Source organism: Lathyrus oleraceus, chromosome 6, assembly GCF_024323335.1.
Source record: "Lathyrus oleraceus cultivar Zhongwan6 chromosome 6, CAAS_Psat_ZW6_1.0, whole genome shotgun sequence".
Taxonomy (NCBI): Eukaryota; Viridiplantae; Streptophyta; class Magnoliopsida; order Fabales; family Fabaceae; genus Lathyrus; species Lathyrus oleraceus.
This window is the reverse complement of record NC_066584.1, coordinates 216,380,197-216,668,554: the sequence shown is the minus strand read 5'-3', so window position 1 is coordinate 216,668,554 and position 288,358 is coordinate 216,380,197. Positions and strand designations below refer to the sequence as shown.

The following is a 288,358-nucleotide window of genomic DNA, read 5'->3' as shown; positions in this document are numbered from 1 at the left end:
TCAAATTTTCACCTACCATTTTGTACATACATTTCGTCATTAGGTCATTAACATAACATAGTCCATTGCATAACATTGCATTGTCCCTTGCCCCAAGTGCAAGTCATCAGACAAGATTAGGTCAACTGGTTAAGAGGATCAGTCAAACAAGCAAGCAAGTGCATTTCCATTGAGACAAAGCCCTAGGGTTGGTTTATCAAGTCCATATGATTATGTGATCATTGTGAAGTGGTTTGGTCAAAGATTGGGTGCTCAGAAGTCATCAGTCATTGTTCAGTCCACCAGAAACCCTAGAAATTCAACTGTGGTTAACTGTGCCTGAAATCAAGGATTTGAAGGTGGGAGATGGTTTGAAAGGCTTCATTCATGTCCATACAAGTCTCATTTGACTTTTCAAAGATCAAGATTGGAGAAAATAAAGTCAGATCAAAAGTTTCCAAAAATAGCAGGTGACCTGTAATTGGAAACTGCCAAAAATGGAAAGTTCTTCTCCTCAAATTTACATCATCATACAAGCTTCAAATGAAATTTTGTCCAACATGAAAGTTGAATATCTTGTTCTCCCATTTCCAAAAAGTCCAAGAACACTCATTTCTCATTTGTGGTTAGCAAGTTATGATCAAATCATTGTCAAGAATTTTTGAACTTCAAAGTTAGATAACTTTCAAACCATTTGGCCAAATTGAGTGAGGTTTTTTGCTACAAGTCACATTTGACATGCTCTATCCAAATCCTTCATCACATTTCACCAAAAATCATCCAATCAAAATGGCCTTTTTCAAGTGACTTGAATTAAGAAAGGGAGGGGTAAAAAAGTGACTTTTCATTTTAAGCATTTTCTACACATTCTACCAATTGCATTTGACTGAAAACCATATTTGGGGTTTGCTTAGGCCCATTTTCGTGCACTGTAGCATGCACCCCATGCATATGAGGGTGATTTAGCATTTTGCACATAACACTCATTTTGATTAATCCTTGTGGTTTGGCTTAAGTTTGAATAGTGAAATTGATTAACAGGGCATATATATTACTAATCCTAACAGAAATTGCATTAACATTAATCACTTTTCCACATCTAGATCTAGAATCAAGTTTTTTTTCTTCTCTCAAACTTTTCTGGTTTTTTCTTCACATAACATCCATTCAGCTTGCTACCTTCGTGTTACTGAGGTGGTTTTGAGTAAGATTACGTGTGGAATCGAAGCCAATGGGGAAAAATCGCAGCATTCTTCAAGCTTGAGCATCCAAGGTGGTTTCAAAGGGAGCTGGATTCGTGAGCGATTAACGTTCAAATTCTCCTCCAAACACATTTACAAGCATTGTAGAAGGATCCTGGAACTTCACAAGCTTGGAAGCAAGCGGAATCCAACCTCTGTTCTTCATTAAGGTCAGAATCCGTTCCCATTGATTCATGAAGTTATTAAGTGTTAGTTATAGATCTTCGAGTGCTGATTAAAATGAGCTTTGAACCATTAATTTTCGTGCTAAAATGAGTTAGTTACATGCATTTAAAGTCTTGATGTTGATTTGTATTTCTATCGATTTGTACATGTTTGGTGGTTTTTTGATGATTTGTTCATGTATTCTGGATGTACGATGAATGAGCTACATGATTATGTGATCAATTCCGAAAACTGGAAATTTTGGTTCTTCGTTTTCTTACTGTTCATCCATGGTTGTGCATTGGAGAAGACGATCTGTTTTGTTTGCCACGGTTTCAGATCCCGCGCACCACACAAATCCGTCACTTTAAGTGTTAGCCTAGGGTTTATTTTGATTGGTTGCATTGAAACCTCATGCGCGTGTTTACATTGGTCTGCTTATGTTGATCACGTGCTTGACTGCCAGCACTTTAAATGGAACGACAGCGTTCCATCATCCAGCCTCACCATTTCTAATTTAATTCAATCCAAATTTAATTCATTAAATCATTATTTCATTTGCTTCAATTTTATTCCATTTTAGTTTGCATCTTTGAAAATTCATAACAAATTCAATAATGGTCCAAATAATGTGGGGATTTCTGCCATGATTTTATCTCTTCCTCAAGTTTTTTATCAGCATGATAGTCAAAATTGTGCACGTGTGGAAAAAATATTTGGCTAGGGTTTGTTTGGACATGTCTTTTTGTGCACCATGCCTACTCTTTTGCTCCTAAAATGATGATGCTTCATTAGAAATTCATGAAATTTTTTGTGCTTAAACTAGACTCATTCTTGGTCATTTTAGTATAGAATTTGTGATTTTATCATTTCTAGTTGATGAGATATGATTTTTTGAATAGAGGTGTGACAATTTGTGTCACACCATTCTTGTCCAATTTGGTGATTTTTGTTGCCATGCCTATTGAACTTCAATTGAGCTGAATTTTTGCATGAGGATACTTATGATAATTAAGAACGTTTGTGAATTTTTCTGGATTTTTTGAATGCATTTCCTATTTGTTGGATAATTTCTCCCCTGTTTGACCAATTGTTGACTTTTTGTGAGACATGTTTTCATTTGATTTGTGAAATTCTGGTTATTAATTGGATGGACTTGAAAGTTGGCATGAGTATTATAGACAGCTTGAAGTTTGCCATGGTTTTAATCCCATTCATTTATCATGTTTTGGTTCTGTTTTATGATTAATTGAAGTTGATGCTTGTTTTGATGCCATGAATGAGCTTGCTTGATGATGCTTTGACTTTATGAATTTCATTGACTTGCTTCCCTTGATCCAAATGAGCTGAAATTTGGTATGGTTGACATGTTATGGATGCGGTTTGATCAAGAATTTTATGAAGATTTATTGAAATGCTTTGGTATTGATTTGATTGTGATCATTCTGTTTGGTCCTTTGAGGTTGCAAATTGCATGTGTTGTGCCTTTTCCTTCATGAAATGATAATGATGAATGATATGAATGTGAAACCACTTGGATTTGTTTCTTAATTGTTTGATCTTGATTTTGGATAAGTTTCATGTTCTGTTGTGACCTTTTGATATCATTTTGACCCTAGTCTTGTACTAGTGGTTTGTGCTCTCACATTTGAGCTGTGTTTCAGGTTAATAGCACAATGGCCTATGCTTGATGATGCTTACTCAATTGGAGTTGACTTAATGCTTGTTGATGACTAACTTTGACTTTGTTTTGTAGGTTTTAAAGCTTGAGTTTGTGCCATATGGCTTGCACCCTTTGTGCATTGTGATTATTGTTTGCCTGTACAGATTAACTGTTGATCTTTGCTGTTTGGTTTTGGTTTGTCTGAGTACTGATTGTATTTGATTGATTTCAGGTACTTTAGTTGCTTTAGTTCCATTGAGAACTTGCTTTGCTTTGCTTAAGAGCATTTGCATTGAGGTATAATATCCTAACTCCATGTAGTCTGGAAGACCTGGCCTGTTACTTGGCCAGGCACCTGTCTGAAGTCCTCCTTAAGAGGCAATGTTTGTGTTTGTTTACATTTGTCCTTGTACATATCTAAAGACTTCCTAAGTGAAGAGGCATTAGAAGATACCAGGGATGTGCAATCCATCCCCTGCTATTCTGTGTGTCATCTGCTTTGCTTACACAACTGTGTTGATGCATTGCAGATACTAGCCCAAGATCATTGTACATTGTGTCAGTCATATGTGTAGAAGGGTTCCCACCTTCTGAACCCACACATTCATGTCTTAAGCTCTCCCAGGCCAGGGATAAGAGCTGTGAAGTCTCATCTTCATTCACCTTTCGTCTGCTTCACCTTGACTCTCAATGTCAAGGTTAAGAGCTAACCTCACCCTGTTACAGTGGTTTGTTTGTCGAGGTTGACATGACCCCTCGACTAAAACCTCACCTTGTTTGAGCCAACTGATTGCATATAGTGTGTGCTATTTGTGCTTGTGTGTTTGTTTTAGCTTGCTTCCTGTGCAAGATAGGTTTAGTTTGGCTTGCTTCCTGTGCAAGTCATGTTTAGGATAACTTGCTTCCTGTGCAAGTTAGCTAGAAACCTTAACTTAGGGATGATTTTGCATGATAACATCTAGGCTCGAGTCGTAGTCTCCCTAGTTGTGTCTCCCTCTGTTATCTGGTTAGGCTAGTCCCGTGTCCCTTTGTAGGGGAACTACGTCGCCCTGATCCTCATACCAGATGAGGTACGTAGGCAGGAGATGAGCTGATCTCTCCGGGCGCCCTTTTTTTTTTGTCTTTGTGTGTGTCAGGAGATGGATGTAAGCCCAGCGATTGGCATTCCGTATCCTCTTGTTGTGTGCTTGGAGTCCGGTATAAGTCCATCAAGTGGCATCTGGTTTCCAGTGTGCGTGTGTTTTGGTTCGGAAGCTGATGTAAGCCCATCCATTGGCATTCAGGTTCTATGTTTGCCCATTTTTGTGTGGAGTTTGACGTAAGCCCAGCGATTGGCAGTCGATTTCCTGTGTTATTTTGTTTGGCGTGCGTGAGCCGAGCTACGAATGCTCTGATTCTTCTTAGTCCGAGAAGATACGTATGCATAGGATGCGACATCCTAGCGAGCATGTGTTTTCCCCAGTCCGAACTACTTCGACTCTGATGTCTATGCCTGATAGACTAAGTAGGCCCAGGATGTAATATCCTGCCGAGTCAGTCTTGTTTGTTTTCTTGTGTCTCTTTCAGCCAGTGTGTGTGTGTTTGTGAGCAGTGTTTTAGCAACCATTTTCCTTCCTTTTGTGCGTGGATCCCGTCGAGTACGACGGATGCGTAGGGGTGCTAATACCTTCCCTACGCATAACCGACTCCCGATCCCATTCTCTTTGGTCGCGAGACCATGCTTTTTCCAGGTTTACTCTGAGCGTTTCCTTTCCCTCTTTTGGGATAAATAACGCACGGTGGCGGCTCTGTTGTTCTTGTTTTCCCGCCGGTTTTTCGCGTAATGCGACACTCATTAAACATACCACACACAAAAAATATGCAAAAGGTGTGGCCTAATCTCATCCATACTCATGTTAATCTTTCAATCAACTAGCATTAGGACTTTGAGATGTCATTGGCCAAATGGAAATGAATGAATGAAGAAGGGGAATTAGATGAAGAGGAAGGGGATGAATGAAATCACAAATTGGTCAAAGGAGGACTTTTACCAAATTAATATCATTCATTCATTTTGGGAGATAGAATGTACATTCCATCAATCCCCTAAATCCAATGATATTAACTTGACAAAGTTAAATCAACCTTGACCAAAGCCCAACAATAAACAATCAAACTCAATTAAGTTAATACAAATGGTCAACACAATTAAAATGGCATTTATTCAATTAAAAATAGTAAAATAATGCATTAAATTCAAATATGTTTTGTCCAATACCTAAAATCTCATCAAAACACCAATGAAATGGCCATGAGATTTATCATAGGTCAAACAAGGTCAAAGGACCTTGGAGAAAAAAATTCATAATTTTTGGACATTTAAAAATATTTTTACACAATTAAAAACAAATTCAAAATCAATTAATTCATGAAAAATATTAATAATGATCCAAAAAATAATTTTAATTCAGAATATGAAAGAGAAAAATATTTGAAAATTTTTGGTGAAAATCCCATTTTTTTTATCAATATTGAATTTAATATGAATTATTGAAAAAAAAAGCAATTAAAACAAAATATCATAAATTCAAAAATATGTGGACCATCAGATCTCCCTCATTAATTGAGGTGGCAGATCTGATGATCCAAAACGCGCTATCCACATGTGTCTGAGTCAACCGCGTGGCAAATAGATTAATCACAAGGAACGATCCAGATTAAAACGTGAAACATGGATCATGTGGTTCAGACACAAGAGACATCATCACTAGAGCCAGAGCTCCGGTCGTCTTCTCCGGTGAGCTTCACCGGACTGGTCAACATGAACCATCACCAAAAAAAGAAACAGGGACATGATTTTAAAGAGAAAATGGCATTGAGCTCGAATCTGACCTCCAATTCCTCTAATTCTAAATATATTAAGAGATGTGTGGAATTGAAAAAAAATGAGCTACATGATCTGAGTTGCTTTGATTTGACCTCAAAGCAACTCAATCTTCTTGCCTATATTATTGGTAGGACTTCAGACAACCAAAGAATAAATGGAATTGAGCAACAATTTAAGAGAATCGAAGAGTTTAAAATTTCTGCAAATTACCTTCAATGGAGGTCTGAACACGATGGATCTTGATCTGAATTGTGCTTGGCTTCACTTCAATTGCTTGCAGGAAGGCAATGGAAAGGTTTAGAAGCAATGGACTCCTGGAGAATTGAATTCCAAAATAGTGGAGATTCAAGTTCAAATTCCAATGAATTTATCAGGGTTATCCTATGAGAGTGAAGGATTTTCACTAGGGATTCAAAGCTGGCGCAATGTGTGTTATTTCTGAGCAAATGCAGTTGTATTTATAGAGGAATCAAGTGATATTTGCACACTCATTTACACTTTCCAAAATTGGCAAATGATGATGCCATGCTGCATGGGCGCGCATAGGCCCATGAAATGATGGTTTGAAGGTCCAAATTGAAGATCAGATGCTTTGAAGATTGATTGGATTGCAAGGCAACTGAACATTGATGCTTGAAGTTGGATCCATGCCAAATGATATCAGCTTGTTTAAGCCATGCGCAGCCTATGCATTTCAAGTCCAAAATGAATGAACTTGAGCTCTTTGCAAAGGTGAGACCAAGAGGAACAAGTTTGATGTTGAACACTTTTTCATTTGGAGCTTGGAACTTGGAGAAATTTGAGGTGGAAGTTTGGAAAAATTTGACATATCAAATTTTTTCTAAGTGTCAAGCCATATGTATCAATATTCCACCTTGCTTAACTTTTTATAGGAGCTTCAAATGTAAAAAATGTCTTTATCAAAGTTGTAGCTCTATCAAATACATTCATAATGGTCACCAATTTCATGTCATTCGGATTTGAAATGATAGAGTTATGCATTTTTGAAGTTTGGAAAAATCACTTGATCAATGGTATAGGTCAAAAGTGACCTATAATGTAGCCTTATATCACATGCTCAAAAAAGTTGAATTAGCTCCCACTCCAAACATCAAAGTTAAAGTAGACATGTTGAATTTGATTGTGAAACTTGGAAATCTTCCATCTCATAAAAATTGAGCAAGCTATGGCCTTGGGAAGTTGACTTTCAAATTAGGTTTAGACAAAACGACCTATAATGTTTCAACATAGAAAATGATTTTCCAAGCAAAACTAGCTCTAGGTCTCAACAAGAAAGTTGTTTGGAATGTCATTTTGAGTAAGTTTGCGCTTGGAATAATTTTAATTTGGTGAAAATTGTAGGAGATAGGGTCCAGGGAGACCTAGTTTTGATCAGATGAATTCATCTGGCCAACCACCACCAACCAACTTGCTAATTTCCAATTCTCTTGACTTTATAGGCTCATGGTAGATCATATATGTGTGCGATGATGAAATTTGAAGTGCCCCTTGAGAAATTTGATCAATTGGTGAGATAGCTTGTTGGAGAAGTTACTCAAGATACCTAGTCAAACTAGGGTTTCCAAGGCAAATCACCCTCAAACTCTTGAAGCAAACTTGATCAATATAACATGTAGAGATCATTGGGACTCATATATGATGTTCATAACCATTCTTGAATCAATTCTTGGTTGTGCTCTCTTCTTCATGAGGGTCTCAAACCCTAGATGTGATCAATGAATTAATGGAATCATGCCCTTCCTACAAAAGAGTTAGACAAATACAAAGGCATATTTTTGGTATTTTGGTTAGTGAAATGATAAAATACAAGTATGATATAATCACAAAGATGCTTGGTGATCTCTCTCAAAACAAACCCAATGAAAGAAGGGGTAAGGAGAATGCCAAGGTATGATCCCAATGCTAATGCTTATGATGGAATTGCATGAGGGATCTTAGGGTCAAAATTGGGGTCTTACAGCTGCCCCTATTTAAGGACATTCTAACTGAGGAGGTGAAGGTTAAAATCTTCGACTCGACTCAGTAGAATGGGCTTAAATAACAACATATAGATACAAATTTTGGTCCCTAAGAGACCTCATGATGCAAATGATATGAATGCAAAAGTAAGTTCTTTGTGGGGAAATATTGTCACAAAAGGAAAAGAAATCAGAGAGACCGAAAGTCCATAGGAGTATAATATATTCCGTAAGGAAAACTCGCTGAGGAGACAGAGACTCTAGGGGATAAAGGAGTCATGTATATGCCAGACTACGACTTAAAACTTTTGGGGGACTTGAGGGATTCCACGAAAAATGGAAAGATTCAGCCGGGGAAACAATAACCTCTGCAGGGGATACGAGTAAGTCAGGGTAAAACTGAGGTACTCGACTCACGCTGGAGAGAAACAACGATTGCACTAAGGAAATGCGCACTCAACTCAACTAGGGAAGAAATAAAATTCCAACACAGGAGGAGCAGAAATCTATTATCCACTACCTGCTACTGGGTAAGGGGATAATAAAAATTTGACAGAGAGAATATCCGTCACCGATTAAGATGAACATATCAAGGATGACTCGTTGAAGTAAAGCCAGAAAGGAGTATTCATTACCGGTTACTGGGTAAGAATATCCTTGCTGGGGAAAACTGCAGAAAAATAGGATTTACAACTACCAGTTACTGGGCAGAAGACCAAAAGGGGTGAGAATATCCGTCATCGGTTAGGATGAACATATCAAGGATAAACTCAACAGGGAAGAAAATCCGTCATCGGTTAGAATGAACATATCAAGGATAAACTTGCCTAGGAATGTCAAGGAGGATACCCGTCATCGGTTAGGATGAACATATCAAGGATATACCAACTGAACAAAAAAGAAGGCAATTACATCTATCGAAAACTGGATAGAAAACCGTCGGGGAGAAAAAATCTGTCACCGGTTAGGATGAACATATCAAGGATTAACTCTGCGAGGGGACAAAGTAGGATTTACATATACCGATTACTGGGTATAAAACCAATCAAAAGAGAAAATCTGTCACCGGTTAAAGTGAACATATCAAGGATTGACTCTGAAAAGGGGAACAAAAATAGAGATTACATCTATCAGTTACTGGATAGAATACCAAAGAAGAGGAAATTCGTCACCAGTTAAAGTGAGCATATCAAGGATTAACTCTGCACAGGAAAAAGTAGGAATTACGACTACCGGTTACTAGGTAGAAAACCAACAAGGAGAAGAAAACCCGTCATCGATTAAGATGAACATATCAAAGATTAACTCTATGAGGAACAAAATAGGGATTACAACTACCTTTTTACTGGGTAGAATACCAAAGAAGAGGAAATCTGTCACCAGTTAAACTGAACATATCAAGGATTAACTCTGCACAGGAAAAAGTAGGATTTACGACTATCGATTACTGGGTAGAAAACCAACAAGGAGAAGAAAACCCGTCATCGATTTAGATGAACATATCAAGGATTAACTCTCTGAGGAACAAAATAGGGATTACAACTACCTTTTTACTGGGTAGAATACCAAAAGTGAGAATATCCGTCACTGGTTAAAGTGAACATATCAAGGATAGACTCCACGGGGGAAGAAAAGATATTCGTCACCGGTTAGGATGAACATATCGAGGATCTACTTTTCGGGGGATAGATCCACTAGGGATTTTGATGCGGAGAAAAAGGGTACTTTTGCCGGGTATTGGGCAAGAAGTAACAAACCACAAACTAAGAAGAATATTACCAGTTACTAGGTAATAGACTCTTAGGGGACCAAGATATCTATCTAGGTAAGAGCTAGAAAGAAAACGGTCAATCAAGACTCAACCCATTAAGGACATAACTCAAGGGGAGTAATTCCATCCAGAGAATTTGCTGGAGAGGAAGCTGAAATAACAATCATCCACGAGGAAACAAACTCAGCGGGGAAACGGAGAAAGGTTAAAGTCTTTCTGCTTAAAGGGCTGACACTCTACAATTGAAAGAGGACAGACACCAAATTTGGTACGGGGATAAAGTACCGCCATAACAGAGAATGAGAATCTCAAACAAATCAAATGTGAAGATGCAGGATATGCAAATCATGAATTTATTTGAATGTATATGTATATGTATATATGGTGATTATGCTGACAAAACAATCACAAATGATACAGAGGTGTCGCAAAGAAATTGAACCACCGGTACAATCCTCGGTCAATCCACAAATCATGGAGACAAACTGCTAGAGAACATAGAAATCACCATCCCAAAAGCTCAAACCTGGCTGGGGAGTGACGGAGGGATCTGCTGAGGATAAAACATCCAATATGTGGGGAATTTTAGGTCAACACCATAAAAATGGGAGACAACCATACAGAGAAATAATCAACAAAATGCTGCTCAGAAACCAGGAGGAAACTCTGAATGGAAGCAAAGGTAAATGGCGATTGGTGAGGACACCAAAGCGATCTATTGGGGAAAGGTCAAACATCTCTGATGAAGATCCTTCTGCTGAGGAAACATGAACTCCGCTGGGGAAGGCCGAAACACTGTTGGAGACAAGGACACACCGCAACCAACTCAGTTGGCGATAAAGAAAGAAGCTCTACCGGGGATCAAACACTCTGCCGAGGAACTAAATCAACACAAACTGCTTGGGGAACCTCAGATGCTTCGCACTTACGGACTTGCTTTTTACTGAAATGTTGTTGATATTCCTTTCACTTGCTTTGGAAAGATTCTTGCTTTTATATTTTAAAGAAAACTTGATTTTGATTTAAAAATTTAATTTTTAAAATGATCATAATAAAACTTAAAACTATTGGCTGAAGTAAAATAAGAGTAGAAACAATTGGATAAAAGCTCAACTTTTTTTGATAGGATGGTAGTCTGTAAATGATAAGACTCCATAGATTTTACAAAGTTGAAAATGGTAATTTACATGGAAAAGGGTTACATTGAATACAAATGGTCCTTAATCCTTCTACCAAATCTTGATATCCAATGTTCTCTTGATCGCTGTTGGGATGATGAACTGATGTCAACCCTTGTGCTCAAACAGGTTTTTAAAACACTGAAGATCAGCAAAATGCAGTTACTTGCCATAATCCCTAATTTTTGCATAAGTTTCCCCAAGGTGGGGTACTCAACTTATCAGAATTTTTTTCTATTTTTATGTCTCTAATTTTTGCCTGGATCGCCCTTTCGGGTTTTCAATCCACCGAGACACTCATTTTTGCCTAAGTCGCCCTTTCGAGTTTTCAACTTAGCGAGCTGTTCTTTTCTTTTTTAGGCGAAGTATTTCTTGACTGCATCTGCGTTCATAGGACGAGTGAACTCTTCACCATCCATAGTTGTAAGAATCAATGCACCGCCTAAAAAGGCTCTCTTAACAACACATGGGCCTTCATAATTGGGAGTCCATTTTCCTTTGGAATCTGGCTTGAACGTCAAAATCTTCTTGAGCACAAGGTCACCTTCTCTGAACACTCGAGGTTTGACCTTCTTATCAAAAGCTTTCTTCATCCTTTGCTGATATAACCGACCATGACACATGGCAGTTAATCTCTTCTCTTCAATCAAATTCAACTGGTAAAACCTGGTCTGACACCATTCAGCTTCGGTCAACTTGGCTTCCATGAGCACACACAATGAAGGAATCTCAACCTCTACGGGGAGCACTGCTTCCATACCATACACGAGAGAGAAAGGGGTTGCCCCTGTTGAAGTGCAGACGGATGTACGATACCCATTGTAGCACCTCAAATTTGCCCCCCCCTCATTCATGCATTCATTTTTAGGTCATTTAACATTTCATATTGCATTGCATCATATCGATCAGAATCAGATCCAAGAAGCTTGAACGTCATCCAAGACACTCTGTGGGTTCTATCTGGGTGGTCAGTCAACACAAGGGAATGACTTGAGTTACTTCCAACATGTTCAAATAGGCTCTATTCATCATTCAAAACGCTAATCTCGAAGGAGCAAAAGTATGTGCCTGAGCTGTCATGCACGCTAGGCGAGCAGCGTGATTCGCTTAGCGAGGCTGAACTGTCATGCTCGCTAGGCGAGCAAATCCTTCGCTAGGCGAAGCTCACGCGTTTTAAAACATAACAGAAAAATCTTGGACTTGGACCTCTCTCATTTGAGCCCACAAAGCCACGAAAATCAAGTTATAAATTCTAAAACTTCAGTAGAACAAAGACACAGAAAAAAACCACGGAGAACAGAGCTGGAGAATTTGCGAAAGCTGAAAACACTCTGTGATTTCCTCGGAACAAAACCCTAGAGAAGAGCTAACAAAATTCAGAACAGCCTCCGGACACTGAAGAGAGAATACTCATTTGCACGAGATCACCTCTATCAATTCAATTTCGTTCGATCTCTCCAATCAGGTTCGCCCTATTTCCATTGCTTTATGCTTTCAATTTGAAATTTCTAAATGTGTGAGGCATTATGGGAAGAGTGGGTATCGTTAGGTTTTGCCCACGAGTTCAGATATGTATGAATGTGTAAAACCATGCCTTGAATGTTTAATCGTTTAATTTCTGAAATGTGTACCATAGGGTTTGGGGTTACCGAATTCGGACTATTATCAAGGAAGAAACCAAAACCTGCAGGCATTCGCTAGCACATCGCTAGGGGAACATGTAGCGAAGCTTCGCTAGCACCTCGCTAGGCGAAGCAGTAGCGAGCGTGACAATAGTCGTTTTTCAGTTTGCCCTAATCTGTTGGATGTTTGTTATGACATGCTTTCTCTTGCATCCGTGCGCCGTTTACCCGAAACTATGGTTGCTATGTCTCTTTTGTTTGGTGCAACTTTTGCTTGCACCCCATCTTGTTATTCTAACCTGTTTGTTGAGTTTTTTGTGAGGGCTCACATGACTCCTGAAAGGATAGCTTGCTTGGTATTCCACTTTATTTGTGGGATACCATTTGGAGATTTATTCCGATTACTTGTACTGACTTGCTTTCTTTGATGGTGTCAGCTTGAGAGATCTCTGGGTTTCTTGTTTCTTTAGTTGCTATTACTTCGGATCTTTATCCGTGTGGTAGATCTCTCGATCCCTTTATCTTTCCCGCATTTTACCGCTTTTTTAGCTGGAAGACCTCGATAGGAGGCAATGTTTTTGTGTGTTTACTTTTGTGCCCAAAGACCTCCAAGAGGAGGCACCAGTGCTAAAGACCTCCATGAAGAGGAAATTGACGGATAAAAGGGATTAGTAGTCAATCCCCCGTTATTCAGTTTGTCGTTCTTTATGCTCGCACTACGTGTTGATGCTTTAGAACAAAAGCCCAAGATCTTTTATCCGGTCGTCAGTGGAGAGGGTTCCACCTTTCTGAATCCCCACTTTTTGTCATGAGCTCACCCTGTCCAGGGTTAAGAGCTATGAGGTCTTATTCTCATTACCCTTTTGATCTGCTCACCCCGACGTTCAGTGTCAGTTGTTAAGAGCCCGTTTGATTACCTTCCATGGCTTGTTTGTCGTGGTTGATATGACCTCTCTTGACTAAAGCCTTACCCATGTATGTTTGAGCCCCCTTGTTGGTTGTTTACTTTATGCATGTTTGTTTTGTATGGTGTGATTGTCTCCCCATAGGGTTGCTAGGCTTCGTATAGTCTCTCGTTTGCATGTCAATTAAGGTAGCACTGTTCCTTCGTCTAGGACTTCCTTTTTGCATGAGCATTCCTAAACACACAAACAAACTCATTGATTTTTCTTCTCCTAAGAACATGTTAACTCCTTCTACTACAGGCGAGTAAGTCTCCAAAGGTCAAGCATCCGGTAGATTGCGTAGTAACGTCGTTCACCTAAAAAACACAACCCTTAACCCGTAGTTAGACAAACTACGACTTGCTCTGATTCTCATTCCAGATGAGATACGTAGGCATAAGACGCGATGTCTTAGCGAGAACACTCCTCTCTAACCCATAGGTAGCCGAGCTACGAGGACTTTGATTCTCATATTCAGATGAGATACGTATGCAGTGGATGCGACATCCGTGCGAGTCATTTTCTTTTGACCCCTCTTTCAGTATATAGTACATTAGATAAACCCATACCCTTTAGACAAGAACAACAAAAGTGGATCCCGTAGAGTACTACGGATGCGTAGGGGTGCTAATACCTTCCCTTCGCATAATCGGCTCCCGAACCTAAGATTTGGTTGCGAGACCTTGTCTTTTCCTTTCCTTTTTCCAGGTTTACTTCGAGCGTTTCCTTTCCCTCCTTTGGGATAAATAACGCACGGTGGCGACTCTTCTGTCATTTTCCTTTTTCGCCGGTTTTTTTTCCGCAGGTTGCGACAGGTGGCGACTCTGCTGAGGATAGAGGATTCCCTAAGCGAGTCCCTCCTAGATTTTGTAGGTTGTTTATTTATTGGGTGTTCATTTCTTTTGTACAGTTATTTATTTATCAGCTTTATCTTATTGCATTGTGTACATATGATTGCCGTATCTGCTGGTTCTGTTTGTTGGGGTGGAATGTTCTATGAGAGATAAGCCCACTACCCAGGCTTGAGCGTACACACAGGTTTTAGAGTGGATAGTCATGAGGCTTGTGTGGCATGTTGCTACATTAGGTCGTTCATGAAGACCCACACCCAGATGAGGTTTCAGTTGGATATATTCTGTCCTATGGGTGTTCCATAATGACCGATGTTCCTCTAGAAATCGTCGACTCTGGTGACCATTTCCCGAGAACTCAGTCGAGGCCTCTCCTCCGAGATGCGTTTATGTTAGCTCTGGTGGGCGCATTCTCGCTGCTCAATCCGAGGACCCCGAGACTGGGAACTTGCTTTAGGATATCCTGTTGAGGGGAGTCAGTGGAGGTCTTTTATCCCGTAATAATGCCAAACCTTCAGTGGTAAACGTATTATTCTCGACTGAAGGGTTGAAACTAACAAACTTCTGTTCTTAGAACCTACCAGTGAGGGGCGGGCTAAATTCAGGAAACCTTAACCTTTAACCGACCCAATTTTTTTGAGCAGAACTTGGATCTTGTATTATATTCTTCAGTGGGTTTCTCTTCAAACAGTGCAACCTGACAAATGTTCAAGCAGATACAGTAGTCCTGATTCCCATGTCACTGCATTGCATCACATCATTTGCATTCATATCATTTAACACATGTTTATCTATTTCTAGGGGGGTTTACATCTTCTTCTTGATTCCGGTCGGGTTTCTCTGGTTCTCTTAAGATGGATATTGGCAGAAAAAGACACGTCGCCTACAAGTTTCCTGTGGTCTGTTTGGATCCTATTCAACAGCTGATGAAGTTAATGGATCATGTTTCTCTAGAAGGATTCCGGGAGGATTATGGTTTGATTCTAAGTTTCGTTACGGTTCTTTCCAAAGATCAACATGATGCTCTCTTTACATTGTTACAGTTCTATGACCCTCCATTGAGGTGTTTCACGTTCCCAGATTATATTTTGGTCCCTACTTTGGAGGAAGTTGCTAGTTTTCTCAGAGTTCCTATCAAGCCGCAGTCGCTATTCTACAGTTCTGAGTCTCTGCCCGATTTCATTATGGTTGCTTCAGCCACATATTTGGGGAAATCAGTCTTGGAGTCTAATATGTGTCAGAAAGGAGGAGTCAGTGGTTTTCATCTGAGTTTCTTAGTGGGAGAAGCCAAGAAGAAGCTTAAAGATGGTGATCGGAGGTGTTTCAATGCTGTGTTGGCTCTTTGTGTGTATGGGGTTGTCCTGTTCCCTAATATGGCGAAATTTGTGGACGTAGACGCCATACGCCTCTTCATGTTGGGAAATCCGGTGCCGACCTTGTTGGGAGATTTCTTTCATTCAGTGCATCATAGGAATGAGAATAGAAGGGGAGGATTGGTGCATTGTTGTGCGCCTTTGTTTTATAAGTGGTTCAGTTCTCACCTACCCAAATCAGGAGCGTTCATTGATGTCAAGAACTCGTTGAGTTGGTCAAAGAGACTGATGGGGATGAGAGCCAAAGATATCTCTTGGTGGTCTGGCCGGAGCTTGCTTCGGGCGGATATTATTCACAGTTGTGGGAAATTCCCAAATGTACCGTTGGTGGGAAGAAGAGGAGGCATCAACTACAATCCTTCTCTGGCAGTCAAACAGTTTGGATATACTTTAAGAACTCCGCCTTTGGAAAAAGATGTGGAAGAATCTCTATTTTTCCATTCTTCATCTGATTTGACTATATCCCGTAAGGCAGCAGAGGCTTGGCTCAAGGTGATCAAGAGAGGAAGAATCGAGCTTGGAAGAGGAGATTGTAGAACTTACCCTCAGTATGAATAGTGGCTTCAAGGAAGAGTCGAAGAGTTTGGTCTGCCATTTCCAATTGAAGAACCTTTGTACCCACCCACTCCTGAGCAGTCAACAATGGTGAGCTGAGAGGAGCATGATAAATTGAAGAACGCCATGGAGGAACTTCAAACTGAAAACTCGGAGTTAAGTGTGAAGCTGCAAGACTATATGCGTCAATTCCATGAGGCAGAATATCAGAAGGGGAAGCTATCAGATTGCAAGAGGAAGCAGAGAGGAAATTAGTTGTGGAGGTGGACTTCTTCAAGAATACAGCGAAGCCCTGGGATCCTCCAGTTCTGAGTTGAGGCGAGTCAAACAGCAGTTAACAGATGCTCATGGGAAGTTAGTTGGTTGGCAAGAGCAATGGGATATATTTTCAGCTTCTAGGAAGGTAAAGGAGGAGGAGATGGCGGCCGAATTGACTGGTCAGATGGAGAAGTTGAAGATTTTGCTGAAGGAGAAGAACAATGAGCTTCTGTGCGCTCGTTCAACCAATGGATATATCACAAATCAACTCAACAAAGCTCAAGGACAGATTGGGGAACTCAAAGTGCTGGCAGGTTTGAAGAAATCCAGACTTGAACAGGTATTCAGAGAGGATGATGGGAATTACTACAGAGAGCACATCAATGAGTTGGATGGAGTTATTCACAAGAGGAATCTGCTTATCCGGCGTTTGACAGAATCTCCGGATCATCCTGACACAGTGGTACTACTGGCTGAAGTGAGGAGCAGTCCTTATGGGTTATATACAAGAGGCTGATTCCTGATTTTTGTTCCCCTAGTTACTTATTATGTTGTAGTGATGATCCACAGGCTTGTTGTGGAGATCCTTTTGATGAACTGTTGGCTAAGGCCTTTTGCCTTCTTGAACTCATTTATATGATGGTTTTCCTTATTGCATCTTGATCTCAGAAGTTTATCCACAACTCGGTCTTCTTGCGCTTTTTGTCTGATGTGAGACTGGAATCGAGGGGGTAGAATACTCGTTGGAATTGATAAACATGTCATTGCATTTACATATTCATTTGCATATTTTGCATAACAGGTACCGCTGCGGTGTTCTTATATTATTTGGTGTTCCATCAGCAGGATAACTGACTCAGGCATTCACCGGTACGGTACCCGCAAAAATCAACAGAGAGTAATGGAAAGCCAACAAGCAGAGCTCGCCGAGATGAAGATTCGCATGAATCAATTCATGGATGTGGTTCAAGGGGTGGCTCAGGGACAGCAAGAGCTCAGGCAGATGATGCAGAGGAATCCCGTCACTACTCAACAAGAGACGTTGACTGATCCTCCAGCTAGAGAGGCTAACGGACCCAATGGACCGGGGCCTACCCCGATCCCACATGGCAACCTTGGTCAACAACCCATCCATGATGATCAGGGCGATCAGTTCCCCCTGCTTCAGGAAGACTTTGGCATGGGCCATGGCATGGACCCCATGTTTAGAAGACTAGAGGAAAGGATGAAGGTTGTGGAAGGGCAGAATGCTCTTGGTGTGGATGTTGCTGACTTGGGGCTGGTCCTAGGTGTTAGTGTTCCGCCAAAATTCAAAGTCCCCATGTTTGATAAGTACAATGGCAACTCTTTCCCGAAGACTCATGTACAAGCTTACTTCCGCAAGATGATCGCGTATTCTGACGATGAAAAGTTGCTTATGTACATTTTCCAGGATAGCCTAGCTGGGGCATCCCTGGAATGGTATATGAGGTTGGACAGAGCCCACATCCTCTGCTGGAGGGATTTGGCTGAGGCTTTCGTGAAGCAATATCAGTATAATGCAGACATGGCTCCGGACAGAACTCAACTTCATAATCTATCTCTTAAGAGCAATGAGTGCTTCAGGGAATACGCTCAACGCTGGAGGGAGACAGCCTCCCGCGTTCAACCTCCTATGTTGGAAAAGGAAATGGCTAACATGTTCATGAACACTCTGCCCGGGCCTTACTTGGAACGCCTGGTGGGTTGCAACGCCTCCAACTTTGCTGATGTAGTGTCAATTGGTGAGAGGGTGGAGAACTATTTGAAGACATGCAAGATCTAGAGTGGAGGTGGATCTTCATCAGGGGTGAAGAAACCGTTCATTCAAGGACAGAAGAGGAGAGAAAGGGATACAAATGCCATATCTTCTTATCAGAACAGGGGTGACCGGAGGAATAACTTTCAGAACTATCATCAACAACCGTATGTTGCGGCTGTGACCATTCCGGCTGCAGCACCACTACAACAACAACAACCACAACGTCAGCAAACTCAGTACCAGCAATAACGACCGGGTAACAGACCCGCCTATCAACAGAGGCAAAGGATAATGGACCGGCGTTTCGACACTCTTCCAATGTCGTACGCTCAGTTGCTTTCTAGTCTTCAACAACTACGACTTGTGCAGTTACGCACTCTGGCTCCTCCTGTTGGTAGGCTTCCAGTGGGATATGACGCCAACGCTAGGTGTAGCTTCCACTCTGGGGCACCTGGCCACAATATTGAGAACTGCAAAGCTTTTAAGCACGTAGTTCGGGACCTTATTGATTCAAAGGCCATCGACCTTGCACCGGCTCCTAATGTCGTCAACAATCCCATGCCACTGCATGGTGGTGTGAATGTTAATATGATGGAAGGGGAATCCAGATCCGTCAAAGATGTGTTGAAGCTGAAGACTCCGTTGTTGGATATCAAGGGCTACTTATTGAAGGTCGATGTTTTCCCCGGTTGTGGGAAGGGTTGTGTGGATTGTGCTACTCAGAGTGGAGGTTGTTTGAAGCTGCAACAGGGTATCCAGGCCTTGCTCGATGGAGGTACCCTCCAGGTTGAAGATTTGTCTGTCCAAGAGTCTGTGGAAGGGGTTGAGGAAAAGGTGTTTGAAGATGCTACTGATGAATTCGCAGATGTTGTTCCTACTGATTCTGTAATCAATGGTGATGTATTTAATTTTTCCAATGTTGTTGTTGATATCCCAAAAAATATGGTGGATTCTGATATAATTGAACTTGATTCCGATGTTTCAGATGTTTATGTCTCAATGAATGAGATTTCAGAGTATGACTATGATGTTGCTACTATCACCATTTTCTACCCAACTAATCAGATCAATGTACCAGAAGCGCAACCGGTGCCACCAGCGCGACCGTCCACTATGACTATCACAACCCCTGGTCCTTTACCTTTCACCAGCGAAAGGGCCATTCCTTGGGATTATGGGGGGAGTGTATACACACATGATCATGGGGTGGAAAGGCCACTGAAGGTAGAAGAGGGTCGGAAGTCTAAACTTGAAGTTGAAGGTCCCGCAGTGGACAATGTTGGTGGAATCGGGCGATTCACCAGGAGTGGTAGACTGTTCTCACCACCCGTTACCCAAACTGATAGTGATGATGCTGCGGCGAAAGCCAAAGGCAAGCAAGTCGTGAATAAGGGTGCCTCTGCACCCCAGGCTGGTTCTGAGCCCACTTTTGCGAAGGATGCGGATGAGCTGTTGAGAATTATAAAGAGAAGTGACTACAAGGTAGTCGATCAGTTGATTCAGACTCCGTCCAAGATATCCATTCTCTCACTCCTATTGTGTTCGGAGGCGCACAGGGAGGCACTGCTGAAAGTTCTAAATACTGCATATGTGCCTCAGGAGATCTCAGTGAACCAACTGGAAGGAATCGTTGCAAATGTTCATGCAGGCAACGGGTTAGGTTTTACTGATTCTGACTTAACACCAGTTGGACGCAACCATAACAAGGCTTTGCACATCTCGATGGAATGCAAAGACACCGTGTTATCTCATGTTCTGGTGGATACAGGTTCCTCTCTCAATGTGCTACCCAAGAGAGCCCTGTCAAGGTTAGAAGTAGAGGGTTTGGTCCTGAAGCCTTCAGATCTTATTGTGAGAGCCTTTGACGGTTCTAAGAGGTCGGTGTTCGGAGAGGTAGAATTGCCAATTCAGATTGGATCATAAACCTTCAACACCGTCTTCTATGTGATGGATATCAGTCCTTCCTATAGCTGCCTGCTGGGTCGTCCTTGGATCCACAATGTTGGGGCAGTCTCTTCAACTTTACACCAGAAGATTAAATTCCCAGTCAACGGGCGAATTATCACCGTCTGTGGTGAGGAGGACATTCTGGTTAGTAACCTGTCTACATTCAAGTATGTAGAGGTAGAAGGCGAATTTCATGAGACCCTATGTCAGGCCTTTGAGGCAGTTCAGATCAAGGACGCAGTTCAGATCAAGGACGCAGCTCCAGTGGAAGAGGTTAAAGCGGGTGCCTCTATCTCGTCCTTCAAACATGCACAAGCCTAGGTAGATTCAGGTGTTGCTCCCGGTTGGGGACGTCTGTTGGAGTTACCGATGAAAGAAGACAAGTTCAGGATTGGGTATCAGCCAGCTCTGACTTCTACAGCTTTAACACTTTAGACTCGTCAGGGGCCGATTACTTTCTCCAGTGCTGGCGTCATTCAGTATGGCCAGATCTCTGGAATCGATGAAGAAGATGGGGATAGTGATTGCGACATCGATAACTGGGTGCATCCGAGGATCCCGGGTGAAGTCATCAACAATTGGTCTTCTGAGGAGATTGTCCAAGTCACTTTTCTGGAGGAGTAATTTTTCTTGTTTATTCATGCATGTCCAAGTCTTATGTTCCGCCCAGGGCGTAATGACTCATTGTAGGGCTCATCTATGTGGATACCTGCATTTTTTATCATAAATAAAGGATGTCTTTTTGCATTCAAATATTTTGTTCACTGTCTTTCTATTTTTGCAGTTTTCAAAAATCAAAAAATACATTTTGGCAATGTTTTGTTTAGTTTTCACTCCTTGTTCACACTCATAAGCACATACCATCACTCATGCAGATGCACGTCACCGGATCCTATTGATAACAGTTCTGCTATGGCTCGCTTCGACTTTGAAAATCCAATCTTTCAAGCTGAAGAAGAGGGTGATGAAGACTGTGAACCTCCTGAAGAACTTACCAGGCTATTAAAACAGGAAGAAAGGGTCATTCAACCGCATCAAGAGTCTACTGAAGTGATTAATCTTGGCACCGAGGACGTCAAGAAAGAAATCAAGATAGGGGTTGCTTTGGAAGACGATGTGAAGAAGGGGTTGATTGAATTGCTGCAAGAGTATGTTGACATCTTCGCCTGGTCTTATCAGGATATGCCAGGGCTTGACACAGACATCGTGGTACAGCGTTTGCCTCTCAAAGAAGGTTGTCCTCCGGTCAAGCAGAAGCTCAGAAGAACAAGACCAGAGATGGCAGTCAAGATAAAGGAAGAAGTGGAAAAACAGTTGGATGCAGGGTTTCTAGCAGTCACCAATTATCCGCCATGGGTTGCAAATATCGTTCCGGTACCTAAGAAGGATGGAAAGGTACGGATGTGTGTCGACTACCGGGATCTGAACAGAGCTAGCCCTAAGGATGATTTCCCATTACCTCACATTGACGTTTTGGTGGATAACACAGCTCAGTTCTCGGTATTCTCCTTCATGGATGGCTTTTCGGCTATAATCAAATTAAGATGGCACCAGAAGACATGGAGAAGACAACTTTCATAACCCCATGGGGCACCTTCTGCTACAAGGTGATGCCGTTTATTCTGAAAAATGCTGGGGAAACATATCAACGAGCTATGGTGACTCTGTTCCATGATATGATTCATCATGAAATCGAGGTTTATGTTGACGATATGATTGCCAAACCTCAGACAGAAGAAGAACATTTGGTGAATCTGCAGAAATTGTTTGGGCGTTTGAGAAAATTCAAGCTGAGGCTTAATCCGAACAAGTGTACTTTCGGGGTGAGATCTGGAAAATTGTTGGGTTTTATTGTTAGTGAAAAAGGGATTGAGGTAGATCCGACCAAAGTGAAAGCGATACAAGAAATGCCTGAGCCAAGAATAGAGAAACAAGTCCGTGGTTTCTTAGGGAGGTTGAACTACATTGCAAGGTTCATCTCTCACCTAACAACCACGTGCGAGCCAATTTTCAAGTTGTTGAGAAAAGATCAGGCCATCAGGTGGAACGATGATTGCCAAAGGGCTTTCGAGAAAATAAAAGAGTATTTGCAGAATCCTCCTATCCTTATGCCTCCGGTCCCAGGGAGACCGCTAATTATGTACTTAACAGTACTCGACAATTCTATGGGTTGTGTTCTCGGTCAACACGACGAGACAGGTAGAAAAGAGCATGCCATCTACTACCTGAGTAAGAAATTCACAGACTGCGAGTCGAGATACTCGATGCATGAAAAGACATGTTGTGCACTTGCATGGGCCGCTAAGCGATTGAGACAGTACATGCTGACTCACACAACCTTATTGATCTCCAAGATGGATCCAGTCAAGTATATATTCGAGAAGCCAGCTCTCACCGGAAGGGTTGCTCGTTGGCAAATGGTACTGACAGAGTATGATATCCAGTATACATCCCAGAAAGCCATCAAAGGGAGTATTCTATCAGACTATCTTGCTCAACAGCTGATTGAAGATTATGAGCCGATGAAGTTTGATTTTCCAGATGAAGACATCATGTTCCTCAAGATGAAAGACTGCAAAGAGCCAGTTGTTAAGGAGGGACCTAATCCAGACGAAAAGTGGACTTTAATGTTTGATGGGGCTGTCAATGCTAGAGGAAGTGGAATTGGTGCTGTCATTACTACTCCGAAAGGTGCCCACATGCCTTTCACCGCTCGTCTGACTTTTGAATGCACCAATAATGAAGTTGAGTATGAAGCCTGTATCTTGGGTATTAAGCAAGCCATTGATTTGAGAATCAAGACTCTGGACATCTTCGGAGATTCAGCTCTAGTAATCAATCAAGTGAATGGTGATTGGAATACTCTCCAGCCTACTCTGGTCCCCTACAGAGATTACACGAGAAGATTGTTAACTTTCTTCACAACAGTAAAGCTGTATCATATACCTCGTGACGAGAACCAGATGGCGGATGCTCTTTCTACTCTATCCTCCATGATCAAGGTAATTCGGTGGAACCATGTTCCCAGGATTGATGTTATGCGCCTTGATAGGGTCGCGCATGTGTTTGCTGTTGAACTGGTAGTTGATGACAAGCCCTGGTACCACGACATCAAGTGCTTTCTGAAGAATCAAGAGTACCCTGCAGGGACATCCAACAATGATAGAAAGACTTTGAGAAGATTGGCAGGTAGTTTCTTCTTGAACAAAGACGATGTTATGTATAAGAGGAACTTCGACATGGTTTTGCTCAGATGCGTGGATAGACACGAAACAGACATGTTAATGTAGGAAGTTCATGAAGGCTCCTTCGGTACTCATGCCGGCGGACATGCAATGGCTAAGAAATTGTTGAGAGAAGGTTATTACTGGATGACCATGGAGTCTGATTGTTTCAAATATGCACGGAAGTGTCATAAATGCCAGATTTATGCTGATAAGGTACATGTGCCGCCAAATCCTTTGAATGTGATGTCTTCGCCGTGGCCTTTTGCTATGTGGTACATAGATATGATTGGGAAGATCGAGCCGACCGCCTCCAATGGGCATCGCTTCATCCTTGTTGCCATCGACTATTTCACCAAGTGGGTCGAAGCAACGTCATTCGCGAATGTCACCAGTCATGTGGTTGCCCGATTCATCAAGAAAGAAATCATTTATCGTTATGGGATTCCCGAAAGAATCATTACTGATAATGGTTCTAATCTCAATAACAAAATGATGAAAGATTTGTGCAAGAACTTCAACATTCAGCATCACAATTCTTCCCCTTATCGCCCTAAGATGAACGGCGCTGTTGAGGCAGCAAATAAGAACATAAAGAAGATTGTGCAGAAGATGGTCGTCACGTACAGAGATTGGCATGAGATGCTACCCTTCGCCTTGCATGGGTACCGTACTTCAGTACGTACATCGACCGAGGCAACCCCTTACTCCCTTGTGTATGGTATGGAAGTAGTCCTACCTGTTGAAGTGGAGATTCCTTCTCTAAGAGTCCTGTTGGATGTCAAGTTAGACGAAGCTGAATGGATTCAGACAAGGTTCAATGAGTTGAGTCTTATCAAAGAGAAGCGAATGACAGCCATTTGTCATGGGCAGTTGTATCAGAGTCGGATGAAGAGGGCCTTTGATCGGAGAGTGCGTCCTCGATGTTTCCAAGTTGGAGATTTAGTGTTGAAAAGGATCCTTCCTCCTCAAACAGATCACAGGGGCAAGTGGACTCCTAACTATGATGGACCATACATTATCACCAAGATTTTCGATGGTGGGGCCTTAATGCTTGCAACTATGCAGTTAAAAAATACTTCGCATAAAATAGACCCGTTGGACAGTAAAAAGAATAGTCCAGGCAAAAAATGGGCATCCCGACGAACCAAGAAAATGAAAAGGTTCGGGAAAAAATTAGGGATTAAAAATGAAAAGATTGTACACCCGGTAAGTTGAAAACCTGAAAGGGCAACTTAGGCAAAAATGGGTATCCCGGTGGATTGAAAACCCGAAAAGGGCGATCCAGGAAAAAGTTAGGGATTAAGCAAATGACCGCGTTCTGAGTAGTTCTGAATCTCATCTCGTGTCGATAACTGGAAATTTTCGAAGGGTAGGAAACAGTCCAATCACCTTTTTTCAGAAAGCTGATCATCTGGAGGATCTTGAAGACGAGCGAGTCATAGCAGAATTGGAACCCGATAGAAATCCATTTCACATTGCCATTAGATTAATTTCTGTTTTTTATCTTTTGTGCGATTACCATTTTCCAGGGATTGCTTCCTGATGTAAACGCCTATTCAGAGGCCACTCAATCAATAAAATCATGTTATTCGGTACATCACTGTGTCCATTTCTCATTTTACTGTTTTGTTTGCAAAAATGACGTCCGAATTTTTGATAAACATTGCATCATGAAACATAAGAGCTTTACAGGTACATGCTCAATAAACATTTAAAATTGCTGTAAATTTTAAGTGCTTTGGATCGTCTATTCAGAACAGGTATACTCGGGGCATTTGCTTGAGGTTCCCATCAAATGATCGCGGATGTTTTTCCTCAACAGTTAGAATTTGGTATCTTATCCCTGCAGAGTTGGTTCAAGCGTTGGACTCTTCAATCCCTAGCAGGTTATCACTACTGTACTTCCCCAAGCAGGTGCTTCAGATTATACGCTCCCCAGTAGAGTTGACAGTGCCAGACTGTATATCTCCAGCGGAGTTGACAATGCCAGACTGTATCTTCCCAACAGAAGCAGTTGCTCCTTAGAGTTCGATGCCAGATCGATAATCCCAATGCCAGACCCATGGTCCCTTTCCTTGAAGCAGAATCTTGGTACCGTATCGGTGTTTGCTTCCCCTGCTGAGTCGTCTCTCTCGCAGATTATGGTTGCCAGAACCACTGTCGCTCTCCTCAACAGCAAGTTTTCAGTGCCATTCTCTCCCCAGTCAGAGCCTCGGTATTTTGTTATTTTCTAGAACACCGCGTGGCGGGTCATTTCCCCACAAAGTTCTTTGTGCTGTGCATCTCCAATAGCCTTGCCAGGGTCCAGAAGATGGCGATCATTTCCCCAGCAGAATTCCTTGCCTCGGCTTGGCATTCTCCCTAGCATTTTGCATCCCTGCATATAGAATCATATTGCATTGCATCCTCCCAAATCGTGTAGCATTTCCATTTTCATGGAGCATTACGCCATTGGAAAATTCAAACATACGCATGTACGCATAAGACATTCTCGGTATCCCATGTGATAAACCAGAAGTTGTTTCCAGAGCTCAGACTGAAGGTTGTTCATGACCTACTACCCCCAACATAGGTCGTTGGCCCACGTGCCACCTCAATTATCTTTCCCTATTTCTGCCGATACTGACAGGCATGAGTTTCCGGTATTCAGACCGAAGTGGCATTCAGGCCAGTTTTCCGGTATTCAGACCGAAGTGGCATTCAGGGCAGTTTCCCGGTATTCAGACCGAAGTGACATTCAGGCCAATTTTCCGATGTTCATATCGAAGAAGTTTCCGACGTTCAGGTCAATGCAACTTGTGGCATTCAGGCCGATTTTCTGATGTTCAGATCGAAGAAGTTTCCGACATTCAGGTCGATGTAACTTGTGGCATTCATGCCAGTTTTCCGGTATTCAGATCGAAGTGACATTCAGGCCAGTTTCCCGGTATTCATACCGAAGCGGCATTCAGGCCAATTTTCCGATGTTCAGATCGAAGAAGTTTCCGACGTTTAGGTCGATGCTACTTGTGGCATTCAGACCAGGTTTCCGGTATTCAGACCGAAGCGGCATTCAGGCCAGTTTCCCGGTGTTCAGACCGATATCAATAATCTCATATCTACTGATGCTCAGATCGAAGTCATTTCCAGTATTCAGACTGATGAGCGGCATTCAGGCCATGGTTATTTCTGTGTTACCATTTATTTTGGTATCCAGGTTAACATTCTTTTTCGGTATTCAGATCGACTCTCACCATACCAGACGGATTCTTCTTTCAGACCACCTCTTTGCCGATTCTGACGAGCATTGTTACTTCACCTCACTTCAGTGCAAATTTTCAGGCTTTTATTGTATTCAATCCCTTGATACCTCGAAAGTGCGAAAGCCGCTGCTTTCTTCTTTTCGGGTCTCCAGTTGATTGAATAGGGGCAGCTGTAGCACCTCAAATTTGCCCCCCCTCATTCATGCATTCATTTTTAGGTCATTTAACATTTCATATTGCATTGCATCATATCGATTAGAATCAGATCCAAGAAGCTTGAACGTCATCCAAGACACTCTGTAGGTTCTATCTGGGTGGTCAGTCAACACAAGAGAATGACTTGAGTTACTTCCAACATGTTCAAATGGGGTCTATTCATCATTCAAAACGCTAATCTCGAAGGAGCAAAAGTCTGTACCTGACCTGTCATGCTCGCTAGGCGAGCAGCGTGATTCGCTTAGCGAGACTGAACTGTCATGCTCGCTAGGCAAGCAAATCCTTCGCTAGGCAAAGCTCACGCGTTTTAAAAAATAACATAAAAATCTTGGACTTGGACCTCTCTCATTTGAGCCCACTAAGCCACGAAAATCAAGTTATAAATTCTAAAACTTCAGTAGAACAAAGACACAGAAAAAAACCACGGAGAACAGAGCTGGAGAATTGGCGAAAGCTGAAAACACTCTGTGATTTCCTCGGAACAAAACCCTAGAGAAGAGCTAACAAAATTCAGAACAGCCTCCGGACACTGAAGAGAGAAGACTCATTTGCACGAGATCACCTATATCAATTCAATTTCGTTCGATCTCTCCAATCAGGTTCGCCCTATTTCCATTGCTTTATGCTTTCAATTTGAAATTTCTAAATGTGTGAGGCATTATGGGAAGATTGGGTATCGTTAGGTTTTTCCCACGAGTTCAAATATGTATGAATGTGTAAAACCATACCTTGAATGTTTAATCGTTTAATTTCTGAAATGTGTACCATAGGTTTGGGATTACCGAAATCGGACTGTTATCAAGGAAGAAACCAAAACCCGCAGGCATTCGCTAACACATCGCTAGGGAAACATGTAGCGAAGCTTCGCTAGCACCTCGCTAGGCGAAGCAGTAGCGAGCGTGACAGTAGTCGTTTTTCAGTTTGCCCTAATCTGTTGGATGTTTGTTATGACATGCTTTCTCTTGCATCCGTGCGCCGTTTACCTGACACTATGGTTGCTATGTCTCTTTTGTTTGGTGCAACTTCTGCTTGCACCCCGTCTTGTTATTCTAACCTGTTTGTTGAGTTTTTTGTGAGGGCTCACATGACTCCTGAAAGGATAGCTTGCTTGGTATTCCACTTTATTTGTGGGATACCATTTGGAGATTTATTCCGATTACTTGTACTGACTTGCTTTCTTTGATGGTGCCAGCTTGAGAGATCTATGGGTTTCTTATTTCTTTAGTTGCTGTTACTTCGGATCTTTATCCGTGTGGTAGATCTCTCGATCCCTTTATCTTTCCCGCATTTTACCGCTTTCTTAGATGGAAGACCTCAATAGGAGGCAATGTTTTTGTGTGTTTACTTTTGTGCCCAAAGACCTCCAAGAGGAGGCACTAGTGCTAAAGACCTCCATGAAGAGGCAATTGACGGATAAAAGGGATTAGTAGTCAATCCCCCGTTATTCAGTGTGTCGTTCTTTATGCTCGCACTACATGTTGATGCTTCAGAACAAAAGCCCAAGATCTTTTGTCCGGTCGTCAGTGGAGAGGGTTCCACCTTTCTGAATCCCCACTTTTTGTCATGAGCTCACCCTGTCCAGGGTTAAGAGCTATGAAGTCTTATCCTCATTACCCTTTTGATCTGCTCACCCTGATGTTCAGTGTCAGTGGTTAAGAGCCCGTTTGACTACCTTCCATGGCTTGTTTGTCGAGGTTGATATGACCTCTCTTGACTAAAGCCTTACCCATGTATGTTTGAGCCCCCTTGTTGGCTGTTTACTTTATGCATATTTGTTTTGTATGGTGTGATCGTCTCCCCATAGGGTTGCTGTAAGACCCCAATTTTGGCCCTAAGATCCCTCATGGCATCATATCATATCATATCATTGCCTCAAGGATCATTGTGCACCTTTGCTTGCCTCCTAGTGGGTGGGTGTCTTGTGAGTGGTTCTTGATCACCAAGCATGTTTAGCATTTGTACATCATTGCTTTTCATTTGTTTACTAACCAAAAGTACAAAAATATTGTCATCTAACCTTGTTTCTTGCAGATGAAGCAAACTAGGTCAAAACAGTCAAATCATTCATTGAGCAATGGATGGTGGCCATTCTTGGAGAATTTGGGCACCATGATCATTCATCAAAAGTTCATATGAGTTGTGACATCATTTTGTATCAAGATCTCAAGAGAAAAAGGCTTGAAATTCATCAGAACATGGCTCAATCAACCAAAACCCTAGCAAAGTCAACTGTGGTCAACTGTACATTTAATTAGGGATTTGAAGGTGTGAAATGGTTGGAAAGGTCTCATTCATGTCCATACAAGCCTCAATTGACATTTCAAACATCCACAGTGAAGGATTGGAGGTCAGACAAAAAGTTTCCCAAAATAGTAATGACCTGTAATTTTCAACTGCCCAAAATGGAAAGTCATTCTCCTCAAATTTACATGTCCAAGCAAGCTTCAAATCAAAATTTGTCCAACATGAAAGTTGAAGATCTTGCTCTTTCCTCTCCAAAGAGTCCAAGAACACTCATTTCTCATTTATGGTTGGCAAGTTATGATCAAATCATTTTCAAGAATTTTGGAATTTCAAAGTCGCATAACTTTCAAACCATTTGGCCAATTTGGGTGATTCTTTTTTGAGCAAATCCCATTTGACATGTACTATCATAATGCATCATCACATTTCATCAAAAATCTTCACATAAAAAGGTTATTTTTCAAGTGAACTAATTAAATTTTGGTGGGAAAAAAGGCCATTTTCAAAAATACATGGAATTTTCATTCCAAACCAATTTGAATAGCTTCTAAACATGATTTAGGACTTGCTGCAAGCAAAAGTTTACTGTTCCATTGGTTCAAGGTGAGAAAGGGAAATTTTGCCAATTGACATAACATGAGCTTCTTGCTAATCACTTCCAATTTGGCTTAATCATGTTTAGTAGCTGGATTAACAAAAGGTATAAGAGCCTAATCATAATAGAAAATCCAGATCCACATTCATTTTCTCAGATCCAAATCCAAAAATCTCAAAATTCTCTCAAAATTCTTCAAACTTTTTCTCACTTTTTCCTTCGAATTTCATGATTCTTTTTGGTTTCTCTTGTGTTAATCATCATTTGTAGGTACTATTGCTCATCTGTTGAAGGAGAAACCACGAGGAACTTGGCTGAATCGCAACTGTTAACATCTTGAGCTTCCATGGCAGTTTGAAAGTTCTTCATCATCAAGCATTTCTGAGCTAAAGAACACACTCCATTCATCTTCCTAATCATCATTGGACTTCTGTTTTCAACTTCCAAGCCTCGAAATCACCCGAATCAAGAACTGCACATTCATAAGGTGAGATTTCAAAACCTTCGATTCTTGAAATTAACATGTGGCTTAGGTAGATCGTGGAACATAGGTTACACTGCAACTTAGATCATGAATTTTCATTAGGTATTGATGAAGTTATGTGGATCTGAACATTTGAATGTGAAACTTATTTAGCTCGATCTGGTTAGCATGAGTAGATTTAGGTTAAATGCTTGCTGGATTGATGTTCTACATGATGAGACGGTTCGATTGGTATATGGCATGATGATTTTTGTGATGATTTGTTGTTGACCAGTATGAACATGAAGAACACGATGTTGTGTTCAAATTTTCACTTCAGTTTTCGTGTTTGATCTTTGTTGCCTGGCCTTGCGTTCAAATTTCTGTTTCCCGCGCCAGGCAGCCAATCAGAAGGCGCCATGTGCATTAAATGAAACGCTGCGTTTCATCATAACGCAGCGTATTTACAAAATTGCCATTCGCAGCTTTATATTCATTTTTATGTTTTAAATGTTTATTTCATTTTTCATCATAAACTTCAAAAATTCATAAATAATTCTTGGATGATCCAAATTGAGTGGGGATTTTTGCATCCATCTCCATTTTTCATCTAGTTTTCCATGAGCATGATAACACAAGTTGTGCACGGATGGTTTTTATTTTGGTCTAATATCTTTGTGCATGTATGCTTTTTGCCTATGTTTTTCCATTTCATTCATGAAATAATGATGCTTGCTCCAAAATGATTGAAATTTTATATGCATGATCAAGACTCAGTCCTGGTGATTTTGGTATATAGTTTGCTATTTTTGAGTTCCTGGATTGAGAGTTATGACATGATCTTTGTAGGTGTTACATTTTGTGCCATACCATGCCTTGTGCATCTTCTTGATTTTATTTTCTATGCTTATTGAACTTGAGTTGAGCTGGATTTTTGCATGATTAATCTTATAAATGTTGAGAATACATGTGAATTTTTTCTGGATTTGTTGGGTGCATTTTCTATTTGTTTGATAATTTCTCCCCTGCTTGACCAATTGTTGACCATTTGTGAGACATGTTTGTATTTGATTTGTGAAATTCTGGTTATTAATTGGATAGATTTGAAATTTGGCATGTGTATTGTAGACATCTTGAGGTTTGCCATGGTTTTAGTCCCATTCATTTATCATGTTTTATCTTTGTTTTATGATTGGTTGAAGTGGATGCATGTTTTGATGCCATGTATGAGCTTGTATGAACTTGTGTTGACTTAGTCAATTTAATTTCCATACTTCCTTTGGTCCAAATAGCATGAAATTTGATATGTTGCTCATTGATTGTGTTCTGTTTAAGCTTGAATTTTCTAGGAATATATTGAGCTATTTTGGTATTGGTTTGATTGTGTTCATTCTGTTTACACCATTGAGTTCTCAAAATGCATAGTTTGACATGTTTAGCTTATGAAATGCAATTGATGAATGCTTTTGATGTAAGACCAATTGGATTCTACTCTTGTTTGATGAATCTTGAGTTTGATCAATTTTCACTTGTTGTTTTGAATTTTTCACCTCCTTTTGACCCTAGGCTTGTCCTAGTGGTCTCACTTCTCACATTTGAGTTGTTTTTTCAGGGTAAAGAAGCAATTGCTTTAAGGAGTTTACTTCAAGTTGATTGAGTTTGGTTTAATTGATTGTGATGAACTAACTTGGTTTGTTTTGTAGGATGCTAACTCATTTGCTTTGAGTTTGTGCTTTGCACATGTGATTGATTGTGTTGACTATTGGTTCATAACTTGTCTGTTTTGACTTTGTGATTGGTATACTGATTATATTTGATTGATTTCAGGTACCATAGTCGCTTTAGTTCCTTTGAGAACTTGCTATTGCTTTGCTTTGCTTAAGCATTGAGGTAGAATCTCTTGTCTCCATGTAGTCTGGAAGACCTGGCTTGTTATTTAGCTAGGCAACTGTCTGAAGTCCTCCTTAAGAGGCAATGTTTGTGATTGTTTAACTTTGTCCCCAAGCAGGAAAAGACCTCATGTGAGGCAATTGGTAGACAAAAGAGATATGTAGCCTATCTCCTACTATTCTGTGAGTCTCTCACCTTGCTCACACCAGATGTGTTGATGCATGGTGAGTAAAAACCCAAGATCTATCGAGTCTAACTTGTGGAGAGAGTTCCATCTTTCTGAACTCCCACACCTTCTGATATTCAATGCTCTCCCTGACCAGGGATAAGAGTGATGAGGCATACCCCTCATATCCTTTCATCTGCTTCACCTTGGCTCTCAATGTCAAGGTTAAGAGCACCATTTACCCTATTCCAGTTGACTTTTAAGTCTAACCCTTTGATTGAGCCTATTTGTTTGGTTATAGTGAGTGCTAAATGACTTTGTTTGATTGATTGCTTGTTGCATTTGTACATGCTTGCTTGCCTTTGTGCACTTATCATCATTGATTGTTCATTATTGCATGATCATCATTGCATATCTTGTGGTTTGTTTGAGTTTACCCATTGAGGACAATTGTAAGACCATGTTCTTTGGCCATTGTTCCTATGATTTGGAAGGGATAGAGTGTAAGACCATTTCATTGGTCACTCATATCCTCTTAGCCTGGTGCTTTTGTTTGTTTGTTGTATGTGAGGATGCAATTGTAAGACCATGTTGTTGGCATTTGTATTCCCATGATCATCCTTTGGAGGTTGGTATAAGTCCAGATAGATTGGCATCCGACATCCAAGTTTTGTTTTATCTTAGGAGATTGGTGTAAACCCATTTATTGGTATCCGATATCCGCTTTTGTTTGTGAGATTGGTATAAGTCCATTGATGGCATCCGGTATCACCTTGCTTCTATTTGCTTGCTTTGTTGCCTCATTCCTAAGGACACACTTGAATCATCTTCTATATGATTTCAAGAGGTGAACCTTTTTAAGAAGTTTTACATTCCATCATCCATACCCTCTTTGTCCTAAACCTTTTCACACTTTGCTTTCAAAAAACTTGACTTGTTGTGCAAACATCTTCATGTCTTTTTTTTAAAATTAGAAACTTGGACCATAAGTCCTTGACTTTTCAAACTTCACTTTTCATAACACTTCTTTGGATCAATCTTAATCATACCTTGACCATGTTTTGTGAATAATCATAATCAATTAACTTCACCCATTCAATTGTTTTGGCTTTGTCCATTGTTAATATGTTTTCATACATTAGCCATAGGTTTCAATTACCATAGTGGTTGATGTAAATCTTACCTCATCCTTAGTGAGTTGATTGTAAGTCTTCCATACTTATTATAGGGTTAACCCCTCACTAGTATGTTGAAGCCGTCCTCGCATGGTGGATTGTTGATTCGGGTTGAGTTTCTCCCATTGGTAATGAAAAGCCTTAATGCTTGTGTTTTAAAAATGAACTCACTAATTTTTGGAAATCTTTTAGCCGAACTACGGCGCTTTGATCCTTACCTTTGATGGAAGGTACGTAGGCAACGGGTTCATCCGTTCAAACACAAAAATAACTAACTTGTACATTCTTTTCTCATCATCTCATTCATGTTTGCACAATATTTCAAAAACAAATAAACATTTTTTATACAACAAGTGTGAAAAGGGCTCCCTAGGAGTACCTAGGACGTGATGGGTGCCTAACACCTTCCGATTGCGTAATTTACCCCTTACCCAGATTCTCTGATCTTTTATTGGTTTTCTACGTGTAAAACTTCTTAGGTTTTTGTTCGCTTTTTAACCAATCCTTAGGATAAATAAAAGTGCGGTGGCGACTCGATTCATTGTATGCTTTGCTTATGGTTTAATCAATAAATCATATAGCGACGAATACACCGCTACAGAAAAGTGGCGAATAAGCATTAGACTTTCCCTGGTGGTATTGCCTACTTTTCACCCTTGTTGTGTGATATATTGTTTATGTGTTATTTGACATATTTTTGTACAATTTGGGATAACTGTATTGATTGTAATGTTTGAATTGCTTGATATACAATTGTTGTTTGCTTTGGTGATCTCTGTGAGATGAGTTCTATACCCGAACTCGAGTGCACTCTAGGATAGGAGAATGGCATAGTCTTGTTGACTGGTGTGGAGTATTCCTTAGCCAGTTGACTTGCGAGTCCATTCACTTGGTGGAGGTCATGTTGGATTAATAATGTCACACAAGTTATTTGTGGTTAGGCATTATTCGTTCAATCATGTGCCTTAGAAGCCAAGGACCTTAGTTTACCAAACCCATCTTGGCCTATTTTTAGGACGTAGTGCGGAGGTCGTTCAGATGTAAGATCTGATGCGATTGTTACGCGATACTACACTCATAAGAGTCTCTCTTGAGAATATTTTTGGAATACGAGTATTCGTTCCTCCGATAATATCCGAGAGATGGGACGATGATTATGGGAACCTCTGGTAGAACATGTCTGGCAGGTTTAAACCCTAGTACACTCCCTTTGGGTGGTTCTTAACCGAGACTCCATGCTCGTGACTCTCAGCAAACCCGTGATTCGTGGTTGAGTCGTTCAAACATCGTTAATATCAATGGAACTTGGGTGTCGATAAGGTGTAAACCATAATCCGCCAAAATGGATGATTGATATTAAGGATGTTAGAGCCGGTTCATGTACCGTTAATATCAATGGAACTTGGGTGTTGATAAGGTGAAAACCTAAATCCACCAAAATGGATGATTGATATTAGGGATACAATGAGCTTTCCCACGACCGTTGTTTGGTGTGACTTGCTTGATCCTTGAGTGTGATTGTTGCATTCATGCATTCATGCATTCATCTGCACTCATGTCATCAAAAAAGAAAATTTTCAAGGAACTTAAAGGGTTTATTTGCAAAATTTTCAGACATGGAAAGACCGAAAAGGCATACAAAGAAGTACAGCTTTAGACAACCTGATGTGAAAGAGTTAAGGAATCTGACATCTTATGTATTAGATCCCTTGGGTTTCAAGGCTCGCTATGGGAAGCTTCTGCCTCTGTTGACTACTCAGGTTGATGAGGGATTGATGAGTACTTTGGCTCAGTTTTACGACCCTCTGTATCACTGCTTCTCATTTCCAGATTTCCAGTTGCTGCCTACTTTGGAGGAGTATTCTCACCTCATTGGGATTCCTATTCTGGATCAGGTGCCGTTCAGTGGCCTAGAGAGTATTCCGACCGCTCGAGAGATTGCAGATTTGTTGCACATAGATGAATCTTTGATTAAAGCTAATCTGACTACCAAAGGTGGAATTCAGGGTTTTCCTTCCGAGTTCCTCATCGCTCAAGCTACCATCTATGGGAAGGCCATGAGTGAGGATGCCTTTGAGGCTTTATTTGTGCTGCTCATCTATGGGTTGGTCTTATTCCCCAACTTCGACAAATTCGTGGACATAAACGCCATTAGGATCTTCTCAGTTCTTAATCCCGTTCCGACTTTGTTGGGTGATGCCTATGTCTCTTTGCATCTGAGGAATTGAAAGGGCGGAGGAATTATTGTCTGCTGTCTGCCTCTGCTGTACAAGTGGTTTATTTCACACTTGCCGCAGACTCTTGCCTTCAAGGAGAACAAGGGATGTCTACGGTGGTCTCAGAGACTCATGTCTCTCACTAATGATGATATCTCTTGGTATGATCGCGTGTACGATACCGTTCAGATCATTGATTATTGTCGTGAATTCCCTAATGTGCCTCTTCTTGGTACATGTGGTAGGATCAACTATAATCCCATTCTAGCACGTCGTCAGCTTGGGTTCCCCCTAAAGGATAAGCCTCATAAAATTCTGTTAGAAGGTGTATTCTTTCAGGAGGGTAAAGATCCCCAAGGCCTGAAAGCCAGATATGTCCGCGCTTGGCGCAAGATCTGCAAGAAGAGCAGGAATGAATTGGGTCCGAAGAATTGCATTGCTTTGGAGCCCTATACCTCTTGGGTTAGACAGAGAGTTGCCGTGTACTTAATGCCATACGACCATCCGAGACCTGCACCGTTGGATGTGGCTGGGCCTTCAACCCTCCCTACCCAACGTGTAGAGGAGTTGAGAGAAGAAGACCTTTCACGTGCTTGGATCCGTGAAAGAGAGGAATTGCTGCAGCAACTTAAGGAGAAGGACGCTCTGATTGAATTTCTCGAGCATCGAGTGATCGACGATCCGAACGACACGTGGACTTCCTTGCTTCCTCTGTCTTCCAAGTTTTGGAAGAGGAAGTATGATCAGCTTGCGAAGGAGAAAGCAGATATGGAAGCTGCCTATGAGAGAGAGATCAAGAAGCTGTGTGTTTCTCGTCTTCCAGCATCCCGAGCTATTAGGGATCCATAGGATGTTATTTTCCTTTTCTCTTTGTAATTGAATCAAAAATGCTGTACTTCTTTGTCTCGATTATATTGAATGATATATTTTCCATATGATAATAAATGCTTAAAAATTCCAAAATTGCAAATAATACCCTAAGGGTTCCTTGAAAATAAAACAAAGCATATGCACAAGCACCTCATGCATCATTTTGCATAAGCAGGTACCTTGTTTCTGGTCTTCTTGTGCTGACTCTGTGTTCTTCATTTATTTTGAAGACAAGCTGACTCACCGGTACTATACTAGAGCCAATTCTGCCAGAGTTATGGATCAGCTAGAGCAAGAGAACAGAAAACTGAAAGAAGAGGTCGCCAGACTTGGCGCTTTGATGGAGCAACTTCTTGCTGCTCAGAATCAACCTGCTCAACCGCCTGCAACTCCTGTTCAGAGGACTGTTGTCTCAGAGATTGTGGTTCCGTCTGTGCCAGCCACCAGCGCTCATTATGTGCCCAATGCTATGCCAGTCGGGTTCCCTTGGGGTATGCCTCCGGGTTTCATGTCGGATATCCCTGCTCCAACTTTTGCTCACATGCCGGCATCTAGCCCGGTCCCTGTTGCTGCTCCTCCTGTCGTGCATACCATGCCGAGGGTAGACGACACCATCTATCATTCCGAGCCGTCTGAGGGCCCGGACGTTAATGAAAAGATGGACGCTATGAATGACCAATTCCTTGAGCTGAGGAAGGAATTGAAGACCCTCAGAGGTAAAGATCTTTTCGGCAAGTCTGCTGCCGAGCTATGCCATGTTCCCGGTGTCAAGATACCGATCAAATTCAAAGTGCCTGACTTTGAAAAGTACAAAGGGAACACCTGTCCACTTGCTCACCTGGTCATGTACGCCAGGAAGATGTCAACCCAGACGGATAATGATCAGCTGTTGATCCATTATTTTCAGGACAGTCTGTCCGGTGCTGCGCTCAGATGGTATATGAGTTTAGACAGTGCTAATATCCGATCCTTCAACGATCTTGGCGAAGCCTTCGTCAAGCAATATAAGTACAACGTTGATATGGCTCCTGACCGTGATCAGCTCAGGGCCATGTCCCAGAAGGACAAGGAAACATTCAAGGAGTACGCCCAGAGGTGGCGAGAGCTGGCTGCTCAAATTACTCCACCGCTGGAGGAGAAAGAGATGACTAAGATCTTCTTAAAAACTCTTAGTTCATTCTATTACGAGCGGATGGTAGCAAGCGCTCCCTCTGATTTCACCGAGATGGTGAACATGGGGATGCGACTTGAGGAAGGAGTCCGTGAAGGACGGTTAGCAAAGGATGAAAGCTCTTCTTCTAAACGGTATGGGGCGTTTAAGAAGAAGGATGGGGAGGCACATGCTGTGCAATCCCATGCCAAGCCCAGAAGACCCTCTGTTCAGAGGAAGCCTGCACGGCGCAACAGCAATCAGCACCAGGTGGCTCATATAGCACCTGTATTCAGGGACAGTGCTCAATACCAGCAACCTCAACATCAACATCAGCAGCAACAGCCTCAGTATCAGCAACAGCAGCGTCCACTGTAACACCCCGATAAAACAAGATAATTATTTAATTTAAGTTAATAATATATTTATTAATTTAATTAAATAATTGGAATTTTTATTATTGGATTATTATTTTATTGGAATAAAAGTTGGAATTTAGAAAAGGTCCCATTTAGTAAAAAGGTTTATTTTTCACGTGAAAAGGGAAAAGGGACAGAAAAGTGGAAAAAGGGCAAAGAGAACCAGAGAACGAGGGTTGAAGGAAGGAAAAGCTTGAAGCTCAGAGATTTGCCGGATTAACTCAGGTAAGGGGGGTTTATCGTCGATTAATGGGTATTATGGGATAACATGTAGTGGGTAGTGATAGACCATTGATTTGACTCTATTTGGAATGATGCATGATGCAATTGTGAACTTTTGGATGAACGAAATTGGATTATGATTGAAAGGAATTCGTAGGAATTAGATGTAAAAATGTTAGAATTGGTGAAATTGAATAGGGTATGATTCGTGTTAGATGATATGAACGATTACTGTGTAAAATTGGATTGTAGGAGGTTGGAATTGGGAGATCTCGTAGCAGAGAAAACCATAGCAGATCTGGAAATCTGGTTTCTGGTCATACGCGTATGGCACTAGGCAATACGCGTATGAGATGGCCTGGTACGCGTATGGCACTAGGCATTACGCGTATGGATGAGGAAGATGATGTTTTGAACGTGGTTTGGTCTCTGTTGGTACGCGTATGGGGAAGTGGTACGCGTAGCATACGCGTATGAGATAGGTGGTACGCGTATGGGATTGGCTGAGAATTGGGCCATACGCGTATGGGACTAGGCAGTACGCGTATGGGCAGGATTGTGATTTTTCTGTGCTGTTGTTGTGCAGTTTTTGGTTGTTCAGCTGAGTAATGTAATTTAGCTGATGTATGATGGAGTAGGGATCATTTCCCGTTGTTTTGAGCAGTATAGGTATTAGTAGAGTGTGCTAATATTGTGATTGATTATGTGGCATGACATAATATGATTATGTGATAAATATGTTGATGATGTATGATGGTATGCATAATGTTGTGAATGTGTATATCATGTATGAAATTATGAATGGACTGTTTATGGCTTAGAGTGTGAGCATATGTCCATTGTGGATGATTGTTGATGTTTGCATGACTAAATGATTTAGCTTGCATATTGTGGCCTTTATGGTGGTAGCTAATTCCCATGGTGAGGAATTAGTGAGTTAGTATTGTGGATTGTTGTTGATGTTTGCATGCTAGGTGATTAGCGTGCATATCATAGCCCTTGGGGTGGTAGCTAATTCCCATGGTGAGGAATTAGTGAGTGAGTCACTAGGTCTCAAATGAGTGGGACTAGTGAGCTTGGTAGCCGTACCTGGATTTGGTCGGTGAGGTTGAACTATATGTTCACGAATAGTCGGTACCGCATGCATGGAGTCTCATTGCATAATATATGTATGTATGGCGTATAATATGAATGGATATATTCCAATATTATACGTGTGTTTTATGGTTGTGTTGAGTATGATGATGATGATGCTTATGAGTTGATATTACCGTTGCTGAATAGGTGTACGATTAGGGTGATGAAATGTGTTAAATTACTTAACATTGCATGATATTTTATAATGCTTATTATATCGATTGAGGAACTCACCCTTACAACTATTTTTCAGGTAACGAGCAGTGATTGAGTAGAAGCTAGTCCTTGGAGTCTAGTGTAGTTCCTTAGTGGGTCATGCTCTGGTAGATGTAACATCGGGACGGGATGTTTTACCTTATTTTCATTGTTGGTTGTTGAATGATCTTACCTGTAATGTGTTACATGGTTTGCATATTGTTGTTAATTTCTATCCGCTGCGAATTATGCAAATGTTTATTTTGATAAATAAATGAGTATGACCAGATATTTTGGAACACGGTGTGAAGTGTCAAGTGTGACACCCTTAGTTGCATATTTACTCTGATTTATGTGTTGATGTTTTAATTGAATTTTGGGGTATTTTAGAAGGGTGTTACATTAGTGGTATCAGAGCATAGTCGGTCGAGTCGAGTCGTAATTATTTTGTTCCCCTGTACGGGATAGGTGTTGTGTAACCCTATCAGTACTTTTTGTTTAGCTTGTTGGGTTTTCAGAATAGAGATGGCTGGAAGAGGTAGAGACGATGCTGCGATTGCTGAGGCTCTGGGTATGCTAGCTGGAGTACTTGGAGGGAATCCGAATGTTGTGGGAATGGGAGCTGCTCGTCAACTGAGTGAGTTCCAGAAGAACAATCCTCCAATGTTCAAGGGAGCATACGATCCAGAGGGTGCTCAGAAGTGGTTGAAGGAGATTGAGAGGATCTTCCGAGTGACTGAGTGTGTCGATAACCTGAGGGTCAGGTTCGGTACGCATATGCTGTCAGAAGAAGCAGATGATTGGTGGGTTGCTACCCGCACTGAGTTGGAATCTGCTGGGAATGCTGAGATCACTTGGGCTGTGTTCAGAGAGAGATTCCTGAGGAAGTACTTTCCAAAGGATGTCAGAGGAAAGAAAGAGATAGAGTTCTTGGAATTGAAGCAGGGCAACCGGTCTGTTACTGAGTATGCTGCTAAGTTCACAGAGCTGTCGAAGTATTACACTCCCTATAACGAGGCTACTGGGGAATTTTCAAAGTGTGTGAAGTTTGAGAACGGGTTACGTCCCGAGATCAAGCAGGCTATTGGGTATCAGCGGATTAGGGTGTTTTCTGATTTGGTTGACTGTTGCAGGATTTTTGAACAGGATACCAAGGCTAGAGCAGAGAGCTATCAGCAGAGGGTTGATAGGAGAGGCAAGAATCAGAATGATCGTGGGAAACCGTATGCAGTTGGCAAAGGTTTCCAGAGGCAGAGTGGGATGAGGAGACCTAGTGGGGGAGACTCTAGTGCCCCTACTAAGTGTTTCAAATGTGGTCAGGCTGGACATTGTATCCATGAGTGTACCAGTAATGAGAAGAAGTGTTTCAAGTGTGGAAAAGGTGGTCACTTGGCTGCAGAGTGCCGATTGAAGACTGTGACTTGTTTCAACTGTGGAGAGGTGGGTCATATCAGTCCACAGTGTCCTAAGCCGAAGAAAGAGAACCAGTCGGGAGGCAAGGTCTTTGCTTTATCGGGTTCTGAGACTCCTGCAGATGATCGTTTGATCCGAGGTACGTGTTATATTAATGGCTTTGCTCTTGTAGCTATTATTGACACCGGTGCGACTCATTCCTTTATATCTTTGGATTGTGCTGTGAAACTTAAATTAGAGATATCTGAGATGCATGGTAGTATGGTGATTGATACTCCTGCGAAGGGTTCAGTGACTACTACTTCAGTTTGTTTAAATTGTCCTTTGAGTATTTTTGGTAGAGACTTTGGGATGGACCTAGTGTGTCTTCCACTAGTGCAGATTGATGTTATTCTGGGTATGAACTGGTTGGTGTTTAACCGAGTTTATATCAACTGTTTTGATAAGACTGTGATCTTTCCTGAGATTGAAGAAGAGAAGAGTTTGTTTCTATCTGCAAGGCAGGTGAATGAGGCAATAGCAGATGGGGCAGAGTTGTTTATACTGTTAGGGACTTTGGAAGCTAAAGATAGACTGGTGATTTGCGATCTGGCCGTGGTGTGTGATTTTCCTGATGTGTTTCCTGAAGAAGTGAATGAATTACCGCCAGAGCGTGAAGTTGAGTTCTCGATTGATTTGGTACCTGGTACTAGGCCGATATCGATGGCTCCGTACCGTATGTCTGCTGTTGAGTTAACTGAATTGAAGAGTTAGTTGGAAGATCTGTTGGATAAGAAATTTATTCGTCCGAGTGTGTCACCGTGGGGTGCACCAGTAGTTAAGAAGAAAGAAGGTACTATGAGGTTGTGTGTGGACTACAGGCAACTGAATAAAGTGACGATCAAGAATCGATATCCTTTGCCGAGGATTGATGATTTAATGGATCAGTTGGTTGGTGCGAGTGTGTTCAGTAAAATAGATTTGAGATCGGGGTATCATCAGATACGTGTGAAAACTGAGGATATTCAGAAGACTGCTTTCAGAACAAGGTATGGACATTATGAGTATTCTGTAATGCCTTTTGGTGTGACTAATGCGCCTGGAGTATTTATGGAGTATATGAATAGGATTTTCCATCCGTATCTAGACAAGTTTGTTGTGGTGTTTATTGACGATATTTTGGTGTATCCGAAATCGAAGAAGAGCATGCTGAGCATTTGAGAATGGTTTTAGGAGTTCTACGAGAAAAGAAGTTATTTGCTAAGCTGTCTAAGTGTGAATTTTGGTTAGAAGAAGTTAGTTTTCTTGGTCATGTGATTTCAAGAGGTGGTGTTGCTGTTGATCCTTCTAAGATAGAAGCGGTATCTAAGTGGGAAGCTCCGAAGTCAGTTTCTGAGATAAGGAGTTTTCTTGGACTTGCAGGTTATTATAGGAAGTTCATTGAGGGATTCTCTAAGTTGGCGTTACCGTTGACGATGTTGACTAGAAAGGGGCAAGCTTTTGTTTGGGACTCAAAATGTGAAGAAGGTTTCCAAGAGTTAAAGAGAAGGTTGACTACTGCTCCTATTCTGATATTACCGAGTCCATCGGAACCATTTGAGGTTTACTGTGATGCTTCATTGTTGGGTTTGGGTTGTGTTTTGATGCAGAATAAGCAGGTTATAGCTTATGCTCGAGACAACTGAGGGTTCATGAGAGGAACTATCCGACACACGATTTAGAGTTGGCAGCCGTGGTATTTGTTCTGAAGTTATGGAGGCATTACTTGTACGGGTCAAGATTTGAGGTTTTCAGTGACCATAAAAGTTTAAAGTATTTGTTTGATCAGAAAGAGCTGAATATGAGACAGAGGAGATGGTTAGAGTTTCTGAAGGATTATGACTTTGGTTTGAATTACCATCCGGGTAAAGCAAACGTAGTGGCTGATGCATTGAGTCGGAAATCATTGCATATGTCTATGTTAATGGTTAAGGAATTGGATTTAATTGAGCAGTTTAGAGACTTGAGTTTGGTGTGTGAGAGTACTCACAATAGTGTTAAATTAGGAATGTTGAAGTTAACGAGTAGTATTCTGGGTGAGATCAGAGAGGGTCAGAAATCCGATGTGCTTTTGGTTGATAAGTTGACTCTAGTGAATCAAGGTCAAGGTGGTGAATTCAGAGTTGATGAGAATGGTGTTTTGAAATTTGGTAATCGGGTATGTATTCCGGATGTTACCGAGCTTAAGAAGAGTATTCTTGAGGAAGGACATCGTAGTGGCCTGAGTATTCATCCTGGAGCTACGAAGATGTATCATGATTTGAAAAAGTTATTTTGGTGGCCGGGAATGAAAAGAGAAATTGCGAGTTTTGTTTATTCTTGTTTGACTTGTCAGAAGTCAAAGATTGAGCATCAGAAGCCATCTGGGCTAATGCAACCGTTGGCTATTCCAGAGTGGAAGTGGGATAGTATCAGTATGGATTTTGTTTCTGGTTTACCGAGGACAATTAAGAATTTTGAAGCTATTTGGGTGATTGTCGACAGATTGACAAAATCGGCTCATTTCATTCCGATCAGAATGGATTATCCGTTAGAGAGATTAGCTGAGTTGTATATTGAGAAAATTGTAAGTTTGCATGGTATTCCGTCGAGTATTGTTTCGGACAGAGATCCTAGATTTACATCGAAGTTCTGGGAAGGTTTGCAGAGGGCTTTGGGAACTAAGCTGAGATTGAGTTCTGCATATCATCCGCAGACTGATGGTCAGACTGAGAGGACGATTCAGTCACTAGAGGATCTTTTGAGGGCTTGTGTTTTGGAAAAAGGAGGTGCTTGGGATTGTTATTTACCTTTAATTGAGTTTACCTACAACAATAGTTTTCATTCGAGCATTGGTATGGCACCGTTTGAAGCTTTGTATGGTAGGAGATGTCGGACACTTTTATGTTGGTATGAGTCCGGTGAGAGTGCTGTGATTGGCCCGGAGATTGTTCAACAAACTACGGAAAGGATTAAAATGATTCAGGAAAAGATGAGGATTGCTCAGAGTCGTCAGAAGAGTTATCACGACAAGAGAAGGAAGTCACTTGAGTTTCAAGAGGGAGATCATGTGTTTCTTCGTGTCACTCCGATAACTGGGGTTGGTCGAGCTTTGAAGTCGAAGAAGTTGACACCTCGATTTATTGGTCCTTATCAGATTTCGGAGAGGATAGGGGAAGTAGCCTATCGTATCGCTTTACCGCCGTCACTTGCGAATTTGCATGAGGTTTTTCATGTGTCTCAGTTGAGGAGGTACATTCATGATCCGTCGCATGTGGTCCAAGTAGATGATGTCCAGGTGAGAGATAACCTGACTGTTGAAACATCACCTATGAGGATTGAGGATCGAGAGTTGAAGCAGTTGCGGGGTAAAGAGATTGCTTTGGTAAAGGTAGCTTGGGGAGGACCAGCAGGTGGCAATGTAACTTGGGAACTTGAGAGTCAGATGAAGGAGTCTTATCCTGAGTTATTCGCTTGAGGTATGTTTTCGAGGACGAAAACTCTTTTAGTGGGGGAGAGTTGTAACACCCCGATAAAACAAGATAATTATTTAATTTAAGTTAATAATATATTTATTAATTTAATTAAATAATTGGAATTTTTATTATTGGATTATTATTTTATTGGAATAAAAGTTGGAATTTAGAAAAGGTCCCATTTAGTAAAAAGGTTTATTTTTCACGTGAAAAGGGAAAAGGGACAGAAAAGTGGAAAAAGGGCAAAGAGAACCAGAGAACGAGGGTTGAAGGAAGGAAAAGCTTGAAGCTCAAAGATTTGCCGGATTAACTCAGGTAAGGGGGGTTTATCGTCGATTAATGGGTATTATGGGATAACATGTAGTGGGTAGTGATAGACCATTGATTTGACTCTATTTGGAATGATGCATGATGCAATTGTGAACTTTTGGATGAACGAAATTGGATTATGATTGAAAGGAATTCGTAGGAATTAGATGTAAAAATGTTAGAATTGGTGAAATTGAATAGGGTATGATTCGTGTTAGATGATATGAACGATTACTGTGTAAAATTGGATTGTAGGAGGTTGGAATTGGGAGATCTCGTAGCAGAGAAAACCATAGCAGATCTGGAAATCTGGTTTCTGGTCATACGCGTATGGCACTAGGCAATACGCGTATGAGATGGCCTGGTACGCGTATGGCACTAGGCATTACGCGTATGGATGAGGAAGATGATGTTTTGAACGTGGTTTGGTCTCTGTTGGTACGCGTATGGGGAAGTGGTACGCGTAGCATACGCGTATGAGATAGGTGGTACGCGTATGGGATTGGCTGAGAATTGGGCCATACGCGTATGGGACTAGGCAGTACGCGTATGGGCAGGATTGTGATTTTTCTGTGCTGTTGTTGTGCAGTTTTTGGTTGTTCAGCTGAGTAATGTAATTTAGCTGATGTATGATGGAGTAGGGATCATTTCCCGTTGTTTTGAGCAGTATAGGTATTAGTAGAGTGTGCTAATATTGTGATTGATTATGTGGCATGACATAATATGATTATGTGATAAATATGTTGATGATGTATGATGGTATGCATAATGTTGTGAATGTGTATATCATGTATGAAATTATGAATGGACTGTTTATGGCTTAGAGTGTGAGCATATGTCCATTGTGGATGATTGTTGATGTTTGCATGACTAAATGATTTAGCTTGCATATTGTGGCCTTTATGGTGGTAGCTAATTCCCATGGTGAGGAATTAGTGAGTTAGTATTATGGATTGTTGTTGATGTTTGCATGCTAGGTGATTAGCGTGCATATCATAGCCCTTGGGGTGGTAGCTAATTCCCATGGTGAGGAATTAGTGAGTGAGTCACTAGGTCTCAAATGAGTGGGACTAGTGAGCTTGGTAGCCGTACCTGGATTTGGTCGGTGAGGTTGAACTATATGTTCACGAATAGTCGGTACCGCATGCATGGAGTCTCATTGCATAATATATGTATGTATGGCGTATAATATGAATGGATGTATTCCAATATTATACGTGTGTTTTATGGTTGTGTTGAGTATGATGATGATGATGATTATGAGTTGATATTACCGTTGCTGAATAGGTGTACGATTAGGGTGATGAAATGTGTTAAATTACTTAACATTGCATGATACTTTATAATGCTTATTATATCGATTGAGGAACTCACCCTTACAACTATTTTTCAGGTAACGAGCAGTGATTGAGTAGAAGCTAGTCCTTGGAGTCTAGTGTAGTTCCTTAGTGGGTCATGCTCTGGTAGATGTAACATCGGGACGAGATGTTTTACCTTATTTTCATTGTTGGTTGTTGAATGATCTTACCTGTAATGTGTTACATGGTTTGCATATTGTTGTTAATTTCTATCCGCTGCGAATTATGCAAATGTTTATTTTGATAAATAAATGAGTATGACCAGATATTTTGGAACACGGTGTGAAGTGTCAAGTGTGACACCCTTAGTTGCATATTTACTCTGATTTATGTGTTGATGTTTTAATTGAATTTTGGGGTATTTTAGAAGGGTGTTACATTAGTGGTATCAGAGCATAGTCGGTCGAGTCGAGTCGTAATTATTTTGTTCCCCTGTACGGGATAGGTGTTGTGTAACCCTATCAGTACTTTTTGTTTAGCTTGTTGGGTTTTCAGAATAGAGATGGCTGGAAGAGGTAGAGACGATGCTGCGATTGCTGAGGCTCTGGGTATGCTAGCTGGAGTACTTGGAGGGAATCCGAATGTTGTGGGAATGGGAGCTGCTCGTCAACTGAGTGAGTTCCAGAAGAACAATCCTCCAATGTTCAAGGGAGCATACGATCCAGAGGGTGCTCAGAAGTGGTTGAAGGAGATTGAGAGGATCTTCCGAGTGACTGAGTGTGTCGATAACCTGAGGGTCAGGTTCGGTACGCATATGCTGTCAGAAGAAGCAGATGATTGGTGGGTTGCTACCCGCACTGAGTTGGAATCTGCTGGGAATGCTGAGATCACTTGGGCTGTGTTCAGAGAGAGATTCCTGAGGAAGTACTTTCCAAAGGATGTCAGAGGAAAGAAAGAGATAGAGTTCTTGGAATTGAAGCAGGGCAACCGGTCTGTTACTGAGTATGCTGCTAAGTTCACAGAGCTGTCGAAGTATTACACTCCCTATAACGAGGCTACTGGGGAATTTTCAAAGTGTGTGAAGTTTGAGAACGGGTTACGTCCCGAGATCAAGCAGGCTATTGGGTATCAGCGGATTAGGGTGTTTTCTGATTTGGTTGACTGTTGCAGGATTTTTGAACAGGATACCAAGGCTAGAGCAGAGAGCTATCAGCAGAGGGTTGATAGGAGAGGCAAGAATCAGAATGATCGTGGGAAACCGTATGCAGTTGGCAAAGGTTTCCAGAGGCAGAGTGGGATGAGGAGACCTAGTGGGGGAGACTCTAGTGCCCCTACTAAGTGTTTCAAATGTGGTCAGGCTGGACATTGTATCCATGAGTGTACCAGTAATGAGAAGAAGTGTTTCAAGTGTGGAAAAGGTGGTCACTTGGCTGCAGAGTGCCGATTGAAGACTGTGACTTGTTTCAACTGTGGAGAGGTGGGTCATATCAGTCCACAGTGTCCTAAGCCGAAGAAAGAGAACCAGTCGGGAGGCAAGGTCTTTGCTTTATCGGGTTCTGAGACTCCTGCAGATGATCGTTTGATCCGAGGTACGTGTTATATTAATGGCTTTGCTCTTGTAGCTATTATTGACACCGGTGCGACTCATTCCTTTATATCTTTGGATTGTGTTGTGAAACTTAAATTAGAGATATCTGAGATGCATGGTAGTATGGTGATTGATACTCCTGCGAAAGGTTCAGTGACTACTACTTCAGTTTGTTTAAATTGTCCTTTGAGTATTTTTGGTAGAGACTTTGGGATGGACCTAGTGTGTCTTCCACTAGTGCAGATTTATGTTATTCTGGGTATGAACTGGTTGGTGTTTAACCGAGTTTATATCAACTGTTTTGATAAGACTGTGATCTTTCCTGAGATTGAAGAAGAGAAGAGTTTGTTTCTATCTGCAAGGCAGGTGAATGAGGCAATAGCAGATGGGGCAGAGTTGTTTATACTGTTAGGGACTTTGGAAGCTAAAGATAGACTGGTGATTTGCGATCTGGCCGTGGTGTGTGATTTTCCTGATGTGTTTCCTGAAGAAGTGAATGAATTACCGCCAGAGCGTGAAGTTGAGTTCTCGATTGATTTGGTACCTGGTACTAGGCCGATATCGATGGCTCCGTACCGTATGTCTGCTGTTGAGTTAACTGAATTGAAGAGTCAGTTGGAAGATCTGTTGGATAAGAAATTTATTCGTCCGAGTGTGTCACCGTGGGGTGCACCAGTGTTATTAGTTAAGAAGAAAGAAGGTACTATGAGGTTGTGTGTGGACTACAGGCAACTGAATAAAGTGACGATCAAGAATCGATATCCTTTGCCGAGGATTGATGATTTAATGGATCAGTTGGTTGGTGCGAGTGTGTTCAGTAAAATAGATTTGAGATCGGGGTATCATCAGATACGTGTGAAAACTGAGGATATTCAGAAGACTGCTTTCAGAACAAGGTATGGACATTATGAGTATTCTGTAATGCCTTTTGGTGTGACTAATGCGCCTGGAGTATTTATGGAGTATATGAATAGGATTTTCCATCCGTATCTAGACAAGTTTGTTGTGGTGTTTATTGACGATATTTTGGTGTATCCGAAATCGGAAGAAGAGCATGCTGAGCATTTGAGAATGGTTTTAGGAGTTCTACGAGAAAAGAAGTTATTTGCTAAGCTGTCTAAGTGTGAATTTTGGTTAGAAGAAGTTAGTTTTCTTGGTCATGTGATTTCAAGAGGTGGTGTTGCTGTTGATCCTTCTAAGATAGAAGCGGTATCTAAGTGGGAAGCTCCGAAGTCAGTTTCTGAGATAAGGAGTTTTCTTGGACTTGCAGGTTATTATAGGAAGTTCATTGAGGGATTCTCTAAGTTGGCGTTACCGTTGACGATGTTGACTAGAAAGGGGCAAGCTTTTGTTTGGGACTCAAAATGTGAAGAAGGTTTCCAAGAGTTAAAGAGAAGGTTGACTACTGCTCCTATTCTGATATTACCGAGTCCATCGGAACCATTTGAGGTTTACTGTGATGCTTCATTGTTGGGTTTGGGTGGTGTTTTGATGCAGAATAAGCAGGTTATAGCTTATGCTTCGAGACAACTGAGGGTTCATGAGAGGAACTATCCGACACACGATTTAGAGTTGCCAGCCGTGGTATTTGTTCTGAAGTTATGGAGGCATTACTTGTACGGGTCAAGATTTGAGGTTTTCAGTGACCATAAAAGTTTAAAGTATTTGTTTGATCAGAAAGAGCTGAATATGAGACAGAGGAGATGGTTAGAGTTTCTGAAGGATTATGACTTTGGTTTGAATTACCATCCGGGTAAAGCAAACGTAGTGGCTGATGCATTGAGTCGGAAATCATTGCATATGTCTATGTTAATGGTTAAGGAATTGGATTTAATTGAGCAGTTTAGAGACTTGAGTTTGGTGTGTGAGAGTACTCACAATAGTGTTAAATTGGGAATGTTGAAGTTAACGAGTAGTATTCTGGGTGAGATCAGAGAGGGTCAGAAATCCGATGTGCTTTTGGTTGATAAGTTGACTCTAGTGAATCAAGGTCAAGGTGGTGAATTCAGAGTTGATGAGAATGGTGTTTTGAAATTTGGTAATCGGGTGTGTATTCCGGATGTTACCGAGCTTAAGAAGAGTATTCTTGAGGAAGGACATCGTAGTGGCCTGAGTATTCATCCTGGAGCTACGAAGATGTATCATGATTTGAAAAAGTTATTTTGGTGGCCGGGAATGAAAAGAGAAATTGCGAGTTTTGTTTATTCTTGTTTGACTTGTCAGAAGTCAAAGATTGAGCATCAGAAGCCGTCTGGGCTAATGCAACCGTTGGCTATTCCAGAGTGGAAGTGGGATAGTATCAGTATGGATTTTGTTTCTGGTTTACCGAGGACAATTAAGAATTTTGAAGCTATTTGGGTGATTGTCGACAGATTGACAAAATTGGCTCATTTCATTCCGATCAGAATGGATTATCCGTTAGAGAGATTAGCTGAGTTGTATATTGAGAAAATTGTAAGTTTGCATGGTATTCCGTCGAGTATTGTTTCGGACAGAGATCCTAGATTTACATCGAAGTTCTGGGAAGGTTTGCAGAGGGCTTTGGGAACTAAGCTGAGATTGAGTTCTGCATATGATCCGCAGACTGATGGTCAGACTGAGAGGACGATTCAGTCACTAGAGGATCTTTTGAGGGCTTGTGTTTTGGAAAAAGGAGGTGCTTGGGATTGTTATTTACCTTTAATTGAGTTTACCTACAACAATAGTTTTCATTCGAGCATTGGTATGGCACCGTTTGAAGCTTTGTATGGTAGGAGATGTCGGACACTTTTATGTTGGTATGAGTCCGGTGAGAGTGCTGTGATTGGCCCGGAGATTGTTCAACAAACTACGGAAAGGATTAAAATGATTCAGGAAAAGATGAGGATTGCTCAGAGTCGTCAGAAGAGTTATCACGACAAGAGAAGGAAGTCACTTGAGTTTCAAGAGGGAGATCATGTGTTTCTTCGTGTCACTCCGATAACTGGGGTTGGTCGAGCTTTGAAGTCGAAGAAGTTGACACCTCGATTTATTGGTCCTTATCAGATTTTGGAGAGGATAGGGGAAGTAGCCTATCGTATCGCTTTACCGCCGTCACTTGCGAATTTGCATGAGGTTTTTCATGTGTCTCAGTTGAGGAGGTACATTCATGATCCGTCGCATGTGGTCCAAGTAGATGATGTCCAGGTGAGAGATAACCTGACTGTTGAAACATCACCTATGAGGATTGAGGATCGAGAGTTGAAGCAGTTGCGGGGTAAAGAGATTGCTTTGGTAAAGGTAGCTTGGGGAGGACCAGCAGGTGGCAATGTAACTTGGGAACTTGAGAGTCAGATGAAGGAGTCTTATCCTGAGTTATTCGCTTGAGGTATGTTTTCGAGGACGAAAACTCTTTTAGTGGGGGAGAGTTGTAACACCCCGATAAAACAAGATAATTATTTAATTTAAGTTAATAATATATTTATTAATTTAATTAAATAATTGGAATTTTTATTATTGGATTATTATTTTATTGGAATAAAAGTTGGAATTTAGAAAAGGTCCCATTTAGTAAAAAGGTTTATTTTTCACGTGAAAAGGGAAAAGGGACAGAAAAGTGGAAAAAGGGCAAAGAGAACCAGAGAACGAGGGTTGAAGGAAGGAAAAGCTTGAAGCTCAGAGATTTGCCGGATTAACTCAGGTAAGGGGGGTTTATCGTCGATTAATGGGTATTATGGGATAACATGTAGTGGGTAGTGATAGACCATTGATTTGACTCTATTTGGAATGATGCATGATGCAATTGTGAACTTTTGGATGAACGAAATTGGATTATGATTGAAAGGAATTCGTAGGAATTAGATGTAAAAATGTTAGAATTGGTGAAATTGAATAGGGTATGATTCGTGTTAGATGATATGAACGATTACTGTGTAAAATTGGATTGTAGGAGGTTGGAATTGGGAGATCTCGTAGCAGAGAAAACCATAGCAGATCTGGAAATCTGGTTTCTGGTCATACGCGTATGGCACTAGGCAATACGCGTATGAGATGGCCTGGTACGCGTATGGCACTAGGCATTACGCGTATGGATGAGGAAGATGATGTTTTGAACGTGGTTTGGTCTCTGTTGGTACGCGTATGGGGAAGTGGTACGCGTAGCATACGCGTATGAGATAGGTGGTACGCGTATGGGATTGGCTGAGAATTGGGCCATACGCGTATGGGACTAGGCAGTACGCGTATGGGCAGGATTGTGATTTTTCTGTGCTGTTGTTGTGCAGTTTTTGGTTGTTCAGCTGAGTAATGTAATTTAGCTGATGTATGATGGAGTAGGGATCATTTCCCGTTGTTTTGAGCAGTATAGGTATTAGTAGAGTGTGCTAATATTGTGATTGATTATGTGGCATGACATAATATGATTATGTGATAAATATGTTGATGATGTATGATGGTATGCATAATGTTGTGAATGTGTATATCATGTATGAAATTATGAATGGACTATTTATGGCTTAGAGTGTGAGCATATGTCCATTGTGGATGATTGTTGATGTTTGCATGACTAAATGATTTAGCTTGCATATTGTGGCCTTTATGGTGGTAGCTAATTCCCATGGTGAGGAATTAGTGAGTTAGTATTATGGATTGTTGTTGATGTTTGCATGCTAGGTGATTAGCGTGCATATCATAGCCCTTGGGGTGGTAGCTAATTCCCATGGTGAGGAATTAGTGAGTGAGTCACTAGGTCTCAAATGAGTGGGACTAGTGAGCTTGGTAGCCGTACCTGGATTTGGTCGGTGAGGTTGAACTATATGTTCACGAATAGTCGGTACCGCATGCATGGAGTCTCATTGCATAATATATGTATGTATGGCGTATAATATGAATGGATGTATTCCAATATTATACGTGTGTTTTATGGTTGTGTTGAGTATGATGATGATGATTATTATGAGTTGATATTACCGTTGCTGAATAGGTGTACGATTAGGGTGATGAAATGTGTTAAATTACTTAACATTGCATGATATTTTATAATGCTTATTATATCGATTGAGGAACTCACCCTTACAACTATTTTTCAGGTAACGAGCAGTGATTGAGTAGAAGCTAGTCCTTGGAGTCTAGTGTAGTTCCTTAGTGGGTCATGCTCTGGTAGATGTAACATCGGGACGGGTTGTTTTAACTTATTTTCATTGTTGGTTGTTGAATGATCTTACCTGTAATGTGTTACATGGTTTGCATATTGTTGTTAATTTCTATCCGCTGCGAATTATGCAAATGTTTATTTTGATAAATAAATGAGTATGACCAGATATTTTGGAACACGGTGTGAAATGTCAAGTGTGACACCCTTAGTTGCATATTTACTCTGATTTATGTGTTGATGTTTTAATTGAATTTTGGGGTATTTTAGAAGGGTGTTACATCCACAGCAACAGGCTTACCAGCCTCGTGGAAGTACAACCAACCAAGCTAATTTGAATTATGATAGGAAGAAGATCAGCTTCGATCCGATTCCTATGTCATATGCAGAGCTTTATCCTTCCTTGTTGGAAAGGAAGTTGGTTTCTCCCAGGGATCCTCCTTCCGTGCCTACAAATCCCCAATGATGGTATAAACCAGATCAGCACTGCGTTTATCACTCCGGTGCTCCGGGTCATAATATTGAAAATTGCTATCCACTCAAGACTAAGGTTCAGGACCTTATGAGATGTGGAATTTTGAGCTTTGAGGATTCGGGCCCGAATGTCACCAAGAACCCATTGCCCGCGCATGGGAAATCTGTCAACATGGTCCAGGGGTGTCCTGGAAAATACAAGGTCAAATATGTAAGCCATATTAGACAATCGTTGGTCGAATTACATCGGTTGCTGTGTCAGTACAGCCACATGGAGCATGACCACGACAAGTGCCGTATTTGTTCAGTCAATCGTCTGGGTTGCAATCAGGTGCACAGGAAACTCGAAGAATTGCTGGATGAAGGTACCATTGAGATTTTGCAAAATCGCAATGTTGATGAGGACGAACCCGAGGAGTGAATGTTATTTCACCGGTGTTCAAGCTACCCGAGCCTGTTGTTATTCGCTATGATAGCAGCAAGCCGAAGGTTTCTCCGTCTTTGGTGATTAAGCCTGCAGGCCCTGTGCCTTACTCTTCAGACAAAGCTGTGCCATTCAGATACAACCCTGTTGCTATGCAGGATGGGGTAGAAGTGCCTTTGCCTTCAACGTCTGTAACCAACATTGCTGATGTGAGCGGGTTGACCCGTAGTGGTCGCGTGTTTTCTGCACCCCCCAAGGCTCCTGTTGCTTCTGATACTGCTGAGCGTCCGGTTGGGACGGCTGTCAATATTCAGAATCCGGCACTTGATGTTGCCAGACAACCCTCCTCCTCTGTACAAAAGGCTCCTACTTCTTCAGTTGGCCCGAGTGGCACTTTGAACGAAGAATCTGATGAGATGCTGAAGCTCATCAAAAAGAGTGAGTACAACGTTGTAGACCAGCTTCTACAAACGCCATCCAAGATTTCCGTTTTATCTCTGTTGTTGAATTCAGAACCCCATAGGGAGGCTCTTCAGAAGGTATTGGACTTGGCGTATATTGATCACGACGTCACTGTCGAACAGTTTGATAGTATTGTTGCAAACATTACCGCTTGCAACACTTTGAGCTTTTGTGACGCTGATCTCCCTGAGGAGGGAAGAGACCACAACATGGCTTTACACATCTCCCTGAATTGCAAATCTGATGCCATGTCCAACGTGCTGGTGGACACTGGATCATCCTTGAATGTATTGCCAAAAACCACACTCTCCAAGTTGTCATATCAAGGGCCTTCTATGAGGCAGAGTGGTGTTGTTGTGAAGGCGTTCGATGGGTCGCGCAAGACCGTGATTGGGGAAGTTGATCTCCCAATTAAAATTGGACCAAGTGACTTCCAAGTTACCTTCCAGGTAATGGATATACACCCATCTTACAGTTGTCTCTTAGGCAGACCATGGATTCACGAGGCTGGCGCGGTGACATCCACCCTACACCAGAAGCTGAAGTTTGTCAAGAACAAGAAACTGGTTGTGGTAGGGGGAGAAAAGGCTCTCCTGGTTAGCCACCTGTCTTCTTTCTCATATATTGACGCTGAGGATGAAGTTGGGACTCCGTTCCAAGCTTTATCTATTGATGAACCAATCGGGAAGAAGTCTCCTTCATTCACTTCCTACCGTGATGCGAAGCTGGCCATTGAATGTGGTGCAGTTGCTGGTTTAGGGAAGGTGATCGAGCTTGAAGATAACAGATCCCGGGCTGGCATTGGCTACTGTTCTGGGGCATTCAATGAGCAAGGTTTGTTCAAGAGTGGAGGATTCATCCATGACGATCAACCTGAGGAAGAAACTGCTGCTATCTTGGAAGAGGATGCAGAAGATTTGAACAATTTCGTCATTCCTGGTGGTGTCTGCCACAATTGGGTCATTGTAGATGTTCCTACAGTCATCCATAGATCAGAGTAATTGTTCACTTTGTTTAAAACCCTTCTCCCATGCCAAAAGGAGAAGTGATGACATTGTTGGCAGCATTTAATACAATGATGTTTCATTCAATTAATGCATTGTTAAACATTTGTTTTTCCATTTGTTTTCACTTTTTGCTTTTTGCATGAAATCAGTGATCACAAAAAACCCATAAAAACAAGAATAAAAGCAAACATTTTTTCATCTGCATAATGATTTGCTTGTTTAAATTCTAAAGTTTTCATTAACCAAAATCATTATGCAGGTTGATCCTAAAACCCATTGAACATAGTGATCCAACGCCATCTCCCAATTTTGAATTCCCTGTATTCGAGGCAGAGGAAGATGATGTTGAAGGAATTCCTGATGAGATTACCCGTCTCCTTGAGCACGAGAAGAAGATCATTCAGCCGCACCTTGAAGATCTGGAAACAGTCAACTTGGGGTCTGAGGATTGTGTTCGTATGGTGAAGATTGGAGCACTTCTTGAAGAGTCTGTCAAGAAGGATCTGATTGAGTTGCTACGGGAATATTCCGATATCTTCGCTTGGTCGTATGAAGACATGCCGGGTCTAGATACAGATATTGTGCAACATTTCCTGCCTTTGAAGCCTGAGTGCGTGCCTGTGAAGCAGAAGCTCAGAAGAACTCATCCAGATATGGCAGTGAAGATCAAAGAGGAAGTTCAGAAGCAAATTGATGCGGGGTTTCTGGTGACTTCTACATATCCTCAATGGGTGGCCAATATCGTGCTTGTTCCTAAGAAGGACGGAAAAGTCCGTATGTGTGTTGATTACAGAGATTTGAATAAAGCTAGTCCGAAAGGTGATTTTCCTCTATCACACATTCATATGTTGGTAGACAATACAGCTAAATTCAAAGTCTTTTCCTTTATGGACGGATTTTCCGGATATAATCAAATCAAAATGGCACCCGAAGATATGGAGAAGACAACATTCATCACACCTTAGGGAACATTCTGTTATCGAGTGATGCCCTTCGGTTTGAAGAACGCCGGAGCCACGTATCAACGAGCTATGACTACCTTGTTTCATGATATGATGCACAAGGAGATAGAGGTCTACGTTGATGATATGATTGCCAAGTCCCGAACGGAAGTTGAGCATGTTGAGCATTTATTGAAGCTTTTTCAGCGTCTGAGGAAGTTTAGACTTCGACTGAATCCGAACAAATGTACATTTGGAGTCCGTTCTGGTAAGTTGTTGGGTTTCGTGGTAAGCGAAAGAGGTATTGAAGTTGATCCTGCCAAGGTCAAAGCAATACAAGAGATGCCTGCACCCAAAACTGAAAAGCAAGTCCGAGGTTTTTTTGGCCGCTTGAATTATATTTCCAGGTTTATATCCCACATGACTGCCACATGTGCGCCGATATTCAAGCTCCTTCGGAAAGATCAGTCTCATGATTGGACCGAGGATTGCCAGAAAGCTTTCGACAGTATCAGAGAGTATTTGTCTGAACCTCCGATTTTGTCTCCGCCTGTGGAAGGAAGACCTCTGATCATGTATTTGACTGTGCTTGAAGACTCGATGGGTTGTGTCCTCGGTCAGCAAGATGAATCAGGGAAGAAAGAATCTGCCATATACTACCTCAGTAAGAAGTTTACTGATTGTGAGTCTCGGTACTCTATGCTTGAGAAGACGTGTTGTGCCTTAGCTTGGGCTGCTAAGCGTTTGCGCCAGTACATGATAAATCATACAACTTGGTTGATATCCAGAATGGATCCAATTAAGTATATCTTCGAGAAGCCTGCTTTAACCGGGAGGATTGCCCGTTGGCAGATGCTGTTGTCTGAGTATGATATTGAGTATCGAGCTCTGAAAGTTATCAAAGGTAGTATCTTGGCTGACCATTTAGCGCACCAGCCGATTGAAGATCATCAGTCTGTTCAGTATGACTTCCCAGATGAGGAGATTCTGTATTTGAAAATGAAAGATTGTGATGAGCCTACACTTGATGAAGGTCCGGAACCTGGTTCCAGATGGACGATGGTGTTTGATGGCGCTGTAAATCAATACGGAAATGGAATTGGGGTAGTAATCATTACTCCTCATGGCACGCATATTCCGCTTACAGCAAGGCTAACTTTCAAATGCACGAATAATATGGCTGAGTATGAAGCTTGTATTATGGGACTTGAAGAATGTATTGATTTAAGAATCAAACATCTTGATGTATATGGTGATTCAGCCCTAGTTGTCAATCAGATCAAGGGTGAATGGGAGACGAATCAGCCAAGTCTCATTCCGTACAGAGATTATGCAAGGAGGATTTCAACGTTCTTTACAGAAGTTGACTTCCATCATATTCCTCGAGAGGATAATCGGATGGCAGATGCTCTTGCTACGCTTGCTTCCATGATTGTTGTCAAGTATTGGAATGAAGTGCCCAATATAGCCGTGATGCGCTTGGATAGACCAGCCCACGTATTTGCAGTCGAAGAAGTCAATGATGACAAGCCTTGGTATTTTGATATCAAGAATTTCCTCCAGAACCAGGTCTACCCGCCTGGGGCATCTGTGAAAGATAGGAAAACTTTGAGAAGGTTGTCAGGCAGTTTCTACCTCAGTGGTGAAGTGCTGTATAAAAGAAATTTTGACATGGTTTTGCTCAGATGCGTGGATAGACACGAAGCAAACCTGTTGATGACTGAGGTCCTTGAGGGTTCATTTGGTACTCATTCCAATGGACATGCCATGGCTAGAAAGATGTTGAGAGCAGGCTACTATTGGCTGACAATGGAGCCTGACTGCTGCAAATATGTGAAGAAATGCCACAAGTGTCAGATTTATGCGGATAAGATTCATATTCCTCCGACACTTCTGAATGTGATTTCATCACCATGGCCTTTCTCTATATGGGGAATTGACATGATCGGCATGATTGAACTGAAAGCGTCCAACGGACACAGGTTTATTCTCGTAGCAATTGATTACTTCACCAAATGGGTTGAGGCCGCTTCGTATGCGAATGTGACCAGACAGGTGGTTGTGAAGTTTATCAAGAATCAGCTGATTTGCCGTTATGGTGTGCCAGATAAGATCATTACTGATAATGGATCTAATCTGAATAACAAGATGATGCACGAGTTGTACGCTGAATTCAAGATTGCACACCATAATTCCTCTCCCTACAGACCCAAGATGAATGGGGCTGTTGAAGCTGCTAATAAGAATATCAAGAAGATCATCCAGAAGATGACAGTCACGTACAAAGATTGGCATGAGATGCTGCCATTTACTTTCCATGGATATCGCACATTTGTACGCACTTCAACAGGGGCAACCCCTTTCTCTCTTGTTTACGACATGGAGGCTGTGCTCCCAGTAGAGGTGGAGATCCCATCAATGCGAGTCTTGATGGAAGCCAAGTTGACTGATGCTGAATGGATTCAGAGTCGTTATGACCAACTGAAGCGATTAACTGCCATGTGCCATGGTCAGTTATATCAGCAGAGAATGAAGAAAGCATTCGATAAGAAGGTCAAGCCTCGTGTGTTCCGAGAAGGTGACCTCGTGCTCAAGAAAGTTTTGTCTTTTGTGCCCGATTCCAGGGGCAAGTGGACTCCGAACTACGAGGGTCCATATGTTGTTAAGAGAGCCTTTTTAGGCGGAGCTTTGATGCTTACAACAATGGATGGGGAGGATTTCACTCGTCCTGTGAATTCAGATGCAGTCAAGAAATACTTTGCCTAAAAAAAAGTATATGCAAATGAAAAACAGAATAGCTCGCTAAGTTGAAAACCTGAAAGGGCGGCTTAGGCAAAAATGAGCGTCTCGGTGGAGAACCCGCAAGGGTAATCCAGGCAAAAATTAGAGACTTTGAAGAAAAAAGAATATTTGCATCCCGCTAGATTGAGTACCTCACCCTGGGGCAATCTAGGCAAAAATTAGGGATTTGGCAAGTAACTGCATCCTGACAAGACTTTCTGTCCCGCAGTCGTCTGTTCGTCAGAAGATTCTCGATTCGTCGTCGACTGAAGCTTCGCATACATCGAGATTCAAATTGGTAGAGAAAGGATCATTATGTTCAATGTAGCCCTCTTCCAATATATATCACTGATTTCAAATTTGTACAGATCTATGGAGTCTTGCCATTTGCAGGCTACCATTCCATCGAATAAATTTGACCTTTTATCCAATTATTCGCACTCTTATTTGTTTCAATTCAACAAATGTTTTGCATGTTTTAATTGATAAAATATCATTGTTTTAAACAAATGAAACTTTTCGAATTATTATTTTAAACAAAGTGAATATTCACAATGATGAAAGGATACTCAAGAATCTCTCAGTGCTCTCCCAAGGGTGGCATGATTCCCAACAGGTAAGACCTTGGTTCATATTCCTGGCATTTGGTTGTATCCTCTTTCTCCCGCTTTGCTGTTGGGGTTGTTCCCCAAGCAGAGATGTTGTTGAAGACTCAGTTTCTTCTCCAGCAGTAATCTCCCCAGCATGGATGTTCTCCTTGTGGTAGATTCAGTGGTTGGTGGATTGATATCCCGGTACTTTACCGCTTTCCCCAGCATTGTCGCAAGCAGAGTTGTTGGTGGGGTTGTTCCCCAGTATAGTCGCGAGCAGAGATGTTGTTGAAGACTTCGCGTTCTTCTCCAGCAGTAGTCTCTCCCCAGTGCAGTTGCCAGCAGAGTTGTTGTGTCTCTCCTCAGCCTGGTTGCGTTCCATTTTTCCCAGCTTAGTCTGTAGAATGTTTGTTGTGGCAGTTTTTGCCTGTTGAAAGCTCTCAATCCCCAGTAAGGGTCGGTTGGTGGCTCTAGCATCCCAAAGACTGGAGTGATTTCCTGGTTACTTTTGATCCTCAGTAGAGTGGCTTATTGCAGAATCTACTTGTGTGATCCGTCAGATGTATGTTCTCCCCGAGTAGAGTGGCTTGTTGCAGAATCTACTTGTGTGGTGCTTTCTCCTTCAGTGGTTTGTGCTCTGAAAGGATAGCTGACAGCTTTCCTCCAGTAGAGTTGCTTGTGCAGTTAGATTCTACTTGGATGATTCTCCTTCAGTGGGTTATTCCCCGGAGTTGTTTGGAGTTGCTTTCGCAGCAGTTCTTGGTTGTGCCATGAACTCTTGTTTCTCAGTTGATGCTGGGATCCCCTGCAGATATCCTCAGGATTCTCCTGATCCTCTGCAGTACCCGCAGATCTTTGCTTTACAGCACGTGGATCTCTAGCAGATTGGCTTTCCAGTTGGTTTTTCCCCTGGAAGTATAAGTACCGGGCGTTTGATTCCTGGGCCTGGTTGTGTTAGAATTGTCTGTTTTGTCAGCATTCATCAAACATAAATCACGCATATTCATGCATATTCAAAAACATTCAGATATTCATGTTGCATCCTTTTGCCATATATCTTTTGTTTGTTGTTCTCCTGCTATGGGCGATGTAGATCTCTTTATAGATCTTCCCAAGCAGATGTCGGGTGGTTAATCTCTCCATATAGAGTCAGCCCGTAAGCAGAAAGTGTCTGTCTTTTCCTTCTGCAGTTCCCCACTGAGATATGTCCTCGTGGATGACGGTTTCGTCCGTTTCCTCCCAACACATATATTGGGATAGATTTTCCTATTGAGTTATATCCTCATAGGATGTGTTCTGATTCAGTCTGTCTTTTCGGATCAATCCCGAATCGGCATTGTGTCAGCTGTTTCTTGTGCTTCCCTGTGGAAGAAATGAATGGTTTGCCCAGTAACCAGCATCAAGTCATTTATCCCCAGCGGAGTTTTGTTGGGCCTCTACCCAGTAACCGGTAGTTGTAAGTCTTATGTTCCTTGCTTCTTGGCAGAATTTGTGGTTACATACCTTTTATTCCTCAAGCAAGAGTTGTTGGTCTTCTACCCAGTAGTCGGTAGTCGTAAATCCTATTTGCCTGCTCTCCAGCAGTTTGTGGTTTGTTATAAACCCTATTTTGTTTCCCGTGCGGATTTGTGATTCGTTCCATCCCCATGCGGAGTTATTGGTTTTCTACCCAGTATTCGGTAGATGTAAACCCTAATTTGTGGTTATTCCCACCAGAGTATGGCTACTACCCCGTATTCAGTAGTTGTAAGTCCTATCTTTTTTCCCCTAGCCGAAGTAACCTTTGTGGTTCGTTCTGGTTGATGGTGGATTTTCTGTTGTTGTGATTTCTATCCCCAACAAAGTTTGCGTTTCCCGGTGGTATAAGTTGAATAAGTGCTCAGTATTTGGCCTTCATTCACCCTATCCCAATGGAGTTTGTGGTTTTCTACCCTGTATTCGGTAGTTGTAAATCCCATGTTGTTTTGTTCTCCCCATCGGAGTTTGTGCCTTATGGTACGAGTGGATAATTGCCAGATGCTTGCAATTTTATCCCAGCTGAGTCGTTGGTTTCTACCCAGTAGTCGGTAGTGTTAACCTCTTGTGTCCTCAGCCAGATTTTTGGTATTCTACCCCGTATTCGGTAGTTGTAAACCCTAATTGCTCCCCTTTGCAGAGTTAACCTTGTTGTTCATCCTAACTGATGATGGTTACTCTTTGTGGTTATCTTCATTCAATATTCGATGTTGATATTCCTCCCTTTGCTTGTGGACGATTGCCGTATGCTCGCAATTGTATCCCCAGCAAGTTGTCTTCTGGATCATTGCCGTATGCTCGCAATGTTATCCCTTTTGAAGTTGCCAGTGGGTATTTTCACCGTTTGTTAGTGATTTGTTCCCCGGATCATTGATTGATTATCAATGTATCCCCAGCCAGTCCCTGCGGATAATTGCCAGATGCTTGCAATTCATCCTCAGCGGATCGCCTTTCATTTACCCGTTTGCTCGGTAATGATTGTTACTCCCTTTGATTGGTCATCATTATATACCTAGTTTTGGTATCCCGATGCCTTTCGTTTCGGTCGATTTATCCTTTGTTAACCCAGTAACCGGTTGTGGATAATCTTCCATGCGAGTGTGTTATCCACGTTCTGACGGTAATGGATTATATATCTCATGCACTCTTCAGTCGGAGCCTTTTGTGTTTCCCTAGTCGAGTAAGATTCGTTATTCCCTTTGAGGAGTCGAGTACTTGTTGTTTGGATAATTACCGGATGCTTGCAATTTATCCCCTTTGAGTTGTCTTTCGTTTACCCGGATGCTTGGTATCGATTGTCTCTCCTTTGGTAGGTCACCTATTATATACTCCAGTATCTCTGGTGTCTCTTCCTTTTCGAGTATATTATCCACGTTCTGACGGTAATCGATATTATATCTCATGCACTCTTTGGGTTTGTGTCCCCAGTTGAGTAAGATTCGTTTTTCCCGTGGTGGATTCGAACGTCCATCCTGTAAGTCGATTTGCTTTTTCAAGCCCTCCTTTCGGATGATGAGTGTTTTGGCATATATACCAATTCACGTCTTTGGTAGGTCACCTATTATATACTCTGGTATCTCTGGTGTCTCTTCCTTTTCGAGTATATTATTCACGGTCTACCGGTAATGAATAATATGTCTCATGCACTCTTGGATCAATCTTTTGATTGTTTTCTCCGCAGAGTAAGATTCATATTCCTTGTGGAATTGAGTATCCATCCTATAAACAAGTCTTCTTTTCTAGCTTTCTTCAGGATGATGAGTGTTTTGGCATATATACCAATTCACGCTTTGGTCGGTCGCCTATTATATACCTCGGTATCCCTGGTGTTCCCTCCTTTTTGCTCCCTATTATGACCTTGGTCCCATGTGGAGTCAGATTTGCCTGAGTTGATGTACCATTTTCAGGTCTTTCTCAGATGTTTGGATTGATTGATATCTCTCACCCTTATACCAGTCTTAGATATTCATTCTTCCTGAGTTTGTTGCCCTTATACCAGTAACATCTCATCCTTGGCTTCCCCTGGAAAGTCTTTTCTAGATTTCCCAAGCGGATTTGTGTTGCTATTCGTGTTGCTGTATTGGTGTTATCCCTAGTACATGCATTTTGTGGGTCAGCTTGAGTCTTTCCAATGGAAGTGTTTTCCTTTGGAATTTCTTTCTCTCCCCAGTGTGAGTCCTTTACTTCCCCAGTAAGGTCTCCAGTCTGTTTTCTGTGTTCCCCCAAATCAAAGTCGTGTCCTGCTCACGCATTCTTTTTCTTTTATTATCCCCAATAAGAGTCCTGTTAGAGTCTCTGTTCCTGGTGAGTGAATTACTTCGATGGATCGTCTTTTCTTCTGTGTGAATCATTATCCCCACAGAGTTTGTGTCTTTTACATGCATACATCTGCATCATGAGGTCTCTTAGGGACCAAAATTTGTCTCATTACTGTTATTTAAGCCCATTCTACCGCGTCGAGATGAAGATTTCTAAACTTCACTTCTCCGGCTAGAATGACCTTAAATAGGGGCATCTGTAAGACCCCAATTTTGGCCCTAAGATCCCCCATGGCATCATATCATATCATATCATTGCCTCAAGGATCATTGTGCACCTTTGCTTGCCTCCTAGTGGGTGGGTGTCTTGTGAGTGGTTCTTGATCACCAAGCATGTTTAGCATTTGTACATCATTGCTTTTCATTTGTTTACTAACCAAAAGTACAAAAATATTGTCATCTAACCTTGTTTCTTGCAGATGAAGCAAACTAGGTCAAAACAGTCAAATCATTCATTGAGCAATGGATGGTGGCCATTCTTGGAGAATTTGGGCACCATGATCATTCATCAAAATTTCATATGAGATGTGACATCATTTGGTATCAAGATCTCAAGAGAAAAAGGCTTGAAATTCATCAGAACATGGCTCAGTCAACCAAAACCCTAACAAAGTCAACTGTGGTCAACTGTACATTTAATCAGGGATTTGAAGGTGTGAAATGGTTGTAAAGGTCTCATTCATGTCCATATAAGCCTCAATTGACATTTCAAACATCCACAGTGAAGGATTGGAGGTCAGACAAAAAGTTTCCCAAAATAGTAATGACCTGTAATTTTCAACTGCCCAAAATGGAAAGTCATTCTCCTCAAATTTACATGTCCAAGCAAGCTTCGAATCAAACTTTGTCCAACATGAAAGTTGAAGATCTTGCTCTTGCCTCTCCAAAAAGTCCAAGAACACTCATTTCTCATTTATGGTTGGCATGTTATGATCAAATCATTTTCAAGAATTTTGGAATTTCAAAGTGGCATAACTTTCAAACCATTTGGCCAATATAGGTGATTCTTTTTTGAGAAAATCCCATTTGACATGTACTATCATAATGCATCATCACATTTCATCAAAAATCTTCACATAAAAAGGTCATTTTTCAAGTGAACTAATTAAATTTTGGTGGGAAAAAAGGCCATTTTCAAAAATACATGGAATTTTCATGCCAAACCAATTTGAATAGCTTCTAAACATGATTTAGGACTTGCTGCAAGCAAAAGTTTACTGTTCCATTGGTTCAAGGTGAGAAAGGGCAATTTTGCCAATTGACATAACATGAGCTTCTTGCTAATCACTTCCAATTTGGCTTAATCATGTTTAGTAGCTGGATTAACAGAAGGTATAAGAGCCTAATCATAACAGAAAATCCAGATCCACATTCATTTTCTCAGATCCAAATCCAAAAATCTCAAAATTCTCTCAAAATTCTTCAAACTTTTTCTCACTTTTTCCTTCGAATTTCATGATTCTTTTTGGTTTCTCTTGTGTTAATCATCATTTGTAGGTACTATTGCTCATCTATTGAAGGAGAAACCACGAGGAACTTGGCTGAATCGCAACTGTTAACATCTTGAGCTTCCATGGCAGTTTGAAAGTTCTTCATCATCAAGCATTTCTGAGCTAAAGAACACACTCCATTCATCTTCCTAATCATCATTGGACTTCTGTTTTCAACTTCCAAGCCTCGAAATCACCCGAATCAAGAACTGCACATTCATAAGGTGAGATTTCAAAACCTTCGATTCTTGAAATTAACATGTGGCTTAGGTAGATCGTGGAACATAGGTTACACTGCAACTTAGATCATGAATTTTCATTAGGTATTGATGAAGTTATGTGGATCTGAACATTTGAATGTGAAACTTATTTAGCTCGATCTGGTTAGCATGAGTAGATTTAGGTTAAATGCTTGCTGGATTGATGTTCTACATGATGAGACGTTTCGATTGGTATATGGCATGATGATTTTTGTGATGATTTGCTGTTGACCAGTATGAACATGAAGAACACGATGTTGTGTTCAAATTTTCACTTCAGTTTTCGTGTTTGATCTTTGTTGCCTGGCCTTGCGTTCAAATTTTTGTTTCCCGCGCCAGGCAGCCAATCATAAGGCGCCATGTGCATTAAATGAAACGCTGCGTTTCATCATAACGCAGCGTATTTACAAAATTTCCATTCGCAGCTTTATATTCATTTTTATGTTTTAAATGTTTATTTCATTTTTCATCATAAACTTCAAAAATTCATAAATAATTCTTGGATGATCCAAATTGAGTGGGGATTTTTGCATCCATCTCCATTTTTCATCCAGTTTTTTATGAGCATGATAACACAAGTTGTGCACGGATGGTTTTTATTTTGGTCTAATATCTTTGTGCATGTATGCTTTTTGCCTATGTTTTGCCATTTCATTCATGAAATAATGATGCTTGCTCCAAAATGATTGAAATTTTATATGCATGATTAAGACTCGTTCCTGGTGATTTTGGTATATAGTTTGCTATTTTTGAGTTCCTGGATTGAGAGTTATGACCTGATCTTTGTAGGTGTTACATTTTGTGCCATACCATGCCTTGTGCATCTTCTTGATTTTATTTTCTTATCTTATTGAACTTGAATTGAGCTGGATTTTTGCATGATTGATCTTATGAATGTTGAGAATACATGTGAATTTTTTCTGGATTTGTTGAGTGCATTTTCTATTTGTTTAATAATTTCTCCCCTGCTTGACCAATTGTTGACCATTTGTGAGACATGTTTGTATTTGATTTGTGAAATTCTGGTTATTAATTGGATAGATTTGAAATTTGGCATGTGTATTGTAGACATCTTGAGGTTTGCCATGGTTTTAGTCCCATTCATTTATCATGTTTTATCTCTGTTTTATGATTGGTTGAAGTGGATGCATGTTTTGATGCCATGTATGAGCTTGTATGAACTTGTGTTGACTTAGTGAATTTAATTTCCATACTTCCTCTGGTCCAAATAGCATGAAATTTGATATGTTGCTCATTGAATGTGTTCTATTTAATCTTGAATTTTCTGGGATTTTATTGAGCTATTTTGGTATTGGTTTGGTTGTGTTCATTCTGTTTACACCATTGAGTTCTCAAAATGCATAGTTTGACATGTTTAGCTTATGAAATGCAATTGATGAATGCTTTTGATGTGAGACCAATTGGATTCTACTCTTGTTTGATGAATCTTGATTTTGATTAATTTTCACTTGCTGTTTTGATTTTTTCACCTCCTTTTGACCCTAGGCTTGTCCTAGTGGTCTTACTTCTCACATTTGAGTTGTTTTTTCAGGGTAAAGAAGCAATTGATTTAAGGAGTTTAATTCAAGTTGATTGAGTTTGGTTTAATTGATTGTGATGAACTAACTTGGTTTGTTTTGTAGGATGCTAACTCATTTGCTTTGAGTTTGTGCTTTGCACATGTGATTGATTGTGTTGACTATTGGTTCATAACTTGTCTGTTTTGACTTTGTGATTGGTATACTGATTATATTTGATTGATTTCAGGTACCATAGTCGCTTTAGTTCCTTTGAGAACTTGCTATTGCTTTGCTTTGCTTAAGCATTGAGGTAGACTCTCTTGTCTCCATGTAGTCTGGAAGACCTGGCTTGTTATTTAGCCAGGCAACTGTCTGAAGTCCTCCTTAAGAGGCAACGTTTGTGATTGTTTAACTTTGTCCTCAAGCAGGAAAAGACCTCATGTGAGGCAATTGGTAGACAAAAGAGATATGTTGCCTATCTCCTACTATTCTGTGAGTCTCTCACCTTGCTCACACCACATGTGTTGATGCATAGTGAGTAAAAACCCAAGATCTATCGAGTCTAACTTGTGGAGAGAGTTCCATCTTTCTGAACTCCCACACCTTCTGATATTCAATGCTCTCCCTGACCAGGGATAAGAGTGATGAGGCACACCCCTCATATCCTTTCATCTGCTTCACCTTGGCTCTTAATGTCAAGGTTAAGAGCACCATTTACCCTATTCCAGTTGACTTTTAAGTCTAACCCTTTGATTGAGCCTATTTGTTTGGTTATAGTGAGTGCTAAATGACTTTGTTTGATTGATTTCTTGTTGCATTTGTACATGCTTGCTTGCCTTTGTGCACTTATCATCATTGATTGTTCATTATTGCTTGATCATCATTGCATATCTTGTGGTTTGTTTGAGTTTACCCATTGAGGACAATTGTAAGACCATGTTCTTTGGCCATTGTTCCTATGATTTGGAAGGGATAGAGTGTAAGACCATTTCATTGGTCACTCATATCCTCTTAGCCTGGTGCTTTTGTTTGTTTGTTGTATGTGAGGATGCAATTGTAAGACCATGTTGTTGGCATTTGTATTCCCATGATCATCCTTTGGAGGTTGGTATAAGCCCAGATAGATTGGCATCCGACATCCAAGTTTTGTTTTATCTTAGGAGATTGCTGTAAACCCATTTATTGGTATCCGATATCCGCTTTTGCTTTGTGAGATTGGAGTAAGACCATTATTGGCTTCCGGTATCATTGTTTTGTTTTAGGAGATTGGTGTAAACCCATTTATTGGTATCCGATATCCGCTTTTGTTTGTGAGATTGGTATAAGTCCATTGATGGCATCCGGTATCACCTTGCTTCTATTTGCTTGCTTTGTTGCCTCATTCCTAAGGACACACTTGAATCATCTTCTATATGATTTCAAGAGGTGAACCTTTTTAAGAAGTTTTACATTCCATCATCCATACCCTCTTTGTCCTAAACCTTTTCACACTTTGCTTTCAAAAAACTTGACTTGTTGTGCAAACATCTTCATGTCTTTTTTTTAAAATTAGAAACTTGGACCATAAGTCCTTGACTTTTCAAACTTCACTTTTCATAACACTTCTTTGGATCAATCTTAATCATACCTTGACCATGTTTTGTGAATAATCATAATCAATTAACTTCACCCATTCAATTGTTTTGGCTTTGTCCATTGTTAATATGTTTTCATACATTAGCCATAGGTTTCAATTACCATAGTGGTTGATGTAAATCTTACCTCATCCTTAGTGAGTTGATTGTAAGTCTTCCATACTTATTATAGGGTTAACCCCTCACTAGTATGTTGAAGCCGTCCTCGCATGGTGGATTGTTGATTCGGGTTGAGTTTCTCCCATTGGTAATGAAAAGCCTTAATGCTTGTGTTTTAAAAATGAACTCACTAATTTTTGGAAATCTTTTAGCCGAACTACGGCGTTTTGATCCTTACCTTTAATGGAAGGTACGTAGGCAACGGGTTCATCCGTTCAAACACAAAAATAACTAACTTGTACATTCTTTTCTCATCATCTCATTCATGTTTGCACAATATGTCAAAAACAAATAAACATTTTTTATACAACAAGTGTGAAAAGGGCTCCCTAGGAGTACCTAGGACGTGATGGGTGCCTAACACCTTCCCATTGCGTAATTTACCCCTTACCCAGATTCTCTGATCTTTTATTGGTTTTCTACGTGTAAAACTTCTTAGGTTTTTGTTCGCTTTTTAACCAATCCTTAGGATAAATAAAAGTGCGGTGGCGACTCGATTCATTGTATGCTTTGCTTATGGTTTAATCAATAAATCATATAGCGACGAATACACCGCTACAGTTGCTAGGCTTCGTCTAGTCTCTCGTTTGCATGTCAATTAAGGTAGCACTGTTCCTTCGTCTAGGACTTCCTTTTTGCATGAGCATTCCTAAAAACACAAACAAACTCATTGATTTTTCTTCTCTTAAGAACACGTTAACTCCTTCTACTACAGGCGAGTAAGTCTCCAAAGGTCGAGCATCCGGTAGATTGTGTAGTAACGTCGTTCACCTAAAAAACACAACCCTTAACCCGTAGTTAGATGAACTACGGCTTGCTCTGATTCTCATTCCAGATGAGATACGTAGGCATAAGACGCGATGTCTTAGCGAGCACACTCCTCTCTAACCCATAGGTAGCCGAGCTACGAGGACTCTGATTCTCATATTCAGATGAGATACGTATGCAGTGGATGCGACATCCGTGCGAGTCATTTTCTTTTGACCCCTCTTTCAGTAAATAGTACATTAGATAAACCCACACCCTTTAGACAAGAACAACAAAAGTGGATCCCGTAGAGTACTACGGATGCGTAGGGGTGCTAATACCTTCCCTTCGCATAATCGGCTCCCGAACCCAAGATTTGGTTGCGAGACCTTTTCTTTTCCTTTCCTTTTTCCAGGTTTACTTCGCGCGTTTCCTTTCCCTCCTTTGGGATAAATAACGCACGGTGGCGACTCTTCTGTCATTTTCCTTTTTCGCCGGTTTTTTTTCCGCAGGTTGCGACAGGTGGCGACTCTGCTGGGGATAGAGGATTCCCTAAGCGAGTCCCTCCTAGCTTTTGCAGGTTGTTTGTTTATTGGGTGTTCATTTCTTTTGTACAGTTATTTATTTATCAGCTTTATCTTATTGCATTGTGTACATATGATTGCCGTATCTGCTGGTTCTGTTTGTTGGGGTGGGATGTTCTATGAGAGATAAGCCCACTACCCAAGCTTGAGCGTACACACAGGTTTTAGAGTGGATAGTCGTGAGGCTTGCGTGGCATGTTGCTACGTTAAGTCGTTCATGAAGACCCACACCCAGACGAGGTTTCTGTTGAATATATTTTGTCCTATGGGTGTTCCATAATGACCGATGTTCCTCTAGAAATCGTCGACTCTGGTGACCATTTCCCGAGAACTCAATCGAGGCCTCTCCTCCGAGACGCGTTTCTGTTAGCTCTGGTGGGCGCATTCTCGCTGTTCCACCATATTGTTATTCAAGTTCGATCCATTATCAGTAATGATCTTACTTGGCACACCATAACGACATATTATTTGATTCTTGATGAACCTTACAACAACTTGCTTGGTTACATTCGCGTATGATGACGCTTCAACCCATTTTGTGTAGTAGTTAATTGCCACCAAAATGAAACGATGTCCATTCGAAGCTTTGGGCTCAATCATCCCAATCATATCAATTCCCCACATGGAGAAGGGCCATGGGGAAGAGATAACATTCAATAGTGTCGGAGGAACATGACTCTTATCAGCATAAGTTTGACACTTATGGCACTTCTTCACAAATTTGTAACAGTCAGATTCCATTGTCAGCCAATAGTAATTTGCTCGCAACATCTTCTTTACCATTGCATGTCCATTGGAATGAGTACCAAAGGAACCTTCATGCACTTCGGTCTTCAACAAGCCTGCTTCGTGTCTACCCACGCATCTGAGCAAAACCATGTCAAAGTTTCTCTTGTACAGTACATCACCATTCAAGTAGAAATTACCGGCTAATCTTCTCAAAGTCTTCTTATCTTTCAAAGATGCCCCAGACGGGTAAATCTGACTTTGGAGGAAACACTTGATTTCATAATACCATGGCTTCTCGTCTTTGATCTCTTCAACAACAAACACATGAGCTGGCCTATCAAGACGCATCATAGATAAATTGGGAACTTCATTCCAATATTTCACTACAATCATTGACGCCAACGCTGCAAGGGCATCTGCCATCCGGTTCTCATCTCGAGGGATATGATGAAATTCAACCTTTGTAAAGAAAGTTGAAATCCTCCTCTCATAATCTCTATATGGTATTAAACCGGGTTGATTCGTCTCCTATTCTCCTTTAATTTGATTCACTACCAAAGCAGAATCACCGAAGACATCCAAATACTTGATTCTGAGATTCATGGCCTCTTCAAGCCCCATAATGCAAGCTTCATATTCTGCCATGTTGTTTGTATACTTGAAAGTCAATCTAGATGTAAATGATAGATGCGTGCCTTGAGGAGTAATAATCACTGCCCCAATTCCATTCCCATATTGATTAACAGCTCCATCAAATATCATGCCCCAACGGGAACCATGTTCTGGCCCTTCTTCTAGAAATGGTTCATCACAATCTTTCATTTTCAAGTACAAAATCTCTTCATCAGGAAAATCATATTGCCCTGACTGATAATTCTCAATTGGTTGGTGAGCCAAATGGTCAGCCTAGATACTACCTTTGATCGCTTTCTGAGATCGGTATTCGATATCATACTCTAATAACAACATCTACCATCGGGCAATTCTCCTAGTTAAAGCAGGCTTCTCAAATATATACTTGATTGGATCCATTTTGGATATCAACCAAGTGGTATGATTCAACATATACTGACGCAGACGCTTAGCAGCCCAAGCCAACGCGCAACAAGTTTTCTGAAGCATTGAGTACCGAGTCTCACAGTCGGTGAACTTCTTACTGAGGTAGTAAATTGAAAACTCTTTCTTCCCAGTCTCATCTTGCTGACCAAGAACACAACCCATACTATCTTTGAGCACAGTCAAATACATGATCAACGGTCTTCCTTCAACATGCGGAGACAAAGTCGGAGGCTTAAGCAAATATTCCTTGATACTATCAAAAGCTTTCTAGTAGTCTTCGGTCCAATCACAAGACCGGTCTTTCTGAAGAAGCTTGAATATAGGCGCACATGTGGCAGTCATGTGGGAAATAAATCTGGAAATATAATTCAAGGGGTCGAGAAAACCTCTGACTTGCTTCTCAGTTTTGGGCGCAGGCATCTCTTGTATCGCTTTGACCTTGGCAGGATCAACTTCAATACCCTTCTTGCTGACAATAAATCCCAACAACATACCAGAACGAACACCAAAAGTACACTTATTGGGATTCAAGCGGAGCTTATACTTCCTCAGACGCTGGAATAGTTCCAACAAATGCTCAACATGTTCCTCTTTATCAATCGATTTAGCAATCATGTCATCGACATAAACTTCAATCTCTTTATGCATCATATCATGAAAAAGAGTAGTCATTGCTCTCTGGTAAGTTGCACCAGCATTCTTTAGACCAAAAGGCATCACTCTATAACATAATGTTCCCCAGGGTGTAATGAATGTGGTCTGCTCCATATCCTCGGGTGCCATCTTGATTTGATTATATCCGAAAAATCCATCCATAAACAAAAAGACTTTGAATCTAGTAGTATTGTCTACCAACATATCAATATGTGGCAGAGGGTAATCATCTTTCGGACTAGCTTTATTCAAATCTCGATAATCAACACACATGCGGACTTTTCCATCTTTCTTCGGTACTGGCACAATATTGGCCACCCATTACGGATACTCAGCAGTTACAAGGAAACTGCCATCAATCTGCTTCTGAACTTCCTCTTTGATCTTCATAGCCATATCAGGATGCGTTCTTCTCAACTTCTGCTTGACTGGCAGGCATTCTGGCTTCAACGACAATTTATGCTCCACAATATCAGAATCCAATCCGGGCATGTCTTGATAGGACTAAGAAAACACATCTGAATACTCTCGAAGAAGATCAATCAACCCTTTATTAGCATCTGGACACAGGCAAGACCCAACCTTGACTTCCTTCGCATCATCCTCGGAACCCAAGTTGACTAGCTCAATCTGCTCTTTGAACGACTGAATGATTCTTTCATCATGCTCAAGAAGACGAGACAGTTCATCACTCACTTCTTCGTCACTTTCCTCCTTGGCCTCAAACACAGGGAATTCGAAATTTGGAGAAGGAGAAGGATCATTGTATTCAATGGGGTTAGAAACCAACCTGCATAATGATTTGATATTTTGATTTTAGAGAAGTGAATTTGTGACCAAATATTATGCAGATGGACAATTATATTGTTTATTTATGTTTTTTTTTTTGTGATTACCATTTTCAGAATAAAGCAAAAAGTAAAAATAAACATCAAAGATGTGGATGAATAGAATTAATTTTATTGATAATCAATTTAAAATGCCCAAACAATGTTCACTTCTCCCTTAGGCATAAGAGAAGGATTTTAAAATATAAAAGCAATTACTTAGATCGATGCAAAATAACAGGAATATCAATAGCAGTCCAATTGTTGCATGTCTTTCCATGCGTCACAAAGTTGGTTCAGTCTTCCTCTTCACTATCCTCTAGCACAACAACTAAGTGTTGTTCATTCCCATGAATGCGCCCTCCGCTACGGAAGCTGAGTTGCATCTCTTCAGATCTAACGGTTGACGAGCCCTTCTGGAACCCCAAACCAGTTATGCCTTTGTTGTCGGAAACCTCTACCACGCGCCCCCACTGATCAACAGGACCTTCTTCAACAATCTTATGTGCATCTTTCAGAGAGGACATAGGTGCCCCAACTCTCTTCTCAGCAGCAATAAATAAGGCTTGGAACGGAGTTCCAACCTCATCCTCAGCTTCCACATATGAGAAAGATGACAGATGGCTAACCAACAACGCTTTCTCTCCTCCCACAATTACTAGCTTTCCATTCTTGACAAATTTGAGCTTCTGGTGCAAAGTGGAAGTAACAGCTCCTGCCTCATGAATCCATGGCCTTCCCAATAAATAGCTGTAGGCCGGGTGGATATCCATTACCTGGAAAGTAATCTGAAAATCACTCAGACCTATCTTAACTGGAAGGTCCACTTCTCCAATAATTGTCTTGCGCGAGCCAACGAAGGCTTTGACAATCACCCCACTATATCTCATAGGAGCTCCTTGATAAGATAACTTTGACAATGTTGACTTCGGAAGCATATTGAGTGACGAACCGGTGTCAACAAGCACATTTGACAAAGCATCTTCCTTGAAATTCATCGAAATATGCAAAGCCAGATTGTGATTTCTTCCCTCCTGAGGGAGTTCTTCATCGCAAAAGCTCAAATTATTGCATGAAGTGATGTTAGCTACAATATGATCAAATTGATCCACAGTAACATCCTGCTCCACATATGCCTGTTCAAGAACTCTCTAGAGTGCTTCTCTATGCGCTTCAGAATTCAAAAGCAAAGACATCACGGAAATCTTCGAGGGGGTCTGGAGCAACTGCTCAACCACATTAAATTCACTCCTTTTAATCAATCAGAGTACCTTATCATCATCGTTAACTTTCAAGCTGCTGGATTCACTAGACTTATCTTTTGAACAACCAACTGGATCTACCATAGGCACCTCCGCCTTCTTACCAACCACTGTTTCTTCTTTATTCTCCGGGAACACCGGTCCAAAAACTCTACCACTGCAGGTCACCTTCGTAACATCTACAATGCTCACCACTGAATTGGTCGTAGGTAATGGTACCTCTTGACCATTCTCTATCATCGTAGCATTGTACTGGTATGGTACAACCTAATACTGATCTATTATTGACGTTCTTGTTACTGCTGCTATCATACTGAATCACCAACCGCTCTGGTTGCTTGAAAATGGGAACTATGACATTGATATCGTCATCTTCATGACGGGATTTACAAATCTGAATCATGCCTTCATCCATCAGACGCTGGATGTCCCTTTTCACCATAACACACCCCCCTTGGATTCATGCTACAAATATCACAACCATCGTGATCATGTTCACAGTCACTCACCATACAAATGTCCTTGTGTATCTGCACCAAGGATCCATGGATAAAACGTACATCAAAAACTTTGTACTCACCCAGACAACTGTCCACCATATTAACTGAAGAATTCCCATGAGCGGGCAACGGGTTAGCTTTCACATTAGGCACGCGGTCCTCAAAGGACACCATACCACTCTTCCTAAGCTTTTGCACCTCATACTTCAGCGGATAACAGTTTTCAATGTCATGCCCAGGTGCACCCTGATGAAAAGCAAAACGAAGCTCAGGTTTATACCAACAAGGAAGTGGTTCTAGGATCTGCGGTGGGTTCCTCGGTTGAATCAAGTTTTTGAGGACTAATGATGGGTACAGTTTTGCATATGACATAGGAATTGGGTCAAAAGAGACCTTCTTCCTCTCCAAGTTCTGTTGCTGGTGATGATTGTTGTTAGAATTGTTATTGTTGTAGGTGTTTGTTCTTTGTTGTGGTTGTTTTTTTTTACGTTAATTTTGATATTGATGTTGTTGTTGTTGTTGAATTGGTGTTGTTTGCTGATTAGAAAATACTGGAATAGTGGAAGATACTTGATGATGATGATGTTGACGGGTGGTGGATTTCTTCTGATTTGAGGCCTCCTCTGCCTCCCACTGGAAATTGCATTGGTCTCATTATCCTTCCTCTTACTGAAACTACTCGCATACTTCTTGCTTGTCGACGCCTCATCTTTTGACAATCGTCCTTCACAAACCCCTTCTTCAATTCTCATCCCCATATTTACCATTTTGGTAAAATCACTGGGGGCACTGGAAATCATGCGTTCATAGTAAAATGAACTCAGGGTTTTCAGAAAGATTTTTGTCATCTCTTTCTCCTCCAAAGGAGGAGTGATTTGGGCAGCCAACTCCCTCTATCGCTGCGCATACTCCTTGAATGTCTCCTTATCTTTCTGAGACATGGACCTCAGTTGGTCCGTATCCAGCACCATATCCACGTTGTACTTATATTGTTTCACAAAATCTTCACCTAGATAATTGAAAGTACGGATGCTTGCACTATCCAACCCCATATACTAACGAAGTGCAGCACCTGTCAGGCTATCCTGGAAGTAGTGAATCAGCAATTGGTCATTATCTGTTTGAGTTGACATCTTGCGGGCATACATCACAAGATGACTGAGTGGACAAGAATTCCCCTTATACTTCTCAAAGTCAGGCACTTCAAATTTCACTGGGATTTTGATATTGGGTACCAAGCACAGTTCAGCAGCACTCTTCCCAAATAGATCTTTACCTCTCAGCGTCTTCAATTCCTTGCGCAGCTCAAGAAATTGGTCTTTCATTTCATCCATCTTCTCATACACATCCGGACCCTCAGACGGCTCAGAATGATAGATGGTATCCCCTACTCGAGGCAGCAAGAACTGACTCCATCATGGCAATCAGTCGGGCGATCTCGTCCTTCAGCTCTCGGTTCTCTTGCTCAAGGTGTTCCATGATTCTCTGATGATTGGCTCGAGTGTTGTATCGGTGAGTCAGCTTGGCTAAAGCACAGAAGAACATCAATCAGACACTTGGTAAAAACCTGCTTATGCAAATGATGCATGAAATGCAATGCTTGATTATTTTTATTTCCAAGGAACTTACTATATCATTTGCAAATATATAATATTTAAATGGCAATTGCAACAATTTGATATGACCAAAAAAATTCTTTTTATTTATATAAATTGGAAGGATTACACTGAGTACAATTTCAGAAACCAAAATAAAAAGATACAAGAGAAAAGGAGACTAGTCATCCTAAGGATCCCTAACAACAACGTCACAAGATCTGGCTGAAGGCGCGTACTTCCTTCGAATGCGACAGATCTCGGTCTCAAAAGAAGCCTTCATCTGAGTCTTCTCGAGGACAAGCTGGTCCACAATCTTCTACCAAGCAACGGAAGGTTGAGGCATGCTAGAAGATGAAACCTCTGGCTCTCTCTGTCTCTTCGTCACTTAGTCTTCAAGTAGCTCAATAAGTGCATCTTTGTCCTTAGACTCCAACTGTAACTCTTCATGCTTCTTGCTCAAAGCATGGAAACGCTCTTCCCACATATCCTTCTCTTGCTTCATCTTGGCGAGCACGTCTTCCAACTCCTCTACATCTTGGTTAGGGAGAGTTAATGGCTCTGCCACAACCATAGACATAGTTCTCTCACAAGGATAAGGCATCTTCAACTCCATAGCTCTCTTCTTCATGCAAAGAGTGTAAGCTTCCAAAGCTACAAAATTGCACGGACCAACCTCGGATCTTCCTTTCCTATGCATATTATGCCAAGCATGCACAATCTTCTGCTTCAAATGTTGGGGATCTTTACCCTCTTGATAGAAAAGACCTTCTAACAACATGTTATTAGGTTTGTCTCTCAAGGGGAACACAAGTTGACGACGAGCCAAAGCAGGGTTGTAGTTAATCCCTCCTTGTGTACCAATGAGAGGCACATTAGATAATTCACCACAACTATCAATAATCTCCAAACTGCTCAAAGAAGGATCATACCAAACTATATCATCATTAGTGAGAGACCACCTTAGACATTGTTTGTTCTCCACAAAAGCAGGTGTCTGAGGCAAGTGCGAAATAAACCACTTGTATAGAAGAGGAGTGCAACAGACAATAGTGCCACCACCTTTAGAATTCCTTAGATGCAAAGAGAAATACATATCACCCAACATAGTAGACACATGATTCCCAATCAAGAAAAGTCTAATGGCGTTAACATCAACAAAATCGTCAATGTTAGGGAACAAAGCTAATCCATAGATGAGCAACACAAAGATAGCTTCAAAAGCATCCATACTACCAGCTTGAGCAAAAGTGGTAGCTTCCTTGATGAGGAAAACAGATGGCAACCCAAACATTCCTCCTTTCTTCACCCAATGAGCCTCTATCTCAGACTTCTTCAAGTGAAGAGCTTCAGCAATAATACTAGACCGGGGAATCTCCTCCAATCCACTAAAAGGCACTCTACTAGAAACAGGTATCCCCAAAAGGTGAGAATACTCTTCCAAGGTAGGCACAAGCTGAAAATCTGGGAAAGTGAAACAACGGTAGATAGGAACATAGAACTGCACCAATACACTCAAGAGTCCTTCAACCACATTAGTAGATAAGATATACAATAACCTCCCATGACGTTGTTTGAATTCCAAGGGATCTAATACAAAAGATGCTAGCTTCCTTAACTCTTTCAAGTCTGGACATCTGAAACTGTACTTCTTAGTGTTCCTTCGTCCAAAATCCATGGTCTGAAAATATTTGCAAATGATACTTTAGTTCCTTGAAATTTTCATGTGATGAATGTTATGATGCGCATGAATGCATGAATGCAACAATCACAAATAAGGGATCACACACAAGGCAAACAAAAGGTCAAGGGTTGAATCAAGTCTTTGTCAAGATCAATCATCCATTTTGGTGGATTATGGCTTTCACCTTATTAACACCCAAGTTCCATTGATATTGACAAGACTTCATTGGATCAACCAAGAGTCAAGGGTTTGTTGCAAGTCACGAGCATGGAGTCTGGGTAAGTGATCAGTCACTATTTGCATTGAGTTTTCGTTACTGATCCGACTCGAAACAGAGGTTTTTGACACATTGTGCAAGCATTTATGATACATTTCGAGTTAGTTTTACTTCCGTCATTTTATTTAAGCAATTTTAATCATTGTTATGTTTTACTTTTTATTTCGTGATTTTATGCGTGGGATAGCTATGTTTTTGTCCGACGGGTCCAGGTAGAAGAACCAGGGAACTCAGAACGAGACAGTGCGAGATTCCGACAAGCAAAGGAGCAGAAAACCCCGGTACAGGAGGCCTGACACGGCCACCCGTGTCACCTGACACGGGTCGTGTCAAGAAAGGGAGGGCGTGTTGAAGAAAACAGTAGCCTGGCACGGCCACCCGTGTCAGCTGACACGGGCCGTGTCAGGCATCATCCCCAATCGTGTCACCCCCTGCCAGGGGCGTGTCATCCAGAACAGTAGGCTGACACGGCCACCCGTGTCAGCTGACACGGGCCGTGTCAGCCCAAGCCCTGAAATCCAGTTTTTCTCAGGCTTTTGTTCGTCGGGGTTTTTAGAGATATTTTTGGACCTGTCCAACTGCTGCTTGGAATTTTCACTATAAAAGAGGGTCTTTTGCCAAAGGAAAACTCATCTGAGAATACGGCAAAACACAGTATTGTGAAGCAATCAAGTATTACAGAGATCAAGGCATTCGGAGAGCTGAAAGTGTTCATGAGCGAGAGCGATTGAAGATCAAAGTCATCTAATTACTTCTAATGTGTAATTTTTATCTTGAATTTGTTTTGAACAATATGAGTAGCTAAAACCCCCCAATGCTAAGGGGTGTCCCTGATTTAGAATTGTAATGAATTTGAGTTTACATTTGCATTTATAATATTGTTTTTACGGTAACCTTTTGATGTGTTTATTGCTTTCTCTTTCGGACCAATCGAGATTGATTTGTGGTTATCAATTAGGCTGGACCGCCATTGATAAGTGATCGGAAAAATAGAAAGTCTACTATTTTGCCTTTTATAGTAATAATGGGGAAAATCCCCGAATGTCGATCTCAAGGACTGCACGTTAGTATTGAGTTTAAATTATCATTCAATTAAACAAAAAGTATTAATTTGGTTTTTCAGGGTAAAAAGAAAATAATAAAGAAATATGAAAATAAGGGTTTATAGAGAAAAAGGAACAATGCCAGGGAAGGTGTATGATTTATCCTTGTAATTACTCTGAGTTACTATTGCATTAACAAATATCAATTACTACCAGTTCTCAAGGGTATTTTCTCCCAAGTCCTTGGTGAGAAAACCTTTAATAAATCTACCCTAATTCCTATGTCCATAGCAAATTAGGGTGAAGTTAAGTTGTATAATATCAAGAATGTTCTAGTTCATACAGGGTATCCCTAGTCCTAGGTGATATCTACTGCAGAGTAACCTAATGAAAACCTTATCACTGGCGGTCCAGCCTAAGTGATAACCATAGATCAATCTCAATTGGTCCGAAAGAGAAAGCAATAAACACATCAAAAGGTTACCGTAAATAAAATATTATAAATGCAAATGTAAACTCAAATTCATTACAATTCTAAATCAGGGACACCCCCCTAGCATTGGGGGGTTTAGCTACTCATATTGTTTAAAACCAATTCAAGATAAAAATTACACATTATAAGTAATTGGATGACTTTAATCTTCAATCGCTCCCGCTCATGAATCTCTTCAGCTCTCCAAATGCCTTGATCTCTGTAATACTTGATTGCTTCACAATACTGTGGTTTGGTGTACTCCAGGATGATTTTTCCTTTGGCAGAAGACCTCTTTTTATAGTGAAAGTTCCCAACAGCAGTTGGACAGGTCCAAAGATGTCTCCACGAAGCCCGAAGAATGAAAAGCCCGAGAAAATTGGAAATATTGGGCTTGGGTTGACACGGCCCGTGTCAGCTGACACGGGTGGCCGTGTCAGCCTACTAGTTCACCTGACACGCCCATGGCATGCCCAACACGGGGGAAGTTTCTGCCTGACACGTCCCGTGTCAGCTGACACGGGTGGCCGTGTTAGGCTACTGTTTTCTTCTTCTGCTTCCCTTGCCCTAACACGGCCCGTGTCAGGCCTCCTGTACCGGGATTTTCTGGTCTTTAGCGTGCCGAACTCTCGCACTGTCGTGTTCTGAGTTCTCGTGTTCTTCCACCTGGATCTGTCGGACAAAAACACAGCCATCCCACGCATAAAATCAATATAAACAAAGTAAAACATAACAAAGATTAAAAATGCGTAAATAACATAACGGAAGTAAAACTACTCGAATTGTACCTTAAATGCTTGCACAGTGTATCAAATGTCTCTATTTTGCGTCGGATCAGTAATGAAAACTTACTATAAATGGTGACTGATCACAACCCCAAACTTAGCTCATTGCTTGTCCCAAGTAATGTTTCACTATCACTCCTCAGAATTCTTTATGCTTTTCACCACTGCTGAGATCATTCACGAACATCTTCCCTTTCCTTCCACAAGTCCTACCCATCCTCGTAAGTCATCATTCACACTTCCACTTTAAAGCACCGTTTCACCTGTCAGCTTATTTCACATTCTCACCAATTCTCTCGAGGTTAACTGGTTACGCTCATAATTCAAAGTATGCAATATCACTCACAAGTTTGAATAGTCTCTCTTTTCTCATCACCTACACATAACACACACACTTTTGAGGTCTTTAGGGTTGTAGCTTGGCTTGAGTTAGGGTATGGATTAAAAAGGAAAACAAGGGGCTTTTGGTTCAGAGTCGATGGTACATCCTGTGTTTGTTTCTTTTATTTGCTCGGTTTTCTTTATTTCTTGAATTTTTACCGACTGCCCTTTTTCAGTGCTTTTTCTTTTGAGTCATCGATTAATTGATTTTTTATTTTTCTTTCTTTTTCTCGATTCATCACTTTTTCTCATTTCTTTTGTTTTTGCACTTTCTAGGGCTTTGAGAGCTTTTGGGGTTTTTACCCCAAACTTAGCTTTTCACACAGTTGGAATGTATTCTCATGACTCTGAACAGGGTGAGGAAGTATTTTTGGCCAATGGTTACATTCATGGTGTTTTAAATAAAAAAATGGATATAGGCTCAAAGGGGGTTAACGAAGGATATAATAATGCGGGATGGCTAGAAAGGCTTGGGGTTAATTACAAACAATGTGCCTCAGTGTGTGTATCATGCAGTGACAGTCCCAGAGAGTCTACGCAAATTAAGAATGATAAAGACAAACCTGAATGACGCTCATGATGATTAATGTGTTTGGCCTTTTCTGACTTACTTGGTTCGATTCAGCTTTGACAGGATCCACAATGCTTCTTAGTTTGGTGCAATTGCTTTCTTACTTCGGAGTGTGCAGGATACTTGTGTCGGTTAAGCTGTACACGTTGCATCCGATCTTTACTTTCAGCAGTGTCACTTTTTGGGGCGATTCTTTACAACAAGGCATGGTGAGTGGTGTGATCTTTCATCCACTCTCAGTTGTGATCATTACTTTTCCAACCTATCAACATAGACTTGACACACACACTTGCAGCATAATGTACATTCAACAGACAAATTCAATACAGAATTAAAAAGTAAAAATAACACAAACAAATTGCAAATAAAAGACATAAAATCTCCCCCACACTTGAACTCAACATTGTCCACAATGTTTGTGAACAAGAGCGGAGGAGGGAACTCACAGGGTTCTACTGAGGAGGCGGTTGCGGGAAATGCAACATCAACTGTCGCATCATGCTGCTCATGTCATCCAACATTGCTCCCTGACGGGCTTGCTCGATACCCTGCCTTTGTTGTTCAGCCCTCAAGTCACCTATTTCGGTCTGTATCCAGCCCCATTGGTCAGTTAACCAAGATGAGGAACCCGCCTCCTGCTGGTTGGGTTCCTGATGCTGTGGGGCGAATTGCTCAGGCGGTGCTTGAGGATCGTCCTCTTCTATTTCCGTTCCTTCTGCCTGATCATCTACAAATTGGTCACCTGCATAAAAATGGTCAGTGTCGTGGCCTTCATCCGCATCGGGATCGGCGCTCACATACAACCAATTCGCATAATCAGTGATAGCCACTCTGTCTGGATCCGGCAGAGCGATGATAAACCGTTTATGAATGAGGATGGAATAATAGGTAGGGGCAACTGCAATGATACCTTGGGAAATCAGAGCAGACATGTCAATTTTAGTATTACCTGCAATTGGCGTGTCCTCTAGTAAAACAGCCTGATACCCGAAATGCAATGCAATTTGTGTGATCATACCTCCCACGGAAATGCCTCCGGAGTTTGCTCGACCAACTCTCCCCAGGTAGTCTGCTGCAAAGGCAGCTACATTGATGGTCTTGTTTTGAGCCATCGAGTACATGAAAAATAGCTCTCTCTGAGTAGCTACTCCAGTGCTGTCGCCTCTACCAAACAATGTGTAGGCTAAACCTTTTTGGGCGTACTTGAAACAGGGATTCTGGATGCCCGATGCTTTTTCACCTTTAGAGGAGTAATCCATCCTCCCAATTATGGCGATCCAGAAGTCCTTAGGAGTAAACCCGTCTGGGACCGCTCCGGGTCCGTTCAGCGGGAGTCGGAGTATTGCAGCTAACTCCTCAACAGACAATTCATGGTAATTGTTAAACAACCGGAAGAGTAGAGTACCGAAATAATACTTGGTTGTGTTAACCCACCGTTTTTCGAGCTGAAACTCCAAGGTGCTGAGGAACTCGAGAGTAATGCGCTCGTAGGTCGGCGCCTCCAAACTCATAAATTCGAGCATGCCCAAGATGTGGAACATTCTATCTACCTCAATTTTCAGCCATAGATCGGTTAGAATCTTCTCACACATATACCGGGTCGGCGTGAGCTTGCGCTTCCTGTGAATTTGGTAACGTCGCTCTTGCTCCGGGTTGTCAAACACAATATTGTGGGGGTTAGGATTCCGACTTGGGCGCTCCCAGGACTTTGCCATCTCTGCACGTTGTTGCTTTCCGGTAAGGATTCTGTTCGAGGACATTTTGGACCTGTAAAAATAGTAAAAGTCTGAACTTTCGAGTTAGAAAAATCTAAAACCGTGGTTGCGACCGGGACGGCGAGGTGATAAATATTTGTGAAGGGAGTTTGGGTTATAGGTGAGTGGAACTTGGTTGCATGTAGGGTTTTGTGTGGTGAAGTGAGTGAGTTTTAATGGAGTTTGTGAGAGAGTGGAGAAGAAGATGAAAAAGTATGAGAGAGAGTGATGAAAAGTTATGTAAAAATCTGATAATGATGAGTGATTAAGGAAAAAGAGTGGTTAAGAATGGTTTAAGTGGGTGGAGCCCACAAAAATTTAACATTTTAAAAAAAATTCAAAAATTTCGCACGCCTGACACGGCCGTGTCAGCTGACACGGGTAGCCGTGTCAGGCTACTGTTTTTACCATTTTCCAAACTTCTTTTATAGTGGTCCTCACACTCGCCGTGTCAGCTGACACAGCTGGCCGTGTTAGGCCACTGTTTTTCATCATCAAAATCGTTTTTCTTACAGTGCTCCTGACACGGCCCGTGTCAGCTGACATGGGTGGCCGTGTCAGGCCAGTGTTTTTTCAAACATCCTTTCCAAATTTTCCTCTTCTGACACGGCCCGTGTCAGGCTGCCCTTTTGGCTCTTTTTTGGTTTTTTTGTCAGGTCAACCGCTGGTTCCTATGGCTCCTTCCTGTGGGACTCTTGTATACCTACAAACACACACAAATGCTTAAAAAGCGTGGGTTGCCTCCCACGAAGCGCTGCGTTTAACGTCGCATGGCTCGACGGTTCGTTTCCCTTATCATGGGGGGTATTTCAGGTTCAAAACCTTGTTGCACCTCTTGCCTATAACTCGGATGGTGTCTCTTTTATCGGTGTTAGAGATCTTTCTGTTTAGGGTGGCTACCGTGTAAGACCCCAATTTTGTCCCTAAGATCCCTCATGGCATCATATCATATCATCACATTGCCTCAAGGATCATTGTGCACCTTGCTTCCTTCCCTGTGGGTTGGTTACCTTTTTGAGAGTGATTCTTGATCACCAAGCATGTTTTGCATTTGTATATCATTGCTTTTCTTTTTACCACTAACCAAAAGTACAAAAACATGTCATTTAGCCCTTGTCTTGCAGATAAAGCAATCAATAGTCAAAACAGTCAAAGGCATTCATTGAGCAATAGATGGTGGCCATTCTTGAGAATTTGGACACCACAATCATTATCAAGAGTTCATATGAGCCATGATGTTATTTTGAATCAAAATCCCAAGTAGTAGAGGCTTGAATTTCATCAGAAATTGCCAGGTCATCTGAAGACCTAGAAAGTCAACTGCCAAGTCAACAGTGGATTTGGAGGTGGGAAGTGATTAGAAATACTTCATTCATGTTCAAACAAGTCTCATTTGACATTTCAAACATCAACATTGAAGAAAATAAAGTCAGGTCAAAACTTTTCAAAAATAGAAAGTGACCTATAATTCAAACTTGCCAAAAATGGAATGGTTTTAACCTAACTTCAACTTCAAATTACATCATCAAGAAAGCTTCAAATGAAATTTTGTTGAACATGAAAGTTGTAGATATGTCTCTCCCATTTCCAAAAAGTCCAATATCATCAATTTCTCATGTGTGGTTAAGGAGATATGATCAAAACATGGCAAAGTGTACTTGAACTTCAAATGTGCATAACTTCTCAACCAAAACTCCAAATTGGATGGTTATTTTTGCATTGTTCTTATTTTGACCTCTAAATTCCAAATCATGCATTGTATTTCATCAATTATCATCATATGAACATTTGCCATTTCACTTGATTTTTGGAGGGAAAATATAAAGTTTAAAATTGGTGCATTATTTGAACATTCCACCATTGCCTTTAGCTCCAAAATGATTTTTTGAGTGAAAACAAACACAATCCCGTGCACTGTTCACCATGCATTTTCATGCACAAGGTGAAAAAGCTAAATTGCACAAACACCTCATTTTGCTAATTCCACTTACCATTGGCTAAACATGATTAGAAGGGTGATTAGCATAGCATATATAAATGAAACCCTAACTGTTTTCAGCATTAACAGCTTCATAATTTCAGATCTAGATCTAGAACTCTCAAATTTTCTCTAAAAAATTTCTTGCATTTTCTTCACATTCAATCTAGTTCCATTGCTTGATCCTTGTTTCTGCGTTGTTCTTGAGCTGGTTTACACGTGGAGTTGAAGAAAACAGTACAAGATTGAAGCATATCGAAGCTTGAAAGCATCCATGGCAAATTCAAATTCTGGTGGATTCGTGTGCAATTGAACCTCCTTCTCTCATCCAATCAACTCTACAAGCATCATAGAGGAGCTTTTGAGCATTGCAAGGCTTGGACAACACAAAATCCAGTTCTGCTCTCCAAGAGGTTACATAATCGATCTCTCTAATTCTTAAAATTCTTATGCTATTGTGATAGATCTTGTGATGCTGAGTAATTTGAGCTTTGAATCGTGAAAATCCATGCTGTTTTGAGTGAGATCTGCTTGTTTAAAGTTTTGATGTTGAATCTTCTTCTCTTCGATTCATGCATGTGTGATGGTTTCTTGATGAAATGTTTATTGATTATTGATGTATGATGAAAGATATACACGATGCCATGCTCATTTTTAATTTCTGGACACTTTGAATTTTTCTGGAAATTTATGGATGAAGATCTTCATGTGTTCATACAATCTCCAGTTTTCCTGCGAATTCTGTTGTGAAACGCATAGGCTTTGTTGCGGATTTTGTTGCGAGTTCATCATGTTTACCTGCGGATTCCAATTGCCATGCATGCACGTGTTTAAGGGTTTGATGATAATACGCTGTTGTTTCAGCCTTGGCGCGCTTCAGTTCAAATGTGAACTTACTTCGATTCCGCGCCATGCCACAATTTCAAATGCTTCACATGATTTTCCTTTTCCCTCCATGTATTCATGTGCCATGCTTCTCATCATTTTTTATTTTTTCATCATCTTTAAAAATTCATATATAATTAAAAATTGATCCAAAAATTATGAGGTTTTTTGCATTGCATTCCTTATCTGGTCTATTATTTTTTGATCATTTTTCCATAAATTGTGCTTGGCTGGATTTCATTTTGTGCTAGGGAATGTGAACATGTATGCATTTTGTACCTTGCCTTGCTATATCATTTGTGAAATCCTGGTTTTTAATCCAATGAATCTGAAAATTTGCATGATGAAACTAGACACTTTGCTTGAAGTTTTGGTGTTGATTTGGTATTTTTACCATTTATCATTTCTGTTTTATGATCATGTTAAGTTGGTGAGATAATTTGTGTCACACCTTTGCTTGTTCAGCTTATGTGATGTGTTTGCCTTGCGAAATGATCTCCAATTATCCTGATTTTTTATGTGATGCATGTTATGGATGTTGTGATTGCTCATGGACTTTCCTGGAATTATTTGAATCATTTCTGATTTAATTGATATTTTTCATTCTGGTTGATCACATTTGAGCTTTAAAATTGTCTTGAACTTCAATTGATCATGAAATGCTTTTGGTATATAATATTGATGTGAGACCTTTTGGAATGTTTCAAGATGTGATTGAAGTTGATTCATGTTAAATTTCAGCTCCTGTTTTAAATTTTTTCTCCATCTTTGACCCTAGGCTTTGACCTAGTGGTTTGCCTCTCACATTTGAGCTTTGATTTCAGGTTGAACATCCAAGTTACATGGTTAATGATGCTCCATCATTTGAGCATTGATGTTTGCCTTTGATTACTAATCTTTGTGTGTTTTGTAGGTTGATGTTGACTCATTTGAGTTTGACTTTTGGCTTACACATTTTGTACATTGGGATTGTCTGTTTGTCTGATATTAACTGTTGGTTGTTTGCCTGTATAGTTGTACTGATTTGTTTGATGTTTCCACAGGTACATAAGTTGCTTTAAGTTCACTTTGAACTTGCTTTTGCTTGGTTGCTTAACCACTTAGGTATAACCTCTCTTCTTCATGTAGCCTGGAAGACCTGTCCTGTTATGTGGGCAGGCACCTGTCTGAAGTCCTCCTTAAGAGGCAATGCTTGTGATTGTTTACTCTTTGTGCCAAGCAGGAAAAATCCTCTTATGAGGCAATTGGTAGATAAAAGAGATGTGTAGTCCATCTCCTACTATTCAGTGTGTCATCCACTTTGCTCACACAATGTGTTGATGCATTATGGATAATAACCCAAGATCTTATAGATTCATATGTGGAGAAGAGTTCCAACTTTTTGAACTCCGACACATTCTATTGTTTAAAGCTCTCCCAGGCTAGGGATAAGAGCTATGAGGCACACCCCTCATCTCTATTTCATCTGCTTCACCCTAACTCTCAATGTTAGGGTTAAGAGCTCATATTACCCCATTCCAGTTGACTGTAAAGTCTAACCTTGCTTGAGCCTAATTGATTGTATATAGTGTGTGCTAACTGACTTGATTGTCTGTTTACTTGATTCATCTGTGCATATTTGCTTGAGTATGCCTTTGTGCATTTATCATCATCATGTGTATATCATTTCATAAACTTTGCTTTATAGCATTTTTGCTTTGTCCATGGAGGAGACAGGCATTAGTCCATTACTTGGCAGTTGTTCCTATGATATGGTGAGAGACTAGTATAAGTCCATTGATTGGCATCTGGTATCCTTGTTATTTTGTTTTGGGAGACTAGTATAAGTCCATTGATTGGCATCGGGTATCCTTGGTATTTTGTTTTGTGAGACTAGTATAAGTCCATTGATTGGCATCTGGTATCATTGTTTTGTTTTAGGAGATTGGTGTAAATCCATTGATTGGTATCCGGTATCCATGTTTGTTTGTGAGATTGGTATAAGTCCATTGATTGGCATCCGGTATCATTGTTTTGTTTTAGGAGATTGGTATAAGTCCATTGATTGGCATCCGGTATCCATTTTTCATTTGTTTACTTGCATTGTTGCCTTGTTCCAAAGGAATCACTTGAATCATCTACATATGATTTCAAGAGGTGAATATCTAAGAAGTTTTACACTCCCTCACCCTCACACCTTTTGTTTCTTTAAACCTCCATGTGCATGCTAATCCAAAACCTGAAAAATATTGTGCAAACGTTGTCATTTCTTTTCAAATTAGAAACCTAGGCTTTAGGCCTTTGATTTTTCAAACTCCATTTCATAATACTTCTTTGAATTGAATTCTAATCATATATTGACCACTCTTTTGTGAATAAATCCTAATTGGTTAATCCAACTCATTCAATTGTTTTGTGGCTTTGTCCATTCTTGATAAGTTTTCATACATAAGCCATAGGTTTGATTTATCCTAGTTGGTTGATGTTAATCTCACCTTTTGTCCTTAGTGATTGAATTGTAAGACTTCCTTGCTTATTATAGGGTTAACCCCTCACTAGCAAGTTGAAGCTTTTCTCACATGGTGGACTTGTTGTTTGTATAAGGTTGAGTTTTCTCCCGTGGATAACGAAAGACCTTAGGGCTTTTGTTTAAAATGAACCCACTCATATTTTGGAAATCTTTTAGCCGAACTACGGCGTTTTGATCCTTACCTTCCATGGAAAGGTACGTAGGCAACGGGTTCATCCGTTCAAACACAAAAATAATAACTTGTATATTCTTTCTCTCATCCATTCAATCCATGTTTGCACAATAAATATTTCATAAACAAATAACGTTTCGTACAACAAGTGTGAAAAGGGCTCCCTAGGAGTACCTAGGACGTTTTGGGTGCCTAACACCTTCCCATTGCGTAATTAACCCCTTACCCAGATCTCTGATCTTTTCATTAGTTTTCTATGTGTAAAACTTCTTAGGCTTTTGTTCGCTTTTTAGCCATTCCTTTGGATAAATAAAAGTGCGGTGGTGACTCGATTCTTTGTATGCTTTTCTTTTGATTTAATCAATAAATCATAAAGTGACGAATACACCGCTACAGAAAAGTGGTGACTCTGCTGGGGACGAGGATCCTTGGTGGTTTTGCCTACTTTTCACCCTTGTTGTGTGATATTGTTTATTTGTTGTATGACATATTTTTGTACAATTTGGGATTACTGTATTGATTGTAATGTTTGAGTTGCTTGATATACAATTGCTTGTTTGCTTGGTGGTCTCTGTGAGATGAGTTCTATACCCGAACTCGAGTGCACCTTAGGATAGGAGAATGGCATAGTCTCGTCGACTTGTGTGGAGTATTCCTTAACAAGTTCACTTGCGAGTCCATTCACTTGGTGGAGGTCATGTTGGATTAATAATGTCACACAAGTTATTTGTGGTTAGGAATTATTCTTTCAATCATGTGCCTTAGAAGCCAAGGACCTTAGTTTACCAAGCCCATCTTGGCCTATTTTTAGGACGTAGTGCGGAGGTCGTTCAGATGTAAGATCTGATGCGATTGTTACGCGATACTACACTCATAAGAGTCTCTCTTGAGAATATTTTTGGAATACGAGTATTCGTTCCTCCGATAATATCCGAAAGATGGGACGATGATTATGGGAACCTCTGGTAGAACATGTTCGGCAAGTTTAAACCCTAGTACACTCCCTTTGGGTGGTCCTTAACCGAGACTCCATGATCGTGACTCTCAACAAACCCGTGATTCATGGTTGAGTCGTTCAGACATCCTTAATATCAATGGAACTTGGGTGTCGATAAGGTGCAAACCATAATCCACCAAAATGGATGATTGATATTAAGGATTATTGAACCAGTTCATGTATCGTTAATATCAATGGAATTTGGGTGTCGATAAGGTGCAAACCATAATCCACCAAAATGGATGATTGATATTAAGGATCCTATGAGCTTTCCCATGACCTTTGTCTGGTGTGATTTGCTTGATCCTTGAGTGTGATTGTTGCATTCATGCATTCATCTGCATCCATATCATCAAAAAATGAGAATTATTTTTTTTAAGGAACTTAAGGGGTTTCTTTGCAAAAAAAATTCAGATATGGAAAGACAAAGAATTATTCAAGGAAATACTTCCATATGCAATAAAATGATTAATATTTCAAAGTTTGCAAATAAAACCCTCGAGTTCCTTTGAAATAAAATCAAAGCATATGCACAAACACTTCATGCATCATATGCATAATCAGGTGTTATTCTCATCTTCCGGTCCTGTGGTCTGATCCCTGTTGCTCTTCTTTTATTTTGAAGACGCACTTCGCCGGTACTACACCAGAGCCATCTCTGCAAGATTTATGGATCGTCTTGAGCAAGAGAATTGTGAACTCAAGGAGGAATTTGCCAAACTAAGTGTTGTTGATGGATTTATTCCTGGTTAGCCACTTGTCTTCTTTCTCATACATTGATGCTGAGGATGAAGTTGGAACGCCTTTCCAAGCTTTGTCTATAGTTGAGCCGATTGAGAAGAAGTCTACTTCATTTGCTTCCTATCGTGATGCGAAACTGGCCATTGAATGTGGTGCAGTTGCTGGTTTAGGAAAGATGATTGAGCTTGAAGACAATAAATCTCGGGCTGGCACTGGCTATTCTTCCGGGGCATTCAACGAGCAAGGGCTGTTCAAGAGTGGAGGTTTCATCCTTGCGGATCAAGCTGAAGAAACTGCTGCTATTCTGGAAGAGGATGCAGAGGACTTGAGCAACTTTGTCATCCCTGGTAGTGTCTGCCATAATTGGGTCGCTGTGGATGTTCCTACGGTCATTCATAAGTCAGCGTAATTTGTTCAGTTTGTTCAAAACCCTTCTCCCACGCCAAAAGGAGAAGTGATGACATTCTTGGCATCATATATACAACGATATTTTCATTCAATTAATGCATTGTTAAACATTTGTTTTTCCACTTGTTTTCACTTTTCGCTTTTGCATGAAATCGGTGATCACAAAAGAACCCTGAAAAACAAGAATAAAAACAACCTTTTCATCTGCATAACGATTTGTTTGTTTAAATTCAAAAGCTTTTTCATTATCCAAAATCATTATGCAGGGATTTCTAAACCCATTGAACATAACGATCCAGCGCCATCTCCCAATCTTGAATTCCTTGTATTTGAGGCAGAGGAAGATGACGTTGAAGGGGATTCCTGACGAGATTACCCGCCTTCTTGAGTATGAAAAGAAGATCATTCAGCTGTATCTTGAGAATCAGCAGAACAGTTAAACTGGGGCATTACAAATGTAATCAAAAAAAGAGAGAGGGTGAAAAAACAAAACAAAAAAAAAAACAAAAATCAAATTTTTTTTTTAAGAAAAAACAAATAGCATACCCTCAAATCCCTTGTTGACTGATGCTGAATGGATTCAGAGTCGTTATGACCAACTGAATTTGATTGAAGAGAAGCGATTGACTGCCATGTGTCATGGTCAGTTATATCATCAGAGAATGAAGAAAGCATTCGATAAGAAGGTCAAGCCTCGCGTGTTCCGAGAAGGTGACCTCGTGCTCAAGAAAGTTTTGTCTTTCGCGCCCGATTCCAGGGGCAAGTGGACTCCAAACTATGAGGGTCCATATGTTGTTAAGAGAGCCTTTTCAGGCAGAGCTTTTATGCTCACAACAATGGATGGGGAGGATTTCACTCGTCCTGTGAATTCAGATGCAGTCAAGAAATACTTCGCCTAAAAAAAGGAGAGAAAAGAAAAAAACAGAATAGCTCGCTAAGTTGAAAACCCGAAAGGGCGGCTTAGGCAAAAATGAGCGTCTCGGTGGAAAACCCGAAAGGGTGATCCAGGCAAAAACTAGAGACATTGAAAAAAGGAATATTTGCATCCCGCTAGATTGAGTACCTCACCCTGGGGCAATCTAGGCAAAAATTAGGGATATGGCAAGTAACTGCATCCGGATAAGACTTTCTGTTCCGCCGCTGTCTTTTCGTCAGAGACTCTCGATTCGTCGTCAACTGAAGCTTCAAATACGTCGAGATTCAAATTGGTAGAGAAAGGATCATTATGTTCAATGTAGCCCTCTTCCAATATATATCACTGATTTCAAATTTGTACAGATCTATGGAGTCTTGCCATTTGCAGGCTACCATTCCATCAAATCAATTTGAGCTTTTATCCAATTATTTGCACTCTTATTTGTTTCAATTCAACAAATGTTTTGCATGTTTTAATTGATAAAATATCATTGTTTTAAACAAATAAATTTTTTCAAATTGTTGTTTTAAACAAAGTGAACATTCACAATGATGAAAGGATACTTAAGAATCTCTCAGTGCTCTCCCGAGGGTGGCATGATTTCCAACAGGTAAGACATTTGTTCATATTCCTGGCATGGTTGTATCCTCTTTTGTCCAGATTGTTGTTGGGGTTGTCCCCCAAGCAGAGCTTCTGTGGAGATTTTGTTCCCCAAGCAGAGTGTTTGTTGAGAACTTCACAGTCCTCTCCAACAGTATTTCTCTCCTCAGCATGGGTGCTTTCCTTTGGAAGATTCAGTGGTGGATGGGTTGACACCCCGGTACTTTACCACTTTCCTCAGCGCAGTCGCTGGCAGAGTTGTTGATGTGATGGACTGCGGTTATGCTATATCTCCCCATCAGAGTGCTTGTTGAGGTTTTCACCTCTTAATCCTTCAACGGAGCAGTGATCCTTTCCTTCTCGGCAGTTGTTGGTTTCTTTTGGAAGGAGCAGTATTTGGTGGTTGATCCCCAGCTCTCCTCCTCATTCCCAGTTGAATCACCAGTAGATTTGTGATTTGGTGGATTGTATCTATGTGATTCCTCAATAGAGTTGGTATCCCCAACAGAGTCAGGATCCCCGCCAAGAGTTGGTATTCTCAACAGAGTTGCTTTTTGTGGCAGTTTCTGCCTGTTGAAAATCTCTGTTTCCCCAGTGGGATTGGTTGGTGATCTATCATCCATAGATTTGGTTGATTCCCTTATGCTTTTGATCCCTAGTAGAGTGGCTTGTTGCAGAATCTACTTTTGGCGATCTATCTTTTTCCTCAGTGGGTTAATTCCCCAATGGAGTGGCTGACAGTATTCCCAGTAGAGTTGTTGTGCAGCAAGATTCTACTTGTATTCTGTTCTCTTCAGCAGTTCTTGCTTGTGCAGTGAACTTTTGTTTCCCAGTTGATACTGAGAATCCCCCTGCAGATATCTCGGGATTTCTCCTTTTTCCCAACAGATTTGTCTTTGTGGCTGTTTATGCCTGTTGCGACTTTCTGTACCCCAGTTGGGTTGATTGTTGATCCATCACTCAGAGATTTTGTGATTTCTTTGATATCTCTGATCTTTTGCTTCCCCGCAGATCTTTGCTTTTTAGCATGAATATCTCCAGCAGATTGGCTTTCCAGTTGGATTTTTCCTCTGGAAGTGTAGTACCGGGCGTTTGATTCCTGGGCCTGTTTGTGTTAGATATGTTTGTTTTGTCAGCATTCATCAAACATAAATTACGCATATTCATGCATACTCATAAACATTCAGATATTCATGTTGCATCTTTGTCATATATCTTTTGTTTGTTGTCTCCATGCTAATGGGTGATATAGATCTCTCCAGTAGATCCCCCAAGCAGATGTCGGGTGTTTAATCTCTCAATATAGAGTCAGCCCATAAGCAGAAAGTGTCTGTTTTTCCTTCTGCAGTTCCCCACTGAGATATATCCTCGTGGATGACGGTTTCTTCCGTTTCCTCCCAACACATATATTGGGATGGATCTTCCTATTGAGTTATATCCTCATTAGGACGAGTCTTGATTCAGTTTGCCTTTTTGGTTTGACCCTGAATTGGCATTTGTCAATTGTTTCTTGTGCTTCCCTGTGGAATAAATGAATGAATTGCCCAGTAACCGACAATAATTCTTTTATCCCCAGCGGAATCTTTCGGGCCTCTACCCTCATACCGGTAGTTGTAAGTCCTATGTTCCCTCTTCTTGGCGGAATTTATGGTTATATACCTTTTATTCCTCGGCAAGAGTCGTTGGTTTTCTACCCAGTATTCGGTAGTCGTAAATCCTAGTTTTGCTCGCTCTTCAGCAGTTGGTGGTTTGTTATAAACCCTTTTTTTGTTTCCCGTGCGGAATTGCGATTCTTTCATTCCCACGCGGACGTTGTGGTTTTCTACCCCGTATTCGGTAGATGTAAACCCTATCTTTTTATCCTCATCAGAGTTGTTGGCTACTACCCTGTATTCGGTAGTTGTAAGTCCTATCTCTTTTCCCCTAGCAGAGGTAACCTTTGTGGTTCATTCTGGTTGATGATGGATTTTGTGGTCTTCTACCCCGTATTCGGTAGTTGTAAATCCTATGTTGTTGTGGTTATTCCCAACGGAGTTTGTGTCTCCCTGTGGAATAAGTTGAATAATTGCTCAGTATTTGGCATTCATTCACCCTATCTCCAGTTGAGTCTTTGGTTTTCTACCCCGTATTCGGTAGTCGTAAACCCTATATTTCTCCTTTGCAGAGTTAACCTTGTTATTCATCCTAACCGATGATGGTTACTCTTTGTGGTTATCTTCATTCAATATTCGATGTTGATTTTCCCTCCTTGCTTCTGGGTAATTGCCGTTTGCTAGCAATTGTATCCCCAGCAAGTCCTTATGGATAATTGCTGTTTATGCAATTCATCCCCAGCGGGTCGTCTTTCATTTACCCTTTTGCTTGGTAATGAGTGTTGCTCCCTTTGATCGGTCATCTTTATATACCTAGTTTTGGTATCCCGATGCCTTTCCTTTCGGTTGATTTATCCTTTATTAACCCAGTAATCGGTTGTGGATAATCTTCCATGCGAGTATGTTATCCACGTTCTGACGGTAATGGATAATATATCTCATGCACTCTTCAGTCGAAGCCTGTTGTGTTTCCCCAATCGAGTAAGATTCGTGTTCCTCTTGCGGAATCGAATATTTGTTGTTTCTTGGATAATTGCCGGATGCTTGCAATTTATCCCTTGTGAGTTATCTTTCGTTTACCATGTTGTTACTGGTAACGATTGTCTCTCTTTCTTTTTTGGTTGATCACCTATTATATACCCAGTAACCGGTATCTCTGGTGTCTTCCTTTTCGAGTGTATTATTCACGTTCTGACGGTAATGAATAATATATCTCATTCGCTCTTTGGTTGGAATCCTTTGTTGATTTTCCCCCAGCGGAGTAAGATTCGTATTCTTTGTAGAATCGAATATCCATCCTCTGATAAGTTTGCGTTTTGCTCTTTTCAGGATGATGAGTGTCTTGGCATATATACCAATTCACGTTTTCGGTAGGTCACCTATTATATACCCGGTAACCGGTATCTCTGGTGTCTCTTCCATGCGAGTATGTTATCTACGTTCTGACGGTAATAGATAATATATCTCATGCGAGTATACTATCCACGTTCTGACGGTAATGGATATTATATCTCATGCACTCTCTGGGTTTGTTTCCCCAGCTGAGTAAGATTTGTTTTCCCGTTGTGGATTCGAATGTCCATCCTGTAAGTCGATTTGCTTTTTCAAGCCCTCCTTTCGGATGATGAGTTTCTTGGCATATATACCAATTCACGCCTTGGTCGGTCACCTATTATATACCTAGTAACCGGTATCCCTGGTGTTCCTTCCTTTCTGCTCCCTATTATGACCTTGGTCCCCTGTGGAGTCAGATTTTCCTGAGTTGATATACCTTTTTCAGGTCTTTCTCAGATGTTTGGTTGATTGATATCTCTCACCCTTATACCGGTCTTAGATATTCATTCTTCCTGGGCTTGTTACCCTTATACCGGTAACACCTTATTTCTTTGTTGCTTCCCCAGGAGAGTCTCTTTGTTAGACCTTCTCCAGTGAAGTTTCCGTTGTGATTTTTACCCTTTTGCTGTATTGGCGTTTTCCCCAATCTATGCAATTTTCCCCGGCAGGGAGGTTCTGTGTGAATCTTTCCCCAGTCTGAATCCGGATTTTCATCTGAAGTATCCTTTGTGAATAGTTTGAGTCAGCTTGAGTCTTTCCAATGGATGTGTTTTCCTTTGGAATTCTTCATTTGTTCCCAGTTTGAGTCCTTTACTCCCTAGTGAGGTCTCTAATCCAGGCGTGTCTTGTTCACGCAGTGTCTAGTTGTTGTTTCCCCTAGTTCAGAGTCGTGGCATGCTCACGCATTTTTTTTCTTATCCCTATGAGAGTCCTGTTAGAGTCTCTGTTCCTGGTGAGTGTATTACTCCGATGGATCGTCTTTCCTTCTTTGTGGACCCATATCCCCACAGAGTTTTGTTTCTTTTGCATGCATACATTTGCATCATGAGGTCTCTTAGGGACCAAAATTTGTCTCATTACTGTTATTTAAGCCCATTCTACCGCGTCGAGATGAAGATTTCTAAACTTCACTTCTCCGGCTAGAATGACCTTAAATAGGGGCATCTAGAAGACCCCAATTTTGTCCCTAAGATCCCTCATGGCATCATATCATATCATCACATTGCCTCAAGGATCATTGTGCACCTTGCTTCCTTCCCTGTGGGTTGGTTACCTTTTTGAGAGTGATTCTTGATCACCAAGCATGTTTTGCATTTGTATATCATTGCTTTTCTTTTTACCACTAACCAAAAGTACAAAAATATGTCATCTAGCCCTTGTCTTGCAGATAAAGCAATCAACAGTCAAAACAGTCAAAGGCATTCATTGAGCAATAGATGGTGGCCATTCTTGAGAATTTGGACACCACAATCATTATCAAGAGTTCATATCAGCCATGATGTTATTTTGAATCAAAATCCCAAGTAGTAGAGGCTTGAATTTCATCAGAAATTGCCAGGTCATCTGAAGACCTAGAAAGTCAACTACCAAGTCAACAGTGGATTTGGAGGTGGGAAGTGATTAGAAATACTTCATTCATGTTCAAACAAGTCTCATTTGACATTTCAAACATCAACATTGAAGAAAATAAAGTCAGGTCAAAACTTTCCAAAAATAGAAAGTGACCTATAATTCAAACTTGCCAAAAATGGAAAGGTTTTAACCTAACTTCAACTTCAAATTACATCATCAAGAAAGCTTCAAATGAAATTTTGTTGAACATGAAAGTTGTAGATCTTTCTCTCCCATTTCCAAAAAGTCCAAGATCATCAATTTCTCATGTGTGGTTAAGGAGATATGATCAAAACATGGCAAAGTGTACTTGAACTTCAAATGTGCATAACTTCTCAACCAAAACTCCAAATTGGATGGTTATTTTTGCATTGTTCTTATTTTGACCTCTAAATTCCAAATCATGCATTGTATTTCATCAATTATCATCATATGAACATTTGCCATTTCACTTGATTTTTGGAGGGAAAATATAAAGTTTAAAATTGGTGCATTATTTGAACATTCCACCATTGCCTTTAGCTCCAAAATGATTTTTTGAGTGAAAACAAACACAATCTCGTGCACTGTTCACCATGCATTTTCATGCATAGGGTGAAAAAGCTAAATTGCACAAACACCTCATTTTGCTAATTCCACTTACCATTGGCTAAACATGATTAGAAGGGTGATTAGCATAGCATATATAAATGAAACCCTAACTGTTTTCAGCATTAACAGCTTCATAATTTCAGATCTAGATCTAGAACTCTCAAATTTTCTCTCAAAAATTTCTTGAATTTTCTTCACATTCAATCTATTTCCATTGCTTGATCCTTGTTTCTGAGTTGTTCTTGAGCTGGTTTACACGTGGAGTTGAAGAAAACAGTACAAGATTGAAGCATATCGAAGCTTGAAAGCATCCATGGCAAATTCAAATTCTGGTGGATTCATGTGCAATTGAACCTCCTTCTCTCATCCAATCAACTCTACAAGCATCATAGAGGAGCTTTTGAGCATTGCAAGGCTTGGACAACACAAAATCCAGTTCTGCTCTCCAAGAGGTTACAGAATCGATCTCTCTAATTCTTAAAATTCTTCTGCTATTATGATAGATCTTGTGATGTTGAGTAATTTGAGCTTTGAATCGTGAAAATCCATGCTGTTTTGAGTGAGATCTGCTTGTTTAAGTTTTGATGTTGAATCTTCTTCTCTTCGATTCATGCATGTGTGATGGTTTCTTGATGAAATGTTTATTGATTATTGATGTATGATGAAAGATATACACGATGCCATGCTCATTTTTAATTTCTGGACACTTTGAATTTTTCTGGAAATTTATGGATGAAGATCTTCATGTGTTCATACAATCTCCAATTTTCCTGCGAATTCTGTTGTGAAACGCATAGGCTTTGTTGCGGATTTTGTTGCGAGTTCATCATGTTTACCTGCGGATTCCAATTGCCATGCATGCACGTGTTTTAGGGTTTGTTGACAATACGCTGTTGTTTCAGCCTTGGCGCGCTTCAGTTCAAATGTGAACTTACTTCGATTCCGCGCCATGCCACAATTTCAAATGCTTCACATGATTTTCCTTTTCCCTCCATGTATTCATGTGCCATGCTTCTCATCATTTTTTATTTTTTCATCATCTTTAAAAATTCATATATAATTAAAAATTGATCCAAAAATTATGAGGTTTTTTGCATTGCATTCCTTATCTGGTCTATTATTTTTTGATCATTTTTCCATAAATTGTGCTTGGCTGGATTTCATTTTGTGCTAGGGAATGTGAACATGTATGCATTTTGTACCTTGCCTTGCTATATCATTTGTGAAATGCTGGTTTTTAATCCAATGAATCTGAAAATTTGCATGATGAAACTAGACACTTTTCTTGAAATTTTGGTGTTGATTTGGTATTTTTACCATTTATCATTTCTGTTTTATGATCATGTTAAGTTGGTGAGATAATTTGTGTCACACCTTTGTCTGTTCAGCTTATGTGATGTGTTTGCCTTACGAAATGATCTCCAACTATCCTGATTTTTTGTGTGATACATGTTATGGATGTTGTGATTGCTCATGAATTTTCCTGGAATTATTTGAATCATTTCTGATTTAATTGAGATTTTTCATTCTGGTTGATCACATTTGAGCTTTAAAATTGTCTTGAACTTCAATTGATCATGAAATGCTTTTGGTATATGATATTGATGTGAGACCTTTTGGAATGTTTCAAGATGTGATTGAAGTTGATTCATGTTAAATTTCAGCTCCTGTTTTAAATTTTTTCTCCATCTTTGACCCTAGGCTTTGACCTAGTGGTTTGCCTCTCATATTTGAGCTTTGATTTCAGGTTGAACATCCAAGTTACATGGTTAATGATGCTCCATCATTTGAGCATTGATGTTTGCCTTTGATTACTAATCTTTGTGTGTTTTGTAGGTTGATGTTGACTCATTTGAGTTTGACTTTTGGCTTACACATTTTGTACATTGGGATTGTCTGTTTGTATGATATTAACTGTTGGTTGTTTGCCTGTATAGTTGTACTGATTTGTTTGATGTTTCCACAGGTACATAAGTTGCTTTAAGTTCACTTTGAACTTGCTTTTGCTTGGTTGCTTAACGACTTAGGTATAACCTCTCTTCTTCATGTAGTCTGGAAGACCTGCCCTGTTATGTGGGCAGGCACCTGTCTGAAGTCCTCCTTAAGAGGCAATGCTTGTGATTGTTTACTCTTTGTGCCAAGCAGGAAAAGTCCTCTTATGAGGCAATTGGTAGATAAAATAGATGTGTAGTCCATCTCCTACTATTCAGTGTGTCATCCACTTTGCTCACACAATGTGTTGATGCATTATGGATAATAACCCAAGATCTTATAGAGTCATATGTGGAGAAGAGTTCCAACTTTCTGAACTCCCACACATTCTATTGTTTAAAGCTCTCCCATGCCAGGGATAAGAGCTGTGAGGCACACCCCTCATCTCCATTTCATCTGCTTCACCCTAACTCTCAATGTCAGGGTTAAGAGCTCATATTACCTCATTCCAGTTGACTGTAAAGTCTAACCTTGCTTGAGCCTAATTGATTGTATATAGTGTGTGCTAACTGACTTGATTGTCTGCTTACTTGATTCATCTGTGCATATTTGCTTGAGTATGCTTTTGTGCATTTATCATCATCATGTGTATATCATTTCATAAACTTTGCTTTATAGCATTTTTGCTTTGTCCATGGAGGAGACAAGCATAAGTCCATTACTTGGCAATTGTTCCTATGATATGGTGGGAGACTAGTATAAGTCCATTGATTGGCATCTGGTATCCTTGTTATTTTGTTTTGGGAGACTAGTATATGTCCATTGATTGGCATCGGGTATCCTTGGTATTTTGTTTTGTGAGACTAGTATAAGTCCATTGATTGGCATCCGGTATCCATGTTTGTTTGTGAGATTGGTATAAGTCCATTGATTGGCATCCGGTATCATTGTTTTGTTTTAGGAGATTGGTATAAGTCCATTGATTGGCATCCGGTATCCATTTTTCATTTGTTTACCTGCATTGTTGCCTTGTTCCAAAGGAATCACTTGAATCATCTACATATGATTTCAAGAGGTGAATATCTAAGAAGTTTTACACTCCCTCACCCTCCCACCTTTTGTTTCTTTAAACCTCCATGTGCATGCTAATCCAAAACCTGAAAAATATTGTGCAAACATTGTCATTTCTTTTCAAATTAGAAACCTAGGCTTTAGGCCTTTGATTTTTCAAACTCCGTTTCATAATACTTCTTTGAATTGAATTCTAATCATATCTTGACCACTCTTTTGTGAATAAATCCTAATTGGTTAATCCAACTCATTCAATTGTTTTGTGGCTTTGTCCATTGTTGATAAGTTTTCATACATAAGCCATAGGTTTGATTTATCCTAGTTGGTTGATGTTAATCTCACCTTTTGTCCTTAGTGATTGAATTGTAAGACTTCCTTGCTTATTATAGGGTTAACCCCTCACTAGCAAGATGAAGCTTTTCTCACATGGTGGACTTGTTGTTTGTATAAGGTTGAGTTTTCTCCTGTGGATAACGAAAGACCTTAGGGCTTTTGTTTAAAATGAACCCACTCATATTTTGGAAATCTTTTAGCCGAACTACGGCGTTTTGATCCTTACCTTCCATGGAAAGGTACGTAGGCAACGGGTTCATCCGTTCAAACACAAAAATAATAACTTGTATATTCTTTCTCTCATCCATTCAATCCATGTTTGCACAATAAATATTTCATAAACAAATAACGTTTCGTACAACAAGTGTGAAAAGGGCTCCCTAGGAGTACCTAGGACGTTTTGGGTGCCTAACACCTTCCCATTGCGTAATTAACCCCTTACCCAGATCTCTGATCTTTTCATTAGTTTTCTATGTGTAAAACTTCTTAGGCTTTTGTTCGCTTTTTAGCCATTCCTTTGGATAAATAAAAGTGCGGTGGCGACTCGATTCTTTGTATGCTTTTCTTTTGATTTAATCAATAAATCATAAAGTGATGAATACACCGCTACAATCCGCAAACTTCAGGTTGGTCTTTATATCACTGATACTTTTAATACCCAGCATGTGATAGATCGACAATGGCATCAGATTCACACTAGCTATCGAATCTATCAGTACCATTTTGAAGGTTCTTTCTTTGATTGTGCATGGCACTGTGACAGTTCCTCGATCCTTTTGTTTGTTAGGAATGTTCTTCTCCAGTGAGTTTGCATTATCTTGTTCCTTACCGGATACCTGTACTTCAGTGGTTGGTTTATTTTCAGCCATTACCTCTTCCACGAATTTCTTGTACATGGGCATCCTTTCAAGTGCTTCAAACAAGGCCATATGACCCTCAATCCTTTTAAACATTGTCATGAATTTCTCCAAGTATGACTCACTAGGTTCCTTCTTTGTCATTCTCTAAGGGTAGGGCAACTTAATCACCAGTTTAGTTTCTTTTGTAGTTTCTTCTTTAGTCGGCTCGCTCGGTGATATATTTTTTTTCTTTTTAGCAGCCTTTTTCTCTCTCGTTGTGACAGTGTTAACATTCTCCTGACCTCTCGGATTTTGAACTGTTTCACTTGGAAGGGAACCTGGTGTTCGAGAACTTGCCAGTTGCTGTGCTATCTGCCCTAGTTGGACTTCAAGATTCTTTAGGGAGACGGTGGTGTTTTTCTGATTGTTTCTAGTCTCTTCTTCAAATTGCCTATTTTGAGCTGCCAGGTTTTCAATGGAAATCTCCCAGTCTGCATTCTTAGGTGCCTGTTGTTGTTGTTGTTGTTGTTGTTGCTGATACTAAGTCTGATATTGCCCTGTACTTTGTTGAAGAACATTTCCTCTCTGATCTTTCCAGGAGAAGTTTGGATGATTCTTCCACCCTGGGTTGTAAGTGTTAGAGTAGGGATTATTCAGCTTCAAGAATTTGATCTCTTTAATTTATTGGGGAGTTGCAAAGCAATAGACAGTGTGGTGAGGTCCATTACAGATTTCACAAGTGCTCTCCTGAACTGGTTGAACTTGCGCTATCTGTTGAATACATGTATTCATAGCTTTCAGCTTTTTGTCTATTTCGACAGCAACAGTGTCTTCCAGAAGAATTTTATTTGTCTCTAATTTTAGATCAATCACCCCAACTGGTTCATTGGTACACCTGTCGTATAGCTCTAGATGCTCATTTGGAGCTATTGCTTTAATAATCCTCTTGATACCAGTGGCTGTTGAGAAATTTGTTGAGCCACTGGCTGCTGTATCAATCAACTGTTTTGTCTTTATTTTCAGCCCATTAACGAACATCTCCATTTGTTCTGTCTGATCCATATTATGAGTGGGACACGCGACTAAGATCCTTTTGAATCTTTTGTAGGTGTCTCCCAATGATTCACCATCCTTCTATTTGAAGTTTAGAAATTCATACCTTTTTCTCAGGAATACTGATGCTGGAAAATACTCATTTAAGAATGCAGTTTCCATCTCCTCCCAGGAAGTGATACTACCGGCAAGGAGAGAATAGAACCATTCTTCCGTGTCTTCAGCTAAAGTGAACGGGAACATTCTTAATTTTTTTGCTTCATCAGTGTGACCATCAATTTTCAAGGTGGTGCTCATGGTCAGAAATCTCTGCAGGTGTTTGTTGGCATCTTTGTTAACCTTTCCGGTGAAAGGTTTTCTTTCCAATTGATTGATCGTGCTCGGATGCAGTTGAAAATTTGTCACATTCGCCCGTTGGTTAACTATGGTCAGTCGACCACCCGGTGCGTTTGCACCTCCATAGTCACCTAGGAGTCTCTCCGGAGGTGGAGGAGGTGGAACTGGAGGAACTTTAGCCATTGGTTCCTTGACTTCTGGTTGATCCGATGTACTTTCTTCTGTAGAATCCACTATTTGTTCTCTGCGTCTTCTGTGAAGGATTCTCTCGATCTCTGCGTCAAAAAGAATTTCAGCTGAGGGTTTTCCTCGCATACACTGGTTAGTAAAATATAAATGACAAAAGAATAATTTTATTGCAGAGCAACAAAATTTTAATTGAAATAAAATTAAACTCTATATTTTTGGCAGTCCCCGACAACGGCGGCAAAAACTTGATCGGAAAAATAGCAAGTGTACTATTTTGCCTTTTATAGTAATAATGGGGAAAATCCCCGAATGTCGATCTTAAGGACTGCACGTTAGTATTGAGTTTAAATTATCATTCAATTAAACAAAAAGTATTAATTTGGTTTTTCAGGGTAAAAAGAAAATAATAAAGAAATATGAAAATAAGGGTTTATAGAGAAAAAGGAACAATGTCAGGGAAGGTGTATGAGTTATCCTTGTAATTACTCTGAGTTACTATTGCATCAACAAATATCAATTACTACCAGTTCTCAAGGGTATTTTCTCCCAAGTCCTTGGTGAGAAAACCTTTCATTAATCTACCCTAATTCCTATGTCCATAGCCAATTGGGGTGAAGTTAAGCTGTATAATATCAAGAATGCTCTGGTTCATACAGGGTATCCCTAGTCCTAGGTGATATCTACTGCAGAGTAATCTGATGAAAACCTTATCATTGGCGGTCCAGCCTAAGTGATAACCATAGATCAATCTCAATTGGTCCGAAACACATCAAAAGGTTACCGTAAATAAAATATTATAAATGCAAATGTAAACTCAAATTCATTACAATTCTAAATCGGGGACACCCCCCTAGCATTGGGGGGTTTAGCTACTCATATTGTTTAAAACCAATTCAAGATAAAAATTACACATTACAAGTAATTGGATGACTTTGATCTTCAATCGCTCCCACTCATGAATCTCTTCAGCTCTCCAAATGCCTTGATCTCTGTAATACTTGATTGCTTCACAATACTGTGGTTTGCTGTACTCCAGGATGATTTTTTCCTTTGGTAGAAGACCTCTTTTTATTGTGAAAGTTCCCAACAGCAGTTGGACAGGTCCAAAGATGTCTCCACAAAGCCCGAAGAATGAAAAGCCCGAGAAAATTGGAAATATTGGGCTTGGGCTAACACGGGTGGCCGTGTCAGCCTACTGGTTCACCTGACACGCCCATGGCATGCCCAACACGGGGGAAGTTTCTGCCTGACACGGTCTGTGTCAGCTGACACGGGTGGCCGTGTCAGGCTACTGTTTTCTTCTTCTGCTTCCCTTGCCTTGACACGGCCCGTGTCAGGTGACACGGGTGGCCGTGTCAGGCCTCCTGTACCAGGATTTTCTGCTCTTTAGCATGCCGAACTCTGGCACTGTTGTGTTCTGAGTTATCCTGTTCTTCCACCTGGATCTGTTGGACAAAAACACAGCTATCCCACGCATAAAATCAAGATAAACAAAGTAAAACATAACAAAGATTAAAAATGCGTAAATAACATAACGGAAGTAAAACTACTCGAATTGTACCTTAAATGCTTGCATAGTGTATCAAATGTCTCTGTTTTGCGTCGGATCAGTAATGAAAACTTACTATAAATGGTGACTGATCAATAAGGTTTTCATAAGGTTACTCTACAGTAGATATCACCTAGGGATATCCTGTATGAACCAGAGTATTCTTGATATTATACAGCTTAACTTCACCCTAATTGGATATGGACATGGAAATTAGGGTAGATTGACTAAAGGTATTCTCACCAAGGACTTGGGAGAAAATACCCTTAAGAACTGGTAGTAATTGATATTTATTGATGCAATAGTGACTCAGAGTTATTACAGGGATAAATCATACGCCTTCCCTAGCATTGTTCCTTTTTCTCTATAAACCCTTATTTTCATCCTTCTTTACCTTTACTTTTATTATTATATTTTTACACCTAAAAATCAAATTAATATTTTTTGTTTAATTGAATGATAATTTAAACTCAATATTGACTTGCAGTCCTTGAGATCGACATTTAGGGAATTTCCCCATTATTACTATAAAAGGCAAAATAGTACACTTGCTATTTTCCCGATCAAGTTTTTGGCGCCGTTGTCGGGGACTGCCAAAATATAGAGTTTAATTTTAATTTCAATTAAAATTTTGTTGCTCTGCAATAAAATTATTTTTCTGTCATTTATCATTTACTAATTTGTGTATCCGAGGAGAACCCTCAGTTGAATTTCTTTTTGACGCAGAGATCGAGAGAACCCTTCACCGAAGACGCAGAGAACAAAGAGTGGATTCTACAGAAGAAAGTACCTCTGATCAACCAAAAGTCAAGGCACCAATGGCTGAAGTTCCTCCAATTCCACCTCCTCCACCTCCGGAAAGACTCCTGGGTGACTATGGAGGTGCAAATGCATCGGGTGGTCGATTGACCATTGTCAACCAACCGGTGAATGTGAAAAAATTTCAACTACATCGTAGGACGATCAATCAATTGGAAAGAAAACCTTTCACCAGAAAGGTTAATAAAGATGCCAACAAACACCTGCAAAGATTTCTGACCATGAGCACCACCCTGAAAATTGATGGTCATACTGATGAAGCAAAAAAATTAAGAATGTTCCCGTTCACTTTAGTTGAAGACGCGGAAGAATGGTTCTATTCTCTTCCTGCCGGCAGTATCACATCCTGGGAGGAGATGGAAACTGCATTCTTAAATGAGTACTTTCCAGCATCAGTATTCCTGAGAAAAAGGTATGAAATTCTTAATTTCAAACAGAAGGATGATGAATCATTGGGAGACACTTACAAAAGATTCAAAAGGATCTTAGTAGCGTGTCCAACTCATAATATGGATCAGACAGAACAAATGCAAATGTCCGTTAATGGGCTGAAAATAAAAATAAAATAGTTGATTGATACAGCAGCTGGTGGCTCAACAAATTTCTCAACAGCCACTGGTATCAAGAGGATTATTGAAGCAATAACTGCCAATGAGCATCTATAGCTATACGACAGGTGTACTAGTCAGCCAGATGGGGTGATTGATATAAAATTAGAGACAAATAAAATGCGTCTTGAAGACACAATTGCTGCCGAAGAAGACAAAAAGCTGAAAGCTATGAATATAGGTACTCAACAGATAGTGCAGGTTCAGCCAGCTCAAGCGAGCACGTGTGAAATCTGTAATGGACCTCACCACACGGTCTATTGCTTTGCTACTCCCCAACAAATTGAGGAGATCAAATTCTTGAAGCAGAATAATCCCTATTCTAACACTTACAACCCAGGTTGGAAGAATCATCCAAACTTCTCCTGGAAAGATCATAGAGGGAATGCTCCGCAACAAGGTACATGGCAATATCAGACTCAGTATCAACAACAACAGCAACAACAGGCACCTAAAAAGGCTGAATGGGAGATTGCCATTGAAAAGTTAGCAGCCCACATCATACAGTTTCAAGAAGAAACAAGGACTAATCAGAAAAACACCACGGCCTCCATTAAAAATCTTGAAGTACAAATGGGACAGATAGCACAACAGTTAGCTTCAAACTCTCAAGCCCCGGGTACCCAACCTAGTGGTACGGTGACAAATCCGTGGGAACATAACATTGTTAACGCTGTCACAACCCGAAGTGGAAAGTCAACAGAGGAAAATGATATAGAAAAAGATGGATTGATAGAGGTGGATTTAGAAATCAAGGAAACAAAAAACCAAGATGAAGAAGCAATACCACCTCCTGTCAAGGAGAAAGAGAAGGTTCCTAAACCAGTAATCAAACTCCATTACCCTCCAAGACAGAAAAAGAAAAATCAACATGAAAAGAATTTTGAGAAGTTCCTGGAAATGTTCAAAAAACTCGAAATCAACATCCCGTTTTCTGAAGCACTGGAACAAATGCCAATATATGCCAAGTTCATGAAAGACATAATTTCCAAGAAGCGTTCCACTGATACGGAACCGATCATCCTAACTGAAACATGCAGTGCCATTCTCCAAGACATGAAAATCCCAGTGAAAAATTCAAGAAATTAGGCATCGGCTCTGATTGGTGATAGAAAATTCAAGAAGGCTCTGATTGACTTAGGAGCAAGTGTAAGCTTGATTCCACTGTCCATCTATAAGAAATTAGGCATCGGCTCTATTCAAGATACTCAAATGACACTTCAGTTTGCGGATCGCTCTGTTAGGCGACCCTATGGTATTGTGGAAGACGTTCTTGTAAAAATTGACAAGTTTGTCTTCCCAGTTGACTTCGTCATTCTGGAAATGCCGGAAGATGAGGAAATTCCTCTCATATTAGGCAGACCTTTCTTGGAAACAGGATGGTGTATGATAGACATTGAGGAAGGAACTATGACCCTCAAGGTTTATGATGAAGAGTTAAAAATATATGTGAGGAACACAATGCAGTACAAAGATGATATCGGCACAAGCAACACTATAGAGATAATCGACCAAGTAATTGCTCAAGAAAATGAAAGGCATAGACCCCAGTCACCACTAAAACGGGTCTTAAGATTATCCATTTTTGAAAGTGATGAAGATGATGGAGAGGCCGAGGTGCTTGCTATGATGGAGATACAACCTGAATGGATCAGATCTAGACCACACCGGTGGGAAGATCTAAGACCATCACCATCAGATGTCACTGAAGAACCAAAAACAGGGGTGAATCTGAAGCAGTTACCAACAAATCTGAAGTATGTATTTCTAGACACTGAAAAAAAATGCCCAGCTACTATCAATGCTAGTCTACAGAGTGTCCAAGAAGCAGAACTCATTCAAGTGTTAAAAAAAATACAAGGGTGCAATCGGATGGGCCATTGAGGACTTGAAAGGTATAAGCCCGACCGTTTGCATGCACAAGATCTTAATGGAAGATGATCACAAACCGGTAGTGCAACCACAACGAAGACTTAACCCAGCCATGAAAGAAGTGGTACGCAAAGAAGTTGTTAAACTCTTGGATGCGAGCCTAATATACCCTATTTCTGATAGCTCTTGGGTAAGTCCAGTCCACGTGGTACCAAAAAAAGGGGGCACGACGGTAATAAAAAATGAAAAGAATGAGTTGATTCCAACCCGAACTGTTAGAGGTTGGAGAGTGTGCATCGATTACAGAAGACTAAATGTGGCAACACAGAAGGATCACTTCTCGTTACCATTCATTGATCAGATGCTGGAAAGGTTAGCCGGACACGATTACTATTGTTTTCTAGATGGTTACTCAGGGTACAACCAGATTGCAGTTGCCCCTGAAGACCAAGAGAAGACTGCATTCACGTGCCCCTATGGTATTTTTGCTTATAGAAGAATGTCATTTGGGTTGTGCAACGCACCGGCCACCTTTCAAAGGTGTATGACTTCAATCTTTGCTGACATGCTCGAAAAGCATATGGAAGTGTTTATGGATGACTTTTCAGTATTCGATTCTTCATTTGATAATTGTTTGACTAACTTGTCACTTGTGTTAGAAAGATGTCAGCAAACAAATTTGATCCTGAATTGGGAAAAATGTCACTTCATGGTACGGGAAGGAATAGTCTTGGGACACAAGATCTCCAACAAAGGTATTGTTGAAAAGTATATTTCCGACAAATATTTTTATATCGTATCCACAGAGATTGGTTGATATTACCGTTGTTCTATAATTTCAATTGTTATAAGTTTGGAAAGTAACCAAGTTATTTTTGAATGAATAGTTATCTCTTAATTAAAATGAAAATAAGACAATGAAATTAGTTTTAATCAAATAAAAAAGGCTTGCCAAGATTGGAGTTCACTATCCCAATTTCTTATGTTTCCTTGGTGACAGCTATATGGATTCAAGATTATTGATGATATTCAAGTATCCTCTTAATAACATTTATTTCTAAATGAAATTGTGATAATCACTATATTAATCTTTAGACGATTTCTCCACCTAACTATTAATATAACAATATTTAATGTTTGATACAAAAGAAGAGTAGTGTATAAATCTATTTCTACAATTTATTCACTACTTGAAAGCATATTTTAAGTCAAGACTTGAATAACCTTTCTCAATAATAACTCAAATCTGAATATTCAAAATAGGGTAAAAATATCAATCATTACATCAATAATCTTTTGTCACATACAAGAGTCAATAGGAATACATAATCAATAAGGGATAGCTACTACCTCCAATCTTGACAAAGTGGGGTTTAGCTCCTCATCACCATGTTTGACAGCAAATGGAATACACAAAATAGCCTCTGTTTTTCTTCTCCAACTTGTGAATAATAATCCTCTCCTTTTCTCCCATTTTGTGTTTAAAGAGTTCAAACTTTCCCTAAATATCTCCTTTTGGTCTAAAACAGAAAAGTGATCTCAAAATGTTCTAAAACTGTCACACTTAAGTTGGGTTCAAAACATAGCAAGTGGCCCAAACTAATTAAGAAGCTTGTTGTCTTTGCAGGGTTCGCGGCGCCAACAAGGGACGCGACACGAACTGAAGGAAGTTTAGCATCTTTGTCGTGCAAGCTTCCTTCACACCATTTCTTCCAAGCTTTGTTCTTCAAATGCTTCCAAAATGCCCATCAAACTCCTTCTAAATTTTGCTCATGCAATCCAAAATTTCTTAGGACATGCGGGTTTCTACCGTAGGTTCATAAAAGATTTCTCCAAGATTGCCAAACCACTGACCAGTCAGCTGGTAAAAGATACCCCGTTCTTATTTGACAAGGAGTGTATGCAAGCCTTCGAGGCCTTGAAGAAGGAGCTGGTGTCAGCCTCCATAGTGATTGCCCCCGATTGGTCTCTTTCTTTTGAGATAATGTGTGATGCGAGTGATAACACAGTGGGGACAGTACTAGGGAAACGCAAGGAGAAGCTCTTGCATATGATCTATTATGCAAGCCACGTATTGAACCCTGCTCAAATGAACTATACAACCACAGAAAAAGAATTCCTGGCGGTGGTATACGCGTTTGACAAGTTCAGATCCTATCTGCTGGGATCAAAGGTAATTGTGTATACTGACCATGCTGCTTTAAAATATCTTTTTGCCAAACAGGAATCAAACCCAAGGCTGTTGCGATGGATCCTACTACTACAAGACTTCGACCTGGAAATCAGAGACAAAAAAGGTAGTGAAAACACTGTTGCTGATCACTTGTCTCGGATGACTCCGATTCAAGAAACAAAAGAAACGCACCCCATCAAAGATGAGTTCACAGACGAACGTATTCTAGCCGTTACACATATCCCATGGTTCGCCGATTACGCGAACTTTGTGGCAGGTGGACTGATACCTGATGAATTTGACTCTAACAGAAGAAAAAAGTTTTTGCATGATTGCAGGTTCTATGTGTGGGAGGATCCATTCCTTTACAAAAAGGGATTAGATGGCCTGGTCAGGAGATGTGTTCCAGAGGAAGAGCAGAGGGGCATCTTAAAAGCCTGTCATAACTCAGAATATGGAGGACATTTTAGCGGAGACAGAACCGCAACAAAAGTCCGCCAATCAGGATTGTACTGGCCTACACTATTCAAAGATGTACAAGTATTGGTAAAAGAGTGTGACAGATGTCAGAGAACAGGCAACATATTCAAAAGAAATCAGATGCCTCAGAATGCCATGTTAGAGGTCGAACTGTTCGATGTGTGGGGGATAGATTTTATGGGACCCTTCCCACCGTCCTTTGGAAAGCAATACATTCTGGTTGCGGTTGACTATTTGTCGAAATGGGTGGAAGCAGTTGCACTGCCCACGGATGATGCAAAAGTGGTAATAAATTTCCTCAAGAATTGTATCTTTGAGCGGTTTAGGGTACCAAGAGCACTGATTAGTGACAAAGGTACCCACTTCCTGAATAAGTTGATGGAGAACCTACTGCGGAAATACAATGTCAAGCATAGAATCGCCACACCATACCACCCCTAGACTAGTGGACAGGTTGAGGTATCCAATCGGCAAATCAAGCAAATCCTAGAAAAGACTGTCAGTGCCTCACGAAAAGATTGGTCAATTAAGCTCGATGACGCATTCTGGGCATACCGAACAACATTCAAAACACCAATAGGTATGTCCTCGTATCAATTGGTCTATGGTAAAGCTTGTCATCTACCACTCGAACTTGATCATAGGGCGTTTTGGGCTACCAAATTCCTCAACTACGATCATTCCAAAGCGGGTAAATCTCGGATCCTCCAATTACAAGAGCCGGAAGAATTCAGAAATCGAGCATATGAGAATGCCAAGATATACAAAGAGCAAACCAAAACATGGCATGCCAGGCACATTCAGAAGAAAGACCTTCAGGAAGGACAACTGGTGTTATTATTAACTCAAGGTTGAAGTTATTCCCAGGGAAACTAAGGTCACGATGGTCGGGACCCTTTGAGATACATAAAGTATTTGCGCATGGAGCCGTTGAACTAAGAAATCCAGCAAACGGAGACACGTTCAAGGTGAACGGGAAGAGAGTTAAACCGTACATACAAGACCAGTAGGGTGGTCCAATCGATAAAATCCATCTCACCTAAGCAGACGGAGGACCGTCGAGCCAAGCAACGTTAAACAAAGCGCTTCGTGGGAGGAAACCCACGCTTTTTATATCTAATTAGTTTTGTGTGTTTGTAGATTTATACAGGAGCTCTACAAGGAGGGAACATTACATCAACAAATGTCTAAGTCATAAAAAAGAACGATCAACATGACTAGAGGTACCAGCAGTTGAACCAGAGAGAAAACCTAAAAATGGCAAAAAACGACAGCCTGACACGGCCACCCATGTCAGCTGACACGGGCCGTGTCAGGAGAGGGGAAAGCAAACAAGAAAGATGGAAAACAGTGGGCTGACACGGCCACCCGTGTCAGGAACACTGAAAGAAACATAATTTTTTATTTTATCAACAGTAGCCTGACACGGCCCGTGTCAGGAGCACTGAAGATAAATTCCAAACCACGAGGAAACCAATAGCCTGACACGGCCGTGTCAGGCAGGCGGAAAATTTGATTTTTTTTTAAAATTTTGAATTTTTGTGGGACCCACCCACTCACTCCATCATTAACCATAATTTTTTTCCCATTTACCTTATCATTATCAGATTTTCATTACCCACTCATTATTCTCTCTCATCACTCTTACTCTCTTTCTCTGAAAAACCTTCCAACCTCCATTAACACTCAAAACCCACTACCTAAAACATTCCATAACCCCCATTTCCATTCACCGATCGCCAAAACACCCTTCACTAATATTACTCCACTCGCCGTCCCGGTCCTAACCACGGTTTTAGAATTTCCTAACTCAACTGTTCAAATCATTTCTATTTTTTGCAGGTCCAAAATGCCCCCGTGAAGAATTCTCACCGGAAAGCAACAACTCGCAGAAATGGCAAAGTCACGGAAGCGTCCGAGTCGGAATCCAAATCCATACAACATCGTGTTTGACAATCCGGAACAAGAACGGAGATACCAAATTCACCGGAAGCGCAAACTCTTGCCGACGAGGTATATATGTGAGCATACTCTGAACGCTCTAGGGATGAAGATGGAGGTATACCGGATTTTCCATGTTTTGGGAATGCTCGAGTTCATGAGTTTGGAAGCGCCGAAATACGAGCGCATTACTCTCGAATTCCTCAGCACGTTGGAATTCCAGCTGGAAAAACTGTGGATAGATACGACCAGGTATTATTTCGGCACTTTGCGTTTCCGGTTGTTTAATAATTATCATGAGCTGTCTGTTGAGGAGTTAGCAGCAATACTCCGACTCCCTCTGAACGGACCAAGAGCGGTCCTAGACGGGTTCTCACCTAAGGATTTCTGGGTAGCCATCACCTGGAGGACGGATTACTCCTCCAAAGGTGCGAAAGCCTCGAGCATCCATAATCCATGTTTCAGGTACGCTCAAAAGGGTTTAGCCTATACCCTGTTTGGAATAGGCGATAACACAGGGGTAGCTACGCAGAGAGAGCTATTCTTTATGTACTCGATGGATCAAAACAAAGCCATCAATGTAGCTGCCTTTGCAGCAGACTACTTGGGTAGAGTCGGTCGAGCAAACTTTGGAGGCATATCCGTAGGGGGAATGATCACCCAAATCGCTGAGCATTTCGGGTATCAAGTTGTTTTACTCAAAGACACGCCAATTGCAAGTAACACCAAAATTGACATGTCTGATCTAATTTCACAAGGTATGATTATTGTTGCCCTTACTTACTATTCCGTACTTATCCATAAGAGGTTTATCATCGCTCTGCCGGATCCGGACAAAGTTGTTATTACTGACTGTGCTAATTGGTTGTATGTGAACGCTAACCCCGACGCGGATGAAGGCCACGAAACTGACCATTTTACTGCAGGTGAGCAATTTATGGATGACCAGGTGGAAGGAACAGAAGTAGAAGAAGAAGATCTTCAAGCACCTCCTGAGTAGTTTGTACCACCGCATCAGGAACCCACCCAACAGGCAGCGGGTTCATCATCTTGGTCAACTGACCAATGGAGTTGGGTACAAACCGAGATAGGTGACTTGAGGATGAAACAACAAGGGAAGGTATCGAGCAAGCCCGTCAGGGGGCGATTTTGGATGAGATGAGCAGCATGATGCGACAGTTGATGTTGCATTTCCCGTAACCACCTCCTCAGTAGGATACTGTCAGTGCCCTCCTTCGCTCTTGTTCGAAAACATTGTGGACAATGTTGAGTTCAAGTGTGGGAGAGTTTTATGTCTTTTATTAGTATTTTATTCTCAGTATTTTGTTATTGTGTTATTTTACTTTTGTGCATTCTAGATTTGATTTTTCTGGTTGAAGGTACATTATGCTGCGAGTGTGTCAAGTCTGTGTTGATAGGTTGAAAATAGTAATGATCACGATTGAGAGTGGATGAAAGGATCACGCCACTCATCATGGCTTGTTGTGAAGGATCTCCCCAGGAAGTTGACACTACTAAAAGTAAAGATCGGACGCAACGTATACAACTTAACTGACATGAGTATCCTGTACATTCCGAAGTAAGGAAGAAATCGCACCAAACTAATGAGTATTGTGGATCCTGTCAAAGCTGAACCAAACAAAGTGAGTCACAAAAAACCAAACACATTGATCATCATGAGCGACATTCATGTTTGTCTTTATCACTCTAAATTTGCGTAGACTCTCTGGGCACATTGTTTGAAATTAACCCCGAGCCTTTCTAGCCATCCCGAATAATTATATCCCTCGTTAACCCCATTTGGGCCTATATCCATTTGTTTGTGTAAACCCCATTAATGTACCCCTTGGCCAAAAACACTTCCTCACCCTGTTCAGAGTCATGATAATACATTCAAACTGTGTTGAAAAGCTAAGTTTGGGGTAAAAACCCCAAAAAGCTCCAAAAGCCCACGAAAGTGCAAGAACAAAAGAAAAAGAAAAAATTTGATGAATCGAGAGAAAGAAAAAAATGAGAAAAATGATAACTCGAAGATTCAAAAAGAAGCACGGAAAAGGGCATTCGGTGAAGAAAAAATAATAAGAAAAGAAAACCAAGGAAATAAAAGAAGAAAACACAGGATGTAACATCGACTCTGAACCAAAAGCCACTTGTTTTCCTTTTTAATAACCCATACCCTAACCCAAGCCAAGTTACAACCCGAAAGACCTCAAAAGTGTGTGTGTTATATGTAGGTGATAGGAAAAGAGAGACTATTCAAACTTGTGAGTGATATTGCATACTTTGAATTATGAGTGTAAACAGTTTACCCCGAGAGAATTGGTGAAAATGTGATATAAGCTGACAGGTGAAACGGTGCTTTGAAGTGGAAGTGCGAAGAAAGACTTACAAATAAAAACAGGACTTGCGGAAGGAAAAGGGAAGATGTTAGCGAATGATCTCAGCAGTGGTGGGAAACATAAATAATTCTGGGGAGTGACAATGTGTCTGAAACATTACTTGGGACAAGCAATGAGCTAAGTTTGGGGTTGTGATCAATCACCATTTGCATTGAGTTTTCGTTACTGATCCGACTCGAAACAGAGGTTTTTGACACACTGTGCAAGCATTTATGATACATTTCGAGTTAGTTTTACTTCCGTCATTTTATTTAAGCAATTTTAATCATTGTTATGTTTTACTTTTTATTTCGTGATTTTATGCGTGGATAGATGTGTTTTTGTCCGACAGGTCCAGGTAGAAGAACTAGAGAACTCAGAACGAGACAGTGCGAGATTCTGGCAAGCAAAGGAGTAGAAAACCCCGGTACAAGAGGCCTGACATGGCCACCCGTGTCACCTGACATGGGCCGTGTCAAGAAAGGGAGGGCGTGTTAAAGCAAACAGTAGCCTGACACGGCCACCCGTGTCAGCTGACACAGGTCGTGTCAGGCATCATCCCCAACCGTGTCACCCCCTGCCAGGGGCGTGTCAGCCAGAATAGTAGGCTGACACGGCCACCCATGTCAGCTGACACGGGCCGTGTCAGCCCAAGCCCAGAAATCCAGTTTTTCTCAGGCTTTTATTCGTCGGGCTTTTTAGAGATATTTTTGGACCTTTTCAACTGCTGCTTGGAATTTTCACTATAAAAAAGGGTCTTCTGCCAAAGGAAAACTCATCTGGGAATATGGAAAAACACAGTATTGTGAAGCAATCAAGTATTACAGAGATCAAGGCATTCAGAGAGCTGAAGGTGTTCATGAGCAGGAGCGATTGAAGATCAAAGTCATCCAATTACTTGTAATGTGTAATTTTTATCTTGAATTTGTTTTGAACAATATGAGAAGCTAAACCCCCCAATGCTAGGGGGTGTCCCTGATTTAGAATTGTAACAAATTTGAGTTTACATTTGCATTTATAATATTGTTTTTACGGTAACCTTTTGATGTGTTTATTGCTTTCTCTTTCAGACCAATCGAGATTGATTTGTGGTTATAAATTAGGCTGGACCGCCATTGATAAGGTTTTCATAAGGTTACTCTAGAGTAGATATCACCTAGGACTACGTATACGGTGTATGAACCAGAGTATTCTTGATATTATACAGCTTAACTTCACCCTAATTGGCTATGGACATGGAAATTAGGGTAGATTGATTAAAGGTATTCTCACCAAGGACTTGGGAGAAAATACCCTTAAGATTTGGTAGTAATTGATATTTATTGATGCAATAGTGACTCAGAGTTGTTACAGGGATAAATCATACACCTTCCCTGGCATTGTTCCTTTTTCTCTATAAACCCTTATTTTCATCCTTCTTTACCTTTACTTTTATTATTATACTTTTACACATAAAAATCAAATTAATACTTTTTGTTTAATTGAATGATAATTTAAACTCAATATTGACTTGCAGTCCTGAGATCGACATTCGAGGAATTTCCCCATTATTATTATAAAAGGCAAAATAGTACACTTGCTATTTTCCCGATCAGTAAGAACCATCCCAAAGGAGTGAACTAAGGATAAAAACCTGTATATCACATTCTAAAAAGTTCCCAGAGTCTTAATTCCATCTATCGGATATTACAGGTTAAGATGAATGACTCATCGACCCATAATATTCTCAAGAGAAACTCGTCTGAGTGTAGTATCGCGTAACAACTGTTATCAAGTCTACACTTGAACCGTTTCCGCACTACGTCCTAAATAGGCGCCTAACTACAAATACTTGTGTGACATTTCCAAATCCAAATGAGTCTCCACTGAGCAAATGGATCTCAAGCCAACTTGTTAAGGACTACTCCACACAAGTCGAACATGACTATACCATCCTCCTATCTTAATTGCACTCAAGTTCGGGTTAGAACTCATCTCACCACTCAGAGATCACTAAGCATAACAAGCAGATTATATCACACATACATATATACAAACATCACATATATACAAATATATTCACACAAAAAGTAGGCTAAACCCACTGGAGACTACTCCCCAACAGAGTCGCCACTTAATTTCTGTAGCAGAAAATTCATGATCATCAAGCTATTGATAAGCTAGAGATCAATTAACAAGAGTCGCCACCTCGCTTTTATTATTTCCAAGGGAAAAGGGAAAAAGTGCGAACAAAACCCAAATAATAAGAAGTTTTCAAATAAAAACTAATAAAAAATCAGAGATCACAGGTAAGGGGGTTGGTTACATAGAGGGAAGGTGTTAGCACCCAAAGTGTCCTATGTACTCCTAGGGAGCCCTTTTTGTGTGCATATGTATTTTGTACAAAATGATGTTTACAAGCAAATAGAATGGGGTGATGAGAAAAGAATTCATTAATTATATTTTTGTGTTTGACAAGACCTTCGGACTTGTGCCTATGTACCAACATAAGAATGAGGGATCAAAACCTCGTAGTTCGTGATATAAATTTCAAAATGAGTGTGTTGGTTTTAACAAAATTTAAGTTTGAAATGCACAAAGGCCTGAAAAGGATTTGAATGAGTTAGTTCTTTTTGGATTTTTGAAAGTTTAAGTCAAGTATAGTTAAGTTTATTTACAAGTTTGATTTAAGAAAATAAGTTTAAAAATGCAATGGCATAAGGCCAAAGTTTCTATCTTTATGAAAGTGGTCAAAGTTTAGAAAAATGTATCTCACACGAAGAAGTTTTTTTGAAAATGGGGGGAGAGATTTTGAAATTAAAGAAATGGGAAGAAGATGAAGAGACTATCCTATGCACAAAAATTAAAATTTTAGAGTTGAAAAGATCTGACCAAATGGGTAGCAATCTGTAGCGGTGTATTCGTCGCTATATGATCTATCGATTAAACCATAAGCTAAGAGATACCTTGAAATTTTCGAGTCGCCACCGCACTTTTATTTATCCAAAGGATTGGCTAAAAAGCGAACAAAAGCCTAAGAAGTTTTACACGTAGAAAACTAATAAAAAGATCAGAGATTCTGGGTAAGGGGTAAATTACGCAATGGGAAGGTGTTAGGCACCCACTACGTCCTAGGTACTCCTAGGGAGCCCTTTTCACACTTGTTATGCTAAATTATTATTTGTTATGACAAAAAGATTGTGCAAACATGATTGGGATGGTGAGAAAAGAATGTGCAATTTTATTATTATTGGGTATTGGGTTCGAACGGATGAACCCGTTGCCTACGTACCTTCCATCAAAGGTAAGGATCAGAACGCCGTAGTTCGGCTAAAAGATTTCCAAAAGTGGGTTAGGTTCAATTTTAAACACAAACCCTAGGTCTTACGTTATCCACGGGAGAAAACTCAACCTTATACAAACAACAACGTCCACCATGTGAGAACAGCTTCAACTGGCCAGAGAGGGGTTAACCCTATAATAGGCGAGGAAGACTTACAATTCAATCACTAAAGACAGAAGGTGAGATTAACATCAACCACTAAGATAAATCAAACCTATAGCTCATGTATGAAAAGACTAATGGACAAAGCCAAAACAAGTGAATGAGTGGAATTACTGATTATGATTATGAAAAATGAAGTCAAAGTATGATTAAGATCAATTCAAATAAGTATTATGAAAATGAAGTTTTGAAAAAAAAGTCAAGGACTTGAGTCCAGGTTTTTAGTTAGAAAAACATGAAGATGTTTGCACAACACTTATGTCAAGTTTTAAAAGATAAAGTGTGAAAAGGTTCTAAGACGTAATGAATGATGAATGGATGAAGGATGGATAGTAAAACTTCTTAGAGGGTTCACTTCTTGAAATCATATAGCAGATGATTCAAGTGTGTCCTTTGGAATAGCAATTAATAATAAACAAGCAAAGAAAGACGGATATCGGATGCCAATCAATGGTCTTATACCAATCTCCTAAAACAAAATGGGATATCAGAGGCCACTCAATGGTCTTACACTAATCTCCCCAGGCAAAGAAATAAAAGCGGATACCGGATACCAATAGATGGATTTACGCCAGTCTCCTAAAACAGAACAGGATATCAGAAGCCACTCAATGGACTTACACCAATCTCCTCAAAAGAAAAACAAAGATGAAATATGGAAGTTAACTGCCAATCTATCTGGACTTAGGTTAACTCCACAGTATGCTCACAGGAAATCCAACGCCACATCACAGGGACTTACAATGGATCCTCACATACAAGAACAAAAGCAACAATGTGATCACAGGAATGCAAATGCCAACTTACAGGGACTTATAATTGCAACCTCTCACACAAACAGATGAACAAACTATGATCACAGGAAAGCAGATGCCAACTTACAGGGACTTATAACTGTATCCTCACATACAAACGGATAAAGAGAAGATATGAGTGACCAATGAGGTCTTACACTCTATCCTTCCATATCATAGGAGCAAAGGCCAAAAGAGATGGACTTACAATTGTCCTCAATGGGCAAACAACAATGATAACATCACAAAACAAAGCAAATGAGATGATCATGCATTAATGGCAATTGATGATGATGATAAATGCATAGCATACAGGCAAACAAGTGCACATGAAGCAATCAATCAATCAATGAATATCAAACAGCACACTCTATAGCCAAACAATGGGGGCTCACACAAGAGGGTTTGACTTTAAAAGTCCACTGTAATGGGTAAAGGTTGCTCTTAACCTGGCCATTGAGGGGCTCAGGTGAAGCAGATGAAAAGGAGATGAGGGGTGTGCCTCATTGCTTCAATCTCAGAACAGAGAGAGCATATAAGAAAGTGTGGGAGTTCAGAAAGTAGGAACTCTCTCCACATTATTGACTCGATTAGATCTTGGGTATTTATCTCATTGCTTCAACCAGGTACTGGGAGCAAAGAGAGGACACACTGAATAGTGGGGGATAGATTGCTTATCCCTACCTTCCACCAATTGCCTTACTTGAAGGACTTTTCCTGCTTAGGACAATTTTAAACAATCACAGGCATTGCCTCTTAAGGAGGACTTCAGACAGTTTGCCCGGTCAAATAACAGACCGGGTCTCCAGACTACATGAAGAAGAAGTAATTATACCTCAAAGCAAATGCTAAATAGCAAAGCAAGCAATCAAGTTCAAAGAACTTAGGCAACTAAAGTACCTGCAAAAGTCAAACTCATTAGCAAACAAGTCAACAGTCAAAACCAAAAAGAAATGAACCAAAAGTCAACCACAGAGGGACCAATTGTGCAAGGCACAAAGACTCAAGCATATGAGTCACCTACAAAACAAATGTTAGCACATGATAGACAAACCAACTCAATCAAAATTGAAAGGTCTTTGGGGCATTGGTGCTCAACCTGAAACAGATGAACTCAACATAAGCTTAGAAGACCACTAGGACTAGCCTAGGGTCAAAGATGAAAGAAAAAGTCAAGGCAGCAAGCAATATTCAATCAAAGTCAAGCTCAATCATGTAGGAAAGTAAACACAATTGGATTCAAACTTATATCATGCATCAAAGTCATTTCATATGCAAAAGAATGCAAAGCATAGCAAAGGAAGCATGCAAAAGTCAACAGCAAAGACTTCAATCAAAAGTCAACTCAAACATTTTCAAAAATCATGAAATAAATCACACTCAATCCTAACATCTAACATGGTATACATGCAAAATTTCATGGCATTTGGATGAGAGGAAGGCAGTCAAATAAAATCATGAAGTCAAATCAAGTCCAAGTAAGCATGGTGAAAGTCAACAAGCAAGGGTCAACTTTAAAAAATCATATCAATTTGAAAACAGAAGAGAAATGAATGAAATTAACACCAATGCAAAGCTTGAGATGTCTAGTTATTACATATGAAATTTCATGATCATACAATAAGATTTGAGAATTTCACAAAGGATTTGGCAAGGCATAGCACAATAAGTCAACAAATGACCAAGTATGGAAGAAAATTCTCAAATAAATGGAAAACAGCATGATTAATTCCAAGAGAATTCATACACAAACTAGACATGTAAAGGATCATTCATGTAAAATTTGGAGTCATTTGGATGTAGGGAAGTGTGTGAACAAAAATTATGAAAATGCATGATCATTGGTGTGACACAAATTGTCACACCCTAATTCAAAAATTCATATCTATCAAACCACAAATGAGAAATCCACAAACTTTATATGGAAATGAAGATCAATGTGTCTAGTTTCACCACAAAAAATTTCAAAGGCATTGGATGCAATATGAATATTTCACAATTGGAATGGTACAATGTGTCATTTGAGCATACATGTGAAGAAAATAATTATCATTAAAAATCCAGCCAATGGAAAAATAATTAAAATTCACCATAAAATTCTAGACACATCCATGAGTATGAGGAAAAAATTTCAAGATTTTTGGATGAAAATTGGATGAGAAATAAATTGTGGTAATCGGATGAAATTATGATGTAAACATGAACAAAAAGGTATGGCAATTGGTCAACATAAGTCAACCGAATGGCATACTTGTAAATATCCCTATCATTTAGCAAAACACTGCGTTTTAGGGCATGGAATGAAATAATCTTATTGGTCAGCTCTTAATGAAACAGTGTTAACAACCAACAACAGCCAATCACATTTGTTTTTTTAGAAAAAAATACTGCTAGGGTTTTAGAAACTTGGGGTTTTAGCATGGTTTGGCAAAGGCATACAGCATACATCTTCAACATCAATCATGAGCAAAACGCATCCAACAGTTTACCATCATGCAACGGCCATGCAATACTAACCTAATGCAACATTAGCTAACAACAATCCAACAAAAACATGAGAAAATTCTGGACAGGGTTATGCTTGGTATGGACAGCAGCAGAGTTTTAAAATAGCAGCACATGTTCATCATGCTCATCAATCAATATCAATCGAAATTCCAACAGATAAACAACCAATCAAACATCATTCAAACATGATTCACATAGATTTTTAGGACAACTTCTCAAGGAATTTCAAAACTGCAGCAAGGTTTTGTCAGCAGGGCAACAACATGTGGTTCATCATTGTGAAACAAGCTTCCAGCAAAAAAAATCACATATCAATATGGCATTGGTACAGCAGTTCATGCATCAACATCATGCAGCAAACAGAGTATTTGCAGCATGCATTCGTGTTCATCATGTAATCAAACAAAACAAACAACAGCAGCAACATGTTTCATGGGCTTCAGGACAATGTATATGGGATTCCAAAACACAATAGAGCATGTTCATCAGCAACATGTAATCATCATAATCAAAAGCCTGTAAACAGCATACAACATAGTTTTCATGGCATAAGTTTGAAAACAAAAGCATCATGGAATTTCAAGCAAGTTCAACATCTTACAAAATAAATTCCAACATACACACACAGCAGCATACACATTGTCATTGAAAACTCATCATTAATTGACAAAATGAGCAGCAAGGCAAACAAATATGGCATTGGTATAAGCATGTTCATGCATCATCATCATTATGCAGCAACCAAACAACAGCATTCAACATATCATCCAATCATCAATCATCATGTAATCATCATCATGTAATCATCATCATTCAACATTTCAATGGTAACAGCATACAATATATATTTCACATGGATTTTGCTGAGCATGTGCCTAAAGTTTCAAACACTGCAGCAGGCTTAATCAAGAACAGCATTCATTATCATGTCCATCACCAAATCAAACAAAAACAACCAACAGCACATAGCAGCATAGCATTCAGCAAGCAATGTTTATCATTGTCACAGCCACAGGACATGGAAATCAATTCATAATCAATTGAAACTCAGCATAGCAGTACATGTTCTTTAGCATAGCAGTACATGTTATCACCAACATCAAAAATGACTCAGCCCAAACATACATCAGCAAGGGTTTAGCATAGCATGGTCATCAATCATCAACATTGAAGGTCATGGCAATTGAAATTCCAACAATACACAACTGACATGGCAATTGGTAATGCTCACAATGCAACCAAACAACAGCATACAACATGTTTCAAATTTGCAGCAGGGCAGTAACAGCATGGTTTCAGTATTCAAGCACCAACCATAACCAACATCAACAATCAAAAACAAACAATGTAACAGCATCACTAAACAGCATTAGCCAACAGCAAAACAAGCAATACTCAAGGGAGAAATCTGGATATGACATCAGGTTGGAACAGCAGCATTGGCATTCAGCATTCAACTCATGACCAAAACTAAACCAAGTCTCACACAATCAACATCATCATCTCATGATCTTAATCATCAAACGACAATTGCAACAAACAAATCACACAAAAACATGGCCTTAATGCTCATGTAGCAACATAATACAAGCAAACTGAGTATGAGTCATATGGATTTCTAAGCATGTTCACACGGTTATAGCATTTAATGGTTCTTTGGGTTCAAGCATAACAGCAGCAAGGTTTAGCATGGTATCATGGTATTTGCAACTTTCAAGCAATCAACATCATGCATCTTAAAAAACAACATGCCCAGAATTACAAGTTAAACACTCTGACAGCATCATTAGCAACAGGCATCAAGAACATGGGATCATATTTCATTAAATCCAAACTAGCCAGGTAAATCGAACAGAAATGTGTTTGGACACACAAAATGAAAATGAAGATTTCTTGGCCAAAACACAACCAAATTAAGCATGCTTTAGTTCTCTAGAATCACCAAAAAAATCTTTCAAAACATACTATGGCATTGAAATGTATTATGCAACATGAGCACTAACAAACAACCAATGTTCATGCAAAAATGAAAGCAAGATTTCTGGAAGGAAACAGCAGGTTTCTGGCAACAGTATAACTTCATAAAAATCGAAGCATCCAGAAAGTGAAATCAAGCATGTTAATCATCATCACAAACCTCTAGCATGCATATTCTACACATAACTTTCATGTAATCATCCTCAATAGAACTATATCGACTGAAACATATTTGAGCACAGGAATGGAAATACATATATCTCAAAGCATAGTTAACTTTTTGACATGATTCAAGACTTTAATCAACCTACTAAGTGAGACCTATATGATGTGTAGCAAGGTTTGAGAAAATAATGAAGTTGAAAAAATTACCTGATTTGAAAAACCAATGAAACAGTGCTGTCTGTATACTTCCAGCTCGATCAGAGGTCCAACATGCTTTTGGAATGAAGAAACTTTGAAGAATCCTTGACTCACACTTGCTTGAAACTCTTCAAAACTTTAACTGCCACTGTTGGACTTGGTGATGACAGAACAAGAAGATGGCTGGACAGATGATATTTGATGGTTCAAGGAAGCTCACCAAGGTGTTTTTGTGGAGAAACAATGAAGGTGACTCAAGGGTTTTCAGTGTTTTAGCAGGATTTTCCGTTTTGCCAAAAAATGCAATATCCGAGTGAGAGGAGAGAGTGTTTTCTGGTTTTGTGGCTGCTGCCAAAAACTAGGGTTCTGAATCAGCAGGAAATGAGCCTTTATATTGCTGTTTAGCCAAGCTAATGAGGATGCTAAGTTGGATTAGTCAAGTGAAACCAATTTGCCAATTTGCTAATCATGGAACAAGTGAAAATGGTGGGTGTGTTTGTCTGCACAAATGGGCTGGAAAGGCTGCTAGCAGGCCAAACACAATGCTGCTTGTGATTGTACAGAAAATGCTGTACTATATTTGCTTTTGTGAAGCCAATTGCCAATTTTGTCAATTTTGCAATTTGATTCAAAATGATGGGAAAATGGTAGTATGATGATGGTTTTAAGCTTTGAGCAAGTTTCAAATATGGTTTAAAACATTTCCCAATTGGCCAAGTCAAGAAAAAATCAAAGAAGCAAAAAGTCAAACTTGGGTCAAACTTTGAATTTAAATGCAAAAGGTCCAAAAATGCCATTTTGAATGGTAAGGTTTTAGGTCATGAAATTTATATTTTTGGAAAGAGGATGAAAAATGTGGTTTGTAGGAAAAAACCCCACCAAATTTGGCCTTATGGTTTGAGAGATATGGCCCTTTGAAGTTCAAAAATTGGTGAAAATGATTTGATCATATCTTGACAACCACACATGGGATTTGAGAGTTCTTGGACTTTTTGAAAATGGGAAGACAAGATCTTCAACTTTCATGTTGGGCAAAAATTCATTTGAAGCTTGTATCATGATGTAAGTTTAAGATCAAGAAGTTTCCATTTTTGGCAGTTGAAATTACAGGTCCACTTTCTATTTCTGGAAAATTTCTGATTGGCTTGATTTTCTTCCATGATGAGGTTGAACATGATAGATGAGGCTTATACAAGCATGAATGAGCTCCTTCAAATCAATTCTATCCATCAAATTCCTGATTAAATCAACTGTTGACCAAGTTTGACTTTTCTAGGGTTTTGGACTGATTGGACCACTTCTGATGAATTCCAAACCCTAATTCCTTGAGAACTTGACTTCAAATGATGTCCCAAGTTGTATGAACTTTCGATTAATGATCATGGTGCCCAAATTCTGCAAGAATGGCCACCATCCATTGCTTTGACTGATCAATGACTGTCTTTGACCTAATTGCTGATGATTGCTTCCACTGCAAGCAACAAGGTTAGACTGACAATATTTTTGTACTTTTTGAATGATAAACATATGAAAGCAAAGATATACAAATGCAGAGTATGCTTGGTGATCAAGAAACAAACCCACAAGGCAATCTATCCACTAGGAGGGGACAAAGGCATGCAATGATCCTTGAGGTTATGATATGAATGATATGGGCCATGAGGGATCTTAGGGCCCAAAATTGGGGTCTTACAGATGCCCCTATTTAAGGTCATTCTAGCCGGAGAAGTGAAGTTTAGAAATCTTCATCTCGACGTGGTAGAATGGACTTAAATAACAGTAATGAGACAAATTTTGGTCCCTAAGAGACCTCATGATGCAGATGTATGCATGCAAAAGACACAAAATTCTGTGGGGAATATGATTCACACAGAAGAAAAGACGATCCATCGGAGTAGTACACTCACCAGGAACAGAGACTCAAACAAGACTCTATGGGGATAATAAAAGAAAAAGAAATGTGTGAACAATACACGACTCCAAACTGGGGAAGATAAAACTGACATAACGTGAACAAAACACGACTCTGATTAGGGAAACAGAAAACAGACTGGAGAAGTCACTGGGGAGTGAAGGACTCACACTGGGGAAAAGAATTTCAAATGGAAAATAAATCCATTGGAGAGACACAAGCTGACTCCTGGGGAGAAGCAACAAAAAGTTCCACTGGGGAAGTAACAAAGAAATGAGATGTTACCAAGCATACGGGTAACAAACTCAGGAAAAATCTGACTCCACAGGGGGACCGAGGTCATAATAGGGAGCAGAAAGGAGGGAACACCAAGGATACCGATTACTGGGTATATAATAGGTGACCGACCAAAGCGTGAATTGGATTTCACTTCCAAAACACTCATCATCCTGAAGAGAGCTAGAAAAGCAAACTTGTTTATAGGATGGACATTCAATTCCACAAGGAAAATGAATCTTACTCTGAGGGGAAAACAATCAAAAGATTGACTCAAGAGCGCACGAGATATAATATCCATTACCGTCAGAACGTGGATAGAATACTCAGATGAGACATATTATTCATTACCGGCAGACCGTGAATAATATACTGGAAAGGAAAATTATCCTGAACCGGTTACTGGGTTGTTTATAGGATAAAATCCGAAGACGTGGATTGGTTTTCACTTCCAAAACACTCATCATCCGAAAGGAGGGCTTGAAAAAGCAAATCGACTTACAGGATGGGCATTCGAATCCACAACGGGAAAACGAATCTTACTCAAGTGGGGACACAAACCCAAAGAGTGCATGAGATATAATATCCATTACCGGCAGACCGTGGATAAGATACTCGCATGAGATATATTATCTATTACCGTCAGAACGTAGATAATAAACTCGCATGGTAAGAAACACCAGAGATACCAGTTACTGGGCATATAATAGGTGATCTACCGAAAACGTGAATTGGATTTCACTTCCAAAACACTCATCATCCAAAACACAAACTGGTTAAAGGATGGCTATTCGATTCTACAAAGAATACGAATCTTGCTCAGTTGGGGAAAATCAAACAAAGGATTCCAACTAAAGAGCGCATGAGATATATTATTCATTACCGGCAGACCGTGAATAATATACTCGAAAGGAAAAGACACCAGAGATACCGGTTACTGGGTATATAATAGGTGACTAACCAAAAAGAGAGACAATCGATACCAAGCATACGGGTAAACGAAAGACAACTCAAAGGGATAAATTGCAAGCATCCGGCAATTATCCAACAACAAAGAAATATTCGACTCCACAAAGGGAAATAACGAATCTTACTCGACTGGGGAAACGCAAAAGGCTTCGACTGAAGAGTGCCTGAGACATATTATTCATTACCGGCAGACCGTGAATAATATACTCGCATGGAAGATTATCCACAACCGGTTACTGGGTTAACAAAGGATAAATCAACCGAACAGAAAGGCATCGGGATACCAAATTAGGTATATAATGATAACCAATCAAAAGGAGCAACAGACATTACCAACAAAGGGTAAATGAAAGGCGAACTGCTGAGGATAAATTGCAAGCATCCGGCAATTATCGACAGAAGACTAGCTGGGGATGCATTGATAAAGAATCAATGATCCAGGGAACAAATCACTAGCAAACGGTGAAAAGACCCACTGGGGATAAAATTGCTAGCATACGGCAATTATCCACAAAAACTTGCTGAGGATATAAGTGCTGATCTGAGCAACTTATACAAGCAAAGGAAAAATCAACATCAAAGACTTAGATGGAGATAACCACAAAAATTAGGGTTTACATCTACCGAATACGGGGTAGAAGACCAACAACTCCGCGTGGGGATAGAACAAATCATAAATCCGCACGGGAAACAAAATAGGGTTTATAACAAACCACAAACTGCTGAAGAGCAGGAAAATAGGATTTACAACTACCGGGTATGAGGTAGAAAAAACTCTGGCTGGAGAATAAAAGGTGTATAACCACAAATTCTGTCAAGAAAGCCAGGAAAGATAGGACTTACAACTACCGGTTACTGGGTAGAGGCCCAAAAAACATTTCGCTGGGGAACAACCCACTGGGAAGCACAAGATATCTGACAAATAGCCGATTCGGGAATGATCCGAAAAGACAGACTGAATAAAGACACGTCCTAATGAGGATATAACTCAAATAGGAAAATCCATCCCAATATATGTGTTGGGAGGATACGGAAGAAACCGTCATCCACGAGGGTATATCTCAGTGGGGAACTGCAGAAGGAAAAACAACATTTTCTGCTTATGGGGTTGACTCTATATGGAGAGATTTATAACACCCGACATCTGCTTGGGGAGATCTGTAAAGAGATCTATATCACCACAGCAGGAGACACGACAAACAAAAGACATATGGCAAGAAATGCAACATGAATATCTGAATGTTTATGAATATGCATGAATATGCGTGATTTATGTTTGATGAATGCTGACAAAACAGACAATTCTAACACAAACAGGTTCAGGAACCAAACGTCCGGTATTATACTTCCAGGGGAAAAACCAACTGGAGATCCAATCTGCGGAGATCTACGTGCTGTAAAGCAAAGATTTGCAGGTACTGCTGAAGAAGCAGCGGATCAGAAATATCAGGAAACAATCCAATCAGGGTACAGAAAGTCACAACGGGCAAGACAAGCCACCAAGACAAATCTGTAGGGGAACAAGAGAAGTCCCAAAGTTTATCTGCAGGGGATCCCAGTGTCAACTGAGAAACAAAAAGCGCGTTGCACAGGCGCAAACTGCTGTAGAAGCAACTCCACATAACTCCGCTGGGGAACAACCCACTGAGGGAGAAAAATATCATCCAAATAGAATCTAACTGCACAAGCAACTCTATTGGGGAAAACTGTCAGCTACTCTCTTGGGAACAAACCACTAAGGGAGGACAGATCAAACAAATATATTCTGCAACGAACCAACTCCACTTGGGGAGAATCATACAGCAAACTGATCACAACAGGTAGATTCTGCAATATAAGCCACTCTACTGGGGATCACAAACAGTCAGGAAATCAAATCCTTTCACTGGAGGCTAGAGCCATTATCCGACCATATCGGGGAATTGAAAGAGTATTCAACGGGCGAAACTGCCACAACAAACATTCTGCAGACTAAGCTGAGGAAAAGATGATTGCAATACTGGGATGCCAACCCAAACAAACATCTGAGTAGGAAAATAAATCCTGTTCTGCTGGAGAGAATAACTCTGGTGGAGAGATAGCAACAATTCCGCAGACGACTTCGCCGGGGAAAAGGTAAAGTACCGGGTATCAAACCACTGACTTACCGAGTCTTCAAAAGAAAACAAACGTGCTGAGGAAACAGACAAATCCTGCTGGCACACTGCATGGGGAAAAGCGGTAACAACTCCACTTGCAACCCTGGTGGGGATATTAATAACAACTCTACTCGCAACTCCGAGGGGAGTATCAATCAATCAGCTATACTCATGACTGCGCTGAGGAGACAAATAAAATCTGGGGATACGACCCACTGGAGAAAGTGACGGGGCACCAAGATGACAAACCATCAACCGCCGAAACTTCTCAACAAAACACCCATGCTAGGGAAAAACTGCTGCTGGAGAGAACAAAGTCTTCAACAACAAAACACTTGCGACTGTACTGGGGAACAACCCCAACAAGGATTTGAAGAAAGAAGATACCACCAAACCAGGAATATGAACCAATGTCTTACCTGTTGGGAATCATGCCACCCTTGGGAGAGCACTGAGATATTCTTGAGTATCCTTTCAATCTTGTGAATGTTCACTTTGTTTAAAACAAAAAATTTTGAAAAATTGATTTGTTTAAAACAATGACATTTTATCAATTTAAAACATGCAAAACATTTGTTGAATTGAAACAAATAAGAGTGCAAATAATTGGATAAAAAGCTCAAATTGATTTGATAGAATGGTAGTCTGCAAATGGCAAGACTCCATAGATCTGTACAAACTTGAAATCAGTGATATATATTGGAAGAGGGCTACATTGAACATAATGATCCTTTCTCTACCAATTTGAATCTCGATGTATCCGAAGCTTCAGTTGACAACGAATCGAAAATCTTCTGACGAAATGACGACTGATGAACCAGAAAGTCTTGTCAGGATGCAGTTACTTGCCAAATCCCTAATTTTTGCCTAGATTGCCCCAGGGTGAGGTACTCAATCTAGCGGGATGCAAATATTCCTTTTTTTTTTCAAGTCTCTAATTTTTGCCTGGATTACCCTTGCGGGTTCTCCACCGAGACGCTCATTTTTGCCTAAGCCGCCCTTTCGGGTTTTCAACTTAGCGAGCTTTCTGTTTTTTCATTCTTTTTCATTTGCATATACTTTTTTTTTTAGGCAAAGTATCTCTTAACTGCATCTGAATTCACAGGACGAGTGAAATCCTCCCCATCCATTGTTGTGAGCATCAAAGCTCCGCCTGAAAAGGCTCTCTTAACAACATATGGACCCTCGTAGTTTGGAGTCCACTTGCCCTTGGAATCGGGCGCGAAAGACAAAACTTTCTTGAGCACGAGGTCACCTTCTCGGAACACACGAGGCTTGACCTTCTTGTCGAATGCTTTCTTCATTCTTTGCTGATATAACTGACCATGGCACATGGCAGTTAATCTCTTTTCTTCAATCAGATTCAACTGGTCGTAACGACTCTGAATCCATTCAGCATCAGTCAACTTGGCTTCCATCAAGACTCGCATTGATGGGATCTCCACCTCTACTGGGAGAACGGCTTCCATGCCATAAACAAGAGAGAAAGGGGTTGCCCCTGTCGAAGTGCGTACAGACGTACGGTATCCATGCAAAGCAAATGGCAGCATCTCATGCCAATCTTTGTACGTGACAGTCATCTTCTGGATAATTCTCTTGATATTCTTGTTAGCAGCTTCAACAGCCCCATTCATCTTAGGTCTGTAAGGAGAGGAGTTATGGTGTGCGATCTTGAATTCAGCGCACAACTCATCCATCATCTTGTTATTCAGATTGGATCCATTATCAGTAATGATCCTTTCTGGCACACCATAACGGCAAATCAGCTGGTTCTTGATAAACTTCACAACCACCTGTCTGGTTACATTCGCGTACGAAGCGGCTTCAACCCATTTGGTGAAGTAATCAATTGCTACGAGAATAAACCGATGTCCATTGGACGCTTTCGGCTCAATCATACCGATCATGTCGATTCCCCACATAGAGAAAGGCCATGGTGATGAAATCACATTCAGGAGTGTCGGAGGAATATGAATCTTATCCGCATAAATTTGACACTTGTGACATTTCTTCACATACTTGCAACAGTCAGACTCCATTGTCAGCCAATAGTAGCCTGCTCTCAACATCTTCTTAGCCATGGCATGTCCATTGGAATGAGTACCAAATGAACCCTCATGGACCTCAGTCATCAATAGGTTTGCTTCGTGTCTATCCACGCATCTGAGCAAAACCATATCAAAATTTCTTTTATACAGCACTTCACCACTGAGGTAGAAACTGCCTGACAACCTTCTCAAAGTTTTCCTATCTTTCACAGATGCCCCAGGCGGGTAGACTTGGTTCTGGAGGAAATTCTTGATATCAAAATACCAAGGCTTGTCATCTTTCACTTCTTCAATTGCAAATATGTGAGCTGGTCTGTCCAAGCGCATCACAGTAATGTTGGGGACATCATTCCACCATCTGACAACTATCATGGAGGCAAGCGTTGCAAGGGCATCTGCCATCCGATTATCCTCTCGAGGAATATGATAAAATTCAACTTCTGTAAAGAAAGTTGAAATTCTCCTTGCATAATCTCTGTACGGAATGAGACTTGGTTGATTTGTCTCCCATTCACCTTTGATCTGATTGACAACCAAAGCTGAATCACCATAGACATCAAGATACTTGATTCTTAAATCAATGCATTCTTCAAGTCCCATAATACAGGCTTCATACTCCGCCATGTTATTCGTGCATTTGAAAGTTAGCCTTGCTGTAAACGGAATGTGCGAACCCTGGGGATTAACAATTACTGCCCCAATTCCATTTCCATATTGATTAACAGCGCCATCGAACACCATCGTCCATCTGGAACCAGGTTCTGGACCTTCATCAAGTGTAGGCTCATCGCAATCTTTCATCTTCAAATACAGAATTTCCTCGTCAGGGAAGTCAAACTGAACAGACTGATGATCTTCAATTGGCTGGTGCGCTAGGTGGTCAGCCAAGATACTACCTTTGATAGCTTTCTGAGCTCGATACTCAATATCATACTCAGACAATAACATCTGCCAACGGGCAATCCTCCCAGTTAAAGCAGGCTTCTCGAAGATATACTTAATTGGATCCATTCTGGATATCAACCAAGTTGTATGATTTATCATGTACTGGCGCAAACGCTTAGCTGCCCAAGCTAAAGCACAGCACGTCTTCTCAAGCATAGAGTACCGAGACTCACAATCAGTAAACTTCTTACTGAGGTAGTATATAGCAAACTCCTTCTTCCCTGATTCATCTTGTTGACCGAGTACACAACCCATCGAGTCTTCAAGAACTGTCAAGTACATAATCAGAGGTCTTCCTTCTACTGGCGGAGACAAAATCGGAGGTTCGGACAGATAATCTTTGATACTGTCGAAAGCTTTCTGGCAATCCTCGGTCCAATCATGAGACTGATCTTTCCGGAGGAGCTTGAATATCGGCGCACATGTGGCAGTCATGTGGGATATAAATCTGGAAATGTAGTTCAAGCGGCCAAGAAAACCTCGGACTTGCTTCTCAGTTTTGGGTGCGGGCATCTCTTGTATTGCTTTGACCTTTGCAGGATCAACCTCAATACCTCTTTCACTTACCACAAAACCCAACAACTTTCCGGAACGGACTCCAAAAGTACATTTGTTCGGATTCAGACGAAGCTGGAACTTCCTCAAACGCTGAAAAAGCTTCAACAAATGCTCAATATGCTCAACTTCCGTTCGGGACTTAGCAATCATATCATCAACATAGACTTCTATCTCCTTGTGCATCATATCATGAAACAAGGTAGTCATAGCTCGTTGATACGTGGCTCCGGCGTTCTTCAAACCGAAGGGCATCACTCGATAACAGAATGTTCCCCAAGGTGTGATGAATGTTGTCTTCTCCATATCCTCTGGTGCCATCTTGATTTGATTATATCCGGAAAATCCGTCCATAAAGGAAAAGACTTTGAATTTAGCTGTATTGTCTACCAACATGTCAATGTGTGGTAGAGGAAAATCATCTTTTGGGCTAGCTTTATTCAAATCTCTGTAATCAACGCACATACGGACTTTTCCGTCCTTCTTAGGAACAGGCACAATGTTGGCCACCCATAGAGGATATGTCGAAGTCACCAGAAACCCCGCATCAATTTGCTTCTGAACTTCCTCTTTGATCTTCACTGCCATATCTGGATGAGTTCTTCTGAGCTTCTGCTTCACAGGCACGCACTCAGGCTTCAAAGGCAGGAAATGTTGCACAATATCTGTATCTAAACCCGGCATGTCTTCATAGGACCAAGCAAAGATATCTGAATATTCTCGTAGCAAGCTGATCAAATCTTCCTTAACAGACCCTTCAAGAAGTGCCCCAATCTTCACCAGGCGCTCACAATCTTCAGATCCCAAGTTGACTGTTTCCAAGTCTTCGAGATGCGGCTGAATGATCTTCTCTTCGTGCTCAAGGAGACGGGTGATCTCATCAGGAATCTCTTCAACGTCATCTTCCTCTGCCTCAAATACAGGGAATTCAAAATTGGGAGATGGCGTTGGATCATTATGTTCAATGGGTTTTAGGATCAACCTGCATAATGATTTTGGTTAAGAAAAATTTCAGAATTTAAACAAGCAAATCATTATGCAGATGAAAGAATGTTGCTTTTACAGCTTTTATTTTTGTTTTTATGTTTTTTGTGATCACTGATTTCATAAAGAAAAGCAAAAAGTGAAAACAAAGGAAAAACAAATGTTTTGACAATGCAAAAATTGAATGAAAATATCATTGTATATATGCTTTGCCAACAATGTCATCACTTCTCCTTTTGGCATGGGAGAAGGGTTTTAAACAAAATGAACAATTACTCTGATCTATGGATAACTGTAGGAACATCCACAGCGACCCAATTGTGGCAGACACCACCAGGAATAACAAAATTGTTCAAATCTTCTGCATCTTCTTCTTCAATGATAGCAGCAGCTTCCTCTTCTGCAGGTTGATCAGCATGGATGAATCCTCCACTGGTGAACAGACCTTGCTCATTGCATGCCCCAGAACCATAGCCAATGCCAGCCCGGGATCGATTATCTTCAAGTTCAAGCACTTTCCCTAATCCAGCGACTGCACCACATTCAATGGCCAGCTTTGCATCACGGTAGGAAGTGAATGAAGGAGACTTCTTCTCGATTGGTTTATCAATAGATAAAGCTTGGAACTGAGTTCCAACTTCATCCTCTGCATCAATGTACGAGAAAGAAGATAGATTACTGACCAGGAGAGCCTTTTCTCCCCCTACTACAACCAATTTCTTGTTTTTCACAAACTTCAGCTTTTGGTGTAGGGTGGATGTCACGGCGCCAGCCTCGTGAATCCATGGTCTGCCCAAGAGACAGCTGTATGATGGGTGAATATCCATTACTTGAAAAGTGATCTGGAAATCACTTGGTCCAATCTTGATTGGGAGATCCACTTCCCCAATCACGGTCTTGCGCGACCCATCAAAAGCTTTAACAACAACCCCACTCTGCCTCATAGGAGGACCTTGATATGACAATCGTGAGAGTGTGGATTTTGGCAATACATTCAGAGATGATCCAGTGTCCACCAACACATTGGACATTGCATCAGATTTGCAATTCATAGATATATGTAAAGCCATGTTGTGGTCTCTTCCCTCCTCGGGGAGATCAGCGTCACAAAAGCTCAGAGTGTTGCAAGCGGTAATGTTTGCAACAATGCTATCGAATTGTTCCAAGGTGACGTCGTGATCGACATATGCCAGGTCCAAGACTTTCTGCAGAGACTCCCTATGAGGCTCTGAATTCAGCAATAGAGAAAGGATGGAAATCTTGGAAGGCGTATGTAGAAGCTGATCTACAATATTGTACTCACTCTTTCTGATGAGCCTCAGCATCTCATCAGATTCTTCATCAACAATGCCACTCGGGCCGCCGCCAACTGAAGAAATGGGAGTTTTTTGTACGGAGGAGGAGGGCTGGGCAACAGCAAGTGCCGGATTCTGAACATTCACAGCATTCCCTACAGGACGCTCAACAGATTCAGAAGAAACAGCAGGAGCTTTGGCAGGTGCAGAAAACACACGACCGCTTCGGGTCAACCCACTGACATCAGCGATAGTGGTCACGGAAGTAGATGGCAAAGATACCTCGACCCCATCCTGGACAGCAACAGGATTGTACCGGAATGGTACAGCTCGATCAGATGAATACGGCACAGGGCCGGCTGGTTTGATAATCAGAGAAGGTGAAGCCTTAGGCTTGTTGCTATTGTAGCGAATAACAACGGGCTCTGGCAATTTGAACACCGGGGAGATGACACTTACTTCGGGCTCAACAATATCAACATTGCGATTCTGGAGAATCTCAATGGTACCCTCGTTCAACATCATCTGCAGTTCTCGGCGAACCTGGTCGCAACCCCAGCGATTAACAGAACAGACGCGGCACTGGTCATGGTTATGCTTCAAATAGCTGTGCTGACACAGCATTTTATGTAATCCAACCAACGACTGCCGGATATGACTGATGTACTTCACCTTGTACTTCCCAAGGTCTTCCTGAATCATATTCACAGACTTCCCATGCGAAGGCAATGGGTTCCTGGTGACATTAGGGTTGGAGTCTTCAAAACTCAGAATTCCACTTCTCATAAGGTCTTGAACCTTATTCTTCAGCGGGAAACAGTTCTCTACATTGTGGCCCGGAGCGCCGGAATGGTAGACACAATGCTGGTCTGGTTTGTACCACCATTGCGGATTGGCAGGAATTGCAGGAGGATCCCTGGGAGAAACCAACTTTCTCTCCAATAAGGAGGGATAAAGCTCTGTATATGTCATCGGAATCGGGTCGAAGCTGACCTTCTTCCTATCATAGTTCACATTTGCTTGGTTGGTTGTACTTCCACGAGGCTGGTAAGCCTGTTGCTGTGGACGCTGCTGTTGCTGTTGATATTGCGGTTGTGGATATTGCTGCTGATGCTGATACTGTTGAGCATTATCCTTGAATACAGGCGCCACACTAGCTACCTGATGCTGATGTTTGGAATGATGTGCAGGCTTCCTCTGAACAGAGGGTCTTCGATGTTTGGCTGAGACTGCACAGCATGCGCTTCACCTTCTTTCCTCTTAAACGCTCCATAACGCTTAGAGGAAGAACCATCATCTTTAGCTAACCGTCCTTCACGGAAACCTTCTTCAAGACGCATCCCCATGTTCACCATCTCGGTGAAATCAGAGGGAGCGCTGGCCACCATTCTCTCATAATAGAATGACCCAAGAGTCTTCAGAAAGATCTTGGTCATCTCTTTCTCTTCTAATGGTGGAGTGATTTGAGCTGCCAGCTCACGCCATCTCTGGGCGTACTCCTTGAACGACTCTTTGTCCTTTTGTGACATAGACCTGAGTTGATCTCTGTCAGGCGCCATGTCAACGTTGTATTTATATTGCTTGACGAAAGCTTCGCCAAGGTCGTTGAAAGAGCGGATGTTGACGCTGTCCAGGCTCATGTACCAACGGAGGGCAGCACCAGACAAACTGTCTTGGAAGTAGTGGATCAAGAGTTGATCGTTGTCTGTCTGCGTGGACATCTTTCTGGCATACATGACCAAGTGTGCCAAAGGACAAGTGTTCCCTTTATACTTTTCAAAGTCTGGGACCTTGAATTTGACTGGTATTTTCACACCGGGAACTAGACAAAGTTCGGCTGCTGACTTGCCGAAGAGATCTTTGCCTCTAAGAGTTCTCAATTCCTTCCTCAGCTCGAGGAATTGATCGTTCATCGCATCCATCTTCTCATGTACATCTGAGCCCTCAGACGCTTCAGAGTGATAAATGGTGTCGTCTACCCTCGGCATGGTATGCACGACAGGAGGAACAGGAATAGGGACCGGGCTAGATGCCGGCATTTGAGCAAAGGTAGGAGCTGGCAGATCAGGCATGAAGCCAGGAGGCATCCCCCAAGGAAAACCGGGAGGCATGGCATTAGGCTGATGGGCACTGACAGGCACCGACGAAGTAGCTATCTCAGATATAACCGTCCGCTGAACCGGAGTTGCTGGCTGTTGAGGAGCAGGCTGATTCTGGGCAGCAAGAAGTTGCTCCATCAGAGCGCCAAGTCTGGCGACTTCATCTCTCAAACTCTGGTTCTCTTGTTCCAACTGCTCCATAATCCTTGCAGAGTTGACCCTTGTATAATACCGGTGAGTCAGCTTGTCTTCAAAATAAATGAAGAGCAGAGGTTAGAACCGGAAGACCAGAAAAAAATGGGTACCTGTTTATGCAAGAATGATGCATGAAATGCTTTGTGCAAATGCTTTGATTTTCAAGGAACCCTCAGGGTTTTGTTTGCAATATTTTGAATTTTTAAACATTTTGATTGCTCATGGAAAATATTTCATTCAAAATATTAAGACAAAGAAGTACAGCATTCTTTTAATTCATTACAAAGAGAAAAGGTAAATGACATCCTATGGATCCCTATTAGCTCGGGATGCTGGAAGACGAGAAGTGTACAACTTCTTGATCTCTCTCTCATAGGCGGCCTCCATATCAGCTTTCTCCTTTGCAAGTTGATCATACTTCCTTTTCCAGAATTTGGAAGACTGAGGAAGCAGAGAAGTCCAAGTGTCGTTTGGATCATCGATCACTCGGTGCTCGAGAAATTCAATCATATCATCTTTCTCCTTGAGCTGCTGCAGCAATTCCTCTCTCTCGCGGATCCAGGCACGCGAAAGGTCTTCTTCTCTCAACTCCTCTACACGTTGGGTAGGGAGGGTTGAAGGCCCAGCCACATCCAACAGTGTAGGTCTTGGATGATCATACGGCATCAGGTAGGTAGCAGCCCTCTGTCTGACCCAAGAGGTGTATGGCTCCAAAGCAATGCAGTTCTTTGGACCCAATTCATTCCTACTCTTTATGCGAATATTGCGCCAAGCGCGGACAAATCTGGCTTTCAGGCCTTGGGGATCTTTACCCTCCTGAAAGAACACACCTTCTAACAGAATGTTATGGGGTTTATCCTTTAGGGGGAACCCAAGCTGACGACGTGCAAGCGTAGGATTGTAGGTAATCCCACCACATGTACCAAGAAGAGGCACATTGGGGAATTCACCACAAGAATTGATGATCTGAACGGTATCATACACGCGATCATACCAGGTGATATCATCATTGGTGAGAGACATGAGTCTCTGAGACCACCGTAGACATCCCTTGTTCTTCTTGAAAGCAACTGTCTGCGGCAAGTGCGAAATAAACCACTTGTACAGCAGGGGTAGACAGCAGACAATAACTCCTCCATTCTTCATATTCCTCAAATGCATAGAGACATACGCATCACCCAACAAGGTCGGAACTGGATTAAGGACTGAAAAGATCCTAATGGCGTTCATGTCGACGAACTTGTCGAAGTTGGGAAATAGCACCAATCCATAGATAAGCAACACAAATAGAGCCTCAAAGGCATCCTCACTCATGGCCTTCCCATAGAAAGTGGTTTGAGCAATGAGGAACTCGGAAGGAAAACCTTGAATTCCGCCTTTGGTAGTCAGATTAGCTCTAATCAGATCTTCATCTATGTGCAACAGACTGGAAATCTCTCGAGCAGATGGAATACTCTCTAGGCCACTGAACGGCACTTGATCCAGAATAGGAATCCCAATAAGATGAGAGTATTCTTCCAAAGTCGGCAATAACTGGAAGTCTGGAAATAAGAAGCAATGATAGAGCGGATCGTAGAACTGAGCCAGAGTGCTCATCAATCCCTCATCTACTTGAGTAGTCAGCAACGGCAGAAGCTTCCCATATCGAGCTTTGAAACCCAAGGGATCTAATACATATGATGTCAGATTCCTTAACTCTTTGACATCAGGCTGCTTGAAGCTGTACTTCTTTGTATGCCTTTTCGGTCTTTCCATGTCTGAAAATTTTGCAAATAACCCTTTAAGTTCCTTGAAAATTTTCTCTTTTGATGACATGAATGCGGATGAATGCGTGAATGCATGAATGCAACAAACACACTCAAGGATCAAGCAAAGCACACCAAACAAAGGTCGTGGGAAAGCTCTATGTATCCCTAATATCAATCATCCATTTTGGTGGATTTAGGTTTTCACCTTATCGACACCCAAGTTCCATTGATATTAACGGTACATGAACCGGTTCAGACATTCTTAATATCAACCAGCCGCTTTGATGGATTTTAGGTTTTACACCTGATCCGGGATCCATTGATATTAACAATGTTTGAACGACTCAACCACGAATCACGGGTTTGTTGAGAGTCACGAGCATGGAGTCTCGGTTAAGAACCACCCAAAGGGAGTGTACTAGGGTTTAAACCTGCCAGACATGTTCTATCAGAGGTTCCCATAATCATCGTTCCATCTTTCGAATATTATCGGAGGAACGAATACTCGTATTCCAAGAATATTCTCAAGAGAAACTCTTATGAGTGTAGTATCGCGTAACAATCGTATCAGAACTGACATCTGAACGACCTCCGCACTACGGTCCTAAAAATAGGCCAAGATGGGTTTGGTAAACTAAGGTCCTTGGCTTCTGCGGAACATGATTGAAAGAATAATGCCTAACCACAAATAACTTGTGTGACATTATTAGTTCAACATGACCTCCACCAAGTGAATGGACTCGCAAGTCAACTGGCTAAGGACTACTCCACACCAGTCGACAAGACTATGCCATTCTCCTATCCTAGAGTGCACTCGAGTTCGGGTATAGAACTCATCTCACAGATCACCAAAGCAAACAGCAAATGCATATCAAGCAATTCACACATTACAATCAATACAGTCATCCCAAATTGTACAAAAATATGTCAGATAAACAATAATAACATATATCACAACAAGGGTGAAAAGTAGGCAATACAAACCAGGGATGAAGCATCCTCCCCAGCAGAGTCGCCACTTTTCTGTAGCGGTGTATTCGTCGCTATATGATCTATCGATTAAACCATAAGCTAAGAGATACCTTGAAATTTTCGAGTCGCCACCGCACTTTTATTTATCCAAAGGATTGGCTAAAAAGCGAACAAAAGCCTAAGAAGTTTTACACGTAGAAAACTAATAAAAAGATCAGAGATTCTGGGTAAGGGGTAAATTACGCAATGGGAAGGTGTTAGGCACCCACTACGTCCTAGGTACTCCTAGGGAGCCCTTTTCACACTTGTTATGCTAAATTATTATTTGTTATGACAAAAAGATTGTGCAAACATGATTGGGATGGTGAGAAAAGAATGTGCAATTTTATTATTATTGGGTATTGGGTTCGAACGGATGAACCCGTTGCCTACGTACCTTCCATCAAAGGTAAGGATCAGAACGCCGTAGTTCGGCTAAAAGATTTCCAAAAGTGGGTTAGGTTCAATTTTAAACACAAACCCTAGGTCTTACGTTATCCACGGGAGAAAACTCAACCTTATACAAACAACAACGTCCACCATGTGAGAACAGCTTCAACTGGCCAGAGAGGGGTTAACCCTATAATAGGCGAGGAAGACTTACAATTCAATCACTAAAGACAGAAGGTGAGATTAACATCAACCACTAAGATAAATCAAACCTATAGCTCATGTATGAAAAGACTAATGGACAAAGCCAAAACAAGTGAATGAGTGGAATTACTGATTATGATTATGAAAAATGAAGTCAAAGTATGATTAAGATCAATTCAAATAAGTATTATGAAAATGAAGTTTTGAAAAAAAAGTCAAGGACTTGAGTCCAGGTTTTTAGTTAGAAAAACATGAAGATGTTTGCACAACACTTATGTCAAGTTTTAAAAGATAAAGTGTGAAAAGGTTCTAAGACGTAATGAATGATGAATGGATGAAGGATGGATAGTAAAACTTCTTAGAGGGTTCACTTCTTGAAATCATATAGCAGATGATTCAAGTGTGTCCTTTGGAATAGCAATTAATAATAAACAAGCAAAGAAAGACGGATATCGGATGCCAATCAATGGTCTTATACCAATCTCCTAAAACAAAATGGGATATCAGAGGCCACTCAATGGTCTTACACTAATCTCCCCAGGCAAAGAAATAAAAGCGGATACCGGATACCAATAGATGGATTTACGCCAGTCTCCTAAAACAGAACAGGATATCAGAAGCCACTCAATGGACTTACACCAATCTCCTCAAAAGAAAAACAAAGATGAAATATGGAAGTTAACTGCCAATCTATCTGGACTTAGGTTAACTCCACAGTATGCTCACAGGAAATCCAACGCCACATCACAGGGACTTACAATGGATCCTCACATACAAGAACAAAAGCAACAATGTGATCACAGGAATGCAAATGCCAACTTACAGGGACTTATAATTGCAACCTCTCACACAAACAGATGAACAAACTATGATCACAGGAAAGCAGATGCCAACTTACAGGGACTTATAACTGTATCCTCACATACAAACGGATAAAGAGAAGATATGAGTGACCAATGAGGTCTTACACTCTATCCTTCCATATCATAGGAGCAAAGGCCAAAGAGATGGACTTACAATTGTCCTCAATGGGCAAACAACAATGATAACATCACAAAACAAAGCAAATGAGATGATCATGCATTAATGGCAATTGATGATGATGATAAATGCATAGCATACAGGCAAACAAGTGCACATGAAGCAATCAATCAATCAATGAATATCAAACAGCACACTCTATAGCCAAACAATGGGGGCTCACACAAGAGGGTTTGACTTTAAAAGTCCACTGTAATGGGTAAAGGTTGCTCTTAACCTGGCCATTGAGGGGCTCAGGTGAAGCAGATGAAAAGGAGATGAGGGGTGTGCCTCATTGCTTCAATCTCAGAACAGAGAGAGCATATAAGAAAGTGTGGGAGTTCAGAAAGTAGGAACTCTCTCCACATTATTGACTCGATTAGATCTTGGGTATTTATCTCATTGCTTCAACCAGGTACTGGGAGCAAAGAGAGGACACACTGAATAGTGGGGGATAGATTGCTTATCCCTACCTTCCACCAATTGCCTTACTTGAAGGACTTTTCCTGCTTAGGACAATTTTAAACAATCACAGGCATTGCCTCTTAAGGAGGACTTCAGACAGTTTGCCCGGTCAAATAACAGACCGGGTCTCCAGACTACATGAAGAAGAAGTAATTATACCTCAAAGCAAATGCTAAATAGCAAAGCAAGCAATCAAGTTCAAAGAACTTAGGCAACTAAAGTACCTGCAAAAGTCAAACTCATTAGCAAACAAGTCAACAGTCAAAACCAAAAAGAAATGAACCAAAAGTCAACCACAGAGGGACCAATTGTGCAAGGCACAAAGACTCAAGCATATGAGTCACCTACAAAACAAATGTTAGCACATGATAGACAAACCAACTCAATCAAAATTGAAAGGTCTTTGGGGCATTGGTGCTCAACCTGAAACAGATGAACTCAACATAAGCTTAGAAGACCACTAGGACTAGCCTAGGGTCAAAGATGAAAGAAAAAGTCAAGGCAGCAAGCAATATTCAATCAAAGTCAAGCTCAATCATGTAGGAAAGTAAACACAATTGGATTCAAACTTATATCATGCATCAAAGTCATTTCATATGCAAAAGAATGCAAAGCATAGCAAAGGAAGCATGCAAAAGTCAACAGCAAAGACTTCAATCAAAAGTCAACTCAAACATTTTCAAAAATCATGAAATAAATCACACTCAATCCTAACATCTAACATGGTATACATGCAAAATTTCATGGCATTTGGATGAGAGGAAGGCAGTCAAATAAAATCATGAAGTCAAATCAAGTCCAAGTAAGCATGGTGAAAGTCAACAAGCAAGGGTCAACTTTAAAAAATCATATCAATTTGAAAACAGAAGAGAAATGAATGAAATTAACACCAATGCAAAGCTTGAGATGTCTAGTTATTACATATGAAATTTCATGATCATACAATAAGATTTGAGAATTTCACAAAGGATTTGGCAAGGCATAGCACAATAAGTCAACAAATGACCAAGTATGGAAGAAAATTCTCAAATAAATGGAAAACAGCATGATTAATTCCAAGAGAATTCATACACAAACTAGACATGTAAAGGATCATTCATGTAAAATTTGGAGTCATTTGGATGTAGGGAAGTGTGTGAACAAAAATTATGAAAATGCATGATCATTGGTGTGACACAAATTGTCACACCCTAATTCAAAAATTCATATCTATCAAACCACAAATGAGAAATCCACAAACTTTATATGGAAATGAAGATCAATGTGTCTAGTTTCACCACAAAAAATTTCAAAGGCATTGGATGCAATATGAATATTTCACAATTGGAATGGTACAATGTGTCATTTGAGCATACATGTGAAGAAAATAATTATCATTAAAAATCCAGCCAATGGAAAAATAATTAAAATTCACCATAAAATTCTAGACACATCCATGAGTATGAGGAAAAAATTTCAAGATTTTTGGATGAAAATTGGATGAGAAATAAATTGTGGTAATCGGATGAAATTATGATGTAAACATGAACAAAAAGGTATGGCAATTGGTCAACATAAGTCAACCGAATGGCATACTTGTAAATATCCCTATCATTTAGCAAAACACTGCGTTTTAGGGCATGGAATGAAATAATCTTATTGGTCAGCTCTTAATGAAACAGTGTTAACAACCAACAACAGCCAATCACATTTGTTTTTTTAGAAAAAAATACTGCTAGGGTTTTAGAAACTTGGGGTTTTAGCATGGTTTGGCAAAGGCATACAGCATACATCTTCAACATCAATCATGAGCAAAACGCATCCAACAGTTTACCATCATGCAACGGCCATGCAATACTAACCTAATGCAACATTAGCTAACAACAATCCAACAAAAACATGAGAAAATTCTGGACAGGGTTATGCTTGGTATGGACAGCAGCAGAGTTTTAAAATAGCAGCACATGTTCATCATGCTCATCAATCAATATCAATCGAAATTCCAACAGATAAACAACCAATCAAACATCATTCAAACATGATTCACATAGATTTTTAGGACAACTTCTCAAGGAATTTCAAAACTGCAGCAAGGTTTTGTCAGCAGGGCAACAACATGTGGTTCATCATTGTGAAACAAGCTTCCAGCAAAAAAAATCACATATCAATATGGCATTGGTACAGCAGTTCATGCATCAACATCATGCAGCAAACAGAGTATTTGCAGCATGCATTCGTGTTCATCATGTAATCAAACAAAACAAACAACAGCAGCAACATGTTTCATGGGCTTCAGGACAATGTATATGGGATTCCAAAACACAATAGAGCATGTTCATCAGCAACATGTAATCATCATAATCAAAAGCCTGTAAACAGCATACAACATAGTTTTCATGGCATAAGTTTGAAAACAAAAGCATCATGGAATTTCAAGCAAGTTCAACATCTTACAAAATAAATTCCAACATACACACACAGCAGCATACACATTGTCATTGAAAACTCATCATTAATTGACAAAATGAGCAGCAAGGCAAACAAATATGGCATTGGTATAAGCATGTTCATGCATCATCATCATTATGCAGCAACCAAACAACAGCATTCAACATATCATCCAATCATCAATCATCATGTAATCATCATCATGTAATCATCATCATTCAACATTTCAATGGTAACAGCATACAATATATATTTCACATGGATTTTGCTGAGCATGTGCCTAAAGTTTCAAACACTGCAGCAGGCTTAATCAAGAACAGCATTCATTATCATGTCCATCACCAAATCAAACAAAAACAACCAACAGCACATAGCAGCATAGCATTCAGCAAGCAATGTTTATCATTGTCACAGCCACAGGACATGGAAATCAATTCATAATCAATTGAAACTCAGCATAGCAGTACATGTTCTTTAGCATAGCAGTACATGTTATCACCAACATCAAAAATGACTCAGCCCAAACATACATCAGCAAGGGTTTAGCATAGCATGGTCATCAATCATCAACATTGAAGGTCATGGCAATTGAAATTCCAACAATACACAACTGACATGGCAATTGGTAATGCTCACAATGCAACCAAACAACAGCATACAACATGTTTCAAATTTGCAGCAGGGCAGTAACAGCATGGTTTCAGTATTCAAGCACCAACCATAACCAACATCAACAATCAAAAACAAACAATGTAACAGCATCACTAAACAGCATTAGCCAACAGCAAAACAAGCAATACTCAAGGGAGAAATCTGGATATGACATCAGGTTGGAACAGCAGCATTGGCATTCAGCATTCAACTCATGACCAAAACTAAACCAAGTCTCACACAATCAACATCATCATCTCATGATCTTAATCATCAAACGACAATTGCAACAAACAAATCACACAAAAACATGGCCTTAATGCTCATGTAGCAACATAATACAAGCAAACTGAGTATGAGTCATATGGATTTCTAAGCATGTTCACACGGTTATAGCATTTAATGGTTCTTTGGGTTCAAGCATAACAGCAGCAAGGTTTAGCATGGTATCATGGTATTTGCAACTTTCAAGCAATCAACATCATGCATCTTAAAAAACAACATGCCCAGAATTACAAGTTAAACACTCTGACAGCATCATTAGCAACAGGCATCAAGAACATGGGATCATATTTCATTAAATCCAAACTAGCCAGGTAAATCGAACAGAAATGTGTTTGGACACACAAAATGAAAATGAAGATTTCTTGGCCAAAACACAACCAAATTAAGCATGCTTTAGTTCTCTAGAATCACCAAAAAAATCTTTCAAAACATACTATGGCATTGAAATGTATTATGCAACATGAGCACTAACAAACAACCAATGTTCATGCAAAAATGAAAGCAAGATTTCTGGAAGGAAACAGCAGGTTTCTGGCAACAGTATAACTTCATAAAAATCGAAGCATCCAGAAAGTGAAATCAAGCATGTTAATCATCATCACAAACCTCTAGCATGCATATTCTACACATAACTTTCATGTAATCATCCTCAATAGAACTATATCGACTGAAACATATTTGAGCACAGGAATGGAAATACATATATCTCAAAGCATAGTTAACTTTTTGACATGATTCAAGACTTTAATCAACCTACTAAGTGAGACCTATATGATGTGTAGCAAGGTTTGAGAAAATAATGAAGTTGAAAAAATTACCTGATTTGAAAAACCAATGAAACAGTGCTGTCTGTATACTTCCAGCTCGATCAGAGGTCCAACATGCTTTTGGAATGAAGAAACTTTGAAGAATCCTTGACTCACACTTGCTTGAAACTCTTCAAAACTTTAACTGCCACTGTTGGACTTGGTGATGACAGAACAAGAAGATGGCTGGACAGATGATATTTGATGGTTCAAGGAAGCTCACCAAGGTGTTTTTGTGGAGAAACAATGAAGGTGACTCAAGGGTTTTCAGTGTTTTAGCAGGATTTTCCGTTTTGCCAAAAAATGCAATATCCGAGTGAGAGGAGAGAGTGTTTTCTGGTTTTGTGGCTGCTGCCAAAAACTAGGGTTCTGAATCAGCAGGAAATGAGCCTTTATATTGCTGTTTAGCCAAGCTAATGAGGATGCTAAGTTGGATTAGTCAAGTGAAACCAATTTGCCAATTTGCTAATCATGGAACAAGTGAAAATGGTGGGTGTGTTTGTCTGCACAAATGGGCTGGAAAGGCTGCTAGCAGGCCAAACACAATGCTGCTTGTGATTGTACAGAAAATGCTGTACTATATTTGCTTTTGTGAAGCCAATTGCCAATTTTGTCAATTTTGCAATTTGATTCAAAATGATGGGAAAATGGTAGTATGATGATGGTTTTAAGCTTTGAGCAAGTTTCAAATATGGTTTAAAACATTTCCCAATTGGCCAAGTCAAGAAAAAATCAAAGAAGCAAAAAGTCAAACTTGGGTCAAACTTTGAATTTAAATGCAAAAGGTCCAAAAATGCCATTTTGAATGGTAAGGTTTTAGGTCATGAAATTTATATTTTTGGAAAGAGGATGAAAAATGTGGTTTGTAGGAAAAAACCCCACCAAATTTGGCCTTATGGTTTGAGAGATATGGCCCTTTGAAGTTCAAAAATTGGTGAAAATGATTTGATCATATCTTGACAACCACACATGGGATTTGAGAGTTCTTGGACTTTTTGAAAATGGGAAGACAAGATCTTCAACTTTCATGTTGGGCAAAAATTCATTTGAAGCTTGTATCATGATGTAAGTTTAAGATCAAGAAGTTTCCATTTTTGGCAGTTGAAATTACAGGTCCACTTTCTATTTCTGGAAAATTTCTGATTGGCTTGATTTTCTTCCATGATGAGGTTGAACATGATAGATGAGGCTTATACAAGCATGAATGAGCTCCTTCAAATCAATTCTATCCATCAAATTCCTGATTAAATCAACTGTTGACCAAGTTTGACTTTTCTAGGGTTTTGGACTGATTGGACCACTTCTGATGAATTCCAAACCCTAATTCCTTGAGAACTTGACTTCAAATGATGTCCCAAGTTGTATGAACTTTCGATTAATGATCATGGTGCCCAAATTCTGCAAGAATGGCCACCATCCATTGCTTTGACTGATCAATGACTGTCTTTGACCTAATTGCTGATGATTGCTTCCACTGCAAGCAACAAGGTTAGACTGACAATATTTTTGTACTTTTTGAATGATAAACATATGAAAGCAAAGATATACAAATGCAGAGTATGCTTGGTGATCAAGAAACAAACCCACAAGGCAATCTATCCACTAGGAGGGGACAAAGGCATGCAATGATCCTTGAGGTTATGATATGAATGATATGGGCCATGAGGGATCTTAGGGCCCAAAATTGGGGTCTTACACAATCCAATCGACAAGTATGTCAATAAAAACCCAGAATTCCCTTGGACTTTTAGAATCAAACAACACACAAATGCACAATTATATCAATATTGAAGATCAAAGGCATCAAATAAAGATGGCCTCATCCAAGCTTATCCACTTCATGATCTTCTTCAAAATAGCCCATGTAGCAGATGAATTCCACAAGTCATAGGTTCAACATAACAACTTAACAATGACCAATATTGTAGATGAACTAGAGAGATATTGAATGATGTATCAGATGAATTTTAAATTGCAAACACTTGGTTCATCTACAAATTGGCATTGGCCAAGTCCATTTGCAAGGGAATGTTGCCTAAGTTCTAAATCCAATTAGTCCACAGATCAAACCAACAGTCCACACAAAAGTTTTTTAGGGTTTTTGTTGTTATTATGTACATTAATGGTCAAAGACCACACAAACAAGAAAAATAACACAAAATAAAATATATCACATAATATGGTCCAAATGGACAAAGGGAAGATTACATTAACATAAACAATTAGAATGATATGTATAATGGCAAATGATAATAGAATACTAAAAGTAAATTGCATTAGGAGTAAAAGCTTGAAATTAAAAGTCAATAGTTAGTAAGTTAGTAGTTAGTTTTGTTTTGCTTTTGATTTCAAGACATTCTTTGGAGAACACTCAACCGACTTGCCACAAGCATGGATCCTTGAACCAAAACATCTTCCAAAGGAAGGAAAGAAGGCCAAGTTTCCACACAATACCATGGAAGAGGGGAGACTTACAATCTCACTAGCTAGAATGCTTATGCCTTTTATGTCACAAATTTAGCGCTATGTTAAGCAATCGTAATTGGACTTATGTAGAAGTCATAACTATTTGAGGTCGGGCAATAGACTTTTGGTGTTAATGCATGTTGGAGACATAGTATTATGAACTATGCTCATTAAACATACCACACAAAAAAAATATGCAAAAGGTGTGGCCTAATCTCATCCATACTCATGTTAATCTTTTAATCAACTAGCATTAGGACTTTGAGATGTCATTGGCCAAATGGAAATGAATGAATGAAGAAGGGGAATAAGATAAAGAGGAAGGCGATGAATGAGATCACAAATTGGTCAAAGGAGGACTTTTACCAAATTAATATCATTCATTCATTTTGGGAGATGGAATGTATATTCCATCAATCCCCTAAATCCAATGATATTAACTTGACAAAGTCAAATCAACCTTGACCAAGGCCTAACAACAAACAATCAAACTCAATTAAGTCAATACAAATGGTCAACACAATTAAAATGACATTTATTCAATTAAAAATAGTAAAATAATGCATTAAATTCAAATATGTTTTGTCCAATTCCTAAAATCTCATCAAAACACCAATGAAATGGCCATGAGATTTATCATAGGTCAAACAAGGTCAAAGGACCTTGGAGAAAAAATTTCATAATTTTTAGACATTTAAAAATATTTTTAAACAATTAAAAACAAATTCCAAATCAATTAATTCATGAAAAATATTAATCATGATCCAAAAAATAATTTTAATTCAGAATATGAAAGAGAAAAATATTTGAAATTTTTTGGTGAAAATCCCATATATTTTGGATCAATATTGAATTTAATATGAATTATTAAAAAAAAGCAATTAAAACAAAATATCAGAAATTCAAAAATACGTGGACCATCAGATCTCCCTCATTAATTGAGGTGGCAAATCTGATGATCCAAAACGCGCGTTCCACATGTGTCTGAGTCAAACGCGTGGCAAATAGAATAATCATAAGGAACGATCCAGATTAAAACATGAAACATGGATCATGTGGTTCAAACACAAGACACATCATCATCGGAGCCAGAGCTCCGGTCGTCTTCTCCGGTGAGCTTCACCGGACTGGTCAACATGAACCATCACCAAAAAAATAAACAGGAAGGGAATGGAAAGGTTTAGAAGCAATGGACTCCTGGAGAATTGAATTCCAAAACAATCGAAATTCAAGTTCAAATTCCAATGAATTTATCAGGGTTATCCTATGAGAGTGAAGGGTTTTCAGTGGGGATTCAAAGCTGGCGCAATGTGTGTTATTTATGAGCAAATGCAGTTGTATTTATAGAGGAATCAAGTGATATTTGCACACTCATTTCCACTTTCCAAAATTGGCAAATGATGATGCCATGCTGCATGGGCGCGCATAGGCCCATGAAATGATGGTTTGAAGGTCCAAATTGAAGATTATATGCTTTGAAGATTGATTGGATTGCAAGGCAACTGAACATTGATGCTTGAAGTTGGATTCATGCCAAATGATATCAGCCTGTTTAAGCCATGCGTAGCCTATGTATTTCAAGTCCAAAATGAATGAATTTGAGCTCTTTGTAAAGGTGAGATCAAGAGGATCATGTTTTATGTTGAACACTTTTTCATTTGGAGCTTGGAAATTTGGAGAAATTTGAGGTGGAAGTTTGGAAAAATTTGACATATCAAAAATTTTCTAAGTGTCAAGCCATATGTATCAATATTCCACCTTGCCTAACTTTTTATAGGAGCTTCAAATGAGAAAAATGTCTTCATCAAAGTTGTATCTCTATCAAATACCTTCATAATGGTCACCAATTTCATGTCATTTGGATTTGAAATGATAGAGTTATTTATTTTTGAAGTTTGGAAAAATCACTTGATCAATGGTATAGGTCAAAAGTGACCTATAATGTAGCCTAATATCACATTCTCAAAAAATTTGAATTAGCTCCCACTCCAAACATAAAAGTTGAACTAGACACATTGGATTTAATTGTGCAACTTGGAAATCTTCCATATCATAAAAATTGAGCAAGTTATGACCTTGGGAAGTTGACTTTCAAATTAGGGTTTAGACAAAATGACCTATAATGTTTCAACATAGAAAATGATTTTCCAAGCAAAACTAGCTCTAGGTATCAACATAAAAGTTGTTTGGAATGTCATTTAGAGTAAGTTTTCGCTTGGAATCATTTTCATTTGGTGAAAATTGTAGGAGATAGGGTCTAGGGAGACCCAGTTTTGATCAGATGAATTCATTTGGCCAACCACCATCAACCAACTTGCTAATTTCCAATTCTCTTGACTTTATAGGCTCATGGTAGATAATATATGTGTAAGATGTTAAATTTGAAGTGCACCTTGAGAAATTTGATCAATTGGTGAGATAGCTTATTGGAGAAGTTACTGAAGATACCCAGTCAAACTAGGGTTTCCAAGGCAAATCACCATCAAACTCTTGAAGCAAACTTGATAAATATAACATGTAGAGATCATTGGGACTCATATATGATGTTCATAACCATTATAGAATCAATTCTTGGTTGTGCTCTCTTCTTCATGAGGGTCTCAAACCCTATATGTGATCAATGAATCAATGAGATCATGCCCTTCCTACAAAAGAGTTAGACAAATACAAAGGCATATTTTTGGTATTTTGGTTAGTGAAATGATAAAATACAAGTATGATATAATCACAAAGATGCTTGGTGATCTCTCCCAAAACAAACCCAATGAAAGAAGGGGTAAGGAGAATGCCAAGGTATGATCCCAATGCTAATGCTTATGATGGAATTGCATGAGGGGTCTTAGGGTCAAAATTAGGGTCTTACAGCTTGGTTCTTTGTACCATGTCTCTAGCATGCATTAACAACAATATTTCTATTGTTCGGCTTCTGATAGTTGTGACTTCTACATAAATCCAATTACGATTGCTTAACATAGAGTTAAATCTATCCCAAAAGGCATATCATTCTTGTAAGTGAGTTTGTAAGTCTCCCATTCTTTATGGTATTGTGTGAACACTTAACCTTTTTTCCATTTGTGAGAGCTAGTGGAGTACTTGTTGATTTATCCAAGTTGGAGCTCTTCTCATAGATGATGTCTTGGTTCATGTCTTCATACTTGTGAATAGATGGTTGAGTGTTCTCCAAAGAATGACTTAAAAAATTGAATCCTCCACTAATATTTCACGAACATTTATTTATTATTGCTTTATCTTTAAATATCATTTACTTAATACAATTTAAATTTTAGTACCTTTATCATTCATTGCCATTTATATTCCATGCAAGATATTTATGTTTTAGTCCTTTTTACATTGGTCACTTGAGCCATATCTTTGTGATTGTATATATTGTGTGCTTGTGGTTTTGTTCTGTTTGTGGTCTTAGGACCTTAAGAAACCTAATAAAAACAAAAACTCTAAAAAAATATGTTTATAGACTGTTGAACCTCTGCCCTTGACTTGATCTGAACTTTTGGACTTAGAGTAGGCAACGTCCATATGCTTTGAAGGACTTGGCCAATGCCATTATCTTAGACTGAGTTACTTTGACTATGCCTTTCATCTGATACAAGCCTTGATAGCTCTATTGGTTTATATGCTACTTTGTCTTTGTGCTTAATTTGTTATCCTATTATTGTTGTTTATGTCTGATGATTGTTTCTTTGAGTTTGCTTCAAGGAATATTTCATCTGATACATTTGAAGACACTGAAGACTGATTGCTTTTGGAATGCTTGCTTGGATGTTATTGGCTATCTTTATTTGACGCCTTTGGTCTTCATACTCATTTCTTGGATGTTTATACATGTTGCTTGCTCAAAAGTACAAAGGAAAAGGGTTTCTATCTGGCATTTTTGTCTTGTGGATTGCATCCCATTGGTCAGATCTTTTCAACTCTAAACTTTTAAATTTTTGTATAGGATAGTCCCTTCATCTCCTCCTTTCCTTCTTAAATTTTAAAATCTCCCTCATTCCAAAATCTTATTTGTTTGTGTTTTCAACTTAGACTTGTTTTAATGAGTAGAAAATTTGGTCTTATGCCATTGATTTTCAAATTATTTTTTTATCAAACTTGTGAATAAACTTAATTATATTGACTTTAATTTCAAAAGACAAAAAGAGTTAACAACCTCATCTAATTCTTTGACCAATTTATGCTCTTTTCTTTTAAAACTTTTGCAAAAAGTATTTAGATTTGAGTAATCTTTGGTTGAGATATAATTCTCCCATTCCATAATATTGATTTTAAGTCTTTCCATTTATTAGGGGTTAGTGGCATACTTGTTGATTTAATCCAAGTTAGAGCCTTCCCTCTTAAGTGTTATAAAGCATTCATTATCGGTGGATGTTTGGTTGACTATTCTCTCATTGATAACAAAAGATCTTTAAACTTTTATCAAAACCAATCCACCTACTCTTTGAAATTTTTACCTTTAACTACGAGGTTTTGATCCCTCATTTTTATGTTGGTACGTAGGCATAAGACCGAAGGTCCTATCAAACACAAAAATATAATAAATCAATTCTTTTCTCATCCCCCAATTCTACATTTTTTAACAAAACATCATTTTCAACTGAAACACTTGCACACAAAAACGGCTCCCTAGGAGTACCTAGGAAACTTTGGGTGCTAATAAATTTCGTATGTGTAACCAACCCCCTTATCTTTGGGTTTTGTTCGTACTTTTCCTTTGGAACCAATAAAAGCGCGGTGACGACTTTGGTTTTTATTGACGTTGAGTTTATCCATAGCTCAATGGTCATGAATACACCGCTACACTATGAAGTATGGATTGATGTAATGGACAACTCTCATAGCCTTTGTGCTCGATCAATTCTATTTTCTTTTTTTGTGTGGCATAACTTTAGGATAATGATTTACATATAATCTCTATAGCATGTATTAACACAAATGTTATTATTGACCGGACTCAGATGGTTGTGACTTCGACATAAGTCCAATTACGATTGTTTAACATAGCGCTAAATTTGTCCCGAAAGTAAGTCATTTTCATAAGTGATATTGTAAGTCTCTTACTCCTCATGGTATTGTGTGAAAATATTGCTTCCTTTTCATTTGTGAGAGCTAGTGGCATACTTGTTGAATTTATCCAAGTTGGAGCCCTTCTTATAAGTTAAGTAAAGGTCCATATTTTCATGCTTGTGGGTGAATAGTTGAGTGTTCTCCAAAAAAATGACAAATTGTCTTTCCCTTTTCAAGTAATAATATCATTTACTAACATTATTTTGTATTAACTCTTATTTTTAAATGTCATTTTTCTTATGCCCTTTATTCTTTTGTCATTTACTTTGTGCTTTTTATTTTAGCATCCCATACCATATTTGTTTATGGTTATAATATTTGTTCTTTGTCCATTTGTATTTGTCTTTCTGTCAAAAACATTAATAAAGGAAAAACCCCTAAAAAAATTTGGTTCTTTGTATTCCTGGACTTTAGGTTACTATCCTTAGCATTGTTGTGGAGTTATGGACTTAGAACTAAGACTTTGACCCTTGTTTTGGGAGTTTGTGACTTGAGACCTTGGGATTCATCTGGTACCTTTGACTTTGGGTTTCTTTTGAATACTTGGCTGGTTACTTTGGTTTCATCTGATACATGGATTAGTCATTATTTATTTGGCTTGCTTGAGGCTTAATCCAAAGGAGGGAATTCTTGTTTGACTCGTGTCATAAAGCTTGCTATCTCTTGGTTAGTTCTTTCCTCCCTAGATTTTACTTTATGCTCTAGGATAATCTCTTCTTCTCCTCTCCTTATTTAATTTTCAAAATCGTCTCTCTTTTTCCAAAACCTTCTTGTTTTAAACTTGAACTATTTTCTTAATAAACCTTGACTTTTGTCAAGTGATTTTCAAAACTTTTTTCTTAAAAAATGCTAACATATCTTAAGTATATTCAGACCAATTTCAAAAAGACTAAAAAATGCATAACTCATTTAAATCATTTTGTGCCCTTTGTGCACTTTTTCTTTTAAAACTTTTTCTCAAGGTTTAGACATGAGTCATTTCCATAGTTGAGATATAATCCTTCTATCCCCATATTATTGATGATAATTTTTTTCCACCTAAGAGAGATAGTGGCATACTTATTGATCTTTATCTAATTTCGAGCCCTTCTTTGTGGTGATGCAAAGTTCCCATACTTGTGGGGGGTTAGTTGAGTTTTCTCCTTAAAATGACAAAATGTCTTTTCATTAAAAAATGAGTCAAACTAACATCTTTGTTATTATTACCACGAATTACGAGGTTTTGATCCTCCATTGTATTTTGTAGATACGTAGGCATGAGACTCAGAAAGTCTTGGAAAACACAAAAGTCATAAAAAACATTTCTTTCTCATCTCCCCAATCACTTGCAAACAACACCATTTTAAGCCAAAATGTACAGATTTGCAAAGAGGTTCCTATAGAGTAATATAGATGTTTAGGGTGTTAGTACCTTCCCTTTGCATAACTAACCCCCCAGATCCTTATCTCTTTTTATTAGTTTTTGTTTTAAAACTTTTTTAGATTTTGTTCGTACTTTTTTCCATTTCCTTTATAACTAATAAAAGCACAGTGGCAACTCTTGCTTTGTGAGTTAAGTTAATCAATAGCTTAATCTCAAAAAATTTACCTCTACAGAAAAGTGGCGACTCTGTTGGGGAGTAGTCCCTAGTGGGTTTAGCCCATCTTTGTTTATACGTGTATATTATATTTACTGTTGTTTGTTATTGTTTATTCTGTCTGGGTGCTTGGTGATCCATGTATGGTGAGATAAGTCATATACCCTGACTTGAGTGCTCTTATGATATGAGGGTTGTATAGTCTTATTTGGATTACATGGAGTTAATCCTTAATAACTTGACTTGAGATCCCCCACTTAGTGGAGTCCCATTTGAGATTACTGATCTCATGCAAGTAGTCGTAATTAGAATTACTTTTTTCGACCTGGGAGCCTGAGAAGCTGAGGAACTTAGAACCTTAAACCCATCTTGGCCTTTTAGGACGTAGTGCGGTGACTATTCATGTGTAGACTTGAATTAGTTATTATGCGATACTACATTCGGACGAGTTTCTATTGAGAATATTATTGGTTGGCGAGTAGTCGTTTAATCCGGTAATATCCAAAAGATGGAATTATGACTCTGGGAACTGTTTAGAACCTTGTTCTACAGGTGATTATACCCTTAGTACATACCTTGTGGGTTGGTTCTTACCCTTGGTTCCATGCTCGTGACTCCGAACCTTTGGACGTTGCTTGTGTGCCTTGTGGGATCTTGTTTGCGGTTGCTGCATCATGCATTCATTTCATTCACGAGCATTGTTTTCAGTTTACAAGGAACTTAGAGATTCTCTTTGCAAAACACCGTAGATATTTTAACCATGGATATTGGAAGAAGGGATACTCAGAAATAAAGTTTCAAATGTCATGATCTTAGAGAATTGAGAAAGATATCATCTTTTGTGGATGATCCTAAGGATTTCAGAGACCATTTTGGAAGACTTTTGTTTGTTCTATCTACTGATGTTGAAGATGGTCTTCTTTATACTCTGGTTTAGTTCTACGATCCCTTCCACCGGTGTTTCACTTTCCCTGATTATCAGTTGTTGTCTACCATGGAGGAGTATGCTTATCTTTTGGGTATACCAGTTTTTGATAGGGTTCCTTTTTGTGGTGTGGAAGGAATTCTGGAGTCTCAATTTATTGCTGGAGTTATTCACCTGAAGAAATCGGACGTAAATGCTAATCTCACTATCAAAGGATATATTAAAGGGTTGACTTCAAAATTTATGTTTGAGAAATCCTTTTCTTTTGCCAATGCTATTAGCATGGTGGCCTTTAAAACTATTTGTGCCTTACTCATCTATGGTTTGGTCTTGTTTCCCAACATTGACAATTTCGTTAATGTTAATGCTATTAGGATCTTTTTTGGTTGGGAATCCTGTTCCAACTTTGCTTGGTGACACTTATTTCTCCATCCATCATAGGACTTTTAAGGGAAACGGAACTATTGTTTGTTGTGTATCTTTGTTGTACAAGTGGTTTATTTTGCACTTGACGCAGTCTCCTATCTTCAAAGAAAGCAAGGGTTGTTTAAGGTGGTCTCAAAGACTAATGTCTCTCACTAATGATGATATCACTTGGTATTCTTCTGTTTACAACGACGTCGATATTATTCATAGTTGTGGGGAGTTATCAAATGTGCCTCTTCTTGTTACACAAATAGGAATCAACTATAATCTATCTTTGGCAAGACGACAACTTGTGTTCGTTATGAAGGACAAACCTAATAACACTTTGTTAGAAGGTTTATTTTTCCAAAAGGGGAAAGACACTCAAGGATTGAAGGCTAAGATGGTGCATGCTTGGCATAACATTCATAGGAAAGGAAACAATGAGCTTGGATTGAAGAACTGTGTAGCTTTGGAGACTTACACTAGTTGGGTGAAGAGGAGAGCAAAGGAATTCAAGATGCCTTACACTTATGAGAGACCTATGTATTTAGTAGTAGTCAAATGGCCCACAATTCATATTGAAGACATATAAGAGTTGCAAGAAGCTTTGGATAGGATGAAGCAAGAGAAGGATGCTTGGGAAGACAAGTTTCATGCTTCAAAACTCGAGAAGATAGAATAGCAGAAGTAGTCGAAAGAAAAGGATGACTTGATAAAGTTGCTTGAACAACATACTATGAAGAGCTCAAGGGACCAAGATTATTTATTTTCCTCTACCATTTCATCATCTACTTATCTTCCTACTTCCGGTGTTTGGAAAGGCATTGTAGATCAGCTCGTGATAGATAAGGATGCCATGAAGAGCAACTATGAAAGAAGAGATCAAAAGACTTTGCAGGAAGTATCAGCTTGGAGGTGGGTCATCACCAGATATGATTCCATAAACCTAGTTTCTCTCCTGTTTTAGGATTATTGAGATTGTATTTCATATTGTAATCCTTTCCACTATTAATAAGATGAGATGTTCAGTATTTCAAATGTGTTATTTCCTTTTATGATGTTTGCAATTTTCTTTATATTTCAAAGTTCCTTGAAAACTTTGCATTTACATATCATGCATCATATTGCATCTTGGTCTTGCCTTGTGTAAGTTTGCCAGGTGTCTTATTTCTTTCTATTCTTGGTCTTCATTCAGACAAGTTGTCTCACTAGTACAAAACTCGTGCTAATCAACAAAATAAGATGGATCATTCAGAGCAAGAGAATCATGAACTCCGTGAACAAATGACTACTTTGAGGGAAGGCTATGAAAGAATCGCTACTATGATGGAAGTTCTGGCGGTTGCTCTGAATCAGCCTTCATCTCCTCCTCAGACTCCGATTCAGAGGACTCTGATTTCTTAAAGCATCTCTACGCCTGTTCTTGTGGCTTTGGTCAGTGCTCTGCAACATCAAATGCCTCTTGGTTTCCCCTAGGGTATGCCTCCCCACTTTGTTCCATAAGGGTATCAACCAGTTGTTAAAGTTCTCATTGATCAATCGGTTATGTCTGTACCACCTCCCATGGTCCATGTTGCACCCTATGTGGAAGAACCTGTTTTCCATGCTGATCAGAGTGAAACTGTTAGTGTCTATGAAAGGATGGATGAATTTCAAGATCAGTTTCAAGCTGTGCAGAAAGAGATTCAGGATCTGTGAGGAAAAGAGTTATTCTGGAAGAATGATCATGATTTGTGCTTAGTTGCTATTGTGAATATTCTGCATAAGTTTAAAGTTCCAGATTTTGAGAAATATAAGGGTAACTCTTGTCCTTTGAGTCATTTGGTGATGTATGCTCGCAAGATGTCGACTCAAAATGATAACCATCAATTGTTGATTCATTAATTTCAAGATAGTTTGACTGGTGCTACTTTGAAGTGGTACATGGGACTTGATAGCACCCAGGTCTATGCAACCAACTATTTAGGTGAAGCTTTTATTTGTCAGTATAAGTATAACGTTGACATGGTGCCGGACCGAGATCAACCATGTGCTATATCCCAAAAGGATAAGGTAACTTTTAAAGAGTGCGCGCAGAGATGGTACGAGATTGCTGCGCAGGTCAATCCTCCGCTAGAAGAGAATGAGATGACAAAACTGTTTTTTAAAACTCTGAGTTTGTTTTACTATGACAGAATGGTTGCAAGTGCTCCTAATGATTTTACCGAGATGGTAAACATGGGGATGAGACTAGAAGAAGGCGTTTGTGAGGGAAGGTTAAAATATAGTGGTTCGTGTGACAGTTCTAGAAGGTATGGGAATGGTTTGCCCAAGAAGAAGGAACATGATGCTAACACTATTTCGCAAGAAAAGTGAAAAAGATCTCCGACAAACAGTCAACGTCATCAGCATGTGGCGTCAGTTACTCCGGTTATTAATCATGCTCTAGTTGTTCAAGTAGCATTGAATTATCAACCACGTTTTTAACAATGTACTCATCAATAAAATAAACAGAACCGTGTCGAGAGATCAACATAATTGGATCCAATTCCGATATCCTATGCAGAATTATTTCCTGCTTCGATACAAAAGAATTTGGTACAGACGAGAACTCTGGCAGATATTCCTAAAGAACTTCCATGGTGGTATAAACCTGATCATCTTTGTGCATTCCATCCAGGTGCATCCAGTCATGATATTGAAAACTGTTTTTCTTTGAAAGCTGAGGTGAGAAGACTAATTTTGTCGCTACTGGGATTTAATGATAATGAAACCGGGACTATCGTCATGTTTAAAGAGAAAATAGGAGAGTCGCCACCGAATTTTATTTATGTGCCTCTATCAGAGAGGCGAGGGGAAATAATCGATAAAACCCTCAAAAATAGATGTGCTCGGGAAGTGCAAAAAGGGATAAGGAATCGGTCTCGCAACTGACATTTGGGTTTGGAAGTCGGTTACGCAATGGGAAGGTATTAGCACCCCTCACGTCCACGGTACTCCATGGGAACCATTTGTGTTGTTTACGTATGCGGGTATTTATCTCGTTTATTTATGTTTATTTTCTAAAGAGTGTAAAAGAATTGGATTTTTTTTTTATTATTGTGCTCGCCAAGGATTATGGCCCTTGTGCCTACGTATCACTCATCAGGTGATGAAGAATCAGAGCTCCGTAGTTCGGAGTAGAAAATGTTTGTGTTGGTTGATTTTACCTTTGAGAAAAGGGTTTTCGGGATGGTTCCCTAAGGAAAAAAATATGGTTTGATGAGTTGTATTGTTTAAACCTTGAATAAGGGTTTATGAAAATGTGTTTGTGATTAGATTGCATTAAGTCTATGGACGGAGGAAAATAATTTAGACAAACAAGTCAAGCATTTTGTGTCCAAAATATCAGAGTAAGGATAGGAATGCTCCATTCTTACTCATTATCTACCACTTAAGGCTCGTGGCACTCAATAATAATCGTAGTTTTATTGTATTTTGAATTTGATTATGAAAATGCCACTTGACATTAAATCAAGGTTTTTTTAATTTAATTATGTAATTGGGTAATGTAACGAATATACAAAGTAACCAAACAAGAAAGGTAAAGAGTATCATTGTAAGGTAGCCCAAGAGAAAGCCCCGTGTGTGCAAAAGTGACCTAAGCTAAACAAAGGATATTGGTCCTACAAGCATGTCCCCTTAAGGAGGTGTCATGATGTCATTCTTACAACAAGGATGTAAGTTACAGATGAACCCAATGTTAAAACAAAATATTGTGAGGGCAAAGATCCCTTGTCATTATTTTATGGATGTCAAACATTTTTAGTTGCTCATTATGTGTGATTTGGACGGTGTCATCATATCATAGAATGCATTCATCCTCCAACATGCTCAAAGTATAAGTGAAATTATTTCATGCATATAGGAGCATTTCGTAGATGTGAATAATGCACTTGATCATCATTGGTACCTTAGGTTCATAAGAAATGGTTTGAATTGACCAAAATATCAAAAACTCATTTTTGACAGTTTAAGAATTTTGAGTTAACTCATGACTTGGAGCGTAACTCTCGGGTATGAACAGGTCGAGTCATGAGTAATATACGAACGCGTCAGAGTAATATAAAAGATTGTCGAATCCACAGAGACCAAATGTCAATCTATCATTATCTATTGTTACGGTGTTTATCTAAGGTAATCGAAACAGGGTTTTTAAGAGTGCACAAAAAATAAAGTATTAAATTAAATTCAATTAATAAAGACAGGTTTGAATGTAATTCACATAATCAATTATTAATCCAAGTACTTCCTAATAGAATTACTTATGGACAGTGTTTTCTACTTTAGAAAGAACCAATTTAACGGGAACTGTCGCTTTCGCGTATTCAGAACCGAGTTGTACTCCCTAATCAAACCCTCTTATTGTCACTTATAAAAAGGCGCGCATTGCGTTAGATTAGTAAACCCATTTTTAAGAAATATAGTGTCTTGACTAAGTTGAAAATTATTTTAACCTGGATTTCTTAACCAAAAGAGGTTCTCACGAACCAGACTCTAAACTTATAAACGCGTCCGAAAATAGTTTTAAAATCACTTTTCTTTTTAAGGTAAAAACTCCTAATGAACTAAACAAAGCACTTTCACTGTATTTGAAATAGTTAAAAACAACTAAGTTTGAAAAGCCGTTGGACGGCTTTCGATATTACCCAACGGAAATTAAGTGTGGGAAAACTTAACTTGAAAGTCAAAATAGCCCTTAACTGTTTCTACGAACAATTGTACGGATTATCGGTTCAATTACGATCCTTACATTCTAACCTTTATAGGTTTAGCCAGACATGGTAAAGTAAAAATGCATTTTAATTTTTATCATAAAAAAGGTAATAAATGTGAGTGTAGGAAAGTAATAAAAGTAGTGCGGTGCAAGAAATAAAGGAAAGTAGTGCAGTGCAAGAAATAAAGGAAAGTAGTGCAGTGCGAGAAATAAACAAAGTAAAGTGCGAGTGCGGGAAAGTAAAAAAAATAAAGGCAGTGCGGGAAAGTAAACAAAATAAATACAGTGCGGGAAAATAAAGTAGACAAAGGTAAAGCAATAAAACCTGCTCCAATCGGAGGGTCGAATAAAGTGCGTAAAAGAAATGAAAATGGCGGCAGGATTAAACTTCCTTCCAAAGTGCTCCAAACTCGATTACAGACTCGATTACACAGTGTGGCAACACTCCGATGTGAAGCGATTACCACTTTTACACAATACTGATATATGCCTAGTTGTAACTAAGTTTGGATGAAGAAACAAATGAAATCAAGGTTCTATTTATAGGCAAGGAGGAAAATGGAAATTACAAGGATGCCCCTAAGTTTGAAAATGGGAGGGAACCATTTTATTCTTGTGGCGCCCTCCACAGGAGGAAATTGTAGCACCCAAGTGGAGATAGTGGGATATGTGGTAGTTGAGGAGAGGTTGAAACTGAGACACGTCATGGTTGGACCAATGGCGCCCGCCACAGTGGGAACCACAAGTGTAAAATGCTGATTTTTTGGCTTTTTAGCTCATTTTCGCTCCTTTTCTCGATCGGGGCTCCGATTAGACTGAAAACCTGAAAACAAAGAAAAACATAGTAATAACATAACAAAATAACAATAAAACAACTAAAATGCATGCGAAATCGGAGTCGAAAATACGGTGAATTTCAGTGTCATCAAATTCTCCCACACTTAAACCCTTGCTTGTCCTCAAGCAAAACACTTAAAAGCTCAAAGAAGAAAAACCGGCATCGACGAGTGATTCGGGCTAGAAGGGCTTCTAAGTTCAAGTCGGGATGCAGTGATAGGTACTAACTAAGTGAACCAAGGGTATCGTGATGACACTTATCCGCAGACACAGACATAAACTCCATTCCTATATTAACCAACCCATATTATCCCACAATACCTAGGCCTACCTCTTCATCTCTTTTTGGGTCCTTTTCATTCAGGTGCAATCACATTAAGCCTGTTATACATACATGCTTCATAGTAGAGTGACCGGTTAATGATTCTGATCCTAAACATGGGGTTTCTGGCACATAAATCTGTGTAAACCCTTTTATTTGACCCAAATGCAGTTGTGGGGGATCAGATCGTAATCCTCCCTACCGAGTTCAGCGCCAGATACCTCTGAACCAACTAACAGCGGGTGAGTTTTTCTTTTTCTTTTTCTTTTGCAGCAAATTTTTACAACTTTTTGGTTTAAATGACTTTGTGAGGGTCACCTATCCCGGAGTTGCCTTTTTATTTATTTATTTCACTGGATCATTCACTTATGTTCATCGGTCCCCTACGTAGAGGATGCTTAGGCCGAAGCTGACTGCTGGAATAAACTACTGAGGACTATACTGAAATGATAATTAAGGCCATGGTATAGGGGTTTCGGGAGTGATTCCTATATTCATGAAGTCTATGGTGCTAAAACAATACTGGTGTTTTAAAAAGTTCTCCCAAGTCACCACATCTTAACTCAAACCTGTCTTAAAGACCAAAAACTTTCAGAATAACACCGTTTTCTTTTGCAAAAAATTTTGGTAGGGCTAAAGGAATGGGGAGATTAGGATGTACTAAAGATACACTATACTGGTGACTCATCAGACACGTGCATTTTCTAAAACACTCTAACTAAAAGCAAAATAAAACAAAGTAAACAACTAAAAAGCAATAAAAATAAACAATCTAACTAAAAACAGCAAAGGAAAATAGAAAGCGATAAAATCTCCTCCCACACTTAAATTGAACATTGTACCCAATGTTTCGAAATAAGATAAGGGGAGAGTAACCTGTCACACTATTGCTGACCACTGGTCCCTTCGCCATCCTGAGGTGGATGACAGATTCTGCTGCGACGACGGTCTCACTGATCCATCTTGGCCGATAAGGCAGCCTGAGCAGTCCTCACCTCTCGAAGGTTGCCTAAAATGGAACCCTGAGTGGCCTCCATCAGCGCAAAATGCTCACAGTGGTAGTTCCGCTGACGGGATTGCTCGTTTGTGATCGCAAGCAGGGTTTGTGCAACAGTCGTATAGGATCGATATGTCCTCCGCTGCGACTCTTGCATGAAGCTCATGTTGTCCACCAGTTGTTGCTGAATGGTAAAGAGTAGGTCATCACGCCTTTGTTCTCTAGCCATGTGGTCGTGCCACATATCCTCAGTAATATAGAATCCAGGAGCAGAACCTGGAAAAGAAGAAGATGGTGCGGTGTGTGATGGTGAAGGGTGATGGGGGGACACATGAGGTACGGGAGATTGCTCTCTCCGATCAAGCTCTTCATCAGTGTCATGTCCCTCCTCATCAGGAACATTAGGAGGAAGTGGACCTAAAATAGGCGGAGCATCTAAATCATAGGTCCAGTTCCTTTCATTACATACATCAGTACGTCTAGTGCACGGTAAGGCAACAGATGGGAAAGCTACACCATGAATCAAAAGCACATAACCTCCCTCTCTTCTCACTCGGTACAATTTCATATCTTTTAGAAATTTAAGGTTGATTGTGCGAGGAGCTAAGGGAACTAAGGTAGCTATCTATTTGTTCAAGTTAAGAGCCCGAGCAATAGACGTAGTGAGTCCTCTAAAAACAATAGGTCCCGCTTTATTAAGAGTTAAAGCCATGTGAGAAATCATAAACAGGACCGAATTAATCCTCCTATTTGTGAGGCTTCCTTGTAAAAATAGAAGCTCCCGAGCGTTAACCTTGTTTGGATTCTCCCGGCCAAAAATAGTGCATGCCAATAGATATTTAAAAACTCTGATGGCAGGGTTGTGGATGGTCGAGGCAAGAATTCCTTCAAAAGAATTTATTGAAGTATTAGACAATATCTTCCAGAAGGAAAACACCTCGACCGATCAGGCTGAATCCAAAGGGGCCTCACAAATAGCACCTTCCCCATGAGGAATTCCTAACAGACATGCTAGTTCGTTGGTACTAAACTCATACTCAACAACAAACATTCGAAATTTAACAGTACCAACTGTACTAGCAGAGTTAGGACTGACAATATAAATTAAAGAACTTAAAAACTCAACTGTCAGTCGCTCAAAGGTAGGCTCTCTATTTAAAAAGATAGCGTGCAAGCCTAAAAAATCTAACAAATGAAAAACATTGAGGTAGATACCCAAAGTATACAGACAATTATCGTCCACCTACCTCGTCGGGAGAATTTCTGGATTTTGCAACCTTTCAATAATCCTTCTCTGCCTATCCCCAGGTTTCCCTTCGCGAAGAATATATCCGTTGAACTCCATTGTTTTGCTCTTTGAATGTGTTGAAGAAGATGAAAATGGGTTTATATATATAGGGTGGTAAAGGTGGCATTTTTATGGATATTGATGATGAAAATTAAAATGGAAGTTGGAAAGGTAAATTGTATGGTGGGAAGATGATAAATGTAGGAGCTTTTATGGGGTTCAAGGGAGTTTTTGGAAGAGGAAAAAATGGGTTTTGGATGTTTGAAGGACCAAAAATGGTGAATTATTTGAATCTGCACCACATATACCAGACGTCGTGGCGGGCGCCATAGGGTCTATGGCGGGCGCCACAAGAGCAAATTGAAGCTGGGCCAAAATTTGAGGATTTTAGTATGGGCTTCTCCATGCTTCTTTTTGTCTGGGGGTCCGGATAGCATTTTCATTGTTTTTCCTAATGGAATAAGGCTTGCACAATTTATGAAAATAAAATTAAACATTAAACAAATAAATAATACTATTAGACTATAATTATGAATATAAAGGAAATAAACACACATAATATATATATATATATATATATATATATATATATATATATAATATATATATATATATATATATATATATATATATATATATATATATATATATATATATATATGGAAATGACAAAGTTCTAACATAATTAGAAAATATACCAAATGCGATAATATAAAATAAGTCTGGGAAATGCGAAAAATAATATAAGCATAAATAAGAAAAGGTAAACGAGACGGTAAACTCAAACAGCAGGGGGCTCCACTGCCTGACTGGATCCACGAAGTACGGCTATCTCCTGATGAAGCTCTGCTATTTCTTGGTACAAACAATCAGCCTCAGTTGCATGTGTAAGATCGGATACCGCAATCTGTAAAGTAAGGTCAGCCACCTCCTGCCTAAGCTCGGCAGTCTCTCTACGACACTCGGCAATCTGCGTGTGGACATCTGGGGGCTGCAAAGATAAATTATAAAAGAGCACAGTAATCCTGGGTGAAAGTGGTGTAGGAGTATAATCATCAACATGAGCATTGGTCATGAATATTGGTCATCATCGGGTCTGGCAGTGTAAAGTAGTGTATCGTCTCGCTATCAATCAACAATCTGAACTTTCTAGGATTGAAAGAGGATCTCCTCATCAATCCTCTGGTCAAGCAGAAATCAATATCCATAGTAGTATAGCCATAGAAAGTCTTGAGATGAAGCAGCTTGCGGGACATGCCTAAGGCAATGGCAATCTGCGTGACAATCCCTTCTACGTGAATAACTTCCTCGGATGAACTGGCAACACTGCTAAGCCCCCACAGTAGAAAATTCCCACATGCCACAGGACGCGACTGGGATGCACAGAATAACAAAAATATCTCCTCCTCACTCAGCAGAGTCTTAGCATCTGGTCTTCCAAGAAAGAAGTGCGCCAGTATCATCTGGAAATACCTCATAGCAGGGTTGTGGATAAGCTGGGACAACTGAGTGGAAGGATCCTGACTCCCTCCACCAGAGATATCGCTCCAGAATTTCCTTACTTCCCTACTCTGAAAGTATCTCATCGTCGTCTCAGGGATAGCGTCGGGGGTAGTCTGAAAACCTAATAAGTCACCGGACTCCTTCTAGATGAAAGAGTACTCAGTCCTAAATAGCCTGAAAATAACATGTCCATCTGGTCCGGAGTAAGGATCATAAGCAAACAAGCTGAGGAACTCCAAAGTCAGGTTCATGTAGGTGTTGTTCATGTCATCGGTGAATTCATCCCATTGGAGTTGGTGGCACAGGAATCCGATGCTCGGCTCAATGCCTAGGGCATCCATGCAATCCTGGTCCGGATAGCGTGTAGGTGCCATAGGGCGCTGGTAGAGAACTATGTAACGCTCCCTCTGGGCGTCATCTCTGAAAGCCACGTGCATGTCATCAAAGTTCTGCATCCTGCAAAGGTTAGGGAAAAGGATCCTGAAAAAACAAACATTGCAAATGATATTTAGTCCTGACGAGAATATGATTAAAAATAAAATAAAGTAAATAAATGCAGAAAAAGTAAAATAAGATAAGAAAACCGTGGGTTGCCTCCCAAGCAGCGCTTGTTTAACTTCGTTAGCTTGACGATCGGAACTTATACATCTGTCATAGGATTTGATGGATCTATAAGAGTGTGGCTCGAGTAGTCTATTGGAATGTCTCCTCCTTCATAGAGCTTCAGTATTTGCCCATTTACAATTAATGGACTACAGGTTTCGTTCTTGATTTCTACAGCTCTGGATCTCAGAATCTTAGATACTTTGAAAGGGCCAGTCCATCTTGAACGCAGCTTCCCAGGGAAAAGTCGTAACCTAGAATTGAACAGGAGAACAGGGTCGCCTATATTGAAATCTTTTTTCACAATTCTTTTGTCATGCCAAGCTTTGGTTCTCTCTTTGTATATTTTGGCATTCTCGTAGGTAGATTGTTTGAGTTCTTCCAGGTTGTGGATGTCAAGGATACATTTTTCACCAGCGGTCAGGTAATCCAAATTCAAAGTTTTAATGGCCCAATAGGCCTTATGCTCTAATTCAGATGGTAAATGACAGGATGTTCCATAGACTAGATGGTAGGGAGTTGTTCCTATATGGGTTTTGAAAGCGGTTCTGTAGGCCCATAATGCTTCTTGGAGCTTCTGAGACCAGTCTCTTCTAGATATAGAAACATTTTTTTCTAGAATTTGTTTTATCTCCCTATTGGATACTTCTACTTGGCCACTAGTCTGTGGGTGGTATGGTGTTGCTACTCTATGTCTTAGAGGTGCTCGCATGTCCACCATAGGGTGTAGAGTGACAATGCTCAATTATAATTTTTACCTCCTCTTCTGGAATGCAACGGCGAAAAATGCCGTCTTTACCCCTTTTGAAAAGGAGTGGTTCGTCCCAATAAATGTTTCTTACATCGTTAAAGAACTTCTTCTGGTGGTAGTTAAGATCAGGGGGTATGATATCACCAGCTAGATAATTAACAAAGTTTGCATACCATGGCACGTTACTTACAGATAAGGATTTTTGGAAGTGCTCATGAGGGCCTAGGCTATCGTCTTCAATGGCTTCTAGTTTAGCTATCAGTCTATCAGAGGAAAAATCATCATTTATGGGTACGAAGTCTGGTTTCAGGTGTTCTAGCCTAGAAAGGTGATCAGCTACTACATTTTCAGTGCCTTTTTTATCTAGGATATCTAAATCAAACTCTTGTAGTAACAGAATCCATCGGAGTAACCTGGGCTTGGCATCTTTTTTACTTAATAGGTAACGAATGGCAGCATGATCGGTGTAAACTATAATTTTGGCTCCTACTAGATAAGATCTGAATTTGTCTATAGAAAAACTACAGCTAGTAGTTTCTTTTCAGTTGTTGCGCAGTTAAGTTGGGTGACGTCTAGGGTTCTACTGGCATAATAAATCACATGTAATTTTTTATCTTTCCTTTGTCCTAGAACGGCTCCAACGGCATAATCACTAGCGTCGCACATTATCTCAAAAGGTTCTGACCAATGAGGGGGTTGCATGATGGGTACTGAAATTAACGCTTGCTTTAAAAGATTAAATGCTTCATTACATTTTTCATCGAAAATGAATTCAGCATCTTTCATTAAAAGGCCAGTTAAAGGTTTAGTTATCCTAGAGAAGTCCTTGATAAAACGCCGGTAGAATCCAGCATATCCAAGGAAACTTCAGACTTCTCTGATAGTTTTGGGAGGTTTTAGATTCTCTATGAATTCTATCTTAGCTCTACCTACCTCAATACCTTTTTCGGAAACTATATGTCCTAAAACAATCCCTTCGGTGACCATGAAATGACACTTTTCCCAATTTAGCACACGGTTCACCTCCACGCATCTCTCCAGGATTTTCTCAAGGTTAGCAAGACAATTTTGGAAATCAAATCCGCAAACCGAGAAATCATCCATAAATACTTCCATGATACTATCTAGGTAATCTGCAAAGATTGACATCATGCAGTGTTGGAAAGTAGATGGGGCATTACAGAATCCGAATGGCATTCGTCTGTAGGCAAAAGTTCCATAAGGGCATGTAAAGGTAGTTTTTTCTTGATCTTCGGGGTGGATAGGTATTTGGAAGAATCCAGAATATCCATCTAGATAGCAAAAGTGAGAGTGTTTGGCTAGACGCTCCAACATCTGGTCTATAAATGGTAAAGGGAAATGATCCTTCCTGGTTGCTTTATTTAACTTTTTGTAGTCTATGCACATTCGCCATCCTCCTTCTATCCGTTTTGCTACATGTTCTCCTTTATCGTTTTGCATTACTGTGATGCCTCCCTTTTTAGGTACTACATGCACAGGGCTCACCCACTTACTATCCGAGATCTGATAGATTATACCTGCCTCAAGTAACTTAAGAACTTCTTTTTTAACAACATCACTCATTATAGGGTTTATTCTTCTCTGATGTTCTCTAGAGGGCTTTGAATCTTCTTCGAGTGAAATCCGATGCATGCATACGGATGGGCTTATACCTTTCAGATCAGAGATATTATATCCTAAGGTTGAAGGGTATCTTCGTAAAACATATAAGAGTTGGTTTGTTTCCTCTTGGCTCAAGGTAGCCCTGACTATAACTGGACGGTTCATCTCTTCATCGAGGAACTCATATATCAGGTTCTTAGGCAGTTCCTTAAGTTAAGGTTGGTTTCTTAGGGCATGGTATAGGATCTGGGGTAAGGGATAAACATTCGTAAAGGTTATCATCGATGTAGAGCTTCCTCAAGTTATCATCTTCCAGTATGAGAGTTGATGGAAACTTAATTGTTTTTATGATTTCTTCTTCTTCTATTTCCCTAACACATTCATGAATGATATCTATGGCATAACATGCATCTCCCATCACAGGTGCCATAAGAAATTTTGAAAGTATAAATTCTATCTTCTCGTCACCTACCTCAAAGGTCAACTTTCCTCTCTTGACATCTATTATGGCTCCTGCAGTAGATAAGAACGGTCTACCTAGAAGGATTGGTATATCATTATCCTCTTTAATGTCCATGATAACAAAATCAGTAGGGACAAATAACTGACCTATCCTAACTGGGACATCTTCTAACATGCCTATCGGATACTTAACAGATCTATCGGCTAATTGAAGTGACATCTTGGTAGGTTGTAATTCTCCTAAGTTTAACCTCTCACAAATTGCTAAAGGCATTAAGCTCACACTAGCTCATAAGTCTAAAAAAGCTTTTTCGATGACATGACTTCCCAAAAGACAAGGAATGGAGAAATTTCCAGGATCTTTATCTTTTTTGGCTAACTTATTCTCGGAAATAGAATTGCATTCCAAGGGCTTCAGATCGTCGAGTCTACGTTTGTTGGTAAGGATGTCTTTGAGAAACTTTGCATAAGAAGGTATTTGGGTGATGGCTTCTGTGAAAGGGATTTCTACGTGAAGTTTTTCTATAACCTTAATGAATTTCTGATACTGGTTATTGATCTGGGTCTGTTTGAGTCTTTGCGCATATGGTATCGGTGGTTTGTATGGCGGGGGTGGTACATAAGTTTTGTCTTTAGGTTCTTCTCCTTTTTCTTGAACTTCCTGTTTTTCAGATTCCTCCGGTTCCTTCACTTCGTCTGTGGGTTCGGTATATTCCTTAGAAGTTTTGGGTTCACTCAATCTTTGGTTAAATGGCTCATCATAAGCGGTCCCGCTTCGTAGGGTAGTGGCATTGGCTTGTCCTCACGGATTCTGTTGAGGTTGTCCAGGGAACTGTCCTCCAGGTGTAGTCTGGAGGGCTTGGTTTAAGGCTACCTGAGAGATTTGGGTTTCAAGCATCTTATTGTGAGTAACTATTTGGTAAACCTTGGTTCCTAACTAGGTAATCAGTTCGTTAACGTGAATGTTCTGGTTCATGAACTCTTTGTTTTGTTGGGTTTGAGCAGTGATAAAATTTTCCACAATTTTCTCAAGGCTCGGCTTTGGTGGCACTGGTTGCATAGGTTGATTTGGTCTTGGGGCTTGGTAACCTGGTTGTCTCGGAGGTGCAGTATTTTGGATAGGGTTATTATTCTTATAGAAGAAGTTCAGGTGATTCCTCCATCCATGGTTGTAGGTATTCGAATATGGGTTCCCTTGGGCGCAGTTCACTTGCTCATAGTTGGTTTCGTTTAAGAGACTGCATTCTGCATATTGGTGTCCTTTGGTTCCACATATCTCACAAACCGACGAAACTGCAGCTGCAGTATTTGGGTTTATGTACATATGCTCAACCTTGAGGGATAACGCGTCCATTTTAGCTTGCATCATGTCTATAGAGCTTAACTCATGTACTCCTTCTTGGGCTTCCTTCTTCTCAACTGTCGCTCGTTCAACTCCCCATGATTGATGGTTTTGAGCCATACCTTCGATGAGGGAACTAGCTTCAGGATAAGGTTTGTTCATTAGTGCGCCACCTGCGGTAGCGTCGATGGTCATCTTAGTGTTATAGTGAAGTCCATTATAGAAGGTCTGAATGATTAACCAATTTTCTAAACCATGATGTGGGCATGCTCTTAACAGCTCTTTATATCTCTCCCAAGCTTCGAACAACAATTCTCCTTGGTTCTTGGTAAATCTGGTTATTTGGTTTCGAAGAACGGTGGTCTTACTTGGGGGGAAGTATCTAGCAAGGAATACTTTTCTAAGGTTTTCCCAAGTTGTTATGGAATTGGGTGGAAGGGAATCTAACCATGATAGGGCTTTATCTCTGAGGAAGAAAGGGAATAATCTTAAATGGATTGCCTCAGGAGAAGCTCCATTTGTTTTAAAAGTGTCTGCTAATTGGAGAAAGATTTTTAAATGTTGGTTTGGGTTCTCAGTAGCAAGACCTACGAATTGTCTCTGTTGTACTAGTTGCAATAGGGAGGGTTTAAGTTTGAAATTATTAGCTGGGATGGTTGGGTTTACTATACTAGAACTAGGTTCTTCGTCGGATGGTTAGGAGAAATCCTTAAGAGGTCTTTGATTTTGATCTTTGGCCATAGCTCTCCTAATTCTATGGAAAAATAAATGTGCGCGAGCGTAACTTTCAGGTTCCGCCAGAGGATCTACTAAGCTTCCGGTGCTACGAGTCCTTCGCATTGACCGGCAGGTAACAACCTAAGTCTAAACGATATAACAACAGGGTACGAAATTTGAAGAAATTGGTCCCCGACAACGGCACCAAAAACTTGATGCGTGTTTTTCCCAAGTATACGAACGCGTCAGAGTAATATAAAAGATTGTCGAATCCATAGAGACCAAATGTCAATCTATCGCTATCTATTGTTATGGTGTTTATCTAAGGTAATCGAAATAGGGTTTTTAAGAGTGCATAAAAAAATAAAGTATTAAATTAAATTGAATTAATAAAGACAGGTTTGAATGTAATTCACATAATCAATTAATAATCCAAGTACTTGCTAATATAATTACTTATGGGCAGTGTTTTCTTCTTTGAAAAGAACCAATTTAACGGGAACTGTCGCTTTCGCGTATTCAGAACCGAGTTGTACTCCCTAATCAAACCCTCTTATTGTCACTTATAAAAAGGCGCGCATTGCGTTAGATTAGTAAACCCATTTTTAAGAAATATAGTGTCTTGACTAAGTTGAAAATTATTTTAACCTGGATTTCTTAACCAAAAGAGGTTCTCACGAACCAGACTCTAAACTTATAAACGCGTCCGAAAATAGTTTTAAAATCACTTTTCTTTTTAAGGTAAAAACTCCTAATGAACTAAACAAAGCACTTTCACTGTATTTGAAATAGTTAAAAACAACTAAGTTTGAAAAGCCGTTGGACGGCTTTCGATATTACCCAACGGAAATTAAGTGTGGGAAAACTTAACTTGAAAGTCAAAATAGCCCTTAACTGTTTCTACGAACAATTGTACGGATTATCGGTTCAATTACGATCCTTACATTCTAACCTTTATAGGTTTAGCCAGACATGGTAAAGTAAAAATGCATTTTAATTTTTATCATAAAAAAGGTAATAAATGTGAGTGTAGGAAAGTAATAAAAGTAGTGCGGTGCAAGAAATAAAGGAAAGTAGTGCAGTGCAAGAAATAAAGGAAAGTAGTGCAGTGCGAGAAATAAACAAAGTAAAGTGCGAGTGCGGGAAAGTAAAAAAAATAAAGGCAGTGCGGGAAAGTAAACAAAATAAATACAGTGCGGGAAAATAAAGTAGACAAAGGTAAAGCAATAAAACCTGCTCCAATCGGAGGGTCGAATAAAGTGCGTAAAAGAAATGAAAATGGCGGCAGGATTAAACTTCCTTCCAAAGTGCTCCAAACTCGATTACAGACTCGATTACACAGTGTGGCAACACTCCGATGTGAAGCGATTACCACTTTTACACAATACTGATATATGCCTAGTTGTAACTAAGTTTGGATGAAGAAACAAATGAAATCAAGGTTCTATTTATAGGCAAGGAGGAAAATGGAAATTACAAGGATGCCCCTAAGTTTGAAAATGGGAGGGAACCATTTTATTCTTGTGGCGCCCTCCACAGGAGGAAATTGTAGCACCCAAGTGGAGATAGTGGGATATGTGGTAGTTGAGGAGAGGTTGAAACTGAGACACGTCATGGTTGGACCAATGGCGCCCGCCACAGTGGGAACCACAAGTGTAAAATGCTGATTTTTTGGCTTTTTAGCTCATTTTCGCTCCTTTTCTCGATCGGGGCTCCGATTAGACTGAAAACCTGAAAACAAAGAAAAACATAGTAATAACATAACAAAATAACAATAAAACAACTAAAATGCATGCGAAATCGGAGTCGAAAATACGGTGAATTTCAGTGTCATCAAATTCTCCCACACTTAAACCCTTGCTTGTCCTCAAGCAAAACACTTAAAAGCTCAAAGAAGAAAAACCGGCATCGACGAGTGATTCCGGCTAGAAGGGCTTCTAAGTTCAAGTCGGGATGCAGTGATAGGTACTAACTAAGTGAACCAAGGGTATCGTGATGACACTTATCCGCAGACACAGACATAAACTCCATTCCTATATTAACCAACCCATATTATCCCACAATACCTAGGCCTACCTCTTCATCTCTTTTTGGGTCCTTTTCATTCAGGTGCAATCACATTAAGCCTGTTATACATACATGCTTCATAGTAGAGTGACCGGTTAATGATTCTGATCCTAAACATGGGGTTTCTGGCACATAAATCTGTGTAAACCCTTTTATTTGACCCAAATGCAGTTGTGGGGGATCAGATCGTAATCCTCCCTACCGAGTTCAGCGCCAGATACCTCTGAACCAACTAACAGCGGGTGAGTTTTTCTTTTTCTTTTTCTTTTGCAGCAAATTTTTACAACTTTTTGGTTTAAATGACTTTGTGAGGGTCACCTATCCCGGAGTTGCCTTTTTATTTATTTATTTCACTGGATCATTCACTTATGTTCATCGGTCCCCTACGTAGAGGATGCTTAGGCCGAAGCTGACTGCTGGAATAAACTACTGAGGACTATACTGAAATGATAATTAAGGCCATGGTATATGGGGTTTCGGGAGTGATTCCTATATTCATGAAGTCTATGGTGCTAAAACAATACTGGTGTTTTAAAAAGTTCTCCCAAGTCACCACATCTTAACTCAAACCTGTCTTAAAGACCAAAAACTTTCAGAATAACACCGTTTTCTTTTGCAAAAAATTTTGGTAGGGCTAAAGGAATGGGGAGATTAGGATGTACTAAAGATACACTATACTGGTGACTCATCAGACACGTGCATTTTCTAAAACACTCTAACTAAAAGCAAAATAAAACAAAGTAAACAACTAAAAAGCAATAAAAATAAACAATCTAACTAAAAACAGCAAAGGAAAATAGAAAGCGATAAAATCTCCTCCCACACTTAAATTGAACATTGAACATTGTAAACAAAATAAAGACAATGCGGGAAAATAAAGTAGACAAAGGTAAAGCAATAAAACCTGCTCCAATCGGAGGGTCGAATAAGGTGCGTAACGGAAATGAAAATGGCGGCAGAATTAAACTTCCTTCCAAAGTGCTCCAAACTCGATTACAGACTCGATTACACAGTGTGGCAGCACTCCGATGTGAAGCGATTACCACTTTTAAACAATACTGATATATGCCTAGTTGTAACTAATTTTGGATGAAGAAACAAATGAAATCAAGGTTCTATTTATAGGCAAGGAGAAAATGGAAATTACAAAGATGCCCCTAAGTTTGAAAATGGGAGGGAACCATTTTGTTCTTGTGGCGCCCGCCACAACATCATGGCGCCCGCCACAGAAGGAAATTACAGCGCCCAAGTGGAGATAGTGGGAGATGTGGCAGTTGAGGAGAGGTTGAAACTGGGACACGTCCTGGTTGGACCCATGGCGCCCGCCACAGTGGGAGCCACAAGTGTAAAATGCGGATTTTTTGGCTTTTTAGCTCATTTTCGCTCCTTTTCTCGATCGGGGCTCCGATTAGACTGAAAACCTGAAAACAAAGAAAAACATAGTAATAACATAAAAAAATAACAATAAAAAAACTAAAATGCATGCGAAATCGGAGTCGAAAATACGGTGAATTTCAGTGTCATCAAGTAGTAGAACTGTGAGTCGACTCATGACTATGAGCGTAACTCTCGGGTCTGAACAGGTCGAGTCATTAGTCAACTCAACTCTCGAAAAACCTGTTTGAGTTGACTTATCCCCTGTTTGAGTAGACTCATTGGCTGTTTCATTTGAACCATGTTGCCACGGGTCTGAACATGTCGAGTCATGAGTCGACTCAACTCTGGAAGAACCCTGTTTGAGTTGACTTATCCCCTGTTTGAGTCGACTCATCGCCTGCTTCATTTGATTAGTTTTTGCCTCGGGTATGAACAGGTCGAGTGACCTGTGTGAACAGGTTGACTGGTCGTTGTTGGCACTCAATTTTCTACTGTGCATTTTTGCAAAATTATTCTGTTATGTCTGTTACTTTGTCCATGCATCATATAAATATTCTAGGGTCTCTTCTTTAACAAACAACAAGAAAAGTGAAAGATATACACCAAAGTGCTCCTCATTCTTCATTGCATTTCTCAATGATCACACATAACAATCTTTGTTGTGCATTATTGGTGTATGCCCTAGAGGCCAATACTTTTGGTACTTGTATCGAATTATTTATTAATAATAAAAGGATTTTTCTTTATTATTTTTGCTTAATAAAGTCCCTAGAATAGATAGTCTGTTTAATGTATCAAGTGTGACTTAATCAGGAGATCACATTAAACATAAGGACACTATTCTTAAAGTATCCATAGTCGAGCTTTATTGTGAAGTGGGATAACATTAAAGCATTAAGACTATTATGTATATAGACTGATGATCACATCTCATGGATCATTGATAAAGAGTTATCAAGTCTTAAACATAGGTATGAATATTAAGAGTAATATTTATACTGGATTGACCCTTTATGAGAATACTATATATAATGTTATGCAAAGTGTCATAAGTTATTCTCATGGTGATAATGGTGTATACCACCCTTCGACCTGAAACCACTATGGACCCTAGATGTAGAGTTGAGTGCCTTATTGTTGATCAAACGTTATCCGTAACTGGATGACCATAATGACAGTTGATGGGTACTCCACGAAGCATGCTGAGAGACATGAGTGACCTAGATGGAATTTTCCCATCCTGCGTAACAGGATAAATGTCTACGTGCCCAATATTGAACTGGACAAGGATGACACAGTCTATGCCTTGTGTTCAATATAGACATATGGGCAAAAGGGTAATTGTACACATAAGTATTATCACAAAAGGATTTGTCATATCACATGACATTTTCGTGTCTTGGGTAGCAGTGATGTGTTGCTAGATACCGCTCACTGTTTATTATTTTAAATACGTGATTTAATATAATTGCCAATGCCACGAAAACCTACAGGGTCACAAACAAAAGGACAGATTGATGAGAGATAGAGTAACTAAGGAACACCATAAGGTACGCTTGTAGCCCACACAAGTGGTTCTATAAATAGAACCCTTGTGCAGAAGCATTTGTGCAGTTGCAATTTCATTTCTCTCTCTCTCACTCAAAGCCTTCATTTATAGCAGCTAGCATTGAGACTGAATGAGTCCGTTCGTGTGGACTGAATAGAGGCCTTGTCACCGTTCAACGTTCGTGATCGCTCCGTAGATCTGCATCAAAGGTTTCAATCGCCACAAGAGGTAACGATTCTACCACTGATCATGCCCATTTGTAAGGATCACTAAAGGAGAAATTTTTTAAATTCCGCTGCATTTTGGATCGCCCTTCTCCTTCATTGTGCATTGTTGTGGTGATAACGTCCAAATAGGATTGTGTAATCTTAGTTTTGGTAGAGACTTTGTGTGGGTTTTTCTTGAATAAAACCTTTGGGGTTTTGTCCTCCAAGAACTTGGGGATTTTGCACTAACCTATTCTTCACAAATTCAGCAGAGTGAAAGGTTTTAAGAACAGTGGGTTCGCTCAAACAAGTAGTGGTAACTAGAGGATTGTGAAGAAAGATTAGGGTTCAAGCGTCTTGCGTTCGAAATCAGCCGAGCTAAAGTTTTGGAGAACGTGGAGTTCTTGCAATAAGGTAGCTACAACCGGAGGTTTATTCGGAGCGCTTGAAGGACTTGGTTTAACTCGAATCAAGGGGAGAGAAGTGAAAAGGATCTACAACAAACCTAGGGGTTGGTTGGTGGTGATCATTTCTTTTCTTGTAACAACTTTTCAAATTGATAATAAATATCTCAATTCTAGATATAAAATTGAGGGCAGACGTACCCTAAGCGAGAACGATATGGGAACTGTCTAAACCAATACGGTGTTGTTCTCTCTCTTTCTCTTAACTCTTTAAATTCTGCATTAATTGTTGTCCATATTAGTTGTTCGATAAATTGATGCAATCACTTTGATTGTAACTAAGTAAAATTTTGCACATTCAATTTGAGTGAAATTGAGACTCGGTGTGGAGTGCTCATCAAGTGTTCGATAAAATTAATCTCACACAAATCTATTAATATTTTACTTGCTCTCTTATTGTGTTAATGCATTATAAGAGGTAATGATATCAAGGATTGTGCTAATTAGTTGATTGATTTAGATAATGGTTGATTATCTCTATCGTAGTTATTCCATTCGGTTTCACGCATATCCGATCTTTCCATTAACGAATCGTTTAGATGATTGTGGTATAGGGAGATTTCGCAACCTTTGAAAACATTTTAAAAAGCGCTAAATTTTAAATACTGATCTATTCAACCCCCCTTCTAGATCGGTACTATCGTCTAACAAGTGGTATCACGAGCGCCGTTCATCTAGTGCTTCACATATAACTTTTTAGAAAATGAGTAACGATCCTAAATGGGCGTACAATAGGGCGCCTATTTTTACCGGTGAAAACTACAATTATCGGAAAGATTGTATGTGTATCCATATCAAATCTATTGATATGAAGGTATGGAAAGTCATCCAAGATTGTCCTGTGGAAATAACCATGACCAATGCGGATGGTGTTGTTATACCTAAACCTGAAGCACAATGGAATAAAGAAAATGAGAAAAAGTATAGCTATGATTGGAAAGCCAGAAACATACTTAATGCCGCCTTAGGTGTTGATGAGTATTATAGGGTTTTCCATTGTACAAGTGCTAAAAGGTCATCGAATGATATAAGTCATGGATTGGCTACCAAAGGTCATCGCGATTAAGGAAGCCAATGATCTATGAACATTGGACATGACAACATTGTTTGGTAAGCTTCAAGAGCATGAGCAAGAGCTCATGAACCTTGACAAAAATGAGAAGAGTCAAAAGAAGGAAAAGAAGGAGAAAGCTAAGGACATCGAAAGGAAGTCTATCGCTTTAAAGGCTTCAAGATATAAGTCATCCACCAATGATGCGTGTGAGAGTGAATTAAGTGATGATGATAAAGATTCGAATGAAGACATGGGGTTATTTGTAAGGAGGTATAACTGATACCTTAGAAAGAATGAAGTTTAACATTCGGATAAAAATCTTGTCAACTATAGAAGACAATCAAACTTCTCGAATCGAGAGGAAGGTAAGACAACTAAGTCAAAAGGATCATGCTTCAATTGCGGAAAGGTCGGTCACTATAAGTCGGACTGTCCCCTGTTGAAGAAAGACAAAGGAAGAGACAAACGTCACAACAAATATAGCAATGCTAGAAGAGCATACATTACATGGGAGAGAGATAGTGAGTCCTCAACGATGATAACTCAAGTGATGAAGAAGAAAATTCCAATCTTTGTCTTACAGCTCATCAAAAGAAGAAAAAGAATGTAAGTCATTCTAAATATGATCATGTTGATAAAATGTCTTATTGTGATTTGCGAAATGCCTTTAGTACTCTACACAATGAGGCCAAGGAAGCTTTCAAACGCCTAGCCTCAAATAAGAAAATTTTCTATTATTTAGAAAAGAAGATTTCTGATTCCGAAAAGGAATTAGAAACTATTAAGAAATCTATGATAGAGGTTACTAAAGGCAAAACTGAAGATGATAAGGGATTTTGGTTTAGATGGTCTGGATGTGAAACTTGTCACATTTGGCAAAGAGAAGTTAGAACTCTTCAAGCTAAACTAGATAAGGCTTTACAATCTAAAGTTACCTTTGCTATTGATCATTCACATTTTAGAAGTAACATGAATAATCCTTGTCAAAAGTACACTTATGTGGTAAAGGATCAAGTTAGAAAAAGCAACTTTCATCCGAACTTAAATTGTCTATATTGTTGCAAAAGAGGACATACTATTGCTAAGTGCCGATTTAGGAGATTTTTGGTTCCTAGAGGCATTTTTCAATGGTTGCCTAAATGCAACCAAAGTTTCACTCACACACTAGGACCCGATAAAAATTGGGTACCTCCTTCCCTTGTTTAAATTTGTAGGTGGAATGTCTTGCGAATACGGAGAGAACATGGGTTCTCGATAGTGGATGCTCAAGACACATGACGGGTGGCATTTCCTTGTTCTTTGACTTTGTGGATAAGAAGAAAGGGTTTGTAACCTACGGTGATAGTAACAAGGGAGCTATACTCGGAAAAGGTAGTGTAGGTAATCCCTCCTCTACTACTATCTCAAACGTCCTTTTAGTTAAAGGCCTTAAGCACAATCTCATTAGTATTAGCCAATTATGTGACAAAAGATATAAAGTATTGTTTTCAAAAGATTGTTACATGATTGAACATAATGATAAAAAGAATGATGTGCTTAAAGGATGAAGGGAAAATAATGTATACATGCTTGACTTGAATGAAGTATCTTTGACTAGCGCTAAATGTCTCGTCTCCATGAATGAAGACTGGTGGCTTTGGCATAGGCGATTAGCGCATGTCAACTTTGACTTGCTAAATAAAGTTGTTGCAAAAGATCTAGTAGTTGGTCTTCCCAAAATCAATCTTTCAAAAGATCACTTATGTGATGCGTGCCAAATGGGAAAGCAAACAAGGATCTCTTTTAAATATAAAAATATTGTTTCCACAACGAGACCCCTTGAACTTCTCCATATGGACCTTTTTGGGACATCTAGAGTTAAAAGTCTAGGTGGAAACTACTATGGTTTTGTTATAGTATATGACTACTCTAGATTCTGTTGGACCATCTTCTTAGCAAGTAAAAGTGACACATTTTCTGCTTTTGAAAAGTTTGTCAAGATGTCTAAAAAAAAATTGAACACTTGCATAGTTAATATTCGAAGTGATCACAAAGGTGAATTTGAAAACCACCTCTTTGAGGAATTTTGTGAAACAAACGGCATTGATCATAATTTTTCTGCTCCAAGAACTCCACAACAAAATGGAGTAGTGGAACGTAAAAACCGAATTTTAGAAGAGCTTGGAAGGACTATGATCAATGAAAACCTCCTTCCTAAATATTTTTGGGTCGATGCCATAAATACAACTTGTTATGTATTGAATAGGATACTTATTCGTCCTATTCTAAACAAAACCCCTTATGAATTGCTAAAGGGAAGGAAGCCTAATGTTTCACATCTTCATATCTTCGGATGTAAACGCTTTATATTAAACAATGGTAAAGAAAACCTTGGTAAATTTGACTCAAAAGACGATGAAGGTATCTTTATCGGATACTCTCAGCCTAGTAAAGCATATAGAGTATACAACAAAAGGTTACTTATTGTTGAAGAATCTGTGCATGTGTCCTTTGATGAATCTTATCTGAAAATTCTCGGAGAAGGTATTATTGTTAATGGTGCAGGTGTTCCTTTGGAAGACATAATAAAAGATCAAGAAGAAAAGAGTGTTGAACCCCATCCGAACAAAGTTGAGGAGAAGCCGGATCACATATCTGAAAAGAAAAAGGAGGATCATTCGATTAATAACAATGGTTTTCCTTTGGAATGGAAATCTTCTAAGGATCATCCCATCAATAATATTCTAGGAGATATCTCAAAGAGAGTTACCACATGGTCAAAGAAAGTAACTTTTGTTATAATTTCGCTTTCGTCTCTCAAATTGAGCCCAAAAAATCCAAAGACGCATTACTCGATGAACATTGGTTTTTAGCGATGCAAGAGGAACTTAATCAGTTCAAAAGAAATGAGGTGTGGGATCTTGTTCCCCCTCCGCGAGACCATCGAGTAATCGGCACTAAGTGGGTGTTTAGGAACAAGTTAGACGAAAACAGAGTTATAACTCACAACAAGGCTCGCCTTGTTGCTCAAGGGTATAACCAAGAGGAAGGCATCGACTATGAGGAAACTTATGCTCCGGTTGCTCGACTTGAGGCTATACGCCTTTTGCTTGCCTATGCTTGTTCTCAAAATTTCAAATTATTTCAAATGGACGTTAAGAGTGCTTTCCTGAACGGTCACATCAATGAAGAGGTCTATGTATCTCAACCTCCCTGTTTTAAAAACTATGAGAATCCTAACTGTGTTTATAAGCTTAAACGTGCTTTGTACGGTCTCAAACAAGCCCCTAGGGCATGGTATGAGCGTCTTAGCAAATTTCTACTAGAACAAGGATTCTCAAGAGGGAAGGTTGATACAATCCTTTTTATTAAGCTTCAAGGAAAACACTTTATTTTAGTTCAAATCTATGTAGATGACATTATTTTTGGATCTACTAACATCAATTTGAGGCAGGGAAAATTTGAAATGAGCATGATGGGGGAGCTAAATTACTTCCTTGGACTTCAAATCAAGCAACTTGAAAAGGAACTTTTGTGTGCCAAACGAAGTATTACAATGAGTTACTCAAGCGCTTCGATATGGCAAACTCCAAAATAATCGACACTCCAATTCCTATTGCGGTTAATATGGATTGGGATGAAAATGGTAAGGTCATATAGATAAAAAGGTATAGAGGTATGATTGGTTCCCTCCTCTATCTTACCGCATCTCGACCAGATATTATGTTTAGCGTATGTATGTATGTTTTGTATCAATCATGTCCCAAAGAATCACATTTAAAGGTCGTCAAGCGCATACTTAGATACCTCTGTGGTACTTCAAAGTATGGGATTTGGTTTTCTAAGGGAAGTGATTGCTCTTTGGTTGGCTACTTTGACTCCTACTTTGTCGGTTGCAAGTCAGATAGGAAAAACACTAGTGGCACTTGTCATTTTTATTCAAATTCCTTAGTGAGTTGGCACAGCAAAAAGCAAGTTTCAGTTGCTTTGTCAACGGCCAAGGAAGAATACGTTGTAGCCGGTAATTGTTGTGCTCAAATTTTGTGGCTCAAACAACAATTATTCGACATCAATGTTCAACTTGAACGTATTCCCATTTTTTGTGACAACACAAGTGCTATCAATTTAACCAAAAATCCTATACTACATTCATGTACTAAACATATTGAAATTCGACATCACTTCCTTAGGGATCATGTTGAGAAAGGTGATGTTGTCTTCGAGCACGTTGATAGCAAAAATAAACTTGCCGATATTTTCACAAAACCACTTGTGACAGAGCCTTTCTTCCACATCCGTAGGGAACTTGGTGTTCTCGATATCTCAGATCGCTTTTAAATTTATATATGATGCTTGTTCTATATTTATGCATGTCTATTCCTTGATTTATAAGTGCGGGCTATGTGAGGGAACTTATCGTCTATCATCATTGGAGGTAATATCGTTCCTATCTATTTGAATTATCTGATCAATTATGTATGTATATATGTGTTCTATGTAATTTAATTCTTGATGTTTATTTTATGGTTTGATCTAAGTTTGATCAATTTCTATGTTTGAATTATGCTTGAACTTGCTTAGGTATCATATTTAACATGCATGTTACTGTATTTAGTTATTTGTCTTAAAGTTTATGCTAAACAAATGTGGCAATGTTATTTACTTATTTTCTTTTGCTCTGTGCAATATGTATGCCTATAATTCTTACATTGACTTCATGTTATATGCATGATTGTTAATGTTTATCTGTTGCAAAGTAGTTGATTAAGTGCTTATGAATATCTTTGTTTCCCGTTGACCGTATCACTGTTTCTTTTTGATGTTGTTAAAGGGGGAGAAGCAATGGAAACACAATAGCAGATTTATAATAGTAGAATTTTTGAAGGCATGCATAAAATCAGGGGGAGGATGTCTATCAAAGTACGCGATTGTGCCACGGTTTGCCATCATCAAAAAGGGGGAGTATATGAGGGCAAAGATCCCTTGTCCTTATTTTAATGATGTCAAACCTTTTTAGTTTCTCATAATGTGTGCTTTGGACGGTGTCATCATATCATAGAATGCATTCATCGTCCAACATGCTCAAAGTATAAGTGAAATGAGTCCATGCATATAGGAGCATTTCATAGATGTGAATAATGCACTTGATCATCATTGGTACCTTAGGTTCATAAGAAAATGGTTTGAATTGACCAAAATATCAAAAACTCATTTTTAACAGTTTAAGAATTTTGAGTTAACTCATGACTTGGAGCGTAACTCTCGGGTCTGAACAGGTCGAGTCATGAGTCGACTCATGACTTGGAGCAGTAGAGCTGTGATTCGACTCATGACTTGGAGCATAACTCTCGGGTCTGAACAGGTCGAGTCATGATTCAACTCAACTCTGGAAAAACCTGTTTTAGTTGACTCATCCCCTGTTTGAGTCGACTCATTGGCTGTTTCATTTGAACCATGTTACCACGGGTCTGAACAGGTCAAGTCATGAGTCGACTCAACTCTAGAAAAACCTTGTTTGAGTCGACTCATCTCCTGTTCGAGTCGACTCATCGCATGCTTCATTTGAGTAGTTTTTGCCTCGGGTCTGAACAGGTCGAGTGACCTGTGTAAACAGGTCGACTGGTCGTTGTTGGCACTCAATTTTCTGTTGTCTATTTTTGCAAAATTATTCTGTTATGTCTGTTACTTTGTCCATGCATCATATAAATATTCTAGAGTCTTTTCTTCAACAAATAACAAGAAAAGTGAAAGATATACACCAAAGTGCTCTTCATCTTCATTCTTCATTGCATTTCTCAATAATCACACATTATAGTCTTTGTTGAGCATTGTGCATTGTTGTGGTGATAACGTTCAAATAGGATTGTGTAATCTTAGTTTGGGTAGAGACTTTGTGTGAGTTTTTCTTGAATAAAACCATTGGAGTTTTGTCCTCCAAGAATTGGGGGTTTTTGCACTAACATTTGCTTCACAGATTTAGCCGAGTGAAAGGTTTGAAGAACGGTGGGTTCGGTCAAACAAGTAGCTGCAAATGAAGGATTATAAAGAAAGCTTAGGGTTCAAGTGTCTTGCTTTCAAAATTAGTCGAGCTAAAGTCTTGGAGAACGTGGAGTTCTTGCAATAAGGTAACTACAACCGGAGGTTTGTTCGAAGCGCTTGAAGGACTTGGTTCAACACTATGGGTTGGTTGGTGGTGATCATTTCTTCTCTTGTAACAACTTTTCAAATTGATAATAAAGATCTCAATTCTAGATTTAGAATTGAGAACAGACGTACCCTAAGCGAGGACGACAGGGGAACTGCCTAAACAAATCTGGTGTTGTTCTCTCTCTTTCTCTCAACTCTTTAAATTCTGCATTAATTACGTTTTGTGTGAAATTAATAGTAAAATTAATCTCGCTTAATTATTGTGCATAGTAGCTGTTCGATAAATTGGTGCAATCACTTTGATTGCAACTAAGTAAAATTCTGCACATTCGATTTGAGTGAAATTGAGACTTTGTGTGGAGTGCTCCCCAAGTGTTCGATAAAATTAATCTCACCCAAATCTATTAATATTTTACTTGCTCTCTTATTGTGTTAATGCATTATTAGAGGTAACGATATCAAGGATTATGGTAATCAATCGATTGATTTAGATAGTGGTTGATTATCTCTATCGTAGTTATTCCATTCAGTTTCACACATATCTGATCTTTCCATTAACATATCGTTTAGACAATTGTGGTCTAGGGAGCTTTCGCAACCTTTGAAAACATTTTAAAAAGCGTTAAATTTAAAATGCTGATCTATTCAACCCCCCTTCTAGATATGTACTATCGTCTAACAAGTATCACAAGATAAGGGCAAGGTCCTTCAAGCAAAGGTCCTAAGTGAAATCCTCTAAGTCCAATGGTTGATTACAAGTGGAATGCCTCTTTTTGGTCTTATTATTTTATCATGTGTTTGTTGTTTTTAATGTATGATGATAATAAAGTAAATAACAATAAATAAACATGTATGATGAGTTTATACAATGATGATGATGATGATGAGTACTTGAATGTAAATTATAAGATAATGACATAAAAGTAAATTACAAGATAATAATGGTAATATCACAATAACAATGGTTAATGAGTGTGAATGATATAAAATAAAACACAAGTTAATGCTAATAAAATCATAATAACAAAGGTTAATAGTAAATAAAGTTAGTGAAATATAGTTAGTGGTTAGTAATATGTGAAAAATAAATATTTGAGGATTGTCTATCCATAGCTTAAAAGATTCAAAGTATGGCGCATCAAGGGATAACTTGTCATTGATGCAAAGTATTGAAGATGATTAGTAATCATCTAACAATAGATTTGTAACAATGAAAGTTATACAACCCCAAGTCCATCTATCAATAGTTTGACAAATAGAAGATTATATCATTCAAATATTTATAAGTTCTTTTTACTTTTTCTTTTGATTATATAAGGTGGTAAGACAAATAAATAAATTGTCACAATGTAAATGATATATGGATAGATAATAATGGTCATAAACATAAAGTACTTTAAATAAAATGAATAATAAAATAAATTGTGAGCAAATAAATAGCAAAGAAATAAAGTGCAATAATATAAATGTTAGAAGTTAGTAATTAATGGAATCACAATAAGAAAATTGATTAGCAAGTTAGTATACACAAATATGATTTCATCTATACCTCAAATGACTTAAATATGGTTGAAATAGAGGAAACCTATCAATGCCTCAAAGTATCATGAATGATCCATTGGTCATTCATTAATAGGTTTGAAACATCTAAGATTTTATCAACCCTAAACAACCATAGTCATGACCTAATAGATTTCATCAACCAGACAAATATAACAATAAGTCAACAATAAATAGAAAATAAAAACAATAACAAAGTTTGATTGAAAATGATGACTAAAAAGTAGTAAGAGCAAAAAAAAACCAAGAAAAAGTGTGTAAACCAAATTTAATCATTTGTCTCAAACTTGACTCTAAACTCTCTCAAAAAACAATCCAAGAACACCCAACCATTTCCAACACCAAAATAAAATCAAAAATACTAAAGAGTTTGAGCTACAATCATTACCCTAAAATGTGAAAAAATTAGGTTGTTGTGGTGTTGAACTTGAAAATGAAGCAAGAGGTTTGGGATGAAGGTGTTTATGGTTGAAACACAATGAAGGGGGAAATGGAAGATTTTGAGGAAAAAATGGAAATAGGGAAAAAATTGGTAAGGGGTGATTTTGAGAGGGAATGGTTTTTTTTGTTTAGGCTTAGGTTTAAGGAGAGGGTTCGATTGATGTTTTTTCAAAACTTTTGGGGTTGCAAGCATGTCCTTCAAGAAGTGGAAACAATGCCCTATTTATGGAGAAAACAAGTGGGTAGGTGGGGTGAAAAAAGGGGATCATTTGGAGTAAAAAAAAAAGTTATTGTTGTTGTTCTGCACTGGGTAACCGGTTAGCAGGATCAGGGTAACCGGTTACCTAGGCCAAAAATGGCATGGGGAGCCTTTGTTTCACTAGTGTAACCGGTTACCATGATTTAGGTAACCAGTTACACAAACCAAAAATGGTATGGAAACTGCGTTAAAATAGGTGTAACCAGTTACTAGGATTTGGGTAACGGGTTCCACAAACCAAAATATTTCCTATAGAGCCTGTGTTACACAGGTGTAACCGGTTACCAGGATTTGGGTAACCGGTTATACGGACTAAAAAATGATTTTTTGCTTTGTTACACATTTTTCTTTGAAGCTTCATCCAGAAAACCCCAGTTTTTCCTCAGGTGTAAACACCATGCCTTGGGTCCGTGTAATATGAATGTTAATGAAAATAAGGTGATGAAATGGTAAATGCATGCATGTGTAATAGTGCCATGAAAATTGTATAAGAGGTAGGGTAAATTTGGGGTATGACAACTGCCCATATTTAATCTTCTCGGACATGAATGAAGGTAGAGAAAAACAAGAAAGGGGGGTTTAAATTGTTTTGGAAAATAAAACTTTTTGATCGTTTAGACACACACAGAGTAAAAGAAATTGGACACATAATTTTATACTGGTTCGCTTGAAATTCAAAGCTACTCCAGTCCACCCGGCTAAGGTGATTTCGCCTTCAAAAAGGACTTAATCCACTAATCTTGAAAGATTACACAACAACTGTCTAAGAGAATAATTCCTTAACCCTCTCAATACATACTGCACAGAGTCACTTGAGGAAGTATTTTAGATAAGATTTATAATGCAAAGTGCTTCTAATGACAAGCAAATATTACAGAAATATAAGAGCAACAATTTTCACGTAAGAGAAGCAGCTCGTGAAATAGTAAAAGAGGATGATTGATAAATGTGTATTGTTGTGTGTCTCTAGTGTATTTTCTTGTGATGCATTCCGTCCTTTATATAGGAGTTTGAGAGGACCATTGAGTGATGACAGGATCTTGGTCATTGAAGAATGATTATTGTCATTAATCTCCTTGTTTCTTTCTAAAACAGTTTTGAGTGCATCATAATTTCCTTCTAGAAATAGTTTTTTTCTAAAAACATATTTCTTTATGGTTATGTGTTCTGAGCTGGCGAATCTATATTCAGAGTCTTTTTAATCAGAGTTTGTCTTCAGAGGTTGCTTATGTCTGACCACATCAGAGTTTCTCTATATTCTTGATTTATTCATATTCAGAGTCTGGATTTATTCTTCTTTAACAAAGTTCCTGACTTCTTTTGCTTTGCTGGTTCTTGCGTTGAACAGAGTCAGAACCTTCTGAACGCGTTTCCTCTGAGTGGCATCTAAGCGCTGGATTTTGTATCTGATGACTCATCTTTCTAATAGTTTTGGTCAGAGTCCTGCATACTTAAGAAAAAATTTCGTCAGAGTGCCATTTTTGTTTCATCCTTTGTTATCATCAAAATCATAGAGATATATTGTAGAACCAACTGTGTTCTTACAATCTCCCCCTTTTTGATGATGACAAAACAATACAGAGAGAGGTGAAACAATACAATAAAAATCTCAGATCAGATAATGAAGGGGACTCCCCCTGAGTTAGATCCTTAGATAGATCAGAAGTTCTTACCAGACTTTCCTTATTTTAGTACTTTAGCTGCATATCTCTAGTCATTGGTTTAATAATAATTTTTATTAATGTTTGCAAGTGCCTGAGAGGTTTTAGTTATGTTTCCATCAGAGCTTGTTTTAGTTCTCCCCCTTTTTGTCAGAATCAAAAAGACATAGCAGAAAAAACATTGACATTGATAAAGCAGAGGAAAAGAGAGCAGGTACAGATAGGAAGCATTAGATCAGAAAGTAAATAAAGACATAAAAGAAGAAAAGCAACAAGCGAATAGCCTAGGTTCCTAAGGGTTTGGGGGTGGAGGCATCTGTTGGAGTAGCTGAGACAACATGTTCTAAATGTTGTTGTTGACAGAATCTTGTTGATCCAGCCTAGCCCGAACCACTTGTTGTTCCTTTTGCAGTTCCTCTAGAGTCTTCAAGACCAGAGGGACGAACCCAGAGTTGGAGTGCTCCCCCTGAGTCAGAGCATCAGCTTTGGCCTTTGCAGCTTCTTCTGCAGCAATACGAGCTACTTCTTTAGCTTCGGCTTTAGCTTTTGCCTCAGCCTCAGCAACAACAGCAGCTTCAGCAGCCTTCTCTTCAGCTTCTCTGGTCTGCTATTCTTCTTCTCGGCGTGCTTTCACTTATGCTTCCTTTCTAGCTTGTTCCTCTTCTTCTCTGGCCAAATGTTCTTGGAGCCTAATACCAGCGTCTCTGATGAAGTCGTTACGGACTTGTTCAGAGAGGCCTTTCAGTTTGAAGGCTCCAGAGGTCATCCAACTGATCACTCTATTCCAGTGGATCCTTACTCCAGAGGAATCATCACTGATGCCAGAATTGATAGTCAGAGACTTGATCTTCTCTACTGAAGACTCTGCAAAAACTTGTATTGCTTCTTCTAGGGTAGGGAAGGCTATTTTTGGTTCAGTGGCAGAGGCTGGGGAGGATGGGGCACTGAGATTTAGTGTGGGAGTTATGGAGGCAGCGGAAGTTGTGGGTGTGGGAATGGCAGAGGGTGAATGTGTTGTTTGTTCAGGTTATGGATTTGGTTCAGATGGTGAGTGGGTTGGTTGAGGTTCAGAGTTGATTGGTTGTTCAGGAGGTGGATTTGGTTATTGTGCAGGTGGTGGTGTTTGAGGTTGTTCAGATGTAGTTGGTATTGGATGTTCAGGAGGTGGGGAAGTGACTTCTGGTTCAGGTTCAGAGTGTGGTGTCTATTGAGAGGCCAGAGCACGAGCTTGTAGCTGAGCCAGGGTGGGGGATTGGGGGTCAGATGGTTCGTTGTCATAGGAGAGTACATAGTATGGTGGGGAATATGGTGAGGATGATGATGATGATGATGATGTAGTTTCATTCAGCATTTCTGCTTCAGAAACGGGTAGTGTGGTGGTAGCAAGGTTGAATTTAAGTGATGGTGGGTTAGAGGTTCTGGTGGTTGAGGGAGGAGTTTCAGAGGAGGTGTATATTGGAGTGGTTTGGGGAAGAGAATAAGCAAGAGGTTTTATTTTAATAGAGCGGGAGAGAGGTACAGACTTACTTGGAGAGCCAGCCAGAGGTGCTGGAGGTCTTGACCCAGAGGATTCTCCCAGTCTTGCTTTCTTTGCCTTCTTGGACTTCTTAGAGGGCTCTCGCATCCTCTTCATGAAGTGTGGTGGATGCTCAGGTAGCCAGTCCATTGTGAAGTCAGAGATGTCCACCCCTTGATTGGCAAGGTCCTGTAGATAGTAAGCTACTACCTCTGGAGGGTCAATCTTTGAGAACAGGTAGAGTCCGTTGGGAATCTTCCTCTGATCCCCGAGTGCTTCCCAGGAGGTGTCAAGCGTTAGTTTAGCTCTAACTTGATCAATGATCCCCATGCTCTTCAGATTCCGAGCATTCAGCGGTCTTCCAGTGTCAATAGTGACATCTTCCATGAGTCTGAGCTGAATCAAGTGATCCACTAAGCCACTCTCAATCAACACATCTGATATAAGTCTCCCCAGAGGGATGTAGTTTTTGGTCTTCAAGTTGTTTATGGTGTCTTTAACAGAGTCTCTGAGATACTTGAAGAGCAGTGTTGGTAGACAGAGTTTCAGCCCCTTGTGAATGCAGTACAGACTACACTTCTGATCTGTGTTGATGTAGTCAGAAGAGTTTGATGCAGGGCGATGATGAATGGTGCCTAAGATGGTCTTTAACCAGACACGGAGGTTCTGATGGAGCTCCTTGTTCTTGGAGTGTTTGCCTTCAGCACTCTGTTGAAATATAGTAGGGTTGATTTCCTGGGATAAGTATTTTTCCCTAGGGTTGATGTTGTAGATGCGTCTTCCTCCTGTCTTCTCCATGTTCGGAAGAGAAGCAATAGATTTCTCAGTGATGACTATCTTGACTCTCATAACGTAGGAGACAATGTAGTGATCATCTGAGTCTGCAAGACGCCAGAACTCCTTCACCAGATTTGTGTACACAAGGCCATAGAGCCGTTGAAAATAGGTTTCCCACCCTTGCATTCTCAACTCTTCAGCTAGGTTTACGCCATTCTTCTTCATGTTTTCAAAATCAACTAACGACTCACATAAAACTTTAAGCTTCTCAAACGGTGTTGCTAGGTGGATGTAAGGTTCATGATTAAGGATATGGGGTTCCCTGTCGATTGGGGTTGAGACGACGCCGGTGGTTGTTGTAGCTTATTGAGTAGAAATGGGTGTTTGTTCCATTGAGTTCATTTGTTGGGAGAAGTTGTATGCGGATTTTTGTTGGGCGTCCGTGAAGAACAAAGTTGATGATGAAAGTTGAAACGAAGAACTTTGATGAAGAACTGCATGTTAGACGGTGTGGCTAGTGATCGAGAGGGGGGGTGAATAGATCACCTCTTTAAAATTAACGGATTTAACGTTTTATCAGAGTTTTCAAAAATGGCGGAAAAATCAGTCCCGAATCGACTTCCGTCTATTCTGAACCGCTACTAGAAAGCCGGACACACAAGTGTAATTGCTGGATTTTAATGAGAATGACAGAAACAATTCACACCAGAGTTTTAACTAATTGAATGCACTTATCCTTAAAGTCTATTTCCAATGAATAAAATCAAGCTAACCGTTTTATCAAACAGTTGGTGTGTGTGTGATCGTTAATGAACAGCAATGGAGTTTGATTAAAGTTTTCTTGCCACTGCTGTCTTGAAAAAGAAGCAATCACCACACACTAACTGATATTGCAAAAACAGTTTGAAAAACGTAAAGAGGAGTAAGGTAAGAGTACGATACGCAGAGATTTGGTAAGGAAGTTCCCCACGTCGTCCTCGCGTGTGGGTACGTCTCCCTCTCAATTTCAAATGAAATTGAGAACTTTGATTATCAATTATTGCCGAATCCGTTGATACAAGGTTTTGATACAAAGACAGAATTCTAAACTCTAAGAACCTCTTCTTGTATAAACCTTGACTTGATCTGAGCACGATCAAGATTTTCCTGCACAAAGTTGCAAACAATTCACCGGTTCCACGACCTGCTTGCGAAATCCCCCGATCTCCAAACGCAACGCTGCGGCTGAATGTGTTCTGCAAATGTGACTCCCAAACCCTCAAGAACACTCCAGTTCTTGAAGGACAAACCAGTAGGTTTTTCCTAGAAACCCCCTTCAATCTTCGACTCAGCTAGATCCTCGATCGTTCCACTGCAAACCACAGCTAGATCCTTGATCGTACCACTGAACGTTATCTCGATGCTTCTTTAATCCAAAGAACAAGAATTGTTATGTGTAAATGTTCTTGAAGAAAAGTGATTGAGAAGATGAAGAAGATGAAGTCTCTTTCAGGTTTCTATGTGCTCACAAAACAATTGCTCCAACACTGCTTTTTGATCTGTGTTCAATTGTTTTCCCTCAATGAATTCGTGTTTTTCACTGCTGTCACAACCTGTCTTTATATGCTGCAAAACAGTTGCTGTTATAACAAAAAACCGCTTTATGTATTGATGCATAGGAGTGTGTATCGATGCATACTGTAGGTTGTGTGAATTTTTGGTGAAATCAATTAATCATGTATCGATGCATAAATCGTATGTATCGATGCATGTGATTTTTACACTGATATGTATCGATGCCTGATGCGCATGTATTGATGCACAGGCTGTCTCAAGTAGTCCTGTATCGATGCAGGAATCGTGTGTATCGATGCATAGAGTTTTTGGCCTTCTATGTATTGATGCATGGCTCGTATGCATCAATGCATACTGAACAGAAATTGTTTTGTGATTGATCACAGGCTACATGTATCGATGCAAAGGCTCATGTATTGATACATACTGATATAAAATGCATTTTAATTGTTATTTTAAGGGAATTTTCAATGTAGATTTATATGTATGGTTATGCAACAATAGAGTGGGATGAAGGACAAAGTAAGAACACAAATATATCATGTAATGCAATGCACAACTAATTTGGATGATGATCACACAATTTGCTATCATTAAAAGTTAATTCAAGTTAAAGAATTCTTTCACAAACTCCCCCATTTTGATGATGGCAAATTCTTGGCAAGATGTGTGATACTCCCCCTGAGTTTGTGCATATCTGCATTTTTCTCCCCCTTTGTCAACATCAAAAAGAGGAAGAAACATAGTTATCAGGCAGAAAGTGTAGCAGGGCATGGCAAAAATGGATAATAGGCTATCAATCACAAAGAAAGAAGCTGCAAGTTAAAGAATCATTCACAAAGAATCATTCAAAAGGTAAGGGCAATAACAAATAGAGATAAACAGAAATTGAAAAGCATTTTAAAGGTACGGACGAGTTTAAGAGTTACATAAGCTAAACCGTATATTGTGCAACAAAATGAAACTTGAGCAATATGAAATGAAATGCGGTGAGATGCAAGGATGGTGGGTTAATTTGGATTGTTGCCACCACAGGACTCCTCATCATGTCTGTCAGGATCTCGGTAGCTTGGCGGAGGCGGAGGAGGAGGCATTGTGTCTGGATTTTGGCCCATGAAGGAGTATTGCCTAAATCGGTTCTGAACTTCAATGCTTCTAAAGCTGTCCATAATCCCAGGATTTTCACGGCAGTCATCCATAAAGCCGGACATTTCGTTGTAGAAAACCTGATGCCATTTAACCAAGTCTTGGTGCCAAGCGTGTTGATTGTGATACATCCGTGTATGCTCATCATGCCAGTCCCGATGCTCGTTGTGCCATTCAGATTGTTGAACATGCCAGTATCGTGCTTCTTCATGGCATTCTTTGTTGACAATTTCCATCTGTTGAAGCATATGAGTGATGTCCGCATTTGGTGTTGGGGCTGAAGTACCACCGGAGAATGGAGGTGCTGTAGGTTCAGGGACGTAGTTGGTAGGGGACCACCTTCGTGGCACCCACTCACCCCAACCAGTATTGGCTTCAGCTTGTGGTGCATCTGTTTCAGCCGCATCCTGCATCTCTTCATCAGGCTGATCTTCAGCAAGATGGATGCGTTCCGAAGGCACGTCAAAATTGTAAATTCTGGTTTTGGATTTTCTTTCGAAGAAATAGAAGCATTTGCAGTCTTTATCCCACCGATATCCCATATGCGATAGAGTGGCAGAATCAAACTCTTGAGCTGCAGATGAAGATAGGAGAGGCACAATAGGTATTGCAACTTTCCAAAACTTAAGAATTTTCATTATTTGAGAGGCATACCCTAGAGCCACATTCTTGGAGCTGTCTCGCACAAAAAATAGACGTTTAACAAAGTAGTTCGCCCAATTTATGAGAACCTTGTTTTGCAGAATGTAGAGAAGATGTATGCTGGGCCTGTCCAACCGAGAGTGTCCACTGTTTGTTGGACGCAGAATGTGTGTGATAATCCAGTGAAGAATACGCGGAGTTTGCTTGATCATACCTGACGTGACGTGTTCGTCTTCACTTAACGGTCTATCAATCTTTAGAATAGAAGTTGTAAAGTCCTTCAGGTCAAATTCAGGATCAAAATGCAGGTCATGCCAGCACTTGAAAACCATTGACGGAGACGGCATTTGAAATACCGTTTCCCAATCAGAGGCTTCAAAGGTATATGTTCTGACTCCGATAGAACACCGGAACATATAGCCTCTACCAGTTTGTAAACCAGCATAAAAGGCCCGGATGAAATCCTCATGATACTCATCTTTTGTAGATAGAAAGGACCCAAGTCTTTGTGCATGTAAGAGTTCAACTACTTCATTTAGGTGCAGATGAACAGCATCTGTTTTGTCAAAGATATGAGGTTTCATTACCAACCTGGCCTTGAAGGATTCCTCAAATTCAGCAGCAATGGCAGGATGAAGTATGTCTAAGGCATTTGAAGGAACATCTGGTGGTTGCTGAGAAGTACCGGCTGCTTCCTTTCCCTTTCCTTTTCCTTTTGCTCTGACTGGAATAGTGCGTGGAGGCATGGTGATTTGAGATTTAGGGTTTTACCACGTTTGTGAGAGAGAGTGAAGATGAGAAGGATTAGGGTTAGCCACTGGTTTTGGGGTTTTGAGGGCAGATGAGATGAAGTAATGAGATAGGAAGTGATATGTGTAACACCCCGATAATAATATGGTAATTATTTAAATTAAGTTAATAATATATTTATTAATTTAATTGGATAATTGGATTATTATTATTATTATTTTGGAATTATTGAATTATTATTATTATTATTGGGATAATAATTATTGGGAAATATATAAGTTGGAATTTAGAAAATCCCATTTTTGGTAAAAAGGTTATTTTCACGTGAAAAGGAAAAAGGAGACAGAAAAGGGAAAAAAGGCAAGGAGCCAGAGAACGAGGGTTGGAGAACGGAAAAGCTTGAAGCTCAAAGGTTCGCCGGATTAACTCAGGTAAGGGGGGTTTATCATCGATTAATGGGTATTATGGGATAATATGTGATGGGTAGTGAGAAACCATTGATTTGCCTGATTGTATGATGAATTTGTGAACTTTTGGGGATGAACAAAATTGGGATTAAAATTGAAGAAATTCGTAGGAATTAGAGGTAGAAGGGTTAGCAATTTGTGAAATCGAAAGTGTATGATTCGTGTTAGATGAGATGAATGAATTGTGTGTAAAATTTGGACTGTGGAAGGTTGAATTGGATAGATCTCGTAGCAGAGAAAGCCATTGCAGATCTGGAAATTCTGGTTTCTGGTCATACGCGTATGGCACTAGGCATTACGCGTATGACATGGCTGGTACGCGTATGGATGAGGCCTTACGCGTATGAGTGAGAAAGATGATGTTTTGAACGTGAAATTGTCTCTGTTGGTACGCGTAGGAGAATGTGGTATGCGTAGCATACGCGTATGGACTTGGGCAATACGCGTATGGACTTGGTCAGGAATGGGCAATACGCGTATGGGCATAGGCAATACGCGTATGGGCAGACTTGTGGTTTTCCTGAACTGTTGTTGTGCAGTTTTTGGTTGTTTAGGCTGAGTGATGTAACTTAGCTGATGTATGACGTAGTAGGGATCATTTCCCGCTGTTTTGAGCAGTATAGGTATTAGTAGAGTGTGCTAATACTGTGGTTAATTGATTGACATGATAATGATGTGTTGATACATGTATTGATGATGTATATGATATGCATAATGCTATGAATGTATATATTATGCATGTATGTGTGAATGGACTGTTGTATGGCTTAGAGTGTGAGCATATGTCCGTTGTGAATTGTTGTTGATGCTGCATTGCTAGATGATTAGCATGCATAGCATAGCCTTTGGGGCTGTAGCTAATTCCCATGGTGAGGAATTAGTGAGTGAATCATTGTGGATTTGTTGTTGATGTTTGCATGCTAGATGATTAGTGTGCATAGTCTAGCCTTCGGGGCTGTAGCTAATTCCCATGGTGAGGAATTAGTGAGTGAGTCACTAGGTCTCAAATGAGTGGGACTAGTGAGCTTAGTAGCCGTATCTGGAGGGATCGGTGAGCTTGAACTATATGTTCAAGAATAGTCGGTACCGCATGTGTGGAGTCTCATTGCATAATGTATGTATGGCGTATAATATGAATGGATGTATTCCAATATTATACGTGTGTTTGTGTGGTTATGTAGTATGATTTGAGATTATGCTTGTGTTTTATGTTGGTGTTGAGTATGATGTTAAGCTGATGTGCTGTTACTGATTGTATGTTGTGATTAGGGTGATTAATGTGTCAAATTACTTAACATGACATGAGATTTTATAATGCTTATTTTATCGATTGAGGAACTCACCCTTACAACTATTTTTCAGGTAACGAGAAATGAGTTGAGTAGAAGCGAATGCTTGGAGTCTAGTGTAATCTCCTTAGTGGGTCATGCTCTGATAGATGTAACATCGGGAGGGAACCTTTTAATTATGTTGTTAATGATTGTTGAACCAGTTTACATGTAGTATGTTACATGTTTTGATTGATTTGATTTATATCCGCTGCGATTTATGCAAATGTTTAATCGATTAAATAAAGAGCATGACAGTTATTTTGGAACATGGTGTGAATGATTGTGTGACACCCTTAACTGCATAATTACTCTGATATATGTTTATTATTTTAAATTAAAAAATTGGGGTATTTTAGAAGGGTGTTACATTAGTGGTATCAGAGCATAGTCGGTCGAGTCGAGTCGTAATTATTCTGTTTCCCCTGTACGGGATAGGTGTTGTGTAACCCTATCAGTACTTATTGTTTTAGTTTGTTGGGTTTTCAGAATAGAGATGGCTATAAGAGGTAGAGATGATGCTGCGATTGCTGAGGCTCTGGGTATGCTAGCTGGAGTACTTGGAGGGAACCCGAATGTTGTGGGAATGGGAGCTGCTCGTCAACTGAGTGAGTTCCAGAAGAACAATCCTCCAATGTTCAAGGGAGCATACGATCCAGATGGTGCTCAGAAGTGGTTGAAGGAGATCGAGAGGATCTTCCGAGTGACTGAGTGTGCCGATAACCAGAAGGTCAGGTTCGGTACGCATATGCTGTCAGAAGAAGCAGATGATTGGTGGGTTGCTACCCGCACTGAGTTGGAATCTGCTGGAAATGCTGAGATCACTTGGGCTGTGTTCAGAGAGAGATTTCTGAGAAAGTATTTTCCAGAGGATGTCAGAGGAAAGAAAGAGATAGAGTTCTTGGAATTAAAGCAGGGTAACAAGTCTGTTACGGAGTATGCTGCTAAGTTCACAGAGCTGTCAAAGTATTATACTCCCTATAATGAGGCTGCTGGAGAATTTTCGAAATGTGTGAAGTTTGAGAACGGGTTGCGTCCTGAGATCAAGCAGGCTATTGGATACCAACGGATCAGAGTGTTTTCTGACTTGGTTGACTGTTGCAGGATTTTTGAACAGGATTCCAAAGCCAGAGCAGAGAGCTATCAACAGAGAGTTGATAGGAAAGGCAAGAATCAGAATGATCGTGGAAAACCGTATGCAGCTGGCAAAGGTTTCCAGAAGCAGAGTGGGATGAAGAGGCCTAGTGGGGGAGACTCTAGCGCCCCTGCTAAGTGTTATAGATGTGGTCGGGCTGGACATCGTGTCCATGAGTGTACCAGTGCTGAGATGAAGTGTTTCAAGTGTGGAAAAGGTGGTCATTTGGCTGCAGAGTGTCGGTTGAAGACTGTAACTTGTTTCAACTATGGAGAGTTGGGTCATATCAGTCCACAGTGTCCTAAGCCGAAGAAAGAGAACCAGTCGGGAGGCAAGGTTTTTGCTTTATCGGGTTCTGAGACTTCTGCAGATGATCGTTTGATCCGAGGTACGTGTTATATTAATGGCTTTCCTCTTGTAGCTATTATTGACACCGGTGCTACTCATTTCTTTATATCTTTGGATTGTGCTGTGAAACTTAAGTTAGAGATATCTGAGATGCTTGGAAGTATGGTGATTGATACTCCTGCGAAGGGTTCAGTGACTACTACTTCAGTTTGTTTGAATTGTCCTTTGAGTATTTTTGGTAGAGACTTTGGGATAGACCTTGTGTGTCTTCCACTAGTGCAGATTGGTGTTATCTTGGGAATGAACTGGTTGGTGTTTAACCGAGTTTCTATTAACTGTTTTGATAAGACTGTGATATTTCCTGAGATTGAAGAAGGAAAGAGTTTGTTTCTATCAGCCAGGCAGGTGAATGAGGAAGTAGTAGATGGGGCGGAGTTGTTTATGCTGTTAGCGACTCTGGAGGCTAAAGATAAATTGGTGATTGGCAATCTAGCAGTGGTGTGTGATTTTCCTGATGTGTTTCCTGAAGAAGTGAATGAATTGCCGCCAGAGCGTGAAGTTGAGTTCTCGATTGATTTGGTACCTGGTACTAGACCGATATCGATGGCTCCGTACCGTATGTCTGCTGTTGAGTTAACTGAATTGAAGAGTCAGCTGGAAGATCTGTTGGATAAGAAGTTTATTCGTCCGAGTGTGTCACCGTGGGGTGCACTAGTGTTATTGGTTAAGAAGAAAGAAGGTACTATGAGGTTGTGTGTGGACTACAGGCAACTGAATAAAGTGACGATCAAGAATCGGTATCCTTTGCCGAGGATTGATGATTTGATGGATCAGTTGGTTGGTGCGAGTGTGTTCAGCAAGATAGATTTGAGATCTGGGTATCATCAGATACGTGTGAATACTGAGGATATTCAGAAGACTGCTTTCAGAACAAGGTATGGACATTATGAGTATTCTGTAATGCCTTTTGGTGTGACTAATGCGCCTGGAGTATTTATGGAGTATATGAATAGGATTTTCCATCCGTATCTAGATCAGTTTGTCGTGGTGTTTATTGATGACGTTTTGGTGTATTCGAAATCTGAAGAAGAGCATGCTGAGCATTTGAGAGTGGTTTTAGAAGTTCTCCGAGAAAAGAAGTTATTTGCTAAACTCTCTAAATGTGAATTTTGGTTAGAAGAGGTTAGTTTTCTTGGTCATGTGATTTCAAGAGGTGGTGTTGCTGTTGATCCTTCTAAGATAGAAGCGGTATCTAAGTGGGAAGCTCCGAAGTCTGTTGCTGAAATTCGAAGTTTCCTTGGTTTGGCTGGTTATTATAGGAAGTTCATTGAGGGATTTTCTAAGTTGGCGTTACCGTTGACGATGTTGACTAGAAAGGGGCAAGCGTTTGTTTGGGATTCAAAATGTGAAGAAGGTTTCCAAGAGTTAAAGAGAAGGTTGACTACTGCTCCTATTCTGATATTACCGAGTCCGTCGGAATCATTTGAGGTTTACTGTGATGCTTCATTGTTGGGTTTGGGTGGTGTGTTGATGCAGAATAAGCAGGTTATAGCTTATGCTTCGAGACAGCTGAGGGTTCATGAGAGGAACTATCCAACACACGATTTAGAGTTGGCAGCTGTGGTGTTTGTTCTGAAGTTATGGAGGCATTACTTGTACGGGTCGAGATTTGAAGTTTTCAGTGACCATAAAAGTTTAAAGTATTTGTTTGATCAGAAAGAACTGAATATGAGACAGAGGAGATGGTTAGAATTTCTGAAGGATTATGACTTTGGGTTAAATTACCATCCGGGTAAAGCAAACGTAGTGGCTGATGCATTGAGTCGGAAATCATTACATATGTCTATGTTAATGGTTAAGGAATTGGATTTAATTGAGCAGTTTAGAGACTTGAGTTTGGTGTGTGAGAGTACTCACAATAGTGTTAAATTGGGAATGTTGAAATTAACAAGTGGTATTCTGGATGAGATCAGAGAGGGTCAGAAATCCGATGTGTTTTTGGTTGATAAGTTGACTTTAGTGAATCAAGGCCAAGGTGGTGAATTCATAGTTGATGAGAATGGTATTTTGAAATTTGGTAATCGGGTGTGTATTCCGGATGTTACCGAACTTAAGAAGAGTATTCTTGAAGAAGGACATCGTAGTGGCTTGAGTATTCATCCTGGAGCTACGAAGATGTATCATGATTTGAAAAAGTTATTTTGGTGGCCGGGAATGAAAAGAGAAATTGCGAGTTTTGTTTATTCCTGTTTGACTTGTCAGAAGTCGAAGATTGAGCATCAGAAGCCGTCTGGGCTAATGCAACCGTTGGCTATTCCAGAGTGGAAGTGGGATAGTATCAGTATGGATTTTGTTTCTGGTTTGCCGAGGACAAGTAAGAATTTTGAAGCTATTTGGGTGATTGTGGATAGATTGACGAAGTCGGCTCATTTCATTCCGATCAGAATGGATTATCCGTTAGAGAGATTAGCCGAGTTGTATATTGAGAAGATTGTAAGTTTGCATGGTATTCCGTCGAGTATCGTTTCGGACAGAGATCCTAGATTTACATCGAAGTTTTGGGAAGGTTTGCAGAAGGCTTTGGGAACTAAGCTGAGATTGAGTTCTGCATATCATCCGCAGACTGATGGTCAGACTGAGAGGACGATCCAGTCATTAGAGGATCTTTTGAGAGCTTGTGTTTTGGAAAAGGGAGGTGCTTGGGATTGTTATTTGCCTTTGATTGAGTTTACCTACAACAATAGTTTTCATTCGAGCATTGGTATGGCACCGTTTGAAGCTTTGTATGGTAGGAGATGTCGGACACCGTTATGTTGGTATGAGTCCGGTGAGAGTGCTGTGGTTGGACCTGAGATTGTTCAACAGACTACAGAAAAGATTAAGATGATTCAGGAGAAGATGAGAATTGCTCAGAGTCGTCAGAAGAGTTATCATGATAAGAGGAGGAAGTCACTTGAGTTCCAAGAGGGAGATCATGTGTTTCTTCGTGTTACTCCAATAACTGGCGTTGGTCGAGCTTTGAAGTCAAGAAAGTTGACACCTCGATTTATTGGTCCTTATCAGATTTTGGAGAGGATAGGAGAGGTAGCCTATCGTATCGCTTTACCGCCGTCGCTTGCGAATTTGCATGAGGTTTTTCATGTGTCTCAGTTGAGGAGGTACATTCATGATCCGTCGCATGTAGTCCAAGTAGATGATGTACAGGTGAGAGATAACCTGACTGTTGAAACATCACCTATGAGGATTGAGGATCGAGAGTTGAAGCAGTTGCGGGGTAAAGAGATTGCCTTGGTGAAGGTAGCTTGGGGAGGACCAGCAGGTGGCAATGTGACTTGGGAACTGGAGAGTAAGATGAAGGAGTCTTACCCAGAGTTGTTCACTTGAGGTATGTTTTCGAGGACGAAAACTCTTTTAGTGGGGGAGAGTTGTAACACCCCGATAATAATATGGTAATTATTTAAATTAAGTTAATAATATATTTATTAATTTAATTGGATAATTGGATTATTATTATTATTATTATTTTGGAATTATTGAATTATTATTATTATTATTGGGATAATAATTATTGGGAAATATATAAGTTGGAATTTAGAAAATCCCATTTTTGGTAAAAAAGGTTATTTTCACGTGAAAAGGAAAAAGGAGACAGAAAAGGGAAAAAGGCAAGGAGCCAGAGAACGAGGGTTGGAGAACGGAAAAGCTTGAAGCTCAAAGGTTCGCCGGATTAACTCAGGTAAGGGGGGTTTATCATCGATTAATGGGTATTATGGGATAATATGTGATGGGTAGTGAGAAACCATTGATTTGCCTGATTGTATGATGAATTTGTGAACTTTTGGGGATGAACGAAATTGGGATTAAAATTGAAGAAATTCGTAGGAATTAGAGGTAGAAGGGTTAGCAATTTGTGAAATCGAAAGTGTATGATTCGTGTTAGATGAGATGAATGAATTGTGTGTAAAATTTGGACTGTGGAAGGTTGAATTGGATAGATCTCGTAGCAGAGAAAGCCATTGCAGATCTGGAAATTCTGGTTTCTGGTCATACGCGTATGGCACTAGGCATTACGCGTATGACATGGCTGGTACGCGTATGGATGAGGCCTTACGCGTATGAGTGAGAAAGATGATGTTTTGAACGTGAAATTGTCTCTGTTGGTACGCGTAGGAGAATGTGGTACGCGTAGCATACGCGTATGGGCTTGGGCAATACGCGTATGGACTTGGTCAGGAATGGGCAATACGCGTATGGGCATAGGCAATACGCGTATGGGCAGACTTGTGGTTTTCCTGAACTGTTGTTGTGCAGTTTTTGGTTGTTTAGGCTGAGTGATGTAACTTAGCTGATGTATGACGTAGTAGGGATCATTTCCCGCTGTTTTGAGCAGTATAGGTATTAGTAGAGTGTGCTAATACTGTGGTTAATTGATTGACATGATAATGATGTGTTGATACATGTATTGATGATGTATGATGATATGCATAATGCTATGAATGTATATATTATGCATGTATGTGTGAATGGACTGTTGTATGGCTTAGAGTGTGAGCATATGTCCGTTGTGAATTGTTGTTGATGCTGCATTGCTAGATGATTAGCATGCATAGCATAGCCTTTGGGGCTGTAGCTAATTCCCATGGTGAGGAATTAGTGAGTGAATCATTGTGGATTTGTTGTTGATGTTTGCATGCTAGATGATTAGTGTGCATAGTCTAGCCTTCGGGGCTGTAGCTAATTCCCATGGTGAGGAATTAGTGAGTGAGTCACTAGGTCTCAAATGAGTGGGACTAGTGAGCTTAGTAGCCGTATCTGGAGGGATCGGTGAGCTTGAACTATATGTTCAAGAATAGTCGGTACCGCATATGTGGAGTCTCATTGCATAATGTATGTATGGCGTATAATATGAATGGATGTATTCCAATATTAGACGTGTGTTTGTGTGGTTATGTAGTATGATTTGAGATTATGCTTGTGTTTTATGTTGGTGTTGGGTATGATGTTGAGCTGATGTGCTGTTACTGATTGTATGTTGTGATTAGGGTGATTAATGTGTCAAATTACTTAACATGACATGAGATTTTATAATGCTTATTTTATCGATTGAGGAACTCACCCTTACAACTATTTTTCAGGTAACGAGAAATGAGTTGAGTAGAAGCGAATGCTTGGAGTCTAGTGTAATCTCCTTAGTGGGTCATGCTCTGATAGATGTAACATCGGGAGGGAACCTTTTAATTATGTTGTTAATGATTGTTGAACCAGTTTACATGTAGTATGTTACATGTTTTGATTGATTTGATTTATATCCGCTGCGATTTATGCAAATGTTTAATAGATTAAATAAAGAGCATGACAGTTATTTTGGAACATGGTGTGAATGATTGTGTGACACCCTTAACTGCATAATTACTCTGATATATGTTTATTATTTTAAATAAAAAAATTGGGGTATTTTAGAAGGGTGTTACAATATGATTGGCTGATGTGTCGATGCATGAGAGAGAAAGAAATGCATTTAATTCAGATAGCATCAGTATGTATCGATGCAGATAGTCATGCGTCGATGCCTAGTATTCAAAAATGTCACGTGTATCGATACATGCGATGGATGCGTCGATGCCAAGTGTTTACAATTGTCCTGTGTATCGATACATGCGATGGATGCATCGATACATCCTGAAGCAGTTTTTAAAAAAATTGAATTTTTGAATATATGGATCGATGCAGGCTTCATTTGTGTCGATGCATACTGATGTTGAACCAGTTTTTAATGAGTTTTAATGCAGTATGAATATGCATTATGCACTGTCATGATGATTATGCTCAACAGAGATTCAGAAGTCAAATTTTAGTGTGCACACAATATGGACAGGAGTATATGCAATCAAATTTTGTATCAACTAGAGTAAGAACATTTGATGTAACATACACAATCACTTAGCAATAAGAAATTTGTAGAAAGGATTGATATTACCTCTGTTGGAGAACTCTTGTGATGGATAATTGACATCTAAAACAGCTCTTATCAACCATGGTGAGGCATAATATAATTAAGAGGTAACATGCTTATGACATCAATTGAGAAAGATCTAGGATTCCCAATTCGCGACGAATGTTGAAGAAAGGCTCCATTGCCAATGGTTTAGTGAAAATATCAGCAAGCTGATTTTTGGAATCAACGTGCTCAAAGACAACGTCTTCTTTTTCCACATGATCACGAAGGAAATGATGTCTTATCTCTATGTGTTTAGTGCGTGAGTGTAAAACATGGTTTTTAGTAAGGTTTATGGCACTAGTGTTGTCACATTTGATAGGAATACGTTTGAGTTGAATGTTGAAGTCTTGTAGTTGCTGCTTCAGCCATAAAATCTGAGCGCAACAACTACCGGCTGCAACGTATTCTGCCTCAGCAGTTGACAAAGCCACAGAAACTTGCTTTTTGCTATGCCAACTGACCAAGGAGTTTGAAAACAGGTGACATGTGCCACTTGTGCTTTTCCTATCTGATTTGCAGCCAGCAAAATCAGAATCGGAGTACCCTACTAAGCTACAATCACTTCCTTTGGAGTACCAAAGCCCATATTTAGGTGTTCCATGAAGGTATCTAAATATGTGCTTTACTGCTTTAAGGTGCGATTCCTTAGGATTTGATTGATAGCGTGCACACATACAAACACTAAACATGATGTCAGGCCTAGAAGTAGAGAGATACAAGAGAGATCCAATCATACCTCTGAACCTTTTGACATCTACACATTTACCATGCTCATCCTTGTCTAGATTTCCGTTGGTAGGCATTGGGGTGTCAATCGATTTTGAGTCATTCATTCCAAAGCGCTTGAGTAGTTCTCTGCAGTATTTTGTTTGACATACTGCTGTACCCTCATCAAGTTGCTTTATTTGCAGTCCTAGGAAGTAGTTCAGCTCCCCCATTAGACTCATCTCAAATTCTCCCTGCATAACCTTAGAAAATTCTTCGACCAAGTGTATGTTAGTTGAACCAAATATGATATCGTCGACATAAACTTGAACTAAAAGAATGTGCTTCCCTTTGTGTTTAATAAAGAGAGTATTGTCCACTTTACCTCTTGAATATCCATGATCAATTAGGAATTTGCTAAGCCTTTCATACCAAACCCGAGGGGCTTGTTTAAGACCATACAAAGCTCTTTTTAATTTGTAAACATGATCTGGATTTTCAGCATTTTCAAAACCGGGAGGTTGTGAAACATATACTTCTTCATTTATGACACCATTAAGAAAGGCACTCTTTACGTCCATTTGGTAAATCTTAAAATCCTTAGAACACGCATAGGCAAGCAAAAGACGTATAGCTTCGAGGCGAGCAACTGGAGCATAAGTTTCCTCATAGTCTATGCCCTCCTCTTGGTTATATCCTTGTGCTACTAAGCGTGCCTTGTTCCTAGTAATCACTCCGTTTTCATCAAGCTTGTTTCTAAAAACCCACTTAGTGCCTATGATATGATGATCTCGCGGACGAGGGACAAGTTCCCAAACGTCATTTCTTTTAAATTGATTAAGCTCTTCTTGCATGGCCATTAGCCAAAATTCATCAATCAAGGCCTCTTTGGCATTTTTAGGTTCTACTTGTGAAACAAAAGCGAAGTGAGAACAAAAGTTACTTATCTTAGACCGGGTCATTACTCCCTTTGAAATGTCTCCCAAAATGTTGTCGATGGGATGGTCTTTTGAGGATCTCCAAGCTGTTGGAAGATCATTTACTTCAGCTGTCTTTTCTTCCTCAATTTCTTCATGACTTGTATCTTCCTCCTTCTCATGGGCAGCTGTTTTGGACTGATCAGTTTCCTCAACAGCTTCCTTGAGTATGTCTTCTGTAGATACACCTGCGTCATCAAAAGAAATACCTTTTCTGACATTTTTTGGATAAGACTCATCAAAAGAAACATGAACCGACTCTTCAACAGTAAGTAAACGCTTATTATACACTCTATATGCTTTACTTGACATTGAGTAACCAAGAAAAATACCTTCATCCGCTTTTGCATCAAACTTCCCAATGTTTTCCTTACCGTTATTCAAAACAAAACATTTACAACCGAATACGTGAAGATGTGACAAGTTTGGTTTTCTTCCTTTTAAAAGTTCATAAGGAGTTTTGTTCAAAATAGGGCGAATTAAGATTCTGTTTAGAACATAACAGGCTGTGCTAACAGCATCAGCCCAAAAGTATTTTGGTAATCCACCCTCATTAAGCATTGTTCTTGCCAACTCCTCTAAAACACGATTTTTACGCTCGACAACGCCATTTTGTTGTGGAGTGCGAGGGGCTGAAAAGTTATGCTCAATGCCATACTTGTCACAAAACTTCTCAAAGTGATAATTTTGAAACTCACCACCATGATCGCTACGAATTGTAACTATTTTGGAATTCATTTTGTTTTGGGACAGATTTGCAAAATTTTTAAAAGCAGAAAAAGTTTCATCTTTGCTATGAAGGAATATAGTCCAAGTGAATCTAGAGTAGTCATCAACTATTACAAAGCCATAGTAATTTCCACCTAGGCTCTTTGTCCTAGAAGGTCCAAAGAGGTCCATATGGAGAAGCTCAAGGGGTCGTGAAGTTGAAATTACATTTTTAGATTTAAAAGACACCCTTGTTTGCTTTCCCATTTGGCATGCGTCACATAGGTGGTCTTTTGAAAATTTTATTTTTGGTAGACCGACTACTAGATCCTTAGATACAACCTTGTTTAGCAAATCGAAGTTAACATGAGCTAAACGTCTATGCCAAAGCCAAGAATCATCATTCAAGGTGACTAGACATTTAGTATTTGTTAACGGTACATCAAACAAGTCAAGCATATAGATGTTGTTTACTCTTACACCCTTAAACACAATATTTTGTTCAACATGTTCAATTATGCAGCAAGTTTTTGAAAACGACACTTTATAGCCCATGTCGCATAGTTGACTTATGCTTAACAAATTGTGTTTAAGTCCCTCAACTAAATGGACATTTGAAATAGTAGTGGTGGAGGGATTACCTACACTACCTTTGCCGAGTATAGCTCCTTTGTTGTTGTCTCCATAAGTAACATATCCCTTTTTCTTCGCCTTGAAGTCTATAAAAAGCGATATGTCACCGGTCATGTGCCTTGAGCAGCCGCTATCAAGAAACCACCTTCTATCTACGGAGGCAAGGCACTCATCCTACAACATCAAAAGAGAGAAGTTGGTCCCCAATTTTCATTGGGTCCAAGTGGGTAAGTGTTAACATGGTTGCCTTTTGGCTTCCATTGATAAATACCTTTAGGGACTAGAAATCTCCTAAATTTGCATTTCTCAATGGTATGGCCAGCACGACAACAATAATGACATAAACCATGATGATGTGTTTGTTGTTTCTTGTTCATTGAATCCTTTAGAATAAAAGAGTATTTTGCATATGGAGGATTCAATGACTTCTTAAACAACTTGGGGTCAACGGCATAAGTAATTTTAGGTTGTAGCGCTTTCTCTAATTTGACCTTAAGAGTGTTTACCTCTTTTTGCCAAACATAACAAGCGTCACAATACCTAACTCTACTACATCCGTCAATGTCAATAGTTTTTGAATTTTCTGCAATACTAGTTTTCAATGCTTCTAAGTCAATTTCAGCTTTGTTTACTTTACCTTCCAAAAAAGAGAAAATATGTTTGTCGGAAGATAGTCTTTTAAAAGCATCTACAGCTTCGTTATGCAGTTTTTCAAAAGCTATTTTTAGTTCCGAAAAAGACATAGAGGAGAAATTATTGTAATACGCTTGGTTTACCTTTTTGTCATTGTTTTTCTTCTTGTGGTATGGCAGATTTTTTTGTGTGAGCCATAAGGCACAGATTTGCAGCTTCATCATCATCACTTGAGCTTTGTGTGCTTGATGAATCACTATCACTTTCCCATGCAATAATATATGCTCTTCTTTGTTTGCTGTACCCTTTTGGCGAATCTTTTCTTTGATCCTTATATTTCATAGGGCAGTCCGTTTTATAGTGTCCGGACTTACCACAATTAAAACAGGATCCTCTTCCTCTACTCTTCTTGTTTTCTTCTTGTTTCGAATTTGTAGATTCTTTTCGAAACCTCATGAGATTTTTGTCGGAATGCTTGACTCCATTCTTTCGAATGAATCTATTGTATCTCCTTACAAACAGTCCCATTTCTTCATCATCCGAGTCTTTGTCACTACTTGAATCATTGTCGCTTTGCTCTTTTCGTGAGGACTTAGAGCTAGAGGCCACAAGAGCTATTGGCTTCTTCTCTCCCTCTTTGTCTCTTTTCTTCTCCTTTTCCTTCTTACTTTTATTCTCATATTTTTCAAGACTTTCCAAAGCTTGCTGATGTTCTTCCAGCTTTCCAAACAGTGTTGTAATCGTAAGTCTTGTGAGATCGTTGGCTTCCTTGATTGCTGTAACTTTAGGTTGCCACTCCCTGCTAAGACACCTGAGAATTTTATTAGTAGCAATTTCATTGGAAATAGGTTTTCCAAGAGCATTCAATCGGTTAGTTAGATGGGTGAATCTCTTTTGCATGTCGGAGATGGATTCTCCTTGTTTCATGCGAAAGAGCTCAAACTCTTGATTGAGTGTGTTAATGCGGGACTGTTTTACTTCAGTAGTACCCTCATGGGCAACTTCTAAAGCGTCCCACATTTCTTTAGCTGTCGTGCAATGGGATACTCGATAATACTCATCAACACCAAGTGCTGAAATTAACATGTTTCGAGCTCTCCAATCACACGACCACTTTTTCTCATCTTTCTCATTCCAATCATCTTCTGGTTTAGGTACTATGGCGCCAGCCGCATTTGTCATAGTGATTTGAAACGGACCGTTTTCAATGGCAGCCCATACTAATCTATCCACAGAATTTATATGAACTCGCATGCAGTCTTTCCAGTAGCCATAATTTTCACCGTTGAAAATAGGCGCTCTATTATACGCCCCCTTTGGTTCAGAATCCATACTGTTACAGGCAGCCACAGAGCACCAGCGAACCGGCGCTCTGATACCACTTGTTAGACGGTGTGGCTAGTGATCGAGAGGGGGGGGGGGTGAATAGATCACCTCTTTAAAATTAACGGATTTAACGTTTTATCAGAGTTTTCAAAAATGGCGGAAAAATCAGTCCCGAATCGACTTCCGTCTATTCTGAACCGCTACTAGAAAGCCGGACACACAAGTGTAATTGCTGGATTTTAATGAGAATGACAGAAACAATTCACACCAGAGTTTTAACTAATTGAATGCACTTATCCTTAAAGTCTATTTCCAATGAATAAAATCAAGCTAACCGTTTTATCAAACAGTTGGTGTGTGTGTGATCGTTAATGAACAGCAATGGAGTTTGATTAAAGTTTTCTTGCCACTGCTGTCTTGAAAAAGAAGCAATCACCACACACTAACTGATATTGCGAAAACAGTTTGAAAAACGTAAAGAGGAGTAAGGTAAGAATACGATACGCAGAGATTTGGTAAGGAAGTTCCCCACGTCGTCCTCGCGTGTGGGTACGTCTCCCTCTCAATTTCAAATGAAATTGAGAACTTTGATTATCAATTATTGCCGAATCCGTTGATACAAGGTTTTGATACAAAGACAGAATTCTAAACTCTAAGAACCTCTTCTTGTATAAACCTTGACTTGATCTGAGCACGATCAAGATTTTCCTGCACAAAGTTGCAAACAATTCACCGGTTCCACGACCTGCTTGCGAAATCCCCCGATCTCCAAACGCAACGCTGCGGCTGAATGTGTTCTGCAAATGTGACTCCCAAACCCTCAAGAACACTCCAGTTCTTGAAGGACAAACCAGTAGGTTTTTCCTAGAAACCCCCTTCAATCTTCGACTCAGCTAGATCCTCGATTGTTCCACTGCAAACCACAGCTAGATCCTTGATCGTACCACTGAACGTTATCTCGATGCTTCTTTAATCCAAAGAACAAGAATTGTTATGTGTAAATGTTCTTGAAGAAAAGTGATTGAGAAGATGAAGAAGATGAAGTCTCTTTCAGGTTTCTATGTGCTCACAAAACAATTGCTCCAACACTGCTTTTTGATCTGTGTTCAATTGTTTTCCCTCAATGAATTCGTGTTTTTCACTGCTGTCACAACCTGTCTTTATATGCTGCAAAACAGTTGCTGTTATAACAAAAAACCGCTTTATGTATTGATGCATAGGAGTGTGTATCGATGCATACTGTAGGTTGTGTGAATTTTTGGTGAAATCAATTAATCATGTATCGATGCATAAATCGTATGTATCGATGCATGTGATTTTTACACTGATATGTATCGATGCCTGATGCGCATGTATTGATGCACAGGCTGTCTCAAGTAGTCCTGTATCGATGCAGGAATCGTGTGTATCGATGCATAGAGTTTTTGGCCTTCTATGTATTGATGCATGGCTCGTATGCATCGATGCATACTGAACAGAAATTGTTTTGTGATTGATCACAGGCTACATGTATCGATGCAAAGGCTCATGTATTGATACATACTGATATAAAATGCATTTTAATTGTTATTTTAAGGGAATTTTCAATGTAGATTTATATGTATGGTTATGCAACAATAGAGTGGGATGAAGGACAAAGTAAGAACACAAATATATCATGTAATGCAATGCACAACTAATTTGGATGATGATCACACAATTTGCTATCATTAAAAGTTAATTCAAGTTAAAGAATTCTTTCACACTGCAGAAATCTTTGAGGAAGATGAAGAACTGAGTGAGAGAGAGAGAGAGAGAGAGAGAAAGAGAGAGGTTTAGTGAATACGTGAGTGTAAAGTGTGCAAATGTAGTGTGTGAAATGAATTTATACCAATAAAGTTGCATGCAAAACGACACCATTAAGAGAGTTTAACTGTTAAAACATTAAATGCAGCATGTTAACCAAGTAAACACGTTTGGAGGAGAATGATTACAACCCATGATGGAGGTCTAATCCCCAAATCAACATATTGCTCGAGGAGATTTCAAGAGTCTGTCTCTTGATTTCTGCTAGACAGTTGTCTAGAAGTTCGAAGGTCAGACGCATGAGGTACCACGTGTTACTTTATCTGATCTTCAGGCATACCAAAAGGTTGGATCGTGAGGATTTCTAACTCAGATAGCTTCTGACCGGTAGTAGCATCAGAGTCATATTCAGATTCCAAATGTTTACTTCAGAGTCTTATTTTTCTATTTCAGAGGCACATTTCATTCTGGACAAATTTGAATGTTTAAAATTTTCAAAATGAAGGAGAATCTATCTTCAGCGAGGGGTTTGGTAAAAATGTCAGTCCATTGATGGTCTGTATCAATAAATTTTAAAGTGATTACCCCTTTCTGAACATAGTCTCTAATGAAATGATGTTTTATTTCTATGTGCTTAGCTCTGGAATGCAAGATAGGATTCTTACTTAAACAAATGGCATCAGTATTATCATAGAAAATAGGAACGTTACTCTCAAAGATCAGGAGGTCTTCAAGTTGATTTTTCATCCAGAGCATCTGGGTAGTGCAGAGTGACGCTGATATATATTTTGCTTCTGTAGTGGACAGAGCTATTGTTGATTGCCTTTTGCTGGCCCAAGATATAAGATTATTTCCTAAGAACTGACAGTTCCCAGATGTACTTTTACGTTCCATTCTGTCCCTTGCATAATTTGTATCACAATAACCAGAGAGTCTATACTCTGATATTTTCTCATACATCAGGCCCAGGTTAGGGGTTCCTTTCAAATACCTGAGGATTCTTTTCACAGCTGTTAAATGAGATTCTCTGGGATCTGATTGGAATCTGGCATAGAGACACACACTAAACAGAATATCAGGATGTGTAGCCGTCAGATAGAGAAGAGATCCTATCATACACCGATAGAGCTTCTGACATACCTTCGGGCTAATTTCTTCTTTTTCCAGAATGCAGGTTGGATGCATAGGTTTCTTGGCAGGTTTGCATTCAGCCATTTCGAACTTCTTCAGAATGTCTTTTATGTATTTGCTTTGATAAATGTAGGTAGCTTCTGAAGCTTGATTGATTTGAATCCCTAGAAAGAACTTTAGTTCTTGCATTAAGCTCATTTCAAATTTTGCCTGCATTAGCTCAGAGAATTCTTGACATACATAAGGGTTAACTGAACCAAAAATAGTGTCATCAACATATATCTAGCATATCATGAGATCATTTCTAATGTTTTTACAGAAGAGTGTAGAGTTAACCTTTCCTCTAATAAAGTCATGTTCTAGAAGAAAGTTACTTAGTCTTTCATACTGTAACACCCCAAAATTTGCCCTCCTTATTCACGCATTCATTTTTAGGTCATTTAACATTTGATATTGCATTTCATCATGTCAATCAGAATCAGATCCAAGAAACTTTATATTTTAGAAAGAAAAAAAGAGAAAAAAAAAGAAAAAAAAACGAAAAAAAATTAAATAAATAATTAAATAAATAAATAAAATAAAAAATCTCAGACTTTGACCTCTCTCAAAAGCCCACTAAGCTACCAATATTAGTCTATAAATACCAAGGCTTCACTTGAGAAAAAGGAAGAGAAGCAAAATACTCTGAGGTTTCCTTGAAACAAAACCCTGGACAAAACCTGGAGAGAAACCTGACAGAGAACTCAGAGCAGCCTCCAAACCCTGAAGGGAACTCAACTGCACAGAATCACCTCTGCCTCACATAAACCCTAAAGATTGTTTTGTAAACCTCACGGGTGCAACTCAATTTCAATCAAGCTCTCCAATCAGGTTTGCCCTTATTCCCATTACCTTGGTGCTTTGAAGTTGAATACTCTGAATGTTTGAGGTATGATGGATGAATTTCATTTGGTTTTTGCCCGCGGGTTCATAATTATGTATGAATGTATAAATAATGCCTTGAATGCCTAATCGTTTAATTTCTGAAGTGTATGCCACAGGGTTTGAGGTTTCTGAAACCATACTGTTATCCATAAAAAAATGCTTATCGTGTTTCACTAACCCTTTTGTTTAGTTTTTGTGAAGGCTCACATGACTTTTGCAGGGATAGCTTGCCTGGTGTTCCACTTTATTTGTGGGATACCGCCTGGAGGTTTCATTCCGATTACCTGTACTGACTCACTTTCTTTGATGGTGTTAGCTTGGGAGGATCTCAGGGTTTCCTTGTTCCGTTAATTACTGTTACTTCAGATTTTTATCCGCGTGGTACTTTTATATTTTTCCCACATTTTACTGCTTTCCTAGCTGGAAGACCTCGATAGGAGGCAATGTTTTTGTGTGTTTTTTTTTTTACAGGTTCCTTCGTCCAGGACTCTTTTTGCATGAGCATCCCAAACCCTAACCCTTCATTGATTTTTTCTTCTCCTAAACACACGTTTACTCCTTCTACTACAGGTGAGTAAGTCTCCCAAGGTCGAGCATCCGGTAGATTGCGTAGTAACGTCGTTCGTCCAAAACCAAATCCATAACCCCGTAGTTAGCCGAACTACGGCTTGCTCTGATTCTCATTCCAGATGAGATACGTAGGCATAAGACGCGATGTCTTAGCGAGAACAATTACCCTTAACCCCTAGGTAGCCGAGCTACGAAGACTCTGATTCTCATATTCAAATGAGATACGTATGCAGTGGATGCGACATCCGTGCGAGTCATTTTCTTTTGACCCCTTTTTTTTAGTAAATAACACATTAGATAAACCCACACCCTTTAGACGAGAAATACAAAAGTGGATCCCGTAGAGTACTGCGGATGCATAGGGGTGCTAATACCTTCCCTTCGCGTGATCGACTCCCGAACCCAAGATTTGGTTGCGAGACCCTGCCTTGTCCTTTCCTTTTTCCAGGTTTACTTCGAGCGTTTCCTTTCCCTCCTTTGGGATAAATAACGCACGGTGGCGACTCTCCTGTCTTTCTTCGCCGGTTGTTTTTTTTCGCATTCCATTTTTCAGGTTGTGATAGCTGACGACTCTGCTGGGGACCCGGTTTCCCTAAGTGAGTCCCTCCTAGCTTTTGTAGGTTGTTTCTTTATTGGGTGTTTATTCTTTTGTACATTTATTTATCTTTCAGCATTTACCTGCTTTATTGCATTGTGTACATATGACTGCCGTATCTGCTGGTTCTGTTTGTGAGATGAGTTCTATACCCGAACTCGAGTGCACTTAGGATAGGAGAATGACATAGTCTTGTTGACTTGTGTGGAGTTATTCCTTAGCAAGTTGACTTGCAAGCCCATTCACTTGGTGGAGGTCATGTTAGGATCAATAATGTCACACAAGTAAGTTGTGGTTAGACATTACTTTTTCCAATATAGACCTTAGAAGCCAAGGACCTTAGTTTACCAAACCCATCTTGGCCTATTCGTAGGACGTAGTGCGAAAGTCGTTCAAGTGTAAGATTTGATATGATTGTTACGCGATACTACACTCATAAGAGTCTCTCTTGAGAATATTTTTGGAATACGAGTAGTCGTTCCTCCGATAATATCCGAAAGATGGGATTATGACTATGGGAACCTTTTGTAGAACATGTTTGGCAGGTTTAAACCTTAGTACACTCCCTTTGGGTGGTTCTTAACCTAAACTCCATGCTCGTGACTTGCAACAAACCCTTGATCCATGGTTGATCCGTTCAGGTATCCTTAATATCAATGAAACTTGGGTGTTGATAAGGTGTAAACCATAATCCACCAAAAATGGATGGTTGATATTAAGGATAACATAATCCATCCCATGACCTTTCTTTGGTGTGCTTTGCTTGATCCTCTTAATTTCTCTCCAGGCAGTGCAACCTGACAGATGTTCAAGCGGATCCAACAATTCTGATTGACATGCCATTGCATTGCATAACATCATCTGCATATTTGCATCCAACATCTCGTGCTTATTCATTTGCAGGGTATTCCCCTTTTAAGGGGGGGCCTTAAAATCGAATAAGCAGTGCATCGCATACCATACATACTAACCCTTGTTTGTTTTGCAGGTGTCACCGCAGTGTCTAATGTTTGTTCCCTGTTTCAGGCAGTTATTGGTCCCAAGCGAGTTCACAGGTACCCGACAAAGGAAAACCGTCCACGACTAGCAATGGACCAGATACAGAAAGAACTGGCTGATATGCGTGAAAGGATGGATCAATTCATGACATTGATGACTAGTATGGCAGAAGGCCAAGAAAAGCTGAGGGAATTGGTTGAGCAACCGAGGCCCGATCCAGAGGTGGAGATACCAAATGTTGAGGGGAACCCTGGTAACCCTGGAAACGCTGATAACCCTGTGAACACTGGAAACACGGGTAACACAAATGTTGATGGAAACCCGGGTAATGTTGGCAACACGGGAAATGTTGGGAATGGTATTGGCGGAAGGTACAACATGAATCAAGGGATTCGGATTAACGGGCGCCCCGTTACTGAAGATTGTCAGTATGATCAATTTTCTTTGCACGACGAGGCCCTCGAGACCACTCGCCGTATGGATGAGCTTGCTGAGAAGCTCAAATCTTTGGAGTCTTAAAATTCCTTAGGTTTTAATGTCACAAATCTTGGTCTGGTTCAGGGAGTAAGGATCCCTCACAAGTTCAAACCCCCTACTTTTGAGAAATACAATAGGGCTTCTTGCCCACGCACTCTTCTCCAATCTTATTTGGGAAGGTTGGGAGCTCACACTGAAGATGAAAAGCTGTGGATGTACTATTTTGAAGACAGTTTAACTGGAGCTTCTCGGGAATGGTATTCTCATTTGTCTCGTACTACCATCAAGAGCTGGAAAGACTTGGCAGAGGCTTTTGTCAAGCAATATCAATACAACTTGGACATGGCTCCAAATCGGACCTTGTTGCAAGGAATGTCTCAGACTGCCAAGGAAACCTTTAGAAAATATGCTCAGCGTTGGAGACAGATTGCTGCATCCGTCCAACCCCCTATGTCTGAAAGGGAGATGGCGGACATGTTCATAAACACTCTTCAAGGCAATTATATCGAGAGATTGGTTGATTGCCCGTCAATCAGCTTTGCAGAGATAGTGATTGCTGGAGAAAGGATCGAGAGTCTGTTGAAGATGGGCCGAATTCAAGACAACAGTGCTTCCAACTCATCAGTTCCCAAGAAACCGTTTGCTGGTAACGGTCAGCAAAGAAGAGAAGGTGAGACGAGCGTTGTATATGCTAGCAGAGGCAGGGACAGAGGACGCCCTAATTATTATCAAGATCAAGTGGCCACAGTCACTATTCCAACACTTGTTCCTCAATCACAGTATCATCCGCAACAGCAACCCAGGTACAACAATCAACAACAAGGAGGTAATCCGGGTCAGCAGAGACCCTATCAACAACGTCCAAGGCAGGCGGACCGGGTCATTGAGCCAATCCCAATGCCTTATTCTGTATTACTTCCCAAGCTGATTGACATGAATCTGGTTATGTTGAGAACTCTGGCCCCACCGGTCGATCCCAACAATCTGCCTAGAGGTTATGATGTCAACGCCGGATGTGCTTTTCACTCCAACGCACCTGGCCATACTACAGATAATTGCAAGGCTCTCCAGCTAAAGGTACAAGATTTCAGAGATGCCCAAACCATCAATTTTTCTCCGGTGCCTAATGTTATCCAAAACCCGAGGCCGGCTCACGGCGGGCAGAGGATTAATGCTCTTGATAGTGGGGAAACTTTAAATTTTGTTTCTGATGTGACTAAAGTGAAGACTTCGCTATCAGTGGTCAAAGACCGACTTTTGAAAGGACAGATTTTCCCGGGCTGTGGGGAAGAGTGCGGAAATTGTCAAGCTGCCGAGAACGAATGTGATAGTTTGAGAAGGGGTATTCAGCAATTGATAGATGAAGGTTGTCTTCAATTCGATCAAACTCGTCCACTGAAGAATGATGTGTCGACAGTAACATTTTATTTCACTCCTAAAGAAATATATGTTCCCGAGAGACCCGTTCCGACAACAATATATTTCCCAGAAAGTCCAGCACCAATTTACTCTGACAATCCTCAACCGACTTTGATTGGTCCGGTCACCATCACGGTACCAGGATCTGTTCCGTATGAGAAAGACAGTGCTATCCCGTGGCACTATGGGGCTGATATCTACTGCCAGGGGCAGAAAGTTAACGAAGAAGACATTGACATTGGTAGCTCCGCTGTAGACAATGTTGGAGGAATTTGTGGCTTCACTCGCAATGGATGCCTATTTGCACCATCAACATTGCGCACGAATGCTGAAGCTGAGGCAGCTGCCAAGGCTAAAGGAAAACAGGTATCCACCGAAGAGGTTACTACCGAGGAAGCTCCTCCTAAGACCGCATTCGAGAAGGAAGTGGATGAGTTTATTAGGATTATCAAGAAAAGTGACTACAAGGTAGTCGACCAGCTAAATCAGACACCCTCAAAGATCTCCATTCTCTCACTATTGATGTGCTCTGAGGCACACAGAGCAGCCTTGTTGAAAGTACTGAATATGGCTTATGTTCCCCCAGAGATAACTGTTGACCAGCTGGAGTCAGTAGTTTCGAATGTACACACTAGCCATGCGCTAGGTTTCACCGATTATGACCTAACATCTGAGGGCAGGAATCACAACAAAGCCTTGCATATCACAATGGAATGCAAAGGGACGGTGCTTTCCCATGTTTTGGTTGATACAGGTTCTTCTCTGAATGTTCTCCCAAAGAAAGCCTTAATGAAGTTGGATTGCGATGACGCCACCCTGAGGCCGAGTAATTTAGTTGTAAGGGCTTTTGATGGCTCTAAGCGAGCTGTTTGTGGCGAAGTTGAGTTGCCAGTTAAGATTGGACCGCGGGTATTCAAGAGTACCTTTTATGTGATGGATATCCAGCCTGCCTATAGCTGTCTGCTAGGTCGACCCTGGATTCATGATGCTGGTGCTGTTACTTCTACTCTCCACCAGAAGCTCAAATATGGACTAGAAGGTCAAATCGTCACCGTCTGTGGTGAAGAAAATATTTTTGTTAGCCACCTGTCTACATTTAAGTATGTGGAGATGGATGGTGAGATGCATGAGATGCTGTGTCAGGGCTTCGAAGCCATAAACATCAGTGAGGTCGCGCCCGAAACTGTCTTTTCACCTAAGTCTGAGAAGGTCGGGACTTCTATCTCTTCATATAAGCAAGTTGTTGAAGTGGTTAAGGCTGGTAATGCCCAAGGCTGGGGCAAATTTATGGAGCCAATCATAAAAGAAGACAAGTTTGGATTGGGGTATACTCCGGGGTCTCAGAAGAATAAAGTTGGTACTTTCTCCAGCGGGGGTTTGGTTTCTCCCCACACCGTCAATGCTGCAGATGAAGACAAGGCTGACAGCGACTGTGACTTAGATAGCTGGATTCGCCCGTGTGTCCCAGGAGAAAAGCTCGACAATGGGCCGTCTGAAAAAGTCGTCCGGTTTACTCTACTGAAGGAGTAATTTTTATTGTTTTCCTTTTATCATATGCATAACAAAGTCTTACACTTTGACCAAGGTGTAATGACTCATCTGTAGGGCCATCCATTTAGTTACATTTCGCAATTATTTTCATCATCCATAAAGGACAGCTTTTGCAAACAATTTTGTGTTCTCTTTCTTTCAATTATTTTTACTTTTACAAAAACGACAATGTTTCTTTTTCATGTTTCTTTTTCGTTTTTCTTTCCAAAAAACACCTCGTAAAACTGATCACCCGGATCTCACTGCTAACGACACTGCTATGGCCAAGTATGACTTCGACAATCCTATTTATCAAGCCGAAGAAGGGGTTGAGGAAGATTGTGAATTGCCTGAGGAGTTAGCCAGGTTGTTGAAACAGGAGGACCGAGCTATCACACCTTATCAGGAGGTGGTTGAGACCATCAACATTGGTACCGAAGACGACAAGAAAGAGATCAAGATCGGGGCCAGTCTACAGGCCGAGAGGAAAAGACCGTTGATCGTGTACGTGACTGTGTTAGAAAGTTCAATGGGTTGTGTGCTCGGTCAGCATGACGATTCAGGTCGAAAAGAGCATGCAATATACTACCTTAGCAAAAAGTTTACCGACTGTGAACAAAGATACTCATTGCTCGAGAAAACTTGTCGCGCTTTGGCATGGGCTGCTCGCCGACTAAGACAGTATATGTTGACTCACACGACTCTATTGATATCAAAGATGGATCAAGTCAAGTATATTTTTGAAAAGCCAGCAGGGTTGCTAGGTGGAAAATGATGCTGACAGAGTATGACATCCAATACACTTCACAAAAATTCATCAAAGGAAGTGTCTTGTCAGACAATCTTGCCGCGCAACCGATTAATGATTACCAACCTATGAGGTTCGACTTTCCTGATGAGGACATCATGTTTCTCAAATTGAAAGATTGCGAGGAACCACTCCCGGAGGAGGGGCCTGACCCTGAATCCAAATGGATTATGATGTTTGATGGGGCAGTCAACATCAATGGTCACGGAGTTGGTGCAGTGTTGATCACATCGGAGGGGGTTCATATGCCATTTTGTGCCAGAATAACTTTTCCCTGCACCAACAATGAAGCCGGACGAAGCAGAATGGGTCCGTTCTCGATACAATCAGCTCAGCCTAGTTGAGGAAAAGAGACTAACAGCTATATGCCATGGCCAGCTATATCAGAGACGGACGAAGAGAGCGTCTGATCAGAAAGTGCACCCTCGGGAGTATCGGGTCGGTGAATTGGTACTCAAAAGAATTCTTCCTCCCAACACAGATCACAGGGGCAAATGGACACCGAACAACAAGGGTCCATACGTGGTTAAAAGAGTTTTCTCTGGCGGAGCTCTGATGCTAACAACCATGGATGGCGAAGACTCCCCCCGTCCCCTGTCAACTCAGACACAGTTAAAAAAATACTTCGCATAAAATAGACCCGCTGGACAGTAAAAAGAATAGTCCAGGCAAAAAAGGGGCATCCCGACGAACCAAAAAAAAGAATAAAGAGGTTCGGGCAAAAATTAGGGATATAAAAATAAAAAAATGTACACCCGGTGAGTCGAAAACCCGAAAGGGCGACTCAGGAAAAAAAGGGTATCCCGGTGGATTGAAAACCCAAAAGGGCGGTCCACGCAAAAGTTAGGGAATAAGCGAATAACTACGATCTGAGTTCATCCGTGTTATATCATCGTTTCATTCAATCCGGCAATCTTCGAAGGTAAAAGATCGACTAATCATCCACTTCAGAAAGAAAGATGAGCAGAGCGTCTTGAGGACATACGAGCCATAGCAGAGTCGAAACTCGGTGGGATCCCGTTTCCACATTGCCATTAGGATAGTTTCTCTTGTTCAATTTATAGCGATCGCCTCTTTCCAGGGATCAGCTTCCTGATGTACTCACCTATTCCTGGCACAAATTTTTCAACCAAAAAAAGTCGAATAATTCAGTTAAAAAGCCTCTTTACTTTTCATTTATCAGTTTGTTTGCAAAAGATGTCTGAATTCTTGAGGAAACATATTGCATCTGAATGTAATGGTGGCTTTTGCAGATGACTTGCGCAGGAAAACAATCAAAATTGCTTTGAATGTGCTTAATCCCGGACGGTGAATTCAAACCGAGTAATTCCCCAGGGCATACGTGTATTTTTTGGTTACAGGTCACAGGAACCAGATGCCAAGTCATGAATCCTCACCCCCAAGCGGTTGACAAAGCCTCTCATCTGCAGAGCAGGTTCCCCAGTAGAGTTGACAGTATCCGGACTGTATATCCCCAGTAGAGTTGACAGTATCCAGACTGTATATCCCCAGCGGAGTCGACAGTGCCAGACTGTATCTTCCCAGCAACAGCGGAGTAGTCGCATACCCAACAGACAAGAGGGTGATGTTCCCAGTGTTCATCTCGTCCCCATCAGATTATTTTTTTTTAACAGATTTGTTTTAATCCCCAGCCTGAGGACGATTAGCAAGCTCATATCCCCAGCAAAGGTCGATTCCTATGACATTTCCCCAGGAAGTGCTTTCCTCACAGACTCTCCTCGCAGAGCCTCGCCAAGCAAAGTTTCCATAGTTGATACTTCCCCAGCAAGGTCAAATTTTCAAAAAAGGCCGATTTATTTTCGGTGGCTCCCCGGTCCCGGCAGACGGATCGTTCCCCACAGAGCATTCAAGGATTGATACAGCGATCCGCTCCCTGCCAGAGTTGCTTCCCCAAGCAGATTTCTTTTTTCTTTTGCACCATGGATAACATTTGCATTTGCATTTGCATGCATATCAAACATACACATAAGCTGATAAACAGGTTCTTCAAAGCAGACTGAAAAATTACTTTACAACCAAAGTCATGAGATTCGGCCAGAGGATCAAGTGTGTGTGACCCAGCCTGAGGGTCATTTCGAAGATTCAGCCTGAGAATCATTTTCTAGAGATCCAGCCAGAGGGTCATTTCGAAGATTCAGCCAGAGAGTCGACTACGAGCGTTATTTCCCCAACAAGCCAGCTGGAGGAATAGATTGACAGCACAACAGAAAATCAACCTACAAGAGGATCCAGCCCGCGGATCGCATTAAAAAAACAAAGTCTAATCGAAGAGTCGTTATAACATGTTCTAGCCTGAAGAATATGTATGAAGCCCAAAAGTGGGATATTCTCGAAACTGCATATCTAACATGAAGACTGTAGATTTCGAAAGAGGGTCAACCAGCGCATGCCCCAGATGCGAGATCCTGATGATGAGAATTTATCATCAAAACAATTCAGATCTAGCCAGAAGATCAAAGTCAGGTCTAGCCCGAAGACCGAAAAATAGATAGATTCAGCCAGAGAATCAAAGAAAATAGATTCAGCCAGAGAATCGAAACAATTCAGATCTAGCCAGAAGATCAAAATAGATTCAGCCAGAGAATCGAAACAATTCATATCTAGCCAGAAGATCGAAATAGATTCAGCCAGAGAATCGAAACAATTCAGATCTAGCCAGAAGATCGAAGAAGATCTAGATAGAAGATCGAAGTCAGGTCTAGCCCGAAGACCGGAAATAGATTCAGCCAGAGAATCGAAACAATTCAGATCTAGCCAGAAGATCGAAATAGATTCAGCCAGAGAATCGAAACAATTCAGATCTAGCAAGAAGATCGAAGAAGATCTAGCCAGAAGATCGAAGTCAGGTCTAGCCCGAAGACCGGAAATAGATTCAGCCAGAGAATCGAAACGATTCAGATCCAGCCAGAAGATCGAAGTAGATTCAGCTGGAGAATCAAAGGAAATAGATTCAGCCAGAGAATCAAAACAAAGGAGATCTAGCCAGAAGATCGAAGAAGATCTAGCCAGAAAATCGAAGAAGATCTAGCCAAAAGATTGAAACCGTATCCAGCCCGAGGATCAAAATTAACATCCAACCAGAGGACTAAATTGAGTATAGATTCAGCCAGAGGATCGAAACTCCAGATTAAGTCAGAAGACTGATTCAGATTCAGCCAGAGGATCGGAAGAGAAATAAACAGCGCGGTATATTTCAGCATTTTTATGGTGTTCTCAGAGTGCAAATTTTCAGCCTGTCTTTGGTATTCAATCACAGCTCACCCTGTTTGTCTGATAAGCTGTTCGCTTTCATCCTGCTCAGGTTAGCTGATGATTGAATAGGGGCAGCTGTAACACCCCAAAATTTGCCCTCCTTATTCACGCATTCATTTTTAGGTCATTTAACATTTCATATTGCATTTCATCATGTCAATCAGAATAAGATCCAAGAAACTTTTTTTTTAGAAAAAAAAACAAAAAAAACAAAAAAAAACGAAAAAAAAATTAATTAATTAAATAAATAAATAAATAAATAATAAAAGAAAAATCTCAGACTTGGACCTCTCTCAAAAGCCCACTAAGCTACCAATATTAGTCTATAAATACCAAGGCTTCACTTGAGAAAAAGGAAGAGAAGCAAAATACTCTGAGGTTTCCTTGAAACAAAACCCTGGACAAAACCTGGAGAGAAACCTGACAGAGAACTCAGAGCAGCCTCCAAACCCTGAAGGGAACTCAACTGCACAGAATCACCTCTGCCTCACATAAACCCTAAAGATTGTTTTGTAAACCTCACGGGTGCAACTCAATTTCAATCAAGCTCTCCAATCAGGTTTGCCCTTATTCCCATTACCTTTGTGCTTTGAAGTTGAATACTCTGAATGTTTGAGGTATGATGGATGAATTTCATTAGGTTTTTGCCCGCGGGTTCATAATTATGTATGAATGTATAAATAATGCCTTGAATGCCTAATCGTTTAATTTATGAAGTGTATGCCACAAGGTTTGAGGTTTCTGAAACCATACTGTTATCCATGAAAAAAATGCTTATCGTGTTTCACTAACCCTTTTGTTGAGTTTTTGTGAAGGCTCACATGACTTTTGCAGGGATAGCTTGCCTGGTGTTCCACTTTATTTGTGGGATACCGCCTGGAGGTTTCATTCCGATTACCTGTACTGACTCACTTTCTTTGATGGTGTTAGCTTGGGAGGATCTCAGGGTTTCCTTGTTCCGTTAATTACTGTTACTTCGGATTTTTATCCGCGTGGTACTTTTACATTTTTCCCGCATTTTACTGCTTTCCTAGCTGGAAGACCTCGATAGGAGGCAATGTTTTTGTGTGTTTTTTTTTGCAGGTTCCTTCGTCCAGGACTCTTTTTGCATTAGCATCCCAAACCCAAACCCTTCATTGATTTTTTCTTCTCCTAAACACATGTTTACTCCTTCTACTACAGGTGACTAAGTCTCCCAAGGTCGAGCATCCGGTAGATTGCGTAGTAACGTCGTTCGTCCAAAACCCAATCCATAACCCCGTAGTTAGCCGAACTACGGCTTGCTCTGATTCTCATTCCAGATGAGATACGTAGGCATAAGACGTGATGTCTTAGCGAGCACAATTACCCTTAACCCCTAGGTAGCCGAGCTACGAAGACTCTGATTCTCATATTCAAATGAGATACGTATGCAGTGGATGCGACATCCGTGCGAGTCATTTTCTTTTGACCCCTTTTTTTTAGTAAATAACACATTAGATAAACCCACACCCTTTAGACGAGAACTACAAAAGTGGATCCCGTAGAGTACTACGGATGCGTAGGGGTGCTAATACCTTCCCTTCGTGTAATCGACTCCCGAACCCAAGATTTGGTGGCGAGACCCTGTCTTGTCCTTTCCTTTTTCCAGGTTTACTTCGAGCGTTTCCTTTCCCTCCTTTGGGATAAATAACGCACGGTGGTGACTCTCCTGTCTTTCATCGCCGGTTATTTTTTTTCGCATTCCATTTTTCAGGTTGCGACACATACCATGCTCTAGGAGCTTGTTTTAGACCGTACAGTGATTTCTTAAGTTTTAAAATGTGTTCTGGACATTTAGAGTTTTCAAAACCTGGAGGTTGATTGACATAAACTTCTTCTGATATACAAATATTAAGAAATCCACTCTTGACATCCATTTGATATAGTTTAATTAAGTGATTTACAACAAATGAAACAAGTAAGCGAATAGATTCTAACCTGGCAACTGGGGAAAAGGTTCGTTGTAGTCAATGCCTTCTTGTTGACTGTACCCCTGTGCCATCAGTCGTGCTTTGTTTCTGACTACTTCTCCCTTTTCGTTCAGTTTGTTTCTGAACACCCATATGGTTCCAATAATTTGAGTTCCTTTAGGCTTTGGAATAAGATCCCAGAAGTCATTCTTTGAGAATTGATCTAGCTCTTCTTTCATGGCTAAAACCCAGTCATTGTCTTCAAGTGCCTCATCACAAGAAGTAGGCTCAATCAGAGATACTAGTCTTAGAGGAGTTTCTTCAGATACTTTGAATGTTGACCTAGTTCTGATAGGTTCATCCTTGTTTCCCAAAATCAAATCTTCAGATATGTTGGGGCGACTTCTTGATTTCTTCTGGATAGTTGAGGCTTCAATTGCATCTGGACTTTGTTTATCAGATACTTCTAGTGCTTTAGTCTTTTCGTCAGAACCTGCAAGAGTAGTCTCCAAATCTGCAAGTTTTTCACCTAGCTTTGACTTTTCAGGGTCAAGCTTATCATCAAATCTAACATGGATTGATTCTTCCAATTTTTGGTGTCTGTGTTGTATACTCTGTAGCCTTTAGAGCGTTATGAGTATCCTAACATAATACCTTTTTGTGCTTTTGAATCAAACTTGTTTAGATGTTCTTTAGTATTCAGAATAAAGCAAGAGCATCCAAAAGAATGGAAATAAGAAATGTTGGGTTTTCTTCCCCTACACAGTTCATAGGGAGTCTTCTCCATAATAGGTCTTATAGAGATTTTATTCTGAATATAGCACGTTGTATTTACTGCTTTAGCCCAAAAGTACTTAGCCACATTTGTTTCATTGATCATGGTTCTGGCCATCTCTTGGAGTGTCCAATTCTTCCTCTCTACAATTCCATTTTGTTGTGGAGTTCTAGGACAGGAGAAATCATGGGATATTCCATTAGAATCAAATAGTTCCTCAAAAAATTTATTCTCAAATTCTCTACCATGATCACTTCTGACTCTGATGATTTTAGAGTCAAATTCGTTTTGCACTTTGGAACAGAAGCTAGTGAATACAAAGTGAGACTCACTCTTGTGCTTTAGGAATTTTACCAATGTCCAGCGACTAAAGTCATCAACAATAACTAGTCCATACTTCTTTCCATTGACTGACGCTGTCTTAACAGGCCCAAACAGGTCAATGTGAAGAAGTTCCAGAGGCTTAGAGGTAGAAACAATATTTTCCTTTTTGAAAGATCTTTTTGAAAATTTACCTTTCTGACATGCCTCACATAGAGCTTCTGAAGAATACTTCAGTTTAGGTAGGCCTCTGACTAACTCGATTTTATTTAGCTGAGAGAGTTTTCTCATGCTAATGTGGCCCAAGCGTCTATGCCATACCCATTGCTCTTCATGAACAAACATCAGGCATTTTACATTTTATTCTTTTAGGTCTGAAAGATTTATCTTGTAAATATTGTTTTTCCTCTTGCCAGTGAATAGGACTATTCCATTGTTCTGATTAATTGCTTTACATGTTTTTTGATTGAAGATTACATCATAACCGTTATCACTTAATTGACTTATTGATAACAGGTTATGCATTAATCTTTCTACATAGAGAACATCAGATATAGCGGGAAGAGTTCTATTACCAATAGTTTTGGAGCCTCTGATTCTTCCTTTCTGATTTCCTCTGAAACCTACGAAGCCAGCATCTTTAAGTTCCAGGCTTTGGAACATATACTTTCTTCTCGTCGTGTGCCGCGAGCATCCAGAGTCCGGGTACCATGATTGGTGTCTTAACTCTGCTGCATAAGATAACTGCAACATACACAATCTTATCCTTTGGTACCCAGAATCTTTTGGGTCCTTTATGATTAGTTTTCCCAGAGTTTCTGATAACTTTGGATTTTCTAGCATTATCAAAATGTTGTGCTTGTGTATGTGTGTAGTGATAAGAAAAAGGAGCTTTAGGTTTGTCATCTGTAGATAATTTATCTTCATTGGGGACATACCCTATTCCTCTTTTATTATTCTGACTTACTCCATAAATCATGGATGTCATTCTGCTCCTTTCTATCCCATTTTTCAGAAACTTTTGAAAAGATTTTTCATATTCATATATCATTGTGTTAGAAGTTTGTGGGGCTTGAGATAGTGCTTCTTCAAGTTTTAAACATTGTTTATTTGTGGAGTCTCTTTCTTTTATCAAAGTTTGATTTTCATCTTTTAGTTCTGAAGTAGTTATCTCAAGCTTATCACATTCTTCGATTGTTCTTTGAAGAACTCCTTTTAAAGCCTTAAATTTTTGTTTAAGTTTCTGATATGAGTTTAGAGTTTCAGAAAGGCATGATTCAAGGTCAAAGCGAGAAATATAAGAAAATACCTCTTCAGAATTAGATTCTCTATTTGATGTATTTCTGGAGGTGGTAGCCATGAGTGCAACATTTTCCTGTTCTTCAGAGTCTGATTCGGATGAATCAGATCCACTATCGTCCCAGGTGGCCATCAATCCCTTTTTGGTTCTGAATGACCTTTTCTTGAAACTCTCTCTTCTGGAGCATTCTTTCTTCAACTTGGGACATTCGTTTCTGTAATGACCTGTTTCCTTACATTCATAACATGTTATTTCTTTGTTTGACTTATCTCTGGAAGTTGATTCTAAGCGATTTGCCTTGGGTCTTGGTCTTCTGAAGTTATTATTCCTTTTTCTCCAGAGTTGTTTAACTCTTCTGGTCAAAAGGGATAACTCTTCTTCATCGTCAGAGTCTTCCTTTTCAGAGTCGTCATTGTCTTCCTCTTCAGCTTGGAAGGCTTTATTTCTTTCTGGTTTGTGTCTTTCAGATATGGACTTCAATGTTACAGACTTGATCTTCTTTTGAGGCTCATCTTCCTCATGTTCTATCTCGTGGCTTATGAGTGAACTGACGAGTTCCTCAAGACTGATATTGTTCAGATCTTTGGATAACTTTAAAGTTGTGACCATGGGTCTTAGTTTCTTTGGTAGGCTTCTGACTATCTTTTGGACATGATATGCATTTGTGTAGCCCTTGTCCAGAACTTTGAGTCCTGCAATTAAAGTTTGAAATCTAGAAAACTGAAATTCTAGTTATCAGACTTTGGATGTCACACTGGTTGTTATGACATCCAATTCTGCACAGACAGGGATTATGCAGAACTTAACAATAAGTGCAGTAAATAACACAAGTAATTGTTCACCCAGTTCAGTCCAACATGACCTACGTCTGGGGGCTACCAAGCCAGGGAGGAAATCCACTATTAGTAGTATCAATTCAAAGCTAAACTCACCCGTTTACAACTTATCACTTAATCCCTACCCAATGCAATTTCAATCTTACACTAAGATCAGAGTTCCTACTCACTCCCCCTCAATCACCTCAGTGATATTAAAGACACTTTGAAGTCACACTTCAAAAACAACTCTTGATTATGCTTCACAGCTTAAATCAAGATACACAGCACTCACGCTTAAAAGCTATGAGTGACACAACACTTACAACTCAATGAACACCCTATGCCAAAGCTATCATCTACTTGATAATGACTTGGCTTACAAGATACGTCTAATACAAGACTCACAAAAATACAGCAGTGAAGTATAATGGACACACTTAATCTTCACGCCTCAAAATCCCTGAAACTGAATGAAGGAACGCCTTCCTTTTATATTGCAGTGTCCTGGGCTTTTGCACCTGTATTCTCCTGAATTTAAGGTCACACAAGTTCCCATAAATTCAACATTTAGGTTACTAACAAATAGGCTATTTGTTAGGTTCATTGAATGTAGCTTGGTTGTTGATTTCCTGGATTTTCTCTCAGCTGTTGAATCCCTAAAGAATAGCCTGAGAAAAAGCTGAAACAGAAAACTGAACAACCTACAATTTAGCATATGCTGTCAGGCATGAATGTCACGACATTCAGCTTGACATCAAGGTCCATATGCTGAGTCTGTTTTTCCAGAAAACAGACTGTACAATTTTGTTGGCCTGTACATGATCAAAATGACCATACTACAGTAACAGCTTACATTAATAAATGTCAAAGTGTCCAACTTAACATTTACACATTTGTCCTTAAGTTAGTTCTGTTATTCTCTTGAAGAACAACCTAAGTTACATGCTGAAGTATAACAGAACACCACTCTGTCTAATCTTCAGCAGCTGCTTTCAATGATGAATGTCATAACATCCAGTTTGACATTCAGTCAGTAGGCCTTATGCCAGATCTGGTTCTTCCTTGATAACCAGACTGCACTTAAATACTAAGTTCTAACAGAACTCCTGCTGTTCTATTCCTTAGTATCTGTTGACAGGTATGAATGTCACAGCATCCAGTTTGACATTCAATAAATCCTGTGTTAGCTAGTCCTGCAGTAACTACAATGTAGTTACACGTACATGTCATGACATCAGTCAAGACATTAGTACCCATCTAGTGTTTTACCATATAATGCAGCCAATTAAACACCTACAAACTCCCCCTTTGGCAAAATTTTGGCTAAAACACTTTGATCCCCATAACAGAGTTCATGGCAGCGGAATCACACACCTAGCAGGAAATAATACTAGCTAATACACTCAGAGTGGCAGCACACTCACACACATGGAAGTTAAATAAAAACTTCACATAGCAGCACACACACATTAGAAGTTGCACCTAAACTTCAACATCAGCTGCAAGGGGGGGAATCTTCAGATCTGTCATGAGAGTCTGTTGTAGAGACCCACTCTGTTTGTCAGGGGTAGTGGTGGTTATTACTCCCCCTTTTTGTCAAAAATGTTGCCAAAGTCAACAACATAGCCAGAGCACAATGACAGAGTTCCAGACTTGGTTTTACTTCACAGTTTCAACCAAGTTCACATCCACTTGATCTTGCTTCACAGCTTCGATCAAGTAATCACCCACTTTTGCTTTACAGTAGGTACCACCATATCAGATGCCATGATTTTGTTTCTGACATCCAGAACCACTCCGGCATGAACAGCATCCTTGAACTCCTGCAGGTACATTGGCCTTCTCACAGTAGGGTGTCTCCTTACCCTCTTGTATCCACCCTTGTTGCAAGTAGCATAGGTATGATCTGGTGACCAATCATAGCCTAGTACAAATTGTTTAATAGGCAGAGATATTAAACAATTTATCCCAAACATCAGTGGTTGCTATAAGGTCTCAGAGAGACATATTCCCAGTTTGCTCCTTAAATTTTCAAACTGAGTAGCATCCAGCGCCTTTGTAAATATGTCAGCCAGTTGAAGCTCCGTGGCTACATGTTCCAAAGTGATCACCTTGTCTTCCACCAGATCTCTGATGAAGTGGTGCCAAATGTCAATATGTTTGGTCCTGCTGTGTTGGATGGGATTCTTGGAGATATTGATGGCACTGAGATTATCACAGAACAATGTCATGACATTTTGAGAGACATTGTACTCAGTGAGCATCTGTTTCATCCAAACCAGTTGGGAGCAACTGCTTCCAGCAGCTATGTATTCAGCCTCTGCAGTGGACAGAGAGACACAATTCTGCTTCTTGCTGAACCACGATATGAGGTTTTCTCCTAAGAAGAAACATCCACCTGATGTGCTTTTTCTGTCATCAGCACTTCCAGCCCAATCAGCATCACAGTACCCAGAGAGGACAGGTTCAGACCCATGTGAATACAGCATCCCATAGTCACACGTCCCATTGATGTACTTGAGAATCCTTTTGACTTGATTCAAGTGGCTCACCTTGGGCTCTGCTTGGTATCTGGCACACACTCCAACTGCATAAGAGATGTCAGGTCTACTTGCAGTCAGATACAGCAGACTACCTATCATGCTTCTGTACAGGCATTGATCAACACTAGGCCCTCCATCATCTTTGGTTAACTTCAGATGAGTGGGAGCAGGAGTCCTCTTGTGCCTGGCATTATCCATACCAAACTTCTTAACTATGTTCTTGGCATACTTGCTTTGGGAGAGAAACATAGAGTCCTCCATTTGGTTTACTTGCATTCCAAGGAAATAGGTCAGTTCTCCCACTAGACTCATTTCAAACTCAGACTGCATCTGGTGAACAAATTTTTTAACCATTTGTTCTGACATTCCACCAAAGACAATATCATCAACATAGATTTGAGCTATCATGATTTTGCCTTCTTCATCCTTCACAAACAAGGTTTTATCTATGCCACCCTTTCTGTATCCATTTGAGGTCAGAAATTCGGTTAACCTTTCATACCAAGCTCTGGGTGCTTGCTTCAACCCATACAAGGCTTTCTTCAACTTGTATACATGCTCAGGTTGGTTAGGATCACAGAACCCTTTGGGTTGTTCCACATAGACTTCTTCATTCAGGTAGCCATTCAAGAATGCACTCTTCACATCCATTTGGAATAGCTTAAACTTCAGGATGCAGGCTACCCCCAACAGCAATCTGATGGACTCAAGTCTAGCTACAGGAGCAAATGTCTCAACAAAGTCTACCCCTTCAACTTGAGTGTATCCTTGAGCTACTAGTCTTGCTTTATTTCTAGTAATTACTCCTTTCTCATCAGATTTGTTTTTGTAGATCCACTTGGTACCAATGATGTTGGATCCTTCAGGCCTTGGAACCAGCTCCCATACTTCATGCCTTGTGAACTGCTCGAGTTCCTCTTGCATGGCAATGATCCAGTATTCATCAGTCAGGGCTTCTTTCACATTCTTCGGTTCAACCTTGGAAACAAAGCAGGAATTTGAGTTTATTCCTCTTGACCTGGTAGTTACACCACTGGTGGGATCCCCTATGATAAGATCTTTAGGGTGGTCTTTCTGAATTCTGATAGATGGCACTTTGGTGGGTGCCTCTACTTCACATTCAGGAGGAGGTTCCTGTACTTCTTCAGACTTGACTGGACTGTCAGTTGGACTGTCAAGGAATGCTTCAACATCCTCCATGACATTGGTTCCTTCCTCTTTATCATCCACAATGACATTTATGGATTCCATCAGGACATTGGTCCTGTAGTTGAACACTCTGTAGGCTCTGCTGTTAGTGGAGTATCCCAGAAATACGCCTTCATCACTTTTGGGATCTAGCTTCCTTCTCTGTTCACGATCTGTGAGAATGTAGCATTTACTTCCAAAAATATGAAAGTACTTCACAGTGGGTTTTCTGCCCTTCCATATTTCATACAGAGTGGAGGAGGTTCCTTTTCTCAAGGTGACTCTGTTGTGAACATAGCACGCGGTGTTCATTGCTTCAGCCCAAAAGTGCATAGGGAGCTTCTTTGCATGAATCATTGCTCTGGCAGATTCTTGAATAGTTCTATTTTTTCTTTCAACTATTCCATTCTGCTGAGGAGTTATAGGAGAGGAGAACTCATGGCTTATTCCTTCAGACGAGCAAAACTCATCAAACTTGGAATTCTTGAACTCCGTACCATGATCACTTCTAATCCGGACCACACAACTGTCCTTTTCCCTTTGAAGTCTTGTGCACAGATCTTTGAAGACATCAAATGTATCTGACTTCTCTCTGATGAAGCTTATCCACGTGTATCTGGAATGGTCATCAACCACCACGTAAGCATACTTCTTCCCACCAAGACTTTCAACCTGCATAGGTCCCATTAGGTCCATGTGCAGCAGTTCCAGAACTCTGGAGGTTGTGGAATGTCCCAGCTTTGGGTGTGACATCTTGGTTTGCTTGCCCACCTGGCATTCTCCACAGACTCTTCCTTCATCAATCAGAAGCTTTGGAATTCCTCTGACTTCTTCCTTGGATATGATCTTCTTCATTCCCCGTAAGTGGAGATGACCAAGTCTTCTATGCCACAGCTTCACCTCCTGTTCTTCCTTGGCTGAGGAGCATGTTGTGGAAAAGTTAGAGAGTTCAGGTTCCCACAGGTAGCAGTTGTCTTTGGACCTGGTTCCTCTCATAACTTCCTGATTGTCACCATTTGTCACAATGCACTGCTCCCTAGTAAACTGAACATGAAAACCTTGATCACACAGCTGACTTATGCTGATGAGGTTTGCAGTTAGTCCTCTTACTAACAGCACATTGTTCAGTTTTGGCACTCCAGAACAGTCCAGTTTGCCCACACCTCTTATTTTTCCTTTGGCACCATCACCAAAGGTCACATAGCTGGTAGTGTGAGGTTGAATATCTACCAGTAGATTTTCCATACCAGTCATATGTCTTGAGCATCCACTGTCAAAGTACCAGTCTTCTCTGGAAGAAGCCCTTAGGGCAGTGTGTGCTATCCTAGCATGCCATAGTTGCTTCTTAATGGGAACACATTGCTTATGTGTTTTATGCTTAGGTCTGACATGTGAGGCTCTGTTCGGGAAACCATGAATCCAGTAACAGAAGGCTTTTATATGTCCAAGCCTACCACAGTGGTGACACCTCCAACCCTGATATTTCCTCTTCTGATGATCATTCATCCTAGTTCCTCGATGTTGTGACATTGGAGTTGACTTCCGCTGGTACTTCTGAACTTTAGCCTTTGGGCGTTTGTGTTCAGTTGAGGATCTTTTCCCAAATCCTAGGCCAGATTTGGTTCTAGACTGCTGTCCCACCTTTAGGATCTCTTCCAAGGTGTCAGTTCCCTTATTCATCATTCTGATGGATTTTGTCATCTGGTTCAGCTTGGAGGTCAGCAGTGCTATTTCACTATTTAGACCCTCTATGACAGACAGTTGCTTTTGTCTCTCATCTTCCAGTTCCTTGATGAGTTTCTTCTGCTTTTCTCCTTGTGCACGCACTTCAGCTATGGTGGAGCACAGCTTCTTATAGGCTGCAGCAAGTTCATCAAAGGACAATTCATCTGCACTTGAGTCATCATCAGAGGCACAAACACTGGTTAGTGCAGTGACATGTTTGGCAGATTCTCCTTCAGATTCACTTTCAGAATCTCCTTCAGACCATGTGATAGCTAGCCCCTTATTTTGCAATTTGAGGTAAGTAGGGCATTAAGCTCTGACGTGTCCATACCCTTCACAACCATGACACTGGATCCCCTTGCCATGGTTGAACTTCTCATCAGAAGTTGATCTTTTCTTAATGTCAGACGGGATGTTCTTGACATTAGGTCTACCTCTTTGATCAATCTTCTTCACGAACTTGTTGAACTGCCTTCCAAGCATGGCTAAGGCTTCTGATATACTTTCATCACCTCCAGTATATTCTGCTTCTGCCTCCTCTTCAGCATTAGATACAAAAGCTATGCTTTTGTTCTTCTTCTCAACATACTCACCCAAGCCCATTTCAAAGGTTTGGAGGGAACCAATGAGCTCATCCACCTTCATGTTGCATATGTCCTGCGCCTCCTCTATGGCTGTGACCTTCATAGCAAATCTCTTAGGCAAGGACCTGAGAGTCTTTCTTACAAGTTTCTCTTCAGCCATTTTCTCACCTAGTCCACCAGAGGTGTTTGCAATTTCAAGAATATTCATGTGAAAGTCATGAATAGTCTCATCCTCTTTCATCCTCAGATTTTCAAACTTGGTGGTCAACATCTGAAGTTTGGACATCTTCACCTTGGAAGTACCTTCATGAGTTACCTTGAGGGTATCCCAAACTTCCTTAGCTAGTTCACAATGGTGTACCAGCCTGAAGATGTTCTTGCTGATTCCATTGAACAGTGCATTCAAGGCCTTGGAATTTCCAAGAGCTAACGCCTCTTGCTCCTTGTCCCACTCTTCTTCAGGAATCTGCACACTGACTCCATCTTCACCTGTCCTCACTGGATGTTCCCATCCTTTGTTGACAGCTCTCCAGACTTTGCTGTCTAGAGACCTTAAGAAGGCTATCATACGAGGCTTCCAGTCATCATAATTAGATCCATCCAACATGGGTGGTCTGTTTGAGTGTCCTAAGTCCTTGTCCATGGTACTAGAAAGTAACTTCCCTAGATCTCACCCAGAAATTCATAGGCAGGGTGCCTGCTCTGATGCCAATTGAAATTCTAGTTATCAGACTTTGGATGTCACACTGGTTGTTATGACATCCAATTCTGCACAGACATGGATTATGCAGAACTTAACAGTAAGTGCAGTAAATAACACAAGTAATTGTTCACCCAGTTCAGTCCAACATGACCTACGTCTGGGGGCTACCAAGCCAGGGAGGAAATCCACTATTAGTAGTATCAATAAAAAGCTAAACTCACCCGTTTACAACTTATCACTTAATCCCTACCCAATGCAATTTCAATCTTACACTAAGATCAGAGTTCCTACTCACTCCCCCTCAATCACCTCAGTGATATTAAAGACACTTTGAAGTCACACTTCAAAAACAACTCTTGATTATGCTTCACAGCTTAAATCAAGATACACAGCACTCACGCTTAAAAGCTTTGAGTGACACAACACTTACAACTCAATGAACACCCTATGCCAAAGCTATCATCTACTTGATAATGACTTGGCTTACAAGATACGTCTAATACAAGACTCACAAAAATACAGCAGTGAAGTATGATGGACACACTTAATCTTCACGCCTCAAAATCCCTGAAACTGAATGAAGGAACGCCTTCCTTTTATATTGCAGTGTCCTGGGCTTTTGCACCTGTATTCTCCTGAATTTAAGGTCACACAAGTTCCCATAAATTCAACATTTAGGTTACTAACAAATAGGCTATTTGTTAGGTTCATTGAATGTAGCTTGGTTGTTGATTTCCTGGATTTTCTCTCAGCTGTTGAATCCCTAAAGAATAGCCTGAGAAAAAGCTGAAACAGAAAACTGAACAACCTACAATTTAGCATATGCTGTCAGGCATGAATGTCACGACATTCAGCTTGACATCAAGGTTCATATGCTGAGTCTGTTTTTCCAGAAAACAGACTGTACAATTTTGCTGGCCTGTACATGATCAAAATGACCATACTACAGTAACAGCTTACATTAATAAATGTCAAAGTGTCCAACTTAACATTTACACATTTGGCCTTAAGTTAGTTCTGTTATTCTCTTGAAGAACAACCTAAGTTACATGCTGAAGTATAACAGAACACCACTCTGTCTAATCTTCAGCAGCTGCTTTCAATGATGAATGTCATAACATCCAGTTTGACATTCAGTCAGTAGGCCTTATGCCAGATCTGGTTCTTCCTTGATAACCAGACTGCACTTAAATACTAAGTTCTAACAGAACTCCTGCTGTTCTATTCCTTAGTATCTGTTAACAGGTATGAATGTCACAGCATCCAGTTTGACATTCAATAAATCCTGTGTTAGCTAGTCCTGCAGTAACTACAATGTAGTTACACGTACATGTCATGACATCAGTCAAGACATTAGTACCCATCTAGTGTTTTACCATATAATGCAGCCAATTAAACACCTACAAAAACATTACTCTACAGCTTCATCGTCCTCCATTTTGAAGGCTTCATATTTCTGAATTAGAGCCAAAGTCTTTGTTTCTTTGACTTGAGAATTTCCTTCGTGAGTCATCCTCAGGGAGTCAAGTATTTCTTTAGATGTTTCCCTGTTGGTGATCTTTTCATATTCATTGTAGGAAATGGCATTTAGTAGTATCGTTTTGGATTTGTGATGGTTTTTGAATTCACGCTTCTGATCATCTGTCATTTTCCTTCTGGGAATGGCAATGCTAGCGTCAGTCACAGGTGGCGTGTAGCCAATTGTGACTATGTCCCATAGATCAGCGTCGTAGCCCAGAAAGAAACTTTCAATTCTATCTTTCCAATAATCAAATTTTTCTCCATCAAAGGTTGGAGATTTAGCATTGTAACTATCTCTTTTATTGGTGTTGGTCATAGGTTTTTCTCACGCTGGATCTCTCTACACTGTAAAGTGTTTGATTAAAAAATCAATAACCAACAAGTGCTCTGATACCAATTGAAGGTAGAGAAAAACAAGAAAGGGGGGTTTGAATTGTTTTGGAAAATAAAACTTTTTGATCGTTTAGACACACACAGAGTAAAAGAAATTGGACACAAAATTTTATACTGGTTCGCTTGAAATTCAAAGCTACTCCAGTCCACCCGGCTAAGGTGATTTCGCCTTCAAAAAGGACTTAATCCACTAATCTTGAAAGATTACACAACAACTGTCTAAGAGAATAATTCCTTAGCCCTCTCAAGTATACAGACTGCACAGAGTCACTTGAGGAAGTATCTTAGATAAGATTTGTAATGCAAAGTGCTTCTAATGACAAGCAAATATTACAGAAATATAAGAGCAACAATTTTCACGTAAGAGTAGCAGCTCGTGAAATAGTAAAAGAGGATGATTGAGAAACGTGTATTGTTGTGTGTCTCTAGTGTATTTTCTTGTGATGCATTTCGTCCTTTATATAGGAGTTTGAGAGGACCGTTGAGTGATGACAGGATCTTGGTCATTGAAGAATGATTATTGTGATTAGTCTCCTTGTTTCTTTCTAAAATAGTTTTGAGTGCGTCATAATTTCCTTCTAGAAATAGTTTCTTTCTAAAAACAGATTTCTTTATGGTTACGTGTTCTGAGCTAGAGAATCCGTATTCAGAGTCTTGTTAATTAGAGTTTGTCTTCAGAGGTTGCTTCTGTCTAACCACATCAGAGTTTCTCTATATTCTTGATTTCTTCAGATTCAGAGTCTGGATTTATTCTTCTTTAACAGAGTTTCTGACTTCTTTTGCTTTGCTGGTTCTTGCATTGATCAGAGTCAGAACCTTCTGAACGTGTTTCCTTTGAGTGGCATCTAAGCGCTCTATTCTGTATCTGATGATTCATCTTTCTAATAGTTTTGGTCAAAGTCCTATATCCTTAAGAAAAAAATTCGTTAGAGTGCCATTTTTGTTTCATCCTTTGTTATCATCAAAATCTTAGAGATATATTGTAGAACCAACTTTGTTCTTACAATTAATACATGGATAACAACGACTTCCATACATTCAAGATAAGATAGGATTAAATACAAAAAATATCCAAAACATTTCCCTACTATGAATGAATGAATGTGATGTGAAGTGGTGGTTATTTGTGAAGGTTATTCATGGGATGGCGAATAACTTTGATATGAAGTAAACTGTTGGGGATTGTATATGGTATTTTATGGGGAAAACATGGGTTAACTGTATGACGGTTATGTCATGATGTGTATGATATGCAATGCATGTTATGATGTGTAACGTAAGTATCTCTTCAAATGCAAAACAGAGAAAGAAGCTTTATGACAAAAGGTTAAGAAGAAAGATGAGGGGGAAAATGACTTTGTTGGGGATGAGTTTTGTAAAAAGAAGGCGACATCCCCTAGCAACGGTTGGGGAGAAAAAGTACAATGACGATTCCTAGCAACGGTTGGAATACCTGACTCTAATGGGGAGATATAGATTTAGCGACGATTCCTAGCAACAGCTGAAATACCTAACATCTACTGGGGAGCAACAATGTATGTTCAACGATGATTCCTAGCAACGGCTAGAATACCTGTCTATGCGGGGATAATCTATGGGTTCAATGATGATTCCTTGCAATAGTTGGAATACCTGAACTCTAAAGATGTTGATCCCTAGTAGCGGTTGGGAAGGTTTTAGTTTTGAAAATGTCAATCCCTAGTAACAGCTGGGGAGGTTCTAGTTCAGTGATGTTTCCTAGCAATGATTGGAGTACCTGAAATCTAAAGAAGTCAAACCCTAGCAACGACTAGGAAGGTTTTAGTTCAGTGACACTTCATAGCAACGGCTGGAATACCTGAAATCTAAAGAAGTCAATCCCTAGCAATGGCTGGGGAGGTTTTAGTTCAATGGCGCTTCCTAGCAATGGTCAGAATACCTGAAATCTAAAGAAGTCAATCCCTAGCAATGCCTGGGAAGGTTTTAGTTCAGTGACGCTTCCTAGCAACAACGGGGAATACCTGAAATCTAAAGGAGTCAATCCCTAGAAACGACTAGGAAGGTTTTCGTTCAGTGACGCTTCCTAGCAACGGTTGGAAATACCTGAAATCTAAAGGAGTTAATCCCTAGCAACGACTAGGAAGGTTTTATTTCGGTGATGCTTACTAGCAATGGCTGGGAATACCTGAAATCTAAAGGAGTCAATCCCTAGCAACGTCTAGAAAGGTTTTAGTTCAGTGGCACTTCCTAGTAACGACTGGGAATACCTGAAATCTAAAGAAGTCAATCCCTAGCAACGATTGGGGATGTTTTAAAGTTAAAAATGTCAATCCCTAGCAACAGTTGTGAAGGTTTTACTTCAGTGATGCTTCCTAGAAACGACTGGGAATACTTGAAATCTAAAGAAGTCAATCCCTAGCAACGACTGGGAGGTTTTAAATTTGAAAATGTTAATCCCTAGCAATGGCTGGGAAGATTTTGAAATTTGAAAATGTCAATCCTTAGCAACGACTGGGAAGGTTTTTAGTTCAATGACACTTCCTAGCAGCGGCTGGGAATACTTGAAATCTAAAGATGTTAATCCCTAACAACGGTTGGGGAGGTTTGAAATTTGAAAATGTCAATCCCTAGCAATGACTGGGAAGGTTTGAATTTTGATGACAATGCAAAAGGCAAAGGGGTACTTGCAAGTGGCATGTGTAAAGATGACTTGATGATCCTCGTACCAAAGGTAGAGGGAACTTTGCAGTAGGTATGAAAACCTCATTATATCCCTCAAGCACAAAGGCGGGGATGAAGTTTTCAAAATATGGCTAAGACTCGGGACTTGCCAAACCTACGTTAGGTGTTTCAAAATAAACGATAAGAGAATAGGTCAATTGTACAATCTCTCATTTTAACATGCAAAGTTGATAAAGGTGACTTCTCTCGTGCAAAAGTCAGTGAGGAGACTTGTAAAAGGCAAGAGGGAACTTACAAAAGATAAGAGGATAGAAATACTTCTTATGCAAAAGGCAATATGACTTCCCAGGCAAAAGGCAAGTGAATATAGCTGGTAATTATCACACACAAGGTATAGGAAACTTTGCAGTAGGTACGAAAACCTCATTATATACCTTAGGCACAACGACGGGGATGAAGTTTCGGAAATATGGCTACCACTCAGAACTCGCCAAACCTACGTTAGGTGTTTTAAAACAAATGATAAGAGAATAGGCTAATCGTCCAATCTCTCATTTTTTCTTAACATGCAAAGTCTTGACAAAAGTAAACTCTCTCATGCAAAAGGCAGTGAGGAGACTTGCAAAAGGTAAAATGGGGTTTTCCCATGCAAAGAGCAGAGGGGACATGTGAATGAAAAGGTAATGACAAAGGGCCAACATTATTTGCAAGAGGAAAATAAAGAGGAGATGCTTTGGAGAGTCCTGTTAGGGTCATTCACGGGGATCCTTGCGCTTTCGAGAAAGGCTTGAATCCCGCTTATGCGAAACATGCATGCCCCATTTTGAAGAGTGTACTATGATACAATGTTATGTATGCAAAATGTTGATTTATGTATGTGTTGATGTATGCTCGGGCTTCTGGGGAATATGCAAATTCAAGGTTTATGGATTGTGCCAAGTACGATTGGGATTTGTGGAACTTCCCGTTTCGGCGGGAAAATTTCGCATGAAGCGATGCATGCAACACATGTTTGAGTGAAACTGGGCATTTGGATTTTTATAGGGATTTGTTTTTGTTTCCAATGAGATTATTGGCTAATATCATCATCAAAGGGTTGATGGAAAAGGGTTTAGAACATCGTCATCAATGGGCCGATGGAAAGAAGTGTCATCATCAAAGGGTTGATGGAAAGAAGTGTCATCATCAAAGGGTTTATGGCGTCATCGAAGGGTTGATGGAAAAGGGGTTTGGAACATCGTCATCAAAAGGTCGATGGAGAGAAGTGCCATCTATGGATTGTGCCAAATATGGTTGGGCTTTATGGTTAATGATAGAGGTTTGTTTTGGGAGATGCCAATAACGAATGGGCTTTTGGAATTTGGTTTGGATGGGATATGGTTGAATCTGATGGTGATTAGATTTTTGGGTTTGCCAAGTAGGTTTGGGTTTTGAAAGGTATCAAGCGAGGCTTGGCTTCATTATTCTTATTAGGGAAGGGCTTCATGTTATGCATGATGCATGATATGTATGAGCGAAGCGACAAGGTTGGTACATAATGATTGAGGAAATAGTTTTGGATAGTTTAACAAATTTCCATGAGGTGGGTCAAGAATGGTTGAAACTGGGAAATATTTTTGCTTGGCTTCAAGGCTCAATGTTGACAAGTTATGGGATGATGTGTTTAGCATGAAATCCCGACATTCACCTTGAACTTGGCTGATGTAGTATGCTTGGTCTGGATCTTCTAATTCCCCATGCTTGGTCTGAGTAAAAAAAATATAAAGAAAAGCCTTCTCTCCATGGCCAGTCTTGCCCCAGTCTGTTAGGTAATTGCAGGGACTTCCCCAGTTACAAGCTAAGAAGCAAGCCTTGTGATGGAGTGATCTTGATCTGTTCTTCCCCATTGTCTTGGTTTTGCATGCCCCTGTTTATCCATCTCTTGGAGTACTTTGACTCTCTCGTGCTTTTGAGGTGGTATGCCTTAGTACATACCTTGAAGGGATTTTTCCCCTGGCTGGTTGATCTTTGAGGGAATGCCCCTAGCCCACTACCTTTAGAGAGATTTGCATAATCTCGATGTGGTTGTCCCAGACTGACTTGATCTTGAAGTGGCTTGCTCAACCGAGTTCTCATATGCCTTTCCCCTTTGTGAGATCTAAGAGGATGTCCTTTGCTCATCGGAGTCCTTAGGAAATTTGCCTCTTTTGGGTGACAAAAACTTCTCAAGTCATGTTCATTGTGAAAACGCTATTGATGTCAATGCTCATTCATAAGTAAAATTATTTATGCTAATATTATATTTATGTCAATTCTAGAAATCCAATTGTGTCCACTGAAAAGATAACACATAGTGAATGGATCGCTAGTTATAAAAGTCATACTGATACTTAGCAAAATAAATATGAGTCAGTTTTGACACAAGCTCTAATGCAATATGCTATCAAAATAGACCTTGCTTCAATTAGGTCTTTTGAGGGTTGTAACATGGGATGGTTCACGGCTTGAGAAACAAAGGATTTACGGCTCAAAAATTTATTTAGCCATATGTCACATCTCAAAAAATACGATCCTCGCAATGGTCATGGAAAAAGGGTTTGAATAGAGTCGCCACCAAAATTTATTTATTCCAATGAAGGAAAGGAAAATATCGATAAAACCTTTGAAAATAGAAAATGGTCGTCGCAACCATATTCAGGTTCGGAAGTCAATTACGCAAGGGGAAGGTATTAGCACCCCTCACGTCCGTTGCACTTAACGGGAACCTTTTAGTTTAATTCGTGATTTGAATATTAGCTAATGTTATTGTTTTCTTCGAGTGAATAAAAGATTGAAAAGAGAAATGAAAGGAAACCTCAAAAGGGGAAAAAGGGAAGTTTTTTTATTAGTGTGGTCGCAAAGATCTCGCAATCTCGTGCCTACGTATTCTTATAGTGCAATAAGGAAGTCAAAGCATTCATAGTTCGGGGTTGCCAATGGTCTTGGTTGATTGTTTTTAGAGGACGAGTATTTAGTTCACATTCTAACAGTTAAACATTGGCTAGTCTACTCTTTGTGGAGGCTTAAGCACTAGTTTGTATCTATGTTAGAAATGACTAAACAATGTTCGTTTATGAAAAGGTTTTCAATCGCATGGGGGCGAGAAAACAGTTTGATTAAAGTTGTGTTATGGTGAACACATGTCTAGATCTCATTATAATGGTAAAACATGGCTTACTTACTCGCGGCAAAGGCTTAAGTGCAAGTTTGTACGTATTAGAAGGGATTAGACAAATTTCCTATAATGAAAGGTTTTCAATCACACGGGGGAGAGATATAATAGGTTTAATTGGTTGAATTTTGTAAGTGCTTAGATTGCATTTTAATGGTTAAACATTGGCTTGCATGCTCGCGGGGGAGACTTAAGCGCTAGTTTGTATACGCATTAGAAGGGATTAAGCAATATGCTTGTGAGAAAAGAAGAGTTTGATTGATTAAAGTTTGTTAGGGTTGAACACGTGTCTAGATCGCATTCTAACGGTAAAACATGGCTTGCTTACTTGATGTGGAGGCTTAAACGCAAGTTAGTACGTGTTATAAAGGATTAGACAAATGTTCTTCATAAAAGAATTTGTTGATTGTACGAGGGTGAGAAATTAGGTTAAAGTTGATGTGTTGTATGTTTTTTAGGTGAATGACGAATATTCGTTAAGAACAAGACGTGATCCTTGGAACCAATGAATCGGGGTATTGTCGAAATGCTAGAATCCAACAATACCTTTTCATTCAATCTATTCATAAAATTGTTTGATGGACAATGAACATTCAAAAGATTGTTCAAAGGCTTCACCGGAATGCTAGACTTCAATGGCCCCTCTTTTTGTCCAATTAATTAGGTATTTTAGAAACGAAAAAAGTGAATGAAAAGTTATCCCAAGACCTGTGCCTCGAGAGCAATCATCAAGGATTCAAGGAATACGAGATTCCAAGGATCCATTTCTTTCGTATTTGTTTAGGAAATAAGTTTAACGACTTGAGAAAGCGGAAGAGAAATTGATGTTGATCGAGTGTTCTATCGTATTAGTGAAAATGGTTTGAAATGATATGAGGTGCTTATTAAATAAAAAATCTTAGTGGGATTTTGAAAAATGTACTTGATGTTGATCAAATACCTTTTATCTTAGTATTTTTGAAAGGGTTCATTTTAATGGTCATTTTGTATTTTGGGATTAACCATTATGCATCATCTAAAAATACAATAAAATAAACTAAAAAATAAAGCAAAAAAAAAGGTAAAAGAAATGATAAAAGGGAGGAGACACACTATCAATGCAAGACGTAAAAGAATTAAAAAAGATATATATATATATATATATATATATATATATATATATATATAAAGCAATAATAATAGAATAATATATATATATATATATATATATATATATATATATATATATATATATATATATATAAAGCAATAATAATAAAATAATATATATATATATATATATATATATATATACAAAGCAATAATAATAAAATAATATATATATATATATATATATATATATATATATATATATATATATATATATATATATATATATATATATATATATATATATATATATATATATATATATATATATATGAAAGACAAAAGTAGACTGAAAGTTTGGGGTGTAGAATATACTCTAGGCCCAAAGAAAGGAGTCTCACAAGGATGCATTGCGCAATTAGGAGGTGCGAGGGAGAATTCATCTTCTCCAACCCCATATTTGGTTACTATTCTCGTAGCAACAAAAATGGAAGAAAATTGGTTCCAACGAAAACGTAAAAACACCGTAGCTTTCTCAATTTTTTACGGAATTAAGAAAATAAATAATAAAAATATATCTACTCGATCTCACGAACATAAGTATATAATCAAAAATAAAAAATTAAAAAAAAAATCGAAAATAAACAAAAATGCAGCAACATATATTTGCTTGATTTGACCATTTTATCCATCCTCATGACAAACAAACTATGGATTCATGCTCGGGATGGTGTTATGAAGTTATTGAATATATTCTTTATGTAAAACAAACATCAATTTTCATTTGACCCTTTTTGTTCATGGAGGTTCAAGAGCACTTTAAACTCTTGATTTTGAAATCAATTGAAATTCCATACAAAATGGTGATTATTAAGGTACTAAATGAATAAAGTAAGAAAAATGCAATAGAATTACATAAGAACAAGCATAAGAATTATTTAAACAATAATAAATCTCTTTTGCTTATGGGGGTTTAATAACACTTTTCAACTTTTGATTTTAAATCAATTGAATTTTCATACAAAATGGTGATGATTAAGATACTAAATAAATAAAAGAAGAGTAAAAATGTAATAGAATTAAATAAGAACAAACATAAGAGTTATTTAAACAACAACAAATCACTTTTCATTATGGAGGTTCAAGAATACTTTTCAAATCTTTATTTAAAATCAATTGAGTTTCCATGCAAAATGGTTATGATTAAGGTACTAAGTAAATAAAGTAAGAGTAAACATATAATAGAATTAAATAAAGAACAAGCATAAGAGTCTACCTATTCAATAAAAATAAAGAAATCACTTAAAAGAAAATGAAGAGAGTTTTGGCTTAGTTTTTGTGAATGATTGGTGGTATCATTTGTGAATGGACTGAGATTTATTTATAGGCTCTAGAAAGGATAGTTTATGAATTATGCAAAGAGTGTGAGTGCCTTCTAGAAACTTATTTAATTAAATAGTGAATAATTATGTAATATATGCATGGAATAATAATGTAATATATGTATTGAATAATGATATAATAAATGAAAGATATTTTGGACTTTCTAAAAATATTGATTTTTATTTTATGATGTATGAAAATGATTAATAAAATTCAAAAGGATATTTTGATGATAAGTTAAATGATCATGAATTTATTTATTTTCAAAATGCATAATGGAAAAATGCAATTTTAGTCAATTTCTTCAACATGTAAAATGTTGACTTTATGTTGACTTTTTTTTACTATAATGCATATATGCATGATTATGGTGATTGTATTTGATGATGAAAATGCATATGGCTAAAAAATATAAAACTTGACAAATGGACATGTATTAGATAATTTTGAAATACTCGAATAAAATTGGGGTATGACGGTTGCCTCTATTTAATTACCTTAAACCAGAAGGTATAAATGACAAAGGTCTTTGTACATTCGTGGTGGAAGATGATTAAATATGAAAAGAACCGAATTTTGTCCTTCGAGATGCAAGGAAGAAATGTGGAAAGAAAATGCAGTGAGAAATATAATGAGAAAGGTTATGATAAGGTAAATGAAACAATCAAGACTCTCTGAGGATCGTAGAATATTATCTTGGATGACATAATCGAGATATTCCAACAATGGAATGATACCTCAACTGTGTCTAGATTTTCTGAACATTAACAAAACAGTGTCTTAAACTGAACACACGAGATTCCTTGAGGATCAAAGAAACAATGTCTTATATGATATAATCGAGATATTCCAACAAGAGAATGATATCTAAATCGTATTTAAGATTCTCTGAGGATACTAGAGTAGTTAAATAAGAGCTAATGAGATTCTCCGAATCAACAAAGCAGTATCTCAGGCAACAAATGAGATTCTTCAGATTAATGAATCAGTATCTCAAACAGTTAAATGAGATTCTCCAAATACACGAAGCAGCATCTTATGTGATCTAATCAAGATATTCCAAACAAGGGGAAATGATACCTCAATAGTATTTAAGACTCTTCAAGAATACTAGAGCAATATCTCTAAAATAACTGAGATTCTTCAGATAAATGAAGTAGTATCTCAAACGGATAAATGAGGTTCTCTGAATCGATGAAGCAACATCTTATATGCTATAATTGAGATATTCCTGCAAGGGAATGATACTTCAATCGCATCTAAGACTCTTTGGGAATACTAGAACAATATCTCTAAAACAAATGAGATTCTTTAGATAAATGAAGCAGTATCTCAAAGAGATAAATGAGATTCTCTGAATCAACGAAGCAACATCTTATATGATATAATCGAGATATTCCTGCAAGGGAATGATACCTCAATTGCATCTAAGACTCTTCGGGAATACTATAGCAGTATCTCTAAAACTAATGAGATTCTTCATATAAATGAAGTAACATCTCAAACAGATAAATGAGATTCTCGGAATCGATGAAGCAACATCTTATATGATATAATTGAGATATTCCTGCAAGGGAATGACACCTCAATCGCATCTAAGACTCTTCATAAATACTAGAACAATATCTATAAAACAAATGAGATTCTTCCGATAAATGAAGCAGTATCTCAAACAGATAAATGAGATTCTCTGAATCGACGAAGACACATCTTATATGACATAATCAAGATATTCCTGCAAGGGAATGATACCTCAATCGCATCTAAGACTCTTCAGAAATACTAAAGTAGTATCTCTAAAAAAATGAGATTCTTTAGATAAATGCAGCAATATCTCAAATAGATAAATGAGATTCTTTGAATCAATGAAGTAGTATCTTAAATGCTCACATGTTGGGGAGAGATATTTCAGAAAATACTCCCTTTTGGAGGAGATTTACTGGCAAAGCTCTGTAGGGGGAAGTTCATAAGAGACTTTTTAGGATATCCTCTGCTTGGGGAGTAATGATAGCAAAGATGTCGGGGAATATCATTATCAACCATAAAGTTGAAGAAAGACTTGCTGGGAAATGATTCCACGAGCATATGCAGGGTAATAACACTACTGCTTTGAATGAGGACTGTTCTGGATACTTGTGATTGACCTTGGATCCTGAATTATGTTATGTTTGATGTTTTGTATGACATTCCACTTTGGATGGAATTACTTATGCATGTAATAACGCATGAGATGCATGTAGTATGCAGTTGCTGGTGATATTTAGGATGTGCATGCAGGAACGTGAATGTTTTTTTTTTAATTTTGTATAAGGTTATACATAGGTATGCTGATGATTGATACGATTGTGTTTTTGAGTCTTCCTGTTTGGAAGGAAAAACATTTATGAATGATGCATGTGATGCATGTGGGAATGCAAATGGGTAATTAGGATTTTGTAGGGTTTTATTCTTGATCACCAGTGATCTTGGACTTTGAAGGTGAACTTTCATATGAGAATTGATGAAAAAGATTAAACTGCCAGCTGAGAACTGGACTTAAAGGATAAGTTACCATACAAGAATTGGTGAAAAGGATTAAAATTCCAGAAGGGAACTGACTTTGTTTTTGTTTGTCAGATGGGAACTGGCGTTGTTTTTTGTTTCTTATACGGGAACTAACTTTTAAAGTAAGCTACCAGACGAGAACTGGTTAAGAAAGATAGAATACCAAATGGGAATTGGTATCAAAATAGGTGACCAGAAGGGAATTGGTTTAAAAGATAATCTACCATACGGGAATTGGTATTTGGTAAATGATTTCCCATACGTGAACCGGACTTTGAAATGAACTGTCAGACGAGAACTGGCCTTTGGAAATGGTGTTCTAGACGGGAATTATGCTTCGAGAATGATTTTCTAGATGGGAACTAGACTTTTATTGAACTGCCAGACGAGAACTGGACTTTGGAAATGGTTTGCCAATGAATTTGGACTTTGAAATGGTTTTCCATATGGGAATTGTGAAGGTGAGAAAAATAAGAAAGGGGGGTTTGAATTGTTTTGGAAAATAAACGCTTTTTCAAAAGAAGAACACACAGAATTTTATACTGGTTCGCTTATAACACAAAGCTACTCCAATCCACCCGGCCAAGGTGATTTCGCCTTCAAAAAGGACTTAATCCACTAATCTTGAAAGATTAATACAACCAAACGTCTAAGAGAATGATCTCTTAGTCCTCCCAAGTATACAGGCTACGCAGAGTCACTTGAGGAACAAAATCAATTTAAAAAGAATTATAATCGAGAGTGCTTCTAAGAGTAAGCAAATATTACAGCAAATAGAGCAAGCAAGTGTTTTCACGTATGAGCAACAGCTCGTGAAAAACTAAGAGAGAAAGTAGAGAATTTTCTGTGCGTTGTTGTGTGTCTCTCACTGAAGTATGTTGTCCTTTATATAGTGGTGAAAGGACCGTTGGAGTGATGACAGAATATTGGCCTTTCATGAGAATTCAATGTCATTACTTCTGTGTTTCTTGCCATAACCAAAATGTCTCCCTGAATAACTTCTTTCCAAAAAATACTTTCTTTCCATTTGAAGAAGTTCTTTCCGTTACTCTTTTTGGATTTGGAGAATCTTCATCAGAGTCTTTGTTATCTCGGAGTTTCTGTGTCAATCAGAGATTACGTTGAGGCTACATCAGAGCTTCTAAGAGTACTAGTCTTTTAGATCATCAGAGTTTGAGTCCAGTGGAAGTTTAGAGTTTCTGGTATTCTGCTATCTTGTTTTGCTCAGAGTCAGAACTTCTAGAGTGCACTTCTTCTTCAGATGATTCTGATCTTCTAGTTCTTTGTATCTGATCAGAGTTTGTATCTGATAAAGTGATCAGATTCCTTTGTTCTTGTTCAGAGTCCTGCACACTTAGAGAAATTTCATTAGGGTGCCATTTTTGGTTTCATCCTTTGTTATCATCAAAATCCTGGAATCTATTATACAACTAATTTTGTTCTTACAATCTCCCCCTTTTTGATGATGACAAAACAATCTTAATTTATAGATGAAACATTTAGAGATAAGAATTTATCAGATCAGATAGAAGTGAGCTCCCCCTGAGATAAGCCTGGGAGTTCAAAGTTCTTACCGGAGCTTCCATGATATGATGTTTCTAGATACTCTTCTGCAAATATCTGAGTAAAAAGGATTAGAACCATTTTATTGAATAAAATGTTCGCAGAGTACTAAAGGATTTAGATATGTTTTTATCAGAGTTGTTTTTATTTCTCCCCCTTTTTGTCAGAAACAAAAAGACTTAGCAAAAAAAAGAAAGGCAAAAAATATATATATTCAGATAAACAGCACAAACAGCAGAAAGCAAGAAAAGACATAATCAGAAAGCAACAAGAAAATCAGCAAAGGAAAACCCTAGGTGCCTAAGGGTTTGGAGGTGGAGGCATCCTCTGAAGCAGTTGGGTCAGCAGATTCTGAATGTTGACGTTGACTGAATCCTGTTGATCCAATCTAGCTCGGACTTCCTTCTGCTCCTTCTGAAGATCTTCAAGAGTCTTGAGAACCAGAGGGACAAAGGTGGAAGACTCCCCCTGAGTCAGAGCATCCGGTTCTACCCTGCTGGCAGATTCTTCAGCACGACGAGCTTCAACTTCAGCAGCGGCTTTAGCTTCAGCTTTTGCTTCAGCTTCAACAGCAGTAGCGTCAGCTAGAGCTTTGGCTTCAGCTTCCTTAAGTCTTTGAATTTCCTCTTGCCTTTCTTTTTCTTCTGCTTCCTTTCTGGCTTGCTCCTCAGCTTCTCTGGCTAAGCGCTCCTGTAGTCTTACTTCAGCATCTCTGATGAAGTCGTTTCTAACTTGCTCATAGAGGCTCTTCAGTTTGAAGGCTTCAGAGGTCATCCAGCCAATAACTCTGTTCCAGTATGTCCTAACAGCTGAAGGATCATCATTAATGCCAGAGTTGATGGTCAGAGATTTGACCTTGTCAACTGAGGCTCCTGCAAACAACACTATTGCTTCCTCTAGGGTTGGCAGGGTGTTTTGTGGTTCAGATGGTGGAGGTGGAGAAGTGGGAGGGCTTAGGTTGAGAGTTGGTGGTTCAGCGGAAGTGTTTGGTGGGGGTGCGTCAGAGGTATTTGGTACAGAAGGTTGAAGGTCAGATGGCGTTGGGTTTGGTTGTTCTGCGGGTGGTGAGGTGACTTCAGGTTCTGGTTGGTGTTGGGTTTGTGTTGGCTGTTGTGAGGCCAGGGTCTGACGTGAAGTTGGGCCAGAGTGGGAGATGAGGGGTCAGAGTTTTCTGTATCTGATGAGATGTTGAAGTAGGGGGGTGATTCTGGAGAAGAAGATGAAGATGGTGAGGAGGTTTCATTCAGCATTTCTGCTTCAGAGCGAGGTAAGGTGGTGGTGGCAAGATTAAATTTATGAGATGTTTTGGTGGTTGAAGGCGGGGTGTCTGAGTGAGTGTATATAAGTGTTGGTTGAGGCAGAGAAGAAGCAATTGGTTGTGTTTGTGCAGAGGGAGCAAGAGAGACAGACTTACCAGAAGGCTCATGCAGAGGTGCTGGAGGTCTTGATCCGGAGGATTCTCCTAGCTTTGCCTTCTTCGCTTGCCTCGCCTTATCAGAGGGTCCTCGTGGATGTTTCATGAAGTTTGGAGCCGTATCTGGGAGATCGCTTAGGTTGAAGTCTGAGATATCCACTCCTTCTTTCATCAGATTGTCCAGATAGAAAAGGATGACATCTCGGGGGTCTTCCTTTGAGAACAGATAGAGTCCATGGGGGATTTCCCTCTGATCTTTTAGAGCATCCCAGGAAGTGTCTAGAGTAGGTTTGACTTTGACCTGATCCAGAATCCCCATGCTCTTCAGACTTTTGGCGTTGATAGGTTTTCCAGTGTCGATCATAACGTCTTCCATGAGTCTGAACTTTAACAGGTGGTCCACCAGGCGACTTTCAATCAGAAAGTCAGAAATTAACCTTCACAGAGGAATGTAGTTTCTGGGCTTCATGTGGTTTCTTGTATCTCGCACAAAGTCTCTGAGATACTTGAAGAGAAGTGCTGGAAGGCAGAGCTTCAGACCCTTGTGGATGCAGTACAGAATGCACTTCTGGTCTGTGTTGATGTAGTCTGAGGAGTTTGACGATGGGCGATGATGGATGGTACCCATAATGATTTTCAGCCAAACACGAAGATTCTGAAGTAGCTCCTTGTTCTTGGAGGAGTTACCTTATGCGTTCTGCTTGAAAATTGTTGGGTTAATCTCTTGGGACATGTATTTTGCCCTAGGATTGATGTTGTAGATTCTTCTTCCTCCATCTTTTTCCATGCCCAGAAGAGCAGCAATGGACTTCTCAGTTATCACTATCTTGACTCCCAGAACATAGGAGACAATGAAGTGGTCATCAGCGTCAGCGAATCTCCAGAATTCCTTCACAAGATTTGTGTAAACTGGACCATATAGGCGTTTGAGGTAGTTTCCCCAACCTTGATTTCTGAGTTCATCTGTGAGATCAATGTCGTTGCTACGCATGTTGTTAAAATCCACCAAGGATTCACATAGAACTTCCAGCTTCTCAAATGGCGTTGCAAGGTTGATGTGAGGCTCACAATCAAGAATGTGAGGCTCTTTGTAGATGGGAGTAGTGACTACACCGGTAACCGTTGGGTTTGGGTTGCTTAAACTTGGAGCTGGTTCGCTTGAATCCATTTGTTGAGAGAAGTTTTAAACAGCTTGTTGTTGAGCATCCATGATGTTGTTGAAAACTGAGATGAAGATGAAGAATGCTTGCAGGAATGCCTTGAGAGAGCTGAGGTTTAAGGGTGCGTGAGAGTGAAAAGTGTGCAATGTGTGAAATGAATGTGTTTAAATACCCAAATTAGGGCGCATGCAAAACGACACACAAAACAGAGTTTAGCACAAAAACCAAGTCAGCACGTTTAGGGGAAAAAATGATTACAGCTCATAAATGATGTCTAATCCCAAGAGCCAGTACACTGCTCGAGGAGATCTCAAGAGACTGTTCCTTGATTACTGCTAGACAGTTGTCTAGAAGTTCCAAGGTCAGACGCAAGGTACTCCACGTGCTTGCTTTATCTGATCTTCAGGAATACCAAAGGATTGGTTCCTAGAGATTTCTAACTCAGATAACTTCTAACTTGGTAGGAGTATCAGAGTCAGAGGCAGAATCCATTGTGTTTACATTAGAGTCTCATTTTACAACTTCAGAGGAACATATTATTCAGGGCAATTTTGAATGTTCAGATTCTTTAGGATGAAGAGGAATCTATCTTCAGCTAAGGGTTTAGTAAATATGCCAGCCCATTGATGATCAGTATCAATGAATTTCAATGTTACTACCCCTTTCTGAACATAGTCTCTGATAAAATGATGTTTTATTTCTATGTGCTTAGCTCTGGAGTGTAAAATGGGATTCTTGCTTAAACAAATGGCAGCAGTATTATCACAAAAGATAGGAATGTTACTCTCGAAGATTTGCAGATCCTCTAACTGATTCTTCATCCAGAGCATCTGAGTAGTGCACAGTGATGTTGAGATGTATTCCGCTTCTACAGTGGACAGGGTTATGGTTGATTGTCTTTTGCTGGCCTAGGATATCAGATTATTTCCCAAGAGCTGACAATTTCCAGATGTACTTTTTCATTCCATTCTATCTCCTGCGTAGTCTGCATCACAAAAACCAGATAGTCTATACTCTGATGTTTTCTCATACATCAGGCCCAGGTTAGGAGTTCCTTTCAGATACTTGAGAATTCTCTTAACTGCTGTTAGGTGAGTTTCTCTAGGGTCTGATTGAAATCTGGCACAAAGACAAACACTAAATAGAATATCAGGGCGAGTAGCAGTCAGATAGAGAAGGGAGCCTATCATACCACGATAGAGCTTCTGACGAACCTTTTTACTGACTTCTTCTTTTTCAAGAATGCAGGTTGGATGCATGGGTGTCTTTGCAGAGTTGCATTCAGCCATATCAAATTTCTTCAGAATGTCTTTTATGTATTTGCTTTGATGAACGTACGTGACTTCTGAAGTTTGATTGATTTGAATCCCTAGAAAGAACTTTAGTTCTTGCATTAAGCTCATTTCAAATTCTGCCTGCATTAGCTCAGAGAATTCTTGACATACAGAGGCGTTAGCTGAACCAAAAATGATATCATCAACGTATATCTGGCATATCATGAGATCATTATTAAGGTTTTTACAGAAGAGTGTGGAGTCAACTTTCCCTCTGATAAAATCATGTTCCAGAAGAAAATTACTTAATCGTTCATACCAAGCTTTGGGAGCTTGTTTAAGTCCATATAAAGATTTCTTAAGTTTAAAAACATGTTCTGGATAATTTGAATTTTCAAAACATGGAGGTTGGTTGACATACACTTCTTCTGATATATAACCATTAAGGAATGCGCTCTTGACATCCATTTGATACAATTTGATAGAATGATTTATAGTGAATGATACAAGTAAGCAAATAGATTATAATCTGGCGACTGTAGCAAAGGTTTCATTGTAGTCAATACCTTATTGTTGACTGTAACCTTGAGCCACCAATCGAGCTTTGTTTCTGACAACTTCTCCTTTCTCATTCAGCTTGTTTCTGAATACCCATCTGGTTCCGATAACGTGAGTGCCTCTAGTGTTGGTGTAAGCCCTAGAGGCCAATACTTTTGGTACTTGTATCAAATTATTTATTAATTAATAAAAAGGCTTTTTCTTTATTATGGTTGATTAATAAAGTCCCTGGAATAGATAGTCCGTTTAATGTATCAACTGTGACTTGATCATGAGAGCACATTAAACATAAGGACACTATTCTTAAAGTATCCGTAGTCGAGCTTTATTGTGAAGTGGGATAACATTAAAGCATTAAGACTATTATGTTTGTAGACTGATGATCACATCTCATGGATCATGGATAAAGAGTTATCAAGTCTTAAACATAGGTATGAATATTAAGAGTAATATTTATACCGGGTTGACCCGCTATGAGAATACTATATAGAAAGTTATGCAAAGTGTCATAAGTTATTCTCATGGTGATAATGGTGTATACCACTCTTTGACCTGAAACCACTATGGATCCTAGATGTAGAGTCGAGTGCTTTATTGTTGATCCAACATTGTCCGTAACTGTATAACCATAAAGACAGTTGATGGGTACTCCACAAAGCATGCTGAGGGACATGAGTGACCTAGATGGAATTTGCCCATCCTGTGTAACAGGATAAATGTCTATGGGCCCAATATTGAACTGGACAAGGATGACACGTTCTATACCTTGTGTTCAATATAGACATAAGGGCAAAGGGGTAATTATACACATAATTGTTATCACATGAGGTTTTGTCAGATCACATGACATTTTCGTGTCTTGGGTAGAAGTGATGTGTTGCTAGATACCGCTCACTGTTTATTATGTTAAATGTGTGATTTAATATAATTGCCAACGTCGCGAAAACCTACAGGGTCACACACAAAGGACGGATTGATGAGAGATAGAGTAACTACGGAACACCGTAAGGTACGGTGCACTTAAGTGGAATACGAAATATGGTAAGGTACCACACGCTTAAGTGAATTAGGGCATATTATAAGATATGGGCCAAAATACACTTAAGTGGGCTTTTTAGCTTGAAGCCCACACAAGTGGTTCTATAAATAGAACCCTTGGGTAGAAGCATTGTCACTCAGACTCAACTCAAGTGAAGACTTGGAATTTCGTTTCCCTCTCTCTCTCTCACTCAAAGCCTTCATTCGTACCAGCTAGCACTGAGATTGAAGGAACCCGTTCGTGTGGACTGAGTAGAGATGTTGTCATCGTTCAGCGTTCGTGATCGCTCCGTGGATTTGTATCCAAGGTTTTGATCGTTACAAGAAATCTGAACCAAAGGTTTGAATCGCGATAAGAGGTAACGATTCTATCACTGATCATGCCCATTCGTAAGGATCCCTAAATGGAGAAATTTTTAAATTCCGTTGCGCCTTGGATGGCAATTCTCCTTCAGTGGTATCAGAGCCACTTACGAAACCATGAATCTGATAACTGTTTTTGTTATGTATTAATATGATTAAAGACAGAATGAATCAAAGATTAAATTGAAATCGATCAAGTTATATATATATATATGATATATGTAATCCTGATGCAAAATTCATTATATATGATATAGTGTTCTCCTTTCGTTCATTCAAACACTCAATGGTTGTTTTCCTTTGAGCGATCAATGGTCATTTGCTTCTTGATCCGACATTAGTATGGTGAAGCAATGACGTGTTGATCAATCATACTGAATCAACAATCGAGATGTGTTTGACGGTCTGAAATTGGTGCATCAGGGTTAGTGACGGCACAAGGGTTGTGTTGTCAGAGAGTTATGCAATTGGGGTTGTGACTGCACAAGAGTTGTGCTTTCCAAACACTTTTCTGAACAGTGTTAACCGGTTAACGCATATGATTAACCGGTTAACGCAAGACGAAATACTGTCTTTTAAGAGTTTTTCAAACAGTGTTAACCGGTTAACGCATTTGGTTAACCGGTTAACGCAAGACGGTATACAGTTTTCCAAGAGATTTTCAAACAGTGTTAACCGGTTAACACATTTGGTTAACCGGTTAACGCAAGGCAGAAAATAATTTTTGAACAGATTTCAAACAGTGTTAACCGGTTAACGCATTTGGTTAACCGGTTAACGCAAGGCAAAGTTCACCCGTTCGGCTAAATCAGTGCTTTAAAGTATCAAGTGTTGATGCGAAAAACGACGTCGATTTTAAATGAATTGTTCATTAAAAATTTCGGTCAGGGGCGCTGCCCCTTCAACACCCGTTCCCAGTGACCGGGCAGCGGACCCCCGGCTAACTCTGCGTAGTGTGATCGGTCGTCAAAATTTAATTTGGTTTTAATTAATTAAAATAATTAATAATAATAATAAAGTGTTTATTATTGTCTTGTGGTGATCGGTTATGGCCTTAGTTTTCCTTTATTTTGTTTTGGGTTTTAAAATACGACCTGCGTGTCGTGTCTCTCTCTTAATCTCCCAAATGTAACTTCTTTTCTCATCTCACTCCCTCGTATGTAAAATGAGTTTCTTTTATGTAATGTAATGATATGAAGAAAGCAAAGGAGGACAACCTTGAAGATCTTGCTTGGAGAAGCTTAGATCGTTATTAGGTTAGCTTAGATTCTCTCATTGGCTTGGGAGAACAATTGCGCTAGGGGCCATAATTGTTTCATTATGTATGTATGTATGTTGATGCATGTGAGAGGCGATTTATATGATAAATAAGCCGGTGAGATCAGAAAAATTGCAATTCCCTCAAATTAAATATTAAGTTTATGCTTTCCAAGTTTTAACACTCATCAAGACTAGTAATGGATAATGTAGGTTTCGCCTACGCGAGGTGCATGTTCTATATTAGTAAGGTGCGATGGGATAATTGTAATATCCAACTGTTAAAACAATGGGTCAAACTTAACTAAACAAATTATAATAAGATTATATATGTTTAGAAGCAAGAGTTGGGAATGATCCATATGATGGATTGGAATAAGGAGTTATTCACCCAACTGAAATTTTTTAGAGTTGTATGAGATACAATTGGAAGGAGTTCCTACCTAAATAACCTAGTTTTGTGTAATCCGCCTACGCGGACTTAGAACAAAGTGAAATATGGATCTCGACCCACTAGAAAATCTTCCAACGGGATTTTCCGAATCAAATGAGGAGGGTCATTTGTTTTGAGTAAAATAGTGGGAGCATATTTAATTAAAGGCTTAATTAAATATGTCAATGATACTTATATTTTTATTAATCCTTATGTAGATTACCATGACAGCAAACACCTCTAACAACATTTTGCGATCAATCCTTGATAAGGAAAAATTGTCTGGGACAAATTTTCTGGATTGGCACCGAAACCTGAGGATTGTCCTCAAACATGATAAAAAAGTTGTATGTCTTGGAGACACCTGTTCCTGAAGAGGAACCTCCTAGTTTTGCACCTAAGGCAGAAAGAGATGCTTATAAGAAGCATGTCGATGATGCCAATGAAACTACTTATCTCATGCTAGCTACCATGAACTCAGAATTGCAAAAGCAACATGAGAACATGTCAGCGTTCGATATGATCGAACACCGGAAAATGCTCTATCAAGAGCAAGCAAGGCATGAGAGGTTTGAAGTTTCAAAAGCCCTTTTTCAAGGCAAGTTAGCTGAGGGAGCCCCTGTAGGTCTCCATGTACTCAAGATAATTGGGTATGTGGAAAACCTTGAGAGATTGGGTTTTCCCCTCGAAAAGGAACTTGCGACTGATTTGATCTTGCAATTGTTGCCAGATAGATTCAGTCAATTTGTCCTAAATTTCAATATGAATGATATGGACAAATCTCTTCCTGAACTACTCGCCAAGTTAAGAACTGCCGAGCAGAATCTGAAGTCAAAAGGGAAGTCCATTCTGATAATCGGAAATGGAAAGAGACAGAACAAAAGGCCTACTAAGCAGGGTGATAAAGGGAAAGGCAAGGAAGTTGCCAAACCCAAACCCACTATTGCTGCTTTAAAGCCTAGTGGAGGCATAGCAAAAGAAGGCACTTGCTTCCATTGCGGTAAGACCGGACACTGGAAGAGAAACTGCCCAAAGTACCTGGAAGATAAGAAGAAATGAGTAGAGACTTCAACTTCAGGTATTTTTGTTATTGAAATTAATTTATCTACTTCTGCATCATGGGTATTAGATACTGGATACGGTTCTCACATTTGTACAAATGTGCAGGGACTAAAAAGGAGTAGAGATTTGGCAAAAGGTGAAGTCGACCTACGAGTTGGCTATGGAGAAAAGGTTGCTGCTTTAGCCGTAGGAACTTATGTATTGACTTTACCTAGTGGTTTAATAATTCAGTTAGAGAACTGTTATTATGTACCTGCAATTAGCAGGAATATCATTTCCATTTCTTGTTTGGACAAGTTTGGTTTTTCATTTATAATAAAGAACAATTGTTGCTCAATTTATTTGAATGATATATTCTATGCTTCTGCACAAATGAACAATGGACTATATGTCCTTGATCTTAAAATGCCTATTTATAACATTAATACTAAAAGGATGAAACCTAATGAGTTAAATCCAACTTACCTTTGGAATTGTCGATTAGGCCACATAAATGAGAAACGCATTTCCAAACTCCATAAAGATGGACTGTTGGACTCTTTTGATTATGAATCATATGAGACATGCAGATCTTGTTTAAATCTGAAAGATGACAAAGTCTCCATTCACAAAAAAAGGTGAAAGAGATAATGATCTTTTGGCCCTCATACATACTGATGTATGTGGACCACTGAACATGCCAGCCAGAGGAGGTTTTCAGTACTTCATCACATTTACTGATGATTTCAGTAGATATGGTTATGTGTATTTAATGAAACACAAATCATAATCCTTTGAAGAGTTCAAGGAATTCAAGAATGAAGTACAAAACCAACTAAGTAAGAATGTTGGTGAGTATTTAAGCCTAGAGTTTGATGACCATCTGAAAGAGTGTGGGATCCTATCCCAACTTACTCCTCCTGGAACACCCCAATGGAATGGTGTATCTGAGAGAAGAAATCGAACCCTGTTGGACATGGTCTGATCCATGATGAGTCACGTCGATCTTCCAAACTCCTTTTGAGGACATGCACTATTGACATCAGCTTACACACTTAACCGTGTTCCATCCAAAAAGATTGAGACGACACCATATGAGATATGGAGTGGTAAGAAACCACATATGTCTTACATGAAGATTTGGGGTTGAGAAGTTTATGTGAAACGACAAATTTCAACTAAGCTTGAGCCCAAATCTGACAAATGCTTATTTGTGGGATATCCTAAAGAAACAAGAGGGTATTACTTCTACAATCCTTCTGAGGGCAAAGTGTTTGTCGCTCGAACTGGAGTTTTCCTAGAAAAGGATTTTAATTCCAAAGGAATCAGTGGGAGGAAAGTAGAGCTTGAAGAAATTCAAGAATCACAAATCATTGATACACCTATGGAGGAATTAGAGCAGGAAACACAAATATATGTGTAAGAGCAACCTGCTCAAGTAGAACAAGACCAGCGTAGGTCAGACAGGATACGTCACCTACCTGAGATATATGGATATCTGATCAAGGTGATGTATTACTCATGGATTCATCAAAAACAAAGATGAGCCTTGTGTCTACAAGAAGGTTAGTGGGAGCATGATCGTGTTCCTGGTATTATATGTAGATGAAATATTACTCATTGGAAACGATATCCCTACCCTGCAACAAGTAAAGTCTTGGTTGGGGAAATGCTTTTCTATGAAGGACCTAGGTGAAGCAACCTATAAATTAGGAATCAGAATCTATAGAGATAGATCAGAAAATTGCTTGGCCTAAGTCAGACTACATAGACAAAGCGCTGAGACGCTTTACTATGAATGATTCCAATGGTTATGTGTTTTGCTTAAATGGTGGCTCTGTGAGCTAGAAAAGTTCAAAGCAAGATACAGTTGCTGATTCTACAACCGAGGCCGAGTATATTGCTGCCTCAAGTGCAGCAAAGGAAGTTGTTTGGATCAAAAGTTCCTTAGTGAACTTGGCATAGTTCCTGGCATTGTGGATCCCATTGGTCTCTATTATGATAACAATGGTGCTATCGCACAAGCTAAGGAGCCTAGATCTCACCAACGATCCAAACACATACTCAGGAGCTATCACCTCATTCGAGAGATAATAGATAGAGGGGATGTGAAAATATGTAGAGTACCAACACTTGACAATATTGTTGACCCACTAACAAAGCCTCTTGCGCAGCAGAAGCATGATGGCCATACTAGATCAATGGGCATTAGGGGTATGCCTGATTGGCTCTAGTGCTAGTGGGAGATTGTTGGTGTAAGCCCTAGAGGCCAATACTTTTGGTACTTGTATAGAATTATATATTAATTAATAAAAAGGCTTTTTCTTTATTATGGTTGATTAATAAAGTCCCTGGAATAGATAGTCCGTTTAATGTATCAAGTGTGACTTGATCATGAGAGCACATTAAACATAAGGACAATATTCTTAAAGTATCTGTAGTCGAGCTTTATTGTGAAGTGGGATAACATTAAAGCATTAAGACTATTATGTTTGTAGACTGTTAATCACATCTCATGGATCATAGATAAAGAGTTATCAAGTCTTAAACATAGGTATGAATATTAAGAGTAATATTTATACCGGATTGACCCGCTATGAGAATACTATATAGAAAGTTATGCAAAGTGTCATAAGTTATTCTCATGGTGATAATGGTGTATACCACTCTTCGACCTGAAACCACTATGGATCCTAGATGTAGAGTCGAGTGCTTTATTGTTGATCCAACGTTGTCCGTAACTGGATAACCATAAAGATAGTTGATGGGTACTCCACAAAGCATGCTGAGGGACATGAGTGACCTAGATGGAATTTGCCCATCCTGCGTAACAGGATAAATGTCTATGGGCCCAATATTGAACTGGACAAGGATGACACGGTCTATACCTTGTGTTCAATATAGACATAAGGGCAAAGGGGTAATTATACACATAATTATTATCACAGGAGGTTTTGTCAGATCACATATATTTTCGTGTCTTGGGTAGCAGTGGTGTGTTGCTAGATACCGCTCACTGTTTATTATAATTGCCAACGTCGTGAAAACCTACAGGGTCACACACAAAGGACGGATTGATGATAGATAGCGTAACTAAGGAACACCGTAAGGTATGGTGCGCTTAAGTGGAATACGAAATATGGTGAGGTACCACACGCTTAAGTGATTTTGGGCATATTATAAGATATGAGCCAAAATACACTTAATTGGGCTTTTTAGCTTGAAGCCCACACAAGTGGTTCTATAAATAGAACCCTTGGGTAGAAGCATTGTCACTCAGACTCAACTCAAGTGAAGACTTGGAATTTCGTTTCCCTCTCTCTCTCTCACTCAAAGACTTCATTCGTACCAGCTAGCACTGAGATTGAAGGAACCCGTTCGTGTGGACTGAGTAGAGACGTTGTCATCGTTCAACATTCGTGATCGCTCCGTGGATTTGTAACCAAGGTTTTGATCGTTACAAGAAATTTGCACCAAAGGTTTGAATCTCCATAAGAGGTAACGATTCTATCACTGATCATGCCCATTCGTAAGGATCACTAAATGGAGAAATTTTTAAATTCCGTTGCGCCTTGGATGGCAATTCTCCTTCATCTGGGCCTAGGAACAAGATCCCAGACATCGTTCTTTGTGAATTGATCTAGCTCTTCTTGCATGGGTAGAACCCAGTCGCTATCTTGAAGTGCCTCATCACAGGAAGTAGGCTCGATCAGAGATACTAGTCCTAGAGGAGTTTTTTCAGGAGTCTTTAAGGTAGACCTAGTTCGGATAGGTTCGTCCTTATTTCCCAGAATCAACTCTTCAGATATGTTGAGGCGACTTTTAGCTTTCTTTGGGATTGCTGGGGCGTTAGTTCCTTCTGAGGTTTGAATGGCAGTTACTTCTGGAGCTTTGATCTTCTCATCAGATCCTGCAAGCGTGATCTCCAAATCTACAAATTTCTCAACTAGCTTTGACTTTTCAGGGTCAAGCTTATCATCAAATCTGACATGAATTGATTCTTCCACAATTTTGGTTTCTGTATTGTATACTCTGTAGCCTTTAGAGCGTTCTGAGTATCCTAACATAATACCTTTTTGTGCTTTGGAATCAAATTTGTTCAGATGTTCTTTAGTATTTAAAATAAAACAAGAACATCCAAAAGGATGAAAATATGAAATGTTTGGTTTTCTTCCTTTACACAATTCATAGGGAGTCTTCTCCAGAATAGGTCTTATGGAGATTCTATTCTGAATGTAACACGCTGTATTTACAGCTTTGGCCCAAAAGTGCTTAGCCACATTTGTTTCATTGATCATGGTTCTGGCCATCTTTTAGAGTGTCTTATTCTTCATCTCTATAACTCCATTTTGTTATGGAGTTCTAGGGCAGGAGAAATCATGGGATATTCCATTAGAGTCAAATAATTCCTCAAAAGATTTGTTTTCAAATTCCCCACCATGATCACTTCTGACTCTGATAATTTTAGAATCAAATTCTTTTTGCACTTTGGAACAGAAGCTAGTGAATACATAGTGAGACTCACTCTTGTGCTTTAGGAATTTTACCCATGTCCAGCGACTGAAATCATCAACAATGACTAGTCCATAGTTCTTTCCATTGACTGATGCTGTTTTCACAGGACCAAATAAATCAATGTGGAGAAGTTCTAGAGGCTTAGAGGTAGAAACAATATTTTTCTTTTTGAAAGATGTTTTTGAAAATTTTCCTTTCTGACATGCTTCACACAGAGCATCTGAAGAAAACTTCAGCTTAGGTAGGCCTCTGACTAACTCGAGTTTATTTAGCTGAGATAATTTTCTCATGCTAATGTGGCCCAAGCGTCTATGCCATACCCATTGCTCTTCGTGAACAGACATCAGACATTTCACATTTTGTTCTTTTAAATCAGAAAGATTTATTTTATAAATATTGTTTTTCCTCTTGCCTGTGAATAGGACAGAACCATTGCTTTGATTTATGGCTTTACATGTTTTTTGATTAAAGATTACATCATAACCGTTATCACTTAATTGACTTATTGATAACAGGTTATGCATTAATCCTTCTACATATAGGACATCAGATATAGAGGGAAGAGTACCATTACCAATAGTTCTGGAGCCTCTGATCCTTCCTTTCTGATCTCCTCCGAAACCTACGAATCCAGCATCTTTAAGTTCCAGGCTTTGGAACATAGACTTTCTTCCCGTCATGTGTCGGGAGCATCTAGAGTCTAGGTACCATGACTGGTGTTTTAACTCTGCTGCATAAGATATCTGCAACATAAACAATCTTATCCTTTGGTACCCAGAGTCTTTTGGGTCCTTTATGATTAGTTTTCCCAGAGCTTCTCAACACTTTGGGTTTTCTAGCATTATTAAAGTTTTGCTCTTGTGTGTGTGTGTAGTGATATGAAAATGGAGATTTAGGTTGATCATTAGTAGAAGTTTTATCTTCACTAGGATCATACCCAATTCCTCTTCTATTGTTTTGACTGACTCCATAAATCATGGATGCCATTATACTCCTCCCTATCCCATTTTTCAGAAACTTTTGAAAAGCTTTTTCATATTTATAAATTATTGTGTTTGAAGTTTGTGGAGCTTGAGATAACGCTTCTTCAAGTTTTGAGCAATTTTTCTTTATTGCATCTCTTTCTAATGTCAAAGATCTGTTTTCATCTTTTAATTCTAAGATTGTTATCTCAAGTTTTCCACATTCTTCTAATGTTTCTTCAAGAACGCCTTTTACAGCTTTAAATTTTTTTTTTAGTTTCTGATATGAGCTGAGAGTTTCAGACAGACATGATTCTAGGTCAGATCGAGAGAGTTCAGAAAATACCTCTTCTGATTCAGATTCTTCATCTGAGGTGTTCTTGGATGTGGTAGCCATCAGTGCTACATTATCCTGTTCATCAGAGTCTGATTCTGATGAGTCAGATTCGCTGTCATCCCAGGTAGCCATCAGTCCCTTTCTGGTTCTGAGGGAATTTTTCTTGAAGTTCTCTTTTCTGAAACTGTCTTTCTTTAACTAGGGACATTCGTTCCTGTAGTGACCTGTTTCTTTACATTCATAACAAGTAACATCTTTGTTAGTTTTACCTTTTGAGGTTGATTCTGATCGATCTCCTCTGAGTCTTGGTCTCCTGAAGTTATTATTCCTCTTTCTCCAGAGTTGTTTTACTCTTCTGGTCAGGAGGGATAATTCTTCTTCATCATCAGAATCTTCCTGTTCAGAGTGATCAGCATCTTCTGTTTTGGCCTGGAAGGCTTTGTTTCTGTCAGACTTGCGCCTTTCAGATCTGGACTTTAATGCTACAGACTTGTTCTTTTTCTGAGACTCATCTTCCTCCAGTTCTATCTCATGACTTCTAAGTGAACTGGCAAGCTCTTTAAGGCTGATGTTGTTCAGATCCTTTGAAAGCTTTAAGGCTGTGACCATGGGTCTCCACTTCTTTGGCAAGCTTCTGACTATCTTTTTGACATGGTCTGCAGTTGTGTATCCTTTGTCTAGTACTTTGAGACCTGCAATAAGAGTTTGGAATCTAGAGAACATTACCTCTACAGCTTCATCGACCTCCATTTTGAAGGCTTCATATTTTTGGATTAGAGCCAGAGCCTTTGTTTCTTTGACCTGAGAGATTCCTTCATGAGTTATCCTCAGGGAGTCGAGTATATCTTTAGTTGTTTCCCTGTTGGTGATTTTTTCATACTCATTGTAAGATATGGCATTGAGAAGTATCGTTCTAGGAACGGCAACTCCAGCATCTGTTACAGGAGGTTTGTATCCATCTGTGACAATGTCCCAGAGATCAATGTCATAGCCGAGAAAGAAACTTCAATTCTATCTTTCCAGTAATCGAATTTCTCTCCATCAATGTCTGGAGGCTTAGCATTGTAACTGTCTCTTTCATTGGTGTTGGCCATAGTTTTTCTCGTTCTGGATCTCTCTACACTGTTAAGTGTTTGATTAGAAAATCAATAACAGAGTCGAAGCTCTGATACCAATTGAAGGTGAGAAAAATAAGAAAGGGGGGTTTGAATTGTTTTGGAAAATAAACGCTTTTTCAAAAGCAGAACACACAGAATTTTATACTGGTTCGCTTATAACACAAAGCTACTCCAGTCCACCCGACCAAGGTGATTTCGCCTTCAAAAAGGACTTAATCCACTAATCTTGAAAGATTAATACAACCAAACGTCTAAGAGAATTGTCTCTTAGTCCTCCCAAGTATACATACTACGCAGAGTCACTTGAGGAACAAAATCAATTTAAAAAGAATTGTAATCGAGAGTGCTTCTAAGAGTAAGCAAATATTACAGCAAATAGAGCAAGCAAGTGTTTTCACGTATGAGCAACAGCTCGTGAAAAACTAAGAGAGAAAGTAGAGAATTTTCTGTGCGTTGTTGTGTGTCTCTCACTGAAGTATGTTGTCCTTTATATAGTGGTGAAAGGATCGTTAGAGTGATGACAGAATATTAGCCTTTGATGAGCATTCAATGTCATTACTTCTGTGTTTCTTGCCATAACCAAAATGTCTCCCTGAATAACTTCTTTCCAAAACATACTTTCTTTCCATTTGAAGAAGTTCTTTCCGTTACTCTTTCTGGATTTGGAGAATCTTCATCAGAGTCTTTGTTATCTCGGAGTTTCTGTGTCAATCAGAGATTGCGTTGAGGCTACATCAGAGCTTCTAAGAGTACTGGTCTTTTAGATCATCAGAGTTTGAGTCCAGTGGAAGTTTAAAGCTTCTGGTATTTTGCTGTCCTGTTTTGCTCAGAGTCAAAACTTCTAGAGCGCACTTCTTCTTCAGATGATTCTGATCTTCTAGTTCTTTGTATTTGATCAGAGTTTGTATCTGATAAAGTGATCAGATTCCTTTGTTCTTGTTCAGAGTCCTGCACACTTAGAGAAATTTCATTAGGGTGCCATTTTTTGTTTCATCCTTTGTTATCATCAAAATCCTTGAATCTATTGTAGAACTAATTTTGTTCTTACAAATTGGACTTGAAAATGATCTGCCAATGAATTGGACTTTGAAATGGTTTGCCAGACGGGAACTAGACTTGAAATGGTTCGCCAGATGGGAACTGGTTTAAAATGTATTTGCCAGTCATGAACTGGACTTTGAAATGATTCGCCAGACATGAACTGAACTTTGAATTACCAAGCGGTGTTGGGCTTTGATGTCAGATCTTGTTTTACAAGGTTTTTTTATGTCAGATTCATGTTGTGGGGTTATGCTCGATGAATGATATGATATGCATGGCTTTATGCTTGAGCGAAGAGACATGACTAATGAATGAGGATGATTTATGAAATGATTGGAATGTTTCCAAAAATTCCCCTATGCGGGTAATGGAAGAGAAAGTTCTTTGCATCAAGGCATCTACTAGAAGGTAAAGGTTATTGGATGGGGTGATATAATGATTCCCCGACGCTTGCCCCGAAATCGGCGGTTGAGACACGGTAGGAATTGCTTGAGCGGCTTGAAGATATGGAGAGGACTTTCTCCTATGTGTCTCATCTTACCCCGGTTGGTTGGGCTTTGCAGAAATTTTCCTTGGAAGGATGCTTTGGGAGTAATCATACCGTGATGATGGTTTGAGATGGCCTACCCCAGAATGAAATGAGTTGTCCCTAATTAACCGACTCTCAGAGTGGTTGACTTTTTTGTGCTCTTGAGATAGCTTACCTCGGTATGAGCGTTAAAGCGACTTAACTCACAATGACTAAATAGTGAATGGATTTTCCCATGGTCAACAGAACATCTAGGTGATCTGCCCCTGGTTGATATAGTCTTGAGCTGGTTTGCTCTAAATCAACTGATCACATAAATGATTTTCCCCCTGATCAACAGATGTTTGGAGACTTGCTTTAGACTGGTCAATTCTTGGAATAACCTTCCTAGGATCAACTTGATGTTTTGGGTGGCATGCCCCTGATTCATGGGTTATGAAGTAGTCTTGATTCTGGTAAATGGTCAAGTTTCTATGATTGCTCTTTGTTGATAATTCCCTAATGTCAAATGCTGAATCGCAATTAAAATTGTTCATTCATAACTGGTAATTTTAATGTGATTCTCATACAAGTTTTGAAAAGAATCATTTATTGGAATGATGTGATAATGTGTGACGAGTGGACCATGAGTCCAAATGCAATGTTGTTTTAGCAATTTAAAGTGTGAAAGATACAATGAGAATAATGACATCGATGTAGAAGATTGTTCAACCGTCACTATTTATTTTAAACCGTCTGAAGGAAGTGGCCAGAGGATTGTTAATGCGCCTGCAACTAGTGGTACTCCTGTTACCATCTCTGCACTAGTCACCGTCAGTAATCCGGCTACAAGTGTTGTTTCGGGCAGAAGGGCTGTTGATATTAGGGTTGTGCCGTGGAGATATGACAACGCGTACCGCAGCAATCGAAGGGCTGAGAATCAGGTCAGGCCAGTGAATCAAATGCCTGTGACAATCGGTGTGCCGGTAAGGACTCCTGTAGTTGTGAGTCCCGTTGTGGACAATGTTGGAGGACCAGGAGGTTTTACTCGAAGTGGACGCTTGTTTGCTCCGCAACCTTTAAGAGACAATAATGTCGAGGCTCTCGCCAAGGCTAAAGGCAAACAGGTTGTGGTTGACGAAGAACCGGCTCAGAAGGAGGCGCCTGAGGGTTCGTTCGAGAAGGACGTGGAGGAGTTTATAAAGATAATTAAGAAGAGTGACTACAAAATTGTAGATCAGTTGAATCAGACTCCGTCCAAAATTTCCATACTCTCTTTGCTTCTGTGCTCTGAGGCACATCGTAATGCCTTATTGAAGATGCTGAATATGGCTTACGTGCCTCAGGAGATTTCTGTCAACCAGCTGGAGGGTGTGATTGCCAACGTGAGTACCAGGCATGGTTTGGGGTTCACAGACCTAGACTTGACGCCTGAGGGTCGTAATCATAACAAGGCCTTGCATATCACCATGGAGTGCAAGGGTGCTATTTTGTCTCACGTGTTGGTAGACACTGGCTCGTCGCTGAACGTGTTGCCCAAACAGATCTTGAAAAAGATTGATGTTGAAGGAGTTATCCTCACTCCGAGTGATCTGATTGTGCGTGCATTTGACAGATCCAAATGGTCTGTTTTTGGAGAAGTCACCTTGCCAGTGAAGATAGGTCCGGAGGTCTTTGACATCATCTTCTATGTGATGGACATCCAGCCCGCTTACAGTTGTTTGTTGGGTCGTCCGTGGATTCATGCGGCTGGGGCAGTTTCGTCAACTCTCCACCAGAAGTTGAAATATGTCTGGAACGGTCAGATTGTGACCGTATGTGGTGAAGAAGATATTCTGCTGAGTCACTTATCCTCTTTCAAGTATGTGGAGGTGGATGGCGAGATCCATGAAACCTTATGCCAGGCATTTGAGACTGTTGCTCTTGAAAGGGTGGCTTTTGCTGAGCAGAAGAAGCCAAGCGCCTCAATTGCATCGTATAAGCAGGCCAAGGAGGTTGTTGACTCTGGTAAAGATGAGGGTTGGGGCAAGATGGTGGATTTGCCTATCAAGGAAGATAAGTTTGGAATTGGATATCAACCCGTGCAGGCGGAGCAGGGTATGCAGACAAGTCCGAGTACCTTTACCATCGCTGGGCTGATGAATCACGGTGACGTCTTTGCGGCTAATAGTGAGGATGGTGACAGTGATTGGGATCTCGACAACTGGGTTCGCCCGTGTGCACCAGGGGAGTCAGTCAACAACTGAACAGCAAAAGATGTGGTCCAAGTTACTCTTCAAACAGAGTAATTTTCTTTTGTTTTTCATTTTGCACAAAACCCTACGTTCTGCCCAAGGCGTAGTGGTTCATTGTAGGGCCTCATCATGTTTTTCAATGATTATCATTAATAAAGGACGTTTTGCAAACAATTTTGTGATCCCTGTATTTCTGTTTTGTTTTTCACTTTTTCAAAAAAAATAAAAATGGCAATGTTTTTGTTTTTGTGACTTTCTTGAATTATTTTTTCTAAAACAAAGCATTAAACATGCAGAAGTGATCTCACGGAATCCACTATGAACAGTTCTGTTATGGCTCAGTATGATTTCAATAATCCCATCTACCAAGCTGAAAAGGAGAGTGAGGAAGACTGTGAACTCCCTAAAGAATTGGTCAGATTGTTGAAGCAGGAGGAGAGAGTCATCCAACCTCATCAGGAGGAGTTGGAGATTGTTAATCTTGGTACTGAGGACGCCAGAAGAGATATCAAGATCGGGGCTGCTTTGAAGAGAGAGGTCAAGAGCAGGTTGATTGAGATGCTGAGAGAGTATGTGGAGATATTCGCCTGGTCGTATCAAGATATGCCTGGGTTGGATACCGATATTGTGGTGCATAGACTACCTCTCAGAGAAGAGTGTCCTTCAGTCAAGCAGAAGCTTCGGAGAACGAGTCCTGATATGGCTGTTAAGATCAAGGAAGAGGTTCATAAGCAGTTTGATGCGGGTTTCTTGTCAGTGACGACTTACCCCCCGTGGGTGGCCAACATCGTTCCCGTGCCGAAGAAGGATGGCAAAGTCAGAATGTGTGTCGATTACCGGGATCTGAATAGAGCGAGTCCGAAAGATGATTTCCCGTTACCTCACATTGATGTATTGGTTGATAATACGGCTCAATCCTCGGTTTTCTCTTTCATGGATGGTTTTTCTGGCTATAATCAGATCAAGATGGCGCCAAAAGACATGGAAAAGACGACATTCATTACACCTTGGGGCACGTTCTGCTATAAGGTTATGCCATTTGGGCTGAAGAATGCCGGTGCTACCTATCAGAGGGCTATGACGACTCTCTTTCATGACATGATGCATAAAGAGATTGAAGTGTACGTGGATGATATGATTGCAAAGTCGCAGACAGAAGAGGAGCACCTGGTTAATTTGCAGAAGTTGTTTGACCGACTGAGAAAGTTCAAACTGAGGCTGAATCCAAACAAGTGTACGTTTGGGGTGAGATCCGGGAAGCTGTTAGGCTTCATTGTCAGTGAGAAAGGGATTGAGGTTGATCCAGCAAAAGTCAAAGCTATTCGAGAAATGCCTGAACCGAAAACAGAAAAGCAGGTTCGTGGGTTTTTAGGGAGATTGAACTACATTGCAAGGTTTGTATCTCACCTAACTGCCACGTATGAACCGATATTCAAATTGCTAAGAAAGAATCAAGCAATCAGGTGGAATGATGACTGTCAGAAAGCTTTTGACAAAATAAAAGAGTATTTACAGAAACCTCCAATCCTTATTCCTCCAGTTCCTGGGAGACCTCTGATAATGTACCTGTCAGTGACTGAGAACTCGATGGAGTGTGAATTGGGACAACATGACGAGTCTGGTCGAAAAGAGCATGCCATATACTACCTTAGCAAAACGTTTACCGACTGTGAAATCAAATATTCACAGCTTGAGAAAACTTGTTGTGCTTTGGCCTGGGCTGCTCGCCGACTGAGGCAGTATATGTTGAACCATACTACCTTGTTGATTTCTAAGATGGATCCAGTGAAATACATCTTTGAGAAGCCGGCTCTCACCGGACGTGTTGCCCATTGGCAGATGATTTTAACAGAATATGATATCCAGTATACGTCGCAGAAAGCCATCAAAGGTAGTATTCTGTCAGACTACCTTGCCGAGCAACCGATTGATGACTATCAGCCGATGATGTTTGAATTCCCTGATGAAGACATCATGTATTTGAAGATGAAAGACTGTGAAGAGCCTCTTATCGAGGAAGGACCGGATCCTGATGACAAGTGGACATTGATGTTTGATGGGGCTGTGAATGTGAATGGTAACGGTGTTGGTGCAGTGCTTATCAATCCTAAAGGTGCTCATATACCTTTTTCTGCCAGATTGACTTTTGATGTCACCAACAATGAGGCTGAGTATGAGGCTTGTATCATGGGGATAGAAGAAGCCATCGATCTGAGGATCAAAACTCTTGACATTTATGGAGATTCCGCTCTAGTGATCAATCAGGTCAATGGAGATTGGAATACGAACCAGCCGCATTTGATTCCTTATAGAGATTACACCAGAAGAATACTGACGTTCTTCAAGAAGGTGAAGTTGTATCATGTTCCCCGGGACGAGAATCAGATGGCTGATGCCTTGGCTACATTGTCTTCTATGATCAAAGTTCATTGGTGGAATCATGTGCCACATGTTGCGGTGAATCGACTCGAGAGGCCTGCGTATGTGTTTGCAGCCGAGTCTGTTGTGGATAAGAAACCGTGGTACTATGATATCAAGAACTTCCTCAAGAGCCAGGAATATCCTGAAGGAGCGTCGAAGAATGACAAGAAAACCCTGAGAAGGCTAGCTGGAAGCTTTTATTTGAATCAGGATGATGTGCTGTACAAGAGGAACTTTGACATGGTTCTGCTCAGATGCGTGGATAGACACGAAGCAGACATGTTGATGCAGGAAGTGCATGAGGGTTCGTTTGGTACCCATGCTGGTGGTCATGCAATGTCGAAGAAGTTGTTGAGATCCGGTTATTACTAGATGACTATGGAATCCGATTGTTTCAAGTACGCTCGGAAGTGCCATAAATGTCAAATCTATGCTGATAAGGTGCATGTACCACCAAGCCCTCTGAATGTCATGAACTCGCCTTGGCTGTTTGCCATGTGGGGCATTGATATAATTGGGAAGATCGAGCCTACTGCTTCAAATGGACATCGCTTCATCTTGGTTGCGATTGACTACTTCACCAAGTGGGTAGAAGCAGCTTCCTATGCTAATGTTACCAAACAAGTGGTTGCCCGGTTCATCAAGAAAGAAATCATCTGTCGATATGGGGTTCCTGAGAGAATCATTACTGATAATGGTTCGAATCTCAATAACAAGATGATGAAGGAGCTTTGTAAAGATTTCAAGATTGAACATCATAATTCTTCTCCTTACAGAACGAAGATGAATGGTGTTGTAGAGGCTGCAAACAAGAATATCAAGAAGATTGTGCAGAAGATGGTCGTGACGTACAAGGATTGGCATGAGATGTTGCCTTTCGCTTTGCATGGGTACCGTACCTCAGTACGTACGTCGACCGGGGCAACCCCGTACTCCCTTGTGTATGGTATGGAAGTTGTCCTACCAGTTGAAGTGGAGATTCCTTCTCTGAGGGTTTTATTAGATGTTAAGCTTGATGAAGCCGAGTGGATTCGAACAAGGTTTAATAAGTTGAGCCTTATCGAAGAGAGACGGCTAGCAGCTGTGTGCCATGAGCAATTGTATCAGAGAAGGATGAAGAGAGCCTTTGATCAGAAAGTGCGTCCTCGAAGCTATCAAACTGGTGAGCTAGTTTTGAAGAGGATCCTTCCTCCCGGTACAGATAACAGGGGCAAGTGGACTCCTAATTACGAAGGTCCGTATGTTGTGAAGAAGGTTTTCTTCGGTGGAGCCTTGATGCTTACAACTATGGATGGTGAAGATTTTCCGTCCCCTGTTAACTCAGATGTAGTCAAAAAATACTTCGCATAAATTGACCCGCTGGACAAAAAGAATAAAAGAGTCCAGGCAAAAAAGGGCATCCCGGCGAACCAAAAAAACAGAAAGAAAAGGTTCGGGCAAAAGTTAGGGATAAAAAATGAAAAGAATTTGTACACCCGGTAAGTCAAAAACCCGCAAGGGCGGCTTAGGCAAAAATGGGTATCCCGGTGGATTGAAAACCCGAAAGGGCGATCCAGGCAAAAGAGGGATTAAAGCGAAGACTACAGTCTGAGTTATCTGTACTTCATCGCGCTTCGTCGTCTGCCATCTCCAAAGATGTGATCGGTCCAGTCATTCTTCTCAAAAAGCAAGGAAGTTGGGAGGAAAACTGATGATCTGTGAGTTATAACAGAATTGGGAATAGTGGATGTCGTGTTCACATTGCCATTAGGATATATTTTTCCTTTTGTGCGCAATTACCTCTTTCTAGGAATTGCTTCCCGATGTATTCGCCTTTTCAGGCCCATTTTTCAATCAATTAAAGTCGTTATTCAGATAAATAGCTCTCTTTTTTGCAAAAAAAACGTCCGAATTTTTGATAAACATTGCATATAAAAACATGAAGGCTAAGGAATAACGTGCAATAAGATAAAACATTTGAAAATCATTTTGAATGTTGAGGACACTTGAGCGTACCTCGTCCATGCAACCCCTGGGGCATGTATGTTATGCTGTTTTGCAGGTTGTCATCTGTGAGGGCGATTCCCCAGCAGATGTTTCCCCAGTTGAGTTCCCAGCTGAGTTCGAGGATGGATTATCCCCACTGAGATGGAGAGATGTTGTATCCCCAGCGGAGGTATCAGTGGAGTAGTATTATTTCCCAGCAGTCTGGTTTGAAGTACTGTTATCCTCGGCGTGGTCGTGAGCGCTTATCCCTAGCAGTGTTGTGGATATCTATCTCCAGGGTGGTTTGGTATGTTCTTTCCCCACCAGAGTTATACTTTTCCTCAGCAGAGTGGTGAATGCCTGTCCCCGTCAGGATTGAGAAGTTTTTCCCTAGCAGATCTCCCGAGCAGAGGTTTGTGTTGATGGTTTTCCCCAGCAGGTTCCCCGAGTGGATCAGGTTCGGTGAAGTATCTCCAGCCGAGTTTATCCTACCTGTGGATTGGCAGCTTTCCCCAGTGAAGTCGCCTTATTTATTCCCCTAGCGGAGTCCTCGAGTGGATTGGGATCCTTCCCCCAGCAGTGGTGCTATTCTCCAGCCTGAGTGAGAAGTCGGTGCTATTCCCCGCAGAGTATTCCTCAAGCAGAGTCTCCCCACAGAGTTGGAGTATTTGATCAGTTGGCTCCCCAGCCAGAGTTCATCATTTGCATTTGGCATGTAGTAACCATTGCCTCCTCAAATCGCGTAGCATTTCCATTCAATATGGAGCATTACGCCATAGAAAATTCAAACATATGCATTCATGTGAAACCCAATCAGACCATATCCCCGGCAGAGGCGAATTATTGTTCAACATCTGTACGGCACGTTTGCTACAGTTGCTCCTGACAGCATTCAGGATTGATAACTCCCTAGAGAGGTTTATTTCCTCACTCGCAAGTGAAAGGAAAGTTTGATTCTCCCCAGTGAGATCCCAGCAGGTGTTTAGCCTTGCCCTGACATATGTAGATGTCATCTTGTGATACTGGTAAGTGTCATGTCAGCACCCGCGTGTGTTATTTCTTTGGTGTCGGTAAACACCATTCTTTCGGTGTCGGTAAACATCGAGTCTCATCCTAGTCATCGGTAAATGTCTGGTCTTCTTTGGTGTCGGTAAACACCATTCTTTCGGTGTCGGTAAACATCGAGTCTCACCTAGTCATCGGTAAATGTCGGGTCTTCTTTTGATGTCGGTAAACATCATTTTTCGATGTTCGTAATACCCTTATTCTTCCCCAGAAAGGTTCACCTCTCCGTTGGTGTCAATAAACGTCGAGTTTTTCCTAGTTGTCCGTTGACATCTAGTTGTCTTCCCATTCATCCGTTGATGTCTGGTCTCCTTCTCTGTTGGTGTCGATAAACGTCGAGTTTTTCCTAGTTGTCCGTTGACATCTAGTTGTCTTCCCCACAGGTCATCCGTTGATACCTCTCCGTTGGTTTCGATAAACGTTGAGTTTTTCCCAATCGTCCGTTGACGTTTGGTTGTGATTAGCTTTTTCCCCAGTAGTTTACCTCTCCGTTGGTTTCGATAAACGTTGAGTTTTTCCCATTCGTCCGTTGACGTATGGTTGTATTTCCTTCCTAGTCATTCATTAATGTCTGGTCTCCTTCTCCGTTGGTGTCGATAAACGTCGAGCTTCTCCTTCTCCGTTGGTGTCGATAAACGTCGAGCTTCTCCCTTTCGTCCGTTGACGTCTGGTTGAGTCTTCCCATTCATCCGTTGATGTCTGGTCTTCTTCTCCGTTGGTGTCGATAAACGTCGAGCTTCTCCCTTTCGTCCGTTGACGTCTGGTCGAGTTTTCCCATTCATCCCTTGATGTCTGGTCTCCTTCTCCGTTGGTGTCGATAAACGTCGATTTTTTCCTAGTTGTCCGTTGACATCTAGATGTATTTCTTTTCCATTCATCCGTTGATGTCTGGTTACCTCTCTGTTGGTTTCGATAAACGTTGAGTTTTTCCCATTCGTCCGTTGACGTATGGTTGTATATTTCTTTCCCATTCATCTGTTGATGTTTGGTTACCTCTCCGTTGGTTTCGATAAACGTTGAGTTTTTCCCATTCGTTCGATGACGTCTGGTTGTATCCCTTTCTTTCCATTCATCCGCTGAGGTCTGGTCACCTCTCCGTTGGTTTCGATAAACGTTGAGTTTTTCCTGGTCGTCCATTGACGTCTGGTTGTGATTTCTATTCCCATTCATCATCTTTCGATGCCTGGATGTGGTTCCTTTTTATGGAAAAAATCAAAATCCCCAGTGGAATCGTTGGTAAACGACTTGTTTGGCCCAGTAACAAATATCAGATCCCAGTGGAAGTTGTCCTTGGTGTACAGTCTGTTCTTGGATCCCCGCAGAGTGCAAATTTCTACGGTTCTTTGGTATTCAATCCCTGTTTACCTTGAAGGTCTGACAGTCGTTGCTTTCATCCGTTCGGGTTCCCAGTTGATTGAATAGGGGCAGCTGTAGCACCTCAAATTTGCACCTCTCATTTTGTACATACATTTTCATTTTAGGTCATTAACATTGCATTTCATTTACATAAGTCCATCACCAAGTCATCAGTCAGACTGGTCAGGAGGTTCAGTTGTGCAAGCAAGCAAGTGTATTTTCAATGGAATCAAAGCCCTATGATTGGTTCAATGAGTTCATATGATTCAAGGATCATTTTGAGGTGGTTTGGCCAAAGATTGGATGTTCAAAGTTCATCAGGTCATGATCAATTCATCTGAAACCCTAGAAAGTCAACCAAAGTCAACTGTCAATTCAATCATGGATTTGAAGGTGGGAGATGGTTAGAGAGGCCTCATTCATGTCCATACAAGTCTCATTTGACATTTCAAACATCAACAATGAAGAATTTGAGGTCAGATGAAAAGTTTCCAAATATAGTAAGTGACCTGTAATTCGAAATTGCCAAAAATGGAAAGGTTTTCTCCTCAAGATTACATCATTAAGAAAGCTTCAAATGAAATTTTGTCCAACATGAAAGTTGAATATCTTTCTCTCCCCTTTCCAAAAAGTCCAAGATCATGAATTTCTCATGTATGGTTGAAGAGATATGGATCAAACATGGCCAAGTGAACTTGAACTTCAAACATGCATAACTTTCAAACCATAAGGCCAAATGGAGTGGTTCTTTTTGAAACATTTTTCTCTTGATCTATACTATCCAAAACACGCATCATATGCCATGCATTCCCATTATAAAATATTTGGTTTTTCATTTGAATTTTGGAGGGAAATTTCAAATTTGAAAATTAAGCATTGTTTTCACATTTTACCATTTGCACTTGGCTCAAAACAGAATTTCAAATGATTTCCAAGCCAATTTCGTGCACTGTGCCATTGGTAATCTCATGCATGAGGTGCATTGGCCAATTTGCATTTACACTCTCTTTTCACTAATCCATTGGCAATTGGCTTAATTGTGATTAACAACATGATTAGGAGCTCATATATATAGATAATCATAACAGAAAACTGCATCAACATCATCACATTTTCAGATCAGAAATTTTTCTTCACACTTTTTCTCTCAAACTTTTGCAATTTTCTTCAAACCAATTCATCATCCATTGATCAAATCATCATCTAGAAGGATTATGGCGCATGTTTGAAGCAAGAACCATTACAATTTATTCAGATTTGAAGCAGCTCGAAGCTTGCATTCATTTATGGCAGTTGGAAATTCTGGCCAGATCGTGCAAGATTAAGTCACAAACATTCATCCATTCAATCATACAAGAGCATTGGAGCATCTGTTTGAGCTGTTCAAGGCCTGAATAAACCAATTCCACTTCTGCATCTTCAACAAGGTCAGAATTCAATTCCCTTAATTCATGAAATTGATAGGTGATAGTTGTAGATCTTTGAACACTGAGCAAACTGAGCTTTAGATCACTAAATTCCATGCAGTATTGTGTTAGTTATGGTGATTTTAAGTTGGACATGTGAAACTTCATGGCTTCGAATCTTTGAATATATGTTGAATTAGGTTAAATTAGATATGGATTGTTGATGTATGATGAGAGATGAACATGATGATGTGCGTATTTTGTATTTCTGTGCACTCTTGTTCTTGAGCATGAAGAACATGATGAATGCGTATGAAGTTGTTAGGGTTTGCGTTTCCAGATTTCGTTTGATCCATTCCAGCGCTTGTTTGCATGTGTTTATGTGTTTATGGACATGTATTGGTCCAGCTGTTGCATGCGTGGCTAATTGATTGGTCTTCATTGTTTCGCCTGGCCACGTAGATTAAGTGAAATGGTGCGTTTCACATAATAGTTGTCGCATCACGCGAAAAACCGGCGGGAAAACAAGAACAACAGAGCCGCCACCGTGCGTTATTTGTCCCAAAAGAGGGAAAGGAAACGCTCAGAGTAAACCTGGAAAAAACATGGTCTCGCGACCAAAGAGAATGGGATCGGGAGTCGGTTATGCGAAGGGAAGGTATTAGCACCCCTACGCATCCGTAGTACTCTACGGGATCCACGCACAATAGAAAGGAAAATGGTTGCTAAAACGCTGCTCACACACACACACACACACACTGGCTGAAGGAGACACAAGAAAACAGACAAGACTGACTCGGCAGGACATCGTATCCTGGGCCTACTTAGTCTATCAGGCATAGACATCAGAGTCGAAGTAGTTCGGACCGGGGAAACGACACATGCTCGCTAGGATGTCGCATCCTATGCATGCGTATCTCCTTGGACGAAGGAAGAATCAGAGCATTCGTAGCTCGGCTGACACGCACACAAACAAACACAGGCAAAGGCAAACGTGGAGCCTGAATGCCAATCACTGGACTTATATCAGCATCCGAACCAAAACACACACAAGAAGGCAAACATGGAGCCTGAATGCCAATCACTGGACTTACATCAGCATCCGAACCAAAACATACACTGGAACCCAAATGCCACTCGATGGACTTACATCAGCTTCCGAACCAAAACACACACTGGAACCCAAATGCCACTCGATGGACTTACATCAGCTTCCAAGCACACGACAAGACAAAACAAAGACACAGGCGCCCGGAGAGATCTGCTCATCTCCTGCCTACGTACCTCATCTGGTATGAGGATCAGGGCGACGTAGTTCCCCTACGCAGGGATAAAGGACTAGCCTAACCAGATAACAGAGGGAGACACAACACTAGGGAGACTACGACTCGAGCCTAGATGTTATCATGCAAAATCATCCCTAAGTTAAGGTTTCTAGCTAACTGGCACGGGGAGCCAGCCTATCCTAATCATGACTTGCACAGGAAGCAAGCCACACACACACTTAACTTGCACAGGAAGCAAGTCAAGCACAACCTAACTTGCACAGGAAGCAAGTCTAAACTAACCCTAACTTGCACAGGAAGCAAGTCAAACAAACATACAAGCACAGATAGCACACACTATACACAAGCAAGTGGCTCAAACAAGGGTTAGGTTTTAGGCGAGGGGTCATATCAACCTCAACAAACAAACCTCTGGAACTGGGTGAATGTGCTCTTAACCTTGCCATTGAGGGGCTAAGGTGAAGCAGATGAAAGGTGAGTGAAGATAAGACTTCACAGCTCTTATCCCTGGCCTGGGAGAGCTTAAAACAAGAATGTGTGGGTTCAGAAAGTGGGAACCCTTCTACACATTTAAAACTGACTCAACTGTACAATTGTACAAGATCTTAGGTTTGTATCTGCAATGCATCAACACAGTGGTGTGAGCAAAGCAGAAGACACACTGAATAGCAGGGGATAGGTTGCATATCCCTTGGGTTCTGCCAATTGCCTCTTCACTTAGGAGGTCTTTGACTCTATGCAAGGACAAAAGTAAACAGTCACAAACATTGCCTCTTAAGGAGGACTTCAGACAGTTGCCTGGCCAAGTAACAGGCCAGGTCTTCCAGACTACATGAAGTAAGGAAATCATACCTCAATGCAAATTGCTATAAAGCAAAGCAAAGCAAAGTTCACAAGGAACTATAAGCAACTAAAGTACCTGAAATCAATCAGACAACATTAGTACACAAGTCAAAGTTAAATCAAAATGAAACAAAAGTCAACAGTCAACACAAGCAGATGAATGTGCAATGCACAAGGCTCAAGGCATGTGAGCCAAGCAACCTACAAAACAAGCATGTTAGTCATGATAAACAATTAAGCTCAATCACTTTGTAATGATCTCTTTGAAGCATTTGTGGCTTAACCTGAAACAGTGAACTCAAACATGAGCAATAGGACCACTAGGACAAGCCTAGGGTCAAAAGAAAATGAGAAAGTCAAAACAGCAAATGACAAGTGTCCAAAATCATGTTCAAACAATCAAGAAGCAAGCCCAATTGGTTTCACATTCATACCAATCATCATCATCATTTCATGAACAAATTAGGTCAAGACATGGCATTTAGAAGCTCATAGAAGTCAACAGCAAAACTTAACTCAAAAGCAATCTTAAACATTTCCAAAAATCATCAAATAAATCATGATCAATCATAATCCACAGCATGGTATGCATGTCAAATTTCAGCTCATTTGGACAAGTAGAAGATAGTCAATGAAAATCAGAAAGTCAAAGCAATTTTGAACATGCTCAAAGAAGTCAACCAATCATGCATCAACTTGAAAAATTCATAAATCAGAGATGGCATATGATAAATGAATGGGACTAAAACCATGATGAACCTTAAGATGTCTAGTAATCACATGTCATATTTTAAGTCCATCTAATAAAGTATGAGAATTTCACAAATGAAATGGGAACATGTATCACAAAAAGTCAACATATGACTAATCAGGGGAGAAAATCTCAAACAATTGGGAAATGCCATAAACAAATCCACAAAAAATCACATGCAAACTAGGCATCCAAGAGTACATTCATGCAAAAATTCAAAGAATTTTGAGGTCAAGAAGCATGGTAATGAAAATCATGAAGTTGGACATCATTGGTGTGACACAAATTGTCACACCCTAATTCAAAAAATCATAACTCACAAACCAGCAATGATAAATTCACAAACTCTACACTAAAATCACCATGAGTGTGTCTAGTTTGAGCACAAAAAGTTTGGGAGCCATTGGATAAAGTATCACCATTTCACAAATGTTTTGGCAAAGTGTACAAAATATGAGCACATGTCACAAACCCTAATACCAATTAAAATCCACTCACCAAAAAAATCTGGAAAAATCATGATAAAAAACTAGAGATCCAGATGAACACAATGCAAAAAATCCCACGAAATTTGGAGTTAAAATGGACGAGTTATGAATTTTGTAAGTTGGTGTCACAAAATGAAATAAAAATTGAAGAAATAACATGATTTAATGGTTTAATTAGGGCACGGTGGCAAACTTGTAAATATGGGGGCACTTAACCAAAACGCAGCGTTGCGTTTACAGGCGTGGCGAGCTACCATTGACCACATGGCCTAGAAACGTGGAAAAACATGCAGGGCACGGTTTGGAAGATCAAACATGGTTTTGGCATGAACAAAATTAGGGTTTTGGCCGTGTTCTTCATTTCAAAATTCCAGATTTCCAGCAAGAAAAAGTTGCAACCAAAATCAACAATCCACATACCATTGTGTTCATCTCTTAATGCTCATCAATATTCCAAGATCAATTTACCCTAATACGAACTAACGAGGATGAACCGAGCCAAAACAAATTCACACATCAAACTTCAATCCAACATAACTTTCAAAATAAACAACCATTTTCAATCATTCAAAGCGCAGTGTGATCAGGGAAGGTGATCTACAAAGTGTGTATCATGGTTTTGGAAAAGGTGAGAGTCGAAATTTTACCAAGTTGGAAGAGCAATGTTGATACAGTCGTTATTTGGTGTTTTTGGCCTGAAACAGATGTCCCAAAGGTCTTCAAATGATGAATGATGAAGAAGGTTTGGCTTGAAATGGCTTGGTTTGGATGCAAACAACTTCTGCCATTGATGATGCTTTGCAAAAACAGTCCACAAAAAGCTCTTACAGTTGAAGAATGGTGGTTGAAATGAGCTTAAGATGATGCCTAGATGGTGAAACAACAATGTTTGCTCGTGGTCTTTTGAGGGTTTTTGACAGATTTTTGGAAAATGCAAGAAAATGGATTTTTGAGAGAATGAGATAACCAAGGTTTTTCTGTGATATCTTGTGGCTGCTTCTAGGGTTGCTTCTTGCAGAAAATAATCTCTAAGTACTCTGTTTGATAGTACCAAGCATGGTCCATGAAAGAGTGGGATAGAGTTGGTAAAAGTGTACTTTCTTTCCAATTTTCAAGCAAGTTAGCATGGGTGTATGTACTGCATGGGAATGGGCTTCCAACAAGTTTTAAATAACATTTCTGAACATATTCCAATGGCCAAAGTGATTACAAATGGTTATTTCAAAAAGTCAAAATTCAACTCACTTGAAATTAATTAAGGCAAGTTCAAAAAGGCCATTTTGCATGGTGACGTTTTGGTGCATGAGGATGACATATTTGGAAAGATGAGGTCAAATGTGACTTGTAGGAAAAAACCCCACCCAAATTGGCCAAATGGTTTGAGAGATATGGCCTTTTGAAGTTCAAAAATTTTTGAAAATGAATTGATCATAACTTGCCAACCATACATGGGAATTGAGTGTTCTTGGACTTTTTAGAAATGGGAGAACAAGATCTTCAACTTTCATGTTGGGCAAAAATTCATTTGAAGCTTGTATCATGATGTAAGTTTGAGGATCAAGACTTTCCATTTTTGGTAAGTTTCAGTTACAGGTCCAGTTTCCATTTTTGGAAATTTCTTGTCTGGCTTCAAATTCTTCCATGATGGTGTTTGTCATGATATATGAAGACTATATGGACATGAATGAGACCTCTCAAACCAATTTCCATCATCAAACCACTGATTAAATGGACAGTTGACCACCAGTTGACTTTTAGGGTTTCTGACTGATTGTGCATTGACTGATGACTTCTGAACATCCAAACCTTGACCAAAACACTTCAAATGGATCTCCAAGTCATGTGAACATGTTGGACCAACCCTAGGGCCTTGGCTCCTTGAGAATTGTGCTTGCTTGCTTGGTTGACTGATCTCCTAATCAGTTTGACCTAATTTCTTGATTGGCTTGCACTTGAGGCAAATGGGACAATGCAATGCTATGCAAATGGACCATGATATGTTATGACCTAGTATGAGAATGTATGTACAATGATGGGTGCAAATTTGAGGTGCTACAGCTGCCCCTATTCAATCAGCTGGGAACCCGAATGGATGAGAGCAACGGCTGTCAGACTTTCAGGGTAAACAGGGATTGAATACCAAGAACCGTAGAAATTTGCACTCTGCCGGATATGATACAAGAAGAACCATGTCATTTACTGATGACGCCTGCAATTGACAACTTCAGAAAAGCGAAACCATTTACCGATGGTTAGAAACTGGTAACTTGATATTTACCGATATCAACTTCAGCAAGACCATTTACCGATGGCTGCTGGGAAACAACTCTGATGTAAAAGGAGACAAGACCATTTACCGATGGCGGCTTCAAAGAAAACTTGACATTTACCGATATCAACTTCAACTTGACCATTTACCGATGGCTACTGCTACTGGGGATCTGATATTTACCGATATCAAAGAAAACGGGGCCATTTATCGATGGCGGATAAAATTGGGCATTCAATATTTACCGATATCGAAGCATACAGGGCCATTTACCGATGGCGTCTCCACTTGGGGAGGAACAAAAATCTTTGTGGTGTAATCAGACAGGACGTTTACCGACGACTTCTGGGGATCTTGATTTTATCAACAAGGAAACAAAGCATGACCAGACATTTACCGATGACTGGGATGAGACTCGACGTTTACCGACATCGAAAGATGATGTTTACCGACATCCAAAAACGACCAGACATTTACCGATGACCGGGGAACACTTCACTAAGGGAAAAAACAAATATTTGCAACTGGAAACCAGATAGGACATTTACCGATGACTCTACTGGGGATCTCTAGCTGGGGATTATCAGACATTTACCGATGACTGCAGAAAAGACTCGATGTTTACCGACATCGAAAGATGATGTTTACCGACATCAAAAAATGACCAGACATTTACCGATGACTGGGGAGAAAACCCGATGTTAACAGACACCGAAACAATGGTGTTTACCGACACCAAAAAATGATGACCAGACATTTACTAACGACTGGAGAGAATACCCGATGTTTACAGACACCGAAACAATGGTGTTTACCGACACAAAAAGATGACCAGACATTTACTGATGACTGGAGAGAAAACCCGATGTTTACAGACACCGAAACAATGGTGTTTACCGACACCAAAAATGGTGACCAGACATTTACTGATGACTGGGGAGAAAACCCGATGTTTACAGACACCGAAACAATGGTGTTTACCGACACCAAACAAAGAAACACACGCGGGTGCTAGCATGACACTTACCGGTATCACAAGAACGACATCTTAGATATGTCAAGGCAAGGTTGACCACTTGCTGGGGGTCTCACTGGGGAGAGACAAATTTTCTGTCACCAACGGGTGAGGAAATAAACTTCTGTGGGGATATCAATCCTGAATGCTGTCAAGAGCAACTGTAGCAGACTTGCTGTGCTGATGTTGAATGAAATGATCCGCCTCTGCCGGGGATACGGTCTGGTGAGGTTAACACATGAATGCATATGTTTGAATTTTTCTATGGCGTAATGCTCCATATTGAATGGGAATGCTACGCAGTTTGAGGATGCAATGATCACTACATGCAAGATGCAAAAATGATGAAAAACTCTGGCTGGGGAGCCAAAACTGATCGGGTACTCCAACTTGCGGGGAGACTCTGCAGGGAGAGCAACGACTTCTCACTCATGTTGGAGCATAGCACTGCTGCTGGGGGAAGGTAAACTCCGCTGGGGATATCCTTCAGTCCACAGATAGGATAAATGCTGGAGATAAATTTTAATGAACCTGCCTCACTCGGGAGGAAATCGGCAAATACAGGCCTGCTGGGGATAGGCAATCCTTAGATCTGTTGGGGAATAGAAGGCACTATCCACAGACGTCTCTGTAGGGGAACATAGCTCTGATAGCTTCCAAACTTGCTCGGGGAAAATATCTGCTGAGGAAACGTCCTCACAGATGCCAACCTGAAAAACAGCACAACAAAATGCCCCCAGGGGATACATGGACAAGATACGCTCAAGTGTCCTCAACATTCAAAATGATTTTCAAATGTTTTGTCTTTCTGCACGTTATTGTTTAGCCTTCATGTTCTTATATGCAATGCTTATCAAAAATTCGGACATTTTTGCAAATAAAACAGTAAAAATAAAAACCAAAGAGCTATTTATCTGAATAACGACTTTTATTGATTGAAAATGTGCCTGAAAAGGCAAATACATTGGGAGGCAATTCCTAGAAAGAGGTAATTGCGCACAAAAGGAAAAATCTATCCTAATGGCAACGTGAACATGGCATCCACTATTTCCCAATTCTGTTATAACTCACAGATCATCAGTTTTCCTCCCAACTCCTTGCTTTCTGAGAAGAATGACTGGACGGATCACATCTTTCGAGATGGCAGACGACAAAGCTTGATGAAGTACAGACAACTCAGACTGTAGTCTTCGCTTTAATCCCTCTTTTGGCTGGATCGCCCTTTCGGGTTTTCAATCCACCGGGATACCTATTTTGCCTAAGCCGCCCTTGCGGGTTTTCGACTTACCGGGTGTACAAATTCTTTTCATTTTATCCCTAATTTTTGCCCGAACCTTTCCTTTCTGTTTTTTGGTTCGCCGGGATGCCCATTTTTGCCTGGACTCTTTTTTTCTTTTTGTCCAGCGGGTCAATTTATGCGAAGTATTTTTTGACTACATCTGAGTTAACAGGAGACGGAAAATCTTCACCATCCATAGTTGTAAGCATCAAGGCTCCACCGGAGAAGACCTTCTTCACAACATACGGACCTTCATAATTAGGAGTCCACTTGCCCCTGTTATCTGCACCGGGAGGGAGGATCCTCTTCAAAACTAGATCACCGATCTGATAGCTTCGAGGACGCACTTTCTGATCAAAGGCTCGCTTCATCCTTCGCTGATACAACTGTCCATGGCATACAGCTGCTAGCCGTCTCTCTTCGATAAGGCTCAACTCGTTAAACCTTGTTCGAATCCACTCGGCTTCGTCCAGCTTGACATCCAATAAAACTCTCAGAGAAGGAATCTCCACTTCAACGGGTAGGACAGCTTCCATACCATACACAAGGGAATAAGGGGTTGCCCCGGTCGACGTACGTACTGAGGTACGGTACCCATGCAAAGCGAAAGGCAGCATCTCATGCCAATCCTTGTACGTAACGACCATCTTCTGCACAATCTTCTTGATATTCTTGTTCGCCGCTTCTACAGCACCATTCATCTTCGGTCTGTAGGGAGAAGAATTGTGATGTTCAATCTTGAAATCTTTACAAAGCTCTTTCATCATCTTGTTATTGAGATTCGAACCATTGTCAGTGATGATTCTCTCCGGAACTCCATAACGACAGATGATTTCTTTCTTGATGAACCGGGTAACCACTTGTTTGGTAACGTTAGCATAGGAAGCTGCTTCCACCCATTTGGTGAATTGTCAATCGCAACCAAGATGAAGCGATGTCCATTCGAAGCAGTAGGCTCAATCTTCCCAATCATATCAATGCCCCACATGGCGAACGGCCAAGGCGAATTCATGACATTCAGAGGGCTTGGTGGTACATGCACCTTATCAGCATAGATTTGACACTTATGGCACTTCCGAGCATACTTGAAACAATCGGATTCCATAGTCATCCAGTAATAACCCGCTCTCAACAATTTCTTAGCCATTGCATGTCCGCCGGCATGAGTACCGAAGGAACCTTCATGAACTTCTTGCATTAACATGTCCGCTTCGGGTCTGTCCACGCATCTGAGCAAGACCATGTCAAAGTTTCTCTTATACAACACATCATCCTGATTCAAATAGAAGCTTCCAGCTAGCCTCCTTAGGGTTTTCTTGTCATTCTTCGACGCACCTTCAGGATACTCCTGAGTCTTGAGGAAGTTCTTGATGTCATAATACCACGGCTTCTCATCACCCACAACAGACTCGGCTGCAAACACATACGCAGGCCTCTCGAGTCGATTCACCGCAACATGTGGCACATGATTCCACCAATGAACTTTGATCATAGATGACAAAGTAGCCAAGGCATCAGCCATCTGATTCTCATCCCGGGGGACATGGTACAACTTCACCTTCTTGAAGAACGTCAGTATTCTTCTGGTGTAATCTCTATACGGAATCAAATGCGGCTGATTCGTATTCCAATCTCCATTGACTTGATTGACCACTAGAGCGGAATCTCCAAATATATCAAGAGTTTTGATCCTCAGATCAATGGCTTCTTCTATCCCCATGATACAAGCCTCATACTCAGCTTCGTTGTTGGTGACGTCAAACGTCAATCTGGCAGAAAAGGGTATATGAGCACCTTTGGGATTGATCAATACTGCCCCAACACCATTACCATTCATATTCACAGCCCCATCAAACATCAGTGTCCATTTGTCATCCGGATCCGGTCCTTCCTCGACGAGAGGCTCTTCGCAATCTTTCATCTTCAGATACATGATGTCTTCATCAGGGAATTCAAACATCATAGGCTGATAATCTTCAATCGGTTGCTCGGCGAGGTAGTCTGACAGAATACTACCTTTGATGGCCTTTTGTGACGTGTACTGAATATCATATTCTGTTAGAATCATCTGCCAACGAGCAACGCGTCCGGTGAGAGCTGGTTTCTCAAAGATGTACTTTACTGGATCCATCTTAGAAATCAATAAGGTAGTATGGTTCAACATATACTGCCTCAGTCGGCGAGCAGCCCAGGCCAAAGCACAGCAAGTTTTCTCGAGCAGTGAATATCTTGTTTCACAGTCGGTAAACTTTTTGCTAAGGTAGTATATGGCATGCTCTTTTCGACCAGACTCGTCATGCTGTCCCAATACACACCCCATCGAGTTCTCAGTCACTGACAGGTACATTATCAGAGGTCTCCCTGGAACTGGAGGTATAAGGATTGGAGGTTTCTGTAAATACTCTTTAATCTTGTCAAAAGCTTTCTGACAATCATCATTCCACTTGATCGCCTGATTCTTTCTAAGCAGTTTGAAAATTGGTTCACATGTGGCAGTTAGGTGAGATATGAACCTTGCAATGTAGTTCAACCTCCCTAAAAACCCACGGACTTGCTTCTCCGTTTTCGGTTCAGGCATCTCTTGAATAGCTTTGACTTTCGCTGGATCAACCTCAATCCCTTTCTCACTGACAATGAAGCCTAAAAGCTTCCCTGATCTCACCCCAAACGTACACTTGTTCGGATTCAACCTCAGCTTGAACTTTCTCAACCGATCAAACAGCTTCTGCAAATTAACCAGTGCTCCTCTTCTGTCTGCGACTTCGCAATCATATCATCTACGTACACTTCAATTTCTTTGTGCATCATGTCATGAAAAGAGTCGTCATTGCCCTCTGATAGGTAGCACCAGCATTCTTTAGCCCAAATGGCATCACCTTATAGCAGAACGTGCCCCAAGGTGTAATGAATGTCGTCTTTTCCATGTCCTCTGGCGCCATCTTGATCTGATTATATCCGGAGAAACCATCCATGAAAGAGAATACCGAGGATTGAGCCGTATTATCAACCAATACATCAATGTGAGGTAATGGGAAATCATCTTTCGGACTCGCTCTATTCAAATCCCGGTAATCGACACACATTCTGACTTTACCATCCTTCTTCGGCACAGGAACGATGTTGGCCACCCATGGGGGATAACTTGTAACAGCCAAAAAACCCGCATCCCACTGCTTCTGAACCTCTTCCTTGATCTTAGTTGCCATATCAGGACTCGTTCTACGAAGCTTCTGCTTGACCGAAGGACATCCTTCTCTAAGAGGTAATCGATGCACCACAATGTCTGTATCCAAACCAGGCATATCTTGATATGACCAGGCGAATATCTCCACATATTCTCTCAGCATCTCAATCAGCCTCCTCTTGACAGAGTCCTCTAAAGCAGCCCCAATCTTGATTTCTCTTTTGGCGTCCTCAGTACCCAAATTAA

General features: G+C 39.9%; 1 non-coding gene across 1 annotated transcript; it reads left to right on the top strand.

The window, feature by feature from the left end:
• Nucleotides 1-171,914: 171,914 nt before the first annotated feature.
• LOC127098980 (small nucleolar RNA R71) lies at nt 171,915-172,021 on the top strand. The gene has a single exon (XR_007793656.1). It is a non-coding gene; the product is annotated as a small nucleolar RNA R71 (small nucleolar RNA).
• Nucleotides 172,022-288,358: the final 116,337 nt, after the last annotated feature.